Source organism: Cygnus atratus, chromosome 13, assembly GCF_013377495.2.
Source record: "Cygnus atratus isolate AKBS03 ecotype Queensland, Australia chromosome 13, CAtr_DNAZoo_HiC_assembly, whole genome shotgun sequence".
In the NCBI taxonomy this organism is placed as follows: domain Eukaryota; kingdom Metazoa; phylum Chordata; class Aves; order Anseriformes; family Anatidae; genus Cygnus; species Cygnus atratus.
In genome coordinates this window covers 9722854-10000000 of record NC_066374.1, presented here as the reverse complement: position 1 = coordinate 10000000, position 277147 = coordinate 9722854, and the positions used below count along the sequence as shown (strand labels likewise).

Sequence of the window (277147 nt, the reverse complement as noted above, 5' to 3'; positions counted from 1 at the left end):
ATAAATTGTTTTAATTTGTATCTCTTAAATAGATTGCCACATTGTTACCATTGTGAAGAAGATGTGAATTATTGGAAAACTATTGTTTGAAATATATAAAGCAAGCTTAATGAGCTCACTAAGAGACTCTATACTGAACCCATAATTGAAGATTCATATTGCACATTATAGGGATGAACAATTTCCACTGTCATTGCAAGAAGCCCAGCCTCATTGTGCAGTGCCTCTCCTTGGATGTTTTCAATGGTTTTAACCTGACATCCATTTTGCATGTTCAGAAGCTACATTTATGTGTATCTGTGCTTACAAATAACCAAGAAAATATGCCTGAAGTCCTAAGGTATTGTGCCTGCAGTGCCAGCACTGGCAGAAGTTGGTGTGCACATATTTTTTCTGTACTGAACTGAACTGTCGTCATCATCGTTCCCCCTGTCCCCCTCTTGATTTCTTGCCTGGCTTGACAAACTTCCCTCAGACAGCCAAAATTTCTGTAATAGGTGAGAACATCCCAGATACTGCGTGTAACAGATTTTTGCCTTTGGGGCATGCAGCATTAACCTTCCTCTGCCATTCAGATGAGTTAGGACACTGTCCTGCTTTAATTGGGCCAGATGTTTCAAAGTAGCAATAGAGGTTCTGCCTAAACAGCATGATTTAGATGACAAAGCAGTCCTACCCTCTGTACTTCTGTACTGCCAAGTCAATTAAGAAGATGCTACTCTTCCATCACACCAGGCTGTAATCTGTCAGCCAAGTAAAAGAATGACTACAAACAGGAAATACAAAAGATTATGGAGTTTGTGCTTGGGGTTTTACTCAGAAGGGAGAAGGGGCTGGAAAGCTGTTTGTACTAAGCTCGAAGTGTGTCTTGTTCTTCTAGACTGGGGGGGGGGGAAGATCCTCAGTTTCGACAGTTGCCATATGTATAGTTCAGGCTCATACAGATGAAGAGCTAGCTTCTTTTTGCTTCTATCCACATCTAAATCTCTTAACAATATGGTGCCAAGTTATTTTAGTACAAATATTACTTGATTTTTCTGGTTCAGACCTTGTAAATCAGAAAAGCATTTATGTTAGTCATGTACAATTAAAGAAAGTTGGATATTTCTTTCTCTTTATTTTTGAAGTCATCTAAAGAAGAGGTAAAGCTATTTCATGTTTACATATCTATAACTATATTGCAGTATATAGTACAGTATAGTATAAATATAACTGAAATCCCCCAAACACATGGGCCTTAAGAAAATATCATCTAGGAAATAATACAAAGCCAAGGTATGGGTACAGATGTAGATTTTCTATATCCAAGGTAAAATTTTTGCTGGGTTTAGAGGTTGTTAAAGACATTGCATTAACTCCAACTAGTAACTTAATTTTGGTAGTATTTCATGCTAAATTTGCTCTGAGATTAAAAAAAAAAAAAAAACAACAAAAAACGTTTGAAGTGCAGTCTTCATTTGCTTTGAGCTGTTTTCATGCTGCCCCTTAGAACAGCACAAGGCATTCTCTCTCCCATGTACAAAATACAGTACTTTTTAAACAAAGGTTTGAGTAAGAGTATTTGCAGCATTCATTAATAAAGATTTAATTTTTAAGATTCAAATGAAAAACAGAGGCAATGAAATGAATGCTTTGATCTTTTAAACCACTAAGGCTGCTCAGCATCTAGCTTGAGACGCAAAGGTAATCCAGATCATATGTTTGTGGATCATTTGGTCTTTCCATCTTGGTCTTTCCATTTTGGTCTATATTTTGTGGATGCAAAGCACTTAAGTCTTACATGCACAGAGAGCCTTCATCTCAGAAGACTTACTTTGGACAGTCCTTTTGATACCTCCAGCTTTCTTCCTCATAGGTACTGTGGTATTGTTAGAAAAATAACATTTTTAGTTCTGTTTTGTGTGCCAAGTACAGCTTTATGCATTCAGATGGTAATTCAGTGCAGAATCAAGATATCCAGGAGTGCCTGATCAGCAACATAAATACTTAGGTTCTAAGACATTTCTCTCCAAATCCCCTATTTTTACTGACTACCAATTTACTGAATTTTCATTTGCTAGGTCTAAACTCCAAATTTGTTTTGGATAGTCCCATCACAAACATTCAGCTAGGTCCATGATCTACAGCATAAGAATGTGAGGAAAAGGGTATTTTCTGCTGTTCAGAAAGTGTTGGCACTTTTTTGTGTTACATAAGTCTAAAAGCCTTTCTTTTAAAGCATCAAGCTCAGCAGGAGGCATGAGTATCAAATCTGCGCTTTGCCTTGTTTGAAGCAATTGGTTTTGAAATAACAAAGCTATGCAAACTTGAAAATACTCATTTGTGGGAGCCTGGCAATATGTTCATTTCCTTCACATTGGAGAGGGAACCAAGCACAGAGATGCTGTTAACTTTCCTTAAGTGCTGAAGTGGTGATGAGGAATGAAGTCTTTTTCCTTATGGGATTATATATTATTATGTAATATATATAAATATATATGTGTTTAGAAGTTAGACCAACACATTTGATTTTCCTGTTCATAAGTTTTGCTAAAATGCCAGTTTTTTGATAGGACAACAATTTTTTGATGCAAGTCAGTTTCTCCATCAGTTCGTTAATGTATTTGTCTAATATACTGTAAATTTATGCAGGAGATAATCTGTTCCAGAGCTAGGGAATGATGTGAGGGTATAAAAAGTAATACAAGGACAAGGAATACGTTTCTCAGCAGGAGATTGGGATGGCTTCATAAGTGGGTGTACTGAATGCCTGTTAACATGGTTATGTATCTGTTAGGCTGCTGGATTCATATAATATATATGTATATATATTTATGGAAAACTACTGTGAATTCAATGAAGCAAGACCATTATGGAGAAGTAGTATCTTTTTTTTTTTTTTTTCAGTAAGAGGTGAAAGATGTCCCTCTAAATGTTACTGAATGTTTTTAGGAAAGAAGAAAGAAGTTGAAAAGTAGGTTACTGGGTACTCTAAGGTGTCAACTCATGGATTTTGAAGTTGTGCTAAGGCACCTTTTGAGGATCTCTATATATTATATATATAGTATATATTAAAGCATAGAGCAAGACATCTGTTTATATTTGCTAAAATTGCTTCTATCATGCCACAGGATGGGAGGCAAAACCAATAATGCCGAAAGATAAACAGTTACATAATACTATTTTGCCAAACTCAGACCCATTGTATATCCTCAACAAATATAGGGTCATGGATCTTTGTCTTTTGTTGCTGTCATTCCTGAAAGTGTTAATTCTAGAAATTTGTCTTCCTAAGACAGATTCTTTGATACTATTAACAGTGCAGTGTTGATTGATCACTGCCTGGATACTGTTCTTTCAAGTGCCTTCCATGGCTTCTTTCTTTTTTCTTATTTCGAAAGTTAAAACCTATGGAGTGGGAATAGTGAGAATTCAGAGTACATAAAAGTCAAACTTCAGTATCATAAAGGACAAATAGAAATAAGTGAGGACTCATTGCAAACTATTCTGTTTCTGCAGTGAATCCAGAGAAGAAGCTTCATCTAGTTTTCATGAGACTTGATGGGGTTCTCAATTTTCCTTCTGTTTTCCAAATCTTTGAATATGGTGGAATCTGGGTTTTTACTACAGCAAAAAAAATGTCTTATTGGTTAAACATTATGCCATGTGTGTTCTAGTATTCTTTTGCAAGCAATGTCCAGAGTCAAATCTATTCAAGATGAGTAGAGGTAGTCTTGCAGATAAACTGCCCCCAACGTGTTACTTTTTTTGGCTGTAATATCTTCTGATTTGACTTCTGCTTTGAAATGGGAGATTTTGAGTGACAGGTGCCAGCTTTATATGGAAACAGGAAGGAAGGCATAAAAAGCAGTAATGAGTCTGGAATTTGCAACACAGTTTAGGAGAACCATCTAACATTACTGCAGTAAAAAGATTAAGGAACTTCTTCATACCATTAATACTGCCTATTCTGTGCTTTCACCAAGATCCACTGGAGCTGAATTGGTACACAACAACTCAAGTAACAGCATATCTTCACTGTGAACAATTGCCTATCTAGTCAAATCTGACTGTAAAAGAAGATGGATGATGTCCAGTAAAATGGAAAACTCATCAATTCACAGATTAACTAAGTCAGAGTAACTGAAAAATGGGAAACCCTAAAGCAAGGAAGTAGCATAAAAGATGAGCAACAAAGATGTTCATGGCAGAAGTAATGAAAAGTAGTATGACTATTATTTTGATGATTCATCACCAACTTTAGTACAGTATGATTTATCAATGCATATTGTAATAGGTGTAGATGGAAGCTAATAGAGAAGGAAATACAACATAAGAAATAGTCCCAATCATGTTTTTGACATATCAGTATGCAAGAAGCTTTATCTGACACCATATGTGCTTCTAGTAGTCCGAATGGCTAAAGAACTAGAATCAAACTGGAAAACTGAATATTTTTTAAGGGACTTCTTGATGCCTGTTGCTTGCAAGATGCTGAAAGGCAGATTAGATAAAAGCTTTTTGTACAGAGCTAGCTGAAACTTGAATATTTGAGGCTTTTGATTTGGAATCCTTGCAGTCCCACACCATCTGCTGTTTAGGGCACAAAGAAAGTGCTGTTATCCCTGCTGGACCAAATGTGCATGCAGTTGTGTTTGTTGTATCTCCTGTGTTTCCTTCCCTAATTACTGCTGATTTTTTTTTTTTGGCTATTCTTTGTACATTTCTTTAAGCTGCTTGGTGTAAAAGTAACCATTCTGATTTGATTCTTAACACATCATAGGTAGAATTCAAGTAACCTCTGGATAAAAATTCTCCAGGAAAAAACACCAAAGTGTCTGATTCAGTACTTTTCAATCCCAGTTTAAAAATAAAATAAAAAATATAAAATAAAAAGAGAGGGAGAGAGCATTGTAAGTCTCAAATTGACAAAAGACCACTTGTGATTTAATAACTAAGCCAATAACTTTTGGCATTACTGCAGTATTTCCTTAAGACATAAATACTGTGGAGAAGAAGAACACACTTGTTTTTCACTTGCAGCTTCTTTTTCCCTTTAGAAGTCATTACAAGCTAATTACCAACAAGGATTAGCTTTTTCAGTAGGTTATTCCTACAGTATGTCATTTTGAGCTGAACTCTGACTTTGAACAAATGCAATCATCTGAAAGAGAAAGCAGAGATTAATCAGCTAATATTGAAAGAAACTTGATTACACAGAAGTGGCAAAGCATAAAAAACCTTGCATTAGCAACAACAAAAAAAAATTAATTAAAATAATTAAGACTAAGGAGTAGTGACTGTGAAGAGCTTTGTTTCCTATTTTAGAAATGTCTTCATTTGCTTTGTTTTAAGAGGCTCTTGAAATATATGATTGAGTTTAAGATAATCTGATTTCTGTTGTTCTTAGCCCCCATAAATTATTCCTTGGAGGACATAATCCAGGACTTGTTGTTTTCTCTCCTTTTCAGTTATACAGAGGTTTTAGTGTTAATACTGTAAGCAGATGAGAACTATGCCAGCTGAGGGCACGGATTTCATATGGATCAGGGCTGTGAGAAAATTATGTGCAATTAAAAAAATATCCCTCTTCACACCTATGTTTTGTGAGCTGTTCCTTTTCCCATCTTCATGTAAGGAACAGGTGGAACGTAGATTTTCTAGCAAACAGAAACAGGATCCAATCTTATGTTCCCGGGGTGAAGAAATACCTGTTAAAAAGCGAGGCCTGAGAAGTGAAAGTCAGACAGAGGAGAAAGCACTGGGTAACAGAAAGGGAACCGAATCAAGGCAGTCAGAGACCAGGCTTTCCAAACATCTTCTAGATTGCTGTCTGAACTCTGTAGTTCTCTCTGTCAGTGCTCTAGTGCCTGATAGTGAAGAGCAAGCCCATCTCAGCACCCATCAGCTCAGGAGGACCAAGGAACTGAGCAGCATAAATCCATGTGGAATGTAAATTTGGTAACGTCAAAGAGGTAGAAAGGATAGATATGAACTCCTCCAGTACATGGATGTTTTCTGAATAAAAGTTTTTTAACTTGGGAGTATTTCTTAGGAGATTTAAGGATCATTATGAAGACGTTAAAACAGATTTCAGTGAAGTTCACGGCAATGGAAAATAAAGTCCTGAATTCTTCTTAAGAAGGAAACAGATTGTTTTATGCATTATCTTCTAATACCTTTGTGTAAACCGGTATTTTCTTTCTTGGTAATAGTATAATTTAGATTTGATTTTGTTTTTTGAGATGGAAAAAACAAACCATACATTCCCCTAAGTACTCTGGAAGAGCAAGAGATGAAGGAAAGGACAGTAAAAATGTTATAGGTGTATAATAGAAAGGAGGGAAGTGGAAACACTGGCATAAAAAGGAAGAACCAAGAAAAAAAACATGATAGTTTTGCAGGAGTGATGGCACAGAAGCTCTTCTGCTGTAACAGCTTAAAATATATTCACAGTTTTTAAAAAGAGATGTAGTCCAAAGTCCGTTTTTTTTTTTTATTTCTCTAGATTAAAGAAAAAATAAGTTAACAAAGTACCACTTCTATATTATTATCAAGTGAATCTCAAAATATGGGAGGCTCTGTCTATTCAAATTCCATGGGCATTAATTCAGACCCTCCTGTTATCTGAAGACATAAAACTTTTACTTTCAAACTCTAAAATAGCTTTATTTTTGCTACATGCATTGTAGCTTTATACTTCACTGACAGAACATGATAACCAACAGATGTGCCGAACTAGAGCCACAACAGAGCTGATAGAACTAGCTTCTCCCCCCTTCTCCCTCCCCTTTCATTCTCATATTTTTTAATAATAAAATGATGTGCGTTGGAAAAATTGCTCCAAAATAAAGTTATATAACATGTCTCTATTTTTTTGAAACACACAGGAGAAAAAGTCTAATTTTTCTCATATGCATCTATTTGTAATTAAATGTAACAGATTGTTACATATGCTGTGTGTATTGTTCTGTTTTTACCATGGGAGGCTAGGTAAACTATCAAGTGGCAGTTTCAAAACAAGAAAAGAAAATGTTAGTTTCTTATTGTATGAAATTGTGGGATTATTTTCCACAGAATGCTGTGGATGAGAAAAATTTTCAGAGGCTCAGAGAAAGAAGAGATGTATTGAAAAGAAATTCCTTAGCAGTTGCCAAATCCATGGGATCTACTTTTAGGTCAGAACATCTCTGAACTTCAAGCAGAGATTTGAGGACACTTAGAGAAACTATCGCATATGCCAGTACTAGTCTTACATTCCTGTTCCTTACCTGTTTTGGAACATGGGCAGTGGACTAGACTGAGGCACTAAATATCCTTCTCGTAATGAGAAATCTGCAGGTTTACAGCATTAGTCCATTTGTACTGTTTGTAATTACATCCACAGAAATTCTCATGAGTTTATTACCACTTAGAAAATTGATTTTATTAGTTTCTGTAGACTTCTATGGTACAACAAAATTCCTGTGACCTATTTGACCCACTGCCAGTCAACAGTATATTTTATGTCAAAGGCCTGTCTTATTTTTAGGCATTCTATTTTTGCTTTTTAGGCATCACATAAAAGTACGCTGACTTTATTTTTGGCCTTGTGCCTTTTTCTGCTCAACTCTCATCCTCCTGATACTCTGTTTCAGGAATTTACATCAATGATAAAGTCGGTCATTTCTTGCACTGGTTCAGGTATGTAGTCTACCTTTTCTTTTACTGAATGCAGGAATATTGCTTTTGTTTCAGCATTGTCAGCAGATATCTTCACCCTCAGTGTTTCTCATCATTAATTAATTCCTGTTATAGCCACAACAAGTCATTACTTTCATTACTTAATTTCTGAGGGGAAATTAATTTCAGTTAGATCCTCCTGCTCCCAAGCAGGATTTCCAACAAATAACAGTGCGTAGAATTTAGCATACCCGTGTGGTTTTTGAACTGAAAAGGTTTTTTTTTATTTTTTTTATTTTTTACATTGTGATTTTTTAAGTTGAAGTCTTCGAGCAAAGTTGGAGAGAGAGAGAATGACCACTATACTATAGAGTGCTTTCGTAGACCTGTGGTCAGGGAACCAAAAGCTGACTTTTCTTTTGGTGTCGGAAAGGATTAGAGTTTTGGTCATGGAGGCTTTACTTTCTGAAGTCTCCTGGGTTGTTTAGCCCAGGAATTAGAAATGAAATGGTGGGCTCTGAAGAGAGCTAAAGCCAAGGCAACCATGCTCTGAACAAAACACTACATGTTAGCAGAAGTGATAGTGAAAGTACTTTTCATAACTAATCAGGTAGCAAGAAGAAAGCCAAGTTTTTGCTCACCTTGGGGGATGCTGTAGATAAAAACAGATTGGTATTTGAATGCATAGTTTATGCTACAGGGACAAGAAGGAGATAATTTGCACCTGTAGCCTGTACTAACCTCATAATTTCTTAGAATTTCTTCTCTAGGGAGAATGGTCTTTTGCTTGAGCAATGAGCAAAGGATAAACCTATGTCTCTACTCACATGCTTAAATAGCTAAAGGTTGCTCAGATTACAGTTCTGCTCAATACCTACTAATGGCATGAAAGGTGGGAAAGGCCAAAGTTAATCACCAGGGGAAGGAAAAGCAGCAATGCAAAACCCCATTTTGTAGACGTTCAAACCCCAAATCTATGTTTCAGTACTCATTATCTTTGCCTGTTGGAGCCTTAGCCTGGGTTGAATATAAAGTGTGCATGTATCTGAATATGCTAGCTGATGGTTGATCTATTCTTGGGTTACCCACAGGCCCTTACTCAGCTGTTTTTTTTTTTTTTTTTTCTAAATCTTGACTTCTGTCACTTATGCTTGCCCTTGGAGAACAGGATTTTTCAACCTTACCAATACTGATTTTCCCCACACAAGTTGTCAAATTGATGATTCAAGCAGTGAAAAACCTACAAAATCTCTATAGAAATTTTAACTGTGCATTTTTAGCAAATAACTTAAAATTAGTTTCACGTTGGTGAAGAAAAATACTAGCACTAGCATTTTATTGTCTGCAAAACTAAACAGGGAATTGTAACTAATGGTTAAAAAACCAGTTTAGTTTAATGCAATGTAACCTCTAAATGCCTATCGTCTTTTGACAATTGACCATCCCTCATCTCATGGCTGGCTGAGCAATTACTGATCTTTTTAACTATGTCAGCAATGTGGTTCCTTGCCGTATCTGAGGCCATAAGACTTAGTAGCAGAACATATAAGCATGCCTTTGTAAATCAAAAACTGTCCTTGAATACAGGGGACCTAGGTTTGTAGTGGCATTATGGAAAAAGAACATCTGTACCAAAAACCATTGGGACTGCATGTGCAGTGTACACTGGTAGAAGTCACCATTCATCCTCTGATATGCTTCAGTAGCAGCATACTGGCATACCATCTTTAATGCAAAGAGATTTTAAATTGCCAGTTAATTTGCCTTTCTTTCTCCCTCTCTTGTTATTCATCTTTGACAGTGAAATGTAAAGAATGAACCAAGATAGATGACCTGTTGGACATTATAAAGAGTCATGTTATCTTGCAGAAATGTGATTTTTTTTTCTTTTTCTTTTTTTTTTTTTACCCTTAAACTATGGAATATGAGTTTTTGCTTACATCTTTTACACTTAGGTGTTGTACACTTTGCTTAGGTCTTATCCCCCTCATTCAACCCTGCAGCAGTTTCCAGAGGAATCTCTGCAGTTCTGCAAATTCCACACTTCCATCAAAAGTCTTACTTGCTACAAATTGCTAAAGATTGTGGGTTTAGGGATTTCCTGTTTAAATGAATGACTGAGATCACTCTGAACATTTGTTAAAAGTTTTGATCTGTTTCCAGCTGAGCTGTCTTTGGCTTGGAGGTGTGGCTGTCTGGCTGACTGGGTCACGCATACTTTTCCCCTCTGTCCTGACAAGCTGTCAGTTCTGTGTTGATATCTCTATTTGGTATCTTTCTTGTTTCTTTTTTTTAGAATGCATTCAGCATTTCCTTTTCACTGTTCTATCTCAGTTCAAAACAGCCTTTTTTTTTTTTTTTTTTTTTTTTGGTACTGCAAGGCATAACAATTGGATATGATAGGATATATGCAACAGTATTTTTTCTGTATCTTACCCAGCTTGGGTGATGCTAATAATAACGTTTAGCATTTTTATAGTTTGAAGTCATTGCACAAAGATTAACTAATTATTCACCATGGGGAGGTAAATGGAGAAATAATTATCCTTTGTCTTTTAAATAGAATGAGAGCTGAAACAACTCACTCAAGCATTATAATGAGTTGGATCAAAGTAGGATGAGGATCTGCATTTTTTTTTCTTTTTTTTTTTTTTTGAGAAGTATGGTTATAATGCCTTCTATGACAAAATATAATGCTTTCCATGACAAAATATATTTTAGCTACCTAACATATCAAGATAGACTTGGTAAATGTATTTGTCCTTAAAGTGTCTTTTTACCTGAGCATCAAAATATTTTCTATATTAAAATCTATGAACACTTAATGCAAAATACTGGATAGATCTGAAAAATCCACTGTGATTTGAAGGAAGGTCAGGTTGTTTCAATACGGGTTGATTGTATAAATAATAAAATAAGTTACTGATTGGTCCTATTTTCTACTTTTGTTGTCTGGAAAATCAGGAAAAGTTTTCAGCTTTATGCTTTTAGCGTGGCACAGCCACTACTTCAAAACTTAGAATCAAATTAAAAAAATACACTTTAGAAAAACATAAATACATTTCAATCTAGGGTGTTGGTGAAGGAAGTCACAGAATGGAGGGAAGGTTGTATAAGTGTTCTAAAATAATACTAGCTTTCCTCTGAGTCCATTTCCTGTGGCTACTACTTCAGGACAGTAGAAACAATTAACAAACACTGAACAAAATTTAATGTAAACATGTAAGAAAAAGTGCAGAGTTTTATATAGACTTTTGCTTGATGGCATAAAGCAAACACTTCTGAATTTTCTACAACTGATTAACTTTTTTTTTTTTTTTTTTAATCCATTTGGGACTCTATCCTCTTTCTCAGTTATTTTTAAACTCTGTTTGTATAAGTTAACATTTAAAGTGTTTTCTCTATCCTATCATTCCAGTGTTGATTGAAAAGATGTCTAGAACTGGGTCCAGGACAGACTCCTCTAGAACTCAGCTGAAAATGCATTTCCATTTGGCAGCAAACTGTTGCTTGCTGGTCTTACGTGAATTTTTGTGCTCCTCTTCTGTTGTCTTCATTGAAACCAGATTTCCTAGTTTACTCATGAGAGTGTCCTGAGGGACAGCATCAAGTGCATTACTAAAGTCAAGACAGATAGTCTCTAATGCCTTCCCCTTATCTACTAGGCCCATTATCCTGTCACAGAAGGAAATTGGATCATTTTGATGTGATTTGTTCTTGACAGATCCATGTTGGCTGCTTTTTATCACCTTTATTATCCTGTAGGTGCTTTTAAATTGACTCTTAAGTGATTTGTTCTAGTATCTTTTTGAACATTGAAGTAAGATTGGCTGATCTATAATTTTCCAGGACCTTTTTCTCATTTTGGAAATACTCATAAAGTTTGCCCTTCACCAGTCCTTTAGAGCTTCTCTTTATATCTTCGACAAATTGTCAAAAATAATCATTAATGACTCACAGATTACATTGGCTAGTTTCCTGTGTACCCTGGGGTGAATTGAATCAGGTCCTGTCAACATGGATGCATATAATTAATCCAAATATTTTTTCACCACTCCTTTTTTTCCTTTTCGTTTTGTTTTCCAGCACTGTGGAATAATCATCATCTATTCTGCTCTAATGCACAACTTCTTAAACAAATGACTGATAAACTCTTTAGAGACTTACATGCATGTGTTATAAACATTCTATATTACATGTACATCCCCTTTTATGCAAGTTAGTAACGTACATCCCATTTAAACTCTCGAGGTGAGCTTTACAAGGAACTTGAATGGTATTCAAATCTTAGTTATGCTCTGAAACAAAGAAATTGTGTTACTGGGGAAATTTCAGTTCCTGAAATTCATCTGTGATATACTAGTAGCTGACAATACATTTTAAGAAGAAGTGCAAGTGGAAAGGTGATAAGCCTTCCATCCCCAAAGCCTTTTCATGAGTAACTGAGAAGCAAGTTTAATCCTTATCATGCTTTTTTTTAATAACCCCACCCAAATATATGTTTTTTGTATGTCAGATTTTTTTTCTATCGGTTGTAAGGATAGGTTCTGCATGAATCTCTGATATTTATTTTATTTTATTTTATTTCATTTATTTTTCCTCAAACAATATTTACAATGATTTTAAAATTTTGGTACCATTTTTACTTTAGAAGAGCAAGTAGTTGCAAATCCATTGTAATGTGTTATTTTGTTTTGGTTATTTTTTGCTTTGTTTTCTATATACATAAGGTATTTTTGTATCTGTGTGGGTCTTTAGTTCAGATGCATTCTATATTGCTTAGTTTAGACAAACTGTTTGTTGCTATGGATTTTCAAGATTGTTCAATTTTCTAGGCTTGTACAAGAATCTCCCCCTCAACCCAAGCCAATTTTTCATAATTTCCCATCCAGTATGCTATGCATCATTTCATTTAATAGTAGCAAGGGGAGTGTGCAGTGTTCCTAACAGTCCCAGAGACACTTTATGGAACAATCAAAATCCTCAAGGACAATTTGCATGAAGTCTATACTGACTCAGTGGAGCTCAAGGTATTGTTTAAAAGTATATGTAACCACTGCCTATTTTGAGCACATTTGCTTGTATAGTGGCTTGCAAAGAAACTTCTCTTTGTTTTTGAGGCGTTGTCAAAAGTTTTCAAAACACATGCGTAGTCTGGGATGCGGAATTCATTTAAGCCCTGTTACTTTGAGAACTGATATAAAAGTAATGCTTCTGTATGTTTATGTTTATGGGTGAAAGAGGTTTTTACTCTGAACTGACTCTGGAGCTTCAAACTCAGCTGATGTTTGGAGTTTGAAAAAAGAAGAATTTAGTGCAGCTGTGAAAGGTCCATGGGAAGAGATACAATGCAACCATCTCTCCCCTTGCTGCATTTTGTCTTTGAGTGGCAAACTCAGCAGCACAATGTTGTTCAAGCTGTGTACAGATTAACTGTGGCATCACTAGTTGTGGAGGAAATATTTTAGAAGGGAAATTCCCTCAAGCCTTCTGAAGGCCAGTTTTGGGTTAGCAGCTATTTAGATGCAAATAATAATATGGGGCATTACACTTGAGTATCTTTAATGCCTATTCTATATTTTTTCTGGACAACATACCTTTGACTGTGAATACACACCTTGCACTTTTTGCCACATCTTTTGTGTTCTGTAGATTGATAAAGCAAAGGCTTAGACTGAACCCTCTGTGCTGTGAATCAAAGCCATTCATCTGCTTTATGTAATTCACATTTATATTATTAGCTGGTTATCAGGATGGGGCCTTCCTGAGAAAGCTGAGTTATTCTGCTTTGCAGCATGTTCTGGAGCTTTGTAGTTTTGTTTTCATTAGCACTAAACTGGAAAAAAAATGAATGTTTTGCTGTGAAAATGGTGGCAGGCTGAAGAAAGCTATGGGTACCAACTGGCTGCAGACGTGAGAAGCAGATTTAAGTCCTGTCTTGGAAACATCTGCAATAGAATACTCTGGCTGAAATACAGCAGAGTATTTCATCCGTATCGCTCTAAATAAGGAACTTGAACCGGGCTTTCATCCAGTCTAGACTATGTTTTATCTTATATAGTGTCTTTCTTCCATTTTTGCCCAGCAGTCCACATGTGCTATTGAAATAGAAATGTTTTTAGCTTCAGTGAAATTTCACTGCAGCAGAAACAGTTCTGTCAGTATTTCCTCTTTATCTGTCAGCAGTCCTGCATTCTGTGGGGGATCCTAGCTTTGAACAACATCCTAGCTTTGAACAACAAGCATTGAACAACAGTCTTTGTTAGGCTGTTACTACAGTCTTAGTTTTACATTACTGAAAAGTCTCGCAGTCAATTGTGTATGCTCAAGTCATGAGTTAAAGACCTCTAAAATACTGAAAATTACAAACGTGTAGAGAGATGTGTTTGCAGAGTGAAACTATGAATATCTGAATTTCTGTTGAAAAGTCTTTTAGCCTACCAAACTATTATTTCATTTAAATACTGATATTTTAAAAAAATATGATTTCATATTATACTTAAATTTTCTTGCTAGCTTGTAACTGGTGCAGTTGTATTAAGTGACGTATCACTAAAGGGATTTTTTATATTATTTCATATGCAGTAGTTTCCTTCCCTTCTTTTCTAGATGGGAAAGAGGCTGTCCAGGAAAACAATTTCTAGCATACATTTTTCTGTCTGCATACTTCTAAAGATCCATTCTCTTATGTTCCGTCTACTGGGAGTGCAGATGCAAACTAAAGCATGGCAGGTCTGAACATAGTAGGTCCTTCACCTTAATGTATATTCATCCCAAAAGCAGACCTCATTGCATTACACTCAGTAAGAAAATTGCTGTCCTGACCACTTAGCGCAGTGTTTGGGAAATTGTATGGTTGGTACAAGTTTAAATCTGTGAATCCAGGAAACTCACAGCGTGTGTGATATCTTCACTTAATTCTGTAATTCAGAACGTAAAAGTGACATGTTTTTGTAAGAAGTCTTTGGTTAAATGTACTTATGAAAATCGTACCCTTAGTTCTCAATATGTCATTATTTAGTTACCACCAATTGCAATTTGTTGAGCTTTTTCTTACTGGAGGTAAATCCTTCCATATCCACCCATTTACTCTCTGAAAAATGAGGAGAAACTGTGTTTGAAAGTGAGTTATGCCTCTGTTGTCCATTAGAGAATTCAGTTTTACGTATTGTTGCCATGCTGTTCATTTCCAATTGTACTAGTAGTCAAAATTATAGGTTTACCTTGTCTCCTATGTGCAAAATATAAATTGTGTATCAAATACCCATGACTCAGTGATGGGTAATGAGTAGCAGGGGAATGAGGAAGCAAAAGTAGCATTCAGAAAACACAAAGAGATTTGGTAATCAGGATGTAACGGCAAACAGGTCTTAGAGTGAAGATAATTACCTAAATCATGCATGATTTGATTGGATCTTCAGTGGTGTTTCTTTTTTTTTTTTTTTTAAATGTCTTTGAACCTTGAAAAGGACAGTTTGTGTTATTGTTGGTTCACGTGCAACATTGAGACACTCGTCTAACATTGAGACACTCAGAAAATCCAACCAGCCTAACTCGTACCTTTATTGACTTTCCATGAGATTAATGTTTTTCAGTTAGCTTGTTTGTTTTTTCACCTCATGGAAGGGGAGAACTTTAATTTATGAAAACTTTGTTTTATGCCAAGATAAAAGGAATGCTCACCTTTCTCATCTAATTAGAATTTCATTCTGGGGTATGTAACATGAGTGACTGTTGAGTGTTGGACTCATTCTGCCACACTGATTATGTAGAGAATTGTTGGATAAGATGTCAGGAGACAGGGCCGCTGTGCCTTTTTGTAAGGGTTAACAAAGAGTAAAAACTTGTATAAGCTATCTATTAAACAGAACATAATTACAAGTTGAGATACTGTGACTTTATAATGCATTTTATAAATAAAAACGTTTTGGATTGAAATAACTGAATTTTAAATTCAGCAGTTAATATTTTATTAATTTTTAGTATCTGCCACATAATGGATATTACAGTAAGAAAATAGCTGAAAACTTTACTCACAAAGCAAAATTTCATGGACATGAAGCTATGGAAAACTCCCTTTCCTTCCTGAAAATATGAATGTTCTTTTTATTTGGTTGGAACACAAAGGGGAGCAGCTTCTAGGCTGTATAGCTTTTCTAGCCCGTCTCCTACATAGACATCTTGAGAGTCTTGTATTTGTGCAGAACAAGAAATAGCCCAAACTAAAAGTGATAGAGCCCAAACTATAATCAAAGTAATTGAGTATTTCTCAGTAAAATGAGAGGCTTATGTGCCTGAAATTGTTTTAAAGCAAACACTTTATTCCCATCTCCTCTATCTGCTTACTCCTGTGTTCTTAGCAAGCTCCTTAGGCAAGAAATTTTCTGCCAACCAACAACCTCATAAACACAGATTAAATGTCATTAACCTCTTTGTCTTTAATTGCAACCCTTTATACACTATGCAACTTCAGGCTCTCTAATAAGTGATTTCTATTCCTTTTAATACTATCACATTTTCGAAAGTGAGTTAGGAGTCCGTGGGCAACATTTTTCCAATACCACTTTCAAAGAGAGAGAAGTCTACCACGTTTTTCAAAATGTGGCTGTATCTTTAGATGAATAAGTATTTGGAAACATTAATTAATGCATATCTATTTTTAGAAGTTAATTCAGAGATCCTAAATCACTTGGTGCTTTCTAAAAAATGCTTCTTTCGTTTTAGTATTTGGACAATATTCTTTCTTTTGAAATTAGGCTAATTACCTCATTTTGCAGTTTATATACTTTCACTTTTTAAATAGAAAATATTTTAACAGAATGGTACTTGATTTTTGTTTTAAATCTATTTTAATTATGAATACGACTGTTAGGAAGTCAGCTATTGAAAATAGGATAGTGTTACAAAAATAGGGCTAAAAAAAACACTATTAACTGTGAAAGACTGCAGGAATATCAATGGGACAAGTTTGTGTTAGGTAACAGAAGCCCAAAGGCAAAAGCTGATATATTATAAAAGACAGTATTTATGGCTCATTAGATAAAGTCACAATTCAACGCAGTGTTCAAACACATGATGCTGATGGGGAAAAAAGGCATGTCATTAATCAGGTTATGTAGGAGAAAGAAGACAATTAAAGGAAAACTCAGCTCTAAAGTCAAATGTGTAAAAGTTTGGCAATAGAAGCACTGTCTAGTTCCTATCCTGTTTTGAGGGGAATTTGGTATGCGGAAAACACAGGATACATGAGTAATTTCAAAACACTTCAATGCACTAATGGTAAAGAAACAGTTTCGCAGAAGACTTGTTATATATTGTTTTTATAGACTTTCTGCCTCAGGTCCCTTAGGCCCTGTTGGGGTAGGTACTTTTTATTGTTGTGTGTTTGTGAAATACTTACTCCAAGAATTTCCCATCTAAACAGTCAAGAAGTTGAAGGGGCACAAGGGGCCAAGGGATGCAGCAACAGTGGCAAAGCAAGTTGTAAACTTCAGGCTGCAATTCCTCATATCAGTTATCTTGGCAACTAGTATATACTGCCTCATTTATCTTGTTCCCCTACTGACAGACACAGGCTGCCCGATACAAGCCTTGCTCTCTGTGCACTGCTTGGGAATTCAAAACTGATGGGTTCTTTGAGCTTTGAACCTTTGCCTGGGATGTTTAGTATCCGTTCAGGAGAAGGAAAGGAAAGTGTATTGTTCGATATAGGAATTCCTGGGGAAGAACCTACTTTCCAGTAGCTGCACTTTGTATCAAGTATTTATTAACACCCCGGCCTTATTCTTTTTCATGACTGTCATGTTTGTGCTTGTTGCAGAGGATATTTTTGAACATTAATTGGCAGTTAAAGTAACCTTGTCCAATGCACTTTTGCTGCTGCTTTTCCCTTGGTTGCTTTTCTCTTTTCATTCTCTACACTTCTAATAAATATTTTAAATTCAGTTGTTGCTTTTTATTGCACTTTGGTCACAGAAGACAGAGAGCTTGCCTTAGTCTGCACTCTAGAAGATAGATAAGCAGAAAAAATGGGAGCAGAGAATTCCTGGGGAATAATGGCACAAATACAATGCCACAAAAACTCTTCTATAACTCTAATTTCAGTGAAGCTAGAATTGTAAATTTTGATTTCTTTGGTGATGTATACATTTATATCAAAAAAGACTTGCAGCAGAGATATCAGAGAAAGGATGGAGGGAATTGTAACGTAGTGCAAAGGAGACTATAATGAGGCTTACTTTTCTTTTCAGTGTGCCTATTTTTTTATGTGTCTGTTCAATCATTTTAAGTCACTTTTGGCCTTTTGGTGATTGGCACATTGTTAAATAATTAAGAAATTATTTAGATTTATTTTAGAAAAGAACAAAAATAGATTCATGAAGAGGGATTGGGAGCATGGGTGGATTCAGTGATTGGTGCTCCAGCCTAGGATTCACGTGCAGGTGTACAGGGGATATTACATACAATTAATACTAGGTGCAGAGAATGATCCTTTTAGCAACAGAGCTGCTGTGCTGCCAGCAATGCAAAGCAACATTGAAACACCCTTATTCCATAACTTCCTGACCTTTCTTTTAATCTTCGTAAATAAGTACCTCTCCATGCTCCAACACAACCTCTCTTTAGTAATACAAACACAATTCCTTGGTTAGCCTTAGTGAACAAAGTGATTTTTTTCCTTTGCTCTTCTGCTCACATTCCTGTTTCCTCAGATGCATTTTTAGATGAAGAAACATTACGCCCGCAAAATCTCTAGACCAATGGTCAATCCTTTTGATTTTTTATTTCTCAGTTTTATTTTTTGTACATTTTTAAAGTAGTACATTATCAAAATAATTTGTGATTTAATATCTAAATAAAGTGATTTTAAACCAGAATTTTATAAGTAATTTCATACAAGTTCCATAAAGATGCAACCTTTTTGCATGCTGACTTTCAGAAACTCATCAAAATACTTGGATGTGATTAGTATATACTTACATGTAAAAATAATTATGACTTGTTTGGAATACACAGTAAGCTAAAGAGTGATGCAATAAATCACTAAAGAGTAGTTCAAGATATATTTAATAAGGTGATATCACTGTGGTTGTCATCTAATTTATTACACCTCAAAGCATTCACCAAATCTGTCCCAGGCAGAAACTCTGATTGTGTTTGGTTCCTGTGTGAAGGAAAGGGCAGTCCCTTCTGTTACAGAAGTTCTACAATATGTTACTAAATTGACTCATGTAGTATTCAAGAAATGGTAATGAAATATGCAGATTAATACAAAGCAGAAGAAAAGATAATTGCAGGTGTTCAAGAGGTGTATGGAGACTCATTCGGTTTACAATGGAATAAGGGATTTTTTTTTCTGACATCACTTGAATCTTGTATTACTCCCCTCTACGTTTTACAGCCTCAAAGGACCTTCTTTTGAAAGGCTCTCAAAGGAGACTTTTTTAATGTGGCATTGATACTCAGATACTTTTGATGTCATTGTCCTGTCCTTCTCTCTTCCACGGATAAATTGTGGAGTATTGAACTTAATCAAACTGGTTTGGCCAGGCTAGTGGTAGAGAGTCTAGTAGTGGATGAATACTAAAGCTCCTTTAAGAATGAAAAAATTAAAAAAATATATGTATATATAAATTTGCATTCCATTTTGACAAGAAACTTTATAGGCTGAAAGCCTCCTGGTTAAAAGCATATGTTAACTGAGATGTGCAGCCTTAAGCACAGTGTTTGTCTCCATTTTTACATAGGCTTCTCTTCAGAAAGGGAAGACACAAAACTAGTCATGTGTTCACTGACTATGCCAAAGGTGCCCTAATCTCTGCAAGAAGTCTGAAAGGTTCTCCTATAGCAGGCAGTTGAACTGACTCCTAGATGGAAGTGGTTCTTGGTACAGTTTTCCTGACAGGTAGACTACAGCTTTCTTTGAATGGATTTTATTATGTATACTCTATCCTAAAAGGTGAGGGAAGAGAGGTATGTGTATGAGCTATAGGTACACACACAGAGTTAATTTGCTCTTGATCGAGTACCTTATTTTGTGTTGCATCTATATGCCTGTATCCTAGCTTCCAAAATACATGAATCCTGAAGATGAATTCGTGGCTCCTCTGGAAGACTGAACCAAAGTCCAGGTCTGAGTGCTTTTGTGTCACATCACTCAGTCTGGATAGGCTTCATCTGTGGTAAGATATACGCCACAGTTTTTCATGGTTAAAAATTGAGAGCAGCCATTTATTTCTTTTATAAAGTTTTTACCATGCTTCCTCGCTGATTCTCAAGATACAAGATTGGAGAGTTATTTGCTGTTGGCTCACACATTTCTTCTTTAATCACCTCTAAAGCTTATGCTTTTCTTTCCTGTTCTCTAACTATTCATTCAGATGAAATACATTATCTCACTTGCTGCATATCCCTGGATCCGGATAACCCACAGAGGAGTGTGTGCTGGGAAAGTTAACCTACAGAGTGGATCTGTAGTCTAAGCGAGCTTAATTTTTACATATTTTCTGTTATCCTACTGGGCACTGTGTCATGATGACCCTGTTCTGTGAACTCCAAATGAGCTGGGTCTCTCCTGTCAACTATTCAAATTTCAAACCTTTGTTGTTATCTGTGGTTTTTTTTTTTTTTTATGTTGCTAGCACAACTTTGTACAGTCAGAGTAGCATTTAATCTCTTCTGATGTGGAGGTGCTGTTCAAGTCAGACTACCAATTTTCCAGAAGTGGTTTTGTGAGTCATCTCTCATCATACTGTTTTGTGAATTAAATGAATAAAACAAAAAGAAACCCTTAGCCAAGTCAGTGGTCTAGCTGTGGATGTAGGACTCTTTAAGATCCTTGTGTTATGATGCAAGTCATTTCCTGGGGATCACCTGATATTTACCATTTTCAAGCAAAGCAATATACTGTATTTCCAGCACAATCTCTTGTAAGTCAGCTGCTAGCACCTCATGTTGTTAGGTTGCATAGAAAAAAAATTTCTTTCATGCTTTGATGAGAAGGGCATTTAAGACACTGCTTGTGTCTGAGACAGAAACCTTGGTATTACCTTGAATGGCTGCAATGTTGCAAAACGGAATTTTGTTCTGTGAAATGGGGAAGGCCCTCTGGATAACATCAATATCAAGCAAATCTCAACTGTGTGTAATTCAAATGAGATGACCTCTGTAGTATAGTGGAAAGTTTGGTATGGTACATTTATGTTAAAATAAACTTGATATGCTATGACATGAATGATGATGACTCAGTGTCATAGCTGTAACTAGGAAATGATTAGGCTGCTTTGCAGTTGTGAACAAAGACTGACAAATGCTGTGAGAATGAAAACAAAGGCACTGGGTGTGAAAGAAAACAGTTCAAACATAAGAGAATACCAAGATACAGTAAAAACAAATTTTGTCTCTTTTTCTTCTCCAACTTCAAAGTTTTTTTTTTTCTTACATTGGATAATTATTTAAAAAGTATTTATAATTTATGCTATTATTTATGCTTTCTGTTTAATAACTTACCAACAGTGTAAGGAGTAAATATGAACTTCTGTAAGTGTGTAAGCAACTCTGTATGAGACGAGGAATGAAATATAAACTCCCTGTGGAGATGGAGCTTGGAACTACATGGTCCTTAAGGTCCCTTCCAACCCAAACCATTCCATGATTCTGTGCTAGGATGAATTTATGTTAAGTCCAAGATAGAGGCAGGGCCCTCCTCGTTCTCTATCTATGTTCTTCTGATTTCTGTTTAATCATTGAAGTTAAATTCTGATGTTTTGTAAATAAATTATTAGTTCAGAGTTGGTACTCTCCCTCACTGACTAAACAACACAGTTTACTTTTATAGCCAATCGCTTCATTTTGTGTAGGTTTAATTCCAGTTGAGAGTTGGAGAAGGTTGATTACTGTAGACCCTCCAAAGCTAAAAGATCGTGCCATCTTCTACAGATTCTATCCCTGAGTGTTTAGCCGCATTGGTAAATCATGTTCATCTGACTGGATACCAAGAAAACTTCAGTCAAACACTGCTCAAATTATTTCCTCTTTGCTTCTAATCACAGTTCTGCCTTTTCTCTCTGCATTTTTGTTTTCACATTTGCAAATTCCAGATTTTAATTTTACCACTGTCACTTGTAGACTGTAGAACACAGTTCCTAGGAAAATATACAGAAGAGTGCTAGGGATGCTGCTGCAAACTGAGTTTTAAGAACATTGTTGATCTATTAAACTTTTAATTTTCAATATATATACCCAGGGCAAGAGGGTCACTTTTTTTTTTTTTTTTGCCTCTTCTGAGGGCTGCAATAGTTTGATATTATAATGAGGGAGGAAGGATTCTATAGACAGTTTGAAATGATGCTAAGCATTTTAAACTCCTACTGAAAGAGAAAAGAACAATGACATGCTTTGAAAAGTAAAATTTCCCTGAGTAGGATTATGTCTTCCGGGTGGAAAAATTCACAGAAGTATGCAAGACTGAAGGCAGTCTGTTAGCCACTTGTGCTCAGTTTCCAAAGTAACAGGCCAAGTGCAGCAGGCTGATCTGTCTGTCAGTGTCTGGAAAAGATTGTCTGTATTCTGTGCCTCTTATTTGAAGAGGACAGTGTTTCATAGTGACGAACAGGAGAAAGGTGCTTTCAAGTCACCCTCACACCCCAGAAGGAGCTTCTGAGCATTAATTTCTTAAGCATATCTGAATGAAATGGGACAGGGATCATTTCTTATTCCTCTTGTACCTATACAGATAGTAAGCTGTTTCTGCTTATATTTTGACACCATTTGATGATTTTTTCCTTTTGTTTTCTTTTTCCATGACTTGACATGACTCTATTTTTCTCTATTTTACAGTTCCCTGATCTCTAAGAAGTTAATGGTAGTTGTTATCCAAAATTCTCAAGTACGTATAACACCTTTCTTCATTTTTTAATCCAAGCTTTATTCTGAAGGGTGTTTGAAATGTTTACTTAACTGGTTGAATAAAAGCCTTGCAGTTATTACACTCTAATCATCTCCTTCTCAGGCAACAAGACTTGAATTGTAAAATAGCAATTTATAGCTAACATGGTTTAAGCATGAGGCCAAATCCAAGTGCCATTGACAGTATTATGCCTGGATTATTTACATCATCATTCAAAACCTGAAGCAAATTCTGTGCTCATAATATGATTTATAATAAAGAATGAAAAGCATTTTCATTGATGCAGTTAGTTTCCTTTTAAAAAAACCTTAATGGAATAATGCATTCTACTACATCCTCTTGCACTATAAAAATAAGGTTTATTTCTATTTCTGAAGATTAAATTACACAATGCTTGAGGAATTTCTGCATTTCTGGAGGTCTTCAGCTCTCATGGGTTTCTGTTTAGACAACATTTGTTCAGCTATTCCTAACAATAATTAATTAGCAGAAAAAGATTCAGAATTTGAATAAGGTGAAACTGAAAGTATTATTACTCACATTTTAGTAGTTTCTCAGTAATAAGTAGTAGGTAGGCCCAAGTAACATAAAACAACAAGATATGGGGTTTAATATCAGACAAGTATCTAAGAAAATGTGTATATGAATAGGCATGGACCTCTACATTACAAATTTTTATTTATTTTTTAACTGCTGTCATGAAAGAGGCATCTGTATGTGTAAGTTTAACTAGGGAGTACTTGGAAGTTTGTGTCCTTCTTGGTGACCCTGTGCAATTCAGTCTTGCTTCACTGTACCTCAATTTCTCTAAGTGTGAAACAACGCTGATTTTAAAGTGCTTTGAATTCTGATAAAAATTACGTGTGTTATGAAAAGTCTTATATCTCCAAGGCTAGCAAAACAAGTTTTCTTACCTTTTGCTGCTTAATGTTTATGACTTGGTACATTTTATTCCTAAGGCTTTTATTGGGATGTTGTATCTTTGCTAGAAGGGAAATTGTCCATATTTGCAGTTTACCTTTATGCAATGCAGCGACATTTTTAAGAGTGTACTTATTTTTAAAAGCCCCAGAAACAAATCTGGACTTTTAACTAGCAATCTGCTTTCTGTTTTTTTTTTTTTGTATGAATAATGGCATGACTTAAAACTCAAAAAGGTGTTATTAAATGACAAGCACTAAAAGTACACAGAAGTATCACTTGCTCTGTGAGTTAATTTCTATGCAACAAGGAAAAAAAATCAGTGGAAACTTTTGTTATGGATTGTACATAACTGAAACCTACTGACTAATTTATCTGTCAGGTCTTTTAAAGATAATTTTTGCACTCCGCAAAACTCAGCAGCTTTTAAAGAATAAAGCTGTCTTTTGGTCAGCCAAGTGTATCACAGTGATATAAGCAGGTCAGAAAGAAAAGTTGTGCACAAAGAAACAGAAATCAGTAAGAATGACAAAAAGAATATCATCATGCTGAGTATACCTACATATTTCTACTTCATGGTCTTTGGTTCTACAATCTTCTTTCCCAAAAGCATGCTTATTTTTTACTTCCCAAGTAAATTCCCTAGATTTACGTCCTAAATCTAGGAGACAGTAATGATTACCTTTAATCCTCTTGAGTTTTTATAATAATCACCTAATAATATAAAAATGAATATAGTCTGGACTGACTTAAATATTATTCATTTTATATACCTCAAGAAACCCCTCAACATCTGAGTAATGAGTAAGCTTCATTTTTCAATTAAATTTATACTCTAAAAGTGCCTTTGTCAAATTTTTGTGTTCTGCAAATTTTACACAACAGAGCCATTTTCTATGTGAAGAAAAAAAATCAGGGATGCCTTTTCCTATGAAGACATTTAGACATTTCAAAAGAGATTATTAAAGCATGCTGGGTGTTTTCTTCATCCCAATATGTATTCTTCTGTCTCTTTCTTGATTCGTTTAGGAACATTCTTCTGTTGGCATGACTTCTCTTTCTGGCTCTGAAGTGTTCCTTTGATTCACTGGTCCAGGTGCTAATAAATTTAATAAGTTGCTTTGAGTTGTTGCATCTTCCTTCTTTTTGCATCCTGAGCTAGATTCTGTTTCCTTATAGTTGACTGAAAAGTCAGTCCTCCTCCCTTTGATTTGAGTTGTGAGTTTGAGTTGTTGAGTTTGAGTATGAAATAGGTACTAGCTCAGTCCTTCTTCAGGAAGAGTTTGAAAAGTAACCATAGGAAATATCAGCGAATTTTTGTTTTCTCTTGGTAGAATAACTCTCAGGTGTCAACTTCAAGCTGACCTCTGTAACAATAAGGGTGTGTCTGATGGAGATTTTAAAACTACTAAAAGGAAGATTAACTATAAACTCCAGAAAATGTCAAGGAAAAATGGTCTCCAGCAAATCTATGCTATATCTTAAAGCATTTAATAATAGCCATTGGTGCATGTGATCTTGCACATCCTTTAAAATAAGAGATGATGGAAGATCTTAACTAAGCATGTTAAAAAAAAAAAAGTAAAGGAAGAAGAGAAAGAGACGATGAAAGAGAGTGTAGATGAAAGAGGCTAGAAAAGGAGTTCTTGAAGTAGGAGATCTCTGTTGTGGTCAAGACTACTCATGAAACTAATCTGTGGTATGTGACTTTGATCAGAAGTTTTCTTTCTGTGACGTGTTTGCTTCTTGTAAAAATTTCCATCCCTTTGTAGATGTGTCAAGAGATAAGTATTACCAGTCTAGGTTATTAATTTTAATTTTAAGCAAAAAAGTAAAGCAGGAGGAAAAAAAATATTTTTTTAGCTAATTGAAACTACTTTGAAAAAAACACACAAACTGACTGAATGTAAAATTATATGAGACTCTAAATTTGAAACATGGCAATAGCATAATCACAATGCAGCTCTACCAAAATAGAAAATAATGTCCATTTTTCATTTAAGCAGTGTACTGTACAAAGTACCTCTCTTTGATCTGATGGCCTTTTCACAATGAAGTGATGAAATACAGAATGCCAGTATCAGAAACATAAATGTGCTAGGAGTTGAAGATTTTATGTCTTTCCAAAGGCTCCATTTATGCTCCAACTTCTTCCTATCTCACCAGCACTACCATCCTTTCTTATTAATAGATCTTTCCTAAAACAGTCAGGGTACATAAGCTGCGTTGAATTGCATACCCTCAGCTTGCTCCCAAGATCTGGGGATGTTTGAGGAAGAAAGCAAAAAAGTTAGGTTTAAGGGTTATACTAGCATCAGACTGATCCTCCGTGGACCAGCTGAGAAGTTCCTAGAGCATAGGATACACCCAAAATATATTTGACATGGGAAGAAAGTTGTGAAATATGTTGATTAATAGTGTGTGGTTTAGCCAGATGCGACAGACGCTTTTTACTATGGATTGCTTACCGAGATAGGTGTATGAGGGCAGACCATAAAAGTTTTCAGGAAACAGGACAGATATCCTCTAACAGGAGGATAAAGGTTTTCCATTATGTAAATTAAAAAAAGTACCCAGTTCTAAGAGGATAATGCAGTTCTAAGATGAAACTGCTAGCTGTTGTGAAGAAAAATAATGTTGCTTTATGAATTTTTACTTTGTATTCCCTGCGGATTTGGCTTTTGAAGATCTGTATCTTAACAACCCAGTTCTTCAGATATGTAGTGACTTTACAAAAAAAGCAACAGAAACCAACACAAAATCTAAGTAAAATTGCATGACCTTTTCCTTCAGGGGCACAGCAGCCATTATGTTTGAGACAGTTAGAAATGTAGGGTTTAAATTGATTTGCACTTGCCAAATTCTAGTCCACGTGGAGTTCAAATGATCTTTATCAACACAAAGTTGTGCAGAGTGCATTGCAAGTAATGATAGCTTGAGCTTAAAAAAAAAAAAAAAGAAAGAAATTGGAACTAAAAGGCATGATGTATATGCAAAATAAATTGCTCAGAGAAGGCCACTTCGATAGAGCTATCTAATTACCCTGTCTTTATATTCCTTTATTTTTGATGCCGTGAGTGTCAGCAGCTTAATGTACAGATGAGTATCCAGCACTTTTTCTGCTTTGTTTTGCACATGGCAATTGGACAGATAGTCCCAAAGGGTTCCTTTTTATTATGGATTATACCCAATGAAGGCCCTGGCTGTAAGCACTCTATGACAGCAAGGTTACTGTAAAATGGCTTTTTTTTGCCCTTTGAAGTAGAGCTATAACGCTGAGAATAACTTTTATGAGGCCTTGTGGGAATCTTGTTCTTTATGAAACTCAGTGATTATGTTCAGAGGCTGGAATAAATGTTCCTGTGAACTTTTAAAAATAAAAGAAAGGAGGAAAAGAAATGAGAGCATTTGTAGTTTTAAGGGCCAGGTACTCTACCACATGCAGTTTACCAGATTTCCTGCCCTAGCTTTCACCCTAAACTGAGGTTAGACACACCTAGGGAGCAGAAGTTAACTGATACTCTGTAGGAGCAGGAAATTATCAAGTAGTTCCATCCATTTTATCTCTCCTGTTCTGGATGATGAAGGCAGAACAACAAGGATCTAAAAAGAGGATCCTTTCCCAGGTATTCAAAAGAGAAAGTTCAGTATTCCAACCCCCCCCCCTCCTTTTTTTTTTTTTATTAGAAAGAGTGGAATGAGTGCCATAATCCTGCACTAACTGGTTTCACTATGTGAGATAATGCTAAACAGCTGAGCAGCAAATAAAAGGCTGGGAAGTCAGTCAGCCTCTTATCATTTTAAACTTTAGCTTTCTTTAGCTTTTGCAGTTTTTAGGTATAACTTTCCTCTTGCCCAGACCTTTATGCCTACAAATACACAGAAGCGGAGAACCTAAGACACCATGCTTCTTGTGGATCTGGTATGAAGTAGCTTCAGGAAAGCCTGTGGTCCCAAATATGTAGAATACATGAGGGAATGCAAGTCCTTAGTTCAGTTCCTGTCACCAGTCATGAACTGCAGTTCTGGTCCTTCCATGTTTTATCCAACCTATCCCCCAAATCCACCTAGAGAGGATTTTCAGCTTCTCCCAAAACCGAATGAATACCTGTTTTCTGTGATGTGCTGAAATGGCTTTTCTCATCTTACACATCTGAGCCACTAACAAGCCTTCTCATAGCAATGGAGAATTACCTCTGATGGTAGGTGGAACAAATGAATCTTACTCTGAGTCCGTAATGCTGTCCCATCCCTGTCATTCATGAAAAGGAGAATGCAAAGAAATGTCAGAAAGGAAAGCTGTGGGTTAGATAAGAGCATTGCAGTAAGAGCCTTTGAGATCATTGCGGCAGAGGGAGGGATGTGCAGGGAAGATGCAGTGAATTCATTGTCATACAGGTAATCAGCCATCCTTCGCTGCTGTCTGCCTAAATGGAGTTTTATCCTCTTTGTATACGTGAACAAATGGAAGCCCTAAAGGAGTTGAAGACAAGAACATCCCAAACATAGTTTCAAATTTCTCCATCATTCACAGAAATAAGTTGATAGGAGATAAACCCACCAAAAACAGTGTGAAACCCTGAAAAGCATTTTTCAGAAAAATGAATGCTGAAATGGTTAGTTTTAGGGCTATAAGACTTCATCTCCTGACTAAACAACACAAAGAAAAAAACAAAACAACCACAAACAAAAACAAAGGAAGAGGTGAAAGGAAGAAACCCACTTACACTGAAAATCGTTTAAGCTTCTTGTCATGCACCGATTTTTTCTGGCATTGGTGAAAAATGAAATATTGCTGAGCTGAGAAACACCACTGAGTTCAACCCTGAAAGAATATGCTGACGAATCACACAGTTACAGGGCTGCAAAGGTAGGATAGTTGAACACCCAGTGGAGCATGTTTTCAGAAGCCACAGCTATACGTGGGTTTGCATTTTCATGGGAGACCTTAGAATGGAGAGAATGTTAACTCTACCAGAATATTTAAAGTTTTTTTTTTTTTTTTAAAGAAGGGTTTGTTATTTCATTTTTAAACAGAACACAAATAGCAGGTATTGTCTGTCTGTGAAAGACACTGCCAGTAGTTAGGGCTTGAACAGACCACCAGTCACTTATTTAGATGTTGAGAATTAGCCATGATGTCTCTCTAAAATATATTTCCCTGTGCAGAGAGGACCTTATTATAGGGGTCAGTGCAGGAGCTGGGCAACATAAAATTTGTGTTTTAATATGAAGGGAGCAGGTTAGGTGATGGAAGACTAAAATATAGATCTGTTAGTTGCTTCTGGATTCTGGAATTCATTCTTTCAAAGCTTGAAACCTAAGAATTTCTCTCCTTGGTCATCTTTAGCCCCTTTTCTCTGATGACTGGAAAGAAAATTCATATGCATTTCTATGCTTCTAACTGAGTTTATATTGGAACAACAGCTTGACTCCAAAATGTTCCTGATACTGGAGTCTTCCTTCTAGTATGGTGGACGAAATCCCATTGCTGTGCAGAAGTCAGCTAGAGGATTATTGCTTCTTCACCGAGGCACAGATTTCATTTGAAGTTTCCATGGTGAAGAACACTATTCTCTGAAGCTTTGCAACCCTTGTATTTTTCTCCATCCAGAAATTCTGACTTACAAATTTTGTCCTGAGAAACAGGATACTTCTCCTTCATCTGATTTTTACAAGCCGGTTAAGAAGGCAGTTAAAAGCTAGAGGACAGTTAGAAATAAAGTTTGTGTTATGTTCATGCTGGTGAATATTGTTGCACTGATCACTTTCAGAGTGATTTACTCTGTTCACTCAGAGATGTACAGCAGCAAGGCAGTTTTTCTTGCTACAGCCTTGGTTATATCACACAGAAGTTGACGTATTTTAGTGTCACACTGAAAGTTATGCATGTGCATAAAAGTCTTAGGATCAATGCGTTTCAAGTCATCAGTTTTGAGAGACTGAGGCCCTTATATCAGACTTAATTTCGTCAGCTTGTTCACAGGAGGTAAGACTAAGAATAGGGATTTTACTTGTTAGTTCAAGCATGTGCTGCTGAGCAGCTGGCATTTGTGCCATGCATTAACAATGTAAGAGCAGTTCCCTATCTGGAAGTTGCTGTATCATGAGCTTTTGAAAGGAAAAATGTGCTTTGCATTCTGTGCATTGACACACACATATGAGAGAGAAGTTTGGCTATGAAGCTTTGCACGGGAGACAAACTAGAGTCTAATCCTGTAGATTTCATTACTGCTGTGATAAGGCAAAACTATTCTGTGTGTCAGCTGCTAATAAATGCTGCTGCAGGCCTTTATGTGATGCATCATTGGTCACCCTTTGTATCTTCGTATTTGTGAGTTGATGAGGCCCTAATTCGTGGAGTCCTGAAGAGAGGGAGCCATCGGTGCAGAAAGAGACTAAATTCTGCTGCTTGCTTGACAGCACCAACCTTGTTAGAATATGCTGTTGTTAGAGGAGGAGAGAGGAAACAGAGAAACAGTGAAGGAAGATCATAAACTATAAGTTTTCTTATGCTTGAAACAAAATTTTGGACATTATAGTCATGTGGCATATTTTTGCAGTTTCAAACAAAAGTGAGAGATTGCAACACTTCTTAATAGGAGTTACACTTTGTAAGAGTGAATCGGTCTTGTGTGTGTATTTTCTCAGTGAGCAGGGCAATGTTTGAGAGATTTCAAGTTCAAGTTGTTTTAATGGTAGACTTCTGAGACAGATGTTTGTATGCATTTGTACAGACTTCTAAGAGAATCTTCCAATATTTTTGTTTACGGGCCATAATTTTATTCTTTGCTATGCTTCTTTATATATATACATATATTTAATAAAGCTTATTTTAATGCAAATTCTATTGATATTTAAGCCACAGAGAAGTACCCATACAGAGTTCTGCACTGTTATTCACTGTTGCTCTATACTACCACAGTACGTGACTAAGGAATGCAAGTGAGTACAGTATTGAAGGTGTGAGTGTGAGTTTATTGTTACTCTCAATAACATTGTCCAACTCTACAATTTATAAACCTTTCCTGAAAAGTCTATATTGGTATTCCTTTTGCTTCTTTCAACCTTTTGAGGCAATGTTTATGAAACAACCATCTCAATATAAGTTTACATATTGAAATTTCACTCTCTATTCTAATGGATATGAAACAGGAAGCTATAAGAGTTAACTGAAATCATACTGAGGAGCTTTTGCTTTTAATGGGAATGTTGTTGGCCTTTGACCTCAATTTGAGTATTCAGATTTGGAAGTCACTTTCCAGTGAAGCATTGTAATTATTACCATACACTGGGTTTTCATTGAAACACTGTTAATGACAATAATATTATCAGAAGTATATAATGCGTGCTTCATTAGAAATTCCATTTGTTTGCACTACAGAGATCATGGCAGTTTGTGTTAAAGATGTGTCTTAATAATCTCTTCATCACAACAAGGAGCCTCTTTCATAAACTGTAACTTTTTAAAAATGCCCTTTTTCTGCTCAGCTTTCAGATACTCTGTGATATGAAATTGTTCTTCGTTTTCATTAAGTGCAACCATAATATTCTCTTTTGGTAAACTATTACTACAATTGAAACAATTTTTTTAATCAGTTGGTGCATTTGATTTACCAAAGGTTGTGTGCTTAGAATTACTTTACATTTTAATTAGAGCTGCAGCAATTTGTTAGCTAGCACTGAACTCTGATGAACACGAGTCTCTAGGCACGTTTGGAAAAGCTCATGAATTCTCTGCCATTCGCCTAATGAGCTGTCGGAAAGGTTCCATCAATAGTGTCAAAAAATTTGTTTAAGGACCCTCCAGACGTGTTCAAGAAGCTTGAATGAGCAAGGGCTAATACAAAATGTGTGCCATTGGGCTAAATATTTCTGGAAAGGTCCTTTGCTGCTAATATAAGGAGAATTAAAGGTCATTGTGAACGTTTGCTTTGGAGGGGGTGTTTTTGAAATGTGGATTGTAAAACATAGCTATTAATAGCTTCAACATTATCTCTGGAAAAGGACAGTGTGAAGGTATATCTATCTGACAATCTCTCTCCCTGCCACAATGCAAGGGTGTATACGGCCTTTTCTATTCTCCACTAACCACAGCATAGGGATTTGAGGAATACATGTAAAAAAACCTTCCCTGTGAGGATAATAATCTTTCAATAGGCTAGCAAGTCAATGGAAGTCTAGCACCCTCAGTGTTTCCACAGTGTCACACAAACGCTTTGTAGAAGAGGAAGACTTTTTGACAGTTCCTGTTTGAAAGAAGCTGAAAGGCACAAGGTGCTGATCTCATGTCATTGGCCTACTCAGATCACTGTGCTTCTGGGAATTCACAGAGACACAATAAATCCTCTGTACTATTCGCAGCACAAGGGTTATGGTGCAGTATCCTCTTGGAGCTTATAGGGTATGTGAATGTCACTCTTCAGGACAAATTCTCAGGAGTATGTCATAGAGTAGTCTGCAGTTACTAATAGTCCTATAAGTCATTTATAAATGAAACTTGTTAACTACCTAATACCTTGAGTTAAAAAAGTAGGCGTCTGTTCTATAACCATATGTCAGTAGTCTCACTGCTGTCATTAACAGAAGTTTGTAAGAAGAAACATATGTGTAAATATTTTAAAAAGTAAGAGCATACACAGGAATATTTACTTCAGGCTGAGAAATGAAGAAAATATCAGCTTCTTATAAGCCAAGATACAGAGCCCAAAGAGATTCCAGGAAACATCAAATCACACTAAAGCTTCAAGGTTCTAAGATAATTTTTTTTTTCTTCTTTAGTATTAGCAATAGCATCTTAGTCTGTAACTCCCTAAACAGGCCATTGACTGTTACTGATTTGAGAAATAAAAGATTATTTGTTAAACTACCTCTTTCAAGTCTTGCTCTCCTAGCTAGCAATACAGACATAGTTTCAGAGACAACAGACAATAGCTTAGGTTTGTTTCTTATGTGCAACATCCAATGTGTTAAAATTCTTTTTTAAACAACCTGCTAATCTTATAGACAATCTTAAAACCAATACATCACACTTAAGGCTGGAAGGAGAGACTAGATGTTGCAGAATCTTTAATATTATGTGCATTGCTAACATAATTTTTCCCTAGATCATGCACAAACATTTTCCTTCCGGATAACATGTTATTTGCAATAATGGAAAAATGAAAGTGTGGTGTTTTTTTTTTTTTTTTTCTTGGTTGTTTCAAGTTTTCTCATCAAATTAAAAACAAAGCAAAATTGCTTGTTGAGAAGTATTGTGTGAAGCTCCCCCTCTTCTTATAGAGAGTAATGCAGAGATTCTGGTAACAAGGCTTATCCTCAAAGTTTGGAAATTCCTAGGTAAATCTGCATTAAAATTCTAGTAGGTGATTTAGAAATACTAAAAGTGCTTTGGATGGGAAGTAGATATGACTGAAACATCTTGGTACTGAGAGTTTATCTGGGAGAAACACAGAGGTTACCATTTACATATTGAATATTTGCGACACTAACACAGATCTGGATTCAAATTAGGTATGTGATTAAATCTCTGATTTATGGAAGTCATTTATTGATTTATGGAAAAATTAAAGGTTTTTTTTTTTTTTTGGTTGTGTATCTTTATGCTGAACTGTGAACATCTCAGAATGCTTTATGGAAGGCTTGCAGAGAAGAGATGTTCATGAGCATAGATATTTCACAGGTATCAACATTCTATCTGTGCCAATGCACAAGCTCCCAGCAGTATGCATCTCTGATCAGTTAAAAATGCCAAAGGGTATAACAGACACATTTGAAGAAGGTTCTTCAGACCTTTATGTCATTTGCTTTATTGTGTCATTGGTACAGTGACGCATCTGATTATGAGCTATATGGGCATGTCTAAATTATCTGTTTAATTCCTAAATGTAAATGGTTAATAACTCTAAATGAGATTTCATTTACAATAAAAAGGGATTTATTTTCTTCATTCTTTTAAAATGCAATACATAGTAGCTAGTAGTTGCTAGCACAACTATCTTCTGTGTTGATAGTATTGTTTGCGTTGGGCAGAAGAGATGAATATTTAATTAGATATGTCATCTACGTATAAAATGACCTGCCCAAAATCTGTAACGAATAATTGCCTCCCTTTTAATTAACAATGTGGGAATTCCAGTGGACATTTTTTACACATTTGTTGAAAGTCTACTGACAGCTAGTGATTATGGCTATTGGTGTCAAAAATTTTTGTCTTTAATACATATGGAAATACAGACTGGAAAGATATACCACTAGTCTACTGAATTATACTTTATCATGGAAGAGTAATTTCTGTTTTCCTTTGTTGCATTTTCTAGGAAGATGTAAAGATTTTTTTTTCTTTTATCCGAATGACACTGATGCATCAATGTGATGAATGACATTAATTTCAGTAAGTGTATGCATTTGGACCTGTTGCAGACCACCAGACTATGTAACTGTATTATGTTTGTGAAGATCATTTATACCATTGGATAATGTCACTGTCCAACCCCATCAGTTAAGAAAATCCATGTAAGAGTTCTTTTTGATTCTCTGTCTACAATACTCATACATGTATATACACAAATGTGTATAAATACTTTTATATATACATATATAAAGAGTATATATACTTTTATATATTCATATATAAATCTTCAACTCCAGTATTGCTTTCAGTAAAAGCTACAAAACTTCAGGTTCTGTTGCTATGTTTGTGTGGGTACCTGCAAGAGGCAGTGCATAGCAAGTGTACATCCTTTTGATTTTGTGGTGATTTAGAAAGCATTCCTTTAGTAGAATGTGTGATGTACATAAACATGCAGGACACTTGAGTGACAGCCCCATAGACTCTGTAGCCTTTGCGTAGTCTGCTGTGCTCAGTTTAGAGTGCATGTGATGTTTCTAAAGTGTTTGCCAATTTTACTAATGAATGTTCATCAGCACTCATGTTGTGGCACTGATTAATCTTCCCCCACTTTTATATTTTATACTGGAAAAGAACATCTCCCGCTGACTTAAAGGGCCTGAACATCCTCTCAAATTAAATTACCTTACCTGGATTATCTGGTACAGTTTCACTGCCTGTAACAGGCACAGAAGGGTTTTAAAGGAGATTTAAAGACAAGGAGTAGAAGAAGGGAAATGTAATGTTTAAAGTAAAAGCATCTGCAGGGATATTTAAACTACAAACTGTTTTTAAGGAAAATAAAAGCTGTATTCCCCTACCCTTTTTTCTGACTTCAGAATATGAGTACCTGTGCTAGATTAAGCCAAAGATCAGTCTAATTCAGTGTCTCTCAGAGTGGCCCAAACTAGTTGCCTGAGAAGATGTAAAAAATTAGTGAAGAATTTGTGGTGTAATAGTTATGAAGAATACATGTGGTAGTAATGTGGTGAAGGGACAAAATGTGGAGCGTGTGTAAATGGTCTGCTTTATCCACATTGTAATGATATGTTGATTTTGATGTGGGGAATTTTTATTTATTTATTTATTTTGATGTAAGTGAAGTTTGTGGAGACTGTTGGTTGTGTCAGTTGGTTGATTGACACATTGGTTGTCAGCCATCACTTTACTATAAACATGAAGAAAGGATTTCACTTTTTTATATTTAAAAGGGGAAGGGAATTGTAGCTGGCAGATGGCAGTTTACAACTTAGATATGTCAGACACGTTATCCATTGTACAGAACAAGCATGGTATGGTTAAAAAAGGAAAAATACCAACTCAAGATTGTTTAGGTACCAACTTCTCAGGCTTAAAGAATGTGAAGTTTGTTTTTCATTGACTACTCTAAAGTGTTCATTTCAGAGAGTGTTCAGATAACCTTCATGGACTGATGAACGCAACTGATAACTATTCCTGGGGAACTTAATGGCTTAAATGAGTAGAAAATGATAAAATGATCTATTCAAAGAGCTTTCTCTTAAATTCTTGACATTCTGCTGTAACTATTGTTTACTTATTTCATAGAATTAAATAGTATAATCTGTGCTTTATTACATTGTTGCTGCAGTTATAATTTGCAAAGCACAGCAAATTAATTTAGTGAATAAGATAGCTAAATACTACTGAAAGCTTTCCTTGGAAAACAAAGCAACTTTCTTGGCAGAGTTGATCATCTCGAAAACATACAGAGTCTGAATAAGCCCCTTGGTAACAGTGTCTTTAGTTATGTTTTCATATGTTTTGTAGACATTGATTATCTCAAAACATATTCTGGTGTTAGCATCCTCAACTTTTCTCAAATTTCTTTGGACTGTAATACAGTTAAGACTATAGCTTTTATATTTTTTTGCATAGTTTTCAAACTTTTTTCTCAGGTATCATTATCATATTCTCTAGTGTTCCTCAGGCAAGTGGCATTCTGATGGAAACTTCATTAAAGGAATCTTCTCAATCAAATGTGTTATGTTTGAGCTTAATAAACCCAAGGGGAAGTTTTTCCTTCTGTGAGTTAGTCAATGGCTTTTCGAACCTAGATGAACTCTTGATATCTGCACCACTCTTGAAGAAGTTAATCCCAAAGTTTCACTACAGTGTGTGTGATTAAGTTGCACCATTTATTTATTCTGAACCTGCCATATGAGATTTTCATTTAAGAATTCCAAATTGTTACTCATTAAGACATCTATTAAATACCTCCACAGTCATTTCTTTTTCACAGTACAAAGTCCGTCTGTTCTCCATTCTGTAGCTTTGATTGCCCTTGCTGCTCTTTTCTTACTTTTTTTTTTTTCCAGATTCCTGTGTGTAGTTTTGAAAGAAAAGAGTAGAACTGAAGACAGAATCAGGTATGCAGACATACTGCAGGTCAGTACAAAACCAACATGTGGATTCTATTTGGTTTTCTGTTTCTTTCTGGAAATACAGCATTCATTGGCTTTTTAACACTACTGTGTGTTTTCAGAGTTACAGGTATTTCCTCTTCCCTGTCTATGTGTAGATAGGATTTGGGTTCACGTGCTATTTTGTAACCTGATTGCTCAGTATTTTGAGGTCTTCTGCATTTTTTTTTCCATCAGTCTTCATTTTTAAAACCCTGAATACCTTAGGATCATCAGTGAATGCTAACACTTTTTTATTTACCCCTTACCTTAGGATCATCAGTGAATGCTAACACTTTTTTATTTACCCCTTTTTCTAGAACTGTCAAGTTTGATGTTTTCTCCATAGGAAGTATAGATTTGTTTAAACAATTGTAATTTTTAAATTTTATGAATCAAATATCAGTAGTGATAGAGTTGCTGGAACAAAACCAATCTGATCAGGGCAAAAGCCCTCTCTTGTTCAAGTACAGCATGGTTATATAATGTTGGACAACCTCTGCTGAGGGTCATATCAAGCACTTAGGCTCATATTCTCAAGGTTCCCAACTCTTACTCAGTTCATTAGCTGCATAATGGAGAAATGTGAAGCATTTATAAATACAATTCTAGTTGTTGCCAATTCTTAACTACTGCTGGGTATGGAGAATCGTTACTGATCAGTGAAAATAGAAACACAACAGCCTGAATGCTGGAAGATATTTAGCTATTTGATGCCCTTAAGGCTTTGCTGATTAGGCCTTCTGGTTTCTTCTTCCTTTGTGTATGTTGCTGTGAAGCTAATGAGTAACATCAAAGTTTTTTGATTTCTGCTCGATAACACAAATACACGTAGCTAAATAGCTCCCAAAGAAGTAGTGCTTGCTACTTAAATAGAGTATTTGAGCTGCCATCACTGAGGAATTTTATTTCATTCTTCACTGACAAGTCTAGCAAATTTTATTTTACACTTTTGACAGTAGGTTATGTGTAGGCAATGTGTGCTGTGTTTATAAGAGATGCACTTCATCACATGAAATATTGGCTGTCATTAGAGCTTCCATCAGTCACATCAGACTGACATAAATCAAATAGAACTAATTCCCATATTTGGAATAGTAATTGTTTCAGCAAGTGCACTATCACATAAAAACATTGTGTTAAAAATAATAGAAATACATCTAACTTTTGAAGCTACATCCATAAAACTGCAAATAAAACTGACAATAAATGTCAATGTAACAAACTGTATGTGTATGGCCTATGTTCTTGCAGAAACCCATAATATAAGGTGATGCAACTTACAGTGAAAAACTGTTACTGTTAATAAATATGAATAGTGTGACTGAAGAGACTTCAGTGACAGAACTTTTTTTTTTTTTTTTTTTTTTTAACCACAAAACCAAACACCAAAGAGTGGAGCTAATTTGACAGCTGATTTAAAGGTGATACTTCTTATGTAATAGTTTGTGGTGCACAAGTATGAATCTCATCTTCTTGGTAATATGGTGATTCTTATGAGTAAGGTAAACAGCTTTTTCTTTTCCTGGCTTTACAGATGATACACTGTAGATCTGAGCTGTACTTCAAATATCAGATTGTGATATTTGTGAGAACTACTACTTCAATAGTAGCTCCAGCTAAGGAAGCATAACTATATTTTATGTGATTCAAACTTTTTTTTTTTTCCTCAGAAAGCTATGAATGTTGATATGACATGACTGTATGCCATGTTATCTGAGCAAAAAGCCCTGTCAGCATCAAGTTTTGAATTTCCGTATAGCTACAAAATTCACCAACCTAGAATTTGTTTAAGAACTCAATGGGTGTTCTTACCTTTCATGGACAACCACTAATGGCATTTGAGAGCAGAGGAGAACTTCACTCTGCTTTTGTCAGCATATATAGACATTTTTATCTCTGGATAACAATTCAAACTATTTCATAATGAGCAGTTGCTGATGTTACTCATCTGTATTTTTTGGGGAGCTAGCCAATAATTTAAATCCTCATAAATCTTTCTCTGTCATGAACATTTTGATGTTGTGAATATAATTAAGTGCAAGTTACTGGTATTTCTGTGTTTTTCCAAAGAAGGTGTCTCAGTGCAATAGTTGATCCAAGAATGAATGAAATTATTATTGGATTATTTTCACATGTGGCAAAATAACTTTTCTTGCAACGACTGACATTCAGTGTCAATTATTTATGCAGAATGTGAAATAACATGAAACACCTTAGTATGTTGGTGGAAGTGGTTTTTAGAAAACTTCTTAGGGGAATGATTTTCTGCTGTATGGGGATACAGCCATAATAGTAATCAGCCAATATGAAAAGCTTTCCTATACAGATGAATAAATTTTGGGTAAACGGCTAGAATTCAAAAAGGATTGCTATGTTTACTGTAAATGTAAATAATATGGCAGGCATTTACATGTTTATTGAGCTATTCATTAACAAGTTCAAATGAAAATGTGGAAGCACTAACAGACAATTTATTATTGCAATGAATTTATGAATATGGAAGTCAAAATCAACTGAAAATTATTGTAATGGAGATGACATTTAATACAACATAAAAACACGTGTAAGAACAATTTTATAAAGGGAAAACATGAACTGAAGTTGCTGATATCATTAAAAAAAGAAGCATTTAAAAATAGGTGCTATTTTGTACACTAAATAACTTACGTTATCAATGAAAAAGGCCACTTTTTTGCCATTAAATTGGGGTCATAACTAGTGAATACTCATTTTTGAAAGACTGTTTTAAAAGCTTATGAAATTCCAATACTTCCAACCACAAGGGAAGCATAATTAAAAAAAAAAAAAAAAAAGCAGGGCATAGCATGTCATGTAATTGAGCCATTAATTTTGAGAATATAATAAAAGGCATGGTATCATTTATTAGAATGTTATTATTAACTGTACTGTTTTATAGTCTCTGCTATGTATAAAATAAAATATTGGTAGGTTTTCTTCTAACTCAGCCCCCTGAGTTAGAAGATGGTAACAGGGAGCAAGATGAAATACCTATAATCCAATAGAAAACTGTAGGTGACCTAGTATATCATCTGAACTTTCAAAAGTCTATGAGGCTGGATGGGACTCATCCAAGGGTACTGAAGGAGCTGGTGGAAGTGCTCACCAAGCCACTTTCAGTAATTTATCAGCAGTTGTCCAGGATGTCTGTCAATCTGACTTTGGTACCAGGAAAAGTTATGGAGTAGATCATCTTGAATGCCATCTTGTGACACATGGGATAATCAAGTGATCAGATGCAGTCAGCATGGGCTTATGAAAGGCAGGTCCCATTTGACTAACCTGATCTCCTTCTATCATGAGATAACCTACTTCGTAAATGAGGGAAAGGCTGTGGAGGTTGCTTACCTGGATTTCAGTAAAGTTTTTGATCTATATGGTGCCACCAGTTCCATTCAATTTAATGAGCATTCTAATTTACTGAGTCCACCTGCACAATAAACTTAAAACACCATGAAATAAATTGAGTCTGAGTTCCTCTTTCACAGGGTTTAAATTCAACATGGCAAAACATTATTCAGTGTTTCCTTTATGGTCAAAAGAGAAAACAAAACAAAACAAAAACAAACAAAAACCCACAAAGATTCAGCAATTTTAAATGGCCTGCATAAGAAAAACAGCCTTCTTTTTTGTTTGTAGGTGTTTTTTTTTTATTATTATTATGTAAATTAATTTAACTGAATGAATACTTAATGTGCAGCAGGTAGGTAATTAACTGACTCCATAATATAATCTTTTATAAAATATTCTATGCATATGTAATATCAGTGGCGGTTAAAAAAACACACAGAACTTTAAATCAATTTCAATATATTAGCATAAAATATTAATATGCTTATGATTTTCCCCCAGTTGTCGATCTTTTGTTTCATTGCCTACCATCAACTTACAAATATTTGGGGAATTTAGTGGGATTTGACTTCATAGCAGAGTTGATGTTATGTTATAATTTTGGAGTTTCTGCCCTACATGTCTAATGAAATTGCCTCACTGGATTTTTCTGTCTTGAAGCAGCATATAGTTAGAACTCATTTCCCTTATAATGACAATGTGAAAGATTGCTGAAGTATTTTAATCCAAATACAATCAGAGTAACTGATATTTTACTATTGCTATCATTAGTAGATTTTGCCAAGCTAAAGCACTTGCCATAAATCCTATGTGCTTAGACCTAATAAAATTCATACACAGAGCAGTCTCTCACATGTGAATCATGCACCTGACCACACCTGATGCTTTGTTTGTCTAAAAAAATAACTTTATATATGTTAGCATTGCTCTTCATTCCAGTGTGAAACTGAGAAGGGTCTAGAAATAGCATGATGGATTTGGCTGCTGAATGACAGGACAACATGAAAGTGATTAGTCCATAAAGCTCAGTCTTTTTATGGCAAGTTAAGGCAGGAAAGCAGATCAGAGGAGGCTGAAGATCTCTGTACACTTCAGAAGTCAGGTGAGCTTTTGACCTCAAGATAGAGATTAAATAGTTGTTAGAGAACACACAGTAGATCCACATCATTCAGCACAGACAGATGTGAGCTGAAAATGGTAAGATAAGTGTGATCATGTAGAGGTGCATGTCAGTCAACCAACTGCAGTATAGTATTCTGTTGCCATGTAGTGGGAATCAAAGACTGTTGCTCAAACAGTGCTAGTTTTACATCTCAGGTGGCTCTGGAACACTTGCTGGGTTGATTGTTAGACCTCTTAATGTTGTCAAGCAGCTTTATCAAATGGTTATATCAAGCTGTAAATAAATATTGCTGATTTTGATGAAATGGCACATTATATTGTTTTGTTACAGAGATAAGGATATGGAAATTGTTTCACAAAAAGGGATGATTGCAGTACTGGTACGGTTGCTAGCAAAAGCCTTCAGGGTCAAGAAAGACTTGAGATAAAGTAACGGAAACGCCAAGTATTTGTCCATTTATGAGATCCTTGTGGAACAGAGTTTCAGCCAGGTCACTACTACAAATGTTTAAAAAATGTTTTTGTTTGTTTTTTTGTTTAAAAGGTTCTTACATACCGCGCTGCAGTAAATCCTTAATTTGGAGTTCCCAGAAAGATGTGCTTTCAGTATGAACTCTGAAGCAGAGCTTGTGTAAGAGAAATTTCACAGAGTGAGCAAAACTGATGCGTTGTGTTCTAGGCATATCTTCACTTATAAGATGATGTGTCTCACAATTTCATAGCAGAAAAATTGAGGTGACACTACCAACAGGATTTTTGAGTGCCATTTTTATTATATATATATATTTTAATTATATCACAGATACTGAATCTGTAATGAATATTATCTTGGTGTTAGATTACACTACTATTCATTGCTTGTGATATCTGTCAGACATGAGTTGGTCGTAATGGTTCATGCAAACACTGAAAGTGCTGTCAGATGGTGGGCAGTTGACTGGCATGAAAATTTACTTGGTTTTATATGTAATGATATTCACAGTGACCACAAATTAGCGAGTCTTTGCATGTAGTAAAGATAACAGTTTTATTACATCCTGTCTCAGATGGAAATTTTAAAGCTACCGTTCTCTTCCATAGTCTAGAATATATATATTCGTGTTTTGTAAATATGATAGAAGCAATCAATTTAAGATTGTTTTAAATATCATCCAAATAATTTTAAATGTAATCCAAATAATTTTTTTTCATTTATTTAAACAAAGTCTCATTAAACTTTCATTTCATGACTTGAATTGAATGCTACTAAAAGGAGTAACTACAGGGTATGTAAATCAAACGAGCTATAGTTTGTTATAGTCTTTCATATATCTGGACACATTTGTTTGTTTAACTAATAAATGATAGTATCCACTCCATTAGCTCTACTGTCTGTATTAGCTAAAAATAATTATAAACCGCATACATTTCAAAAAGTTATGATCTTGCTTCTAAAATAGCTTAAAGATCAATGGCTGTGACAATGCCTTAAGTGGAAATAATAAATGGACTCCTCAATCCATGTTTTCTTCTAGCACATCTGTGCATTTGATTTCAGATAAAGGTAAAGGTCATGTTTGTGTGAAAGTGCTGTTAGTTCATTGATCAATGTCATTAAGCACTCAGAGCATGCCTCCGTCTGCTGACATTGTATAAGTGTCAGGCCTCTAAAAAGGGATGTGTTACTTCATAAGATTTTATAACCTAATTTAAGATTCACACACATTAAAATAAGCAAAAAATTCTTTTAGTGAGATAACATTAGTAGCATTGCTACGAGGCTCAGAATCCATTTTCTATGCATTGCTTTCCTCTAGAATAGTAACATCTTCCATTCCAAGTAAGGTACACTGATTCAAATAAGAATTAGCTGCTTTCTCCTGGAGGTTTAGGTAAAAAGACAACATATTTTCTATTTTTGATGCTTTTTTTCTTGCAAAATGTCTGAAGTAGATGTAGCTGTGTTTCTAAGTCCATTGCAATTTCATGATCTTGTCCAGCATCCTGTTTTCTTTGTGTTAATGATGCAGTTTGAGTTTGGCAGGCTGTCTACACTATGCTGTTTTGATATTAAAGAGATATGATAGTAACTCTCATTTTTTCTTTGCCCCAAATTGTTGTTGTTCTTGCTGAGGATTGTACCTGCCACTTAGCTCTCAAATGGAGGTTGATGGGCAGATTTTGAATATTTTGTGTTAATTTGGCAGATGCAATCTGACTCTAGTTTGCCATTCTCTTGCTTTCAGTCATTCCTGATATTTTAACTTGTCTGGAAGACAGCCTCATCTCCCTAATAAATCCTCATTCTCAACTGAGACATCTTCACACATTTTTATTCAGTTGTTAATTTTGTTTCCACATTCCATTCTTTCCTACGTGGTGAGTCTCTTTACTGTAGCTGGGAATTTCAATGTGAGCAAACTCATCATTACCATAGACACTTTAATTTTATTGATTGGTTGGAAGAGATGTGGGTAAACACCTGAATGTTCTATTCTTCTCAACTTCAGGCATGTGAATAATCCTGTTATCAATATAGCTAAAGTACAGATTACATATTGTCTCTATAACAGTTATTTTAAAAACTTGAAAATGTGGCAACATTGTGGAAAGTGTGGATAAATAGATCAAGTCACCACCAGTGCAATAAAGCAGGTCATGTAAAGCATATCTGTGGAGGTGGATGGAATAGTTCTTCCCATAATTACTAGGGACGTCCTCAAAAACTGCGGTATATTAAGATCCCCAAAGCCTTTAGTTGGTAACAAAATTACTTATTATGACAGATTGAGTCTGACTTGCTTATTGTATATCAGACATAAAAATTATTTTTCGTCATCACATCTGTCTGTCTATTGACTGCTTGTCCTGGTTTTGGCTAGGATAGAGTTAATTTTCCTCCTAGTAGCTGGTATAGTGCTGTGTTTTGGAATTAGAATAATGTTGATAACACGCTGATGTTTTAGTTGTTGCAGAGCAGTGCTTACGCTAAGCCAAGGACTTTTCAGCTTCTCACACTGCCCTGCCAGTGGGTGGGCTGGGGGTGCAGCAGGAGCTGGGAGGGGACAGAACCAGGACAGCTGACCCAGACTGGCCAAAGGGATGTTCCATACTTTATGGCGTCATGCTGAGCGATTAATATGGGGTGGCTGGCTGGGGTGAGGGGACCACTGCTCGGGGCTGGACTGGGCATCGGTCAGCGGATGGTGAGCAATCACATTATGCATTGCTCGTTTTGTACACATTATTACTATTAGCATTATTATTATTTTTTTTTCTGTCCTAATAAACTGTCCCTATCTTAATCCACAAGCTTTTCCTTTTTTTTTTTTTTTTTTTTTTTTTTTTCCAATTCTCTCCCCCATCCCACTGTGGGGAGGAGGGTGAGCAAACAGCTTCATGGTGCTTAGCTGCCGGCCGGGTTAAACCACAACACTGCTATTAAAAGTAATGCTGATGCTTGATTGCCTGAAATACTTAAGTGTTGTATAATTGGAGATTCTTATGATGGAGTTAAAAAAAAATCTAATCTGGTTTAGATTGCAACTAGATACAGGTCTGACTTCAGAGATATGGGCTTTATTTCTGACTCCACTGGTGGGCTGTTGTTGACTGGGGGCATCCACTTTGTCCTATTCAATCAGGTAACTTATATTAAGGTATTAACCTTTCTCTGCTATTGCAGCCTGGATGAGTCAAGAACTCTCTCTCTTTGTACCCTTCACAAAGGCTGAGATCTAGGCACAGTTGTAGAACAGATAATGTTTATGAAGGGATGAGGATGGGAAGACTACAAATAGAAGAGAGTATGTGAGGACATGGGTACCAAAGATGCCAAGGGTAGGCAATCAGGAGAAGGGAATAGAACTAGGCAAGTAGTTGTGAACTTGGAAAAAGAAAGAAAAACAGATTAAAGGTTTGAATGTTTTATTTCCTGTTATCTCTTCCTCTTTTCATCCCCTGTTTGCACCTGTGGCATATTTAATATAGAACCTCAGGGCAAATTTGAAGAAAAGTTAATTCAGCTGCATGTTCACAGGAAGCAATTAGCATCATTTCAGGTTAGTTTTACATACACTCCCAGCTATCTGGGGTGCTTATAGAGATATGCAAGTAACAGTCAGAATATGTGGCAGCAAGATAAATGCTAAATGGGATTGGTGGACCTGTGGATAGGGTGCAGTTACCAGGAAACATTCTCAGTTGCTGTTTACAGGTATTAACTCCAAAATTGATGTCAGACTCTCATTTGTTTTCCTCTGATGATATTAGTAGGCTTTCTGTCTCCACCAAAATCAGCAGGTGAATGGAACAAACTCTGTTACAGTGTAATTTTTGCTTTAAGATGGATGTTAAACAATACTTGGATCTGCTAGGCATTTCCTTTGGCAAAGATGTGAGGGGGTAGCTGACAATGGATTATAAATAGGCACATTGCTTTGTGTAGTGCTTTGTGTAAAATCTACACAGCCTTTCAATTCCCATGATTACTGATATCGGCAGTTTTCTTCATAACATCATATGTGTGTGGAAATAACAGATAACAGAATTACAGCCAGTATGCACAAATGTTCTTCAGGCCTGAAGGTGTTTAGCAAATTCCTCCATCCCCAATTGACAAAGACAGGTGCAAAATCAACTGCAAGAGCAGCATTGGTGTCAATCTATGATATCAACACTACAGTAACTCAATAGGAATGTCTTGCTGCATTTACACGCTGCGTTGTAATTAAAATTGGTTTTATAACATATATTCAATGCCTTGAAGGTATTATTATCCTAATTTTTCGCTTTATTCGGCATGAAAAGGTGAAAGAAAATCTTATATTTTTGTCACAAAGATAGAGTACATTTTTTACAAAAATGTATCTAATTAATCCTTTTTAAATTCACATTAATTTTTAGATTGTTTCCAAAATTATTGTCTCCTTTTCCTTGCTCTGCTTTTGTCTGTGTGCATCCATCCTTGCTTCTGTTTCTGATTTTTATGGCCATTACAGGTAGTTTTCCTTTGACAGATTTGGAGAACGTTATTCAGATGAGTTTTTGGCAGAGTTTCCTGGACAGTAAGTGCTGAGAATGGTACTCATGCTGGCTGTACACAAGGCAAACGTGCCCTGTGCAATGGTATTGACTGTATCTTCATTGCATGTATAAAATGTCCCACCAGCAAAAATCAAAGTTCCATGTAATACAGTATCCGTCATGTTGAGCCATATTTAATATCCTTCTTGCAGAGTCAAAGCATAAAACTCAAACCTTTGATACAATTATGGGTAAAAGGCTGAAACAGAAAGACCCCAAAGCAAGGTGCAAAGGCTGCTGGAAGGAGAGCTCCCAGAAGCCATTGATAAAGTAGAAATTCATGTTCCAGCAATGCCAGCAGAGTACCAAGCTTAAGATATCCATTAGTAAATGAATTGAACCTCCTGATAACAGTGTGTGACAGAGTGTGTATGTTTGGATTATATGAGGGGATCATATACGTGGTGATTTTGGGAAACACCTGAACAGACACAGTCTTAACATTTGAAATTCTGTCCAGGAATCTCAGTCTAAACCATTTGTCCTGCAGTGAGTTCTGAATGTAATGATCAATCTTTCAAGTTTCTGTGTATATCTTGTGAGGCATTCTGAGAAACCATTGCTAGCATGAAGGTACTTTTTTTGTTCTAAGCCAGATTTGTTAATGCACCACACTAATGATTACCTGTTTTTCACTAGAAATTCTATTTTGTTTGTCTCTTCATTTAATTTCAACTTTGCATTGTACTTCTATACTGCATGATTAAAAATTAAGTAGCTTGTCTAAAAAGAAAAAGAAAACAGCTGCTTTGAAATATGGAAAGAAAATGATCTTTTATCCCGTTTGCTTACAATCCTCTGCCAGTTGCTGTGCTGCAGAGATTCCACTGAAAGATATCGCTGGGATATAATATGTTACACAGCACAGCAGGATGCAAACTGCTTGCCATGCCAAATACATCTTGCAGCAGACAAGAGTTTTAAAGGATATACCCATGAGAGACTATTAAATGAATGCAACTGAAGAGTCAAGTTCAGGAAAGAGCCTTATTCTAAAGATGTAATGTAAACATGAACAGTTGCTGATGTTAAGGCAAGTATAGAATAAACTGGTCTTGTGTGGAATAGACAATATAATGAAAAGGTATGTGATAGTGTCCATCATCAACAGTGTTCAACAAATAAACTATTTCTTTAACTAGAAATATTAACTGACTTTGAAAAGGTTTCTGAAAGAATGGAAAGAAAAAAATATCTAAGAATATGGAAAAAGTTGAACTGGTTCTTTTAAGGGGGTTTCAAAGAGATCTTTTTTCTTTTTCTCCTTTCTGTTTTCTCTTTTCTCTTTTCTCTTTTTCATTTCTTTTCCCCCCAGCTTAATATTGAGAGGAGAGTATCACAGAATGCATCTACTAAGTGTAGTGGATTAGCTGCACAGAGAATCACAGACGTTTTTGCAACACCTTATCTGGTTTTAGCACTTGTTACAGCATTGAGCTTCATAAATATATTTTCATTGCTTCTGTTCTGCTTTTTCTTTATAGGTATTACACGGATGTTCAGAGTTAGGTTAAAAAATGTCTCATGACAAGTAAATTCATGTGAACGTTATTGTACTTGCCATTACCACTGTGTGAGAGGGATGAAAGTTGTATTTATATGAAATGCAATGAAGGAGCTAATAGCTGAGAGGAATGTCGAGGGGAGAAAGCTCGTGAAATTGTGGGGAATGTCTTTTAGAAGTTTGGGGTTCCTGGAACAAAAACTACAGCATGCCTATTTACAGTCAAGAAAACCACTCTTTGAAATGCAAAATACACAGTGAATTAGTATTTAAGTAATGCAATATAAAAGCAGAAGCTATACATGCAATAACTAAGAAGGAGGAAACAGGAGGCTCTTAGACATTTCCAGTATATCAGGTCTAACGTTTTCCTTTTTATCACATAGTTTTCTGCTGAGTTTTTGTCCCACATTAGGGATAGTCATGTTCTAAAATTTAAAAGAATCTTATTAGAAAATCATCATGGTAACTTAAGGGTAATCACTTAAGGTCACACTTGTTGCCTTAGTACAGCATTGGCCTTAATTGCTATCACATGCTCACAAAGAATTTTGAGTAAATGAAGTATATATCACTTGCTTTCTGGAATCAAGGCAGAGAAATTGCCATCATGTATCTGACCAGCCATATTTCTTACACCATAGAATAAAAAAATCTAGAACTTTATTTTATATATATTATATATATATATAAAATATATATATTGCAGAGAAGGAAAAATGAGTTGCGTTTTTGAATACAGAGATTCTCTAACACATTCGCTGATTGACTTGTGGGTTTCCTAGAAAAAAATACTGAGGTATTCACTCCAAAACAATATTTACTGTTAATAGATCAGACTCTTGTATGCATATACTAATTATTTTAATCAATATTTGATGCATCATATTCAGAAAATAAGTAACATTACTTTAAGATTTCCAGGGCATTTAAACAATACATTTTGGAAACTTCTTGAACATAAGGAAATAATATTGCAGTAGAACAGAATCCTTAAATGAATTTCATGGCAAAATAAAATAATACTTTGCTTCAATGAAACCAACTACTGTTACTTTTCTGTGACTCAGTTCAGGGTACTCTGCATATAGAAGTACCCTTCTGATTTGGATCCAACTTCTCTTCTTTATTTGGTATACAAAATTAACCATAAGACAAGGAAAATATTGACTAGTACATAGTAAGCAAATGCAAAGTTTAGATGAATCACAAGACTATTTAAATTAAAAGAAACCCTTTTTAGAAAGAGCTAAACCAAATCACTATGTAAAAGGGGTAAAACAGAGTCATGGTAGAATGGGTTATTAGTAATTTGATTTTTGTATTCTGTTAAGATTGTTGCCATTAAGAGGAAGGAGAGAAGTGTTTGTAAGATTTTTCTTAAGTAAGCACGCATAATTCATAGAAGAAGAGCAAGAAGACATCTTAACATCAAGCAAAAATTATTTATTCTATATATTAGGATTTTTTTTTTTCTGTCTATAGCACTGGTGAATCATTGGAACAGACCATTAGGAACTTTGTGGAAAATTCAAAGACAAATTAAACACTGAAGATGGTTTAGTTATACTTGATTCCTCAGTGAAAGGAGTAAATATAGGTGATCTTTGGAAGTTTCTGTCAGCATTAAATTTCTATAATTTTGTGATCAAAGTAAACATGCAGATCAGATTACATATTTCTGTGTCTAGCAAGTGTTCACAGTTATTTTAGGAAGGATTAAACAATTTCTCAAACGGTAAGAAATCAAAACCCTCATATGCAAGGTCATAAACCAATCTCTGAAGTTAAAAAAGCACCTTTTTTTATTTGTGTTCCTTCTCCATACTACTACTTCGTAATTCCTTCCGAAGCTGGTAACATTGCTCCTGCTGAAAATAGGATACTGAATTAACAAGGACACTTTCCTTGTTAGTATTTTCATATTTAAGTGAAGAAAACATGTAAGAAATAATATAATTTAATAGGAAAAGTCTTGTGTTTGCCCTTGCTATGGCTTGCTATAGTCATGCTGATATGTAATAAGGGTGTGAATTGGGAACCAATTTATCATTCTCTTTTCCACTTATTACTTCCCTTTTTATTCTTTCATTTAATTCACCTACCAGCTGATGTACCCCTAGTAATATAATAGCATTTGAGTGGTAAAATGAGCTAGATATACTATTTTATGTCTTCTGGCTTTCAGTGTACATTTAACTCTAATTTCCTGCAAAAAGTCTTGTAAAAAATAAGGGATTTTAATCCTTAAATGGCAAGTTGATGGCATCTTGTTGTAATTTTTTTGCATCCATCTCTGCAGATGTCTTATATTCATCTGGTGTAAATTCCTATTTTGGAGGGGATGATTTCCATATTTAAGAACCTTCTCTGTTTTTCATACATAGTGTTTACTTCTTTAATTTTGGGTCCTTGGCTGACATTTCCTTCTAGATAATGGAGAATTCCCTTGCATTATAGCATAGCTAACACAAGTGCTGTTATTAGTTTCTCTAGGACCTGCAGTAACCTCTCCAGTTCCCATTCCTTTCAGTTTTAATACTTTATATGCTATTTCCTCTTATAAGCAGAGAATGCTATTTCTGTACGCTAAACTTCCTGACTAGATGTTGATGACACACAAGGCAGCAAACCTCACTATTCTCTTTCTGAAGTAATTATAGAATTATTGTCCTCTCATTCCTGTGTTCCTGGCTGCCAAGTTAGGAAATTTTATCTTCTGTGAAATATGGAAGAGCAAAAAACACAAAATTGTGGGCCAAGGAGAATCTGCCAATTCCTAAAGTGATATTTTTGCATACCAGAATCTCCAGTAGGCAGAGGACTACCTAATTTGCACATCTATCTCATCTAAGTCAAAGTGGAGCTGTAGTTGGACAAGACGATTGGAATCATTCCATCTCTGTTGTAGGTGGTATGATTCCTCTAAAATGCTGGTAGGATTAATAGTAGTGAAGTCTCTGAAAGACCTGTGTTGCACTGGGAAAAAAGCTATTTGCAACATACTTGCCTCCTGCTGAAATTTTTGGCCTCTGTAAGTGAATGCCATAAAAACAGTGGCAACTGTTTCACCAATTGCTTTCTATGACAGATTCCCTATATAAAGAAAATGTTCATTTGACATGCTAATCTTGCATATGAAAGCATTGGTGATTAAGATGCTGGTGATAATTAGAATTTAAACTTCCATTTTTCCTTAGAGCCCAGATAAGGAGTTAGTTCACAAGAGTTTGAGTTCATTCACAAGATTACCCAAATGTGATCATGAAATATCTTTGGCAGGCTTTCCAGTGATACAGTGGTCACTGTCAGTTGAGTATTTTTATAGTTAGCATTTCTCCAGCAGAGTATTCTCTAGTTCAACACCTGCTGAAGCAAATGGAAACATTCACAGTGACTTTGGTGGGAGCTGGATTACGTCTTTGCTGATCATTGTCTGTAGGCCTGGTATTGTCTGACTGCTACTGAAAACTCTGTCTTGTAAACAAACCCCCTTAGGGGTGTGATGGCACTTCAGCTCGTGAATCATTTGTGTTAGCCATTATCACTCTCTTCAGTGTTGTGAAAGCTGGTAATTATGTAGCTGAGAGCATACATAAAGATTTTTAAAGCAATATTTAAGTCTTGTCCCTTAGCCCCTTAAAGTAAATAAGTAATGCAATGAAATGGGACTGTATGACTGAAACAGAGAGAAAGGGCTTTGCATTTCCTTCCAAGTTACTGCTGGTATATCTGGAGTAACCAAGTTTTCTAAATATTCAAGTTCACCTTTCATGGTATGATTTAAAAGGGAAAGAGTTTCCAGTGAATGACTAACAGTTATTAAGAAAAATATTACAACTGCATTTCAGTCATTCCCATCTCTTTTCAGGTCAAGGTGTGTGTTCACACAGTGTCCATAATGTCAGGCAGAAGTACTGACCATCCTTTAGAAAAGAGACAGAAAAGACAGTCCAGAAAGTGACTGAATAATAAAAAAAAAAAAAAAAAGCTTTTCAGAGACCATTGTTTCTCTTTCCTGTCTAAATGAGGTTTGAAGGAGAACTGTGCTCTATTTTAAGCATCTAGTAGGTGCCAAAAATTAAATAGAATCAAACTGGATGTAGTTCTTCTAGAAGGCAATTGTGGAGCAACTCATCATGTCCTTGTGCTGCTGCCATCACAGATCTCCCTCATAGGAGATTTCCCTGAAAACCTTAAAAACTACTAACCCTCCTCACTGAGAATTTATTAGGATAAATTGTTTGTTTTTGCATATGTTCCACTGGGAACAGCACTATATGGGAAAGTTTTTAACTGTATTAGCTTTTTCTCTCACTGAGTGTTTCTTTCAAGTACTGAAATTCTGGAAATATTGATTATATTTGTCAGATCACTCCATGCCTTACCGTTCTTAAAAATTCTTAAGTAGATTAAAAAAAAAAAAAAAGAAAAAGAAAAAAGTGCAACTTGAACTACAGATCATTTGTAAGCATAATGAAATCTTTATCCTATTTTTTTTAATGGGAAATATATTGGTTTTACCTTTGAGAGCTTTGATTTTTTCATTTGTTTATGAATCCTGTGGTTTACTTTATCTTGTCATTTTTTTTAAACATGAGAATTCAAGAGATTAGTCAAAAGAAAGCAGCTTTCATAGTTTCTTCTGTGTTTCAGTGTTGTGCTATTTCTGAAATCTGTACTTCAAGAAGTTATCTGGGGAGGGGTATATTTGAGCTGGTGCCACAATTAAATTTCATTTAATTTCTTGAAAGTGTCATGCATTTTAGAGGATTAGATTCATTGCTGGGCTGTCAATGTAGTGCATAAGATCACCCAGCCAACCATTAAACTAGACATTATGAAGTTAATGTTTTCAATCTTTTTTAGGTAAGTTTAAATCAATAAGAATGATGTGTTTACTCTATTGGAATTGAAATGTTCACCTAAATCTTTATGGCACTGATGTATATCTGTAGAAATGTCAAAGGTTCAGCACATCTCTCATTGCACAGGTTAGGTTTTCACAGAGCTTGCATACATGGCCTAAATAAAGATGTCAGGAGTTAGATTTGCTTTTGGTCAGTCATGGGGAAAACACTACACTGAGTTACAAGTTATTATTTTTTTTTTATTTTTTTTTTTTTCCCAGAGCTCTGGTTGTAATATTGATATTATATATGGGGAGATGGAAAAATAAAGGACAATGCTGCTCCCTTCTTCATCTTTTCACATAGCACACCGTAATATGTGATTATTTAAACCAAACCTCCATTTAAAGATTTCTTCACAGAAAAGAGGAAGGAACTCTCTGAGAAGGGAATCACATGTTTGTGGTTTGTGTTGGTCGTGTGAGAAGTAGATGTGTGCCTTTGCCAGGCATAACTGTGTCTCTTTGGTAAAAGAATCACAGAGGTAGATTCAGTTTTTTTTTTTTTTTAATTTAATATGGAATATCAGCTGCTTTAGGGTCACTTAGGTCCAGAAGTGTTAGTTGAAGTTCTGCTTAGGATTTGTGCTGTTTTTAATTCTATCTGTATCTACGTCAGTGTTAACCATTAAGACTGGCATGTCTCGTTACCACTTGAATACAGCACTTGTATATGTCTGTCTTTAGAAACTGGGAAGTCTTATCATACTGTCCTGGTGAGCCACCAGAGTCTGCTGAGCTTTTTGTCATTTTCTTATTGATTCTCAACTGTCAATTTTCCTCAGACATTAAAAATAGCTTTTTAATCTTCCCTCTAGCTTCTGAAACCAGAGAAATCATTAATTGCTTCCTCACTTAGAACAGGAAGAATAGCTTAATTGCTTAATGATCATGAAATAATAATTTAATAAAACACACATATCAGAGAGACACAGCAAGGTTCACAGATCCTTTTTAATTGTCATTTTATCCTGTTCAATCTGTGTATATTTTTGCAAATGCCACACGATATTGCTGTTCAGTTTCCATGGTACCTCATAACAAACATAACTAATAGGAGAAAAAAGAGACTTTAAAAAGGGATTGCTTTTTACTAGCTGAAGAAAAAACAGTTTTTACTAGTCAGACAATCTTTACTTACAGTAAAGTCTATTACAAAATAGCGCTTAAGACTTGTAAGCAGATCTGGATAAGACCTGCATTCTTACTCAGTATTACTGGTGTCCCAGGAAAATTATTGCATTGATTGTTCTGGGAACCGACTTCAGGGAACACTATTCCTATCAAGTTATCAAAGCATATTTCAAAGGGATGAAGTTGTGGGAGGCAAGGTAAACTGTATATGAATAGTGTCCAAGATGAATGAAACAACTAGCAACTAACTTAAGGTCAGATTCAGCTTTCAAGACATCACTTTAACCCACTTCCAATATCTGTTTTTTTGTCACAGTCCCACTCTGTGATTATGTGAGAATGCCACCTTTTTTTTAAAAAGTTTTAAAAAAAAACTTTTAAAAAGTTTTTTTAAAAAAAAAGGTCCTAGCCTGTATGGTTCTTGGAAGAAAATTGAAAAAAATTAATCTTTAAAGGGTCAAACAAAGTAATGAAACTACCTTGCTTGATACTGTTCATTAAAAATATGGCATTTCATCATATGGAGAGGTTTGATTCATATATATATATATACATATATATATGTACATATATATATACATATATATATATATATATATATATTTTAACACAATTGCAACACTGGGCTTTACAACACCAACCAGCAACTTTGTAAGTTACTTTTCCCACCTAAGTGACAACAGAATTTGTTCTGTAAATTTCTTACTTTTTTTTTCTTTTCTTTTTTTCACCAAAGCAGGAGGACAATGGGCAGGGAAAAGAGCAAAGCATTTACATTTAATTTGTGAAGATTTAAGTTGCTGCAGAAATAGACCTAGTTGTATTAATTTCCAAGGAATAGTAATTTACCCATTAATCTGGAAATGATCTGCTTCTAGAAAGGAACATTCATCTTTATATATAAATGCATAGCTATTCACAGCAAAGTGGTAATCAATTTTGCAGCAACATGCTAGAGCATATTTAATTACTTTCTTTAAAGTTAGATGGAATTGCCATACAGAATAATATACCAGAGTGTCCCTGGAATAATTGTAGTTGTCCATACTGTGCTTAATAAAGGAAAATTCTAAAAATTGCTAAATCAGTTTATGTGGAACGTAGAAACAAGTTCTTCTTAGTGGCTTCTATGTAAACTTGAACATCTCTGTAGATACCAGTTAAGCTACTCTGGATTTAAATTATTTTAACTGGAAACAAGCTTTGTCCAAGAATCTTTTTCAAAGAATACAGATTCCTAACTTTCACTAAAAACAATATGCAAAGTTGCCTGTTTCTTTAAGACTATGTGCTGTTTCACAGGTAAAAGACAGACTTAACTCTATTATCATGACACTCTATTATCATGACACTGACTTAATGTTTCAGACAAGAATCAGTGTAAAATTCTGATTGCTGGTATTATTTGTACCAGGATTTCATCTAAGATAGAGACTTGTTGAAAGGTTTCCTGGTTCCACTGGCGCTAGGATGCAACAGAGATAAATTTTTCAGCAAAACTTTAAGTTTTTTAAGCAACAAAACGTTTGTAAAATAAGAGCTTTCTTGCTTGGAAGTACACCATTGTGTATGGGGTAAGACTCATCCCATTATGATGCAAGATTATATTAAATTATCAGGTTATGAAAATAATAGGCTATTTTATTTAAAAGAAAAGAAGTATTCTACATTTACAAGATTTTCTATATAATGCATTCCCTTCAAAGGCCATCTTGTACTACAAACCATTGGGCATAAAGACTTTCCTCCTTGTCTTGTTTTGTTTTGTTTTTTTTTAAACCATGACTATCCTTCCTTTTCTGTATTTGAGTAAATTGCAAAGAATAATTCTAAATAACTGGAACTGAGAGGAACGGAGAATGAATCATAAGGTAATATTCTTACAATGCTTGTATATAGTTTACTGGTATGTTTCAGATGTACTTTAGAATATATCTTGATAAGAATTGAAAACATTTTGTTTCTTTACTGTTTTACAGTTTGAAGACCATGCATTGTTCAGCTTGCTGCTAGGGTAACTTGTGGCCTTGAATATATGCTTTTTTCCTCCACCCCTGAACTTTTTTCTTGGAAGTATATCTACTTGTATGAATTTTGTTTGTCATGCCATTTTTCTTCAAATGGACTTAGCTGCTAGATGGTGCAGCACAATATAGGAAGAGATGACAACGAGGTATCAGGTCAGCATCTGAGCCTGGAATAACACATGACCTTAACTGCCATTTACCTCTTTTCATCTCTTTAATACTTGGACTATCCTGATGATAAGATTTCATGTGCATCTATTGCTACATATAAATATTGCACCTGTTACAACAAGGGCTGATTTCAGTTGGTGTTTCTAGGTACTGATGTAATTCATATTGATAACATGAACAAACCTGACTTTCCAAAAAAAAGTTCCCTGTCCTGCAGTAAAAAATTTGCTTGAGGTTTTGACAGAAGGTTCATGGAACCCAAGTGCCACAAATGTCAGTTACGAAAATATCCATATTTGGACCCAATTCTAACAACATTGTTCTTTTTATAGGGTGATGTAAAGAATCCGATAAACCCTGACTGACTTGCTGCTTCTCACTTAGCATAATGCATATATCACTTGCAAGATTATTTATTTAAAGTTTTCCTTACTGTGAAAATAATGTTCTCCAGAAGTTCCTAATAAAATTTACTGTATGTTCTTTACAGTAAGATTGATCACGTGAAATTAAATTATACAATCACATACCTACAAATAAAATGAACATCTTCTTGTGTTGCTGGTGCACTGAACTTTGAGGTATTCCTTGGTAATATTGTAGTATATATATATACATATATATAAACAAATATATATATATATATATACAAATTAAATTTCTGTAAAGATAGTTGCATACTATACTAATCATTCTTCAGTAATGTACCTTAATGATCTGTGGCCATCTGAGGAATTATTTTTTTTTTATTTTAGAACATGAGAAGAACTGTTGTTGTTGAAGCACAAGAGGAATGATATAAGGACATGTATAAGAGAAGTCAGGTGTGACTCACTGTACCTCACTATGAATTCTTCCCTAAAATATCACACATCAACAGCAGTACACTTGTGAAACTAAACTTATTTTTGGAGTCCTGAAGAGAAAGCCTTTTGAAGTTAATGGAGCTATGCTTGTCAGCTCCAGTGTATCAGGACAACTGAAGTGTTTTTGATCTACTACAGCCTGTTTTGCAATTAGTCCTTTTTTCACTCTCATTTGTTTTCAGCTTCAGGATCTTGATGAATTGAACATGTTTAGGCTACACCAGCACGGGTAGCAGTAGCATCTAATAAGCTGAAAGTATGAGAGGAGGAACGAGAATTTTCAGAAAGTTCAGGTGAATGTTGTTCATTTTTACTTTTTCAGGGTTTAGAAACATACCTCAGATTGTTGCTGAAACATGTTTATAGTCCTGTATACAGGCAGTAAAGCTGAAGTGTTCCCACAAAATCAAACAGGCAAGTTATATGTTGCTGCTCTCTGATGGAAGTCCCTTTCCCTTCAGCAGAGGACACTGTATATCATGCAACAACTTCATGCTGTGGAATAATAATCATCGAGCCATATGTTCTGTACACTAGTGGCATGGTATATGTGTTATTTTTCCAGAAAGATAAATGAATAGGTAGACAGACCTAGAATGTACAGGGGGTTATAATTTAATGTTATCCCAGGGCTAATCTTGCTTTGGTTAACCTGGCTTTATTACTCAGTAACTTTGATGAGAGTTACCTGGATGAATTCTTTAAAGATAAGCTTGCTACATCTCAATTTTAAGGTCAGAAACAAATTATGCCTGTGTTACAGGAGCAGCAAAAGATGAAGGATTCATTTAAAAGTCCTTAAAGGAAACAATTGTCCTAAAGCAAATGACAGTGTTTAAATGTGGACTGGCATTTTTGTTTATAAGAGACAGATATTTCACATCATATTCCATCAAAAATCTTTACAATCCAATTCTTTCTGCTTCCTTTTCTCAGCCAAGAAAGCATCCTTACCATAATTTGAAGGAAAATGTTAGACCTTTGCTCAAGGCAGAATGGTCATTATGAGTTTGCACTGCTAAAGCATATTTCTGCTGTTCTCCCTGAGTAATGGGGTTTCCTTTGTCAGTGAATAAATTATGAAGTGTTTAGTTTATGGTCAGCTGTGAATTATTGATGCGAATTGTTTAGTTGGAGAGAACCATACTGTGGATGGCTTCCTGAATGTTGAGGACGAACAAAATATGAGCATTAGAGCGTTCAAGCAAAATGAAATTCTTTAATAGAAATGCTAATACAACAACCTACAAGTGGTTATAACATTGTGCTCTACATTTTTGGGAGGGTTATCTGATAAATCTTGCGTATTTCAGAATTTGTGTTATATTGTTGAAATGTTCTTCATCCTATAAACATGTTCATGTGGAGACAATTTATAAGCCATGCTGTATATAGTCTCAACTGGAAGTCAACAGCCAAATTCTTTTCTTCCTAATGATGTCTATATTAACTATTAGATACAGCTAATGAGTAATCTCCTATTCTTGAAGAAAACTTGTTAGCACTGGGACTGAATGTTGGTAGAGTCTGTAGGTAACAGTAATAAATTACTGAAAGCAGTGAGAAAGCTAAATCTTGACCCATTTTTGTCTTGTTAATAGCTGATCACTTGAAAATGTGCGACATAGCTCATCAATAATATACAACCTCAGCAAAATGAGTAAGGAATAGCTTTTTCATTTGCAACTGTATCCCACTGGTAGTAGGGTTTTAGTTGGAATCCCACAATGTTCACACCTACACACCCAGACACTGTATAATTCATGCTGCAGATGAAACTGTCATTAAAACTAAATGTAAGAGTTCGAAATTCTTGGAGACTGGAAAGCTATATATATATATTTTTCCTTTTAGGGAATCAACATCCAATTTAATACTTTCTAACATGCAGTGTTACTAGAACATACTAGAACACAGTAATTACGTATATGTAATCACAAAAACAGTCCATGGTTTTGCTATTTTTAACAAGTTTCCTTCACTGCTTTAGAAATGCATCTTGTTATAAGGAAACATACAGACTAATATGGTCAAGTCCGGAAACTATAGTCACGTTTTCAGTCTTTGCTTTGCTGTTAATATAGCCAAGATGTTGGCAGGAAAGACATTTGCATGGCATATGCAGTAAAGTGGGAAGATGAAGTTGCGGCTGAGCAGGGTGGTATGACAACTGCCATAGGAGTAAATGATGAAGAAATAGATTGTCCTGGTTTCAGGTAGGACAGAGTTAATTTTCCTCCTAGTAGCTGGCAGGGTGTTATGTTTTGGATTAGGATGAGAAGAGTGCTGATAACATGCTGATGTTTTAATTGTTGTAGAGCAGTGCTTACACCAAGCCAAGGACTTTTCAGCTTCTCGCTCTGTCCTGCTAGCGAGCAGGCTGGGGGTGCAGCAGGAGCTGGGAGGGGACAGACCCAGGACAGCTGACCCAAACTGGCCAAAGGGGTATTCCATACCATCTGACGTCATGCTGAACAATATATAGGGGCGACTAGCCGGGGTGGGGCTGGCTGCTCGGGGATAGGCTGGGCATCGGTCAACGGGTGGTGATCAATTGCATTGTGCATCACTTATTTCATACACATTATTATTATTAATACTATTATTATTATTATTATTATTGTGGTTATTAATTTTCCTGTCTTAATAAACTGTCGTTATCTCAACCCTTCGAGCCCCACGTTGGGCGCCAAATGGACTGTTGTGGTTTAGCCCGGCTGGCAGCCAAACACCACACAGCCGTTCGCTCACCCTCCCCCCTCCCTCTCCGGGATGGGGGAGAGAAACGGAAAAGTGAAGCCTGTGAGTTGAGATAACGACAGTTTATTAAGACAGGAAAATTAATAACAATAATAATAATAATAATAATAGTAATAATGTGTACAAAATAAGTGATGCACAATGCAATTGCTCACCACCCGTTGACCGATGCCCAGCCTATCCCCGAGCAGCCGGCCCCCCCACCCCGGCTAGCCACCCCTATATATTGTTCAGCATGACGTCAGATGGTATGGAATACCCCTTTGGCCAGTTTGGGTCAGCTGTCCTGGGTCTGTCCCCTCCCAGCTCCTGCTGCACCCCCAGCCTGCTCGCTAGCAGGACAGAGCGAGAAGCTGAAAAGTCCTTGGCTTGGTGTAAGCACTGCTCTACAACAATTAAAACATCAGCATGTTATCAGCGCTCTTCTCATCCTAATCCAAAACATAACACCCTGCCAGCTACTAGGAGGAAAATTAACTCTGTCCTACCTGAAACCAGGACATAGATGCAGAGAGAAACGAACCATATTTATGATCAAATTGAAATTTGTTTTGTTCTTGTTTGTTTGTTTGCTTCTGTTGTTTATGCATGGAGTTTCTTTGGTGGTGGTTGGTTGGTTGGTTTAATTTGCTGTTGATTTTTAAAAAAGATCTGCTTAATTCGTAAAATCATAGAATGGCTCGGCTTGGAAGGGGCCTTAAAGATCATGTAGTTCCAAACCCCTGCCATGGGTAGGGATGCCACTCACTAGATCAGGTTGCCCAGGGCCTTGTCCAACCCGGACCTGAATGCTTCCAGGGATGGGACATCCACAACCTCTCTGGGCAACCTGTTCCAGTGCCTCACCACCCTCTGAGTGAAGAATTTCCTTCTAACCCCTAATCTAAAGATCAGCATAAATAGATCCTGCTAATTTGGCAAACAGGTGGAAAATGGGCTATCAGGAGAAATAAAGCTAGATAATAAGACTCTGCCGCAGTATTTTATATCTTTTTTTCAAAGAGTTTGCTCCATTTACATGTTTTTTCCTACTGAGTTCAGTATTTAAGAGGACCCACTGAATCTGACTCAGAACTAGTTACTTGTCCAGTAACAGCAAGTTAGACAGGCCAGCTAAGACTTCTTTGCATGATTTTCCTTTGCCAGATTACCTATGGCAGAGCTGGTAACCTGTAATAGAGACTTAAATCTCTTTTGTCATGATAATTACATATGGAGCTCTTCAAAAAAACTTTAGGAATGCATACAACACAGTGTGCATTAGAAAATTTGCCACAAAGGATAAGACAAGGGAAATAAATTTAACTTTTTATTGGGTTATCTTGAATACTGTTAAATAATAAAATACAGGTATGCTTTGAAGGAACAAAAAGTGTGGAAAAAAAAACAACCTGCCTATCTCTGTTTGCAGCTTTACTATGGGGAAATCTAATCCATGTTTGCTTAGATTTACTGTAAGAAAAGACCTTGAAAATGAGACTATCTTTGTTCCAGTAGTCCTATTTAATCCATACATGACTGGATAGAGATAAGTCTTGTACCTCATTGATTTATAGACTTCCTCCTCTATCCCTGTCACTTCTGAAGAGGAAAGACTTATCCTCTGTGCGGAGAAAGTGTAGCTGGATAATAAGTGCAAACTTGAAAAGTCACGCCAAACTACAGGTCCTCTAACGTTTCAGTCAGGAAGATTTTCAGTTTCATTTCATAAACTGCATCCTATTCCCCACAGATTTTGGGTTGATGATGCTCACTGAACAGTGGTGCTGTCACAATGCTTATTCAAGGCAAGGATGTGACAAATGCCCACTATCTTGTTATAATTTATTTATATCGTGATATTTACATTCTTACACCTCATTGCTTTGTATATGCCTTTTGGGTATGGATTCGTGTGAGAGAAGCATAGAAAAGTAGTTGTAGAGATTTCATTTTAATGAGATTCCTTGGCCACCACTAGGACTGCCACAAACTGACTTCAGAGAAAAGGGTAGGGATGTCTGTATTCCTGCTATTTTCCATTTGCAGCAGCAGAACTGGTTTTATATAGGGGGCTAAGCGAGAACAATCCTCAGGGCCCTAAAGGGCAGGATGCTTGCCAAACCTATCTTCATCCCTGCTGAGCACAGCAGGGGTGTGTACTTATGAGGAAGCCACACTGTATAATGTGAAGCACCCTCTACCAACTGTTCAGTGGTGGACCACAGACTGCCTGGTTAGCACAGCAGTTAGGACTTATTTCTTCCTCTCTGTACTTTGGGCTTTGTCATCAGACACTTGCTGAAAGCTGGATTTTATAAGACATTCAATATAACATCAAACCACTGTGTTGAGAAGTGGGTTTTGTGAGGAACAAAAATCTTCCAACGGATGGAAATCAGGAAAGCTGTCCATCCATCTAATCAGTCAATACATCTAATTGATCAATCTAATTTTTAACAAAATGTTTTTTTTTTTCTTTGTTCAACTTGACAAGCTTTCCTGCTGCCCTCAAAATAAGCCTTGCTACTTCAGAAGGGGGCACATTCAGAGACTGGTCTTTATTAGCTACATTCAGTCTCTGTGTGTTACATCCACTTAGATTAGCAGTAGTCATATTAACTCCAACATATATTTATTTGTTTAAGAAATGGGAAGCTCTTAGTTGTCATTCTAGGAAATTCTTAATGATAAAACCTTGCTGTAATACAAGAATTTTTATTATTATAAGGGGTTTGTCAAATAATTCAGTGTCTGGGATGTAGCTTTGAAAATGGAGAGAATTACATGCAGAAAATTAGAAAGAATAAGAAAAGTCAGCCTTTCCTTACCACTTCCAAGCAGTAGCAGAGTAAGGCTAAAGATCTGGGTATCTGTATTCTCAGCTCCTCTTGAACTAGCCTCTGAAGTTTTCTACCTCAAACTTTAACTAAGCTCACCTTTATATCTCTTATTTTTATACATCAATCTAATTTTCTATAATAATTTTGAGTTAAGTGAAAAGTGTGCAGTTGCTCTGGCCTCTGTAGCAATATCAGGAAACATTCCATCTAAGTAAATTTTCTACCTGCCAGAATCAGTAAAGAAAAATAAATCTCATATTGTTTAGTGAGAAGGATATACTGATGTGTTTTATGTGTTTTATAATGCTGCATTTGTTGTAATATTCCAAGGTTGTAGTCTGCAGCATTGGGATATGAATGTGGACAGCAGTGAATCTGTTTTCTTGATTTTGAGGTTCAGTCTTAGGGAATGAAGCTGAAATAGTTTTCTTGTCCAACAAGAACAAGAAAAAACACAGTAGTGCATAGGCCAGTAAATGAGAGGCATTGGAAGAATAGATTTGAAATAGAAAAGGTATAAATATCCCAAATGCAAAGAGGGAGTCTGGGTCAAATACGAGATTTTCCTTTTGGTAAAAGACAGTGACTTCAGAAGCTACTGTACGTTAGTTTTACATTGAAATTACATTATTGTGCAAGTGGGGAAGCAACCTTCATGATATCCTACAAAGACATTTTGTGCTCGTTAAGCTTACTATGTAAAGCAAAGCTATAGTCATGATGTTAGTTATTTTTAAGCGAATAAGATTTTGTAAACATTTAGATTAAGGGTGATTTTCCTCAGATTTAGAACCATGATCCTTTATGTATGGAGAGGAAGGAAAAAGTACACAGGAGGATAAAAGTTTTGGTTATAAACTATTTTTTAGTGGAGTAATATGGGGTATTTAAGGAAAATAATTTAATATCAAAATCAAATTTTATCAGTCAGAAAGATTAAGACTCCCATTATTGATCAAGATTTTTCTATCAATAATGCCATTTTTAACTCTCTAAACAAATACAGAGTGTATAAGCACAGTGTGTTGCATCCTGAACTTTGCTAGAAAGTACCAAAGAAAATGCTATTCCTGTCTTACTGACAAAGCCGCTCAGGATTGATTAAGAATAGTGCTTCAGTTAAGGAATATGCTAAATGTAAGTGTGTTTGTTGTATGAATGACTTCTGTTTATTTTGAGGGAGTTTGTGACACTTTGATCTTGTTTCCCAACTACAATCTCCTTTAGGAAGACTGGGGCAGAAATACTTTCTACAATTTGTCCTCCTAATCTCAGCGTAGGTCTATAGTGCAATCTAAAGACCAGATTGTAATGAGCAGAGTCAGATTAGAATTTGCTAAATTAGCTGGTACTTAGAGCAGTGCAGCCATGGCAACAAGGAGGTTAGCGGACACTAGATCCCTGAACTTAGGTTTTGTGGCCTGCATTGACTTAAATGCTACCATAGCAACATTCCTGTCTGCAGCAAAGCTAGTTTATTTAAAGCCAGCATCAGTATGTCTACATAAACTGCCACTAAGCCTTTGAATTTCATAGTATACACACTCTTAAGGATAGTGGATGTCCAACAGCTGTGAGAAGTGAGTTTGGAGCAGTTTTTTGCAGTTTTTGACAGTGTTTGGTAGATTTAACTTACATGATTTTCAGGGTAATAAAGGCAACTTAGTTGGCATAGGTAGGCACAGATAATTTTAGCTAGAATAAAGACAAATTGTCTTTTTGTTGGTGAATGTTGGTTTTTACTTCGTGAAAAAGACCGGATTGGATAGGTTGTATTGAATCTACTGACTCGGTAACATTGTCCTGTGATGAGGTAAATATAATCTGCAGTTCTGCACTTGTAAACTGATGTGTTTGTAGATAGATCAGAGAATACTTAGGTTAAAAGACAATTTAAGTTAGAAAACTTGACTCTCTAAGTAAAAATTCTAAGGAGTAGCCCTAGCCTAACGTATGTTGTAGAGGTCATAAACCAACACAATTTCATATGAAACATACCTGGATTTCCTATTGACCAGTGTGCTGCTAAAGATCTTATAACCATTACAGGGATGAACGGTTTAACTGTCACGTATAATAGTTCTAAATGAAAAAAATTAATCATGTCTAGGTGGAGGTGATCCTCATGGTTTCTCAGCAGTTACAGCTATTGGAGCTCAGAGTGTGTTTAGGATTTCCTTTTCCAGAGCTACTCATACATCACAGTAATGTTCTTTATCTTACATTCTCTGCTAATAGGTTCCTTGGGCCATTCAAAGTATTTATTATTCTGAATACCACACAACCTGACACCTTATGCTAAATTTATATTCTACCACATCAGCTGAATTCCAAGTGCTTAAAGGTTGGCTTTCATCATGAGGTCTCTGGGTCAAGAAAGTTTTGATGATCACCATGTTTGAGTCCTGAGATTTAGAGAAGGAATATTGGCTACTTTTCCTCTTCAGACATGTTGATATGTACTGAATTTGAAATCTGAGTGATTTTTCAGTGAGTGAAAACAGGCACAAATTAGCAAGGCAAAGAGTTTTCAATTGTGACACACTGTAAGTTGAAAAAGTAAAATGAAATGTGTTCCTGTGTACCTTTCAAATGAAAAAGTGTACCTGTAAAGAGAAAAAGCTTCCAAGCAAGGATACAAAATCATACCTGGAACTGAGCAGCTGGGGTCTTGTCGTTTGTTATGTCATGCTGTAATGTTACTCTGCAAATTGATTACACGATGTTGAATCCAGCTGATAACTGGCCTTCAGTGCTCCAGAAGAACTATGGTTCATAAATGCCACAGAAACTTGCATTTTCTATGAGATCACTATATTATGTCAGGATAGGGGACAAGAGGAAAAGGGTGAAGACGTGATTACTGAGATAGCCTATTCAAAGATTTTTGGAGAGACAGAACAGAACCGTATGTGCATTTTTTTTTTCTCTTCAAAGTGTTTTCTTTCTCTTTGAATTTTCAGGTAGTCATGGAAAGTGTCTTCAGTATAAAATACAATTTGCATCGATATTTTTTAGAAGTGCAATTAAAATACAGCAATCGTTATTTTGAAAGATAATTAAAGTTAGCAAAAATATTAACTATTATTCATGGTTAAAGTACGAATGACCAGTTAGCAAAGTAAGTAGCATTTTTAAAATGTTATGTTCTTGGAAGAGAATAAAAATGCTCTTGAGTTTAATCAAAAGAAAAAGATTAACATGAGACTGTGTTTAAAATGATTATGAATTTTAGAGTAACAGGTGGTCCTGGAGGCCTGAGGGGAAAACTGATAATTAAAAACTAAAAATGACTAATTAGAGTTTTATTTAGGCAAAGTTATTTTGTATGATACAGTTTCAAATGATCATCTGCTACAACATGCCAAAGATACATTTTTGAACACAATCAAAACCAGGTGAGAAATGGTTAAGAAAAGTAGCTATGGATATTAAAGGATTTTTCTGGCAGCTTCCCTCTCTGCTGTATGTAAACAATTTATCTACATGATGGTTATACTGCACAACTTATTATTGCTTTTAGCTCCAGAAGTGTCCTTGTGTTGCTTTTAAACCTGTTCCTCTGTACTGTGAAGTCTTCATTTGTACAGAAGTTTTCATTTGTACTCTCTTAGAAATGTTTTTAAAAGCATTAAGTCTACACATCACGTTTGATTTTAAGTGGTGACACTATGCCAAGAATTCGCAGTTATGTAGAATCTCAGGGACAAAAATTAAGACAATGTGTTGTAGGCTACCTCTGTTATTTTGTGTAAATCTAAAGAAGTTTCCACTTCAAATCAGTATTCCGAAATATCACACCACCTTGTAAAAATGCCTGAATTTTCTCAGGAATTAAGTTGTTATAATCTATATTTTTATGCATTTTATATTTTTATTGTATTCATTTATTTTCACAGTTTTGGTGATCTGTCATTTTCTTGCCAATTTGCAACCTCAAAACACTTCAAAATTGTTTCCAACAGCATTACACCATTCCCCACTACACAGATACAGAATCAGGAACTCTGCTATGGGACAGAAATGATGAGAAGTGGATTCGTACACATTTTTAGAAGTAACTCTCCTCAAATCTAGAAAACAAAAATTAAGGTAATAAGGTGAAAAATTATTATCTTAGATATAGTAGGTAAATATCACTGGGTGATGTTCTTAGGGCATCACAAGGTCTTCAGTCCCGGACAAGCAGATTTCTTTACTGTACTCTATATGTCTAAAAATAAGTTGCTGTCAATTGGAAAGAGTCATCTGTTTGCTAGTGATTCAGCTATAAGATTTTGACACCTGTCTTTCAGAACAATAGCATTATGGATCTATGAACCTCTTATGCTTAGAGACAGTACAAGTTTGCTGAACTAATTAATCCAAGCAGTAGGATTTACTTTGATGTCTTAAAATATAATTTTCTTCCATGACCTATGGGATTTACAAGATGCATGTTGACAGAAGTCAGTAGTTGAGAAGTTGTTCAAACTGTACACTGAGTTTGCCTTAGGGAGTGCCCAAGGAGGTGTTTGAAACAAGGAAGATCTCTTGGATTTTATGGATAACTTTAACTTGTTGATCAAATCTGTTATTTGCTGGAATTCTCAAATAGCTTGTGCTTTGAAAAGTTCAGTGCTCCAGCAGAAACTTGGTCTGTAAACACCACAGAAACTTGCATTTTCAAAATTAATGACATCACTACGTTCTGCTAGGATAGGGGACAAGAGGAAATGAGTAGAGACATGATCATTGGGATAGATTTTTCAAGTATTTTACTACCATTGGTAAATATTGTTACCTTTATGAATGATGCAACACCAGAAGCAATAGAAATGGAAACAGAATGTTATGCAAACTTACAAATTATGCTTTTTTTCTAGGTAACATTGATAATATTTGCTTTCTGTGTAATTTTTGTATGACATGAAATATGTAATTAGCACTTGAGCTTCAAATTTTAGAACTTCCACTTAAAAGCTGGATCAAATATTTATTTTTATAATTGTTTGTAATCCATCTGTGCTTAGTGCCTTCCCAGTATTTAATCACCCAAACCATAAGACAGATGTAGAAAATCCATGTTACTTTGTCATGCCTTTGCTGCAAACGAGTGCAAAATAACTGTTAAAAATAAGGTTATGTTTTTGCTAATGAGCCTGCTACTCAGATTTGTGAGTAACATCCAAGATTAATAATAGGGTCGATAGATATCTGTTATAATTATCACATCATTTTTCCTCTTTTCCTGTATTCTTCTCATGCTGCTTTTTAATGCAGTTCTGCTCAAGTCAAATCAATTTCTCAGTAGGCAAAATGCATGAAGGAGTGATGATTTGCCTTGGATCTACTTACAAATAAACTGGAAAACTCATTTTTTTTTTCAATCAGAAACTCATGGAAAGAACAATAACTGAATTTTAAAATGCTTATATTTACAGAGATAAAATATACATTAAGAGGAAAGACTTGAAAGTGCCAATAATACATTAGTGTTATTATTTATTTATTTATTTATTTTACCAAGCACATGCAAGCAGGGCAGGTTTTATCTGTGGCCACAATAGTACTAAAGGGACAGATTAAAATGCACTTTGAGAAGATGAAAAAAATAAGGGGCACGTACAGGGAAGACACATGCAGCTCTCTCTGCCTTCTCTAATAAATGAGAAGACAGAGAGAGCTGCATGCCTGTCTTTGGCTACGTCCTTTGAATGGTATGCAAGTTTTGTACAGTGTTGCCAGAGAAGATGACTTTTACCTTGACTGTGAAATAATAAGATGATTTGAGGTAAGTGCATCAGAGGAATAGGAATAGTGTAACCTTCTTGCTGTTAGACACCGTACCTTACAGTGTGTCACGCTTGCAAACTCTTTTGCCTTGCTAACTTGTGCCTGTTTTCACTCACTGAAAAACGTAAGCTGGCCTGAAAACAGTCGAAGACACTAAAGAGGGCTTTGCCATTAATAGTGCATGCTACTGTCTAAGCCAGGTCCTTCATTGACTTCCCTTGGCAGTAGTTAGCAGTCTAGTAGCAGGAGATGCAATTCAGGTGTTTGCTTCTTTGCGTTGTCTATACGTTGTAAACCTGCTGATCTGGAAATGCTGTTCCCAAGACAAAAGTGGACTGTTATACTTCTAAATATTGAACATTCAGAGCTGGAACTGCTCAAGACTTTTTCTCAGTGGGGTTCTCCTGATGAGTGTGCTGAATTGGTAGGATTGTTATGGGATATATTGCTCCAATTGAAACCTTGTTTTTTAGAGACCTGACAAACAGACTTGTCAGCTGATTCCTGACAGCCCATTCTCCCTTGGAGACTGTTACTATATTGCCTTCAGTAACTGTGTTCAATTTCTGGTTAGTATTCAAAGAGCCAAGATGCTCAAGCCAGGTACCCCTAATCTACAGATAGCAGCAGAAACTGGGTGTAGGAATGTATCATTGAGCCTTAGCTTTCTGACTGGAGAGCATGTGTTGCCTTGCATGTGATTATATCCAGTCAGTCTCTATGAACTCTCCAGGAAGTGGAAGAGCAAGCTGGAACCCTGAGCTAACATAAAGGCCAATTATGACTCACTAATTATCAGCTTCCAGTAAATTTCCAACTACCTGTGCAAACATCTGGATAAAGCAAGGCAGCGTCTACCTGGAAGCATAGAATGCAAGGAACAAGTTGTAATTTTTTTTTTAATGTCTTTCTGAATTCTTCAGTAGTCCCCTAATTTTTCTGGGCTGAGGTAACTGAGGTAAAGTATTTACCTTTCCATCTATCCCTTTCTGTCAGGGAGTGCATTTTTACAACTAGTTCTTGTGGCTTATCTGGATACTCTATAATGAAGAAAAGAATGTCTGCCAAATGCTAGGCATAAAATCACCCCCTGCAGAATTGAATCTGGGCATCTGCTCAAACTTTGCAAACTTGAGCAGCAACACTCAGAAGCCTCTAAACCTCTCCACCTGCTGTTTACTCAAGTCTTAAATTATACTATGGAGAAACCCAAGAAACATGAAGAACAAAGGAAAAAAAAAGTTGAGGTTTATGCTTCATTGGTGCTTAATAAGGAAAAACTCCAGGGAGTATGCTGTGTTGAGAGCTTGGGGTAGGGATTTTGCCTATTCATTCATTAATTTTGCATCAAGTGTTCATAGCAGGGCATTGTGGATTTTAACTACAGCATAAATTATGAGCTTTGGAGACTAATTATGGCAAATAAGAAAATATAAAACAAATTTCAGCTGCTGTTAATGTAGTTTGAATGATTGGATAACATTATTGTTGCTTTTAAGGACACAGCAAAAGCATAGCAAATATTGTCCTGCGCCACTCAGTTCTTCCAATAAGATAACTGTAATTTCTATTGGGATCTTATTGCTGGGTTCAAACACCCTTTAGGAAGTTCTTTCCATGCCTCCCTTTTTCCAGAAAATGGTATTCAGCCACTAAAGAGCAACCCATAAGGTGTAAAGATCAGGTTAAAGAAGAAAACATATGCTTAGGAGAAGTAAGGAAGAGTTGCTGTGGTTTGTTGCTATGAGTATCTCACACTCTGTATCTTTCTCATGCTGAATATCTTTCCAGCTCTGGAAAAACTGGAAGAACTGATGCTACTACTGGCAGAAGGAAAAAAAAAAAAAAAAAAAGAAATTTCCCTCACTGCATTCATTCTCTTCTACTGAATTAGTAGGAAGAATTCTACAGGAATAAGATGAGATGGCTGACTTTCATAGCACTTCAGTTTTTAGGCTGCTTGAGGTGGACCTGAAGTGATAAGTATTGGCTTTTTAAAAAAATATTTATTTCCAGGAGTTCAGCAAAGCTTTTTAAACAAATCTTAAAAGGGAAGATGGTATAAATCAATCTAAAATATTTTCTGTCATCAGTTTTAGCTTTGTGGAACGTTTGACATTTCTTTTATTTCAGACTCTTAGCTGGTATGCAAAATTAACACGACGAAATATCTAACAATATGAGTCACCAGATGTATGATGCAAATTTGAAATTTTATTCTAATTTGAAATAGCGAAATCAGTTCTAACTAGGAATAAAAGTGAATCAGGTTCACATAAAGAGTCTTAGTGATCACAGTAAAAACAACTTTTGAAATTTTATTGCAATTCAGCATCTGCACAACTGTTTTCATCATTAAAAGAGAAGATTACCTTCTTATAAATGTCAGTGCAATCACTTTTTGTATATACTGAATTTGGCGGAAACAGACATTTATATTTTAGTTATATTTGACCACCAGTGGTAGAATTTCAAAATTACTGAAACTGTAGATGTCAGGTTTGCAATCAATGAAAACTGTAAGACTAGAGTAAACACTTCAGTAGAGTGGAGAGAGAATGATTTACATAGGTTGGAGTTTTCATCACTTCTGTGTTTGATTGATAGTGTTCTCAGTATAGCATAGCTTACAAGCCTAAGGATTTTTTTTTTCCCCTATGCAAAGGAATATGCAATGTGAGAAAATTCTAGCAGAGGACAATTCTACATGAAGAATCTGAATTATTAGTAGTAGCAGCAATGGTGTTAAATAAGGTGACATTGCCTCAATATCCATCATTAGTGATTCAGACACAGGAAGAAATGACAGAATTAAAATGTATGAATGTGTGAATATATCATGTGATCTAAATACACACCGAGAGAGAGAAAGAGTGCATAGCAGGTTCGAATCAAGTTGCTTTTAAAAATTTGGTTGAAGTAAGTGCAACAGAATATTTCAGTATTTTTATTTTTTTTAAGAGAAGAGCACCCTCAATTTTGAAGGTTGGTCATCCTTTCTTCACTGTTATGGGTTTTGCACAATCTGTGAGTTAATTCATTCTCAGGTTTCTAACTCCCACAGTAAGTGATACACCTTCATAATGAAGATATCATCAGAAATCACTTCTTGGGTATGAGATGACTGAAAAGGAGAGCACACTTTGTTGGGCCATAGGGTTTGTTTCTAAAGGAGGTTCTGAAAGAATCTCCAGAGGTTTGTGGAGCTGTATGAGGAGTGGATGAGGAGCACAGACTCCTATTTAGTGGAAAAGGAGTGGCCTGATACTGAATGGTTTGCTTTGTCCATGGACTAATTGGCAGAGAACATAGGCTCCTAAAGCAGACTTCCGTTGGAAGAACCTTGGTGATGGAACATGCTGGGGAAATAGAGACAGAGTTACTGAAATCATGAATTCCATGAATTCATGCCAAGTATGTGTGCATTGGTCTGCTTGGTCTGTATAAATTACCATCTAAATCGGTGTTGTAAATAAAGTCCTGCACTGATGTGGATTTCTTTCCATTGATTTAATAATGTATTTTTTCAAAACCATGTTTTTTTATTTTATCAGAGATTTCACGTGAGAGCTCATTGGGACGTCCAAAACTAGAAATGGCAGCAAAGATGCTGTACTAAGCTTATTAGTTTACCTTCCGTATTTCTCAAGGAAAAATGTTTCTGACAACCTAGTGAAGTATATTGCAAATAAATGTATTTACGAGAGAGCAGCCAGCCACAAAGGTTAATGTCCAAGTTAAATAGTTACAGAAAAGTACAGCAGCTTAATGGACTGGAAATTGGTTAAAGGAAAAAAAAAAAAAAAAAGAAAAAAGAGTAATCCTTAAAGCAACTTTTAATTCTGGAAAGAACATTGTATTATTATATGTTCAGAGAAAGCCCTGTTTCGGTAAATATGTGTGTGGTTGGCAAATTCAGTTTAGAATTGGTATAAGTGCAAATAAGGCGCTGGAAAACATTGGTTTGTTTGGATTTATATATTTATTCAGAGGATTTTGAAAACACCAGATAAATACATTCAGGAGGAAGCTTTCAGAGAAACCACTTTGCAGTTATGAGTCTGGGTACTGTCGTGATTCACACAATTCTTGTGGGAACTATTTAGAAATATGCAATTTTGTAACATTTAGGCTTGGAATTGATAAGGAAAAATCCTATTAATTTGAAGAGTCAGAGTAATCCTATTTAATTATATAAGCACTAATCCAATTAGTTTAGAAGTAATCAAAACATTCCACCAACATTTTCACCAACCACCAAGGCATTGCCATCAGAGACCACTAATGCTCTATTTTAGCTTCCCAAGAGTAAGACAATTAATACAGTTATGACAGTGTTCTAACTGTATTTCTTGGTGAAGCCTTAAATTGCTTATTTTAGTTTGCTACTCATTACCATTAGTTTACTATCTGTCCTGACCTGTTCCATCTTCTTAGTCTATGTACTACAGTGGGAATAGTTCAGCAAGTTCCAAGACCACCAACACCTTCTTTTGATTCATGAACTGCTCTCCAGTCTTAACTTGCCCCAGATAGGTTTTCATGGAATTTCCTCATTCGCAGTTCTCAGCTCTGTTTATCAGTTTTTAGATTCTGTCAGTACTGACAGCATGAAAGAATTCAGGTGGATCCTTTAGTTATTGTGAGGTATGATAGTTGCTGGTGTGGCTTGCAAAACCAGATACCTCTTCTGGTGCTTCCTGTCTTGAAGATGTCACATGATTCTTGAGCACCTGAGATAAAAGTTTATGATATACTGCTAGGACTTAAGTGTTGAAGAATAATAATTGTGAAATCAGGTAGGTCTGAAACTGTCTGGGACTGATTTATGACCAAAAGTCTCTGGGGCAGAAACTACACTTACACCAAAAAAGCTAACCAAAAAGCAGTATTGAGACAATCATGTAGCTGTGTGATACGAGAAGGGCAGAGAGATGGTCTGTCTCTGAACACAGATGCAAACGTATTCCTTGAATTAGAGGAGCTGTTCTAAAGTATTCACTAGCATATATATGTTGAACAGGCCCAAGAAGAAATGTGAAATTGATGTCTCAGTACTGATATGAAATTGAAAATTCTGCCACCACAGAATATTATTCCATTGTAAAAAACAACAACAAAAAACCTACCCACAAACAGAAAAACTCTCATTAGAAACTAATAACTTGTTTGTGACTTTATTTTGAACTTAGCTTTGCTGGTTTTTGTTTTGTTTTCTTTTGCTTTTCTGGTGAATGGAAGTGGAAATTCCCAATAGATCCCTGAGCCATGCGAGAAATATTTTAACGTTTTAACTGTTGCACCTTTAATCTCAGTTGCTTTGATACAGATCTCTTTAAAAGTGTCAATAATTTAAAGAAGTTTATGGCTGCCCAGTGTCAATTTAACAGGTTTCTTTCCCTTGTCTCTTTTCCCTTGGAGGAGAGCATAATGTAAAGAAAACTCAGAGGGTAACAATTTTAGTTCTTGGCCTGACACATCAATATACAAATGAAGTTGAGCAGATGTTTACATTAACATTTAATTGAATTTATAACAAGATACCACGTTACATACATTAGTAATAAGTATTAGCCAAAATAAAAGAAAATATTATGCATGTGCCCTATGTAGCAGCATGACGTGTGAGAGAAGAGATCCCTCAGCAGCTGAAATTTTTACTATCAGTGTGATGAGAGGTGCAAATCAGCTGTGTGTGGCTGTTGGTGCTTTTTTTCTTCCAATTGATAAGGGGATTGGGCATGATACAGTTGACTTCAAGGCCTGCTTGGGCCCATAAGAGGAGGTCTGAAGCCTTGCCAAAGTGAAGAATAATTACAGTGAGTCTTCAGTGTATTTTGGAACTCTCAGTTCAGAATGAGCCTTTCTGCAGATAGGGCTGGATCTGAAACCTGTTGAAGTCAAATGGAGATTTTTTACTGGCATCACTAGGTTATGAACAGGGCCTCAGTAAAGAAATATTTTCTATCACTCAAGAGAGATGCAGACTACTATAGGTGACGAAAAGTTCAGAGAGGATCCCATGCTGCTAATAGCAATAGGGAGAACTGATTTTTGTGTCCTCTTTTATTGAACTGGGAATAGTTTCCAGACCATAAGTTTCCTCTTAGTTCTGTTTTCAGTATATCTTACCTAAAATTCCTGCTTGTATGAAAAAATCCCATGTCTACTGACTATTTTTGATTTAGTAGTGTACTCATAAATTGTCAGCAGATCTCTAAATTACGGTGTTAAGCTTTTCTTGTTCCCTCTGTCTGTCTTGGAATGCTTTCTTTGTGCTCACTTTTTTTTTTCCCTTAAATCAGCTTTAGGCTTAGCATTTATTAGGTCAAGGCTGATATATCCGACATCCCAAGGTTTATTCGAGATCAATCCAAATCCCGCATCCCCAGATTTTCCACTTCTGTTTTGTAGGTTATTGTGCTCTGTTTTGAAAATAGGACTGTTTTCAAATAAGGTGCTGAATGAGTGTAACCAAAGCCTAATGTCAGTCCATGAAATATGATTATAAATAAAAATGTCAGAACCCTCCCCACCTTCCCGTCGATATTTATTAATGTTCTGTACGGTCAGATTGCTCTCAGAATGGTATCTGTCTTGTTATTTAAAGTAGAAAAATTTATCATATCAGTAAAAGCAGTGTTCTTATTTTAGCTAGTATACTCATTTACCTTTATTATCATGTCCATTTCTGTTAGCTGTCAATATAGTTCCTTTTCTTTGTCATTTCTGAAGATAGAAAATGAATGTTAGTGATCCAGCTAGTATGAAGAAAGCAGGTAATAAGAAAATTATTAGAATTATTGGGCTCTCCACAACACCCTGAAGACCCATTTAGTAGAATTATAGCTGTTTATGCAGAAACTCTCAGTAAGACTTCACCCTTCTGTCAGTTGAGTTTTATCTATCTACAGGAAGGCGTAAATACCTATCATATTGGTAGCAAAACTTAAAGAGAAATTATATTCAGAAATAAGTAGGGCTGTGGTGTTTCACGATGGAGGAAATTCTGAAAACTGTGAATTGTTGTTTTATCTCAGTGAGTAGTTAAATCTCACATTTCAATATCACATGCTGAGAACCAAAGCTCTAACTCAAGCATGCTAGAAAAATGAAAATTCTCTTCCCACCATATTTATTTATGTTTTAGTTGCTTGATTTTCTTTCTGTATTTTGTTTGAGTTACCTTTATAGCAGAACAACCAAATTCCTGAGTTTAGAGAAGCAATCTTTACCCAAATTATGAATTAGCAAGATACATCAATCACAATAAATGTAATTAAGTCACTACCAGCAAATTCAGCTAACACAACGTTGAAAACTAGATACACCCAATAGTATCTCGTGGATACTATGGTTATTGATGTGTGTATGACTGTGTTCAGTTTCACAACAACTTTTGGGGTCTGAGAAACTCAAGTATGCAATGAATATTCTACAATCCATCATATATCTTTGCTGTTATGAAGAATAGTACCCCATAAAGTAGAATCTCATGTCAAATACTTTGTGTCGTGTCTAATATGCTTGATGAAAAGACATTTTGAAAATATCCTTTTCTGTTTATAATGTACCATGCTATTTCCAATGCAGATCTCTCATACAAAGTAATTGTATGTTATCTGTAGAAGACTGCTTTTTTGAACTTTTTTTTTTTTTTTAATGATTCCTCTAAAATGCTTGTAAGGAATCAACCAACTACTAAGGAGAAAGTCAGAAGATTAATAACAGTTGAGATTACTTTTTATAATGTCAAATTGCTATACCTATATAATAGCTACATACATTTATTTGTTAGTCATCCAGTCTTCTGTTTGGAAATGGTTCATCATGTACTTTTTTGTGACCACAGTAATATCGTTGTATTTTTTAATATATGTTACTGATTTTACCTAGTGGAACAAGATCTGGTTTACTGAAAACAGTACTTGTTCCAAAAAAAAAGTATGCATTGCTCTGATCTGAAGTCATTCTGTGACTTCAGCTGAAAGAGACAGAAACATTCCCTAACTTTGCAATAAGCTCTGATATAAGAAGTTATTAAGCTTAATGGAACTTCTTGTGCTCAAAGCTGAAGATACTGTAGTGTATGTTTTGGGGCAGGAGGTCATGGGTTGGACTCCAGGATGCTCTATTTATGTTATGTTCAGTTATCTTCTATCCTGGAAAAATGTTTTCTATTAAGAAATTGCTAGAATTAACGTGATGTAGTTAGTGGTGCCTTTGGAAAAGCAACTTTTGGGTTGAAATTTCTTCATAGAAGTGTTAGCATTTTTTGTTGTTGTTACTAACAACAACAACAACGAAAAAAACAACAAAAAACAAAGAGAACAGCAGGAATTTGTCTTTGTTTTAATTTCATAATATATATTTGATATATTATTATTTTCTTTTATATTTTATTTTTTCAATAAACCCTCTACTTGCTATAAAACAATTTCTCAAATAATTGAATATAGTATTTATGGTTTTATATGGATTTAATAAACATAAAATTCCGTGTAACTGGAAGGTTTTGTGAAATAAAAAGGAGTATTTGTTTATCTGTCATTGCTTCCATTGTAAGCTATATGGAATCAATGCTATTTTTTTTTTCTTTGCCACCAGTGTAGTGATTTTCCTCTGTTTCTAATTATTCTTGTTACCCATATATAACGTTTTGGAGTTCTTGTATATAGCTATGTCAGCAAGGTCTTTTAGAGGTGTTACTTTGCCATGTTGTACAGAAGTTGTAGAGGTGTTGGTTTTTTTTTTTTTTTTTTTTTTTTTCAAAGCGGCTTTCTAACTTCACACTGTGGGTGTGAGTTTTCATTTGGCTTGTCATTGTCCAAATTTGCTGACTGTAAGCAATAGGGAATATTTTTACACACTTTGCTGGAGTGTGATTTGAAGGTGTAGGAATATTTTACTTCTCTTAGTAGAAATGCCTTGTGCTTTTCATTTAATGCTGTTGGAATTTGTGTGGCCTAAGTTGTTTGTCCTGATTCAACACAAGTGTAAGCACATTTAAAAGTCTTGCTGATTGTTTTGCTGTGTACCCATTTCTGCAATTCTTACATTAGCAAAGCTCCTTTTGTGTTGATGAGAGTTTTGTGCTGGAATAAGCATTAAAAACTTTCTTTGTTATGATACAGTCAAAATACACATACAGTAAAATTTTTTTTTACTGGAGAAATTCATTAACTTCCATCCGTGTCCTATGATTCCCTACTTAAGTGTTAGTGAATGTGATAAATGTATTTGATTACCTGTTTGAAATAACTTGTCTCCATATCCATTTGAATGTTAATTTTTCGTAAGAGATCCTGGAAGTGCACATTAATGGGAAGAGCTGCTGTGTAAATACTCAATAGGCATATAATATTTGTACAGGCAAACAATGTAACATTACCAATGTAATTGCTGAAAAGACTGTACAAAAATGGAATAAATTAATGGGAAGCTATATAATATCATAACAACTAACCTCTTATGGTAAATATAATATTTTATAATAGCTTATTGATGGGGAAAGTTTGTAAATTTTACAAGATGAAATAATATTTTGAGTGATTCTGTTTGTTGAACAGACTTGAATATTTAAGGTTTCTGTCAGTAGCTTAAGTGGATTTGATTTAGTACTACTGAAATCCCTAGATGACACTGTGAATATTATCCAGGATGCAGAGGTTAACACTAGGTAACTTGAAATATCTCTAGACTGATTTTTTTGGTCCTTGGATTTGGTGGAACAAGGGTCAAGAAGAGGAATTAGGTTATTAGCATTCTGAATCTTTAAAATGTAAGATGATTGCCAGAAAGTAATATTTAGATACTCTTATATGGCCTTCACAGTAATTTTAGCTAAACAAAATAGAAGAGACAAAATTGGTAAAGACTTCAGACGTGACTGGGTCAGCTAAGTCCCAGTATTCTGAGAAAATCAGAGAAGATTATTTTAGCATGTTAAAAGTTTGAAGGTGTTTTTTGTTTGTTTTTGTTTGTTTGTTTTTGAAATAGCACATAACCTGATGATATTTTAAGATAAAATGTAGTGTTCCCTAAAAGATAGATTGATTTATACAGCCTGGATTCTATATGAGGGGGTGACATGATGACTGTAACACAGGAACTACCAGAAACAAAAGCTTAAATTGAGCCCAATGCATATGGAGAGTACTGCTGGGAAGATGAGGTATAGCAATTTCCACCTTGTAAAATGAGTGTTTATTTTCTTTTGAAGATCTTACTGAAGGAGAGGATGGTAGGTAAAATTTTATGCCCATTTTGTGCCTGTTATCAACTCTTTTTCATGTCTTGATGGTTTTAAGGGCTTCCTGAAATCATGGAGGTTCTGAAATGCTGTTAAGCATATAATGTGCATGCAGTGTTGCTCAGGGTACAGAAAAAAGTGTGATATTCATAAAGAAAAAATCCAGGGCCAAATGCTGTTCATGGTAACATCATTTGAAGTTTTGTCATTGAATTCTATGTGTTGAAGATCTCTGAGAACAAAATATTTTTCTCCCCCAGTGTTCAGTTGCTAAGCTCTCTCTTTTTTTCTAAGATAAAAGTGGGAATAGGTGGGAATAGTTTCTTTAAAAAGAGTCACACAACTCTTTAACCCAAAAACATTGTATTCTAGTGTTCTGTCCAAACTTAAAAAAAAAAAAAAAAAAAATAGAGCTGCTGATTTACTTGTCATCCTGTGATGTACTGCAAAGAAACAAAATGAACAGCTGCAGAGTTTTCATTCAACAAAACAGAAATTTTAAAAATAGAAGTGAAGGGAATACATTAATGAGCTATTTAGAACTGAAAAGACAATGAAGGTGCAACACAGCTAAACTTTTTTATTCAATTAATAACAATCTGTATATGAAGCATTCTTAGAACTAGAAAAATGGGCAATACTTCATGGACTTTCAGTCACATCTGGAGAGATTATACTATGTAACGAGATACCTTGGTTAATTTTCTGGTTTGTGGTCTTACACTAAACAACTATTTGCTTAATAATGATACATACATGCATGCGATATAATAATATTGCTCATGTTTTCCTAGAGATGAAGTAGTTCAGCTCCATGATTGTGGCGGCTATTTGTATCATTGGAATTAGAATTTAGGTATGAGATCTGATGGCTGGAAAGAATACTTTTATAGCAGCAGAAGAATAAACAGCAGGAAAAATTAAATTACCTACATTTTTCAATACTGCACTACTATGGCTAGACACTTTAGTTTAGCCAAGCTTATTGTTTTTAATTAAAAAAGATAAATCATCATCATTATATACTATAATTTTGCTATATAATTTAGCTTGGTCTTTTCAAGCGAAATTGATAAAATGGTTGCTGCTACTACTAACTGAAGGCTGAAAACAATAAGCAGCGTCAGAGAACAAAACAAGTTACAGAGCATCAGGGAGAATAACAGGAGACAGGAAAGAGTTCTGAAATTTGTGTTAGAAAGAAGAGTTCCCCGATGTAGAAGGGAACTGAAATAAAGACATTCCATGTATGTCAAACTTAAATGAATTCAGGAAAATTTAGAAAATACACAGAACTGTTGAATCAGTAAAAGCAATTTGTTACTGTTCATTTTATTGATTCATTCTGAAGCTTTTTCTTTCTGCTGATATTTTGGTTTGAGGTAATTACTCTTTACCCTCTGTAAGGAAAGGCACTGAAGTTCTAGGAACTCCTTCCTTTTTGTGGTGATGTAGATGGCTTGACCAACCACCAAGTACACAGCAGCTGCCAGTTCTTTCCTGTAATCTTGCCAAATGTGGAGTCCTGGCTGAAGAAGAAAAGGGAGCATTGTTCCTAGAATTCTCATGTTTTTTCTTCTTAACAACGAAAGAAAGAAAACAAAACAAAAACAAACAAATAAACAAACAAAAAAACAAACTTGAAAGGTCTGAAAAAACAGAACTGAGCTTCACACCCATGTGAAAAAATTAGGTGAGGGACTACATACTTAGGACCTGGCTAAGCAGTTGGGCAAATTTACCTGGGCTGGACTGCTTCAGATACCATTGACAGCTAATTGACTGTCTAAGATGTATAAGGTGTAGATGGCTATGTTACACTGCAGCATGTGAGTTTTGGCATGTGATATTACATAAGTGAGTAAGAAAGCAAACCTTCCTTTATAAATGTAACAATAGGAAGATTCTGGAACATATTATAGAAAGAAACCTAGGAGTGGACTCAGTGAAAAGAGAATGAGAAACAAATTACTGCAGCAATTGATTTCCTTTTCTGGTGAATAGAAATGTCAAAAAAAGAGCAACAGCAACAAAAAATAGACTACAAGGGAGCAAATTGTAGAGTCCCTTGAGACCTCAAAACTGGCACATCAGTCACTGATGTGAAAGAGACAGGTTTGCTTGTAGGATTGATGCCATGTTTCCATTCCATCTGAGCTCCGACTGCAAAAGCAGCTGTGTTCGTTTGCTCAGGAGACTTCCCTGAATTGGTCTTTCCCCTGAAAAAAAGCTGCCAAAGTTGATTATGTCAAAGAAATTACACACTTATTTTTAACATAAGTTAGAAGCACGATTGCCCTACATGATAGACACATGATTCCTCCAAACACTTAGTGAGGTTAGTTTAACTACTGGATGAAATAAAAGGCTGTCTGACTAATTTCAGTTTTTCAAGTCTGACTGTTGGTACAGTGTTTGGCTAGGTCAATTGCTTGAGTGAATTTTACTGTGAAATATTACTTTTCTGTCCCACATACTCGTCTGTTGCTTTTAAAGCAAATTTAAATGCTTTCTTTTTGTTATAAAATGCTGATCTTCTATTTTATTAGATTCATTAACCCACCATGTTTAGTGATAAAGCAATAAAGAGAATTAATCTGTTGCTTGCAGTGTTGAACCAGTGATTTTGAGAAGTCTCAAAACTTGAACTAAATTGCCATTTGGTGCATACGGTTTTCACATCTACATGTGCTGTGCGATTCCATGGTGCACTCCCTACATTACCCAGGTATGTCAGATATCCATCCCATTCACTATAAAGTCAATCTGTATTGGTACAGAAGGTTCAACGTGAGACTTCTTGAACTTACTGCCATATATTAAATCCATACATTTAGGTAAAAGGGTTTAAAATTCCACCGTTGGCATAGGGTTCAGTACGAAAAGGAAAAGAGCAGATGCTGAGAAATCTTGTAAACTATGTATTATCTGTTACATGAGGAGACTGGCCTGGCATAAGGGTCAATGTATCTCTTCATTTAAATTAGATTTGTTTAGGGCTCCTTCTATTTATAGTGGCACTAAAGCACAGGATGGCAACAATGGAGAATTCCATAGAGTTATGTGCAATATAGATCTTTTATACATTTTTCTTCTTGGCACTTCAGTCCATTCTGTCGCACCAGTGCTGTCCCCTAGGTTAGATAAGCTGTGAGAATAGAAAATAGCTATTCCTGTTGTTCAAATGCTACACATTTTAATTACTAGGGAAAGTGTGATAGCATTTTTTTTTCCACATTGGTGAAATGTGTCTAGATGGAGTTTCCAATGTAAATAGTTTTAGTGACTGTGAGAAATTCTGAGTTATCAATGCACTTGCGTCTCAAAAGTGATTCATGTGCCAGCAATGCTTTAGTACACTCACATATTTAAAACAACTGTGGTTTATTTTTTATTTTTGTTATGTGTGTGTAGTTCTCAGAATGATGTGGACTTTTTCCTTAAGTCTAAAATTACAGCTTGTGGGCAGGATCACAGAGTTATAGAATGGTTTGGGTTGGAAGGGACCTTAAAGATCATCTAATTCCACCCGCCCCAGCCATGGGCAGGGACACCTTCCACTAGGCCAGATTTCTCAAAGATAGATTTTTAGTTGCTCAACATAGATTTTTAATGTCTGTTATAAAACACGTAATGAATCTATCCTGCTACTAAACATAAAATAAATTACATGTCTTTTTAAAATAGTTGAATGCTTCATTATGCACAGCACAGAATTCTCTTGATTATCATTTTCTGATAGCTGGTTGATCCTCAATAAATACCTTTTCTTATAATAAATTGAATAATCATATATTTAGAAATTTAATTTCTTTAGTTGGAGGGAAGAATAGTTAGACTTCATTATGCAGTAGTCTAAGAATTTAAAAAAAAAATCTAGATGTGCCTGTTTTTTTCTGACTTGACAATTATTAACCTCTATGTAGATATACAGATTGTCTAGAATTATTATTATTTTTTGCTTTAGAAATAAGTCTCTTCAGCTGAACAGTAGTTTTGATGAGTTTCTTTCCCATGTGTAAAAACAAAACCACAGACAGGCTAGGATGATGGATTAGGTTATAGTCTTCTTATCTGCAAAGGAAGGGTTCTATAAATCCCTCAGAGAATATTATTTTACAGTATCTGTTGTCCCATGTTGACTATTGGACTTTGGGGATCCAATAACAAAAATAAAATGACTTTCAGCATCTGCAGATTTCTAAACACAACGCCTGGTGCAGTCAGTGAAACCATGCTCAAAGAGCCGGTCCATCGCTATGCCCAGCAGAGGGTCTGATTGCACAGGATCTGCTTCTTACTGCTGTTCTTCCCTGCTTCTGCGGCAGTGTGACATAGCGCGTTTAATAACTTACATGACTGAGTGTGGAAGAAGAATGTAGCGTCCTAGTGTTACATTACCTGAAAAGAATAATCCCAAGTGTCACTAACACTGCTGCTGGGGTGTTACCACTAAACGTTCCAGTGAAGCTGAGAAATGATGTTGGGATGCTTCAGAGAAGGCCATGTGCAGAAAGTGAGGCAATCATGTATGCAGCTGATTGCACACTGGGGAAGTATTAAAAAAAGAGTCCAATGGCCATGACATATTTCCTTCATTGTGTCCTTGCTGTGGACAGAAGGGTAGGAAAGGCTGCAACTAAACCAGTTAAAATTCATTTCCCTCAAATGCAACACATGTAGGACAGTCTTGTTTTATGGTAGCTTGTTTGGCTTCATCTGCATGATTCATCTTCCATCTGAGGTCAGCTAGCTTCCAGAAACCCTGATCACTTTTGGACTGAGAACTTTCTGGAATTCATGGTAATTAGTCTGATTTCAGCTGAACGTCATAGTTCAGCTCACTGAATTTATTGAGTTGTCTGATAACTATTTTTACAAGAGTTTGTTTTCCTTCCAAAGAGAAAAGCTGTTGGTCTCATTTGATCAGAATACTCAAGCTGGTGAAAATTGCAGGATTCACTACTGTCTGTACCAGCTGAAGCTGTGATGCAGTGCTTGCACTTTTGAATGCTTTTGAGAAATAGCATGACACAGAATGTCCATAAGGGATAATTATCAAAATGTGGTATTCTTCTATCCTTCAGCTATATTACTGATATGAAATGTGTGGAAAATATAATCATTCTAAATCATATTTTACATGGAGAGTTATCTGATTATCACCAAAAGTCTTTTCAGCATTTTTTAATTTAGCCTTATGCATTTTTAACATGACAGCTGGAGCACAGCATGCATATGGCATACTAATGGTGAAGGAGACTAATAGTTGGTACTGTCTATCTGTTCTTGTAAAGAAAAAAAATAATCAGGAAATAAACAAAATGTTTAAATTGTATGCTGCTGGATAAAAGCAACAGACTGCATGGCAAACTGAAGCAGTGTTCAGAGATTACTTCATTATTCAGTCTCCAGTTTGTTTTTCAGAGACCAGCTAGCTTTTTTGTTTCCAATTAAACGACTGCAGTGTACATTGAGAGATCTATCATTTATGTATAAAATAGGAAGTTGTGCTGGAAATGCAGCTTCACTGTAAACTCCATTTTCTGTTGCTCCTCACTTTGTAAACAAGAAGTTCTTTTGAGCTGAAATTTCCTGTATTTGATCATGACATTTTGGTGCTTGTTTGTTTCTGCAAAACTGGGTCTTATTCACCCTTTTTGAAGCTAGTGTTTAAAACAAACATACACTAAGCGATTAAGAATATGAAAACAAACATTTCATTTTATTTTTCATTGATATATATTTATTTATATATTTCATTTTACTGGAGAAAAATAGAAATAATGTAGAGAACTCATTGTTTTTAGAGAAAATAAGATCAGAAGCTTTGAAATAATATATATTCAGCTCCCCTACTCTCTCATGATATTCTCAGTGCGATTTTTCTGGTAGGTTCCTTTTTGCAAGCTAGATCTTGAAATGTATTGTGTTTATATGTGATCTGCTGCATGTATATTTCTTGTTTAGAGCTATTGTGATGAAGTGAGTGGATTCAAAATAAGCTCTCAAAACTCAGTTACATTGAAGGATATTGAATGCCAAAGAAATGTTAAAGACAACATTATAAACACTCTAAAAAGTATGAGAAAAATAGCATTGCTTTTAATAGTTCTTCTCTTTTTAAAGGAGAAAGGAAACCTGATGTAAAATGAAAACAAAATGTTAAGAAATCTTCATCAATAAAAAATTTCAAGTTGGGGAATGCAGCGTTAAGTTTAATAAATATCAACTTTCAATTATAGCCTAAACATGAATTTTCTCTAATTTTTGATCATGTCAAGTAAGGAAAAGAGTGCTTTGCAGAAAATATTTCTAATTCAAAATTTTACACAGTTATAGCTTTGAGAATTGCAAATATTTCTTTGCCCTGTGATTTCCTCACAAATTCACTGGTGTTCTGCCATATTACAGTGATGCAGTCATCACTTTAGCTTGTTAGTCTGCTTTTGGGCAAAAAAGTCTGTTTGATCCCATGCACTGAACCTGCATTATGTTCCTGGCTTCAATACTGGCAAACTGGACACCTTGCAACAAATTTCTCCTTTCTTATTAGAAATAATGATCCTGAACTGTCTTTGTAAAGTGTCTTTAAAATACACGTATGAAAAATATTATATAGCACTAGATACTATTTATTTTGACTTAGAGTTCCGTTGCACCACTGTGGAAAACCAGAGGAAAGTCATATTAATATATCTATAGTGCAGCATCATTGGTTGAACAAACAAACCAGCCTCCTGAAACATTAAATATCACTGGCATTAAATACATGTTGTGGAACTGTTATGGGGGATTAAAGAAGAGCAATAGTCTTCATCTTTGAGTATCTGCTAATGGTCAATGTGACCTGGACTCAAATTTTCATTGAAGAAGATAAATAAAGAGCAATTTTTCCCTTTGTGGGCTCAAGTTGCCTACCTTAAAGTTAATAACTTCTAAATCAACACTTGATTGTTTAGCACACGAGAAATTCAGGTAGAGGTGGAATACTTTAAACACCTATTGACATTGTGGAGCAGTTTGCTTTCTGACCTTTCATGACAGAATGAGTTCAGCTAGCAAACAAGAGAATGTCAGAATCTGCTGCAGAAACAGGCTGCAATTATGAGACTAGAAAAGCAAACAAATGCCTTAGGCAGTATTTTTAGATTGCAGAATGGTGGGCAGATTATGGATACAGTACTTAATAGTGAGATGACATGCAGGTACCCTTTAAAAGGTCATGCTTGTCTGAGTTGGGAGTGTTTTAGTTTGTGCTGATGACAGAGTCTCTTGTCTGAGGTGGTTTCCATATATGATGGGAGATGTCACTGTGTAAAATTCCTGGAACACAGAGATCCAAAAATAGTATTTCTGGAAATTGAATCGCTGTTTGACGTACTTGAGAACATCTTAAATACTGTTGATGATGGTAATTTCCAATTTGATTTCTTCATTGACTCAGGCCCATCCTTTTGAGCTTGATCCTCAGCTGGTGGCAATTGTTCTTTTGTAATGTAAACCCATCCAATCTGAATCACCTGGTTCATGCTGGTAAAATGTCATTTAAAATAGATATTACCACATCTTCTAAATGAATGGTGCTCTTGGTCATTGAAAGTTTAACCAAAAAAAAAAAAAAAGCAATTATGATTTGCTAAAAAAGATTGCACAAATATCTAGAATCTCTATTTACTTACTCTTCTCCCAACTGTTTGGGCCTTCTCTAAGCTCTGGAGAAACTTACGGAATATGGATCAGACCTTTCACTGTCTTGTTTTGAAAAAGGGTAATGCAAACACTTTTCTTGTCCGGTGCTGTTCTAGGGAAATCAGAAAAACTATGCTCTTTCTTAACTTTGGTGTCTCTTTTATTTGATATGTGTTCTGACAAAGAAAAAAGAAAAAAGTTCTTATAAGAACTGTAAAAAATTTATCAGGTGAATGTTGCATCCCTCACACTTTTTCAAATGCTTTTTATTTTTAAGTTGGCTTAGCAATGTAATAGAAAATGATGGGGCTCTGACATCAATTCTGTAGGATTTTTTCTATCAGACAATGAGAAATGTGTCCTCTTTGACTTAACTTGTGCAGTAGTTTTGGGTCTGCCTACCACGTGATTAGAAACTAAATTGTTTCTCTGACAAGTCTTGGTATTGTAGGACAGCTGGGGTTAGTCTTGACTGGGAGCTGCCCTGAAGGACAGTTCCATTGTGTATGCAGCTGCAGTGCCACAGAAGTTCAGTTAAGCAGAATTTTTCAGTAAAATAACTTGAACATTTGGAAGGGATCTTGCAAGAACAAGATTCACATATACAAAATTATCCCTTGTCTCCTTAACTTGCATCAAGTATGTTTTACACCATATTCCGTAAGGATAAGAGAGGCAGACAATGGCACAGTATCTTCAGTTTCCAGACATAACTGTCAACTTAAGCAGTCATTCCACCGTAGCAGCCTCAAACTTCTTCACACAGGTGCCAGAAACATGCAGGTTTTTAGTATTTTGAATTTTTAAACAATATTGGTTTCACGTAATCAGCTAAAACTAATCCACAGTGCTATCCTAGTGATATGAATAGTATCTGAAATCAAGAAATAGAATATATATTCAGAATAGCTGAAATATTTTGCTTTTCTGATTGGCTTTGAAGAATGTTATGTGTATAGAATTGATCTGAAAAAAATTAAGGCTCTGGATTTTTTTTCCTTCTTTATTTTTTTTCCTTAATAATTTCTGTTTCAGAATAATCAGTCTCTGCAGGCAAAGTACTTCTGGAGGATTATTTCACTTATCAGTTGGCTGTAAGTACTTGACCTTTAGTCCCATGTGACAACATACCTGAAATATAGACTTAATCCTCTAGAAATGCACTATTGTGTTTAATGCTTTGAATATTGCCTGCCTGCTTTGATAACATAACAAATTCAAGTGCTTGCTAGGATTAATACATTTAACTCTTACTTTACAGAATGACAATATAGTCAGTATGCCACTGCAGTTATTTTTTGATTCATCACAATATTGTGGATAGTCATTTTATGGCAGACAGAATAAAGGTGGAACAAGGTGAGGAACAAAGTTCTCAAGGTTAAAGGGAGAATCTCCTCTTCTGCTTTATCACCCCAAAGGAACCACTAACACCTGAAGGCAGTTCCCTTCCCTGCTTCCCATGGGTAAGTCCTACAGACTTACTGCAGACCAGTCTGCCTCCTGGGCAAGCGCTCTGAGTGCTAGTTCAACTGCAATGGGAAATCATGGAGTAATATTTAGATTGGAAGGCAAATGGCAGCAGTGTGGAGTTTTTCTAACTAGAAAGTTTGCATAGTAGATTCTTGTTCACAAGGTCATTTTGCCTGCCTCTATGTGACTCAAGTGCTGTATCAAGCCAGCTCAGGGGAAGGTAGATGTCAGAGTTAAAGCTGCGTTTCAGAGCCTGGAACACTAAAGCACTGTATAATATTTGCTGAGGGACACTGGTGCTTTGATTATTCGTCACAGGAGGGTTATGCATACTGGCAGCCTTGAGGGCTGTGCCACACATCTTCCCCAAATGGGATCTGTGTGCAAAGATTCTGTAAAGGGAAGGATGGCTCCCCAGATGCCTATGGACATTAGTCAATAGTTTTAAAGCATTCCTCCCTATCCAGAATGCAGCAGTGCAGAACAATGTATCAAATCCTATAGTGCAGAAGAATCTCTCTCTTTGAAGGGAAATGAGTAAAGAAATGTGAAACGAACTGAGCAATATGAACAGCCAAGCATTCCCTACTACTTCGTAATATCAAAATGTGTTTCTTTTTTCCTTGTCTGTTGCTCCTAAGAGAAAAGTGTGTGATGCAGAATAAGATTTTTTATTTTTATTTTTTAAATCAAATGCCAAAATGCTGGAGCGAACAGCTAATTTGCACAATTTACTGATGTCTAAAACAAGCACCAGAGAATTTTTAAGGATATTTGTGTTTATATTGCTGCCATCAGTATGTTGGTATTGTAATCAACAGGCTGGTTGTGTCCCATTGCCCTTTATAGGACTAAACCAATTTCACTGCAGTGTGACATATGCCAGATGATAATAGGCTAACAAAAGCCAGTATGCTTTTAAGTATGAAAGGGTAGAAGGTTTTCTTATATACTGAGTGGCTGCAACACACAGCTTTGAAGCAAAATGAAAGAAGGTTTTTCTTAAAGTTTGTCTTTGGGATGAGGGAAGGAGGACAGAAAGTCCTGTTTTACAGGTTGCTTCACTTACTAGTCCCTGATCTGTGCTGTCTGCACCTGCCCCTTCTACTCCTGACTGACTAAGGAATGTTGGTGGAGAGAACTGCAGCTCCCACTGAAAGGCCCAGAACCACAAAGGTGTTTCGAAGCCAGTTGACCTAGAAGGAGTTAAAAGCCAGAATGCATTTGAAGATCCTTGTTGTACATCTTCACACTTAAAGTACAGAAACACGTTTGTCACTGTGGTCCAGGGTCCTTTTTTCAGTAGCAATCTTAGCCTTAGCCCACTGGTTCTACATCCTTGTTCACATGTCAAAGTGCAGCTTGTAAATACAGTTCTACAGAGAATTGGAAAAGGAAACTCTGAACCAAAATTCTAAGTTTATAAGATATGGTCTGCACATACAGAACTTCACAGATCAGTGAGTTCAGATTCCTGCCCTTTGGTGCAGGGGAATGATAAAAGACGAGGAGTTTGCTACTAGTTGTAAATTTTCCCAGATTGCACCTATCATTATTTACTTTCTCTACACCATATGCTAAAAACATTTTATGCAATACATGATTAAAATAAAAGAAAATAAATTAAGAATAGCACAGATGTGGAATGTTTCAGCATTTGTACACCTATTATTGCTACTGTATTAATGCATATCTATGGAGAAAATTAAATATTATAAGGTTTACTCTGACAATGTGCTGATATTAATCACCTTGTCATTTGATGAGGTTAGAAGTGAAAATACATCATAAATATATATGCACACAGCTCTCTACAATTCTAATTTACTGTACCCAGTTACTTAGTAAATATAATACATTATGTGTGATAAGTAGAAGTAGCAAAAGACAGTGAGTGACAAATCAAAAAGCAGCACTCTCTCCACCAAAGCTGTGGAGCATCCTTAACTCTGGGGGACAATGCTGGAATACTTCACTCCTGTTCTTGTAAGGGTTGTGACTCATATTTATACCTTCTTGTTACTACCTTTGTGTTTTTCCAACATAAGTCATTTTACATATGCTGGATACCACTTATTTTTCTCTTTGTTATGCCCTAAAACTAGTTTTAGCCAACTGTCAAGGTTACATTCCTTTAAAAATTGACCACTTGTATTTAGATGCTGCAGGCCTTTGGCTTCATCCTTTGCCTGTATTTCCAAGGTCTCTAGTATGTGCTTGTACTCTTGGGATCCCTACTTTGAGGTGTAGAGAACATGTCATTAGTCTTGCTGAAATGCTACTGACTCTCTGCAATGATTCAATTTGCTGTTTTAGGGGATATGCTAAATGAATGCTCAGCTAGTATAAATCAGTGCAGCTGCACTGACTTTATCAGGGCTCTACTAACTCAAACCATGATCTTAGTTCTCTCTTTGAAATTTGGTTAAGTTTTTGTCTAAGAAGTGGTATAATTTTGTAGCCTAGTGCTCGCTGAATTTAGATCACTTGTTTAAATGAACAGCCTCAGTTAATTCATAATCCAATCTCAATATAAGATTGTTACTGAATATCTTCTGTTTTCTGGGTTCATTACTGCACTGCAAGTATGAGACACAGTGTTGTATTATGCCAGTCCCTTTGTCATGCTTCTGTAGCACTTTTTTTTCTGGCCAAATATTGTAGTTTGGGGCATATGCATAGTGAGAACTTTGCTATGACATCCGTGAAGACGTGGTTTGAAGACCACTTTCTCATTTGGACAAATAGATGATGTCATATTGTTTTATGTAAGAGGCCACAGAGTGCGTAGGCAAAACTGCTGTTCTCATCCAAGCTAGAAAGGTATCGTGCATGTTACTAGTAACCCCTTTATCATTTTGACTGAAGATTCCTGTGACGAGGTACATTTAGTTATATTACGGAACCAGTTGTGCTACAGTTAAAGTTGAGAAACCGTTATGTTGAAATGTTGACTTTTCTAAATACTCTAAAATCTGCACATTAATTCTCAAATCACCCTGGAAATTACTGTGCCAGATGGAGGAGCAGAGTTAAGGTTTGAATTTATTGGAACAAGAGGCTGCTTAGACACATTCCCTCCAAGTCAGTATTTTTTAACATTCTGTTAAATTTATTTGCACATCTCTTGAGATCAAATTGTCTTGTCATCCTATATTCCCCCCCAATTTATTTGTTTGATTCTAGTGCCAGCTTTTCTAGGATATTGGGCAGTTACTGGAGTAGCTGTTATCATGATATCCCCTGGCTGAAGCCAAAGGCAAGATAGAGCTTTTTGCATAGTGAGTTAGAAGAAGTTAACCTCAATCAGCTTAATCAGCACAAACATTTGTGCTTGAGAATCATCCCAGGTGCAGCTGTCCCTTTTGCCAGTTGGTGACTGCTAAATCAGAGCAGTGTCCAACTCTGAACAGTGCCTAAGGGCTCCTACAAGTGAAATGCATGCAGTGACAAGCCAGCGTACCCAATAAACTAATCCCTTCCCATGTGCATTTGAACAGTAAATTATACCCATCATTCGTTTGGAAGGCAAGGCAAGTTTTAAAGTGCATTTTTCATCTCAGTCGCTATATAGTTTTAAAACTAACCTGCTTCAAACTAACACTGTTCCATAAGTAAAGTCGTCTGAGATTTTCTCGTTGGTTTATAACCCTCTCCCTATGGTGGGCTTTTCAGAGATTCAGTATTGCCTATTGCACTCTTACGCAGGTCTTTTTCCAGGCTTTGCCTCAAGTCTGCTGGCTAGCCATCAGCACGGCACTTGTACTCCAGCAATTCAGCTGTTCTTCTGTAAATGAAATTACCAAAGCTGACATTGCTGTAAGATCTCCAGAGAAAAGCAAAGTTTTATTTATCAATAAAGTGTTCCCTAATTTGGTGGTGTAGACAACTCTGCAAATCCATCTGAATCATATCCTCCCTCCTGGTCTCTGATTTTGTTCTATTTTGTGTGTGACTGAATCTGAGAGAACTGCAGGAAGCTACAAGTAGCTCCTGACAGGCAGCATCAGTGTTGATCTGGAGCCCTGGTATGTCATGAAACTCTGTTTCTTGTATTCCCCAGAAGTACTTAAGTATCCCCCTCCAAAAGAGAGGATCAGGTACCAAAGGTGTATTTAATTATTGCCCTGAAGGCTTGTTAGATGAACGGTTTGTCAAACTGACACCGTATATAACTTATCTCTAAAGGAGAATCTACAGCTTGTATAATGCCTGGCTATGCCAAAACTCTTAAGCATGATGAGACTGAGACAACTAACTCAAAAGCTCAGGGCTAAGCATGTGCCCAGATGCTGTGTTGAGTCACTTCCCAAGTCCTCTTGTTAGCCTTGGATTCAAGTAAAGGTCTTTACAGAGAGTTAGCGTTTGTCCCCCAATCTTTTGTTTATCTGTATGTTCTTGTATTTCTTACAGTAAAAATTCCTAGTAATTCTGCCTTCTGGTGAAACAATATTTGCTTTATTATTGTCTGAGAATGGGCAAATGTGTTATGTATAATCACATTTGGGAGAATATAATTTGAATTTAAGGGAGTTATTTTTTTCCCACAGCAGATGTATAATTCAATTAACATAAGTGTTAAATCTAGATATCACTTTACCTCTGCTGCACCATGCAGGTAATTACTTTCTGGTTAACTTAAATTCTTTTCTAGTTGCAACAATGAAGTTATTCTCAGTGCATCTAGAGTACTAAGTCTTGTTCCTACAATTAGTGAATCCTGTGTCTGATTCTGCACATTCTAGTATTGGACTGCTTATGAAATTATGTGATTCTCTCTACTGTATGTACTCTGATTAGAAACAGTGTTAAAATGAATTAATTAAACATTCAGTGTTAAGAACTTCTGGCTCATGTTTGGAATTTGAAAACATTTTGCCTGTCCCTAAATAGAATGCCTAAGTTTTATATTTCAGGGCAGCATGTTCACTGTTAAATTGAAGTCAGTTGGATTTGAGAATATGCAGAAATATTTCACTGCATCAGGATTTAGTTTTTTAAAGGTAATGATCAATTGATGTGACATATGAGAAACAGCCTCCAGAAGTCTGTTTGTGCTAGTGACAAAAACAACTGAAAGACATTTGTTGAAAAAAATCTGTGAACTGGCAGTTGTTGTTTTTTTTTTTTTTTTTTTTCCCAAAGTAGTTGTTACCACATAAATATACTGAGTGTAAGCACTAAGAGAAATATTTGAATAGCAGGTGTTATCTTCTTACTAATATCTACTTATTTATTTATTTTCAAAGGGAAGAGACCAAGCTCTTCTATGATTCTGTGAAGTACCTTCCACCTTCCCTGACAGAGGGGAAAGAGGATTCGTACCTTTTGTTGTTAAAGCCCCAACTTTACATGAACAGTCATCTCCATGCATACTGATTAAAACAAAGTCTTCTTGGACCCCTGCTTTTCCAGTACAACCTTTTGGTTATGTCTAGTCCTACTCGTTGAAACTATCTCTTCTCAAAAGTTCATCTTTCAATTAACAAGTTTTGCTGGAATGATGTACTGACAAAAGGCCAGGAAGTCTGTCTGAATTATTTTTACTCTTTTTTCTGATATTCTCAGAAGTGCTTTTGGAAGGGAAGGCTTCTTTTAAAAAACCAATTGGTATGTAAAAGCCACAAAATATACACTTCAAGGTCCAAAACCAGTTTATTCTCTGATAAATGGTCCTTTGGGGAAAATCAATTACAATGCCAGCAGATAAGAGTTTAATCATGTCTTCTGAAAGGTTGAATGAAAATGAAAGGTCATTCTCAAACTTATCCCTTCTCAAGCAGTAAATGTTTTGTGCCTGGAACTGTCTTGGCCCCATACCTACATACTTATTTTTGTATATATATATATATATATATATATACACATATACACATACGCACACGTATATACATATATGTGTATATACATGCATACAAATGCCCTGTTCAGTGCATTCTGTCATGCAACTGGGAACTCAATCTTCAGTTACTCAGATTTATGTTTTGTGGTGTACTGAAGGATTTATAACTGTGATCCCATGAGGGCATGACAGAATGGCAGTTCTGGCTGGAGCTCCTATTTTTGACTTAACACCTTCCTCTTTGATAAAGAGAAACATGAATGAGGAGGGAAAGCAACATTGGGCAGCTTTTTTTCACAGCAATTACAAGTAATGCCAAATAAGTTTTGCAGTGAGATTAAGTTCTGCTCTCTTTCCTTCACCACATAATAGTATATAAGGTAGTTCTTAATTGTTGCTTTAGGGGTAGATTTACAGATTTTCCTCTCAGATTTAAAGTTCGGTGTGGTCCTGCTCGGCAACCATGTTGAAAGCTAAGGAACCTTCAAAGTTGAGAACTGAGTTTCTCTCTGTTCTTGGTATGAAAATCTCAGTATGGGAACTTTGATCTTAGTTTTTGAGGTGTCTATCTTCAACTTCATGTTGCAGAGAATTTTCTTCAGTGCAATGGCAGCTAGGTGAAATTAAATGGTCTGTTTTAAGTAGCAAGTCAAATAGTAACCACAGTACTCCCCTGTGGCCTTGAATTTGTGAGTTCCCTAAAATCTGTAACACTGTGTAGTCTTTGATGAATGTTCACCATTGGTCACTGCCCCAGAAGTTAATCTGTGACAAGTTTGTGTAGAATGGAGGGGAAAGTTAGGAGACATTTCTCAGAAAGAGTAATCAGGCATTAGAATGGGTTGCCCAGGGAAGTGGTGGAGTCACCATCCCTGGGGGTGTTCATGGGAAGGTTGGACCTGGCACTTAGGGACATGGTTTAGTGGGTGACATTGGTAGTAGGGTGATGGTTGGACCAGATGATCTTGAAGGTCTTTTCCAACCTTAATGATTCTATGATTCTAACTGAGTGTATTCAAGCTCTTGTAGACCTTTGGTCAACTTCAGTTGACTGAACCTTCAGTTGACCTGAAGGTCTACAAGAGCTTGAATACACTCAGTTAGAATCATAGAATCATTAAGATTTTCCTAGACTCTGTCAGTTTCTTAATTTCAGGTAACTTCTGAGAAGTAAGTTTTGTGTCTAAAATGCTCTGTACTTTATTAATATGACCTGCCACTTATTCCCTTATTTTTAGTAGTGGGTATCTCATCCTTTATGGGCTTATACAAATTAAATTTATGCAAACTTTGCCCTCAGTGCCAGTGGGACTGAAGCAATGATGAAGTCTCAACTGTGTGTATTTGTACATGGGTTTCTTTACAGAGTTAAAGCTTGTACTTCGAAAGAACACGGGCATCATTTTGAAGACTGTGTGGTCCATAGATGAGGGATACCATTTGTGGATGTTGTTTTTATGGGTGGCATCTGAGCTCTCGTCTTATTGTGTGCGTCCTTGTAGTTATTCACCTGCACTGATTCTTAGACAGAGGAATTCAGAATGGTTTAGATCCTGTTTTCTTGGTGGTTTTCTTCCCCTCACATATTGTGCACAAAGATGGACTGGTCTAAGGAATGACTTCATGGAGGTGCCTGTCAAATTTGCATTGTCCTATGAATAAGGTATGACACTGTGATACACTTTAGAAGAAGAAGGACATTCTGTTCAGTGAAATCCCAGAGCAGGATACTAAATTGCACTGAAATGTTTAAAAACTGTTTTGCTTTGCAATAGCTTCAGTAATAACTCCATGAGCCCTCTTAAACTTTTGAACAGGAAAGCCCTTGGGCATTTAGAAGAATCATCAGACCATTCCTTTCTCTACTGAATGCAAAGATGAGAAGAGCTTCACAGGAGCAAAGCTGGTATAGTCCTGCAGTAGAAAGTCTGAGAGGAATGGAAAGCTGATTTCTTTTATTGCTAGATTATTTTATTTAACATAAATATTCCCTGACTAATCAGGAGATGATTAAAGCACCTGAGATCACTGAAAAGTTTTGTCACCATTATCATTTGTAAAATCTAACTAGATATAATTTTACAGAGAAATCTTTTTTCCTTCACATAAAAAGCAGCAATAAAGAACTCATCAACTAATCCAGCTAGCACTTCATATTTCACTCCTAGACTGCTATAGTAATCAGTTATCATGACATGCTTCATCCTTATGTAACCTAACCACTCAGCAAAGAGAAATAATCCAGTTAAATTTTAACATCTTCCTGAAAGCAGGTGAGTTTGACCTAAAGATTGTTGAGATAATTAAAAATGCTTCCTTTGGCTTCACTGAGTTTTGGATTGGGCCCTTTTTTGAGAAATAAAGTACTTAATGTGATGAGTAGGCTACCCCCCCCCCTTTTTTTTTTACACCATAGAAGGTAAGATAGAACTGAAATAACATAATGCCAATTCCTAAAGAACCTCAAAGTTCAAGGTTTTCAGAGGTTTTGCTGGGACAGATATTCCCTGGACAATTTTCTAAGCTCTACTATTTTTTTCCATTTTTGCTAATATCCATAAATGGTCAGTGCAGGTTGTGTTTTTTTTCTTCTCTCAGCTGGAGTTGCTTCCTTTACTCTCTTACAGTAGGAATCAGAAATGCTAAGCCAAAAGTAAAGGTGGATATTAAAAAGTTGGCCTGTGGCCAAGTTGAAGTAAAATATCACTTTGGGGAAATAGTTTATTTTAGACATTTTAAATGTACATTAACCACACAAGAGGAAATAGCTGCAGATGTTAAGAGGCTAATTACTATGAGTGATACAAAGCAGCAAAGATATTGTCAAATTAGCCTACCTGACTGTGTCTCATGAACAACTGAAACACTGATATGGATTGTGGAAAATAATTAAGTTTATAATCAGACATGGTAAATAATATGCTAATTATTTCAACTGTTGCATTTAACCCAATGGTATTAATTAGATACCTTTGAAATTCAGTTTTATTACATGCTAAGATATAAAGAGTCACATAATATTGTGAATAAAAATGTTAGCCTGTTAAAATGTAAGTCCCACTTCAGTACTTTGGCCAAACCAGAACTATGGGGACATGTATCCTATGTTATGAAAGATTAACTCAAAAGCTAAGCCAGATCCAAGAAAAGACTTTGGCTGAATCAGTGTATTTAATTTCAAAACTGTGATCTTGTACACCATGTCATAACTGAACCTGCAGATGCCTAAAGCACCTCCCCATTAAGTTCTTATGTCTATAGTCTCACTGAAAACTACTTCTTGGGGATGATTATCTGGAAACTCAGCCAGAGTCTAGAAATATATATTCCCCTGTTTAAACTGCTGTGGAGGTTTCCTGGTGGAGGCTCTCAGTATGCATCTAGTAAAGGATCACAGACTTGAGCTCCAAATGCTCATTCTTTAATTTACAAAGGAAGAAGTAATACCCTCTTTTCATATACTGGGGTGGTGGCTAGACCATTTTTTCAGGAAATGGGAGATTTTGATTTTTTTTCTTTTGTCTGCCAGGGATATTTAAACCATAGCTTCTCAGGACAGCAATATATTTAGTGAGGTTCGTTTGATGTTTTGAAAAGAAAAATTATGCTCCTACCTGTAGGGCTCAATAGCTTCCAAGGTTAAAGTATGAGTTCTTGTAGCACTGAGTGAAGGTTTTCTTCTCCCATCTCTCACCAGATGTGCAGTCCCTTCTGTCAAGAGCCCTTGTCTATTTGCAACATTTCAGCAGCTTCCAAGTTTTGGATTTGGATTTTTTTTTTTCCAAGGCATTTAACTCTCCAAGTACAGGATGCCGCAGTGCTTACTAGAACTTTCTGTACCTGAGCCTGAGCACCTACAATGGACATAAAGCTGTGACTAGCTCAGGTGACTCAAATCTGTTATGAAATCTGGCCTGCAACAACTATCAAAGGTGGAATTTTCTTAGAAAAGGTGTTAGATAGCTAGGTACCTGATACAGATCCTGGTGATCACAAGGAACTAAGATAGCATGTGCATACTAGCCCCGGTTGACTCTAGTCCCTATTTCCTCCAGTTGATTTCACAACATGAATGCTGGAAATTACAGAGCAAAGCTCTGCTCTTGCTCTGTGTCCATCCCTTCTAACATTAGGCAGGAATTAGCTCTTCCATTCATGGGTGGCAGGCATCCAGCTGTCCATCTCAGATGCATAGTTCATTTTATGTGACACGGGTAAATGCATGCCAAGAGAATCTAAATCCCAGAGGATATGCCTTTACTAACTGTTGTCTCAACAAAAGCTTATCAAGGACTAGAGATTTATAGCTGGACTGCATTGTTGACTTCATTAGAAAAGATACCTGGACCTCTTATAAGCTTGTAAGCTATGTGCAGCAAAACCAAGGCACTAGGAATTAGTTTGCTGTGTGGGAGAACTTCAGAGTATCAGGATCAAGGAAGTCTATATGCTTACAAGATTCAGGATGCCTTACATGTTTATGACAGTTAAAATTCCTCACATGAGGAAACTCCTTTTGAGAATCCAATAGCAAAATGAATGTGTAACAAAATTTCAGATGTTTCTTTGCCTGAATTTTGATTCCGCTGATATATGCTTGGACTTTTATATATAGTTACCTTAACTTCAGGCCATTCTATTCCCTGCTGAGATGCAGTATGTACTCTCTCAGTGTTGGGTTAATGAAACTCTGGGCTTTTTGAAATATGGATAGTGTTTGCTGTTATCTGTTTAATATACACTGTATAGACAGACTTTCCTTGTGGCTAGTCATCCTCCATTAAGTAAAAAGCATTTTCATATGTCTATACTCTATGGCACTTTATATTTCTAACTGTTTCATCACTTGTTGAAAATAAATGTAACTCACTCCTCAAAGTTCTGTTTCTCATCAGCCAGTGAAATCTCCTATTTGTCTGATAATTTGGGATATTTTACAGGATATATTTCCTCTTCATTAAAGTTTAATTCTGTTAGGCAGCACTTACACATTTCTGACTGATTGGACAGGGTGTCCTAATAGCCAAACTTCTGTAGAACTCAAGCTATAATTTAGGTCTGAAAAAATGCTACTTTATCTAAATTTGTGATTCATTACAACGTAGGACTTTTGAAATCCTACGTAATATCTCTTTTCAGTCTTTGCATCAGATAACACAAATTTTGTCGAAGACTATTGTGCTTTTGTCTGAACAAGTGAAACCAGCTTGTCTACTCAAAGCAAGGTAGTGAACACTGGAAAGCCTGAGGAAGCGTTTGCATCAAATGAGTCATTCCAGAATGAGGTCACTGTTGTTTATGGAGAAACTTAGAATAAGGTTTGAAGTCATTTGACCCAGACTTTCAAAGGTATATAAGCAGTTGATCTCACTAATTTTAGTGGAAGTTAAACACTGTGCCCTTTGCGTTCTGTCAATCACATATCGCCAAAAGGTCTATTGGGATACCAAGCGCTAGGAACTACTCTAATAAACCATATGTGTATAAGTTAACTCACGTTTGTGACAATGTGAAAATGGAAGCTGGCAGAGAAAAAGGGCCAAATTCTCAGCAGTAATTCTATTGAATGCATACAAACAAGATTTCTTTGTTCTGCAGGGAGGACTGAGCAGTCTTTAGGGCTTCTACAGTGGTTAATATACTAGTGCACGACTGAAGTAGAATTTTGTAAGAATTTCAAGCCATATTTGATGGAATATGTAATAGAAGTATGAACTGTAAGTTTTAATGTTTATACATCTATTGTATGGTGTGAAGCTTAGCCATGCACTACGCCATTTTGCTTTGTCAAGTATTTGCTTTCTCTGAAATTTAGGAAAGGTATTTTATTTAAGGAGCAGATAGGAATATCATTACCATGTTTCACTGCTCAGCATGTAAAACACCTGTTTAATTCCTTTAAGTCGTTAGTGTCCTTGTGACTAAATATTTGACATTCACAAAATTTTATTAGACAAATCCATGCTAGTAAAATACTCCTTCTTAGTACTGTATACTGTAATTCTGTGTTTCCATTTGTTTTAGCAGCTGCCATAATGTTATAATTTTATACTGTGATGTCCTTCAGTTGGCCTCTGCTGAAACCTGAGCTGTCACGCTGAGGTGTAGAAGACAAAAGGTAATTTTCAGATAGCTACATCTTAGGAAACCTTAGACAAAACAGTTTTGGGTGTAGAATATATGCTTGTCAGACTTGTAACCTCTAAACTTAGTTGTGTTTCACAGTGAATGAATCAGATATTTCTATTCATGATGTATTGCTGTATGTAAATATATGGAAAGCTATTTTTAGAATATTGATCTCTTTCTAGGTAAAATAGAGACATTATTTTAACCTTTAGTATGATATGTATGTAAATTTGCCTTCGTGTGTTTGTTTTGTTCCACATATGCGCTCTTTCTCTCTGTACATATGCACACACAATGGGATTGTTTAGCCTGAAGAGAATTTAATGCAGAGCTGCCATTTTGATACATGCATTAGTTTAATTTAGTTGTAACTGTCATTTGGTGCTCTGGGGGGATTTTGTAAATGAAAATGAAAAGTTTGTGACACTTTATAGGAGGATAAGAGATTGGATTTTTTTTAATTGTTATTTTAGGAACAGAAAAGCATTGTTGCCAGTGTTAATTTAGAGTGAAGGGCAAGCCATGAATAGGTGTTGAACAGATATGTTTGGAAGTAGGAATCCTTTGCTTTTCTAGAGGTAAGATTATATTTCCCACATAACTGTTTCACATTGCTGAAATGACTTCTATCACCAATAATCACAACATATTCTTTCCTCACCTTCTCATGTAAAACTGTGCTTATGGTTCAGAGATTTAAGGACACCCACTGAGATGTTCTTACCTTTCTAATATGGGGAGCTTTCAAGCACGATGTTGATGCACTATAGATATAACCCTGTAGTAGACAGAAGTCCCTTCCATGGTTGTGTGTTTCTGTCTCTCTTTCTCTCTCTCTCTATTTTTTAAAATTATTATTATCAAACTCTTTTTTTGGAAGCATTTTCATCAATATATTTATGTATTCTAGATCAAAGTAGAGACAAACACAGATTACTTCTGGCAATCATGCTACAATTTTAGTTAGGTGCAGTACTTTTTAATATTTAATATTTCAAAATTTGTTCAGAACAACTCTTGGTTTCCAAACATATGGTGAAAAATATAAAGGACTGTGAATCTGACACCAAGGTCCCCTCTGAACAAAGAGGATATTTATCCCTGTGGGTTTGGTGTCATACTGTTTGTAAGCATTGAAGTCCTCTGTAGGAAATAAAAAAGATGTTGCTTATACCACATACAGTATTGCTGTCATAATTTGTCCCCATAAAGATGTCCTTCAAATCCATCAATTCTTAATTTACCCCCCCCCCCCCCTTTTTTTAATTAGTTTTTGTTTTTAATGAGATTTCTCAAAGTGCCTTCCCAAAAAGGTGGAAGGTGGACATTCATCATGTCTGAAATATGGTTTTGCAGGTTCACATCCCTATATACTGCCTACAAGTGGCAGTCCAGGCAAAGCTGTAGTGAACCCTTAGAAATTATGGCTAGAACCAGTAAAGCAAAGCCATGCTCTTCTAGTCATCAGATTGGCTTATATACTTTGAGAAATATCTAAGAGTTCCAGTGCATTTTTTGTCACACGGTAACGTGACAAAATGGATTTGTGTCATACAGTGCATACTGCAGTTAGTGCTGCATTGCTGTATTTAGATTACCAGTATTTTTTTGCTAAACATTTTTTAATGCATATTATGCTCTTTCAGTATATTACACTCACTCATAAAACATACTGATTTAATTTCTAGAATATACTTTTTTTTTTCTTCTTTTTTTCCTTTTAATCAAGGTATGCAGGAGAAAAGAGCAATTTCAACTAAGTGGAAAGTCTCAAAAATGAGGCTCAATTTAGCATATAAATGAAAAATTCATCAATAAAACAAATCTATATAACATGATTCCTGGAAGCAAGAAAACGTAGATTATGTGACAAAGCTACGTTTCTGTTTTCTAGTTAATTACACTGTATCTGTGTTTTACTTTTCTAACGGTTCAAAAAGCCATTGTTTTTTCAATGAGCAGAGTCTGAGCAGAGTAGATATCTTCATGTTTTTTTCTTTTACAAAGGGAAATAGCGTTGAAATCTTAGAGAATAACTGAAGTGGTGCTGTGACACTGAGAGATCACAGGTAGCTTCTGAAGGTACTGCAATAAAAGACAGAGCCAGGACACTCCCTGTGGTGCAAAAGAAGGGAGTTAGTCCTCTGTCTGATGTGCAAAAGGTACCTCAAGCACCCAGCCTCAGATCCTGGCGTTTCTTCATCAAAGTCACAGGAAAAAATGTAGTTTATACTCTACCTGCATTCTCACAACTTGCATGGCTATACAGTGGGTGCAAAAGAGGTGGGGAAAAAGTGCAAAAACTTTCTTTTATTTATTCCTATTTTAGGAGCTATCTGCTTTGACTTTTCACAAGCACTAATGTAACTAAACAGGATCATTTTACTACCTGGTCCTCCATGTGGTTTTGTTTATGGACAGTCGAAGATTTTTTTGTGATTTTTAAAAGAATTGTACAGAAACAAACAAATACTTTCGATTTATTCATTAACTTTGAACTTTTATGACTGAAAGCAGAAAAGAAAGATGCATTATACCCAGGATTGGAAGTATATGGATTTTGGAATAAACCTTTAGCCAAGAATTATTTCAAACAAATTGTGTGTAGCAGGTGTGGCAGAGTAGAAAGACATTACTTGGAAAGGGGAATGCATGTGACCCTATTCTGGGTCCAAACCATCACAAAGGCATGCTGGTAGAAATGCTGCCAGTCAACCAAGGAAATTGATGCTCACTTTTTGTACAAAAGGACAAATGCCAGTTATTTTGAGGGAAAATATTCCTAGGCACAAATAGAAATTATAGAACTTAAAAAAGTGTGTTGAATGAAGGATTGCCAGTGAAGTAATTGTCCAATGCTACTGTGATTGCTGGTTGTCTTTGTTACTCTATGTCTGCTAAGCCTGCAAATATTTACACAGTGTCTGTAGGATCTGGTAAATTTCCTATCACATAACGTTTTCTCTGATCTATTTTAAATAACAACAAGATAAGCACATGATTTTGCTTTCAGTTTTGAAGTTCAACGATGACAACCAAGAAAGCAATCAACAAAGAAGCATACAGGGACGGAACAGTTTTTGTCTTAGCCCCCAAACATGCAAAATTCAAAAGCAGGACAGAGTTGTGAACATTTATGAAGTGGCGAAGTCTTTCTTGTTTTCACAACATGCACTTTGAATGTGTCCATAAATTTGAGTCTGCCCTTACAGAACGGATGGCTAGAAGAGATTTGCACCCAAGGCTCTAGATTTATGCTTACCAGTTGCTGAACCCAGAAGCACTGAAAGATTTGCCATTGTAGTTTGACTTGAATGGTTATGTCAGTTTCCATCAATACAACTAACTGTTGTGCAGTGTGAACATGAACAGTAATAAAGACCATTTTTTACTGGGGCTATCTGAAAGCCATTACCGTGGAGCAGGTGAGAAAGAGCAGCTGTTACCTCTGAGAGAGAGCTCCTGTTACTACACATGCATGTAATTGGATAAGGAAGGACCTTCCCTGTAGTTGTTTACTTCAGCATAAGCTGTGGTACAAAGGAATAGGGAAATAGTACAAGAATGGGAGAATAAATGGGCACAGGCCTTGGCTCTGTCTCTGCCTCTGCCAAACCAGTGACAATCACTGTTGAGTGAAAGTTGAGTGAAATCACCAATTTCTGGGATGCTGTTCCATTTCTGTATGAGGCATTTCAGGGGTTGACATCAAGACAGGAAGAGGCGTTCCTCAGGGTATACATCAGGTCATTCATCAGGTCTATGCTAAGAAAAGAGACACTCAAAAGTGTCAGCTGCTTATGGTGTCGCTGGTGGGGACGTCACCTCTGGATGTGATCCCTGTTTCCGTTCCTTGTTCACAAATCAGATTGAAGTCAAAAAGTTACCTGCATGGAAAGAGTACTAAATAGCAGATTTTTCACTCTGCTAATCCAGGCTTAATCAACTGGTCTGACATGTTGCCCCAGCCCCGGGTAGTTAAGATGGTTTATTATAGCCCTTGGCTATTCAGTATCCCTAAAAGCCATGCAGTCATTTTCTCTACTTGTATGTTATGAAGTGTATAGCTGATGAAACATGCATCATGACAGTGATGACAACAGTGACTCTAGCAAGCTGCCTGACAGCAGCAGCAGCGAGGCTGATGTACGTGTGTACTTCATATCAAGAGGTTCAGGAATTGCAGTGGGGACTTAGAGTATTTCAAAGGATGTAGACCTCTGTGAATATAAATTAAGATACTGTTTACCACCCAACTTAGAATTCATTGCTGAATGAAATGAAAAGTCTAGCAAAAAATAAATAAATCACAACTGAATTTAAAGAGGCACAGATAGTGTTCATCTGAATTACTTTTACTGAATCTCTATTGGACTAGGCTTGCTGATTTTTTACTGTCATTCACCCAATTATTATGCAGAAATGATCACTGATTAGAGAGATACACCGGATTGACCTTACTATTATTCACAGAGTATTCTTGACTCCATGTAAACATGTTGTAAGAGGTGTGGAACTGAACCAGTGCATTCTGTTGTAATGTAGAAGTCAAAGGCAGCTATGCTGAGCTGTGTACAATGCTCTGTCTTTGTGAAACATCCTTTTTAGTGGAAAGATATATTGATGAATTTCTAGGAACCAATGCATTTTTTTTTCTGTTAAAAATGTCATGGGCAGTGGACAATGTAACTTCGTAGAAAGATCTCTAAATTAAAAGAAGGAGCAAATTTGGATTCAATTCAAAGCTCTGTTTCCAATATATGTGGTGACCTTAGATAAGAGACCATGTCTACCACGTGTCTTAGTTTGCACATGCCAACAATTTTTTATGAAGAGCCTAGGAAAACACTTAGCTACATAACAGGTAGGAATGTTGTATGTTCGGAAGATGGCAAACATACGATGCTTTCCATATTTTGAACTATTTTTTTTTTTGTTGTTCATTTGATGGGCTTTTTAGTTCTGATGACTTATGTGTAAAAATATAATCTTTATTTTTATAACTTCAATTTCATATCAATTTAACATTTTTTCCTTTTCATTATGTATATATCACTGTGTCTTCTAGAATGTTTGATTTTTCTGTCTGTAAGGTGGAAGGATCTAGTTTAGATAGAGATGAAACCTAGAGACAGTGCCTGTCTCAGAGCTGAGTGATTAAATACTTTGAAATTCTCAGATGTGTGCTGCCCTTTAGGAGGAGTGCATACTGTTTTAATGAAGACCAGGGTGCCTGAACATATTATGAAGACTTTTTCCTTCCCACAGAGCAAGCCCTGTATGTAGAAGTCTGAAACCAATATACAGCCAGGAAGTAAGTCTTAGCTCTAATTCTTTCAAGCTTTATCTATTTGTCAGAAAACATATGGCACTTGCCTTTAATATGTTTAGCATCTTAGTTAGCTTACAACTGCTTAAGAATATTCAGAACTCCACAGTAACACCAATTTGTATATACTGCTGCAACCAACCTGTAAAAAATGAACAATAATAAATCAGTCATCTCAAATGTCACTAGTGGGTGGATTAATAGGCATTAAAGAGTTCATGTCCCTGCAGATGTGAGTCCACAAAGGAAACAGTGTATACACTTGTCCTGTTCATGTGCTCTTTTCTGGCAATCTCAGCCACTGTTGGAGGCAGGTCTTGAGCTAGATGAAGTTGTGGTCTGACACAGCACTGCTGCTCTCAGTTACAGTCTTACGTTCCAGGTGTGACTACAGAGATGGTTTTACACAGCCATATATTCATGCTGCCTGTTAGCAATAATTTGGGAGACCACCAGCTGCTGTGCATGGCACAACACAGTTGTATGTCTGAGTTAATAAGCCATGCAGAATTCGGTGGACAGAGAGCCATGCTGATGTGTCTGCACAGCTTCCAGACTGAAGCTGGGTCACGATCCATCAGAATGAGCACTGGCAGAGCAAACGTGATTGTCTGTATCTGTTGATCTGCGCTGCTTGTTGCTTGGCAAACTGAGGAAGTCAGTACTGGAGCAGTAATGCTTGGGTCATGTTTGGAAGACTCTCCTTCTAAATGTGATGTGCTGACAATGCTTCTTTCCTCTGCCTCCCCCTTTTCAAAAGAAGAAAAGAGTGTGTATGAAGTTCTCTATAATACTTAAAACCCATGTAAATACATCAAGCGGTCTGCTGTTTAACCGCAAGATGTTTGAGATGCCAGATCTATATAAAGATGAATTATTATAGCAGCAGTGTTGTTGATGATGATATAAGGGTATATGTGGGGTGCAAATGAAAGTATTAATTAGCATGTGGAGTTGTTGAAAAGTGGTGGCCATCTTTTGACACATAAACCCTTCATTAGTGTGGATAGCTATTTCTATTTCAGACTTACAAATTATTCACGTGCTAAAAAATGTCTTATGATTCTGTAAAAATATCAGCTGGTCCATGATGAAAATGTGGCATCTTTTAGTATTTTCAGAGTGCATCTGGGTCAGGGATGACTTTAGGAATAACATCTGTTTCATGCTTTACTACCCAAATAACAACATGCAGCCTGTGTTAAGTGTGGTTCTGTCAGTATTCTAACTTCTACTGAAATAATCGATTGTAAAGTCAAGAGAAATCTACCTTTGCTATTCATTCTGTAATTTACAAATTAGAAAATTTGTAATTACAAATTACAACAGAAGTTAGTAGAACTTGCACTGTTTTATAAATCTTTTCAAAGTCCCTGTATTTAATTTTTAAGGAGAGAGCATTGCTTGGATTTTAAGAATATTCAAAATCTTTTGTGCAGAACAAGATGGTCTTGATGTCTCACAGAACAACACATTTTTTCACATAAAATACAGCTTGTCTGGGGTACTAGCCTTCCAGGGTAATTTGCATAAGCCAAACAAATATATTTATAATACTGGGAATGGAATTTGCTAGTTCATGCCTCAGAATGAGTTAAGCATAACCCACAGAAATTTTACCTTTTTCCACTGCTGGCTGGTGAAAGATAAAATAATTTCATTCTGATCTGTAGGTAATCGCTGATTGTGTAGATTTAAATGAATACTTCCCTCTTGAATGTGCTGGTTCTCAGATTAATTTGCATTAGCTATGTTCAGTTTTCTTATAATCATTTGATTTTCATTACTTTTATTTACTGGATTCAGTCCCAGAAATGTTGATATTTTATAGAAGTTTTCAAGAAACAAGTTAAACATAAGCACCTGCCTTTGCACCCAGCCCTGGACAGAGACATGGTACATCATTCATGTGAACCAAGTCTACATTTTTTCTTTATTCTGCACCCAATTCTGACATGAGTGAAGCCTGCTAATGACAACCAAAGATTGTACATCACCTCACTATATGACTTTTTGTGGGTGGAAAGATAGATGTAATGAAACAGAACTGATAGGGCAGTATTCTTTATAGTACCAGTTACCCATGGGATTGGTGTGAACTAAACCAGCTGTCAAAAAGCAATGTCTCTTATATTTAGTCAGTCTAGGAGATGTCACTGGGTTAAGTTCAACCCTGTTTAAGTCCACTGATTGATAGGATGTTTTCAACAAATATGAACGTTGGAAGAGCTGAGCCATAGTTACTTGTTTTTGTGATTTGGATCACTGAATGCTTTAGTCATGATGTTTTTTTTCTTAGTTCATGTCCGTTAGAAAAGATGCATGCCTTTCACAAGTCCTTATTAAACATAGAAAATATGTGGGTCAAATATTTCAAGAACATAGATCACCATTAAAAGAATGGTTAGAAAAATGAACTGTTGATCTGTAAGAAATTGCCCACGGAGATTTTTTCTCAAAGAAAATCCCATTTTTTTCACAGGAAGAATGCATTACCAGCAGTCTGACTGCTACAGCATTTTCATGTGGAACATCAAACTGTCAAATATAGCAGCAAAATGCCTATAATTCCAAGGAATAATTGATGACTTTAGTTCTGAAGCAGAATACTTGGCTTTGTAGCATGGCTGTAATGTAGAAAGGCCTTTATGGAACCAAGGACACAGTGGCATTCACAAATGCTGAAAGTGGCATTCACCAGTAGGGGCCACCGCACACCTCATGGAATGAATGCATTAGGAAAAAAAAATAATAAACTTCCTCACGGAAAAGAGCATATGGTGGAATTACCCCAAGGGACCTAAATATAGTGCTCTACCAGATGGACTGCAGGAGAAACACCATCTGATTAGAACAATGTAGGCTTTTCTGTACAATTGTTGCTGTGCATGGACTTGCCTATGCTGGGATTATTTACATATTTCCCACTAGCTTGTTTAGGAAAATTCTTCCTTATGCATTGCTGTATCCCATCTTTGTTTCTTCAAAGTTCACTGCTTTGAAAAGCTTAGGGAGAACTTCATTAAATTTAATAGAGCAGTTGCAACAGGGGGGAAAAGAAAAATTAACCACTGAAGTATGTTGGCTTTTTTTTTTTGGTTGGTTTTGTTTTGTTCTTTCTTTGTGATTAGTGTTGCTGTCAGATAAAATTGAATTTCTCAGATATAAATATTGGCATCCTTCAGGCTTTACTCTCTCTTCCAAAGCCCACTGGACAAACAGTAGAGATTGATTATAGTTTTCTTCAAGGCAGTCTGAGAGCTTTCTTCATGAGGGTTCAAATCTCTGCCCACAAGCATATTGTGTGTACTACCCACAATTCCTTTTGAGATGCTTCATTTTAGGTGGCATTATAACAAATATGTTTTAATTGAAGTGTTTGCAACCTGCTAATCTTTAAATGCATTCATCACTACACAAAACAAGTGCAGAAAATTACATAGCTAGTCTTATCATTAAATTTGACTCTGCCTAAGTTATTGGACTAAATGAGTTGGATTTAATCTAATCTTTCAAGTTTCCAGAACTTTTGCGCAAAATATGAGAGTGTTTATCACGCATAATTGTTTCTCTTTTGTAGTGCGCGCCATTACCTGTTTGCATTCTGCTTTTTACATGGTCTAAATTCCCTTTTAAGCCATGGAAGTTATTTCAACACAGCAGGAAATTTGCAGTTTAGAAACGTTGTGTTTTGTTGTTCCTTTTTTTTTGTGTTGCTGTTTATAGATGTCTTAATTCTTTATAAAAAATTGTCAGTGAAATCAATGGAAGCCCTTGGTGCGCAGAAAATTAGACACCCAAACCCCTGTGTTTTTTTAAGCCTTTTCTGTTTGAAAAGACTTGAAAAGACTAACTAAAATTTGGTTACCTCTGCCTGGATGTTCATGGGCATTGAGAGCTCTCTTGCATTGTGTAGTACAGCAATCATCCATCCACCTCTGAACCTCCAGCTAACTACATTTGGCTTTGATCAGATCAGTCCCCTGAAGTGCTCCCCATGAAGCATGCCATTGCTGGTACTTACACTCAGACAGTCCAGCCAGGTACTGGCTCGTGCAAAGCTCATAGGGCTGCTGCAGGCACTGTGGGTCACAGCACCCTGCCAAGCTACTAGCAGTGGTGATGGCTGTGGTTTATCCTTTGGGTTTAGTTTGTTTTTAAATGCTTGAATGTTACATGGCTTGTTTTAATTAAAACACTTGAACAGTGAGGAAAATTCACCCTTTGGCACTAGATTACTCTCAGAGACACCATAAAAGTAAATATGCATTAATCTTCACTAGGGAGAGTTGTACAATTAACATCTTAAGAGCCAGAGCTGTAGTCCAGGAGTCAGTGGCAGGGGGTTCTGCACTGGTGAGGTTTGAAACATATAAATGTTTTACAGGAGGCTTTACTTTAATTGCAAGAATTGGAGATGGTTATGCTGAAGAGCAGGTTGAGGTGCTGTAGTGTTGGTCCTGGGGAGCAGACATGCTATATTGCAGAGAAAAGTGAAAACAGTCCCAAGCACGTATACCTGCGCCACTGTTGCTCTGGTTGTCATTGCCACACTGTAGTACTTTTTCTTTTGGAAGGTTCATGTTTGTGACTTGCATTTTTCCTTTAAGTACAGAACATTGGTATATGCAGTCCAGATTCATAGAAAGTCTTAAGACAGAATTTGTACTAAATCCCTCTTGAGGAGACAAGAAGCTGCAGAATGAATCCCGTTGCTGTACATTGCTACAACATTGCATATTCTCTCAAGGTAGGAAGCAGGAGAAGGGGAAATTTTAAGTTCAAGCTTCTGATCATTGATGTGATATTCAAGACCTCAGCAATCAGGTGAGCTGAGATTCTTGGCACTTCTAACATGGGTAATTAATTCTTGCTCTTGCTAGTGGGAGCTGAACATGCTCATGTGTAGGAGAAGACCTTTTAGTAGACATGATTATGCAAATGTTAATGAGCTCTGACCACAAAACCTGAAGTTTGTGACAGGTTTTGATAGATTTGAAGTTGAAGAATAGAATATGTGTGTTTTGCATATGGAATTCCAAGACTTGGGATTCCAAGAGTCTCTCTCCTTTTTTAATCCTATATGTACTCACCCCTAAATTTAAAAGTGTGGTAAGCATTCATTGCTGAAAAGCCTGTGGAACAGCAGGGATAAAGTCTTTGTGGGTAATCTGGTGCAATTCCCCTGAAGAGAAATATTAGTCTAAAAGTAGAAAGTATATGGTATTCCAAAGATGACCTTTCTGTGCCTTGATTTAAATTTATAATAATTTCCTTCTGTCTTTTAAATGCCTAGTGTCTTTAGAGAGTTAATAACAAATAAACATTGTGGTGTCTGTTTTGGTGGTGCCTGGTTATAAGAGACAAAATTACAAAGACTGCTTTGAATATATAATTCAACCAGGTTTTCTGATCAAGAGAACAGCTTGCTACTAAAACTGAAAAAAAAATTATGGCTGTGTGGGGTTGTACATGAGAATTAGCTTTCTTGACATAGAAGATGAAATAAAAAATATATCCTAGAAATGTATAGTTACGAAGTTTTTAGATTAGCTATTATTTAATAAAGCACATGCGTCTCTTATGGTAAGGAGTATTTTAAAAATAATTTCAGATTAAAGCTATGGTTATTTTCCTCACATTGTTATTTTATGCCTGGCAGGACTCAAGAAACTTTTATGTCCATCAGTTCTTGGGTTTGTGACCACTGATGGTGCACTCAAGGCTGCTTTTGAGAATTCTCTGGGAGCTGGTCTAGACTTTTTTTTTTTTTTTTTTTAAAGTATGGCTTTGAATTTGGAATCCATGAATTTGGATTCTGAGAAAAAAAATAATCGACTCCAGTGTTTAGCTAAAGCAGTCTTGCTTGATAGAGATCCTGTAGAATAGTGACTGCTGTTGACTACATACTATGAAACAAGAAGCAATTTCTATGGTAATTCTTTTCATATTTCCCATTTATTATGTTGATTCACAAAAATTGTACTTAAAAAAAAAAAAAAAAAAAAAGAAAATCACTGGAAAAAAATATTACCTGAATTTTTGCCAAACTTTTGTTTAGCTGTATCCTAACTAGCCAAGTGTATACACATACTCCCTGGAATAAGAGGAAGCTGTGAACCTAATTTAACCCAGCATTGTTCAACCTTCTAATGGTGATTTACTTCTCCTAGCTCATGAGATTATTGATCCAAATTGGAAATGTTCTTGGTGATTTTCAGTTCCTCTTTACCCACATAAAATTCCAAGCAGTCACCTGGAGGTGAAAGGTTCCTTACCTAGTTACAATTGCATGTTGAAAACAATTAATTGGGATGAGGACCTTTAACCAGGTCACTCTGGAGGTTAATATAATGAATTTTCATGAGTACTAATGTAAATCTAATCCTGCAAAACATGAGCAAGAAGACCCTTGAAGAAGTTGCAATTGATTGTATCATCCATCGTTTTTAGATCAACATCACAAAGGTTTAATTCATTTCTATTCCCTGCCCTATATCTCAAAGTCCCCAGTTACAGATACTTGCAGATAGATTGGACTCCTCCTGCGATAAATAGTTTTTCTTTTAAGGACCATGTATTACCCTTCAGGTTTAAATTGTGTGAGGAAGGCTGTAATCCTTCTAATGATTGATACCAAGCTCACAGTTGTAGAGGGTTAATAAAGAGTAGCATGAGAAAATATAAACCATAGTTATAGCCAGTGAGTGTATTACAAACTCACCTTCAAGCAATCAACATGGTGCTAGGGAAAAATATTCACTAGATTATATGCCCTAAACTCATCTAAGCAACTGTCCCCTAATTTTTCAGTTGAAACTCTGCAAATTATGTCCTTTGTCTAAAAGAGTAGTATGAGGGAGGAGAGGAAGAGTCTGCCACAATTCTCCTGTGAAGTTCTTCCTAGATCAGTTTGTCAGGATGACAAGTTCAGACAGAATATAGGCTCTCCTGCAAATATGGAGGTGTAACATTTCCACTCAAATAGATGTAACAAGTTTGGAGATCAACATTTTAGATAGGCAGATAGTGATAGGACACAGGTGAACAGTGTTAAACTAGAAGAGGGGAGATTTAGAGGATATAAAGAGGAAATTCTTTACTCAGAGGGTGGTGAGGCACTGGAAGAGGTTGCCCAGAGAAGCTGTGGATACCCCATCTCAGGAGGTGCTCAAGGGCAGGCTGGATGGGACCCTGGACAACCTGATCTGGTGGGTGGCATCCCTGTCCATTGCAGGGGGGTTGGAACTAAGTGATCTTTAAGGTCCTTTCCAACATAAGCCATTCAATCATTCTAGGATTCTAAGTTACCTGACAGAATTTCATTTGCTTTTTTATTTCTTTGTGTGTTGTCATACCACACAGCTGTGGCATAGTCTGGCTTAGAAAGTTTCCCATACTTCTCAACAAAGGAAGTGTGATGGCTCTGTGCAGAGAGGTTACCTCTTTATGAAAAAAATAAATGCAGTAGCATCATCTTAAGTGACAGAATAGCAAAAATGAAAGAGCAGTGGAAGGGGTGTCTGAGAGTAAAACTGTGTAGACATCTGCAACTAGACAGATGGTAATTATTACTGTGATGCAATTTATAAGCTCCTGAGGTTGCAGATAAGAAAGAGTTAATGGAATGACCAATTTTTTCCTCCACCCTCATTGCTTCCCTCACTGTGATTACAAAGCTAATTAGTGACAACTCTCCTAAAAGACTGCAGCCTAGTCACAGAGGGACAGCCTGGCACTTGGCAGAGAAATGTCTCAGTAACAAGATTAGCTCCACACATTGTGGTATTTTTCTGTGAGAGGTGATGGCAGACAGAGAAATTAAGAGTAGTATTTGCCTCCCTGTCCCAAGCCTCTTACACTTGACCCTGCAGAAAAGCCCAGGTTTGGTTTCTCTCTTTCTCATCCAGGGGAGGAAGTAACAATCACAACACAAAAGCAATAAGAGTCAAATGGGAGAAAACCTAAAAACTGTGTTTGCATTTAGAGGCTTGTGTGAATTTATTTATTTATTTATTAAACCCAGAATCAGGGAGAGCAGAGAAAGCTGCAGAAATGATCTTTTTTTCACTAGATTTTTAGATGCTGCTATAGGAGTTGTGGACACCAGGGGGTGCAATGAACACTGCCTGAAGTGCTGAGGGCTCGAAGGTGCAATTATAACCTCCCTATGTAGGTTAAACAGAGGAGAGATTATTCTGAGATGTAATGTAACGCAGCTCTCTCTGTAATGATTGTGTTGCCAACAATACACTTAGAAAGCTTAATTTTTTATTATACAACTTCAAGTATACTCCTCTGCGTATCTATGTGTGGGACTGAAAAGCCAGGAGAGCTGAGACATTCTGAAACATCACAGTTGATTCCTGCACCTAAATCTGTTGCAGCCTTGCCTCTGTAATTGTTCATGGCAGAACTAAGCTGTGCAGTGGAACTGATGAAAGCATGCATTGGTGATAGAATGAAATGAATTGGAAAAGGTTATTAGATATATGTTAATATTAAATGTGATAGGATTATTATTTACATTTGCCACTCTTGTGCTAATTTTGCTGAAGTGAAAAATCCCTTCGCATTATTGTCAGGATGCAGCTTTCCATACAAAATTAATTCGGATGATAACACTAGTACTTAGCTGATCTCAGAAGGCTGTTCCATTGTATTTGTGAAGTCAATCCCTTATTACTTGTCTATAGAAATTCATATACGATGTGTTGAAAAGCCTGCAGATAAATAGCTCAGTGTACATCATTGCATCTCTTATTATGGAAATTGCTGTGATCATTTAGATGTAATAGATTTGGGACTTTTTAGTTAGCAACAGTTTCTACAGAATAAATGAAGGAAAAATATTGATAGGTAAACTTGGTTCAGTGAAATGAGAACAGTGTAAAACATTTATAATAAAGCATGGCTGTTCAATTAAAAAAAGCTAATAGTAAAGGACATATCTGTTTGTGAAAAACAAAACAAACTGAACAGAATTTCCACAGTAAATGCAGACAGACAAATTAAGTAATAAATGGTTTGAAAGGATTTGTGTTACTTATTTTGATCTAAAGAAGCAAGTACATAATTGTAATTGACCACAGTTTAACCCATTTGCAGTTCACTGTTCAGTGAACATTTTTAAGATACGTAATTTGAGTTGTAAAAGCAAAATGAGATAAATGTGATACAGCTTGCCTTAGTGATATCTGAAGCATAAAATGTCTGTCTTCAACCTATAACCTCTTAAAAATAGAGCTAATGTAAGTGAACATGGTGCCATTCATTAGCATGTCAATGGTGATTCTCTAACACGGTGCCATTAAATTACTGTGGTGATAATTGAGACATTAAAAAAAGACAGATGCTAGGTCTGTTTCTAGGCTCTTATAACCCTTTAGCAATTAAATTTCAATGAGCTAACATAACACAGCTATAGCAAAAATTAACAATTGGGAATATTTTTCTGTAAGATTGTCTTTCTCTAACTGAATTAATATTTTTGCAGGGCCAGATTTTCAGTTCAGACTCTTCTTGACTGATGTGATTTTGGCATTGTTAAACAGGCCAAAGGCTGGCCTAAAAAAGTGCTGATTAGGATCCTCATAATGGGGAGGAATGGGACATGGAGGGTGGGGGGAAGTCATTAGATGGTGTAGATTCAGCATATTCTCTGCCTAAAAAACGTGGAAATGGGAGAATGCCAGGGCTAAGCCTTCAGTTAAACAGAAGGTTCAACTAAAAGTGCACAAGAACAGAGAGGTAAAGAGAGAAGTGGGGGAGAGTGCACTGAGGTTTTGAATGTGTCATTGCAGAGTAAAAGTGATGGAGAGGTGGTGTGGACCCTGCTCATCAGTCCCACTCTCAAGCAGCAATGACAATCTGTCCATCCTGGTAATAGGCTGGAGGCAGCCTAACCAAAGCTGGTTGAAGAGGTCCTTACTTGGGAAAAGCTGCTCCGTCATGTTCAGCATATGTGGGAAGGAGACGGCTGATGAGCAAAAATCTCACATCAAGAACAAGATAAGGAGATGTGAATCCCACTGACCCCAATATGGAATCTGAATGCTTTGTCTGAATAATTTCATAGGTTCTTATTTCATTATACATGCAGAGGGTTTTCTTTTCTACTACTGGCCTTCCACACTGTGATGTGGTAATCAAAATGTTCTATATTTAGCAACATCAACAACAGGGGCTACTCAGTGCTGACAGAAATACCTTGTCTTCTCAGCTAGACCGGAGTCTCCCCTTTGCGTTGTAATGAACCAGTCTGATGCATTGACACAGAGCCATTGGATGCTGAAGTGCAGGCACGGTATAGTTAGAAGCACTGGCTGCTAGCTAGAACCACCTGCTGTCGATGCTGCTAGCCCTGGGCATCTCTCTTGGTTTCCAAATTCTTTCCCAAATGGTGCTCAGAGTCTAAATGCTGGGTGCGATGTTCAGGGAACTAAAACTCATGCTATGCAGTGTGCAGTGCAACACATTATTGTATTCCTAACACAGTTTATGATATAAATCTCATGCAACTGTCAAGCCTTATGACATATACTTCAATTTATAGACAAACTTTCCTGTGTCTGAATGGCAAAGAAGTTTATAGGGATTGTTTTATTTCTTGTTCGGTCATGTTTGATTGTGGAGCACAACCTGTACTTGCTAAGATTTAAACCCAATGTAGGTAAACTCTTTTTCTTCCCTTTCAACTTGCAGAATTTGGGGGCTGGTAAATTCCAGAAACTTTCTGGGGAAATGGACAGGGCAGGACTGGAGGAAAAGGTAGCAGGATCTCTTTCCCAGTCCCCTTTCTGTTAAATGCTGAAATTTGCTTGCTGGTAGCTACAAATAATATTGTATGTGAAGGCTAGTCCCAGTCCACATATTTAGAAAACCTGGATTTCTTTCATTTCACTGGAATGTTTGTTTTATGCATAGTAAGTAAAGCTGTTATTTCATGGGCCACTCAGAAGTGGCAGCGGCCCGTGAAATGTCTGCACAACGTGTTGTGATGCCTTCTAGTGGATCCAGTGTTTGAAATTTTCCACAGCAGATTTTATAAAGGGTAGTCTATTAGCTGGAGGCTCTATCTTGTAGTCAAATTGAACTTCAGGAGATGAGAGTAGCCACTTCTAAAGGTTAATAATTTTCTAGTTGTCAGGAATAAATTGCATTGTAAAAGATCTACTTACAGAATATGGGTCATACTAATGCAAATCATTCTATTGGTTTCCTATGAGGTATATTATTTACACCGAGTAGTTGGCCTTATCTATATAAGCAGTGATGGCATATGGCTTTCAAAAACTTCATGCCGCTGTACTTTAAATCAGAGTGATCATTTAGCATCTCAAAAAGCATCATAGCATGGATTGAATTGTCTGTAATAGCTTCAATATGGAAACACCTGGCTCAACAGGTGCCTGAAGTCACAGCAGGCCATCTGTTAGTGGTCCAGTTGGATGCTTTCTAAATGCATCTAGCAAGCAAGCAAGGACGCTGGGGAGTAAAGCTGGAGAGGGGGTATCCAGCAACGTGCACTCGAAATGCCAGGTACAGAAGCACAGGAGGAATGTGTATTGTAAGTAAGGCTTTTCATTCTGTTTCAGTCTGCTGGGAAGATTGGAGGCACTGTGAAATTTTTAAATAAAAGCTAGATATAAAGTTGGAGACAATCACCAGCTGTTCATTTCTCTTCTGCAGCATGCAGAGGAACAAAGGCACATTAAAGACCAACAAAAGGATTGAAAGAGCATAGAGCAGCATCTGTGTGGCATGATTTCCACTACCATGGGGACCTCTGTCTTCACAGATGAATTTCACAACAGTGATAAGAGATGGCTGGGTAATGTTATTGCCCAGTGTTAAAGATCTGTCTGATATATAAATCCCTGTGTATGTCTGTACGCTGCTCTGATGGTATATGACTATATGCAGTAGGATGACTTATTTTGTGCTGCTAGAGGGCTCTGTGGCAGGTCTGCGAGGAGTGAACCTTCACTCAGGCAGCATTGGCTGTAAAGCAATGTAGTGCATAAGAACTGCTGCTTGTAGTGTTAAAACTTAACTCTGTTGTCTTTGCCACATTCTAATGGATTAGCAGCATGGCCCCTGGCATGTAACAGTGTGCCAATTGAACATACTGTACTGGCAGGAGAAAAGACCAGCCGGAATACAGAGTACTAAGATTTTCAAGGTCCTGAATGGCCATTAGTATTGAAATAAGCAGATCTGGCAGACACTATCCATTCTGTTTGTTTCTAGTGCTGTTTTTTTTTTTTCATTCTTACCCCCCTTTTTTTCTTAAGTCAGAAGATAGCAGAGGGTGGATTGCCTGTATGCTTCATCTTGGCTCATCCAGCACTCTGGATCAAGCCATGTCTTCAAGGGAAAGAGCTGCTGCCTTCCCCAAACATGCTTCCCACGTAGGAAATATTCTGGTGCACAAGCACAGCTTGTATGGGACTGATTCACTCAGCTTGGACCTATAGCAGAAGAGCAAATTAGGATACTCTTGAGGACAGTTAGAAGCAAACATGCTGCCAAGGCCCTGAGGGTAGGAAAGGAAGGGACCTTCTCAAGTGACCCAGTGGTACTGCAGGAAGCTGTTGTCTCCAGAGGTTACACTGAAATCTGCTGGATCTAAGAGCAGTCCTGAAAAAGTTTTGCCCAGTGAGGACATATGCAGAGGGACAAGTTGTATCATTTTCTGCTTGAGCTGTCAGGTCAGAGCTTTTCCTATATCAGAAGTTTGCTTTGTTTATATTCTAATGAGATTCAGAGCTCTCTTCTTCTGAGCTCCTGCACCACCTGGCATCAACAAACAATTCAGCTCCTCTATGTTATTTAGTGAGTAGTCTTCCTTTTTCTAGCAAGTTCAGCTCCAGAGAGCACTAATTTGGTTTCACAGAGAGCAGAACAGAAGCAATATCCACCTCCCTGTCTTTAGGAGAGCTGGGCTTGGAGGGAAGAGTCTGCTACCCTTTCTGTCCTTGCAGCATTCCTGCTGGTTTCAGTTCCTCAAGCAACGGGACTGTGCCATATTGGCTGGAAAGTGATTTGTTCTTTGTTACTTTTGGCTCAGCAGTGGTTTAAGTGAATCATTCACAGTCAGTAAGTTTCAAGAACCTGTTTCCGTCACGTAATGACATAAGGAGTAGACATTATTAATTTAGAAAGCAGCTTCATACTTGTGTTCTCAAATGCCCTTGATGTTATAGACACAGGAAAGCCATTTCAAATATGTTGATTTCATATACATTTTCTTATAAAGGCAACGTAGCAATGCTAACTTTGTATCATGAAGAGAGTCCAAATTGTAAGACACTTTACCAATTATTGACAGTGATCTGTATGTAAAAATCCCCTGTCTCCTCCAGCATTTTTAATTTTTAGGGTTTCAATCCTATTTTTCCATGTATGAAGACACATGCCCATTTTTCCATATGTAACATAAATGTTCTTAGTACATGACTGTGGTTCATTTCACCAAGCTGTAATTTGGATGAAAAACAACAGAAGCACTGTCAAGTGTTTTAAATAATGGAAAATGCAGTGTTAAATATGAATTTTCCTATTGCTTTGTTGAGGAGCACATAGCCTCATCGCTAGCACAGTGTGCACTGCACGATCTCCTCAGGCCTTTCTGGCACACACACATCTAGCCTGAGTAGGTGGAACTGAGAGCCTTTATACTGGGAAATTTCCCCAGTGTGTAAGTGTGTATAATGATGGTTGTTTTGGTGGTTAGTTGTGACATTAAAAGTGTAACAGGTGAAAGCTGAACATGTTTGCTGAGAGCTATCTTATAATCAGAGGAGAAATTAAATGAGCTTTTCCTTCTTACATTTTTATTGGTGTGTCCATGCTAGTAAGATCCAAGCTTCAGAGCTTTACATTTGCATTTAGTAAAAGCTTTGAGGCAACCTCCTCTACTATGAAGTGTATCAATGAGAAGATATGTCCTGGTGACATTCCCTCCTGTGAAACACAAGAAAGACCAAACAACATCTGTCTCTGCAGATAGAGCTCATCCTTGCAATATAGAAGGTGACAAACACTGTGTGCAGAGGTTCTGGATTTGGCAGCCCCCTACCATCTTCATTAATCATCTCCAACCATAGGATGTGTTCACAGGTAGAGATCTGTCATTCATTTCAATATTTTCCTTTTTCTTATACAGAGATGCTAATATTCAGATATGTTTACTAAATATACAAAAATTAAGTTGTGATATTGCATTGAAAACCATTCCATTCTGTGAGGATTTATTTATCATATTTTAACAGGGGCTGATCAAGATTTTCATTTTTGTTCTGTTTTCCAAAATACCTCAGAGGCTAGTCTTGTGTTTTAAATGCTGGTTTTAAATGCTAATCTTTTAACTAGAAGATTATGCATACAGTTATATTGCCTTGGTTTAGCAGGCATATGACTATATTATTTTCAATGAATATTGAAAAAATGCCCGGGTGTCAAAGCTTTAGCCTTCATAACCATTGTTACCTACTCTCTATGGGACATGCCGATCTTTTTTAAGAAACCCATGTGGTCTGTTAGTGTTTTATATGAGAATTTGCTGACTTTCAGATTCTAATCAAAATATTTAAGTAATAGTTGATAGGTTAATTTTCTGTGTTTATTTGCTTGTGTTTTTGTTTTGTTTTGTTTTGTTTTCATGGCAAAGAATCACCTAAAAGGAACTAATCAGTATGGGAAATTTTAAATGTAAGTGAAACCTGTGGATCCAGTTTTGTATTTGCAAGAAATATTTCCATGCAGACTAGAGTTGATCTTCATGTCCAAAATCCATGGAATCCAGTTTTGATTTGAGTTCAGCTGGAGACTCCTAATCAAATGTGTTATAGGCTTGGGGGAAAACAAAACAAAACAACAACAACAAAAAACACAACAAAAACAAACAAACAAAACCACTTTTGACCGTTACGTAAGAAAGCACAGAATTTGATGATAGTTTAAAAGCGTCCATCTACTTAAGACCTATGTAGTCTATCTTACCCTACAATGTTAGCGTCTATACTCAAAGCTGTCACCTAGCCATGAAAAGTTGTAAATGTTCAGTGGGCTGTGAACAAATGGAACACAAGTCTCTCAAGTCTGACAAACACAAAGGAGAACAGTTTTATGGGGTTGGTCTCCTGGACTGGTGCAGCCCAACCATGTCTTTACTTATGTTTCATTTCTATAGTATGAGTACCATGACGGTACCATGATGACCAAGCCATCTTTTGTGAAAATGTTGCTACTTTCATTGCTGTTTGTCAAAGATTTATTACAGGAGAGCATGAAAAATGTTGGTAAGATGTCAGGCACATGTATAGTCATACTGTCTGTCAGCTTCTGTGTGCGAAAATCATAAGGAAGCAAAACTGTCATTCATGTGTTGTACTCCGTTTGACCTGCCTCTGGGTGGTCTGAGGAAAGTAAAAAACAACTCTACACCTAAGGCTGTAAGTAGTTTTGATGAAGAAAATATGGGTTTTCCCTTCTCAGTGTTTGTATTTTGAAGAATACAAATTTAAGATAAAGTATAGGACTGATTAACATTTAAGTCTGTGCTTTGTACTGTCCTGCATTTCGCATTAGCATTTATGCTGTCCATAACACATGCATGCTGTGATTATTCCAGTCTAAGAGCAGTTCCAGGAGTTCCTTAATGAAACATTAATGTGGGAGGCAGTAAAAGATGCCTCCAATACTTGCTTAATTAGCTTTTTTGTACTACCACATCCCTGTTACTTAAGGCTGCTGTAATTTAGGGAATAGATTTACTGACATTTTCATTACAATATTGCTGATGTTCTTAGAAGAACATCCCAATTTACTGCCCAGATTAACCTGTACTCCACAGTGGTGGAGTGATTGTCACCAGACTCTCAGCTCAGACAGTGATTGTGATAACTTCATTTCATTCCCCAAGAGTGCCAGGGTCATTGATTTGGAAACAGACCTTATTGCAATGAATGCCTAAGTGGGAGCAAAGTTGGATATCCAAGCTTGTTGCCTTCAACTTCAGTAATTCAGGTAAAATGAATCCAGATCCAAACCATTTTTCTGGGGAAGGAGGTGGTGAAATCTATCTGCTGACCAACACGGTTTTGCAGTGACTAAAGATTTACTTATTACATAATGGAGACAAGAAGTCAGATGCAGCCAGAGGCAGACAGGAACATGAGTAGCAGGTTAATCTGTTGTGCTGAAAAACACTGCTGCTAGCTTTACAAAGGGTCAAGAGAGCAGCACCAAGGATGTTCTGCCTCCTCCAGATTGCTTGAATGACAGGAGTCATGAATTTTAGAGTGTAACAGCTTGAGTGGCACTTGGAGATACAGGATTTGAACTTTGGCTGAGAGGAAGAGTCTGTTTCCCTGATTAAAAAAAAAAAAAAAAAAAAGGCATAACATGGCTTTGGTTATAGTGAGAGAAATTTGAAAAAGGGTTTTATGATTTGAAATCATGTTAAACATTTATTTGTATAAAAGAGCAATATGGAGGAAAGGAATATGAATTTTGGGGATCCAATGATGCTTGATGAGTATTCATGTTGGAGTATCCAGTGGGTAGTTGCTTGTTCAAAATGAACAAGAAAATGCTAGTGGAAAAAACTGAACAAAACAAAAAATGAACTTTATCACAAAAGCATGGAATTGAAGTTCCTCCTGTGAAGATCCTGAGTCATTTTTTTTTCCTACTCTGGCTTGAGTTTAAATATTTGTGCCAAATCTCAAATGGGGCAGACTGGAAAAAAAACAAAGGACTGGTATATATGAAAAGAAATTTTAAAGTCTTCTGATTTTCATGGGTATTGTAATAGAACAGCTTATTTATACCTCTGTGTTGATAAAACTGAAGGGGTCCATCATGAGCCCAGCGGGATATACACACTCTACAGTTTTCTTTTCTCCTGGAGAATGATTTTTTTTTTTTTTTTTTCAAATGGGAATGCAGGAGGAAGAGAATGGGAAGTTATCTTTCCCTCTAGTTTATTAAAAACTGTTGGATTCTGTGCGAAGAGAAATGCACTGAATTGTATTCCAACTGGGAAGTACACTGGCATAAATATGTGCTGTAATTAATAGCTGTAATTAATAGCTGTTCATTCAGTATCTGCTGGGTAGAGCAGACACCAGGGCCTCAAAACCACAATTTTTGGCTCTGAATGGGCAGCTGGTTTAGTGTCAGCCTTGGCATAGATTATAGATAGTTGGGGTCTTCTTAATCACTATTATTGGATTACAGTATCCCAAGAGACAAGTGCTATCTGAAGATTTCTAGAATATTGTGCTGCCTTTCAATGAGAGTCAAGAGACCCCTGCATGGGAAGTATGATTTTCTGCTCTATCTGTTCTGGGTGACATTGAAATTGGAAAGCAACTTTAATGTTTGTTTGTTTCCGCAGTGATTTTGTTGTTGTTGTTTTGTTTGTTTTTGGCTTATGGTCCCTGTAGTATTCCTAAGATATATAGAAATGTTCTTCTGTAGGTTGCTCAGTCAAAAAACAACGACAATGTAGGCATAGGTTTGTAAGAAGTAGGGGATTTATGTATATCTGTGTGTGCTCACCTGGAAGGTTTAGTATTAAATATTTTATGTTTTCCATTTTCATTGCTAGTGTATTCAAGTGTATACTAGAGGCTTGGTAATTACAGAGAACAGAACAAAGAACATATGCCAACAAGGAAAAGAATGTCAGTAGGCTTTTGTAGTTGGTCTACACCAACATAAAGGATAATTCTTAAATTGTAGAACAAAGCCAAGGACAGTACCAATATTTCATTATGCAGTACCACTAAAGGCAACAGTGATAATTAAATAATATTCTTTATTACAGAATTTCAGCAAGGCTGTCCATACACTGGCTACTGTTCAATTAAAACAAGCACCTTCTTAAACTTTTAAGTAAATCTGCATTTTTAAATCCAGCACCAACATTTTTTGGTGAGATATTCCAGCACAATAACACTGTATTACTCATGGTGAAAGATGGTTATTTGGTATTGTGTATTATTTGTGGGTATAGTCAACTATGCAAGTTACTGGCTGTAAATTAAAATATAAATTGTTAAACACGTTGTGATTGTCTTTATACATAATCTAATGTTGTCAAGGAATCGGGATCTCTCTCTTCCTCATCTACCAATTAGAAACAAATGAAGATCTTGTGTCTAAACATGCTGCAGCTCTGTGCTACTGGATATGTAAAGAGTTACCATAACGTTTTCACTTGCATATTTTAAATATGAAATTTTTGGAACATGTATTTAGCAACCTTGTTGGTGGAAAGAGATTGTGATTAATATTCTTAAGATGTAAGAAATAATAATCACAACTCTGCATGGGTGATGGCAGTTTTCTCATCTACATGCTTCTATGTTTGTAAATATAATACTGACATAGGGTGAAATCTTCAGTACTTCTAAAGTACTGGATAATCCACAACTGCTCTCTTAACATGATATCAGGCTGGAGGCTACACTGTGCTTTACCAAAGCCCACTGAAGCCAGTAGGAGGCTTTCCACATATTTCAGTGGCTTTTGGATTAGACTCAAGTTGCCTTTGAAACCAAAATATAATGGATCTTGTAGGAGCAATCAAACCAATATCCAGTCTCCCTACTTAAGCTGTTTTATATTGACAAACACGTTAACTGGGGTGTAGTCACCTGAATGCTTTTTGATTCTGTGTCATACATCTAAAGACTTTGTCATTCCTTCCTCTCCTTTGTGAAACCAAACAACAGAACAGATAAAACCGTGGCTACCAACATGCATTGTGATTGCACAATTCATTCTATGCATGCATTTTTGCCTTAATGCAAAAATACTTGGTTTCAGGGCCTGAATGCTCACATCGCATGATTTGATGCTATTACAGTTTGACACTAATAGTCTGTTCTTACAAAGAACATGTAAAGCACAACTTGAAAAAAAACACTTTGTTAAGAGTTGCAACATATAAATGAATGTGTAGCCTGGGTGAAATTTAGGTTCCACTCTCTTCAAGAAAGCCATTATTCCACCTGCCTTTTCTTCTTAGTTTCCCACCAAGAATATGAAGTGCAAGAACTTAACAGGCTGAATAACATGCACTTCCCATTGCCCACGTTTCCTAAAGATTGCTGAGATAAGAAAGCACTAAGAAACTTTAAGGGCAAAAAACATATTTCTCATTTGATTATGCATGTTTGTTGGGCTGTGGTGGAAGAGGAGGAAATGTCTGTTATGTTGTTGTTTGTTTTATTCTTTCCCTTGAAGAAAAATAAGGAAAATCTGGAGAGCTCCTGAGGGAGGAAAAATATTTTTTTTGTGAAATACTTTGCCTGAGTACTGAAAGAATACTCACCATTAGAAATTATATTGGTGCTACACTTCAATTCTTCCAGATGTGTTCTAAAATTAATTAGGATTTAAAGGACTTTTTCAAGTTAATGCCACTATACTGCTCCAATGCCTATATTCTGTGTATATCTATATCTCCTGGAGCTACATTTCAATGAATATGTAGGAATGACATGTTCATTTTCCAGTTTTTGCCTCTACAAAATTTAGTTTTCTTCTGCATCAGCTTTAAAGAACTATGGTTTTTTGTTGGTTTGTTTTTGTTTTAATATGGGCTAGGGTTCAGAAGTATTATGTGAATACCTTTCTGCTAAAAAGTCAATAATATTGATGTTTTGTATTTCCACTTTTTTTTTTTTCCTTACCTTAGAAATGTCTACAGGCAAACTATACATGTAAATACTTTAATGTGCTGAACAGCTCCATCTCAGTTATTGTGTGCATTTGTTGTTAGTGTAAAATAATGAACATATAGGCATTTATTACATAAACCTGCCTAGCAGTACTTTGTTTCATAAAGAAAGGTTACCTACTCAAACTGATAACAGAACTATCCCAGTCCCCATCTCAAACCTTCAGACTGAAAATTAGCATTTATTTGCTTTTTTCTTCAGTAACCTAATTTGTCTGAACACAAATCTTTTGTATCTGTATGTGCTCCCCCATCTGTGTATCAAGTACCATATTGCATCTAGATTAGATTACTGACTGAGCTAGACACTAGGAAAGAATACCCTTTTGTACCAGCATTTCACTGCAAGAGATTTCTAGGCCCGAATGTGCTTCTTTGTTGTACAACGGTGAGCTAAAGTTTTTGCAATTAATTTTGTGTTGAAGCTGACCTAATCCACAATGAGTTAATGAAAGGAAAAGTGATCAAAAAGCAGGTAAAAACAGTGGTTCCCAACCATAACAGAAGACCTCAGCTTTTACTGGTTTCATCCCTTCTCTACTAAAACCATCTAGATTCAGACAGAACAAAGGTAGGATACTGATTAATGTTAGCATCCTGAATGTTATGTCTCTAGTCAAAGTTGTCTGTCCAAGCTACATTTTCTGAAGGAGAATGGAGACGGAAAGGGGCCTCTGGTTTGCAGGGGATGTCCATGCTCCAGGTGTCTTAATGGGATACATACGTGAGGATGAATCTCCCTTTGCAAGGTGATAGTGAGTAATGTACTGAAGCTCTAACGGGTAAACTCAGATTTTGGCAAAGTTTGCGGAGTTACTGTTTATTGAGGGTTACCATCCTTGGAGTGGAAATGGCAGGAAGGGTGCCATTTCTCTTTTCAGATGCCACAGTTCACAGTCCAGTATGTTGTGTACAGAACCTACAGCCTTAGTTTAATTAAATGCTTTAATAATACACCATTGACAAACATGTCATTGTCTCCAGGGTAGAAACTTCCCCACGTGGATTACAGTAGACACGCTGGGATAGTAGACTTTGCCTAATCTTACTGTGTAGTTATCTGCAAAAGTCCTTGTACTTTTGTGTAGCCCCACTGAAAATACTGAGACTAATAGCAGATTAAAGCACTACTCAGTAGGAAATTATGCGGGAGAACTGGGACACTTTGAGACTCCATCCATATTAAAAAAATCTTATTGAAAAGAAGAATAATTCAACTGAGAACAATGATGGTCATTTTCTCTTCCTCACTAACCCATGCACAATAAAAAATCATCATTCTTCGTTCAGCTGGGAACTAGTTCTTGTTGCAACTGTGTTTCATCACTGTTGCTTGTGTACTGGATGTATGCTGAATGAGCCTTAGCTCCAAAATAGCAAAGCAAAAAATTGTAAAGGCAGATATTTTTTAAGGATAAACAAACATTTCTTAAACAGCTATGGACCTGGATTCAGTTTTGGCTGTTTGTTTTGGAAGAAGGAGGGGAAAGGAAAGCAGTATATTTCAGTTTGAGGTGGTATGTGATAATCCTGCTCATTTAAACCAGTATTGGAAAGTCAGTGCTTTGTACCAATTTGTTCTGGATATCTTTCACTGTCAGGTAGCAACTGGTGCGGTGCAATGAGGTATGTGGAAATGGAGATGGCACAGGCTTTACATCAGCTGGGACTTGCATGCAGAAAGGATATTGTCTTGTAAAGCAGAAGAGTAGACTGTGTTTCATAATCTGACCTTGCACATTTTATGCATTACCCAAAGGCTGCCACAACCATTGGAAACGTTCCCATAGCCATCAATGAGGTGCAGACAGGATTAGGTCTCAGCTAGCAAAGAGGTGCTTGGAGTACTGGACTAGCCTTGCTTTCCATAGCTCTCAGTCCTGTATCTGTGTTTGTATTTTACAGTAAAGAGAAGGAATAGAAAGATCAACAGTCCCTGGAGGCTGCTTCAGAAACCAGTGCCTGACTTCTTTTGTGCAAGCATTTGCTTTCTAAGGGCTTGTACCTCAGAAGAAATAAGGGAAAGGAACATGGAATACAGAGAGGGATTTATTAGTTTGATGAGCATTTCCAGTGTGTCCATATTTATAATTCAACCTGGTATCTCAATCTGAACACGTTTTATTGTTGGTGTTTGGGAGTAAGCTGTCACCCAAAGTGCCTGCTAGGAATTTTCTAATTAACATGCTAATCAAGGTTCGCCTGAAGGTGTTGTTTAGATTCACTAGCAATACAAAGAAGTAGCTAACAGACATGTGTGGAGGGACGTGAAGAAATAATGTTTCCAGAGAATACTGTCAACTTGTATTGAGAGCATCAAGGACACAAAAATATCAAATTAATTAAAGTGAGTTATAGTTAGTCACAAGGACGCATTAAGTAACCAGTTGTAACAAGATAGTATTAAATTGAGCTGTGAGGAGAGAGAGAGGTAAGGTGCTTCCCTGTGAGAGTGCCTTAGATATGGGAGAAGTTTAGGAAACTTCATCTTGTGACAGAATAAAGTGACCTGGGTGTAGTGGGTTTACGTGGCAAGGTTTTGGTAGCAGGGGGCCATAGGGGTGGCTTCTGTGAGAAGGATCTAGAAGCTGCCCCATGTTTGGTAAGGGCCCCGCTGCTGACCAGAGCTGAGCCAATAAGTGATGTTGTTTTGCGCCTCTGTGAGAGCATATTTAAGTCAGGGAAAAGAAAACGCTGCGCCACAGAGCAGCTGGGAGAGTGAGAGGAGTGAGGAACAGCCTTGCAGGCGCCAAGGTCAGTGTAGAAGGAGGGGGAGAGGTGCTCCAGGCGTTGGAGCAGAAGTCCCCTGCAGCCTGTGGTGAGGACCATGGTGAAGCAGGCTGTCCTCCTGCAGCCCATGGAGTACCACGGTGGAGCAGGGTTCCACGCTGCAGCCCGTGGAGGAGACAACGGTGGAGCAGGTGGACCTGCACCGACGGAGGCTGCGGCCTGTGGAAGACCCCTGCCGGAGCAGATTCTGGGCTGGACCTGTAGCCCGTGGAGAGGAGACCATGCAGGAGCAGGTGACCTGGCAGGAGCTGCTGCCTGTGGGGGATCCAGGTTGGAGCAGTTTGCTCCTGAGGGATGGACCCCGTGGTACGGACCCATATCTGGAGCAGTTCTTGAAGAGCTGCTGCCTGTGGGAAGCCCACACTGGATCAGTTCAGCAAGGACTGCATCCCGTGGGAGGGACCCCAAAGCACAGGGGACGAGAGTGACCAAGAAGGAGTGGCGAAGAAGAAGCGCTATAGACTGACCATAACCCCCGTTCCCCCGTTCCCCTGCACCACTCGGGGGGAGGAGGTGGAAGAGGGTGGATGGGGGGGAAGGTGCTTTTGGTTTCTTTCCTTTGTTTCTCACTTCTCTAGCTTGTTAGTAATAGGCAATAAATCTTACTATCTCCCTACACTGAGTCTGTTTTGCCCGTCACGTTAATTACCGTGCGATCTCCTCATCCTTATCTCAACCCTTGAGCCCTTTTCATTGTATTTTCTCCCCGTTCCTCTTTGAGGAGGGGGAGTGAGAGAGTGGTTGTAGTGGAGCTCGGCCGCCCACCCGAGTAAAACCACCACACTGGGATCGTGGGATTTTGCAAATGACTGCTAGTATACTTCCTTAAGAGAGAGCAGGACTCAGACAGCTCCAGTTGGGCAATTCTCTGCTAGCACCTGAAGCCATATCTTTCCAGGCTGATAGCCACATCAGTCTCCCTGTAGCGTAATGCCACCAGCTAGCAGGTCCCTTTAGATGGGGCTGTGCACTAGGCTTTTCATACCTGGTGTAGGTCTGAGTCTAAACAAAGTGCTGGCAAGTTGGTGTGAAGGAAAGAGAATTTCCTCTGGAGAAGACCAAGAGACAGCAAACTGAGCTATAGTTTTGCAGAATTCAGGAACCTCTTCTGTGTCACAAGATATTTCCTAAACAACAGGTCTCTGAAGTGAGTCAGCTCGACCTGGCTGGCTGGCTGTGAATACACAGATGGGAACAAACAGACAGCCAGCAGCACCAGCGCTTCCCTCTGTGGAGTTACAAAATGTTTGTAATGTCTTCCACATGTTAGCATAAGAGGCACCTTAGAAACATGAATGATAAATGACAGCAGCACAAATGATGATTTCCATTGTAGGAAAAGGCATTTGTAGGCAATAATTTGGCACATTTATCTATTAACAACAGACTAGTAGGAAGCTTAAAAAGAAGATGGGGTGGCATAATAAGGTTAATGATCTCACCATGCACCTAAATACATTCAGCTGTGTGGAATTTATATTGCTAATTTACTCAGTAAGAAAGCCTTCTGTTGGCCACTGTGGACTCAAGCAGAGTACAGCATTCTGATTTGTTATGAGGAAAACCATCAAGGATTAATCTTGAGTTTAGCATGTATTTGAGTAATGAAACCAAAAGTCTGAAGGCTGTAAGCAGTCTCTTAGGGAAGGTAGTCAACTTCTATTTAAACTGTAAGGCTAAAGTTACTAACTGTTGGGTATGCTGCAAGTAATTTGACTACACAGTAAAATATTGAAGTGATGGAATGTATTACAAAGGCTTATTATAAGAGTCAGTCTGTAATTTGGAAGCTTGCTGTAATGAAAATTTTTAAAAATATTAAAAAAGTATTTTAAAATAAAGCTGTTTGACTTTTACTAATGAAATAAGAAAATTCAATATGATAGCCAAACATTATGAATGTGTAGTTTCCTGACACTTTGAAGCATGTTTAATTATCAGTAAGATGTATGCACATTAACAGATGTGCATGTATTCTCATTGTCATGGTCCATTCTGGTTCCAATAGAATATCATAATCTATCAGAAGAAAATCTGTGTGTTATAGCTGGTCTGCATAATTTTCTTTGCCACGCATAGTCTTTTTCTCGTATCAACAAGAGATGACAAGTGGTAGCAATCAGCACGCACAAGGGGACTGTGCAGAGCCTTGGAAGCACGATTTCAAGCTTTGTTCTTGGCCTACCCCTAACTGTTTTTCAGTATAGCACCAGGGTTTTGTATTTTGCTCGTTTGCCTGAGAAATGTTAAAAAAAAAAAAATTACAAACTCAGAATACCTGTATAACCATGTGGTCGCTAAAGATTTTTGGCAAGTTGTAACTATTTGTTTGGAAGCAAATAGTTCTGGTGTGAATTCATTTTACTAGCCTGTGTTTGAGTAATAGTGAGTCACCAAGGTCAGAGACATTCTGTCTTATCAGGTCGTTTTTGAGGGAAATAAACAAAAATGGCTGTAAATTGCATGTGTGTAGATGGGGGGAAGAGGAGGCAGGCAGCTATGGAAGATGATATATTTGTATCCTGTGGCCTGTCTTTGTTTCTGTAAATAGGCGCAAGATGATAGATAATTTACATAAATAAATACATTTACCGTGTTATGTCAAGATGTAAGTGGAAGGAGATTACACTTAAAACTAAAAGCTGCAAAATTGAGGCTGTGCTTTTGGATGAGAGGACTTTGTAAATCTGTAACTATGAAACGAACTCAGAGGACTAGAATATGGATAGGTATGTGGATTTACAATTTATTTTGCTTGCCTTGCTCTGCAGAGCTAGATATAATCTTGATACTTTTTCCTGTGAGTTTATTGCCCATATGAGTCTAGGAATTATACCACATTTGGCAACACAGCCTATGAGAGTATTATGCTGGAAAGTGAAAATGATTAGTAAAATGAAAAGTCAAGTGAAAGTAAAAATGAAGTAGTTATCTACAAAGAAGCAGGAGACCTCACTGAAGGCATTAGGCATGCTAAACACATGTCTGGTGTATCTATTTACAAGAAAGCCTAAGCTGTACCTGTCTTTTCTCAATATCCTGGAATACTGTGGCAGGTAAGGTCTTGCTTTATGGCCATGACAGCAAGACGCTTCCAGATCTCTGTGCCTTTGATCCCAGTCTTACAGATTATCATTTCAGTCTTCAAACAGAATGTGTCATCACACCAGAGAGACCTAAAAAGTGCTTAAAATTGTACTAAAAAGAACAGTAGTAGCATTTCCAACATCAACTGGCTGAGCTTTAGATGCCCAGAGATTTGATGTTGAGCTGTATTGTTTCCACAATTCCTCACACAATTTCTTTTTTTTTTTTTTTCTGCAACAAGGTTTGTGTTCTCAGTTTTCTTATTCTAAATGTAAGTAGAAACAAGTCTAAACAATTTGTTAATTCACTCAGTTGTACACAATTCTTGTCCAAATCTACTGTGAAAGTAAGAACAAAACAAAGCCCGACAAACCAACAATTAAAACAAGCTGAAACAGAATGTGCTTTAATATTGCATCCAGACTGCAATAAAGGAAGAAATTCTATGGAATCGGGTGATAAAGGTGTTTTGTTTTTTTCCCTAAATCAATTGTCAGCATTGACAAGACTTAAATCAAAATTTTTATCATTCACAGAAGACAAGCAGCGTTAGTATTTCTGTTGCAGTTGTCCATATCTCATTTATGAATGTCTGAAATCAAATCTAATAAAAATATGAATCAACTGCAGTTCTATAGTTGCACAAAATAATGAAAGCTCTTTGATGTGACTGAAGCAGTATCACAAAATATGGAAGTTTCTTTTGATCAAATGAATAAATAAATATTTGGAATTGTTTTTACCTTTAACAAACATATATACAGAAAAATTACATACAGTCATTCAGTATATTGTAAGTAGATTGTTTATCTACTCACAGACTGTGGTCTTCATAATCTCACTGTTCTAGGTTCATCATTGTATATTTTACTGTGTGTTAGGCTATAAATATCATTGTATCTGCCAAAAAGATCCAACTAATTATTAATGAATTTAAACCACTTTCAGAATTATCTGGATGTTTGGAACTTTTGTTTCTACTTGTGATCTTGGGGATGCTTTTGCAAATTCAAAATAGTTTAGATAAATATACTTTCACATTTTGCCTTGCTTTCTCAGTATAATCTTCTTAAATCTTTAGATAACTTTACTAGATAATGCAATATTTTAATTCATTCCCTGAATGGAAAATTATAACTATTTCAATTTTAACAGAGCATACTTGAATATAGTTTAATTTTAATGGTGCTGTTTGAGTGATCTGTCTATAAAACACTTTTACTCAAGACTTTCAAAATTTGCCAGACATGGTTATACAAAATACATTTTTTCATTTTCTACCAGTGTTCGCCTAGTTCCATTATTTTACAAAATAGTTATTGCAAAATATCTTTTCTTTCCAGCAGAGGCTATCTGTGAATAGTTTCATTGTCCTTACTAAACACAAAAGAAAAACTTTCTCAAAACTGGTTCAGTATTTAAGAGGAGATCTCTTGCTACTCACCATCATGAATACAAAGAAATATGGCTCCATAAAATCAGACTATTTCAGGAAATTCGGTCTTTCTAGTAAGCAGGGAAATAAAAGTATGGACTATTTGTGCAATTTGTACAATTTTGGACTATTTAAACTCTAGTGTATCTAACAGAGCACTAATCTTACTGGAATTACAGCCAAACGGCTTTGTCTAATATTTTATCTTTTTATCAACTATGTGTTAGTTCATTTTTTTTTTTCATTCATTGAGTTTTTACCTTCTAAAATAAGCTTTCGTCAGCATGTATTCTCTGACTGGACACATATATGCATTTATTTTTATGTTCCAGCTGACTAGGACTGCTAAAACATTATTTCTCCACTAAATCTTAAAAATCCTAACTGAGGAGAATGTATTACTACTTTTCACTCTGCTCTCCTTTTAGCCTTACCTTGTTGACTGAAACAGCTCAGACCTGCATTATTTTGTATCTCTATTCTAACATCACTTTTATTAGCAGAGGGTTGGCAGATCACTAGCAATGTTTCTGTATTACCTATTTGCCAAAGGACTGCTCAATTAACCTTATTACGCTTACATACTTGGTTACAATAGCATGTTAACTGGAAAAGGCTGCATAATATGTCAAGTGTTATTAAACTGCTTCAATTAAAACACCAGCACATGATAAACACAAACCTTATCCTCAATTGTTCACAAAGTACATCAGTGTTATATTGTGTGAGCTGTGAAATTTTAAGCTCAGTTGCTGCAGGTTCATCTTTATCTCTCAGTAATGACTCATGGATATTATACATTCTGGATTTAAGTGGGAAGTGCAGAATCATATCAAAGGTATGGAAAAAACAACAACAACAAAGAAAACAATCATTAATATTTCTATATTTTACAATCTTGGTTGACATCAATGATTCATTGCACTTTATAAAAGTTTTTAAAAATTCATTGTACTTTAACTATTTGGATCATTCATTGTCTTGGATCTTTTAGATTTTGCAATTTTAACAAGTGCCAAGTAAGGGTATTGCATCTGCAGTTAATATGATTAATTATTAAACTGCCAAGAGCAGTCTTGGAATCTCTTTGAATGAGTTTTGTTACAGCTATAACAGTTGGCAAACCTGTTCTGTTGTAACTAGTTTTGGGAAAATAATGTGCTAGTGTCTTCAATTACTTTCAAAGTCATAAAAACAAAGGGCTCTAATATGAATCAAATCTTAAAATGTCAAAGATTCCCCCCCTCAAAAAACACCAAAAACAAAACATGCCTTTTAATACAAAGTATTTGTTGTCTTTAACATTTGCCTGCAAACTCAAAGTTTACTTTAAATAAACTATATGGCCTTAAAGCATAGTTTGGAGCTTAATTGCATAGTGACTGACTTCCTTTGGGAAATCTATTGTGTTTTATGGTGACTATCAAGAGACTCATGTTGCACAGATCTCCCTCCTTTCCCCACAGGAACATGGCTGATAGAGTTCTTTTCGTTGTTGTTTTCTGTTCATCTTGAAAGTAGTCTGTCGAAGCTGCTGCATTGTTAATGGAAACATGCTGTGTAGTGCCCAAGATACTCTCCTTTGAAATAGGAAATTAAATTTTAAAAGCTTAATTAAGATAATGCTGAAGATCCAGTTTACCTACAAACAAATGGTATCAGAGTTAAGGGAGTAAATGCTGCTATGCCAAAACGATTCCGGGACAGAGATCTTCAGGCTGATCTGGTGCTGTTTTATTCATAAGCAATCCTGTAGTTTTCTTATTTATTGCTCATCACTAGCGAGGTAGCGGATAATTTAATTTGTGATATCACTGACAGAGAGGCTTCCTCATTACCATCAAGTTAATTTGTGCTATTAAAAGTGTCTGTTACCTTCCCACTCATATTATGAGCCACCGTAGGATGTGCTCTATTGCAGAGCAGCACGTTCCATGAACTCTTGTTTATTAGAGAAATGCAGTGCAGCCTGTGATTAAAGTATTTAAATTTCAAAGTGTTCCAAGGACCTGGTATAAATTAAGAAAATACTGAGTGAGCTTCATTTATGGAAATTTTGATTAGTATCCAGAGATCCACTGAGGAGTTCTGGGATTTGATCTAGTATGCAAATACTGATATGATATTAGTGGTTTACGAAGTAGATCATATGTTTCTTTGTAAGCCCATAAGCAGAAATTCACACTTTGAGTGTCTTAGTCCAAGAAGTCAATAAAGCTTCATGTGATGACAGTTCTGCTACTTTTTCACCTGTTGATTACAGAATTAGGATTGTCTTACAGCTATCTGAAAGGTCTCATGTACTCTGAAGGACCTAAGAATCCAAATTTCTACTACCCATTAAAATAACATAAGAAGTATATTGATTAGGTCTTGCTGGGGTGATATCTGAATAAAATTTTATTATTATTATTTAAATCTTTTAAGTATTTTGCCTTTAGAAGTATTGCTTACTGTATTGTTACAGGACATCTGAGTGCTTGTAAGTTGTGTTAAAAGGTGGGACAGAAGAAATTCTGAGTATTTGATATTACTTGCCAAGATCCAACTATAAGAGTAGGATGCACATCATTATCATTAAGGATGTGGAGTTTATGTGAATGAATGTTAAGATGTGTAAATTGCCAGCCTGGAACAGGATCCATAATCAGCACCATTTTTTCTACTCAGAAGAAGAGCTTCAACTGGATGAAGACTGCCAAGCGTGATTTTCTAGAACAGCAAAAAACACAAATGGACTGGGGAAGAAGGAGGACAGGAGAAGGGGGAACAGCAGGCACTTTCTGTCTTTCATCTCTGCACTCTTTATTGAGCTTAAGCACAGAAATGTTCAGGGCTCCATTCCCTGGTAACCAAGGCTTGTGGTCCTTGTGTCTAAGTCTCTTATGATCTCATCTCTGTTACAACATGCTCTTTAAGAAGAGCTACTTATAAAACAGGTCCCGAAAATAGAAGTAGTAGCAGCTGGGGATAGTTGAGCCTGCTGTAGCTAGCAAGCAAAAGCTTGCATTAAAAACATGAAATATACAAGACATTTTATGTGACACTTTTGAGGCCTATCAAAAGGCCTGTCTCTGTGCAAGCAGATGCAGAACTGGGAAACTGAGTGAGAACCCTTCTGTGAGACTCCTGAGCATTATTACAAATCTCACCTGTGCTTGTGTCAGTTAGATAGTGAGGGTTCTTCAGGGAATATGTCAGAGTGACATTCAGTGACAACACCTGGAAATATACTAGATTATGGTAGGCAGTTCTCACAGCTGCCTGTTTTCCCTGCCTGCTGTCAGCCAAGTGATGCAGGAATCCTCTCTGACAGTGGTCACAAATAGGAGTCTAAATCTTCTTATATTGAAAAATGTTCCGTGTCAATATGTCTTAGCCAGATAAACAGTATCAAACAGAATTAACTTTAACTTGAGGGAATGTTGCAGTATCTTGCTGTAGGAAATCAATGCAGACTCTTAGGTTTTTGCGCAGAGAGGCCCCACATTCACTAAGCTTAACTGTGCTCCAATGGACATACGCCGTTCTGTAGAGCAAGCCAAGGCTTCAGACCCTATTAAGCCCTAAGTCTCTAGTGAAATAAGACTTCCCCCCCAAAAACAACATTCTCCTTTGCTTGCTTTTTCATGCAGGCTACGTTTAAAGTCACAATTCATTTCTCTGTCTCTCAATCACTCTTCTGGGGTTAAAGCTATTTCTCAGTTGTAAATGCCTGGCCTCCGCAGATATAGTGGTTGTTTTTCCTGATTAAAATATTTCAGAATTTGGTCCTTCAGGAGCACACACAACAATATGAAAATCCAAAGCTAGAGCTCAAGGGAAAAAACAAAAAACTCTCAGATGTGTTGTGAGTCACAGTTCATGAGTATCTGATGGTGACATTGATAGCACACGGTAGATTTACCAACAAAACAATACTAGCAATTTGCATATAACAACAATGAATCAAGTGGGAAGCTCTATTCACACACGCACGCTTACTCTCCTCCAGGTTCACTATAGCAACTTGGCTTTGAGATGTCATTCATTTCCAACGCAGTCTATAATTTGAGGTTGCCTGAGATCAGAACTCTATTTTGGGCCCTCTCCCTCTCCTCGCCTGGACTCCTTGCAGTTGCTGCTTTTCAAATTTTCACCTTGTTCCTGCATGGGTGCACAAGGCAGCTGGGTATGGAGGGTCCTACGCGGGCACTTGAGAAACAATCTCTTTTTCTTCCCTTGCTCTAGCTTTGGCCTGGAGATGATAGTCACCTTCCTCTGTATTTGAACATGAGAGTCATAAACAGAAAGAACTGAGTCTGTTGCTTTTTTGCCTAAGCTTGGATGGGTCTTGATGGATCTCCTCATAACCTTTGTAGGGAAATCTCTTACGGTAACAGTAATTATTCTTTCACAGTAGTTTTTGCTCTTGTGCTTCTGAAATACTCTTGGCAGGTTTCAGCAGTTAAGGAAGAATTTCTCATGCAAGTTAGACTGACAGAAGGATCTGTGGACTCTTTCACTTTAGGTTAATTAATTGAAGAGTATAGGCAGGGTTAAAGTACAGTACGCCTGATTGTGATTTGTTTCTAGCTTTTTAACTGGTGTGCAATGAAGCTGAGGGTCAAAAAATGATCACTTCCCAGAAGGAAGTGCCCCTTAGTATCCTGGAGGAGAAGGAAACCTGAGGTTCTCACATGCACAGCCTCCAGAACACAAATATGCCCCCTTTGAAAGAAGGTGAAAGAAAGGTATTGTAAGTATAAGGCAGAGGCTGGCTGACCTAGACTGTTCTTTGGTAGTTGTTAAAGCAAAATAAAGGAAGGTAGGTTTTAGCCATCTCACTGAAGAGCACGGTTGTGCTTTTCATCTTGAAGTGTATCCATTTGTTTTATTCTCTTCAATCCACTGTTCTCCAATTCATACATTAGTCAGAATTATTTGTAGGCTTTCCATTTTGTCTTTTAAAGTCAGTAATTCTCAGGCATTCACAAACACTCAATTATGAATATTCATTTAGGGAAAGCATGTGGCAACTTTCCTGTCCTCTGTTCAAGTAACTTATAACTAAAAGCAATGTGAACCACATACTTGAGTGTACTATTCCTACTATTCTATTTGCAATTCAAGCATACAGTATTAAATCTTTGCAAATACTTGAGCTAGGAAAGCTTTTTCTCTGGAGTATTTGGGAAACACAAACAAAAAGGAATATGAACAAAGCAAATGAATATTCACATAAAAATTTTAATATGTTCTGCAGGCTGCCTTCAGAGATCCTTCCTTCCTTCCTTCCTTCCTTCCTTCCTTCCTTCCTTCCTTCCTTCTGTCCGTCCATCCATCCATCTTATATTTAAAAAGCAATTAAAATAATGACAGACACCAGATCAGATTCTTTATGCCTAGCCACTCTTTCAGGTCTTGTGGGCAGATTTTTCTAATTTTGCTATTTCCAACTGAGGATTCTCTTAAAGTGGAGAAATCCCAGGTGACCAGGAACAAATGAGATTGTTCTTTATATCTCTTCTTCTGGAGCTCCTGGTACAAGCAATGCCAAAGGAGATGATGGCAGCTGATAAAATTTAGAGTACCCTAATGCATTTCCAGCTTGGCCTGGAACTGAAAGCAAGGATACAGTGACATTTCATTCAGCTTTCTGACAGACTGGTTCAGCTGTGTAAATAGTAATAGTGGAGAGACTTTATTTCTTCTTTAGTGTACTTCAAACATATTCCAGATTACATCTACAAAACAACATCATGATATTTGTAGATCTCTGTACACTTTGGAAAAAATACTGAAAGGAAATAAGTGAAAAGTTGCAGTATTACTTCATTTTCTTTCAAGCATTAAGTATATATTTTTTTCTAAACACTTTCTCCAGAGATTAATAAACCAATGATGGTATTAAATCACAGAAACACAGTTGAGATTTATTTTCTTTAACCATGAAAAAGAGAGTCAGTTTGGGTGGAAAAGGTAACCAAATCTTATAGGTAAGAACATATTATTCACATGTCAGGTAACAAACAGTAAATAGTAGAGCATAACAACTGAATGTAAGCTTTCCATTAATTTCTAAATGGAGGCTATAGGAGTCTGCGTATGATCAGTCATGGAGAAATAGGAACCTCCTTCAAAAATTAGATGATAAGGTGCGGTGGGAATTATGCTTTAAGTTATATGAATTGTTGACTGGATACAAGAAGAAAATATTTCACCATGAGGACAGTGAACAGGTTGCCCAAAGAGGTTGTGCAGTCTCCATTCTTGGAGACCTTCAAGATTAGCCTGCATAAAACTCTAGGTAACTTGATTGAACCTCATAGCTCACCCTGCTCATCCAGGAGGTTGCAGTAGGGACCTGTTGAGGGTCCATACAATGTGAATTATCCATGATCATATCTTGTATTCCAATAGGTTAATGAAGCCAGAGAGAGGGACCAACAGAGAGAGAGTCAAATGTAAAAGAGATACCAACAAACACAGAGTAGTTCACCTAGGAGTGAACAGATAGATGCAAAGAAAAGATGGACAGTGCCTAGCAGTCTGTAAAGTAAGGAGGGAAAAAAGAGCACCGTGTACAATGTTGGAATAAAGTACACTTTTCCTGCTTTTTTTGTGACAATTAAAAGATACTCTGCTCTGTTACATTCAATTATTGCCTAGAAAACTCAGCTATCTACAGGAATCCGGCATTACTTATTTAGAAGTGGGCTGCCAGTGTTGAGGGATTTAGAAGACCTTAATGACAGGAATTAAAACCACAGCTGATGACCTGCAAGTGAAAAGAATGTAGCATTATCCCCCAAGATATAAGCTACATTTGTGCATTGGTTTATTATTTATTATGATCTGTCATGTGCATCTGAGAAATTGCACATCAGGATCTATAACTGTCCTGCAGCATATTTTGTAAACTTTGGCTGCTAAATTGATAACCTTGTTTTTATGTTTATTTTATTTATGTTTTTACTGACTCAGCTTTGTTTGCACACCCAATCCCATCCTCTTACCCACCAATTCTTATTTGGAAATAAGAAGATATTTGTCTCTTAACATTAACACTTTTGAAAGACATTGTACTGTCTGATTCACCTAGTCAAAACTAGACACTTTTTTTTTTTTAATTTTATTTCATTTGGGCATTCCTTGTCAAACACCAAATCCAAATCTAAGTGATTGCTGGCCTGGGAGCTCTGTTTCTTTTATGCACTCTGCCAAACTCTGGCATACAGCCCAGAAGGAGCTTAAAGCAAACTTATCTCATTTCCGCTGAGGCCTAATAGGTATGGGAATTCCCCTGAGATAGTATAGAAGTAATTTTCTCATCAGCTGTCAATGGTCCCAATCCACATGACACAGATAATTTAAGCATCTCAAAAGGCTAGCTTTAATTTAACAACATCTCAGACTGGATCTATGACCTTGAACAAGAACGTGTTTTTCCCTGGTTTGTGGAACTCTGCTGTATTTTATTGAACTCCTGTTTTTCTTGTCTATTAAACTCCTGTTTTTCTAATGAAATTGGTCACTTTGGTAGGAGATAGACACAAGGTATTCCATGAATTCTTGCAATAATTATATGTTTGAAGACCAGTTTTACCTGTGTAGAACAACTCTTGACATTCTATGGAGTTTGGCTGAGAGGGAGGGCATCCTGCAGAAACTTCTGTCATCACCTAATAGAAAAAACATTATTTTTCTCATTTTGTCTCATCTTCACCTTTGCCTGTCAAATGACAAATTCAGGCATTAGAGACTGCTGAGCAAAGAGCTTTTACAGAAAATTATGCGTTATATGTTTGTAGGTGACGTCCCTGAGATAATATGTAGAATTGTGTGATAAATGTGCACTGTACTTTGCCTCTGGCCAGGGTTGTCTGCAACGTTCAGTTTAGTGACAGAACAAAGGAACAGGAAAAGAAGAAACAAAAACATCCAGGTCGCCTAAACCTGAATTGTTTTTCATTTGTTGCTTTTTGTTTTTCCTGGTGGAGGAGGGAAGAATAAGTTATTGAAATGACTTTTTTTTTTTTTTTGAGACATTTTAAACTATTTTGTAAGTGAAGCAATGGAAGCAAAAGCCTTATTTTGGACACAGATTTTAAGTATTATTCACAAAACACTGAAAGCATGAATATGATTTGATAAAGCATGAATATATGATATGATAAGATTTGGGATTGGGAGAATAACGCTGAGGTTCAGTGAAGATTGCAAGAAAAGAGTAATGGGGGAGCACTAAGCAAAATGCACTTATTGGGAATTGGAAGGTCCAGATTCTTACTGAACCAATTTTAGTGCAAGATCAGAATATGCCAAAGGAAAGACTAGATGTATGGAAGGAATATGTCATGGCTGGATCAAGTCATTTCGTATTTTCAGCAAAGGACTGACAGGGTAAATAGCACTTACATAGGAAATACTGAGAGAGCAGCACAGTTTTTTTTTTTTTTTGGTGTCTTCTCATTCTATGTCCTAGTATATTATGGATATATTCCATATCATATTCTTTTCCTGCTGTGTTTGACTCATTATAGCTAAAGGTATTTTTGCTTTGTAAAAGAAAGACAAAAAATAATCTTTTAAAAACACTGTAAAATGTTATTGTCTACAAGAGAAAATGTACACAGAACACACTGTGATTGGAAGGGTGTAAAGATTTTTATGGGAATTTAGTTCTTCCCTGAGCAATGCAGCCATCCCAAACTCATAAAAGCCTTCCAACCTCTCTGCACTGCCATGTATTTTGTTTCTGGAAGGCCATAAATATTGACTTCCATACATTTATATTCTGGCAAATGTATATATTATTAAACTCAAGTGTTGTGTTGGTTTTGTTCTAATTTTTATATTTCAAGATCCACAGGCATATATTTTCTAGTAGGAGTACTTGAGTGTCTTGGGAGGGGGATTGAGAGGAAAAGAAGAAATCAAACTGGTTTTAAAATAGAGCTTATTTGGTGTCACTGGAGTTGTCTAAGAGAATAGGAGTCCAAACACCCTGTCTCTTCTGTTCAGGTGCTTGCATGTTTTGTAGAAGCCTATAGTCACTTCAGAAAAAAATGTTTTCACTCAAAGGTTTAAGCATCCTTTCTTCAATTCAAGGTAGGAGTTTGGGTTTATTTATTTGAGTTAAGTAAATCTCAAATGTTTCTCAAGTTTGTGATGCTAAGTTTTTGATTAGCAAATTCATATTTTCAGAAAATAGATATTTGATTAAATGGCTCAAGAAAACAAATTCATTTTTCCTTACTAAATCCTACCAAAATGGTGCCCATTAAAATATTTCTAAGTTTTGTTTGTTTGTTGTTTTGTTTTGATTTGTTTTGGTCAGTGATGCCAAAATGAATAGTATTTAACAGTTAAAGGACTTTTTTTTTTCAGTACATTAAGTCCAATAGCTGACTTTTCTTTATAAAAGGTCCAGCTCTGCAAATGTGGACAACTCACTATCTATGGGATTTTTCCAAGAAAGAACAACAACATAGAAACAGAGTTTTAAGTTAATTGCTGACAATTTTAAATTGTTCTGTTTTTGATTTGAAAACATTCTGTGTAAGCTAAAGCTTTCAGTTTCCAGAAAGTGTCTCACCTGCATTGGTGATTTTCTTCCTTCTGATTGTAGAACAGTGTATTGTTTTTCTAAACTAGCATTTGTCACTGATGGTCATAACAATTTCTTATTGTTTAAATTTCCATTTTTTCAAACAACTCAATTTAAACACCATCATTTGTTTAACTTTCCTAAAATAATTTTGAATTATCTTTTTTGATTTCTTCTTGGAACTCGTGGGACCACTCTGAGTGACTATGGTTTAAGACCACCAGTGTCTTAATGATAAACAGCTCTCAATCCGCAGTCTGTTTTTCCTTTGTTTCCTAAAATTTTGATGATAAAACACTAGCTTGTAGTAGCTCACAGCCAAGCTTGGCAGGTACTGGGATGTGTTATCCTGATCATCAAGGCCAGGGAGCCACAAGAGAGTACTGGTCTGAGTCTTAGCACTGAGCTATGGTTAAAACGGGACATCACATTGAATGGTGGGGTTCCTCTCTTGCTGCATGAATTTTAGTACTACAACTGTACAAATAACAATATTGAGTGGTTTTACTTATTTCTGGAGGTAGCAAACTGATGTTTTGTCTCAAGTCTAATTTTATGTCCCAGATCCAAATTTTAGTTCCAAATTTACCTTGATGTAGCTGGGCTGAGCACAATAGTGGATAGGGACATTGAACAGTGTAGGACATTTAAAGGGACATTTCTAATACTGACTTCTATTTTTGGATTGATTGCTAGTACAAGGAAGTCAGCCCACAAATTTCCTCAAAGTGATTATGACAGAATAATTCACTTAGATGTTTTATGACAATTTATTTATAAAATATTTGCATGTTAAATGCAATTGTTCTCCTTTAAACTAAGTTTACATTAATCTTTTAACTAAGTTTCAGGAATGATATATTGAATGAGCTAAGCTTCCGTAAGTTCCAGTATTCTGCTTCATGAATAAAACTGTCAAAGTAAAGCAGGCAATAACTCTCTGACTTGACGTTATATTCAGTATAACAAATAAATCTTTAGAATCTCAACAGACCTGGCAACTTCATTAACAGTTATGCCTGCAGCAGAGAATGAAAGAAAATCAATTCATGGAGTGCGATATTTTAGGGTTTACAGAAGAGAGGGGTTAGTGGATTGTTGATGAACCTCCTAGGTTTTAGGTTAACCTTACTCTTACAGAGGGGAAGAAAAATATAAAACTATACAAGGTTAAATTTTATTTATCCTTTATTGTCTAGTAATCAGCAATGTACAAAATCAGTCTCTTATCAACAGAAATGTAATATTCATGAAGCAGATGATTCTCTCTCCCTCCTTCTGCTCTTTTAACTCAACAGGCCTTTTCAAAACAAAATCTTTTGGAAAAGATTTGGAGGTTTGCTGTAGTTGTCCTGTTCTGCATATGTTTAATTTTTAATATGGAGTATATTAGCATTGAACCTGGATTTTCATAATGGTCTGCATGGTCCTGGAGGTTCACACAGGAAAATAGATCACAAATTTGGAGACTGAATATATAAAAATAATCTGTGATGAAATATACATGATTCCCAAGGAACATTGAGCATGGCAGCTGCCTTCTGTTTGAGTTGACTTGAAGCAATCTGTTTGTCTAATTGCTACATACATAAGTCCATCTTTATAACTTCTGGAATGAAATGATTCTATTTTGGAATTCACACTTATGGCCACATATGGCTTCACTGATCTTTGATTTCTTGAAACCCATTGTTATTATTCTTGCAACTCCATGAAACATCCTACACACTGAATTTTCATTTGTTACAGAAAGGTAAGAGTGGTATGTGATGATTTATGGAATATGGCAAGAAAAAAAATACACAGTAGGAAATCCTTACAAGGCATCATTAACAAAATAGCTGGAAAATGAATAGCTTATGACCTGTGGCAGTATGATGTAGAAAGGTAATGTGTCCTTGACAGGGCTTATGCTTAGTTTCTGGATCATTGTTGTTGTTTTAAGGAGATTATAATGTATACCCTGAAATTTAAAAATCTTATGCCAGGAGTTTTTTCTCCTGAAAGAAAATAATAAATATTTCTACTCTGTAAAAAGAAAATGAACACCAGCAAGAGGGTATCACATGGATTTTTGGTATTTTTCTCATTATAAGTATGATCATTCAACATGTAATGGAAAAAGGATTTCTATTTCATATCTTCTGGGGAATAATGTATTCTTTTTAATGAAAATGCATTTTTACTTAGTTCTCAGTTGTGCTGAACTTACTGGTATGATGGCAGACAATTTTTTTACTTATCTAATGAAGTAATTCGTATTTTTTTCTATTTTATCTGTGTTGAATTAAGACAATGTGTAGAATCTTTGAAAAAAATCAACCTGTAAGATATGATGTACTTTGGATATCCCCCCCAAATTCATCATTTTAAAAGTGTTTTAGAAATTGAGGTGTTTTCTCTATCAGTCAGTCAGTCTGGTCACCAGCAATATGGATCAACAGAGAAAAGATGATCTTACCTACAAGATTTGATTCAAAGTGTTTTCTGTTCAAGCATAATACTGAAAGCAGCATTCACATCCTAGCTTCCAGCACATCCCATGGAGGTTGGCCCCAATCTGAAAAAAGTTTCTGAAGTTATTTTATTTTTACCCGTTCAGGATGTGATTTTTATAGCTGAGCAGAAACTGATTCCACAGGTTTTATTTTTCTTTTTTATTATTATTTTTTGTTTTTATTTTATTTATTTTTTATTTTGTGAACTGTGTCTTAATTCTGTTTCCACTGAACATGTTATAGTTAGTTTCAGATGAAACACAGGCCAGTAGTAAGCATATAACCTTCTGATTTGATTCCTTGCAAAGTCAATAAATCTCTCTGGCATAACAGAAAGTATCTCCAGCAAAAGTCACTATGGAAGAATTTTGTAGATTCTAAACTTGTTTCTACTTAGAGGGTTCAATATGTATGCCTGTGGCTAAAAATAGAAATAATCATCGGATATGGGGGCCAACCTGAATCCTAATAATTAGGTAAAAGATGAATCCATTGGCTACCTACTGAACTGAAAATTACACAAGTAAATGAATAACTCCAGTATTATAATTCCTTTAAATCAAAAGGAATGGTTATGTCATCATTATCAAAATACTAAATTGGGTATAAATTAACTGACTTAAATGTCACTTCATTTCCAGTTATGTAGTGTCTAATTTACATACTAAAGGAGATCTTTTTAGCCTCCTAAATATCCAGGTAGACTAAAGTTGAGGGAACACTGCAAAAACTTCAAATTCTTTGTCAGCTCTAAACACCTTCTCTTACCTGGACTTACATACTGGCTTTATTTTGGATTTTTTATTGAAATTTATTTTGGGAATAATGTGTAATGTTCATGCAGTGACATAGTACAAATTCATAATAAATGATATTTCCTAATTCAAAAAGCTTATTGAGATAGGGGCATAGGAGTTGAATAAAGTAGTAAGTTGACTGGGATGACAGATAGAGAAATATTGTAATGAAAACAAGTTATTATGCAGTCAGCAGTACTGATAATTTTGCTTGGCATTGTTTTATCACAAACACATTATTATTATTATTATTATTATTATTATTATTATTATTATTATTATTATTTAACATAATGCAGCATGGCTTTGCCCTAAGACTGAAACACCTAGTCAGTTTTAAGAAGTAAGAGATCATACAATGATACATACAGCTTTTGGAGGATCACTTTAAGCAACGAATCTTTGTCATTTCAGTTGGGGTGAACATTAATATGTTTAACTGTAAATGAAGTTCACCTAAAGGATGATGTGTGGGCAGAAGAGAAAAGGGAAGCACATTTTCTTCCTTTTTTCCCATGTGCTCTCAGGACACAATAGGAGTCAAAGTTGTTTCTCCAGAGAGAGAGCTTGGAAGGGTAGGCAGACTCTTGGAGGACTTTCTTTCTCTTCTAAAAGCTAGTGAAGCAGTATGAAAAATTAAGACAATTTGTTGACTGCCTCAAATAATCAGTTCTATTTTTTCAGTCATATTGAAATTGGCATGTGTAATCAGGCTTAAATTCTTGTTGGATGGATTTTCTGAAGCTGCTTTCCATATGTCTGATCAAGAGGAAATTAAATTCATTTTAATTCTCCAGTATGACTAGTTTTTAACAAGTAATTGGTCCCAACCGTTCCTTACTACTGTTGAGCACTTTGAGCTGCTTGCTTGTTAACTATCCACTTGAAGAATATGAAGTGGAACATTTTTCTTCTGTAACATAGTGCAGCTATCTTGAGTCCATAGAGGCACAGGTTAATGGCTGCTGACCAACAGTGAGTTATTAGTATGAAGTACTGATAAAAATGATTATTATTTATGTAATTGCCACTTTTTAGTATGATTAATGGATAAATATTGATTCTGGTAAGATGCGGTTCTGTAAGCAATGAAAAATGAAATTCCATATCTTAATGGTATAAATGCCTTGGGGGTAGGTCATCTAGCCTGTTCTAATGATGCAGGGTCTGCTTTGACCCTTTTCTTCTATGCCATCTGTCCTGTACCTGCTGACCAATAATCATGAAACGTGCATTAAGTTCTCTGAAATCACTGTCTTTAATCACATTTGGTTTAAATCAATCACTAGACTTCTAAGTTTTTGAGGGAAAATGGAGAGGCTGAGGAGAAAAAATATTACATATTTGTGTCTCTCCCAAAATACCTGGATAAAGCCCTCTGGTGGCAATTTCATAGTATACACTGAAGAACTTCAGATATAAATAATTCATCAACACAGGGAGGCTTGTGATAAATCCTGAAAAGCATTCCAGATACCTGTTCCTATTCTTGTTTATGAACTCATTTTCTTTAATGAAAAACAAGATTAATGAGAAGTCTGCTCATCTAGGCTAAAGGTTCAGCATTGCAGATGGCTGTATTAAAAAAAAAAAAAAAAAAAAGCAATACTATCTACCTTCATACTGGAGTTAAATCCTTGGAATGACACAGCAGGAACAAGAGCAGTAAACGTTTTGGCCAGCAATAGCTGTGGGCTCATTTGCTCTGTGGTAATATAGTGCCCATTCAGCTCTGATTTTCATTGGTGGGAGAGAATGACACAGCCAGGTCACTAGTGATCTGTGTGTTTTTGTTATGTTTTTTGTTATTTCTGCTGCCCATGTGGCTTCACTCCAGTGAGTGCATGCCTGTCATTTGGTTTGAACACGTACCCTGGGAAGCACAGTAATAAAAACTTGACCAACATCAGCTGAATAATAAAACATCCACTCTGTATCATGTATATACCTCCCTATCCCCCACCACATGATCCTGCATCATTAGGGTAGTAGAAATGTTAACATAACTTCTTTGGCAGTAGGGTGGTGCTGGACAGCTTCAAGTTTGTCAGAAGTTAGATATGCAACAAGATGCAGCAAGGCTGGCTTTATGCATAAGCTAAATGGCCAGCCACCCAGGACAAGCCACCAAGAGCTACCCAGCTGTAGCTGCCCTGCTTGCTGTGTCTGTGAGTCGAACAGGTTGCCAGCCCCGGTGCCAGCTGCTGAGGCCCCAGTGGGCTGTAAGGCATGACGGCCACTGCTGCGTAGGCGGCTGCCTCTAGCAGCAGTGCCACCCCATCCAATGTCCCACGCTCACAGCAGGAGAGCAGGGACGGCAAGCTGGGATCCTTGCAGCTATCTCCAGCTGCCTTACCTCCCAGTCTGTTTTTTCCTTTCCATTCCCCTGCCATAGCAGGAATGACTCGCCTTCATTTGGAGCATCTAATTTGAACTTTTGTCTGTTTTATTGAGGAAGCTCGAGCCAGCTCTGATGCACAGGGTAAATGAAGAGTAACTCAGTGCTCTTGAAATATGTCCACTCTCTCCCTAACCTAACTGCTGCAACCCTTTTGGTTTAATGCAGCCTTCCCTGTATACGTGGCACTTAGGAATTGATTGTTTCCTTCCCCACCTACAAACAGTGCTGAAATTTCTTCAGTTTGTTGCCACATAAATGAGAACAAGATGTTTGTATGCCACGAAATAACAAATACCAATCTATTGTGACTTACTTTTTATACGGCTACTTTCATCTGAGGATATTAAATCACTTTACAACTATCTGTTACCTGAGAACAGGTTTTGCTGCATCTCTGAAGTTAAGAAGTTGTGAAATAAGAAGAAATTTCAAATGTTATTCACATTTTTGTTGCTTTTTTATTTTTTACATTGTAATTTCAGAGCTTGTTGAACTCTCACAGACTTTCAGAATTATACGTTATCTGATACAGAAGGGCACTTCAAGCCCAGATTGCCTCCAAGCCCCCATGCAGCCTGTGGTTTGTAGCTTTGCAATGCAACCACCAAGCTGGGCTGCTCCAGCATATACTTTCTACTTACAGTAAGAGCATATTCCTTGAAACAAGAGGTTTGCATGAAACTGCAGTATATCTTTTCTGTATTTTAGAGAGCCCAAATGGGTTTCGTATTTCTTAAAGGTGTATTCTGCTCTTCACACTTCCAAGAATGCTGCCTTTTCCAAGATTTATGCTGGGAGGGGCAGGGGATAAAGATCACTCATTTTAAACCCTCTTGTTGCCACTTTGCTAAACTAGAGCAAAACAATATTTTGAGTATGAACAAAAAGTTCTCAGTCATGCCTGTGATGCTTTGGTTATGTCTTTATATATTCTAGGTACTTGGCTATCAGACAGAAAAGCTAACTAGAAATGATACTAATATTTGAAGTTCATCTTCATTGGAGTCTGCACAGGCAACAATTTCCCACGGTGTAGCAAATCATATAGGACCTTCTCGTCTTTAGGAATGTGCTTAAAATTATTGTTCCATGTATTTTCTGTGGCTTGTTAGATTAAGACAAAGTACTTAATGCTGCTAAGAGCTCAGTGCTGCTCTGGGGAATTTCTCCATGAAGGATGTCAAACAGTTGCATGTCATGAACTTGCTGAAAAATCATCATCACAATGTTGTGGGTGCCTTCCTAATGGGTAGGTTTATCTTGGTGAATGTCTCTGTACTGTCATTTTGATACCTTTCTCATTACCGTCATTCATTTGTTCAATGCAAAAAAACAAACTTTTTTATTTTTTTATTTTTTTATTTTTTCCTGCTGTCGAGTGATAGGGTTATCTAAATTGTTCCTCTCCTTGGTTTAGCACTGCAATTCATAATGCTCTGAGTAAAACAAATTGTTTCCCATTTCTCCATAAATTAAGAGTCTGTATTTGTTTCTAGTGGATTTATTGAAAGCAGTCAATGGGACTCCCACTTTTAATGGGAGTTGGGCACTTATTTGTCCTTCTGTGTCTTTGAAAATCTTTTCCTTATGTCATTTACCTTTGTGATGTTCTTAGAAGAATATGGATCAGATTTTCAGCAGCAGTGGATTAGATTCTTTTTCAGCAGACTTTCAACTTCCATTCATTTTCATTTTTCCTTCTTAATTGCCTCAATGCTTTAAAAACTGTATCTTATGTTCACATTGTCTTTTAGAGCCTTATTGACCAACCATTCCACAGTGTTAGGGCTTTCCCTCCCTCCTCCAGCTTTCTTCTGCTTTGGCTTGGAACAATTAAATTTTTTGAAAATTTAGTTTACCAGTGGAAATAATGGCATTCAGGAATGCAAGCTCATTATCACAAGAATCCCTTTGTATCATCTTAAACTGAGTTCCGTATTTATCCCAGTATAGACAGATATAAATATTCAGCAATGATTCTTCTGTTTAAAAAATTGCACTTAACTCTGTATTTGTACTTGATTACCTGTGAATTGTTAGGCATGTTAAATACATATCTTAATTTTTTATGGTATTTTTGGTCAGTTGCTGAAAAGGAACCATGCATACTGCCATAACATTACGTTTGCATAGTTTGCTTTAACGATAAATAGTTCTGCATATGCAGCTTGTAGGAAGATGAAAAAAAATAAATAATTTTTCTGAAGTCAAAGCCAATATAAAATCCACATCAGCATTAACATAGAAGATTTATTTGAGTGTGTTATTTAGTAGCCTGAAGATTGCAGTGTTCAGTAATTCCGTGTGATAGTTAAAGGGATGGTTTATCAAAATCTACTGCACGATCAATTTGTAACAACTAAATTGATGACTTTATTGCCTTGTTTCAGAGCTATTGAATAATCTGCATGAAATGGTATAACTATGTAAAATAAAATGCTTTGCAGGAGGCATCTTCTAAAAAATACTAGCTACTTTCCCCAGTTCCAGATAAAAGTGTCAGTTCAAGAAAGTATATCAGTTTCTATAGGAAATTATAAATGATTTGGGGACTAATTGAAAGTCCCAAGTTCATTCCACATTAAATGACGTATTTTCAAAACTTCACTCATGAGATTTGAGATTTCCAGGAGTGTTTTAAGTGATATAGGACTAAAGTGTATAAAGTGCTGATTCTCCAACTCACAGTCTAAAAGTCTGGAAATATTCAGCCACCAGTTGCAGGAGGCAGAGGAGATGTCCCAAAGGCTTCCTGAGCTTCTGCTGTGTTTTGTGGGCTTCGAGGCATGCCCTGTTGGTCCCTGCTAGAGAGCAGAGAGCTGACTTTCTTCTGCCCTCTTCTAGCAAGTTTTATGTTCCCCTTAAAATTGAAAAGTAGAAACCTCATAAAACACATAAATAAGTAAATGGTGAAAAGAAATATTATAAAATATTTTGTTCTCAACAAGTTATAAACCATTATGTTATAATCTGTATTACAGGGAGTTAAAACAGCACAAGAATTATGCATTTTGACTTTACTGATCTGTTGTGAGAGAAATTCGCTCTTTCTGGCAGGTTTAAGGATGTGGATACAAAACTGCTCTGCCAAAACATTTTCTATCAGATTGACTGCAATTGAATGGGATACACATTGTAGATAATGTACAGCTGGATTTACAGAGTTATTTCAAAAGGTGAATGAAGGTCATGGAACTAACTGGGGGCTAGGTGTGTAAATTCTAATAAATGTTTAGTTGTGGTACTTAGACTTTTACATCACAGGAAAAAAAGGTGCTCAAGCAGACTCAGCTCTGGCTGAGCTCCACCAACCACCAACATTCTGGTGGGTTGTGAAGAAAAACTAGCTTCATGTTCTGGTGTGGTACTAGCTCTCCTTTTCTCTTCATTATGCTGCATCATCTAGATGTGCCTAGTAATTCTGATAACACCAATGGATTACTAACTTTTTTTTTTCCTGTTACCAAAATAAATGCATGAAACAATCATTGGAAAGGCAGGGAAAGGAGAGGAGCATGAAATAATAATCGTTGTATTTTTGCTGCCAATGTTTCTTGACTCTGGCTTGGAGATCTAACACAATGTCTGATATACCTGTTACTGACTATTGCTCAGTTAAAAATGAAGAAAATGGGTAGAGAAGCACAGTCTCATAGGTCTGTATTCTGGGAATGGGATTTACAGCGTATGCTTATGAAATTCTATCTACTCCATGCCCAAAAGGCAGGAAGTTATTCTAATTCTTTGATTTATGGATCACACGGAAAGTGATTTTGTGATAGGTGTAAATTAAAAAGGAATGTCAAATACCCAGAAAGCACCTTGCTGAGTGCTTTTTGTTAATATGTGATTGCCTCTTTCTTTTATCTGGAGAAAAAATTTAGATATCAAGGAAAAAAAGTGCTGCACTTAGTATATATTTATAACTTTTCACTTGAGAGTCTCCAAGCACCTGAAGACAGATAAATGCTAATAAACAATGTTAACAATATTGCTGTGAATCCCTTGAAATTTGTTACACTCAACCCTCATGAAATACCTTGCTTTCCAAGTGTGAATGCTCACACAATGCACTATTTTTGGAGAATGTCATGTGAATACCTGCATTTGGACTTGAACAAAGGCAGTCATGATCTAACACTCATATTTGTTTTTAAATATTTGTTATTTACTATTTTCCTGCTTGGGATATTTCAGGCATCTCTTCAGACAGCAGAAAAAAATCAGTTGTCTTAGATCACAAATCCCATGCAATGAGTGACGGATAGCAGGCAGTTGAAGGGAACGGTTTGGAACTCCTCAGGAGGGCTAAAATTTGCTCACCAAAACTTCATCTTTATCATTGAATATAATGAAGTTATAAGCAGAGATATCTACTTGCCAGTGTTACACAAATAAAAAGGTTACATTCCATTACTGAGACAACCCCTGTCCAGTGATTTTATCAATCCTCTAATACAGTGGTTTGAGATACCTGTGAATCAAGACTCCCAAACTATTGGAAATGTAATTTATATATCTATATATTTTTAGGCAGATCTATAAACTGAACTGATTTCTCTATCTTAGCACAGCAAATCGAGGACAAGAACAGAAATGGAAATGAAGACTTCTGATTCTGTTTCCTTAGATCTAAGGTTTCAGTGTCCTAGATGCCTATTCTGTAGTCTGTAAAAGCAAATGAAATCACTTTAAAGGGAGTATTAAGCTAAAATATTACAAGATTGTCATGATATTATAGTCTGGTTTTGTACAGAGATATCATTTAGAAAATAAAGCTTTCTAAAAGCACTAGTATGCAAATAAATATTTTACATATTTTGACTTACCATTTTCTTCTGTAGCCTTTTGAACCCCCTGAAAGTCTAATATACAGTTTTTGGTCAGAAGCACCAGCTCTGAACTGCCTGGAGCATCTTCTGTGGTCTTATTTGATTACACAGAAAATAGAGAAGTCAGTCCCCGAAAAAGCTTCCTTCAGTGTTGAAAAAGGCACATGGTTTAGTCTTTCTATTTATGAGCAGAGTTATAGATATAATGTGATATTTACTGAGTATCTGTCTCTTGGTAGAGTCTCACATCTTATCAGTATTTAACTGTTTCCCAGGTAATAAAACTAGAGGCCCTCAGAGTTAAATATTAATGGCAGCATCTGCTGAAAAAAAACACATCATCAAAAAAACAACAACATATAAATCCTCAGCTGCTACAGCTACGTCTCAAGTTGCATTGGCAGCAAAAATGTCCCACCAAACAGCTTTTCATGCAAAGAATGGATCATTTAAAAATATCCTAATCTAATTACTACCTTCCTTTAGCTGTTACTTATGGGTGCAAAGATATTAGAGGCTATAAAGACTCCCCAAATTGTTTTTGATGACTGATTGTTTCTTTCCCACATTCTGTTTTCATCTACTGTGAAATCAGGCATCCTGGTATATGAAAAAAAAAAAGGTGTGAGCACGGCTTTGTTACATGGTTAACTCCAAAAGAAAAGGAGCTGGATATTGTGACCCAAGAAATCTCATCTAGTCTCCTTAGCCTATGAAATGTTTTGGCTAAGATGAAAGGCTTCATTTACCGGTGAGGAAGGTATGCCACTAAACAGCTTTGAATCAGCTACAAGGAATAAGTCAGAATAATTACTGAAGGAGGCAAGAAGCCAAATGATTTTCAATTATTGAATTGCCATGAATCCTTTTTAAAATAAGGTCTAATTGACTGAAATATTATTTATTTTCAAGTCTTGTTATTGTTGCATTGTCAGGGAGGCTTATCAGAAGTACCAAAGATGAGTACTGGTCTGAAATGAACCTGGCTTATGTTAACCCCCATGAATCAGTGCATTTGTGACAGATATCACTACCAGCTAAATGACCATCTAAAACCCCTAAGTCCTGTAAAGCAGAAACAAAACAAAACAAAACAAAACAAAAGGCTTGTTTTTGTTTTCAGTCAGAGACCTCAGTTTATATATGGGCAAGTGATCCTTCCTGTTTAAATGACAAGTAACCTGGGATTTCCAGAACTTTTATTTTGACTTCTTATCATCAAAAGCAACAAAACTGACTGGAATAGCAAGCTGAGCGAGGCCAAAGCTGTCAGAAAAATCCATCTTACTATCCAGAGTAAGGAAAAGGGACTTTTTTGGGACTTTTTTTTTTTTTTTTAAATATATGAGTTCTGTGGAACACGTTCAAGATAGGATCCTATGATTCCTGCTTACTTCAGGTTAAAATAACTAAATAAATAATTAGGAATTTCTAGAAGTAGGCCAGGGCCTTTAGATTGTTTTTGGTGTGCAAAGTTGGATGCACTGTATTTCTAAGTCCATAAAATGATCTTAGGAAGGGTGTTAGTGATAAACCAAAATAAGGAGGCTTGAAAAACAGTAGAAAAATAGAATTAGGCCAAAAATGTTAAATGAAAAGGGGAAGAACTTGTTCCATAGTTTACTTTGAATACATTGTGGCTAAAGTTTGGGAGAGGCTACAGACAAGACAAACATATTGGCTGTACAGCTGTTGTTTTTCAAACAGTCCACCCCCTGCACTTCCCCTGCCAGCCCCTTTCATAGAAGATTTTGTACTTGGACATTTTTAATGCCACTATAATGTAATGCTTCGTCCTCTTTTTTAGCTACAATTGCCAATTGTGGCAAGCTGTTTGATGGTATCATCATGTGAAATGAACAAGACTTAAAGATAAGGTCGATGATATCAAATTCTTTTAGACACTAACTTGTGCCAAATTTGACCTGTACTCTTCAAAGCTGAAATGCTGTCTGAAGACCATGCAGTTGTAGTATATAATGCCCAGTTGCTTTTCTTGCAGATGGGAGATGATTTTTGCTGCAGTTTGTAAATTTGGTGGTAGGAGCAAAAGTTGTCTAATGCAAACATTATTGTAACTCCTCTGTCTTGCCCCCAGTGCTGTTTCTCTTGTTAATCCTACAAAACAGCTCTGCATGAAAGAACACAGCTGTTTCCCTGTCTTTTGATCTCTGCATAGATAGCTGTGTTCACCTCTTTTGCTTCATGGGAGACATTTGGACACAGAAAACTGAGGATTGACAAAGGGTAGACATTATCGCTTATGATGTACATGCAAAATGAAATTAAAGACGAGACAGTGACATGATATATAGCAGGTAGCCTGAAGACAGTAGCAGACCAAGAAAATATCTTGAGTCACTGCAGTATATAATTAGGGCAGGGAGTGGGGTGTCAGCAAATTTTAACAAAATAAATAAATAAAATACTCTGAATCTAATTTTTACCCTTTGTTTTATTTTACCATCTATTTCAGGATTAACCTTATCTCAGTTCAGGTCAACTACTTCTCTGTTTTCACAAATGAGAACACAGCAAACCATGTCCACAGTATGTGCACCTAACTGAACTCAGTTTTCTCAAGAGACTGGGAGCCCGTAGCTTTGAGAAAGGGGCAGTGCATGTAGTTGATTGTGCAGAAGTAGCAGGGAGATGCTCATATATATTCACTCAGTCGGGGTGGAATGATGTGTAACCTCGCTGCTAGTCTCTTCCTCTAGACACTGCTTGAGGAATTCCAGAGGTTATGAAACCCTCTGTGCTTAAACCCATTTCAAAATCCACTTCAAGTTAACTTGTGAGACCATTGTTCTGCCTGTGTCATCTCAACTTTATTAAGAGTTACAGAGGTGCAGCCCTCTAAGAGATATGGAGAAGAGCACAAAGGTGCTCAAGCAAATCTTTCTTACCAGCAGCTCTACTGAAAGTCCAGATTTGTTAACTGTCCTTCTGGAGAAACTTCCAGGGATGATAACATTGCTGGAGGCCAGATGATTATGGAAGGTGCGACCATTTCATCTGCTCTGCTCAGCATAGCTGATGGACAGATATCCTTATTTACCGCTGACCTGTTATCCTGCCTTTTCTCTAAGATTCAGCACGGAACTGTATAAATTCAGTCATGAAAAGAAAGTTGCTAGGAATTGTTATTTAACACAGAAGTGTTTTGTAGTGACAGGCAATTAAAGAGACGGTGCTTTCTGAACATGACGTATTGCCTAGTAATGTCACTGCACATAATGGAGGCACCACACTGTGAGACGTGTGATGGCTTGTGATATGTCATGAGGCAATTTAGTTAGAAATTAATTTGTGTCTAATCTGATCAGTAGGCAGTTTAAGGTGATTCAGTCAGTGAAAAAGTGCTGATGGAGGGATACTTTCTGTGGGTGGGTGAAGGAAGGTGAATATTCTGCATTTTTTTTAAGCTAGAGAGAACAAATTTGTTGTCTTTCTCCTGGAACTGCCTTCAGGTAAGAAGTCTATAATTGATCCCTCGAAGTTCCCTTCAAGAAAAGTAGAGCATAAATAAACACCTGAACAGTTGCATACACCCAATTATTACATAGTAGACATTAAGGCCATACCTTGAATAACATAAATCAGCATGGCTGTACTGTTTTTAGTGCAGTTTCATCTCTCTGAGTGTTAATTTCCAGGTTCTTATATATATTTCATAATCACTTTGCATGACCATAATGTTTCAGTCGTCAAATTTATTCACCAGACAATTTTGACCAGGAGAAACACACCCAGGGATTTCGTTTCTACTGGTTATTTCGAAAATTCTCCATATCAATAAAGATGTTTCTGTGTGTTCATTAGGTTCTTGTCCTGGCCCATATGACATATCTCAGTCTTCTAGTCTTTTATTAATCTATTATCCTTTAAAATTTGCTATTTAACACTGCTTAAATGGACCTAGAAATGTTTTTGAATTTAAAAGGTGGAAACAATAATTTTGTTTTACTTTCGACATATTGATTTTGTAAAAATTAATCTTCTATTGAACCTAAAAATAGTTCAGCTGCTTCTGTAGCCTTTTACAATTTTAAAGAGAGGAGTTGATGCTTTGGTTTAACATGCCATGCTGTTCTTTGTACTATGGACTTTGTAACAGTTCATTGTATTTGGTATGTGGCGATCCAAATACATAAACAGTGACATGTATGTTGAAAGCAGCTGAGTAGTTTTTGTCCCATTGCCAAATGAGAAGTGGGGGACTAAATGAAGAAATATCTAGAAAACAGAAAACAAGAATAAGATTTTTAAAATGCAGCAACCTGATATTTTAATACATAAAATAACCACACATAAAATAATTTGTTTTCTTTAAGTATACATTTGTGTTAATTTGGCAGCTTTCCTAGCATTGACTTGTCTATTTAACAGAAAAATATGGTGATCTTTATACTTCAGATCAAGTACACGTTTTATAAGACTGCTGATGAAATTGTTTAGTTCAGTATCTAAATCTCTGAAACTAATATTTGTATTGAATATTATCTTGTTCCCCAAATGGCCTTATTTAATTCAATGGAACCTTTCCTGGAGCAAGATGTTCCTACAGCTGAAGGGTAATCTCACAATTATCAGTTCCTTCCTCTAAAATTAAGATCTAATTATGTGTTTTCTTTACTTGAACAGTCTTGTTTACAGAGTTCAGTTCTTGATTTTTAACACACAAAAGGGAAAGGGGTTCGACTTGTGTACTGCACTGAAGCAAGAAAATTATATTTTTCAAGGCCTAGATAGAATTTTCTTCTTGAGAAAGATATTAATGTGCATTGGGAAACTTCTGTCCTTTTGCACCTGTAAATTACTATTCAGTGTGTATGGCACTATTGGAATATTAGTGTCAAATAATTTTAATTCCTGCAGTGGAAAAATGGCTATTTTCCTTGTTATGGCAAGGAGAAGAGAGGCTACCTGTTTCTGTTTAACAATGAAGGTTATTACTGGCTGACGGCTTTCAATACCTATTGTGGTCATTAACTGTGTCAAATAACTGTCAGCTGCAGGAGGCAACAAAGCTGAAAAAAAATGGTTCTGACTGTTTTGGAGAAATGAATGCAGAGGAGTGGATTGCTGTCAGAACCACTGAGGTTTTGCTCAGATCTCAAACCCTACTGAATTCACAAACCTTGCTGCTCCTTTATGAAGTCTAACAGTTTTCCATTGTGCCCTTTGGAAAGAAGCGTCCCCTCCATTAAGTGAAGACCATACAAAATCTAAACAGACACTCATAAATGGAGAAGCTTTGGACATTTCTCACTAGCTTGTTTCCAGGTTTCCTACACAATCCTGAATTCTAAAAGCAGACATGTCTATTTCCTGCTAGTAGCCAGTTAAGATTTTCTCCTTTTTTTTTTTTTTTTCCTGAAAAAAGCATCATAGATCCTTCTACTTGATATATCTGTAAGTGCCAAGGATTTTATAGAACTATATATATATATTATTAATTGAAAAAAAAAAAAAAGACAACAGTTTGGCAAAGAGAAATTCTAGAGATATGAAGAGAGTGGGAAGTGTAAAAAATGGGAACCAATTCATGAATGAAATAACTATTTCATTGAGCTCACATAAATGAAAGTCTTCCAGTCCTTCCCAGAGCTTCCTTACACAATTATATCTTCCATGAATCATTCTTAGTTGAAATTTTTCTTTTGTCCCTTGCCAGTGCTTTATGTCTGGCTTATGTAGGTTTTGAACATCTTAAAGCTACTATCAAGTCATGATCCTTGTTCGTTTGATTCAGCACAAGCCAGATTTCTGAAGCAAAGCACTAGGGTGTATGCATGAGATTAACAGCTACTTTGTTACAAGGCCAGCAAACCATTCTTTTCATCCTGTCTGAGCACACTTTACAGCAGGTAATAAACTCCTGTCCTGCTCTCCTGTCCTTCTTTTCACTCAGTGAAAGGAAAAGAGTTTAGCTCTTCCTCTGTTATGCTTGTGACTATCTTCCCCCAACTTATTCCAAAAGGTTTCCACTTCTTCCCCCTCCTCTCTGTTCAGTTTATAATTCCATTCTTTTGCATTAATTTTTCTTTAGAAATTCTCTTTCTTTTTCTTTAGAAATTGGTGTTTTTTTTTTCTTTTTTCTTTTTTTTTTCCCTCCTCTTTCCTGAGTATAACATAAACCCCCAAAGCCTTTTATGTAGGAAATGAGTAGACTTGGCAAACAGTCAGCGTTTATAAAGATAGCTCATGCATTTCATCTTACTTGTTTTTAAGCATCACTATGAGATTACTAAACACTTCTTAAGATGCAGGATCTGGCTGTACTGAGAGAGTTGAAAGATATGAAGTCCTATACACATCTACGGCCTAAAATCATATTCATAGAGTCATACTAAAATCTCTGCTTGTTTGGTCTTAAATACAATATAGTGCCATTTCATCAGTCTTTTGCAGGCACCCCTAAGATGCTGTGTGATCTCTGAACCAACTAAAAGCCATACTCACAGGGTTAATGAGGCATTCAGCCCACACTAATAAGCTTGGCAGGGAAGCAGGAGACGTTAAGTCGTGTTTTTGCTAATACAGGCCTACTCCTTCTGGTCAGCTGAAAGGAGGAGCAGAACACATCTGCTTATAGTATACATAGACAATATGTTCAGGGTTACTTGAAAAAGTCATGTACTTTGGGGATAAACTTCTAGACATGATAGTAAAGATTCAAACTGTTGTTTTTTCTCTGAATAGTTTAAATATGCAAAATGTTCATCTGTCTATTAACATAGTGAAATTCGTAAAGCTTGTCATAGAGGATAGACTAGTTGTTATCTCAGCATTCTTTTCATTTTGCAAGGGAGTTTGATTGCACGCCAATCCAAGGCCATGTGTTTTAACTGTTAGGCATGACATCTCCCCATCAGCCAGAGATGCTGAGTGAGTAGTAAACCATATTCTATTCGGTTTCTCCACCCTAAAGGCAGAGTAACTCTTATCAGTGTCAGCTGAGTTATTTTTGATGCATATGTGGTTGAATATTGGCAAAGCTGAGAATAATGATGCTTTTCCATGCATTTCCATGCATTTTTCAACTTTCTCGTTTCTGCTTTTTTTCTTTCTTTCTTTCTTTTTTATCCAAACACTTTGAAAAAACAAACAACAACAAAACAAAACACAGAAAATACCACAGTAACATCACAATTAAGTTTGTAAGCTCAACCATTGTGTTTCTTGCAATGCCGTAAAGTTTTAACTGTAATATTTACTGTGACTGACAACTGTAATAAATCACTCTAATCAGTAAGTTCAAATGCTGAATTATGTAAATGATATTAGAACAAAAAAGGGAGGGAAGCCACTATTAAAACTTCTTGAAAGGCCACAGTTCTTTTCATCAGGCTACTGAGTCCACAGTGAACATTAAAACCCTTCTGAGACATCTAACTGTGAAGAAAAACTTTTTTAAGAAGAAGTACTACTTAAAAAGTGTAAAATTCAAATGCTCATCAATAACCACTGTTCTAGATGAGATTTGGTGAACAGGATAACCCTAGGATAAATCCTGTGGTGGACATGTCAGACAAATTAGGAAAGGAATAACTGTTCACTGTCAAATATCAAATACCTGTGAGTGCTCAGTATGGCCTCTTTGTATGGCCTCTTTGCTGCTTCACAAGAACTCGGACAATTATTAAACTTTTATCATCTCCCTTGATTTGTAGCTGAACTGTAGCTGAAAAGGCATGCTGCTGCTCAAAGGTAAACACAAGACCCTCTGTCAGTCTTTTCTGTTTGATAATTTGCCTGCTTTCTGCTGTTCACAGCTCACAGTACTCATGCTATTCAGAGTTTGTTTACTGTATTTTGTCTATTCCAGGAGTAACTCATATGGTGCTGATTAGTCTTCATCATCCAAAATTTGTGTCTGTCCATGTTTGTCCACATCATGATGTTTTTCTAAAGAGGATTTTCTCCCTGTTTTTTTTTTCTTTTTTTTTTTTTTTCTCTCTACTGCAACGTAAAGCTGTAATTTCCCTTTTTGGTAAATTCTGTACTGGTAGTACTACTAACTTTCATTTGATTGATGTGACAAATACTTTACACATTGCATTTTAGAAAAAAAACCACTATTTTAGTTTAAAAGCAGTACAAATTGGTACTTGATAGTCATACAAGCCAAGATTCTAGCCAATAAAGTCATATTTTGTTTGGTAAATCAGTGAAAATTTTGTTCCTTAAAATGTATTTTGGATTTTGGCTTTCAAATCCACTGCAAATCCACCTACATTTTATCATTTAATTGTAACTGAACTAACTAGCAATTTCTCCCTGCTGCTTGTCAAGGTGTATGTATTCCAGGTTGTATTTAATAATGCAGTTTCCTAAGGTGTCCTTTTTTTTTTTTTTTTTTCTGCATGAATTTTGGCTCTGACCTTCATTTTCACTGAGCTCAATTCATTACATATTCTTTCTTACTTGCTTCTGCACTCTCTAGGGAATACTCTCATTTCAGTGCACAAGGGGTTTCACTGCTAATGAAAATCCCTAAGCATCACAATTATAATTTACTTGGCTGTGCTCAGTATATGAAAAAGAACAATGTGTGTTACAGTTAATAATCTAGATCTCATTAAAACCAACCTGAGTTATTTCTCTCCATGTCAAGTCAAAGTCATTTATATGCATATAGTAAAGTTATATCAAAAAGGCTTAAACAAAATGAGACAGATTCTGGCCTTAGTCTCACTGGAACCATATACATCTGTGCCAATATAGCTGACTAAAGATACTGCTCCAAAATAAGCTACTTTCTTTCTTCAGATAGTCATAACAAGCTAATGTCACCGTTACAGAAAAGGAAGGCTCACTCCATTGTTGTGTATCTTAATTTTCTTAACTGACTGTTAGACAATGGCTCTTTGGCCACTTCCCATACTGAGGATTCTGCCATGAAAGATCTTGAAATGTTTTACAGTAAAAGCTTTTCTCTAGAAAATCTGACTATTTCTTACATTGTTCTGACTATAGAATGGAATGAGTTTCTAAAACAAGTTTCATTAGCAAGAGTAAATAAATTCTCAGTATGATGGAGATAAATGGTACAGAGGGATTGTCTGTGCCCATTTGGGTAAATAGGAACAGTCATTTGTGATACGGGGTTCTGTGATGTAAGTAATTCTGTATTTCATGTGCTTGTACATAACTCTCATTTTGCCTCTCTGTTGAAAACATTTTTCTGAATTAATGGTAGTTTAGTTATGATAGAGGTCCAACTCATCTCAATTTATATCTCAACAACCTCAAACACAGTCCACAAAAGCTGTAGAGAAAGCAGCTGTCCCTGCCTTCAGAGTCACTTACATGGAACACCTATACAAAGCCTCTCTGATGTTGGAAAGGAAGTGAAAACATGCCTTTAAGCCAATACTCCCCCATTTCTTTCCTGTCCTGAATGATCTGAGCTTCCTCCCACTCGCAGAATCTCGGGCAAAGATCTACCCCACTGATATTTCCTGAGACAACCCACCAGGCGTTGCTACAGCAGCAATGTCTGTGACGTTCAATTTAGTATTTATTCTTCCCTTAGGAATGTATCCATGAGTCAAATCTCCATCTCTGCCAAACTCTAGTTCTTGGCGTCAGTGTTGATGCCTTGTCCGTTTGGCATCAAGCCTCTACATGGGCTGCAGTCAAATACTGATAGCATTTCTGAACTGTTCCACCATCATCTCTGTTAAAAATACATGGAAAATTAACTGATTTCCATATATTTAAAAGGAAAATCCTTACTTGATCACTATGCATGAGGATATTCTGTGTATGTATTTTTTAACAAGTAAAAAATACAAATTTTAGAACTAGCATTAGGGAATCGAGTTAATCAAGTTGAGTCTTAAATAAGATTAACAGGGATGGTAAACTATAATGAAAATGTGGTATGTGTCTCATGAGTCCTTATTCAGAACAATATTAACTTATTTTAATTCTTCATTATAACTTTACATTGAAATGGTATTTTCTCTTACAAACATCTGAAGTTATATTTTGTTTGTAAGATGCACACAATAACTGTCGTTAATTTCTTAGTGTTTGATAACCTTTGATCAAATCAATAAATATCTTTCCCTTAGGAGGACTTTCATAGGTCTTAGAGTCAGACTGTAAACTAGGAATCTGACACTCTCAGAATACACAAGGCAATGAGGCTCAGTGTTGGCAGAAGTACCAGGAAGAACAGCATTGGACACCCAAAATTCCCATTAAAGTTTTACTTCAGAAAACATAAAACTACTAGAAGTCTTCAAGATATCCACCCAAGAAATTTTATTTTTTCAAGTCTTAACACACTTTAGAATCTGGAAGTCAAAGCTCTATTTCCTTACATTCATATGAGAATTACACTGGGAGTAGTCACTGCAATGTTTCATATGCAGACAATTTATTTGCTAATTTATTAAATAGAATTTGAAGAGTAAAAATCTTTTATCTTTTCGTTTATGATTAATCATCAGGATCTTCATCACCTTGTTGTAAATTTTTGAAACTACACAATGACTAATGCTTGAAATTGTTAAGAGGTAGAGTTTATTACTCTGTTGTGTTAGGGCATTTTGTATTATTGTTGATATTTTCCTACTTCAGGTTCCAGTCTGAAATCTGTATGGTATGATTGCATTATTTCCAGTGTTTTTCCACAAAAGATCCATCATGTGACTAAAAGACATTTTTGGCATATAATACATATGGATAGCAGTATCTCACAAGGCAAAATTCTGCCAGGACAGGTGCAAAACATGAAATCTCCGTTTGTGAAAAAGTGGTGTGCTGCAACATATGGAGAAACCATTACCAAAATAATTCTCTGAAAGTTTTACCTTGGTTTTAGGCACATGTCTTTAGGCTGTCTGAGAATGTACATCTGTCTTTAAAAGTTGATCGGGGTTCTATTGTCAACTGGTGAAGTGATGGCTTCAAAGTCATTAACAGCAAGGTGTATGTTCCTAGTATATATAGTAGCTTTGTCATGGAAAGCAGCAAAAAATTCAGATTTAAGTGAGATTTTTATGGTAATTTTTCAGAAATAAGGGAGACAGACATTTTTTTACATTTACATGCAAAATGTAGATCTTCTGATGTGAATACATTACTGCATCTCTTCTGGTCAGCTTTTCTCATTGTGCCTTCCAGTGAAAAGGATCTAAGGTGTACTGAGTCTAGCCAGAATCTTTTATGTGTGCATTTGTGGTCTGTAATAAACCTGGGCCTCTGGGGAGGAGTTAGAGCAAAGGAAAATTTTAAAGAAGATAAAATCTAAAAGCTTTTTAAGTAATTTTATTTTTCAAATTTCAGTGTGAGGATAACTGACTAAATGTACCATGTTGCTCAATTACTAATTTCCTATTCCTGTGCAGTGTAAGATAGTCTAGATAAAATGCATCACATCATTACTGAAAAGCCCAAACACCTATTTCATTATAAGATACTGCATCATGAAAAGCAGGAAACAGCCTCCTGAAAGTGCTCTGCAATGCATACAAAGCACTTTTATTTATATCAATTCAATTTGAAACTCAAGCATTGTAAACTCACCAAGCTACATTTTCCTTATCAACATAATGTATGAAGTAGACTTTTCTAGTACTGCAGTTGTTTGCTTAGTTTCCATTTTCTCCCCTATTCTCAGTAAAATAATCATGTTCATTACTCACTAGCAGCATGGGAAAAAAAAAAAAGAAAAAAAAAGAGAGAGAGAGAGAACTCTTATTCCACAGCAGCTTACAAGGTGTATTCAACTTAGATTTCCTACACTTTAATACTCCTTATTTACTCCATACACTTTCTGTTTATGTGTAGAAATGTTCATACTGAAGTTTTCTCACCTTTGAGTAATTAAGTGCAGTATCTTAAAATGCTATAGGAATCTGAACGTAATTAAATGTAAAAAGATTCTGCAAATAGTACATTTTTCACATGAAATTTTAACCCCAGAGATTGGGAAATGTGTCATACTAAGGTCTCTGGTTCTTACACATTGGCCAGCGTGATTCAGGCCTAGCAGGAGCCTCATAGCCATCTGGCTGTAGCTTGGGATCTCTCTCCAGAGAGCAAACGAAGTGTCAGAGAACACCTTTGTGTTAGAGTGAAGCAGGTATAACTTATTATTTCAAAACCTATGGTTCAGCATTGCAAACCCACAGATAACTAAGTGATTTAAAACTTTTAATTCCACTCCCTGACTCCACACTGACATTGATGTGATTCAGTGCAATATGAAGTATGGACAGAACTAAGCCCCAGCTCTGGGAGGTATAACCATCACCAGCTGCCTTTTGCAGAGCCCTGTTCTGAGTGCATTATGAAAGCATGCAGACTGGTAAAATAAAGAACTGTCAGAGAACTGAACAGTCACAGGTAGCAACAACCTGAAGTCTGTGCTAATCTATACTCACAGAAAGCCTCTTTAAAATGACTGGAATATCTTTTGTCAGTGGGAAGCTGGGTACCAGATAGTGAACTTTTTTTGGACACAGAGATAACAAAATACCTTTGAGGATACAGGCCTACAAGATGCAGAGCTGCAGAGGAACATAATTAATAAAGCAGATTTCATTCTTTGTAGGACAAAGATTGTCATCTTCATCTTAGAAGAGGATATTACAGCCCTTGCTAGCTTTGGTATTCCCAGAATAGCCTGAACTCCTACAGTAAAATTACTACTGTGGATAAAGCAACTTGAGCTTAGATTTGCGCTTTACTATTTCTATGAAAGCACAATATCTAACCACTAAGGCAAAAGCAATAGTAGTGTGAAATAGAAGAATGTCATTGACTTATAACAGCAAAGGATTGGTACGCAAATCCTGTATGATATCCACAATCCAGTTCTCAGTCAAAGAAACGATGAATAATAACAATAATATATTAATGATAGTTAACGAGGTGGTAGAAACATCTAATTAAAGACGAGTTTGTTGAAGCCTTTTGCAGCTGAGTGGTGGGATGATTTCTAACCCCAACAGGTTGTGACAGAGTCCAGCAGAGGCCTTTCCCTGCCATGTTGGCTTTGAGGTAGTTTATGGGCAGCAGAGTGTTTTACACTACTTTTAGAAATATTAGCAGAGTAACTAAGTGTGAATAGTTGTATTTGCCTCTTCATTCTTATCAGCTACTGTTTTTAAAAAGGATGTCTTGGAGCACTCCCAATAAACCACTATATGAATTGCTTCCCATTGCCATGCACAGCCCAGGGCTGCATGGCTATGCCAGTGAATACTTCGTTTACTGGGACTCCCTGTGTTGGTTAAGGTAATCATTGTGGAAAAAGAGTGAAATATTGAGCACACAGGTTGCACAAGAAAGGTGATTTTTTTTCTGTCATTTCTTTTAGCCTTCAACAAAAATTAAAAATTAAAATTCACAAACAGCTAGTGCACACCTGCTCCTGTATTCAGGTCCTACTTGCCTCATATCTTCAGCACAAGAGACTTTCACTTTTCTATGTTAGTTAAATGTTACTTTTAAATATTTTCCTAAGTCAGTTTTGGTGTCATGCTTTTGGTGTTGTGCTTGGGATACATAATATTTTCAAAAATTATTTGTTTGTTTACCAGAAAAAAAAAGAGGCTGAAGAGGAAAAAGATAAGGAATTTAAAATAGTCTGTATGCATTATTTATACAAAGTGGAAGTGTATGGATATGAGATGCATGAAGTCTAGAGCTGCTGAGAAAATGAAATTTCTGTCCAAGGAAGAATTTCAATATTTTGATGTTTGTTTTACCTTAGAGGAAAATGATAATAAAAATATTGTTAAAAATTTAAAAACAAAAACAAAACAAACAAAAAACCCACAAACATTTATGTGAAAATATTTGACATAGATCATATGGAGTATCTACATACTGTTTTTATACAAAATATTTCAAAGCTGTACATGCAAAATTAACTGGAGTGAGTATCACTCTAAGATTCATTTTATTATTACCCTTTATTACCCTTTAGATAATACATGATATTCCACCACTATTCTTTAAGTAAATAAATAAATAGGTAGATAAATAAATAAATAAATAAAATAAGCTGTTGTTTTTGCCCTCTCTTGGAAGAAGTCTGAGGGGTAATGTAAAAAATCATTTACTGTATAAGTTGTGGTAGATTCCTCATGTAGTTTATATAAAATGATTTTTAATAATTTGAAATAACACAAAGATTTCCAGTCTCTAAATACAGGCTCAGCACTGCTATCTGCTTTTTCTGTGAATTACTTGGATTCTGTTTTCTGCTTGTAGTCCTAGAGACTGGGTCCAAGATTTTCCCAGTGGATTTAGATCCTGTCGAAGAGCAGAAAGCCTATCTAAAAAATTAAGCTGGCAGTCTAGCTTTGACTACAATCATATTGCACAAAATCTCGTTGCAATAAGCTACTTAAAATGCATGCTTTCATTTGCTTGCTATGTTCTAAGCAGTAAGCTTTACACTTCTATAGCTTAGAGATTCAGCAGACATTCAGTCATTTCAGACATTTTAACCTTGTAAGACTGTTATTGTAAGATGACTGATAGGTTGATTATTCTGTGCCACATGGACAGTAAAAGTGTTTCTTATATTCTGTGTTATTTACACTAAGATACACATGAACAATCTAAAAGGGGAAGGCTCAAGAGAGAAGGGTTATGAGCACAAATGATGAGATCAGAATAAAGTAATACCTTACACAAGGTCTTCATTACATGCCAAATGTGAACAAAAGGATCAGTGACTATCTGAAAAATTAAATGCTGGTATTTAGAAAAAACATCCAAAGAAAATATTCCACAAGCAATCACTTATTTCTAAAGCAGCCCTGTGGATGTGTTTTGTTTTTTATGATGAGGAGAAAGGATATGCGTGGAGACACATGGCTCAATAGGCCAAGGTTCTGCTATAGGCACCTTTGACCTGTTTGTACATTACAAGCTCTTGTAACAAGTAAACTAATAGACAATACTTACAACAGAGACAAGTTGAAGTACAGATGCCAAAATCTGTGTACTTTTCTATTCAGACTGAAACACATTCACTTACAGCCTGGCATACACCATGATTGATTTTCAGATGTTAAGAGCCATCACTCTACTTGAGCAGAGGCAAAGATCCCCATTCTTCTTCTACAGACTGGGTTAGGTGCTCAGTCTTGGAAACTATTTAAGCACATATGTCAAATTATATCTGTCCAAGAGTGTGTGTAAAAAACACCTAATATTGACTGACTAAAATATTTACCCATATCCTGAGGTGTTCCTGATAAGATTTGGTACTTGTGTTTTAACTTCAGGCATTAAATTTTGCCTTAATCGACTTAATTAATTAATTAAGTTGTCTTAAACAATTTAAACTTACACCAGTGGGCTTAGCTATTATGGGTGAAGACAGCAAGATAATGAAAAAAATCTAAGAAAATGATAAACTAGCAATATACATCTGTCTTTTACATCAAAAGGAAACTTAACTTTTCTCTATTTTTTAATTTTTCTCCAAGTTGTCTCCAGCTGCACCATTTGTTTCATGTTTTTATTCCAAAAAAACTATCATGAATGCATAGCAAGCACCTGAGAAGTCATGGGGAGGTTTGTTTACAAGATGTTTTCATTTTTTTTGTAGAATTCGTCAACACCCTGATAAATTTGGGTTAGTTTTCTTAAAGTTTGCAACTTCTCCGAATTAGAATTAGGAGCTTATTTTCTATCTTCAAAGCTAATAATAATATACAATTACTGTAATTGTCAACAGGTCAATTTTCCACCTTTGTTTTGGAGCTGTCTTTGCCCTGCATGTCCTACAACTAAATTCAGAATCTTTGTATATGTGTAAATTTTGTCAGTAACATTTAGAGTTTAAAATTTGGAGTGTCTATGTCATTGCTTTCTCCCTCACAGGGAAGCCATCCTCTAAGGCTCTGAACATCTGCTGTCATGTAGCAGAATGGCAGTGTTGATGTCAGAGTGTAACACTGGTGCTGGAATTAGGGACAACTATATTCTAGTTCAGCATATGGCAACATGTGTTCTCATCAGTCATTTATCTGCTAATATGTGCCTACATCTGAATCTTAATAAGGGGGATAGTAATGAGTGAAAACCTGCTCTTGGATACATATAGTTCTCTTGAATTGTCACGTACAAGGTCAAAAAAAGATCAATTGACAAGAGTTCTCCCAAAAGTCTGTGTTGCACATTTAGTACTAATTTCTATCAGTAATTAGAGATCTTTTGAAATTTCTGTCAGTTTTTATAGACTATTCCTACAGATTCTACCATCACAAGGGAAATGTTCAAGTTACTGTTAGTAACCAGGATTATGTCCATAAAACAATGACTAAAAACAGTCTTAATTGAATGAACTGTGTATTGGAAAAAAAGAAAAATTAAAAAATATCACTAGATTTTACTTTAATAATGGAAATTAAATAGTATTCCTTCTGTTGTAGCTGTATAAAAATCTGTATAGAAACTGATAATAATTCTTCTGATAATAATTCACTTTGCTAATAATTGTTCCACACTTATGAGAAATAAGGTGATGGAAAAAAAAACACAAACAGATCATCTTCAAATAGTTTGGCTGAGATGTTACAACTGAACAATAAACATGAGATAGTCATAAAGTCAAATTGATTCAAGATTATATGACAACAATAAAGGCTTTGCACATTATTTTGTTCTTTCATTTCAAGACTGAAGAGCATTTACAGTTTTGTGTAGTTTATAAATCTATGTTGTTGAAATTGTTATGTAAAGATTCGCCATAGTTTAATTCACTGCACCTCGTATTTGGCTACTCTGCATTATAGGTGTTAAATTGCAAGAAGTGTGGAACCGATCCAAAATTTGAAAAGAGCTGGCATCTCTACTTGATGAGATGAATTTATTTATAATCAGGATACAGGGTTGAATAAACGTCAACAGGCCTGATACAAGATCTGCCATAAGTATGGTAAGATCTTGTCCTAAGAGAACAATCCAGCTCCTGTTAGAATGAATAGCAAGGTTTCCATCATCACAAATTTTCTCTGGATTAGATCCTAAGCTGTTTCCAACTGTATGCGTGTGTCAAGTTTTACACAGACAACCTTTTCCTTTGAAAAAGCCACACTCACACAAGTGATTCTTGGCAGTTTAGAAATGCAGTTTCGCCTTTGTGTGAAAGATAAGTCCAGTTGGAATTAAAAAAGAAAATATTTAACTTATTGCAAGCTTGTTTATCACATGCTGCTTGACTAAGGAATACACCAAGGTACCTGGCTTTCCTTTTGATGCTAGAGACTATTCCCACATTAAATCAATTACTCTTCCTTTGTACATATACCATGACATTGAAGTCTGCTACTCAAACTCTTCTAATGTTTAATGCTTAAAATTACCCTGGTCTGTTTAAATGACACTTTCAGCTTTTGCACTCAGGAACTGATTTCGCAGTAGAAATGAAGGACAGCAGAATAACCAGGGTCTCTCGGTCCTAGGAGATTCCTGAGACTCTTCTGATATCTTAATGCAATGTTAATATCACTTTGTGTTACAAAATTATTTCCCTGAAACCAACATTTTTTATACAATTCTGTCAGGAATTGTTGACATTTCTATTGGGAATTCCAGTATTTCAGAAGATGATTTCCCAAAGAAGTGTAAGTCTTTGAGGATAGAGCAAATTACAAGTTGTCAGTCTGAATAGTCTTGTGGCAGCAAAGGTCTGTATAGAAATGAATACAGAAAGGAGACACCATGGGGAATGAAGTCACCACAGATATTTTCTTGGTGGCCAGAACCTCCTCTGGCTCCAGCATCTCTCTAGTGGTGCCAGTATAATATGTGGGGCCTGATGCTGAGTCATCAGGAAGCTGACCTGTGTTAGGAATGGACCGCCATTTTGTTTTGCATTTCCCTCACCCTACAAACTTTTCTATATAAGATAAATAGGAGTCCAACAGAGGTACGAACTGGTATTTAGGGGAATAAGGAGTAGGGAAGGGGAACTGCATGTGTTGAAAAAAATGTCTTTGGTATAAATGAGCAGGTTGAACTTGGGATTTTTATTTTATTTTTTTCTGATTACATTGCTATTCATCTTTCATTCAAAGACATTTTAAAACAAATTAGGCTTTCTTGTGCCAGTTCCACAATTCCACAATGGCTATCTGAGCCTTTATGTTGGTCTTAAAAAATCTCTTGTATTCACAAATCAATAGTCCACGGCACAGTGTTTCTAAGCCCATGAAGAAGATACAGGAGTGCATTCTCTCAGCAAAGCAGTGAGCTTTGTGCAACTCCCATTACCAGTGAGTTAAAAACATAGCCCAAAGCATGAATCCAAGATAAACACCAGATACAGAGAATAAAAGATATCCTTTGGTCTATCCTTCATCTGGACACCTGCAGTTTCATGACTACTTCCCAGTTTATTTGTATTAACTTGACTTTCTATCACGCTTAGCTTCTTTTCTTGCTTCTCCACTGGTGCTCCCTCTGGGGCAGATTGTTCCTGGCTGTGTTGTGCAAGCAAGGTAAGTACTTTATTTTCTCTTCCTTCCTTCCTTCCTTCCTTCCTTTCTTCCTTTCTTCCTTTCTTCCCTTGCAGTCTGTGTAACATCAGGACATGGCTGCATTTCCTGCATTTCCTTGTGACTGTTTTCTGTGTTTGCTTCTTGAAATTGAGGGTATATTAAAGGCAATTGGGACTATATGAGGTCATGTCTTCAGTTCCTATCTAACATTGAATTGGGTACAATGCAGACAGTGGTGACAAAACAGATATTCTTACCCATTTTCATGGTTCTCACTTTTGTTAGTCATCTACAATTAAAGAATGTGGATCTGATGGGGTAAGTGATCAGTTCCAGCACTACATTCCCACCTTCTATCACCTCATTATATTCCTGCTTGGGGAAAATAGTCAAATTCTTTTTCTACTATTATTTATTTCAAAGAATAACACTCTTCCCTGGGCTGAGACTTTGTATGACAAGTTTCAGTGCCATGTGAGTTCTTTATGCTTGAGCTATAAACCAAGCCAGGGAAGAAAGGATTTTCATAATAGAAATGCTCACACATAGCATTAACTGTATCAGCATGAACTGTGGTGCTACAATAAAGGTTGTTTTAATTTGACTGAAAATGAATAGATTGCTGCAAATCAACTGCAATCTAATAAGGGTCTTATTGTAAAACCTACTGATAATATGGAGTGGCATTGTTCTGAACTGTGCTTCCTGGGAATAAGATTTCAAAAGAACTTAACGCTGACTTTTATAAATCTTTGATCAGTGATACTAATGGGAGTTTAGAAACACCTATCTCCCAATGTTTCTACTTTTCAATAAACCATTGCCAGATTACTATTAACAAAGAATTCAGTACCTTAAAGCTTGAGTCTGAGAGGGACTGAGTCACCCCTGGATGGAAATGTGTACTCTTAACTCCTATAGTTTGTAAGGGAAGCTGAGGTTACTTAGCAATTCACATAATTTGGCCCATGAGCACAGACAAAGATGCAAGTAGATCGTCTCACTATATAGCTTGTATCCACCCTTTTTATGCAAAAAATGTAAAAGACCTAGAGGAATATGCTGTATTTTAGTCCATATCTGCTGCATATGGTTGGTTTACTTCATCCTTGAGACAGACTGGGGAAAAGTAAGGCTCATCTTTGCTCATCTATGATCACTCCTTATATACTTGATACTCCTTGATACTCCTTGATACTTAGCAATAGGAATCTGTTAATTCCAGAAGTCTATTGATGTCATTGGGAGATAGGTACCTAAAATAAGAGAGATTCATCCCAGTTTTAACACTTGCTTTAGCAATAACTCCAAAATCAGCCCATCTCTACACATTGTCCCAAACTGTAGCCTAAATAACTGTGTTTTGACCAGATGTGTATTTTTTTGCATGGCTGAAATTAGATAAGAATAAGAATCACAGTCCATCTTTGTGAAAATACTTTTACTCAGATTATTAAAATTAATCAAACAAACAGCAATCCCAAAAAGGTGAGATCTCCTTAGTTCTTCAATTATTTTTCTACTATTATTATTCTATTATGCTAGTTTTTTTTTTTTGTCAATGCTGTTGTCGCTATATAAGAATCTAAAATTTCTCTTTCATGAGTAGAAATTTCAAGTCTATTTTACTAGTACTTTTAGACACACATAGTAATTTTGACAGCTTTTCAGTGTTGCTGACTGTATTTATCCTGAAAGTTTTGTAGATGGCTGTTTGACTAAGCCTTTGTGCCAAAAAAAAAAAAAAAAGAAAAAAAAGAAAATGCTGTATTTGTCTTTGCTATTTTGAAACTGCAACAACAACAACAACAACAAAATAAAATTCAAAACAAATTGACATATAAAAATATCAGGAATATCCACAGACAGCATTAATAATGATGATAACATTAGAAAGCATTTTTACTTCTGTTTGAAGATGTTAACCACTCGCTAGCTGGCAGAGAGTTCAGGAAAAGAACTGTATGTCAGTTGTCTGATTATTTTCCCTCTACAGTTAAGGATTTCTTCTGTCTTTTGAAGGATCAAGTACTGACAACTGTCTGATGCAAAATAATGAACTGTATGCAAGATTGTTTATTCCAGAGTGGCAGATTCTATGATCCTAGAGATTTTTCCTCATTTACCGTTCTCATTTATTTATTTATTTATTTATTTATTTTTAAGCCTCAGTCACACTGTCAAGAAGTAGAAAAAACTCTGCGTGATTTAAGTGACCAAATATGTCAGAAATCATGAAAAATGACTCCTCCTATACAAAATTGACAAAGAAAAGGAAAAGAGAAGAATGAAAATTATATACCCAGACTATGTGGCAAACACTTATTGATAGCAAATGCATTTGTGGAACTTAGGGATGGCTCATGAATGATTCATCAACAGAATGGTGATAGATTTTGCCACAAATAGGATCAGCAGCAAATAATTTGAAAACCTTGAAAATACAATGTGTGATATTCTCAGATTAAACACTTGACTGAGGATCTATGGTTTAAAGTAGTAATCACTAAATTCAGAAAATCTTGTTTATCTGAATCAACTTGACCTAATTGCGGATTTATTATCTGCACAGTGAAGTGAGATGCAAAGGATCAGGAGTTTTATGTCTTTCCTTTGGCTTTAGAAACATACACAATTATGTTTTGTGCACTTATTTTGTCTCTACTTATCTTGGTCCTAATCAGATCCAGAAGAATAAAAGGTGTGTAAAAATGTAATTGAATTTAAATTCAGTTAGAACTTAGTTGTCTAAAGATTGGTTTATGTTTTACTTTAACATATTTGCTTACAGACTATTTATAACGTCCTTCAAAAACCAAATAAAACAGTCTATGACAGCATTATGTTACTTAGAACTTCATGTATACAGCCACCAAAACACAGTTTTAGCCTTCTAGAGGAGAAACATCCATTCACACTGCCACACTCTCCTTCATACACCGAGAAGTACATTAAAATTTTCTGCCTTTCATATTCTTCATTAGAGATCTCTAAAGCAGAGAGACATTAGGTAAGACTGACAACAGGCGCTGCCTTGGGTATATGTACTGGGAGAGACTTATCCTGTCTTTCCTTGGAAGTAAATTTAAGGGTTATTGTAAAGCAGATTGAAAAGATTGGCAAATGAGATCTTCTGTGCACCAGCACAGCTGTGTTCATAGATGACCTTTCTAGGCTGTGCAACCTCTGGAAATGCTATGTCGACCCTAAGAGTTTACAGGTTAAATTTCTCACCTGAGATTGGAAAATGTTGATTAGATGGTTGTTGTCCTGCTGATAAAGAGCAAGGGTTTAAGTTCAGGATTCCCAGCTTTCAGAGAATGTCCGAACATGGCATTATGGGATTTTAAGGGATGGAGTTATCTCAGTCTTTCATGTAAAAACTGCTGTTCTGCTTGCATAAATATTCACTGGATTAGAAAGAGTAAAAATAATTCGTTGGCCTGCTGTTTTGGTAGACTAAAATTCTGAGTCCTAAAGCAAAGAATAAACTATTTTATGCTGAAAGACCAATTTCAACAGGAGCAAAATTGAGAAATATCCATCCCCAGAAATTTACTAGCTGAAGATTTAGGGCATTATTTTGATAGCTGAAGGAAGGAAAAGGACACAACATTGCCCTGGCCCACACCAAGTGTATAGGTGCTCAGACTACTGGACCAGCTGACTTACAGGGAAAACACGTGCCTCTCCTTGAAGAAACTTGTTCGAATCTGGAGTTAAGCATGAAACAGGTCAGGGGTCCGGCCCTATAGAAAACACTAGAGGGGGAAGTAATTCTTTTGTGAGTCCCATTGGTGCTTACAAGTAAGGTAGAATGAAAGCTTTCCAGCATCATTAGGGTTTAAAAAATTCCAGGCTTTCTCAATTGCTGAAATGTAGACCCTATGGGATTTTACAGAGTAAGCCACAGGTGCCAAGAGATTTATTTCACTAAGTAGTAGCTGAATAGGGAAAATGCATATTCAAACTGGGATGGTTTCAGGTGCCCAAAGGGTAGTTATATGACTAACTTCCTGTAGGAATCAAATGTTAATTATTTCAAGCTGAAAACACTCCAAAAACCAGAGTATTGCCACCTATTTATATTCTTTGCTCTCTAATCCAGGACTACGTAGCATAGACTACTTTAATCATATAGGATTAATTAATGCCATATTTTGTATAACATCATTGTCCTTCTATAGAGTTTCTCTTTTGCATTATTATTATTATTTTTTTAAATTTCTCTGTCATTGTTCATGTTAATCATACATTGGAGAAATTTAAAGCAAGATTTTAGAGAAGAGTAGGAGTAACAAAGAAGGACTCACATGGGAGTCAAGAAGGATATGCAGATCTAAGTGGAGGAGACTTGCTTTCTTCAAAGAGAGGGCTGTGTAGAAGGGAGTATGGATATGAGGTTAGGAGATGTGGAAAAATGAGTAGGCATGGCTGAAAACAGCAAATAAAAAAGATGGTGGGACAGTAATGAAATGTTTAGCCAAAAAGGATCAAGATAAGGTGATTAATGATCAGTCTCCTTTCAGCCTTCCTATGGTGCCAAGACCACATTAAATCTTTATCAGTACCATTCAAGGTTTGATGTTGTACATCACCTTTAAGGAATTTTCCAAATGCCACCCAAGTCTAGCAAGTACATGAGTCTCTCCTCTAGTCTACAAGCCACAAATCACTTGAACCTCTGTGTTTCTATTTATGCTCTTTGACCCCAGGTTCTGTGCCAATAGGACCTAACTCAGTAGGGCATTCCAGCAAATGCTTATTTCTGATCAAAATCAATTTGATGTAATTCGCTACATTTGTTATTACTGTTTTAGCACTAGACTCAACCTTACTTCCAGCTAGATATATGTAATAATGGGCACGGGGTTGGAATCAGTGACATTCCTTGCAGCATCTCTGCAGGTTTTTCACACGTTTCATAGCTACCCTGGAAGTACTGTATATAATGCTCCCAGCTTCCCTTGTTCTGGGAACATATTCTGCTGACTATTGCAGAATAGCAAATTGTTTAAGAAGGTAGCCATGTGATAACTCTTTTTTCATAATTAACTGATTTATTCTTTAGCCATAATAGCAACTCATTTCAAGCACTTTCCATTCATTGAGAAAGCTACATCACTCATGGGTGGTGTATAGATTTTTAATTTTCTCCTGTAAGTGTTATATGACGCTTCTCAATTACCACTTTGGACTAAGGCTTTAGGAATTAGATCAGCCACATTAGTTAAAATAGAACAAAGTAATTTCAAAGTAGACTCTGAAAATTATGTGCTGAGCAACTAAAAAAGATATGATAATCTAGAATAACTGTTTTCATACTGATAGAGTCAGACAGGCTTTGTTTCCTTGAAAAGTTATGTAATGAACTTCCATTCAGATTTTTATAGACATAACCACTACACTTGAGAGTAAGAGCCAACCGGCACTTGCAGCTGTTATGGGTAGCAGAGTGTTTCATGTCAGAGCCTGACCTTGACACGTGCCTCTAGCTTTGCATTCCAGCTCCCAAATAATCCTACATTTGACAGTGTGTACAACTTGATCTCTTTTAAGGGCCACTTTCACATTCACAGTGAGAATGTAAAGAAATATTACTGGGCATATGTGAAAGCCCATGGGAGCAAAAAGGATTTTATTTTAAATGTGAATAGTGTTAGAGTTAAGCACATTGTAATGGTTTGCTGAATGAAGATGGATTTAACTGTTGCTTAAATATTTTCCTGAGTCAGTGATTTGGTTTGGTCCATTACAATATAAGGCCATCTGTGAGTTTTAGCTGTAAATCTGAAGTCTGGGAGCCTTTGGAACAGAAGAAATGTGTGTTGTGGTTTTTAAGATTCAATGTGAAAACTTTAGAATAATGTTGTTAACATTGTTTGCAAAATAACTGCAGTAGCTATATATTTTGTCTAGTCCAGATGGATAAAATCTCCAAGGGACATTTGTCTTTATGGCCTCTAGCCTATTATTTTAACACCTAACTTTTATGAGGCAAACTCTCATTATTTTTAGCAGTCTTTTACTGTCTCTTAAATGCAGTGAAAGGCAAAAGAGGACCACAAATCTGTTACATTTAAAGCTACTGTACCAAATTTCAATGGTTGTCAGACTATATTAAATAAAATAAAAATGAGGGTAGCTGTCTGCTGACCAACATTTTTTTTTCCCCTCTCAGAATAAAATGCAGTCATTGTATCAAGGATTTGTCTGTACTATTGACTCAATGGTGTTTGATGATAACATTCTATAAGGCTGTGTTGAAGTCTGTGTATTTGGCCTAGTGTTCAGCTCAACACATGCAATGTATAATAAGTAGTCTGTATTTTAGAGTTGTAAAAAAATATGAAAAACCTGGAGAAGGGCACATAACCATAAGAATAGGAATGATGTGACCTCAAGCGGTCACTGATTTCCTTTAGATTCATCTTTATCTAAGTAATATTTAACAGCCATTTTTCTAACCTGTTTTGAAAATACCCTGATGATTTAGAATCCCCAAGTTCTCTGAATAGTTGTGTTTTAGCACTTAACTGTCTTGCCATTCAGCATTATGTTAAATCTCCATTGTGGGAACTTAAATTTGTTATTTATTGTCCTGGAGAATACATAAATACTTTCCTCTCTTTGCCAGCCTTTTGTTGATGTCAGCTATCATTTGAAGTCTGGAGTCATTTCTCCTTTCTCCCCTTGGTCTTTTCTCATCTAAATAAAGCTAGTACTTTTCAGCTTTCATCACAGGTTTTGCTGGAAATGTCTCAGTGCTTCTTGCTTTTTTCTTGAATTTCTTCAGTTGATCCAGCTTTAATATTGTGGCCAAATCTAATGTAGTACTCCATCTGAGTCACACCAATTTTATAGAGTCTTCAGGTGTCTGTAGGCACCTACGCACAAGTTCCAGTACTTTAAGGCACTGTGTATGCGTGTTTCATGTTTGGTCCATTAACTCTGCAATCATTGTCAGGAGAATCATTTCTATTATTGTCCTTCTCTGTCTTGTAGCTATGCGTCACTTTGTATTTAACACCACTGAATTAGTTATTATTTTGCTGATTTCTCCACATCACTTCAAATTTCATTCCTGTCCTTTAAAGTGGCTGCCATCCCTCCTGTCTTGTTATCATCTTCAAACTAAAAGTGCTTTCCATTCTGTCACCTAAATCATCAATAATGAATCTAACGGCTAGAGTACAGGACATAGACTTGGGATGGCAGTGTTCTGTTAATGGCATATTTGAACAAGTTCTCCTTGGCATCCAGTTTCCTTCCAAAATGATTTGCTCATTCTACTTTTATCTGTATCATTTATTTGTGGAGTAGCAGTGCTCACAGTTCTGAGAACTGGCACTCCCATGCCACATGGGAAGAGAAGACAGAAACATTTTGAGCTGACTGGAGTTTAAAGATTGCTATTTCTAATTAGTGCTATTTTTTAATTAAAGGCCAATACTGAGTGAAGAAACAGGTACTACTGAACAAAAGTGACATGGTTTCTCATGTCTTTTAATATTAGAAAGACACACAAATCATTTGTGAACGAAGTCTGTTGTGGCTTAAACCAATCCATAGCTCCACTTCCAGGGTGCCTCCTTACACATGCTACTCAGACATTATTTTATGTGTTCTCAATGCTTTTAAAAATATATTTGTAATCCTTTCACATTTTTTCTTTCACAGCTTCATACCGTGACCCTAAGCACAAATGTAACCCTACAGGAATTCTTGGGTAACCGAATGATTTTTTTGTTTGTTTGTTTAATGAGTAATGTACATAATTTCACTAAAACGTAGTTTCAAAAACAAATTCATAGCACTTTGGGCTGAAAAATATCAAGAAGGATTTGTGTGTGTGTGTAATTTTTAAAAATTTGTCTCCGAAGAATTTCACTTTCAGTTTGACCAAAATTTAAAATATAAGCTTTGGGGGATTTGAATCTTATTGTCTAAATCAAATTTCTCATGTTTGCCTGCCGTAAAAATATTCCTGTAAGTGTGTAATAAAAATGAAAAACAACTATGTTTAATCAGATTTTATCTGCTAAAGGGAATGATAATATTCACAATTTTTTATACGACTATTTATTTTATTAGCCTTTTATACCAAAAGACTGAAAGACTATATATATTTTACACTCTTACAGAAATTATCCAAGCCAGGACTTTTACAGCCTTCTAAATTGTCTAGACTATCATAATATCAACAAAGAACACAGAAAATATATGTTTCTGTTAAGCTGTAGAACAGTAACGTTCCAGACAAAGTTCTACTGAAACTGAGAGGAGTCTTTTAATCATTTCCTCACAAAGGTTCAGTACCAAGTACTGAGCACTACTGAACATGCATCAGCAATTTTTTTTTTTTTTTTTGTAAAACAGCATTAAATGTGAAAGCAAGGCCAACATAAACCTATGAAATCCTCCTATGGAAATTTTGAGTGGCAAAAAAAAATATTTTTGATAAATCTACTTTATCATTCCAAACAAATTGCCTAGTTTTACATCATGTATAGTCCAATATAATTAGATCTTGAGTAATGTGTAACCGATTCTATCTGAAGAGCAAACAGACCCCAACTGTGACACTGTAGATCAGAATATTGATGAGTTCAGATGAAAAAACAGATTAGAGACACTGATGGCACAAGAGACCATGCTGACACTACACCTTTCTGAAGCTCTGCAACACACTAGGGTTATAACCCTAGGCTTTTGTAACTGCTAAAAGGGGGACCAATATGTGACACCAGGTTTCTGTTAATTATTGGAAGGTACAAAGGCATCCATAAAGCAGACAGCCCATACCCTATGTAAATACCAGAAAAAAAGAGCAAAAAGGTCAGCTTTTTCATTCCTTGATGTCAGCACTGTGCTCGCTCTTTCCTGAGGAGAGCACCGTGCAGAGATGCTACTGTTGATTCCATAGCAGTTCTGAGCCATTTAATGCTTAATCTCTGGGTAAACAAATTCTGTCATAAATTCTCAAAACGCAGAATGAATGTCAGGTTTTACATTTGCTTTTTTGTGAAAATGTTTTCTCTGTGTACTAATCTTAGATGTTGACATTAAATGTTCCTTGACACACATCCAGACTGAATTTTCTCGACAGCTGGATCATAAAAGAAATCAAATCTTGATGCTTTGTTATGTGAACGTGCTGATGGACTTTTGCTGATCAGTCTCAGCTTAATTTTGTATACCGGCTCACCTCTGTGTACTGTGCTGTACAAGTCCCTTGTAAAAAAAATGGAACAAGGAAAAGGAAGGATTTTTCAGACAACATTTGCAGGTTCATTTTTATTTTCAGTATTACTGAATAAAATGCAACCAATCAACAACATGAATGTATTAAAGAACATCTGTGATCATATTTGCTTAAGTAGGTATCACTCACTGGTATAATGCATTGTGAATTTGTAAGGCTGTTAAAGAAGAGGTTAAAGATGCAATGGATTTTTATTTTAGGAAGAGATAAAGGAAATAAAAACAGTGGAAATTTAATTATGTGAACAGGATGATGCATTTTAAAAATGGTTTTGGCAAAGTGCAGAGGAATGGGAAATTAACTGAGTTATGTAAGCACAAAATTGATGGGCCTGTTCTGAGATTATATTAAGAAGGTGTCCTTTGGAGGCATATTTAGTTCTTCAGGGAATGAAAAAGACAATTAGAAATTATTTGAAGATGTAGAGCGGGGGAGGCATGGTGATCATTTAGACTCATTGAGACATCTGAAGAATGAACTTTTTGTAAAGTGTAAAAGGTTAGTTATCACTAGTAGTTATCTAACTGTAAGATTGGACAGCTTTACTGAAGGATCATTTTCGCAAACATGATCCTTAAATCTGTTTTATAAAAGCATAGAGGAAGCTACTGTTTGGGACTTGAGGCTAAAAATCCGAAATAAAGAAATTCAAGTAAAGAGAAATATGTAAGTAGATATAATTACTTATCGGAGTTATTGGCATTTGTATCATTAGCTGAATTCTCTATCACATACTGTCTTCCATCCACCTACCATTCTAGGGGCAGGCTACAGACAATAGATCAATCTGAGATTTCAAACCTGGTTTGTACAATAGGGAAGATGAACTGATTTTGTATTCAAGCACTATTCTTGTCTTTAAGATCTCTCTAAAAACATTTTCTTTAACTGCTCCTATTAAAAAGATTGCAGAGAGACACTAATCTAATCATTTATCTTTTTTGTTGTCTATACAGTAACAACACTATAGATGTCATAATTCAGTGTCAAACAATAACAGAAAACCAGCTATAAGCACTTGACCTTTTATTATGCCATATTAAAATATATATATGAAACATCCTAAATTATTGAATAGTATGTCATTCTCTTGCCTTTCCAATGAGTACTCATTGAAGAGCTGGTTCATGCATACAGATTCTTAAGATACATTTCTAGTATTCAGGGTTTTTTGGAAAAACACTCTATGTCCTGTTGGACCAAAATTCTCTGTTGGAGCTCCAGAGTTGAATCTGTCCCATTCTCTGGGAACTGTAAAATCATACTCAACCTGAAAGTTGAATTTATTTTTTCATATATCTTTTATCTCCAGGTTGACCAAAGTCTCAGACCAACACTCAGAGAAAAAAAAAGAAAAAAAAGAAAAGATACAGTCCCAGTTTAAAAATTCTTACAAACCTTCTCTTTGAAGACACAATTTAGAGTTTAGATATGAAGGCTTCTCTGTAAGCGCGCACAATTTCAATTGAAAACATGGATTCAAAAATGCTGCTCAGCCTCACCATAAGTAATTGCATACCAAGTATTTTACAGCCGTCTGTGTGATAAATTAATTCCAGCTGTTGTTTTTATTTTTATTTTTTATTTTTTTTCCTTGTGGAAGGCAGTGGACTCCATCCCCTTTTTATAGTGATGGATGATACAAGGGACAATACACAAGTACATCTCACTTAATAATTGTTTAAAGGGGCTTTAAGTTCTCTTCATACCAGCAGGATGGGGTCATGTGTACACCGATATGTGCTGTGACGTTATGTGGTGGGGGAGAAAAAAACATGAAAATTCTTGGGAGTAAAACAGAGCACAATATGAATGCAAATGAGGGAAAAGGTGAAACCTGCTCAGATTTGCCTGGTGGCATTTCATTTTTTAGTATGCTGTGAGGCTATAGAAAGTGCCTGGCTATTGATCTGTTAATTAGTTGGGCTTAAGCAAGTTGCATATCCATTACTTAGTAATTCCTACTTTCTTTTATATTTCTAGGAATTTGTATCTGGAAGAAAAGCTTGGTCTCCATTTCTATAATGAAGTGATAAGTAATTGAGAGTATTTTGGGGAATGGAATTATTTTGGAATAACATAATTTAAGCAAATTGCATCCTTATATCCTTAATTTCTTTCTTCCAACAGAACAAATAACGTTGCTGAAATAAATATCTAGAGAGGCTGTCCAGGAAAAGTGACAGACTATGAAATGGTGGGTGTTTAAGAAAAGGTTAGGTATCTTATTTAGGGACATGGTTTAGTGGGTAATATTGATGGGGGGGGGGGGGGGGTTAGACCAGGTAATCACTTGGAGGTCTTTTCCAAGCTTAATGATTCTATGATTCTAAAGTCTAGCCCACATTATACTGAAATATATGGATAACTAGACCTGCGTGAATCCATTGTGGCCTTAGGAAAAATATAATCTGCTTTTTTAGCAGAATTTTTCTGTGAATACTTAAGAAATGCAAAAGGTTTTGATGAACAGTCAAAGACAAATTATTACCTACAAATCACCAGTAGAAACAATATCTTTGTTTTTATAGAAACACAATTGCAAACCTGGTTGGCTATGTTTATCACCACTCCGTTTTAGAATTAAAGCCTCATCTGTAGCCACAGTGACTTTGATGCCCATCACCAAGTTTAACTTCAAAAATATACAAAAGATTCTTCTAAGATATACACAAGGAAACCAGGATAACTCATGTGCAGCTATCTCTAATCTCTTCTCTTCTCCACTATGGAAATGTGGCCATTTAGTTGTGAAATTTAGTAAGTTCTGTTTCCCCAGGCAAACATGCTAATGTTATTAGGGACAACTGTCCTTGCATATCTGCCGAATACATTTCTGAAATGTATCTACACCAGTTCTTCACTGTTTCTCAGCATTACTGTTTCTCCTCTGAATCCCATTATGATGTTCATACCAGGTTTTCCCAAATGCTTTAGAATCAGAAGCAATATATTACACAGCAAGCTTTCTTGTTAGCTGAGATTTGGGGTCTTAACTGGTATATTGGTTTGCTTGCTGGTTTAATGGTTTGTCAATTTTTTTTTTCTTCCTGCCAATCCAAAATTGCTCAATTTTAAGCCCATTAAAAAAAAAAAATGATTTTCTGAAACAATTTTCAGGTTTGAAACTCATACCAAATATTTTGCTTTTTTGCCTTTTTTTTTTTTTTCTCCCCAGAAAGGATATATAAAAAAAACAACAAACAATGAAATAAAATGTGTGGGATTTTTGTGTGAATTTCTTTCTTTTAGGGGGTGGGGGTATTTTTTGTTTTTCATTTTTAATTAAATACTTTTCATAAAAATTCTTTTTTTTTTCTTTTTTTTCTCCAACAGGTCTAAAAGTCGTGTGTACATAATATTGTTCATGTTAGACTGGAGTACCTAGTGGTCCCATCTGGCCTTAATCTTTCTGAATGTAGCAAAGACAACTCTCTTTTACACTGCTTGGAGAGAAGGATGTGCATCTTTGCCTTGAGGACTGAAAGCAGCAAGCTGTTGTAGCCTAACCTAAATAAAGAGATGCGACCATGGGAAGGTTATTCTCCGGTTATATTTTCCTGACCTTTGTGAAGGTAATCTGTATAAGGAGAATAATAACAGTAGTAATTATTGAGTATTAGTTGAATGCTATGCTAATACTTATGTTAACATAACACCTATTGGAACAATAGTGAATTCCACAGTGGTAGACTTTGTACAAATATGTAGAGTTTTACACAAACACAAACAGCATAAGTATAAAGTAGAACTAAAAGTGTTTTTTCACTCAGAAAGGATTTAAAATGAAAAATACAGATGAGTACAGACGGACTGATGGAGCAAGATAAGAACCAAGAAGGTGATACCAGTCTTCATGCTCAATAGGTATTTCTGTGTGCCAGCAGCATACTCACAGTCAGGTTTGTTTACACATCATGTTCAAGCATGTTTCTGAGAAAACTTCTGAAGGAAAGCAATAAGTTCGTTGTACAGGTACCTGTAACGTCTTTCTCCCAAGCAAGAAGGAAAACACAGGAGCAAGCAGAGTTTCTATCAGAAATGCTAAAATGGAGTTAGCTATACAGTTATTGTATGTGAGTTCATGCAACCCAACAACTTCAAAGAGTTTTTGAAGCTGTAATTTCTTGGAGCTTTTTTGAATTCTGTGTGTTGCACAGAACTTCTAAAGTTAAGGTGTCCTCAGAGTAAATTGTTGGAAGCCAGTTCAAAGAATAGCATGTAGGGTGGCATTCCCTGTGTTGCATCGCATTTATGAATGCCTGCGAGAGCAGTCAGAAAGACAGCTGAAACTAAATTTCATAATTGGTCCCAGAACCTGAAATCAACTTACTTCCACAGAAACCAACAATTCTGTAACCACAGTAGTACAGAGCCTGGGAGTGGGTGAAAATGTGTAGGCAGAAACAGAACATAATTTTATTCTGCTTTCTTGGTGCTGGTAATGTCATAAACATCCTGCCATTCTGATATTATTGTGTTAATGTTAAAATATTTGGTTGATGCAAATAGGAGCCGAGATGTAGTATTCTTTATATGGCACTGCCCAGAGCAAAGTAAGAAAACCATGACAACAAGTAGCCTGCAAGCTGTCATGTTATTTGTGTTCAACTTGCAGAACAGCTTATAAAAAGGCATCAGCTGACAGGCATCCTGAACATCAATAGTAATTGAGAAAGAATAGAAAAACATCAAATGGTGAACATGAAAAAAAAAAAAAAAAGGTACAATAATACATCCTAGGAACAATGCTTTTCCAAACACTTTAAGATTTCCTAAATGGCAGTCATTTATTAAAAAACTACAATTTCTCAAACAAAACCCTTGAATGTAACCACTTTAGCCTTCAGACATCACCATCCCCCCATAGAGAACTTTACTAATCAAAGGTGACAGCACACAAGACAGCAAATTATTCTGCTGAAAAAAACTATCAAGCAATTATAAAATTGACAAAGAAGTCTACAGGAGTTTGAAGAAATTCCTTTTAAAAATAAAGCGGTATATATATTACAGTGAAAAATATATCTAAAGAACAACAAACTATGTGAACACTAATGCAGTGTTTAAGATTGTTGGCCACTCAGCTGTCAGTTTATATACCTCTTAAGATTAAGCACCACAGCAGTTATTCATGTATATCTTTTTATCCTAAAATCATCGCTCATTGTTTAGGATTTTGGACTGGTTTATTATTGTATTGCCACATACTAAAGTACTAAATGACTATGAAGCAATGCACCTTTTTGTATCAGTGAACATGATCACACAGGTCACTGCTCTGCAGAAATTCAGTTCTAGTAAACAAATATTAAGCAAGAGACCAGATATTACTCATCTGGCATATTTTCAATTGGAATATTTGTGAGAGTAAAGCTAATGGGAGCTGATACTTTAACTATTATTTCTTTTTGATTTTCAAAGGATAGGGGGAATTGTGTAGCTGAATGTGTTTTAAAATCTGAATTTTTTACATATAGCATCCAACCAAGCCACCAAGTCACTAGAATTTTATGTTGTCCCCCAACAAATAGACTATTCTAGATTGGGTGGGGAGGGAAAATGGACTTTATGTAAATCTAAAAACAATTACTGATTGGCATTTCTACCTGTGCTGGGTTTTTCTGTATCCCTTGACATCTAACATTGACGTATGTCAGGAAATACAGAGATGCACTACTACTCTTGGAGCTGCAAAGCAGCATTAGAATTTATTCACCTGTGGAAAAATAAAATTTGTCAGAAGTAATGCAAGGAACCATTAACATACGCTACTGGAGAAGGCTGATTTTTTCCATGTCACAGATTCAGCATAACTGGTTTCCATGAATGACACATGGGATCTAATAAATTACTCCTATAGTATACAGCACCACTTATATAATACCAGGGAGCTGAAATTGCAAGCTTGTATTTGGCTTCATTAATGATGTACCCTCCTAGAAGTATGAACAATTCAGATGACAGACCATCTGTTTGCTGTCAGCTAGGAATGGATGGCGTGGCCCTCAACTACATCAGCTGCAGAGGAACTTCTTGAAGAATTCAGTGAGCAATCCCTAGAAAGTAAACTGCCTAATTGTGCTTGTCTTAGCTGCCACTGTAAGAAATTAACATCTCCATTTTTCTCTCGGTGTTAAGAGAAGGGGAAAAAAAACCCACAAACTTTAAAGATACATTATTCATGCCAGGGAAAGAGAGAGGCAGTGATGGAGAAAGTAAGCAAACAGACAGTCAAGGGTAAGTTTGATGGGTTTGGACCTAATAAATATACTTCTGAAGTTCACAGTGCTACTTTTTCCAAATACAAATTGTCGATCATCTTGGGAAGCACTGCTTTGAAATCGTGAGACTATTGATGCAATTACAATTCACCAAGTAAAAGTAAAATTGTATTACAACAGTACATAGTTTTTGTCATGAGTGTAGAGGAGGTTTTACAGAAGTTAATGACCAGATTTTCTTTGTTACCAAGGGATTTTAAAAGAATGTACATTATGTTTAAAAAGAGGTAGAAATGGGTTCCACGTTGCAGGGTTTCAGATAAGTGCTCTAACCTACAGGTTAAACATATAAAGGTTACTGACCTACCATGAAGTTTGTTCCTCATTTTAGAAAGAAGACAAGGCTTCTCTTCCAAGATGATGTTCTAGCTGCAGTACTCTGTGGGTGATAATTTGCTGAGACTCCAAGTAACTTCTCACACCAGAAGAGTAGCAACATTCCCTTATTATCTGGGTAAGTCAGTCTACTTCTTTAGATGGTTTTGAGGTGACGATAATTTCATCATATATACTGCTTCCACCCAACTCTGGTAATTAGATTACACGCCAAAACCCAGACAACTCCAGCTGGGTGTGATAGCATTCCTGTCCCTATTTGGATTCACAGCCCTGATGAGCTATGCAGTGCCTGTAACAGACCAAGGGCCAGAAATGGGGACTTCATCATCCTGGGTGAGAATTCTAAGCACTAAGCCATTATATTGCAGCACTGAACTTATCCACACCACAGCCATAAACTGAAACTGTCATTGCATGTCTGGCCAACTCACAACATGACAGAGGAAATGTCATTTGAGCCAGCAGCACTGGGATCTCTAACTTCTGTGAAAGACAGAGCAGATTCCTTTCTGCCATCACCCCAAAATCTCACCTGAAATAAAATTAGTTTTATAGAATATAATTTATGTGCCACAGAACCATAAACAGCTGAGTCAAACCTGCTGGCATTTGCAGCAGGAATGTTGATCCAATTATTGAAATTGTCAGCTGCTAGCACCTAGCTGTAATAATAAAATAACATCGATTTACCCAGGGCTTTTTGAGAGCACCTTTCATCTTTCATTCCAAGCCATCTCCAAATGTGCTGTGAACTCATGCACAAGCTATATATAGGAAGAACTTCACCCACCCGTGACAGGCAGCCACCTACGGGATGAATCACCGAGCCTTCTCACGGCTCTCATCATCAGGACGCAGCAGATCAGAACGTGGAGCAAACAAGGATGGTACAGAGCTGATCCTCAGCTCCCTCACGCTTGTTTTTGTGCACAGTTATTCAGGCGCTCCACCAAAGGAAAGCAGAGCAGTTTGTAAAATTTTTTTTTGTTTCATTATGTAACGACCAGACTAGTATTTGTTCATTTATTATTAAAACCCCTCTTCTTGCAAATAAAAAAAAACAAACAGAATATGCCTTGATCATACTTGGTCACATTGTAAAGCTAAAAGTGCCCTAAAATTGGATATGTGACCTACTCACATATATTAACATATACCTCAATATATCTCATAGATATTAATGTTTTATTATTATATTTATATAGAAGAAATATTTTCCAACACAGACAAAAAAAAACAACTCAAAAACAACAATAAAACAACAACAACAAAAAAGGCACCTTTCTGTCAGCAGCACTATCTCCAGAACTGTTCCATTGATTTCTCCCATCTCACTCCACTTAGCCTGTGAAATGTTAACACTGACGCACTGTGGGGTTTGTCAGCCCTGAAAAGGTACTTCTCCATTGCCATTACACTTGTTTCTCAAAGAAATAATGTAAACATCCAAACCACCGTCAGCTGTAAGAATCAAGAAAAGCTCTGCTCACACTGTGCTGCCACTGGCTGGATACTGAAGTGATACTGTTGAGTCTGCTGAGCCCCAGCACACCCCCAATACCTCCTGATTGTCTTCACTCAGCAGGAACCAGAGACACATAGCTTTCCATCCTGCACTAACCATGAAGGAGTCCTACTAAAAGCCAGAGGCATCACTGTCAAGAGATTTATATTTTTCTAAACCTGAAACAAGATTATATTCCTTGTGGGAGCTGCGAAAGCCTTGTGGAAGCAGCATAGCCTTAATTTTCAAAATCAAATGCTTTACTAAAGAAATCTTTTAAACCTTGCAGAATACGATTTTTACAAGCTAGTGCATATTTTTTCGGCTTTTAAGCACCAAGAAAGAGTCTCTTACATTTTTTAATAGTGAAAGAAACTGAGAACAGGTTGAAAGTATATGCCGAACTCTGAAAACAGCTGCAATTCAACCCATTTTTTTGGTATATGCTAACTCAAAGAAAGCTCATAATTTTCAAAGTGTTTTCTCAGAGGAAACAGTGTTGCTGTTTGATTCAAAAGACAGTGTTATTCAAAATTTACTTGTCTGGGGATCTTGCACTCATTCTGAAATTCAGCCTAATTTTCTCTCACTGAAAATGCCACACTGGGAAAGAAAAAAAAAAAAGATGCAGATCAGCTGCTGAACACTTTCTATTCCTTTCATCTAGCACTGTTGCATCTTGCAAACTATTCTTATGTCATTATTTGCATTCAATTAGTAGACTGACTGAGTCAAGGAAGCACAGCGTGTGCTGTGTCTGCTAGATTATCAACACTCAGGTTTAGAGTTTTAGACTCAGGTTTTATTTGGGCACCTCTCCCAGTTCAGAGTGCTGGATTTCAGATGTCAAAACTTCGTCATGTTGCTGAACATCCAGTAAGAGCTTTCATGGATGTACGTATAGAGAACCTGTTAGGTCTTTTGGTCACAAGATGTTGGATGTAAAAATTTCCTGCCCATCATCTAAAAATGAGGAACACAGTTTGCATGCTTCCATGCCTCCATAATGAATATAAGTCATGAATCTACTTTAACTGGTGATTTTCCTACTTGGACTATTATTTTGAAGAAACAGCACAAATTACTCCTCATTGAGATTCATGAACCTGGGGACGTGTACTGAGAGAATGTTGCCTTATGTAGTGAGTCCCATGCCAACAGTTGCTCACAGTAACATCTATGAGAAAGCTGAGGCACCCCCAAAAAACGACAGCTGATCTTGTATATGATGCCTCAGTTGGAAAACCACGTTAAAATTACAGATTTAACATGACAGGGTGTAAAATAACAGGGCATGGCTTAATGGCTCACTTCTGCCAGCTTTTTTTTGTGTGTTCAGATTTAATTTCTTCTATGGTTTGCAGTAAAATATTGCAGTTTGTTTTAGGTAAGATCATTCCTAAGTTAGCAATCACTGCAGCAATCAAATAAGACAGCATAAGTTCTTATAAAAATAACCTTAATGATTTAGAATAAGGTAGAGTTTTTTTTTTTCCACAATTTCGTGATTACTTAAACATTTTTATGACGTTGTGCAATAATTTTATTCTTTTTTTTCGTTTGTTTTTGTATACACATTTTCAAAGTGCTGTTAATACATGATGGAATAGGAGACTCATTTTGAGTTTAATATTCTATCAACAGTCATATTTGGATTTAATCAAATTCTGTGACTTCTGCTTGTTCACCACCTATATTTTAATACCTACTTTGGGGCTCTGCTAGAAATATAGAGAAACAAATGTGCATTTTGTATTATAGATCCTTAATAGAGTATAAATATTTCGTAGCGTTATATAATGATACGATAAGCCATAATGATTTCTCAGAAAACTAAAAAAAACAAACAACACATTAAACTACACCTTTACAGAGCTCAAGTATGCATTTATTATTGTTGTCATAGCAATTACTATTTAATTATAATGTTTAGCAAATGTATATATGTTGCATTTTGGTGTTCTAAACCAAGGAAAACTAGTAGACAGCCTTTTGACAAGAAATAGTAAATATTCTGCATTCATAGACAAATACCATTAAGCTGCTGATTCAACTACAACTTTCATTTTGAGCCTTTGGACAGATAAATATGTGGTCTACTACAAGCGTAGCTAAGACTAAAATATTGATCTTCAAACATGCTGCTTGTCATCTCACTCTGGAGTCATGTAATTTCTCCATGCACAAGACAGTCCCAAAAGTGCATCTAACCCATTCGGTTGCAAAGTCAGTCTCTCTCTTAGGCCCTATGATCAAAAGATTATTTTAGTGATTTACAGAAAGTGGAACAACTTTGGAAGTGACTGAGGAGAAGTGTATTGAAGATACCTCCTACCTCAATGTACTGGCACTATCAATCAGGACTACTTTCCTGAATTTTCTGTTTGAAGATATGGAGCTAAGTAAGTTTCCTGACCTGAGAATAAAAGTATTTTTTGTGAATACCGAATGGAGGGATGCATCATCCTCCAGTCCAAATTACAGGCCTTTCCAATATATTTCTTCTCAACTAGTTTGCCATAATTTCCTGACTGTCCTCAGCCCCTGACTTTCCAAGGCTAAGTGTTGCAAAGATGAATTTACATCTTGGCAATGTCTTCTCTTTTTGTCCTCATTTTCAAAATGAGAAGACTACTTCTTTGTTTTATAGCAAATAAACATAGCATTGGGAGGAGATTCTCAGATGTAGGCCCATGGGACTGCACATATAGGAGGATCTCAGAATGTCTAGGCCCTTTGTAATTCTCCTGCTCCTCAAGCACTGGTAAACCCTGCTATGACTTTGTCTCCAGCACCTTAACTCCCTATAGCTAATTCATGGGAATTTCCTTGGTTGTTCTGAAACTCATGGAAGCTCTGGGAAACTGGTACTCATGCAGTATTGATTTATTTCCATCTGACCAAATTCTGTTGTTTATCAAAGATGACTAATATAAAAACTTTTTTGTTGTTGTTGATTTTGCTTTCATGGGAAGTTTAGACAACTCTACTTTCATCTCCATACTGAAATAAAAACTTGGTCAAAATATCCTAAATTCCCATGAAGCAAAACTGAATTTCAGCCAGCTTTGATCTAAGCAGTAAAGCCTTTTCCAGCATTAGAGTCTAATTTCATCTTTTAAGGAGCTATTAAAATACTGAAGCCTTGTTGTGATAAATCTCAGCCTGTAGAGGGAATTTTAGTGACAAAATTATAATCTCATGAAAATGCTGTCGAGGTCATAAAAATATATAAAGATACATAAAGATATATAAAGAAATGTGAACAGTTTACCTCAGTTTTTACTTATCTCAGGGTACCTATGTGCTCTTGTGCCAAGCAGCCTCATAGCAACTAATGCTTGATTTTGTCAAATTACTTTAAAATCAAGGCAAAATGGAGTGACCTCAAACACTCATGAACTGATATAAAGCACAGTATACCTCTGCATAGTATGGATATCTTATTCCCAATTACAATGCCTCACTTCATTTATAATAAAAAGAACACTGAAGGTAAGTTAATAAAATACATATTTCTATTTACAGCCTTGATCACTGAGGTTGACTTGGCCATTCTAAAGAATCCCTTTCTCCTCCTGACTGAACCATTTGATCTGGAGTTATTAGACTTACTCTGATTACCTATTCCTTTAGGATATAATGCAGAAGAGTACTTAAGCACCTAAACAGTAATGTATGTAGGGAGGGTATGTTAAAAAGAGAGAAAAAATTTTGCTTGTACTGAAAAGGTGAAAACTTCCGATTCTCAGTGTTATACTGCTGTGCATTTCCGTAAGTTCTGCCTTGGTACTCAGTTTCCACATAAGGTCACTTAGAAGGAAACATCATAAAATAGGTATCCCTATGACTACAGATACTCAGTCTTAAGTAGGGGTCAAAGCAAGCCATGATTACATTAATTTGTCTTCTAAGCTTTCTTCCCAGGTGTAAAGTCAGAACTGCTTAAAGCTTGTGCCTTAGGACTGTGGCTTTACTCATATCCAGAACAGTTAAAGAAATAAACAAAGCCTGGGGTATGGCTAAGGGACAAATAAAAATAAATGACAAAATATATTCTCTGTTTTCAGAACAACTACCCTAAACCCAGCAGGAAACTCCAATCTTTCTTTGGATGTGGTTGGGTGGTGGGATTCAGAACACTGACCAGCTTTGCTATCAAAGATACCTGCTGGGAGAAAGACAATGGGCTGAAATCATCCAGAGGCTGTGAAGCTCTTAATTGTGCAACAGAAATGAATAGTCAGAGACCCCTTAGAGAAACAATTTCCAACATATGCATTTCAGAAGAAAATCGCATAACCTTCATGCACTTTCGTGTTTCTATTCCTCATGTATCCTTAAGTTGCAGGTTTTTTGTTTTTTGTTTTTTTTTTTTCCCCCACTCCTGTAACAAGGAGATGATAAATTAAAGCCTGAACATTTTCCAATCTTCTTCAAAATGCCTTCTGGTTCTCTTTGCCCACCCATGTGTGTAAGAAATGAATCTGTCTCTTTGTGCCTCTGTCAAATTTGCACTAAGTAAATAAAAACTGAGTTCATAATTTAGAGCTGGTGGCAATAGGAACTGAGTCAAAAATCAAAACTAAATTATATCAGGCAGATATAATAACAGAAAGTACTTGGCAAGTATCTCAGGCAAAGGAAGTCCAACAACTTCCTCTTGACATGTATAATATGCTCCATGCAAGACTTGCACTATTTCTTCTGTTCAGGAGATCTCTGTGATTGCTCAATGCAGAAAGAAAGTATCAGTGTAAAAAGAGAGGCAACTGCAACCCAACAGGGGATGTCATGAATATTTTTAATATAGTGTGTGCGGGAAGGAGGTTCCATTTAATTGCTTCTTATGGAACAGGAGATTATATTCAGTAGATTTTTATTTTTTATTTTTTACTTTAAAAAGTATGGAGGCGGGTGTAGATCCTCCATGGGGCTGATATGGTAGGAATCACTGTGATATTGGGAACTATAAACTTCTAAGGCTCTGGTTGAAGAAAGCTATTCTTGGAGGGTGGGTGCTTCGTCAAAACCTTATTTGTAACTAATTGTTTGTCTGTGTAGGTTGGCAGTATAAGCACAGCACTGAACTGATATCTTTGGGAAGAGGGGTATTCACATGGATATATTGCAAAGATATTCGTCCTTTCCCACTTGGAAAATGAATGGACTTTGAAACTTAAAGGTCATTGCATAAATTTGTCTGGTAGTTCAAAGCTATTGCTAATATTTAAAACAATGCCTTGAAGAATGGGCAGAAAAGAACTTTTGTTGTATGTGCCCAACTGCATATTTGTGTATACACCCTGTTTCTAGTATTGTAGACTGTTATATTGAATATGTCATAATGCCCTACGTAGACTTCTGTGCCAATTGTCTCTGTTGGCATAAATGCATATATTTAAGTATACTTAACTTCTGAAATTTATCCCATTAATTTCTTTATTTTTATTTATTTACATTGGATCTGAATGTGTATATAAATAATTATCCTTTTAATTATGGCAGCTTTGTAAGGCACAACGTATTAAACAGTTGTTCAGTCAAAAGGCAAGGGAGACATTCTGGGTTTACATTGTATGTAGAGCCTTCTGGCCCTGAGTATTAAATTCCAGTATAATGAGGACCTTGTGCTTGCTGTATACTAGACAGGGATTCAGCTTATACTGCCAAAGATCTGGCACCGATGAAAGACGGAGCAGCAACTGCCAAAAATTACGCGATATTGTGTAAGCCCTTGTGCTATACAGTTTGATAGTTGAAAGGGTTCATGTGCAAAAGCAGAATCTGCAAATGAAATGTATACAGTAAAGCAACATTTGTAATAACCATCTGTTATGTATCCCCTCCTTTTCCTTTATGCACGCACACACATACACACAAATTGCATAGCTATAAAACACTATGTGTCCATATTAGCACTTTGGGATAAATAATATGGTGAAAACATTTTGTATCTCCCTACACAATCTTTTTTTCTGTGGAGAGGAAGAAAAGTTATTTGAGCCTCGAGGAAGTGGAAGCTGAGATTAAGCCCTGCAAAAATTATAAATTTACAGTGGAACATCTCTGTTAAATTATTTTAAATTTGCAAAGCGGACCTCAAAGTTTTGACAGCAAAAGTAGGTTTGGGGAAGCCAGAGGAAAGGAGTGGTTTAAATTTTAGAATACAATCCATTTCCTTTCTAGAATAAGAGTAATGAAAGAGCTTTGGAAAACTACACCAAAGATAATCCAAATATTTTTGAACCAGACAAAAATTTCCATTAATTTTTAAGCCAAAAATTACTGGAGACTTTTCCTATGTAACTCCTGCTGTCTTTGAATAGAAGTGGTTCTAATTAGCTGCTGTTAGAGAAGTACTTGACAAAATGAATACTTATGTACCCTGCTTATTTATCCAACCTTTCTCCAGAAACTGAGGCATAGGTCATTTTAACGTAGCTGTATAATATTATGATTTTAACTTCTTTGCAGTGTACGCTATGAGATCCTGGATTTTTTTGAATACAGAAGCACAATCTTGATTTATTCTGTATTTACATTTCAAGATAGTTAGCCTGATTACAAGAAAGTCTAAAAAAACAAGATGGCCTTTTAAAATTAAATAATTCTTGCACCCTGACAATTCTTCTCTCCTTGGAGCATCTCAAAGAGGATGAGATGGAGGGTGACAGTATTGTAGGAAATTAAACAGATGAAGACTATTTGTAGACAAACTGCAGACATACTAATCTTGGTAATTTACATTAAAGACTAACACTTATCCAGACCTCTGTCATGTCAAAAAGAAACAAAAGAGAAAATTTCTAATTTCTCTAGTGCACTTCAGTTTAAATTATGTTCTGCTACATCCACTGAGGAATCATATTAATGTATATTTGCAGTTGCAATCCGCAAGTCAATTTTGGCTATGGTGTTTTTTTTTTTCCTTTTTTTTTTTTTTTTTCCTGGTGATATTAGATCATTGTTTTAGTTTATTTGCTTCCACTTCTTCCCATCCTCTGCCAATTGCTTTCTTTTTCCCAAATGTTACCAATATGATAATCACCATCATTATACAAATTATGCGGAAGGACTCTGTGCTTGTATAATCTTATTCCTACCATACTCTGTCACATTAGAGGAGAATGATGTAGTCAAAACAACTTTGACTCATTGTTTTCTGATAAGTACATACAATCTAAACTAATTCTTGTAAGCCATGCTGGTGACAAGACTTTGCATGTCATTTGTATAGAATGTCTCTCACCTAACTTTGGCCATCCAAAATTAAATATCTTGTCACATTTGATCATCTGGACTCCCTGTAAATTCAACAGTCTGGCACCTGCCGATTGTGATTCTTCTCAGTGATTTTGGATATCTGCATTATGCTGAGATTTACCAGCCACACGATCTCCTGAAAGTCCTGGGTTCACAGGAAGCCCAAACACAGATGTTTCAGCCATTTCAAAGTTAGGCATCTAGTCAAAGTTAGGAAAGATGAAATCTCACCCTTAGAATTACAGGTTGGTGAAAGTGGTGGAAAAACAAGTTTCCCAGCCTGATCTCCTTCCTACTTGAAGCCACAATGGCACACATTTTATGCGATTTTAAAGGTCCAATCCAAGCTCTTGGTGTTGCGTACATAAGAATTAGCATTTGGTCTACCAGCCTACTCACACCAACAGAGGGTTCATTTTGTTAGGATCCAGACACAGCAGTTGGGTGAACTTTGAGAGATCTGGGACTCCCTAGGGGACTCCCCAGGGCTGTCACACATGACATTCTATTTTAATGTCATCAGTGTGCAAACTGTGTAGCACAGGTTGCTACAAAGAAAAGTTATGCATCCCCATTGAGTGACTGCATATTTTTCATGTGTTTCTATTTACTAAGGACAGCAGATGTACATTTTTTAGCCTTTAGTAAATGCAGAAAAATTATATACTGCCTGACCGATCCATTAAGAGAGTTTCTCCAATACCAAACAAAAGTCAAACCAAGATAAATGTTTCCCACTTACTTATGTAGGTAGTACACAGCTGCAGTAAAAATTTTGGCATTGGTAATTCCCAGACACTTATCATACAGCGTCTAAGGAAAAAATAGTTGTCATTTTCCTTTAATGAACATTCCGACTTTTTGCTAGCTGCCAGTAGAATTATTTTAACAGGCTGTTGGAACAGGGGAAAAAATGGACTGCACGTCTGTAGGAAGTCATTAATTGTTCAGACCACATCTTTCTGTAGATTTCTATATGTAATAAGAAACTATTTTTAAGCAGTGACTTGGAATAAGTACCACTGTGAAGAAAAGAACTGTTTTACACAATTTCCTACATCGTCTGAAGTACAGTTATAGCATTGTAGAAGAAGAATGACAAATGAATAAACATATATTTGAATCACTATGAACTGGTGAAGTGGATTAACATTAAGTAAATTTGAAATGAAGACTAACAAATATAAACCTCCTTAAAGCCAGAATAGAAATGTAATATAGCCATTCTCAAATAAGGCTGAGGATTAAATGATGAAATATTTGTCAGAAGCCAATGAGCCATCATCACAAGCAATAGGGTATTAAAATGGAAAAAGGGAGTTGCTATGAAACACATTTTTTCTGATTAATTTTTAGATTTTTCTAAGCACATTTTTCCCCACATGCATATGAATTCCAAATTGCAGCTTTCTTGCCAATTTGGAGTTGAAACTAATGGCTTGTGACCATATAATGAGTTGTAATATTTAACTTGGATTCTGTGATCCCAAATGTACTTGAAAGTTTTGATTTTTTTGTTCTACATGTGGCAGTGCAGGGAAAATGTCTTCCTAGTCATCTGGAGTTACACAAACATTCATTATTATGAGATACAAAATTTATACCTTTACCCTTTCTCTTCTCCTACGCTAGCAATGAGAAAACAGAGACTGCATTCACAGACTTCTCACAAGCACTGTGGTTTCAGTTCTCAGTAGGTGAATGAAACATCTTAAAACTTTCTCACAAAGGCAATGTGGAGTGGTTGTTGGAAAAGGTGACCCAAGTGACCTGCCTATTTCAGCTAATGTCTTATCATGACATGTTGGCTGAAGTCACTTAGGGAAAGCTTTTCAAAGTCCACCAGCCTTGATTTCTCTCTCCTGCTGCTGAGGTCAATGAGAGAGTTGGTGTTCTCTTGGTTCTTACTCATAAATATCGATGTGAAAACTCTTATGAACTTCGGCAGAAGTCAGGACAGAGCAATGCTAGACGCTTTTGAAAATCCCATCTGCTGTGCTGCTGTTTAATGCTCCATAAAAAGGAGCAATGACTGTACTGAATGATGCGCGATGAAGTTTGAACTACCGGTATTTGAAAGAGCATTGAATTAGTTGAGATAGGTAATAGGTAAGTACCAATTATTATTAAAATTTCATCCCCTGGAGAAACAGATGTGATTTTTTTCTCAACTGGCAGGTGTAAAGCATACATGCAGTGACCTTGTTTGGATATAATTGTTTTTCATTTGAAGAGAAGTCAGAAGACAATGAGTAAATAATTCCTACAATAATTTTGAACCACAAACTTCCTTCTATCAAAGTTATCTACGTCATTCCCTTATTTTGAAGTAAGTTCCTGATAACAGGCCATACCATCTAAAAATGATTATTATCAGAAAATCAGCTTTCAGATTGTTGCACTGCAAAAGAATAACCTTTCTACCCCTATTTTTGCCTATGGTTGGAAATTGTTTTCAGTAGTGTCCTTGATACAGAACACAGCTAGCAGCTAGCATGATTGTTGTTGCATTGTGAAAAGGCAGACTATTTCGCTGCCTGATTTTTTCTCACTTCAAGACATTTTTCTTGTATGTGTTAGTTCCTAAAACCTGGCAGTCTCACCCTTGGAATGTTGCATTGTCTAAAGAAGTCATTCTCCTCTCAGGCTAAGTGATCTCACACCTCTTACTTCCACCATCATGTCATCGTGGTTACACCAAACCTCTCTGAATCTGTAGTGCTTAAAAATCTCAGATCTGTCTTTCTGCACCCACCTGAAGTTCATTCTCTCTAGGCCTCCAGGGATGGTTAGTGTCCTAGATATTTAGTTTTAATGCTTTTCACTCCTAAGACACTAGTTTGTGTGTAGCTTAAGAACTGAAAATACTCAGGCTGGGATAAAGGTTCATGGTCTTAGTGTAAAATTGCTGCTTATGGAATATTTGGTCTTGTTTACAGTATCAATAAACACATCAGTGCTTGGATTACTATATATTTAAAATGTTTCCTTTAAGATGTAGTCAAAAAAAAACAAAAAAAAAACAGTGCTAGACTGTACTGTGATATAATGTGGGAAAATCTCAACCACATGTGGTAGTGCAGAAGACATTTACCCAGGTCTAATCCACCAAGCCTCCTGAGGACTACATTCATTTTTTAAAAGATTGCAACAATCAATAGAAAATTAAAGAACATAGCTATAAATTATTCATGACAATAAATCTCAATAATTGAAGTACGCCACATGATGCAAAGCACTAAAAATTTGCATTGCTTGTCATTTCCAGATCAATATTAAAGGGACTGTTGAACTGAAATCAAGGGAAAACAGCAAACATGGAAAAAAATCAAAAGTGAACCACAACCTAAAATCCATAAATCATTCAGTCATAAATAATTAAGAAGAACAATCCTTTTTTTTTCTCTACAATATACAACACAGTTAGCACTTCTTTTGGTGACATTTCAAACTGTACACTATGCAACTCTCTTGGTTTTACTTTATATTTGTTAGCAGCGTTAGTTGTCCATTCATTGCAATTTAGATGAAAACTGAGAACCACATTTTTAGCCGATTCAAACTTATTTAACTCCACTAAAGCTGCTGCAATTCTTACCCAGAAGTTGATGTATTATCTTACACTACCCTAAAATTTAGCTAGTACATTTGGTTAGAATTTAGGAAGTAAACAAACACTTAAACGATATTCAGACCTACCCCCCAGTCTGCTGAAACTGATGAAAAGCCTTCCACTGGTTTTGGACAAGGCCTGCTGTTATTTAATTCTCAGATCTGGCAATTCTGTGATCATTCGTCTACTAGTAAGCATAGAGAACAATATGTCATGAACTTTCCTCTCCCTGCCCTAAAAATATTTGATGCAATAGGCCAGATGAATTATCACTGGACTGCTTTAATTGGTGTGGTATTTATGGTGTTCTATATCCCCAAATAATGGCATCCAATTGCTCCTCGATGTTAACTTCATGCCTTCAGTCATTGATATCCTGGACATACTTTCGCAATAACAGGTCCAGATTCTTCCAGAAAGGCATGAAAAATGCAACTGTAGTTGTGATACATGCAGATCTGTTCATATGTCTTCTCGTAGCTGAGGTAGTTCCATGTCCTCTCACATTACATCCTGAGATACAAGTGCTGGGTTGGGTCACATCACCAAGCAGAGGCTATGATGCTATGCTGAGGCTGATGTGCACCAGGTGGTATCAAGGGTCAGCTGCACTTCTCTAGATGATCTCAGTTGGGTAAAAAACTAAGATACTGCACAATGTCACCCTGGGAGAAAGCTCTTGAAGGGCCAGTATACCGAAAGCACTTGTTTAACAAAAAAAGTTAAGCTTTTTTTTTTTTTTTGAATTAAGTATTGTCACATGGTATTCACTTCTAGAGAAGCAAAAAGAGGTTATTTGCAGATAAAGAATTCTGCCTATGAAATTACTCTAGAGTTAGAGCCAAGGTAAAAGTATGTTTGTAAATATAATACACACTGGATTTGAGTTAACCAATAGATAACATTTCCCAGCATAGCAAGTACTGAGAATTCACATTGTATTTTCTGCAACAACCTCTGAACTGACAGAAATGGACAACTAATTCCTTCTGCAATGAATAAACATGTGGTCTGCAGCACCCAGAGGCAGATTTTGAGAATCTTAGCCTTGATCATTTTTGATTGCGTGGCTTCTGTTCTAGTCACTAGTACTAAAAGCTGAATGAAAAGTTGTGTTTCTCTTGCTGAGAACCATGTTTGAACTATTTCTGTCAATGCAGAGTGACCAAATGCACCAGTCTTTTCCAGTACGTACTGTTTCCTTTTTCCACTTTTGTCCAACCTGGTCTAGCTTCTGGTTAAATACACAGCTTAATAACAAAGTGCATTACATGTTTAAAAAAAAAAAAAAAAGTATTCACATCTGTGATGTACTAGTACTATTTTCTAATGTGGTACAAGCCTTGGATGTATTATAACAAGCATCTCTGTACTACTAAATGTACAAAACTATTTTCTAATTTCAGCTTCAGGACAGAAAAAGTAAATTTTTCAGCAGCATACTATAAAGATACCCATGGGAAATACTTTCAAAGGAAAGCCTTTGTGGTTCTGGTTATAAATACCAAAACTTTTGGTTGCACATGAAGCTCTACTTGAATTTCTTTGATGACATTGTGTATTTGGGGTTTCTGTTCAGAAGGGGGTCTTTCCTGTTTGTTTCATTTATTTCATCTGTTTTTTACATGCTAATTGGAGACACCATAACAATTAAAAGCAGACTGTGACCAAGCCAATGGCTTATGCCTTTCAGTAGACTCTCCAACTGGAACACTTGCAGATTCATTTTACAAAACAACACGTGTTGCTTTAAACGAAACTATGTGATCATCATATAAGCATGTTTTTTACACTAGCACACAAACTGACTAGTGTAATATCCAGTGTCATCAGCAGAGACTTGTCTGTTTATGCCATGGACAAATTCAGATTCTTCTCCTTTCTACTCAAATCCTCACACTTTTTGTGTTTTGTTGAGAGAGGTTTCAAAGCACTCAAGAAATTCTCAGAACCAGAATGAGCCCATTATCATCAAGGATCTGCAGAAAACAAACTGCAGGCTGGAGCTGCACAAAAGATTAATGAAGTCAAAGTCTGCAGCAAATGTAGTATCCAAGGCAGCTTACAAATGTTAGGCTTTGAGTATGAAATACTAAGGTGGGTTGCACTATGTTTTGCTTAGGAAACTTCCCTTGAGAAAGGGGAAAATAGGGAAGGAGATGGGGAACTTCCATAAACATCATCATCAACATTATCACCACATCTGCAAAGCAGACATTTGTTTAGCTTTTTGTTTGTTTGCTTGCTTATCAGCATCATTTCCCTTTATTCTGTCTGTTGGCAGAGCCGTACCTTCCAAACATTGTATAATCTTACTGGGGATTTCAGACAGTGATGGTGACACAGAGCTCCCCATGAGGTGTGGAGTCATCAGGAAGTGGAAAGCTCTCTCTTCAAGGAAGATGGCTGATGGCAAGGAGCAGTAATGCAGATGTCAAAAAGAAATTGTTCTCAGACTTTCTGATGAATATGAAAGACATTCCGTTTGTGAAGAATACAGGGGGAGCAATGTGTTGCCTGTTCCAAGCAATGTGCTTTGCTAACAGTTGATGGATTGCCAAATGCATGGGCCACTTCAGCTGGCAGAGAGCCCTGGTTAAATCATATAATTTGGCAGCACTGAATTTCTAATGAACTGTTTTCCTAATTTCATAGAGAATGGCCAGTGTGCCATGGGAATTTTGCAGAAATGATGGTGTCAAAAACACACCTAGTGCATGAAAAAGCAACACTGATGTATGTGGCTTTGCAGGATCAATATCGTCCCAAGTGTTGACCTTCAGCAAGACCACACAGGAGAAACTGGTTAAGTTAATCATCCCCTCTGCTATTTTGGACTCTGGCAGACTTCTCAGCATTGCCACTCAGCAATGAAACAGGGATACTCTCCGTTTTGACCCTTACCCTTGCTTTCTCCCTCATGTACAAAGGAAAATGGCAAGTGATGGTGGGCAATCCATGAGGTTTATTGCACAGTGTGTGGGCTGAGCAAGCCTAGATGATTCAAAGGCAAGGACAGTTGGGTCTGGTGGCTACCTCTATAAAGTCAGGTCTGAGAATTTGTATTCACTACATGAGAGTACAGACCATACTGCTCGTGGCTGTTTCTCTCTGCTGTGCTGTAATTTATTATGACAGAAACCAGGGTTAGTGTTATCTTGCCCAGCTGCTGAGACAATGATTATGCGCTTTTCCTTGATACAGAGCTGTCTCTCCCTTTAAGAGAATTGGTGTTTGCAGGGTTTCTGTGTTTCTGTAGGAATTTTGCCAGCATATGGCAGATAAGCCCTGCAATATGCACCTCTGCAGCAAGAATAAAGCCAGCCACAGAACCAACCTGGGGCAACCAGAAAGATCACAGGTGAGACCAGTCCTCCTTTTCCTGGAAAAAAATTACCATGTCCCCTTCTAGAAATAGTAATATAAAACCAAACCAAGACAAAAAAAACTAAAAACCCTGTACCATTTCAGAACTAACACAAGAGAGAACGAATCTTTGAGCTACCCTTTCCCATGTTTCTGCCTTGCTGATGCAGGATAATATTAAAGTGCTGGTAAACCATCATTTTGTCCCCTCCTGTCCAGGTAAGAGAGGGTGATAAGAGAGAGGCACAGACCAAAGGCACAGAGAGTGCTAGTGAGTAGCCTCTGCTCCTGGACCTCATGTAGCTCAGTGCTTGTTCTTTCTACCTGTTACTCAGTCATGCAGCCTTATCGGTCACAGTCTTATTGTGAGTGAAATATCATGACGTGACCCCAGCTAGATATATAAAATCTGGATGGAAGGTTGGTTCATTCTTTCTTTATTTACTTTTACATAAAGATTTTTGTCATTTTACTAAAATTAACCTTACTAAGAAACACACCACAGTTCTCTTAAAGCTACAGCTTCTGTGCAAACAGAATTCATTATGCCCCCAGCCAACCATGCACAAAGAAACAAGCTCTGCTTTTCTCTTTCTTCACTGTTTCTGGAGATTAACAAACGTTGAAACCCAAAGCACAAATGGAATACTGTCCCAGTGATGCGACAATGTTACAATAAGAAACTGAGAAATGAATGTGAACTTAGCATTTCCAGGAAAATAAAGAGGCAAGTCTACGCTAAGACAGCTCAGGGAATTTAAGTAAAGACATACATTCTAAGAGAGTTTTCTATTACTGTCAACTAAATTGCCTTATGAGTTCCTAAAAATTCTAATTTAAGATTTTGATCTTTATTTACAAATATTTAATGACATAAATGCATGCAAGTTTACTTTTAAAAGAAATTAAGATGTATAATGGTTACATATTGGAGGAAGACAAAGAACATCTGTGGCATCACAGTGTTTTTTACACATAAGAAGATTGTTTGGGGGATTGGTTGCTTACAGACACCTGCTTAGCAATGATGCCAAAGCCAGCCTGCTTCATTAGCTCTGACAGATGACTGATACCACCTAATAGCCTTGATTCTGACAGACAGATCAGTTGCTTTAGCCATATAAAATCTGTATAAATAATTGATAAAAACTGACATATTAAAAAAAATGAAACAGACTTTTGAATATTGAAACTTGAAAAGTTTTTTATATTATTAAATTTGGCATGGAACAATGATCAAAATTTAGACTTGCACAAAATAAGTCCCCTGGCTTACTCTGCTGTTCTTTGGGCATAATCAGATAATCTTTTGCGTTATAGTTGGAATGACTGAAATAATGACCACCTAGGTATTTCTTACTGCCTCAGTGCTGAAAAAAGAAGGAATCCCAATATGTAGTCATCTTTGTGTAACTTGTTGGAGTTGCTTAATTTTGTCATTACTTTTTGTTTCTGTCTGGTAAATATGAAGTATATATTTATCAAGAAGCAACTACATTTAATTTGATTTCTCTTCACATTAAAAGGTCATCCATTATTGAAAAACATTTATAAATATTTCTGCTACCTCTGAATAATACACTGTTCCCCAGAAATAAAAGTATCATGGAACTATGAATTACAATTAATTGTGGTTAGACTGCTTTTTTATTTCTCCCTTTCTAAAATACTTCTGCACTAGTGCCCATGTTTTATTCAAAGGTGTGAATTCTCTTTTGCTGATGCATTTACATATTTTTCTTCACGTTTAATGATTTAATATTTATTTATTTATTTTATTATTTTTTTTCACTTTAAGTGAGTAACTGAAGTTTGTTCAATATTTACATTCATTGCTGTAGACCTCAAATCATTTTACTGGTATTCAGTTTAATGATGTAATGTTATGAAAATTCCTCATTTTCATGAATATTAATAGAAATGGAAAATGCATCAAATGATTTACCAGTTTTCAAAATTAAATATTTGGAGAAAAAAAACTCATCATGAAAGCTGTATTTGCCTTGAAGTGCCTACTTTTGGGAAGAAATTGATATTACTGCCAAAAGTAGATGCCAAGCATGAAACTACAATTTGAATTATACCCATCAACTAAGTACACATCAGGCTCACAAAGCTAATTCTTAGTATTGCTTCTACAACTTTATATTCAATTTGTGATGTCTGTTTTTCCTCTGCCATAGGGTAACCATGCAAGCCACAACCTCAGCTGCTGTAAATCAGTGTAGGTTCACTGACATCTGTAAATGTAATAGTTTCCACAAGTGAATGACCAAACCCAGTTTTCTAGAGGATGCTGTGGTGTATCAACATCTACTTGAACTACACAGCTCTAGGCACTATCTTACACAAACTCAAGAAATCTATGACTTGTATTTGCTACTAAAGTTTTCTAACAATCCTGTTGTAGTCACAGGCACTGGATGTTCCTGCCAAACTGATGAACTCCACCAGCATTGCTGAAGAGTGAAAAGATTAGCAGAAGTAGACTTCCCACCTCCCAGGTTTTGCTTTGAAGGTGGCCTAAGCTGATCCAAAAGTTGTGGTCTTCTGAAAGCTGTTTCATCTGAAAATAAGTGCTAGCTGCAAATCAGGCATTACTTTAACTTTTTATCCTCTCCCATGGCCTTTGTGTAGCTACCTTTCTAACCATTAAAAAAATTCACCACATACTATGATTGTATTTGCAGTTTTGAGATGAGCACTGTAAGCACAAAGGATGGACAGGTCTAGAGGACAAGCATTCTTCTCATTCCCAAAACAATCTTACTACAAACCCAGGGTACCGCAAACCTCTTTAGATACATAAAAAATGAAGAATCAGCCCCCTTAAGTTCAGTGGCTCTAGTCTCATGTGTAAAAGCAGGCAGATGCCTGGGGTTTTACCACATTATGGACGTGACTGGGATAGGGAGTGCTCCCAACACAGCAATGCTAGCGCTGCTGCTAATGTAGCACTTTTCCGGTGAATAAATTGAAGATTCTGCTCTTAGGGAAGGTTAATCTAGCACCTTTCATGGGCATGGTACTCATTAATATGTATCTTGAATTTCTAAAACCCTGGCTTCAGCTAAAAAAAACCTCTTACGCACAGTTATTCATATTGCCTTCTCATAACTTCCTGGGGTCTTAACCATGAAGAAAATTACTGCATTGCATTAGTACATCCATAAATGGCAACGAGCCTTTTTAAATGTAAACACCACTGTGGATTTACATATCCTCTGAGAGCAAATAAGATGGGAGAACTTTGGAACCCAGCGTATTTTTATATTGGTTTGTATAAACTTACCATTTAGTTTTAATACTCTGTTCTTGTCATTATGGTAATTTGGATCCCAGTCCAACAAGGTGCTGAAGCTCAGGCCTAACTTTAAACCTGTGTCTAATCCTGCTGCCTTCACTGGGACTTGGCAAGAACGCAGGCAGTGCACAGAATTGGAGTCTAGGGGATGAGGAAAGCTTAGGAATTGCATATAAAGAACTTGCAGTGGTATCTGTCTTAAGCAAGATACCTGGAGGTCAGCATAAATCATGTTGCTACAGAAACTGGTCTTAGATATAAGGGAAACAAATCTGCACTGAGTACATTTGATATTTTAAAGTTAACTCATAGGATGGAGGTTTGCCTATTAGGGATTGCTGTTATTGCAGATTTTACAGCTGAAACCTACTTTTAGCATATGAAGACTTTTGCATTAGTATGGCTGTTCTTGATCCCAGGTAGAGAAACAGGAAAGGGAGAGTTGTCTCCCACCGTCTTCTTGTTAACATTCCTGACAACTGCACTAAAGACACTGGAAAAGCACCATACTGCTGATGCTGCCATCTGAGCAATAAGACATGCCAAATTCTAAAAAACACCTCCCTGAGGGGAGCAACTGAAGGATGTTTATAATAGACCAGAAACTCCTGTCTGAGATTTATCAATGACTGTCACAGGTGAGAAGTGTTTACTAACAAAGCCAGAACAAGTGACAGAGAAGGTGATGACTCCTTCAAGATGCTCAGGCTTTGGTATAATTCATCTTTTAGCAAGCAGCCCTAGTAAGTCCCTAACTGGAGCTTTCATCAGGCCAGCTTGTGCAGAACAAAAGCACTACCCTCCCTGGGCAGATTTAATCTAGCCAAACTGTAACTGCAGCTGCCCTGAGGCAGTAGGGAAAATGGATCAAAGTAGATCTGATTCCTACCTCAACGAGCGCAATGCATAGCTTCATTTCCCTACATTTCATTTGCTTGAAATCTTGGCTGATGGTCAGACCTTCAGACAGATATTAATCTTAGCAACTGAGTAGTACACACATCCTTTTTTCTCCCATGTGTTTTTATAATTTCTTTAGCAGTATGAATCGCATGTATCTGGAGAAAAGGAGGCTGGGCTCAATAGTTTCAGAAGTAAAGATTACTGTCCTAAACTATTGCTCTAACACACATCGCCCCAAGTCACTTTCATTCTTGGACAATGAATCAGGGACTTGCTCACAAGATCAGTAGCTTCATCCATGTTTTTCTTGTCTATATATATACCAAATTCACAGAATCATAGATCCATTAAGGTTGGAAAAGACCTCCAAGAGCACCTGGTCCAACAATCACCCTACCACCACTATCACCCACTAGACCATATCCCTAAGCACCAGGTCCAACCTTTCTTTAAACACCCCCAGGGACAGTGATACCACCACCTCCCTGGGCAACCAGTTCCAATGCCTGACCAATCTTTCTGAAAGAAATGTCTCCTAATTTCCAACCTAAACCTCCCCTCACACAACTTGAGGCCATTCCCTCTAGTCCTATCACTGATTATCTGTGAGAAGAGACTGATCCCCCAGTTCCCCACATCTTCCTTTCAGGTAGTTGTAGAGAGCAATAAGGTCTCCCCTGAGCCTCCCTTTCTCCAGACTAAACAACCCCAGTTCCCTCAGCCGCTCCTCATAGGACTTGTGTTCCAGGCCCTTCACCACTTTCGTAGCCCTTTTGTAGTGGGTTTATGTGGCAAGGTTTTGGTAGCAGGGGGCCATAGGGGTGGCTTCTGCGAGAAGAATACAGAAGGTGCCCCATGTTAGATAAGGGCCCCGCTGAGCCAGTAAGCAATGTTGTTTGTGCCTCTGTGAGAGCAGATTTAAGAAAGGGAAAAAAAACTGCTTCAGAACAGCAGCTGGGAGAGAGAGGAGTGAGAACCAGCCTTGCAGTCACCAAGGTCAGTGGAGAAGGAGGTCCGGAGGTGCTCCAGACACTGCAGCAGAAGTTCCCCTGCTGCCTGTGGAGAGGACCATGGTGAAGCAGGCTGTCCCCCTGCAGTCCATGGAGTACCACAGTGGAGCAGATTTCCATGCTGTAGCCATTGGAGGAGACCATGGTGGAGCAGGTGGATCTGCCCTGCAGGAGGCTGCGGTCTGTGGAGAACTCCTACTGGCGCAGATTCTGGGCTGAAACTCCAGCCCTACTCCCTACTCTGTTTTGCCTGTCATTATAATTGTTGAGTGATCTCCCTGTCCTTACCTCAAACCTTGAGCCCTTTGCATCCTATTTTCTCCCCCTTTCCCTTTGAGGAGGGGGAGTGAGAGAGAGGTTGTGGTGGAGCTTGGCTGCCCACCTGAGTAAAACCACCACACTCTTCTCTGGACATGCTCCAGGGCCTCAATGTCTTTCTTGTAGTGAGGGGCCCAAAGCTGAACACAGTACTTGAGATGCGGCCTCACCAGAGCAGAGCACAGGGCCTAGATCCCACCGGTGTTCCTCTGCTTGGGCCTGTCCCCTGTGCCAGCTATGAACGTTGTTGGGTCAGCCCTAGCTAGACCCATACTTCAAATCCTGTCAATATAGATATTGAAAAAGTTCTGAAATCACAGGGTGTTATGCAGGACTTAGAACCTACAGAAACTCTGTGTGTGCCATTTATTTATGTATGTATGTTTGTATGTATGTATTTATTTATTTATTATAGCTTTTGAAAACACAGCTATTTACTAAGAGGAACAAGTGAAATCGTGCACTTGGTGCGGGGCAGGCCCAGCCCCGAGCAGCGCTGACTCGGCAGCGGCCCCGTGGCGGTGGGGCGGAGCAGCTCCGACAGGCCGCGGGGCCGGGGCCGCCTCAGCGGCGGCTCTGAGGGACCGGGCAGGCTGGGGCGGCCCGGGGTGTGCAGTCTGCCGCCACCACTCGAGCCTCCGCTGCCCCCCGGTCCTTTGCACTAACTTAATTCTACTTCATTCAGGAGTACTTTCTCTAAATGATTTTGTAGGCCTATTAGGATCATAGAAACATAGACTCATTAAGGTTGGAAAAGACCTCCAAGATCATCTGGTCCAACCATTACCCTACTACTAGTGTCATCCACTAAATCGTGGCTATAAGCACCAGGTCCAACCTTTCTTTAAACACCCCAGGGACGGTGACTCCACCACTTCCCTGGGCAACTTGTTCCAATGCCTAACTACTCTTTCTGAGAAGAAATGTCTCCTAATTCATAAACTAAACCTCCCCTCACACAACTTGAGGCCATTCCCTCTAGTCCTATCACTGATTATCTGTGAGAAGAGACTGACCCCCCAGTTCCCCACAACTTCTTTTCAGGCAGTTGTAGAGAGCAATAAGGTCTCCCCTGAGCCTCCCTTTCTCCAGACTAAACAACCCCAGTTCCCTCAGCCGCTCCTCATAGGACTTGTGTTCCAGGCCCTTCACCACTTCCGTAGCCCTTTTGTAGTGGGTTTATGTGGCAAGGTTTTGGTAGCAGGGGGCCATAGGGGTGGCTTCTGCGAGAAGAATACAGAAGGTGCCCCATGTTAGATAAGGGCCCCGCTGAGCCAGTAAGCAATGTTGTTTGTGCCTCTGTGAGAGCAGATTTAAGAAAGGGAAAAAAAACTGCTTCAGAACAGCAGCTGGGAGAGAGAGGAGTGAGAACCAGCCTTGCAGTCACCAAGGTCAGTGGAGAAGGAGGTCCGGAGGTGCTCCAGACACTGCAGCAGAAGTTCCCCTGCTGCCTGTGGAGAGGACCATGGTGAAGCAGGCTGTCCCCCTGCAGTCCATGGAGTACCACAGTGGAGCAGATTTCCATGCTGTAGCCATTGGAGGAGACCATGGTGGAGCAGGTGGATCTGCCCTGCAGGAGGCTGCGGTCTGTGGAGAACTCCTACTGGCGCAGATTCTGGGCTGAAACTCCAGCCCTACTCCCTACTCTGTTTTGCCTGTCATTATAATTGTTGAGTGATCTCCCTGTCCTTACCTCAAACCTTGAGCCCTTTGCATCCTATTTTCTCCCCCTTTCCCTTTGAGGAGGGGGAGTGAGAGAGAGGTTGTGGTGGAGCTTGGCTGCCCACCTGAGTAAAACCACCACACTCTTCTCTGGACATGCTCCAGGGCCTCAATGTCTTTCTTGTAGTGAGGGGCCCAAAGCTGAACACAGTACTTGAGATGCGGCCTCACCAGAGCAGAGCACAGGGCCTAGATCCCACCGGTGTTCCTCTGCTTGGGCCTGTCCCCTGTGCCAGCTATGAACGTTGTTGGGTCAGCCCTAGCTAGACCCATACTTCAAATCCTGTCAATATAGATATTGAAAAAGTTCTGAAATCACAGGGTGTTATGCAGGACTTAGAACCTACAGAAACTCTGTGTGTGCCATTTATTTATGTATGTATGTTTGTATGTATGTATTTATTTATTTATTATAGCTTTTGAAAACACAGCTATTTACTAAGAGGAACAAGTGAAATCGTGCACTTGGTGCGGGGCAGGCCCAGCCCCGAGCAGCGCTGACTCGGCAGCGGCCCCGTGGCGGTGGGGCGGAGCAGCTCCGACAGGCCGCGGGGCCGGGGCCGCCTCAGCGGCGGTTCTGAGGGACCGGGCAGGCTGGGGCGGCCCGGGGTGTGCAGTCTGCCGCCACCACTCGAGCCTCCGCTGCCCCCCGGTCCTTTGCACTAACTTAATTCTACTTCATTCAGGAGTACTTTCTCTAAATGATTTTGTAGGCCTATTAGGATCATAGAAACATAGACTCATTAAGGTTGGAAAAGACCTCCAAGATCATCTGGTCCAACCATTACCCTACTACTAGTGTCATCCACTAAATCGTGGCTATAAGCACCAGGTCCAACCTTTCTTTAAACACCCCAGGGACGGTGACTCCACCACTTCCCTGGGCAACTTGTTCCAATGCCTAACTACTCTTTCTGAGAAGAAATGTCTCCTAATTCATAAACTAAACCTCCCCTCACACAACTTGAGGCCATTCCCTCTAGTCCTATCACTGATTATCTGTGAGAAGAGACTGACCCCCCAGTTCCCCACAACTTCTTTTCAGGCAGTTGTAGAGAGCAATAAGGTCTCCCCTGAGCCTCCTCTTCTCCAGACTAAACAACCCCAGTTCCCTCAGCCGCTCCTCATAGGACTTGTGTTCCAGGCCCTTCACCACTTCCGTAGCCCTTTTGTAGTGGGTTTATGTGGCAAGGTTTTGGTAGCAGGGGGCCATAGGGGTGGCTTCTGCGAGAAGAATACAGAAGGTGCCCCATGTTAGATAAGGGCCCCGCTGAGCCAGTAAGCAATGTTGTTTGTGCCTCTGTGAGAGCAGATTTAAGAAAGGGAAAAAAAACTGCTTCAGAACAGCAGCTGGGAGAGAGAGGAGTGAGAACCAGCCTTGCAGTCACCAAGGTCAGTGGAGAAGGAGGTCCGGAGGTGCTCCAGACACTGCAGCAGAAGTTCCCCTGCTGCCTGTGGAGAGGACCATGGTGAAGCAGGCTGTCCCCCTGCAGTCCATAGAGTACCACAGTGGAGCAGATTTCCATGCTGTAGCCATTGGAGGAGACCATGGTGGAGCAGGTGGATCTGCCCTGCAGGAGGCTGCGGTCTGTGGAGAACTCCTACTGGCGCAGATTCTGGGCTGAAACTCCAGCCCTACTCCCTACTCTGTTTTGCCTGTCATTATAATTGTTGAGTGATCTCCCTGTCCTTACCTCAAACCTTGAGCCCTTTGCATCCTATTTTCTCCCCCTTTCCCTTTGAGGAGGGGGAGTGAGAGAGAGGTTGTGGTGGAGCTTGGCTGCCCACCTGAGTAAAACCACCACACTCTTCTCTGGACATGCTCCAGGGCCTCAATGTCTTTCTTGTAGTGAGGGGCCCAAAGCTGAACACAGTACTTGAGATGCGGCCTCACCAGAGCAGAGCACAGGGCCTAGATCCCACCGGTGTTCCTCTGCTTGGGCCTGTCCCCTGTGCCAGCTATGAACGTTGTTGGGTCAGCCCTAGCTAGACCCATACTTCAAATCCTGTCAATATAGATATTGAAAAAGTTCTGAAATCACAGGGTGTTATGCAGGACTTAGAACCTACAGAAACTCTGTGTGTGCCATTTATTTATGTATGTATGTTTGTATGTATGTATTTATTTATTTATTATAGCTTTTGAAAACACAGCTATTTACTAAGAGGAACAAGTGAAATCGTGCACTTGGTGCGGGGCAGGCCCAGCCCCGAGCAGCGCTGACTCGGCAGCGGCCCCGTGGCGGTGGGGCGGAGCAGCTCCGACAGGCCGCGGGGCCGGGGCCGCCTCAGCGGCGGTTCTGAGGGACCGGGCAGGCTGGGGCGGCCCGGGGTGTGCAGTCTGCCGCCACCACTCGAGCCTCCGCTGCCCCCCGGGTCCTTTGCACTAACTTAATTCTACTTCATTCAGGAGTACTTTCTCTAAATGATTTTGTAGGCCTATTAGGATCATAGAAACATAGACTCATTAAGGTTGGAAAAGACCTCCAAGATCATCTGGTCCAACCATTACCCTACTACTAGTGTCATCCACTAAATCGTGGCTATAAGCACCAGGTCCAACCTTTCTTTAAACACCCCAGGGACGGTGACTCCACCACTTCCCTGGGCAACTTGTTCCAATGCCTAACTACTCTTTCTGAGAAGAAATGTCTCCTAATTCATAAACTAAACCTCCCCTCACACAACTTGAGGCCATTCCCTCTAGTCCTATCACTGATTATCTGTGAGAAGAGACTGACCCCCCAGTTCCCCACAACTTCTTTTCAGGCAGTTGTAGAGAGCAATAAGGTCTCCCCTGAGCCTCCTCTTCTCCAGACTAAACAACCCCAGTTCCCTCAGCCGCTCCTCATAGGACTTGTGTTCCAGGCCCTTCACCACTTCCGTAGCCCTTTTGTAGTGGGTTTATGTGGCAAGGTTTTGGTAGCAGGGGGCCATAGGGGTGGCTTCTGCGAGAAGAATACAGAAGGTGCCCCATGTTAGATAAGGGCCCCGCTGAGCCAGTAAGCAATGTTGTTTGTGCCTCTGTGAGAGCAGATTTAAGAAAGGGAAAAAAAACTGCTTCAGAACAGCAGCTGGGAGAGAGAGGAGTGAGAACCAGCCTTGCAGTCACCAAGGTCAGTGGAGAAGGAGGTCCGGAGGTGCTCCAGACACTGCAGCAGAAGTTCCCCTGCTGCCTGTGGAGAGGACCATGGTGAAGCAGGCTGTCCCCCTGCAGTCCATAGGAGTACCACAGTGGAGCAGATTTCCATGCTGTAGCCATTGGAGGAGACCATGGTGGAGCAGGTGGATCTGCCCTGCAGGAGGCTGCGGTCTGTGGAGAACTCCTACTGGCGCAGATTCTGGGCTGAAACTCCAGCCCTACTCCCTACTCTGTTTTGCCTGTCATTATAATTGTTGAGTGATCTCCCTGTCCTTACCTCAAACCTTGAGCCCTTTGCATCCTATTTTCTCCCCCTTTCCCTTTGAGGAGGGGGAGTGAGAGAGAGGTTGTGGTGGAGCTTGGCTGCCCACCTGAGTAAAACCACCACACTCTTCTCTGGACATGCTCCAGGGCCTCAATGTCTTTCTTGTAGTGAGGGGCCCAAAGCTGAACACAGTACTTGAGATGCGGCCTCACCAGAGCAGAGCACAGGGCCTAGATCCCACCGGTGTTCCTCTGCTTGGGCCTGTCCCCTGTGCCAGCTATGAACGTTGTTGGGTCAGCCCTAGCTAGACCCATACTTCAAATCCTGTCAATATAGATATTGAAAAAGTTCTGAAATCACAGGGTGTTATGCAGGACTTAGAACCTACAGAAACTCTGTGTGTGCCATTTATTTATGTATGTATGTTTGTATGTATGTATTTATTTATTTATTATAGCTTTTGAAAACACAGCTATTTACTAAGAGGAACAAGTGAAATCGTGCACTTGGTGCGGGGCAGGCCCAGCCCCGAGCAGCGCTGACTCGGCAGCGGCCCCGTGGCGGTGGGGCGGAGCAGCTCCGACAGGCCGCGGGGCCGGGGCCGCCTCAGCGGCGGCTCTGAGGGACCGGGCAGGCTGGGGCGGCCCGGGGTGTGCAGTCTGCCGCCACCACTCGAGCCTCCGCTGCCCCCCGGTCCTTTGCACTAACTTAATTCTACTTCATTCAGGAGTACTTTCTCTAAATGATTTTGTAGGCCTATTAGGATCATAGAAACATAGACTCATTAAGGTTGGAAAAGACCTCCAAGATCATCTGGTCCAACCATTACCCTACTACTAGTGTCATCCACTAAATCGTGGCTATAAGCACCAGGTCCAACCTTTCTTTAAACACCCCAGGGACGGTGACTCCACCACTTCCCTGGGCAACTTGTTCCAATGCCTAACTACTCTTTCTGAGAAGAAATGTCTCCTAATTCATAAACTAAACCTCCCCTCACACAACTTGAGGCCATTCCCTCTAGTCCTATCACTGATTATCTGTGAGAAGAGACTGACCCCCCAGTTCCCCACAACTTCTTTTCAGGCAGTTGTAGAGAGCAATAAGGTCTCCCCTGAGCCTCCCTTTCTCCAGACTAAACAACCCCAGTTCCCTCAGCCGCTCCTCATAGGACTTGTGTTCCAGGCCCTTCACCACTTCCGTAGCCCTTTTGTAGTGGGTTTATGTGGCAAGGTTTTGGTAGCAGGGGGCCATAGGGGTGGCTTCTGCGAGAAGAATACAGAAGGTGCCCCATGTTAGATAAGGGCCCCGCTGAGCCAGTAAGCAATGTTGTTTGTGCCTCTGTGAGAGCAGATTTAAGAAAGGGAAAAAAAACTGCTTCAGAACAGCAGCTGGGAGAGAGAGGAGTGAGAACCAGCCTTGCAGTCACCAAGGTCAGTGGAGAAGGAGGTCCGGAGGTGCTCCAGACACTGCAGCAGAAGTTCCCCTGCTGCCTGTGGAGAGGACCATGGTGAAGCAGGCTGTCCCCCTGCAGTCCATAGAGTACCACAGTGGAGCAGATTTCCATGCTGTAGCCATTGGAGGAGACCATGGTGGAGCAGGTGGATCTGCCCTGCAGGAGGCTGCGGTCTGTGGAGAACTCCTACTGGCGCAGATTCTGGGCTGAAACTCCAGCCCTACTCCCTACTCTGTTTTGCCTGTCATTATAATTGTTGAGTGATCTCCCTGTCCTTACCTCAAACCTTGAGCCCTTTGCATCCTATTTTCTCCCCCTTTCCCTTTGAGGAGGGGGAGTGAGAGAGAGGTTGTGGTGGAGCTTGGCTGCCCACCTGAGTAAAACCACCACACTCTTCTCTGGACATGCTCCAGGGCCTCAATGTCTTTCTTGTAGTGAGGGGCCCAAAGCTGAACACAGTACTTGAGATGCGGCCTCACCAGAGCAGAGCACAGGGCCTAGATCCCACCGGTGTTCCTCTGCTTGGGCCTGTCCCCTGTGCCAGCTATGAACGTTGTTGGGTCAGCCCTAGCTAGACCCATACTTCAAATCCTGTCAATATAGATATTGAAAAAGTTCTGAAATCACAGGGTGTTATGCAGGACTTAGAACCTACAGAAACTCTGTGTGTGCCATTTATTTATGTATGTATGTTTGTATGTATGTATTTATTTATTTATTATAGCTTTTGAAAACACAGCTATTTACTAAGAGGAACAAGTGAAATCGTGCACTTGGTGCGGGGCAGGCCCAGCCCCGAGCAGCGCTGACTCGGCAGCGGCCCCGTGGCGGTGGGGCGGAGCAGCTCCGACAGGCCGCGGGGCCGGGGCCGCCTCAGCGGCGGCTCTGAGGGACCGGGCAGGCTGGGGCGGCCCGGGGTGTGCAGTCTGCCGCCACCACTCGAGCCTCCGCTGCCCCCCGGTCCTTTGCACTAACTTAATTCTACTTCATTCAGGAGTACTTTCTCTAAATGATTTTGTAGGCCTATTAGGATCATAGAAACATAGACTCATTAAGGTTGGAAAAGACCTCCAAGATCATCTGGTCCAACCATTACCCTACTACTAGTGTCATCCACTAAATCGTGGCTATAAGCACCAGGTCCAACCTTTCTTTAAACACCCCAGGGACGGTGACTCCACCACTTCCCTGGGCAACTTGTTCCAATGCCTAACTACTCTTTCTGAGAAGAAATGTCTCCTAATTCATAAACTAAACCTCCCCTCACACAACTTGAGGCCATTCGCTCTAGTCCTATCACTGATTATCTGTGAGAAGAGACTGACCCCCCAGTTCCCCACAACTTCTTTTCAGGCAGTTGTAGAGAGCAATAAGGTCTCCCCTGAGCCTCCCTTTCTCCAGACTAAACAACCCCAGTTCCCTCAGCCGCTCCTCATAGGACTTGTGTTCCAGGCCCTTCACCACTTCCGTAGCCCTTTTGTAGTGGGTTTATGTGGCAAGGTTTTGGTAGCAGGGGGCCATAGGGGTGGCTTCTGCGAGAAGAATACAGAAGGTGCCCCATGTTAGATAAGGGCCCCGCTGAGCCAGTAAGCAATGTTGTTTGTGCCTCTGTGAGAGCAGATTTAAGAAAGGGAAAAAAAACTGCTTCAGAACAGCAGCTGGGAGAGAGAGGAGTGAGAACCAGCCTTGCAGTCACCAAGGTCAGTGGAGAAGGAGGTCCGGAGGTGCTCCAGACACTGCAGCAGAAGTTCCCCTGCTGCCTGTGGAGAGGACCATGGTGAAGCAGGCTGTCCCCCTGCAGTCCATAGAGTACCACAGTGGAGCAGATTTCCATGCTGTAGCCATTGGAGGAGACCATGGTGGAGCAGGTGGATCTGCCCTGCAGGAGGCTGCGGTCTGTGGAGAACTCCTACTGGCGCAGATTCTGGGCTGAAACTCCAGCCCTACTCCCTACTCTGTTTTGCCTGTCATTATAATTGTTGAGTGATCTCCCTGTCCTTACCTCAAACCTTGAGCCCTTTGCATCCTATTTTCTCCCCCTTTCCCTTTGAGGAGGGGGAGTGAGAGAGAGGTTGTGGTGGAGCTTGGCTGCCCACCTGAGTAAAACCACCACACTCTTCTCTGGACATGCTCCAGGGCCTCAATGTCTTTCTTGTAGTGAGGGGCCCAAAGCTGAACACAGTACTTGAGATGCGGCCTCACCAGAGCAGAGCACAGGGCCTAGATCCCACCGGTGTTCCTCTGCTTGGGCCTGTCCCCTGTGCCAGCTATGAACGTTGTTGGGTCAGCCCTAGCTAGACCCATACTTCAAATCCTGTCAATATAGATATTGAAAAAGTTCTGAAATCACAGGGTGTTATGCAGGACTTAGAACCTACAGAAACTCTGTGTGTGCCATTTATTTATGTATGTATGTTTGTATGTATGTATTTATTTATTTATTATAGCTTTTGAAAACACAGCTATTTACTAAGAGGAACAAGTGAAATCGTGCACTTGGTGCGGGGCAGGCCCAGCCCCGAGCAGCGCTGACTCGGCAGCGGCCCCGTGGCGGTGGGGCGGAGCAGCTCCGACAGGCCGCGGGGCCGGGGCCGCCTCAGCGGCGGCTCTGAGGGACCGGGCAGGCTGGGGCGGCCCGGGGTGTGCAGTCTGCCGCCACCACTCGAGCCTCCGCTGCCCCCCGGTCCTTTGCACTAACTTAATTCTACTTCATTCAGGAGTACTTTCTCTAAATGATTTTGTAGGCCTATTAGGATCATAGAAACATAGACTCATTAAGGTTGGAAAAGACCTCCAAGATCATCTGGTCCAACCATTACCCTACTACTAGTGTCATCCACTAAATCGTGGCTATAAGCACCAGGTCCAACCTTTCTTTAAACACCCCAGGGACGGTGACTCCACCACTTCCCTGGGCAACTTGTTCCAATGCCTAACTACTCTTTCTGAGAAGAAATGTCTCCTAATTCATAAACTAAACCTCCCCTCACACAACTTGAGGCCATTCCCTCTAGTCCTATCACTGATTATCTGTGAGAAGAGACTGACCCCCCAGTTCCCCACAACTTCTTTTCAGGCAGTTGTAGAGAGCAATAAGGTCTCCCCTGAGCCTCCCTTTCTCCAGACTAAACAACCCCAGTTCCCTCAGCCGCTCCTCATAGGACTTGTGTTCCAGGCCCTTCACCACTTCCGTAGCCCTTTTGTAGTGGGTTTATGTGGCAAGGTTTTGGTAGCAGGGGGCCATAGGGGTGGCTTCTGCGAGAAGAATACAGAAGGTGCCCCATGTTAGATAAGGGCCCCGCTGAGCCAGTAAGCAATGTTGTTTGTGCCTCTGTGAGAGCAGATTTAAGAAAGGGAAAAAAAACTGCTTCAGAACAGCAGCTGGGAGAGAGAGGAGTGAGAACCAGCCTTGCAGTCACCAAGGTCAGTGGAGAAGGAGGTCCGGAGGTGCTCCAGACACTGCAGCAGAAGTTCCCCTGCTGCCTGTGGAGAGGACCATGGTGAAGCAGGCTGTCCCCCTGCAGTCCATGGAGTACCACAGTGGAGCAGATTTCCATGCTGTAGCCATTGGAGGAGACCATGGTGGAGCAGGTGGATCTGCCCTGCAGGAGGCTGCGGTCTGTGGAGAACTCCTACTGGCGCAGATTCTGGGCTGAAACTCCAGCCCTACTCCCTACTCTGTTTTGCCTGTCATTATAATTGTTGAGTGATCTCCCTGTCCTTACCTCAAACCTTGAGCCCTTTGCATCCTATTTTCTCCCCCTTTCCCTTTGAGGAGGGGGAGTGAGAGAGAGGTTGTGGTGGAACTTGGCTGCCCACCTGAGTAAAACCACCACACTCTTCTCTGGACATGCTCCAGGGCCTCAATGTCTTTCTTGTAGTGAGGGGCCCAAAGCTGAACACAGTACTTGAGATGCGGCCTCACCAGAGCAGAGCACAGGGCCTAGATCCCACCGGTGTTCCTCTGCTTGGGCCTGTCCCCTGTGCCAGCTATGAACGTTGTTGGGTCAGCCCTAGCTAGACCCATACTTCAAATCCTGTCAATATAGATATTGAAAAAGTTCTGAAATCACAGGGTGTTATGCAGGACTTAGAACCTACAGAAACTCTGTGTGTGCCATTTATTTATGTATGTATGTTTGTATGTATGTATTTATTTATTTATTATAGCTTTTGAAAACACAGCTATTTACTAAGAGGAACAAGTGAAATCGTGCACTTGGTACGGGGCAGGCCCAGCCCCGAGCAGCGCTGACTCGGCAGCGGCCCCGTGGCGGTGGGGCGGAGCAGCTCCGACAGGCCGCGGGGCCGGGGCCGCCTCAGCGGCGGCTCTGAGGGACCGGGCAGGCTGGGGCGGCCCGGGGTGTGCAGTCTGCCGCCACCACTCGAGCCTCCGCTGCCCCCCGGTCCTTTGCACTAACTTAATTCTACTTCATTCAGGAGTACTTTCTCTAAATGATTTTGTAGGCCTATTAGGATCATAGAAACATAGACTCATTAAGGTTGGAAAAGACCTCCAAGATCATCTGGTCCAACCATTACCCTACTACTAGTGTCATCCACTAAATCGTGGCTATAAGCACCAGGTCCAACCTTTCTTTAAACACCCCAGGGACGGTGACTCCACCACTTCCCTGGGCAACTTGTTCCAATGCCTAACTACTCTTTCTGAGAAGAAAAGTCTCCTAATTCATAAACTAAACCTCCCCTCACACAACTTGAGGCCATTCCCTCTAGTCCTATCACTGATTATCTGTGAGAAGAGACTGACCCCCCAGTTCCCCACAACTTCTTTTCAGGCAGTTGTAGAGAGCAATAAGGTCTCCCCTGAGCCTCCCTTTCTCCAGACTAAACAACCCCAGTTCCCTCAGCCGCTCCTCATAGGACTTGTGTTCCAGGCCCTTCACCAGCTTCATAGCCCTTCTCTGGACACATTTCGGGGGCCTCGATGTCCTTCTTGTATTGAGGGGCCCAAAAATGAATACCGTACTTGAGGATGGCCTCACCAGAGCAGACTACAGGGGGGACGATCACCTCCCTGGGCCTGCTGGCTACACTATTCCTGATACAAGCCAGGATGCCGTTGGCCTTCTTGGCCATGTGGGCACACTGCCGGCTCATGTTCAGCATGAGCATCAATCAGCACCCCCAGTTCCTTTTCCTCTGCACAGCTTTTGAACCACTCTCCCCCAGCCTGTAGTGCTGCATGGGGTTGTTGTGGCCAAAGTGCAGGAGCTGGCACTTGGCCATATTGAACCTCATCCCATTGGCCTCTGCCCATTGACCCATCCTGTCCAGGTCCCTCTGCAGGGCCTTCATACCCTCCAGCAGATCAACAGTTCCCTCCAGCTTGGTGTCATCTGAGAACTTACTGAGGGTGCACTCAATTCCCTCATCCAAATCATCAATAAAGATATTAAAGAGGATGGGCCCCAACACTGTCCCCTGGGGAACACCACTGGTGACTGGTTGCCAGCTGGATTTCACTCTGTTCACCACCACTCTCTGGGCCCGGCCATCCAGACGGTTTTTAACCCAGCAAGGAGTGTACCTGTCCAAGCCATGAGCTGCCAGCTTCTCCAGAAGAATACTATGGTAGACCATGTCAAAGGCCTTGCTGAAGTCTAGGTAGACTACATCAACAGCTTTTCCCTCCTCTACAAGGCGGGTCACCCGGTCAAAGAAAGAGATGAGGTTGGTCAGGCAGGAAAGAAAATTTAAAAAAAAAAAAAAAAAAAAAAGCTACAGCAACATGCAGTTACACACTTGGGGCAACTGAATTAATGTTCTTGGATATTTTTGTGTATTCCAAAGTTTCACCTTCACATAAGCGTATGCACAGGTCATTGGATCAGAACTAGCTTTGACTCAGAGAGAACAGAGATCAGCCAGCCCCCTTGACCGAATACATTGAGGTGAGGAGAGGGAAAATAGATAGCAGCAAGCATCCAGTAACGTAGCCCATCCATAAGAAGTAGTTCTTAGGCTAACAGAGCATTAGAAAATTCTTGGAAACTGCTTTTGATAACTGCATGAAGAAAATGGAAGCTTTGCCTAGCTGAGGACTGACCATGTACTGTGTCAACTGTATCATAATCAACCGAAATATTGTCCTATTCTACTCTCAAAGTTCAGATATTGAACTCTAGGAACTCAGAGGAAGCTGCAGCTGGCAACTAAAAAAGAAAACTGGGGAGTTCCTGAAAGAAGCCAGGACGTTTTTGTTAGATAGCTCATTTATGTTAAATTTTGATTGTTCAAGCAGCTGCTCTTTAAAAAAATGAAGAAATAAAACCTTAATTCCAGGTTTGCTACAGTGCCTCACAAATTTTTGAGCTTCCAGACACTGCTTCTTTCAACTTTAGAAAGCATCTTTCAAGCCCTGACAAGTATCTTCCAGGAAACTTGACTTCAAGCGGACTTTTCTCTTCTTAAATAAAACACCCACTGCCATTTACCAGCAGATTCCTTTAGAGAGGACCAAAAACATCAAACAAGTGTGCATTGCCATGCAGATCTCAGCCCTTCTGTTCTTTAGGAGTCCAGCTGCAAGTAACCCATGCCATTCGTATAAGACCTATCACATATTTGCCTCATTCTCAATACAATATAATCTTGCTTCCTCACCACACAAACACACACTGCTTGTTACAGTTGTTAAAAGGAGGGGAAGAGCACTACACAAGGATGTATATCTTTGCTATTCTGTGGCCCATATTAAGTTTTTCTATTAAATGTCTGTTATAAAACAAATATTTTCCAACATTAGTTGAAAGGAAAATAATATAAGGAAAATAGTATTTGACTAATACAAAAGGTGATTCCAAAGAAACTGTATTTCTTCATATACCTTTTTTTTTTTTTTTTTAAATTCTTGAGATCATCATTAAACTTCTGCTTCTAGTGGAGCTTCCCTGGTGACCCAGACTGCAGAGCCTTAGCAAATGCTGGTAAAAACCCATCATTTCTCCCAGAATGACTCCCCTGTTTTGATTGGAAACTCTTGGGAAATAGATGACCTTTACTGCCTATCTTTAGAATGAAACAAAATTGAGCTCTAATCTTGGTTGCTGTTTATGTGCTCTATCTTATGTAGTGCTAGATGAATAAAAGTTACCCATGTTTTTACATCAATATCTTTACAGTGTAGTTATAAAGAAGTTGCCCAGCAACAAGTGCATTTAGAAGCTTAAAACAAAGTTCCGTTGGAACTCCTCTAGGTATCTTGAGGTTACAATACACTCTGATAACCAGCAGTTTGCAAATGGTAGCCTGCAGCCATAACAAAAAGCTTGCTTGATTTCTCTATTCAAGAGATGGAAAAGTAAAGCAATAAATATGCATTGCGCTTTTCTTTGTAAAAAAACAACCAAACAAAAACAAACACACACAAACAGACAACACCATGTGGAAAAAATGCTACTAAAATAGAGACATGTTGCAGCCTGAGGGCACTAACCTGTTTTCCCTTCTACTGTGTAGAAATGTTGCCTACAGGATTCCCATTCTGCTGAACTGTTTAGCATCCGTTGATCAATGGATGGACCACATCACACCAGATTAACCTTTACACCTTCTTTTATCTTATCACCATCTCCCTGCATCATAAATGAAACCAATTTCCATTACTCGGCTTGGATAAAGTTACCACTTCCTCCGCAAACTGCTGACCTGACATCTCGGTGTTTTTTTTTTTTATTATTATTTCCTTTGCTTGCTTTCCTTTCCTTCTTTCTTTCCTTCATCTTAGGTTTTGAAGAGTTTTAAAAGGGAAGAGGGAAAGGAATAAAGAAAGACATCTGAAATAGCAATAATGAAATGGAGTGACAGCTATTAAAAAAAAAGCGGTTGCATGGGTGAGGCAAGATTCATGGCTACTGAAACAGAATATGACTTCACTGACATCAACAACCTAAGAAATGCATACATATATATGTTTCCCATATTGCTATATATAGCATTAGCATTACCAAAGGAATCCCTTGACTTTCCACTAACACAGTGCAATCCCATTCCTCTCATACTACCAAATACATTTATATCTAAATCACAGAATTTATTACTTTATATTTCACTTTCTGACACACATGGCTGATTCCCAGGGTTACTTCTCTAAGCAAAAAATGTACGAATATCCCCCCAAGTGAGTATCTAGAGAATTTATTATAAGAGGAAATGGCTGGACAAATACAAACCTCACAGCAATTTAATCTATGTATCAAAATACTTGCCATTCTGAATAAATTGAAAATGGAAAGCCTGATACAGATCTCAATTTGAAGTAGAACCAAAGAAAGTCACTGAAGTAGTTCTGCTCTCCCAAATTGAAGTACTTTTGATTTCTAAATTCAAAGCTATGAAAAATTCCTTTCCTGTGGGCACTGCAGAGAAGTAAGTTTTTTTTTTAATGACAATGGACAGCCTGAGCCCGGACTTGTATAAAACCAGATTTGTTTTTTGTCTTTTTGTTATTTTTTTTTCAATTAAATTACAAATTTCATGCACTATAGGGAAGATGATATGTTATAGCTTCAGTGAAGCAGCAGATATATTCTAAAATCTTACTTCAGAAATGGAATGAACTATTGATATCAACAACCCTAAAGCAATATATCATATATTTCTTTTAGAAATGCTTACAATTTCCAGTCTATTACGGAATCTGAAGTATAATCTGTTAAGATTGAGTTTAATATATAAATGAGGAAAAATACATTAATACAAGGTTTTCAACTTTAAATATTTGTAGCTGTAGGTGTTTTTTATATATAAAAACAAAGGGCAAAACTACACAAGCATAATGCAGCTGAATGGCTGTATGTTGTTGCTTTCAGAGAGACTTCTTTTGCTCCACTAACAGCAGCTTATTATATTTTTTTTTCTAATGAATTAGAAATTGTCTTTTCTATAGCCTGAGGCAGCATTTACTGCTCTTCTGGGTCATACAACATTGTTATCAGTAGATATTTCAGCACCCAAATGCCATGTCATCTAGTAGAGGAGAGGTCAGGACTGTGGAGCTTGTCTTTATTTTTACTGTAACAAATTAGTTTGTTTTGCGTGTATGCAAATGCTGAACCAGGGAGTCTTACAGCAGGCAAGTAATTCAGTCTCACAGAAATCCCAGCTCAGCACAAAAGCCTGGTAACAGTGGAGCCAGTCCACCTCACACCCATGCTTTAATTAGTGGCTAAGAGAAAAAGTGACTTCCCCTGCTGTTTGCACAGCTTTGTCCCCACTGCTGCAACCCAGAACCTGAACCATTAAAATATCTCAGTTGCAGCATCAGCATGCAGTGCCCAGGGACAGAGATGCCTGGTGGCGGCTGCGACATAAGGCAGGCTGCAGCAACGGTGCTTGGGAACTGCAGACTTACAAGAGCCTACCATACAGACCTATCCATTTAAGAGAAAACTGATATCCATGTCTTCTAGACATTATAAAACAGCAAATTAATGTTAACTATAAGAATTAGAAAATGTGGCCCTATTTTCAAAAGCGTGCTGGCCGTGATCTTTAAAGATAGCTGCTTGGTAGTTGCAAGTACTTAAAGCACTTTGAGGGTTTGAGACTTGCTGCAAATACATGCAGCTTATTTGAAAAATGTTCAAACTGTCACTGAGCTCTCTGGATGCCCAATGAGACACGAGTTCTTTCAAAAATCTGATCCCAGATGAAAAACTAGTTTTGCCTGTAAGAAAACTCTATTAGCAAGCAAAAGAAAAAATGTAAAAGGTACAAGCAAAGTACAAGCACATCCTCTTGTCTGTTTCCCTAGTCACTTTTAAGAAAGCCTCAGCAATTTGGGATGACCAGATTTCTGCATGTTCTGAGGTAGCACGGTCTCGTCTCAATCCAGGATTGTGAATACAACAGAGATATGCATTCTTGCCATATACTAGTACAGTACTTTCTGTTTTTTAGCTTGTGAAGAAATTATTCAACCATAAACTGAAAGCAGCAGTTGATTGCATGTTGTTTGATTTTCTTCAGGATACAGCATATTTGCAAAACATCTTGAATTCTTAAGAGGTTTGTCCCCTTCCACTAGAGCCTTATGGCTTGATTTTGATTTGATTTTGATCGTTGTTGTGTGTTCCTTTTTTTTTTTTTAATTGATAAAAGTACAAAAAATTTTGATGGCTACAATCCATATTCTATTACTCTTACATTGATTCTTTAGCTTTTACATCCTTATACATCTGAATCATTAGATGCGTATATGTGTTTTCACTGATGACAACATTATTCCACATTTGGCTTATAGTGAAACATTTTTTGATGAAGAGTTTCCCATACAGTAACAGCACATATTTCATAGTGCTGCTGAACCTGTGTGAAGTTGGCAGAATCTATTGTGACATTGACTCTGCTGAGGTGTCCTGGTTTCAGGTAGGACAGAGTTAATTTTCCTCCTAGTAGCTGGCAGGGTGCTATGTTTTGGATTAGGATGAGAAGAGCGCTGATAACATGCCGATGTTTTAATTGTTGTAGAGCAATGCTTACACCAAGCCAAGGACTTTTCAGCTTCTCGCTCTGTCCTGCTAGCGAGCAGGCTGGGGGTGCAGCAGGAGCTGGGAGGGGACAGACCCAGGACAGCTGACCCAAACTGGCCAAAGGGGTATTCCATACCATCTGACGTCATGCTGGACAATATATAGGGGTGGCTAGCCGGGGTGGGGGGGCCGGCTGCTCGGGGATAGGCTGGGCATCGGTCAACGGGTGGTGAGCAATTGCATTGTGCATCACTTTGTACACATTATTACTATTATTATTATTATTATTATTATTATTATTGTTATTGTTATTATTTTCCCTGTCTTAATAAACTGTCCTTATCTCAACTCACAGGCTTCACTTTCCCGTTTCTCTCCCCCATCCCGGAGAGGGAGGGGGGAGGGTGAGCGAACGGCTGTGTGGTGTTTGGCTGCCAGCCGGGCTAAACCACAACATGAGGATACTTGGGCAAGTTGGGAAGGGCTGTATCTGAGGGTGCAGCAGTACATGCTAAGGGCTAAATACTGGGTGATTTATGCTGCTACTTACATGCAAGAACCTAGTGAACTCTCATTCCCATGAAATCATATTGTAGCCTGAACAGTCGAGCTATCCTCAAACACAGCTTCCAACCTCCAATTGTTGTATTCTCTATTATTTTTAATGTTTCCATATCTGCATATGCTTGTGTGTCAAGCAGATACATTATTCTTCTAGAAAGGTGCTATATAAGCCAGACTCACTATTGATACTGTTAAAAAGTGTAAGCTGTAATTTCTTTCCTAAGCGGACTTTAATGCACAAGAAAAGTACAATTTCCCTGTATGTGGCTTGGCAATTTATAAGGACCAGCAAGCTTTTGTCCATGTATCCTTACATTTACAACAATGTGATCTGTTGCTCAGTACGATTAGCACGTCCCAGATCTACAGCCCTGACAGGGCTTCTTTGTTCATTTCTTAAAGGACACAAACCATCACTAACATGTGACTTACCATTCTTTATCTGAGTCCATTTCTGTGAAGTCAGGCTAATAGTTATCCTGTATAAAATGCATCTAGATACACAGATACACAGGCTTTTAAGGTCTCCTATGGTGCTTCATCTAACAGTCTAGAGGACGAAGAAAAATAAAAAACAAAATATTGATCTATTTCTGTCCTTACATTTATACAACCCTGGGGGAGAAGGGGAGGTATTGGTTATTTCTGGGGAATATTTAAACCAGAATCATTACCTTTGTATGCAGAGTTATTAGTAGTCAGAACTTAAATGAGAAAGCAAAATCCACTCCCATTTCATTTAATAGATGATGAAATTGTATTGAATTATGTCAATTCCTCTCCTCTGCCTTTATTTCAAATAACGGGTTCTATTTTAACAGGCCCCAAAATGGTCAAACAGACATAATTCGTACCCACTGCTAGGCCAATAGAGGGCAACTATGTACGCATGGTGGGGGCTGGTTAACTCTGTGGGGTAGAGTGGGGTAGAGGTTTCAGCAGTTGTCCTACTTCTCAGCAATTACATAAACAGGCTTTTGAGCATGCCTGTACTGGAAGATGACTGTTCTTCATGGAAATATAAACCTGCCAAAAAAAAAAAAACCACACAAATGTGTAAATAAAAACACGCAAACTCCCCAGTTATGCACGGAGCACACCCAAAAAGTACGCATTCCTAGCAAGGGTCATACTAAAAAGGTTCTACTTATCTAGCTTAAGTTCAGAAAAAAATGCCATCTGATGACAAAGCACATTACTGTCCATTAGATAGAAGGGTAGAATTCATTCTCACACTTTCTCAGTTAACAGCCATAACTAAGATATAGATCTGCAGAAAATCAAAGTCTGTATGGATGGGGTTCAGAGCCAATTTTATTGGAAAGAGTAGTTATAAGTTAATTCGTCTACAAAAGAAGCATTAGATTTTTTTTAAACTACATTATTCAGCATATCTCCTAACTCTTTCAATAAAATTCTCACCTCAATGTTTAAGAATTTTTTGCTCATGGCTGTACTTTTAAATGACCAGCAATCAAGAAGGTTGAGCTACACTACAAATAAAGCCTTTAGGTTATGGATTTTTAATTACTCTCAATTACTGATTCTTTTCTTTGACCCCTTCCTGCTTGTTTTTGCCAAACAGGATCCCAGTTCAACAGCCATTCAAGTCAGTGGGAGTCATCCATTAATGATGTTTTGATCTGTACAGCTTTTTTCAGTTGCCTTACAGATGCCCAGGATCAAATCATAGCCAAATGATGTGGTAAAACAATTTATCTCAATAGCAGCAGAAATGAGTCTGGCTTCCAGATAACTCTTGCTCTCTTACTCCCCCCACAAATATGTCTCTCCACAGCTCTACCACAGTGCCTCTGCCCTGAACATTTCCAGACCTCTACTATAACTGTCCTCTCTGACAGCAGTTCCTTTGTCCTCAGGGCCTTCCCCTGCTATAGCCTATCCCAAGCTCTGCCTTGTGCTACACCAGCAGCAGTTGCCTGAAGGCTGACTGGTTATATGGCTGCTCAAAACTCAACCAAGAGCAATGGAGTTTTCACCATTTTTCTCTCACTAAAGGCTCTTTCCCATTCACCCAGCTTCCAATTTTAACAGAATGTGTAGGAACTTAACATCTTCCAGATCTCTCTGTGCTATCAGATTAGTTGATATTTGCAATTGTGGTTGCAGTTTGCCAAGAAAATCAAATGCTAGCAAGTAACTGACTCAGATAGATGGACAACGTCATCACATAAGTTGTATTTCCTTAACATGCCAGACAAAAATGTTCCCAGAAGAAGGTTCCAGTCTTATAAAATCAGAGACCAGGTATGAATTATGTGTGCTGGCAGCCAAATCATTCATTTTCGAGAATGGGGTCATAAAAGAAGAGTTAATTTGTTCGTGAGAAATAATTCCAATGCACATTTGCAGGAGAGTGCATAAAGCTCTCAAGGTTACTCAATGTGCTGCGGGGAAGGCTTGTTTCCAGCTCTGCAGCTGCAGGTCACTGCAAACCCAAGCCAGTAATCACAGTTAAATAGCTAATCCTGTTTATTCTAGAGTTTAGCTTGAAATAGAACAGAAAATCTCAACTCCCTTGAATTTTGTATCTGGAAACTGAGCTGAACATTAGCTTGTAGGCTTATGTCTTTGCAAGACTGAATTGCATTCTGAAATCTGAGGCGCTCAGTTTTAGGGGAATTCTTTTCATTTTATCATCTCCAAAGTCTACTTCCCACTTGTGCTTTTTTACAAGGAGAAGAAAGTAAGCTTTGCTTATCAAGAGAGCTCATGCAGAATGTCAAACCGTTGTCCTCCAGCTATACATTCAACAGATGTTTACATCTGTGAGTTCCACTGGAAAAATAAACACACTGAGCACAATATTGCCATCAGTTCACAAGACAGACCGTGCATAGCTAAATATCAAAATACGTTCCCAGTACTCTTATTACTATGATATGACCAAATAGTCTTCACATTTTAATGATGTTAGCTTCTAGAGCAATGATGATAATTTCATCTGCTTCAGTGGAGGCAATAAAACAGCTTGTACTTTTACACATCTCCCTGCTGTCAATACTGGAATTTTTCCACATTTTTCCTTACCCTATTCTAAAATGATCTGACTTCTTTATAAGACCAAGTCACCACCTTACTAAATACAAATAGTAACCAGCGAGCTGAGATAACCACAACTAAAAATGATTATTTTAAGATCCCTGCCTCTCTCTTCCCTATCCTTCAAACAGAAATAACTCTTAAAAGTTAACAAACTGAATTCTCTCTTGGACATACACAGAAATGCCAAACAATGCTTGGAACAGTGCCCACATCTGTGAAACTATATCTAATCAAATTCGCGCCTGCTTTGGTTGCCTGGGTAACAATCAGACAGTCGCTCATACAAACAAACTGCAAATAGCAGAAGAAAATGTGTTTTAAGTGGAAGCATCTACTTCTCAGAGCTTGAGCCTTTTTAATTTAAGAAATAATTATATAACAGTATCTTATTCTCCCTTTATTCATCCATTACCTTGTGTATATAATATACTGATTGGCTCATTCACAAGGATAAGAAGGACATGGGAAAGGTTGCGAGCAACTGAATTTAAAAGTCCAGTTCCATTTTTATTATTCTTTCCTTTTCTTCTCCCTAAGAAGCACAGCATGGCATTTGGATGTAACTATATGTCACTGCATAAAAGGGTGATTCATTACTTTCTTTTAAGCACACAATTTAAGTTACTGTCTACGTCTTCCCCTCATAGCACAGAAGCTTAATTGATCAGCTTCGTTTTAGACTTCTCCTAATGACATACAGAAGAGATGGCTCTTCTGAACGTATAGAGATGCAGGAGGCTCTGCAGACAAAGGCCCTTGTTTCCACAGCAACGGGGACCATGCAGAAGCTCTGAGTCAAACTTCATCTTCATCCCATCCCTCCCCCCTTACTCCTGACCACACAGGTTTCCTTCTTCACACTTATCACAGATGCTTCCGGCTACATTTGGATGGGTGAACGTCCCTCGTACCCTTAAATGTAGGAATTGGATAGACCAGCATTGCCTTCCAGGCTTACATGATTTTCAAACCATTATCGGCTGTTAACGTCAAGCATTTGAAAATTAGGTTTTAAAAATTATTTACTTTTTAAAAGTCTTGAGATGTGAATAATGAATTTCACCACACGCAATTTAATTTGGCTCCTGGATTATGAGACTTAGAAGCCTCTTTCCACACTGAGGTTGGCTTGAAAGCCAGAGGGGTGCTTGCTGGTGTTGTTGCTTTAAATTAATAAAATGTAAGCTTCTTACAAAACAAGCTAGAAGCAGGACACGGAGGATATAAGGTAAACAATCATTATCATAATATTTATAGTAACATGCTGTAAAATGGCACATTGCAGTTCTGCCGCAACATTGGTTTAAAAGGTAAAAAAGAAAAAAAAAAGGCATGTTCAAAGTGATGCTCCTTATCGAAGCCTGAATCACTTGCCTGCTAAAAGTAAGCACTGCAGAGCACACATTTTTTGCTGCAGCTTCTCCACGTGGCTACGCACAGTGTAAAGCCCTTAAACACTGCCTTGCATCATGGGTTTTCAAGCTGGTGGGCGTAACTGTAAAAATGAAATAATCGGTGAAAATCAAATATAAAAATGCTGTTTGGAAGCTAAGCTGACATCCTAGTCAAGGTAGCAGAGCTAACAGTTGCACTGAGAAACAAAACTAATGTGGGAAAGCTACATCAGCGGTGTGGTTCCTCAGTGAGCCTTTGAACAAGCCTGTGGCACTAGCAAGGATCAAATGCCGACTTTTCTTTATGGTCAGTTCTCCCACTGAGTTCATAAATCTGTATATTTTGGGGAGGTTGCTTTGTTATTAAGCAAGCAATAGCAACACATTACATCCATAATGCTGCAGTGTTTATATGGCACAGACCAACAAAAGCCAACTGCGAAGTAAATACTTTCTTCACAAATCTTTGCGCTTGTCATGTTTGTATGGTAAAGAGAAGATTTTGTAAAACAAGCAAACAAAAAAAAACACAACAATATAGGAAACGCTTCACCTCTGTGCATAGGTTTGCACGGACATTGCCACTTCCTACTGGCTACAATCAGTGCCCAAATTGCCTTAGACTCTGCCGCAATTCCAAGTCAAAGAGAGCTCTTGATCATATGATGTTTAAGTTTAACCCCTGTTGAAAACAGAAGGGCTTTCTGAAAGGCCAGTAATGCTGAGGGAAATCATTTTTCTCCATCATGAGCTCTGAAACCAGACTGTGGCTGTGTTATGTAGGAAAAGGGGAATTTCAGCCTCCTGGCGCTTTAGGTTAAAATATTTTAAAGCAGTTGTCTTCTGTGCCTGCTAGTTCATATGCTTTTACATGTTGAATTAAATACAGAGGAAAGGGTATGGCAAAGTTGTGAACATGAACAAGCAAATAAGGAATATGTTGCAAATACAAGAATAGTTATTAAAGTTAGGGTTTCTACCATATGTCTCTGCTGACCTTACCTAGACTATTATGCAAGGTGGGATGAGAAAACTATTATCTGTGCTCACTGAAATCAATGACATACAGAAGTTTGTTGGAATTTATCAGGGCTACTTCTTTTTTTCTTCAAACTCTGGAAAAATCTGGAAAATCTTCAACTTAAAAAAAAATAATAAAATCCCAATAGGCTTTGGCACACATCAACCTCAAACAGATTACATTATTTTCAGCAATGAAAGATGAGATTTTTTTCTAGTGGCTTAGCAATTAACACTTAAAAAAATATAGATTTTATTGCAAAGCAGCACATTTTAATTTTTTCTTTCCCTGAGCTTTTTTTTTTTTTCTTTTTATCATCTCTATGTCCCCCTGCTATGATTTGTTCAGCTACCCTGAAAAACAGCAGGTCATGATGATACTGATGAATGTCTGGGAAAGAATCAGAAGAAAGAAAGGGTCTGTTTCTTTGGGTGAGTGTCCTGAAAGGTTTGGGTTCTTTTGTTTGTGCATCTTTATGAGTTGCTAGAGCCATTTATAGACTTAGCTGGGCATCCTTTCTAAGTCTAGCATAAAACTAGAATGACTAAAGTGCATGAATGAATGAATGAAGAAGACATTAACCTGGGAAGTAGAAACTGAAGCAACAGGATGTTGTACTATGAAGTACTTCAGAAAGAAACAGACGACAATTGTTGATCCTAGAACAATTCTTTTTGTCTAAGGAAAAGAAAAAAAATCTCTCTCAAAAAACTAGTGCTAAATGAAGGATGCCCTTAGTAAACTGCCTTATGTGGGGAACTGTGTTAAAATATAACAGGCATAAGGAGAGAAAACATAACGCAAACATAAAAGGCATGATGTGTATGCACTTTTTGTTTTAAAAATCGTATTTTTATAGGACAGTATGATTTATTTGCACTTGAAATAAGGAATCCTGTGGAATTTATATTTCAGAGATGTTTTTTAACCAATGAACTGTAATTGCTTGATGCAATAGCCTCTACAAAAATAAACCTCTTTGTCAGCAATTTGCTGCCCCCCCACCTAACATTAAACATGAAATTCAGCCATCAAAGTCTACCATAGCCATCACAATCTGCTGTAGTCAGAACAACTGAAAGTAGAACACACAACGGAACATTCTTTCATAAGCACAGAAGAATAGTATTATTTTTACTTTTCATCTCCTGCACATATGTCCCAGGGAGAACTCACAACCTGTGCTTCCCATTTCTGGAAATAATTCACTAAACTTTGTAAACACTAGTCTTATGCACCGTTTAGGTATCCGTGGTTACACAGATGTAAAGAGCTTTGGAATTACATCCTGCTCCTTTGCTAGTTTCTCTGCCAGCAAGAGTTGCTGCAGCAGCAAATACCATGGGTCTGAACCAAAGTCCACCATTGTTGACGAGGCGGTAACATTAAATTACAAATCTGATTATCTGAATAAATTAGGCACCTGGTCTCTGTTTATTTGCAGAGTAAGCAAGAAAAGCAGAGAGGAACAAATTTAGTTAGTATAAGTAATTTTCTCAGCCTCCATCTTTCCATGGTATCCACTGGAAAAAATAGCAGTTGTTCTTCCACACATTACCCTTCCATGAGCACTGCTGTGACACTGCTGAGCCTATCGCAGTAGATAGCAGTCATTCTGGGGCAACTTGGGTCAGTGGAGCTCTCCTGGCTGACTCCAGCAGATACAGGGGATGCTACCAAAGAGTTTCCATCCCCCCTGCTAAAGAGGGTCAAGCCTACCTTTTCCACACTCAGAGTGAAGGCAAGGCTGAGAACGTCCTCAGCTCTTTGGCAGGGAGCAGTGGGCTCCTGAGTGACATGGCTGCCTGGAGGCTGTCCTGCAGGTTGCAGGACTTACTGCACACTTACTACCAATGTCAGCAAGGAGCAGGCCTGTTTGCCCCAAGCACCTGGTTCTGTAAGATAACACAGATAATATGGCTCTCTGTCCCTTCCCCTCAAATGTCTGTATGAACTCAGGGCAAAAAACTCCTTCTTGTATATATTCTGCACCTTCCACTAGACATTTCAGACCAGATTTTCCTAAGAAGCCAAACTCAGCATTGTCTAAACTCAACAAATTGATTAAAAAGTGATTCTTTTTTCCTGTTGCACTCCTTTCCTTCCCTAGTACCTATTCACTGACATTTAGAAACATGTCTACTGCTGTCCTTTAAGTGGTTACAAAAAATTGGGATAGGTGAGATTGGAAGTCCATATACACCCTTTGCTGATCTATGTATTAAACCAAGGGACTTCGCTATTCACATACCAGAGTTAATTATTGAAGACAAGAAAGTGCTGTGAATGAGGATGAAATCCACTGTTTTTACAGAGGCTAAAATACGGAGTAGCTCATTCCAGCCTATGGTGTGCTGAAAATGAAGGTGATTTGTGTTCTGCCACCCCATTCTGCAAATTGCTGTTTAGTTTTGGATCAGAGAAGAGCTTGACAACACCTTGCTGTAAAAATAAAATGATAGATTTGGGTCTGCATTTTACAGTCCCACAACACAGGTCTTTGATATTTCTTAGGAAAACTTTCTGTTTGAGGTTTGGAGGTGTTTTATTGTTTTTTCTTTCTTAGCAAAGATTTATTGCTCATATCCAACCTCTGAAATCTCTTGTGCACTCCCTGTCATGCCTTTTTTTTTTTTCAAAGAGCATTTGATCTTGCAGAATAAATAGTGTAAATAATTCATGAGAAAGACATTTTAAAGACCCTTCATTTCTTCCCTGTACTTTTTTATTTGGCATTAAAACTATTTTAAAAAGGCACATTTTGGTAACAAGTAGACTCCTGTGAATAGTAGGAGGGCCATTGGTTACAGAAACCAAACTATGCCCGCAAAAAAGTCTTACATAAAACATTGGAACAATAAGGAATGCCAGTGTAGTATTGATTCATGCTGTTCTTGAATTATGTTACAATTTTAATTCCGTGCTCACTTTTGCTTTTCCTTAGGACTGTATTACATTGTCATATACCTTCTTCAGACCTCATACTACAGTGAGGGCATTTGAAAACAAAACACCAGCAACCTTTTCAGGTTTGTGAATAACATTATTTACTTCTTCTAAAAAGAGGACTCCATTAATCTGTCCTTATAAGCTAACAAGTGTTATTGCTGTTGTTGTTGTTTAATGTTACACAGCACATTATTTAATATTTACTTAAAGTACATGACATATTTCAAAGGATTAAACTTATTGTTTCTTGAGTGGTGGGCACTTGTCAATATTCTGTATCAAGTTCCAATGTATTAACATCAGCCTCCAAAATCTTTCAATCCCAAAGCACGGCAAATTATACTAGCTGCTCTTTAGTAAAAGGGAGCAGCTTTAAGAACCCATCAAGAATTTGTTCTACTTCCAGATCATTACAAGTGCTATTAAAAGAGGAGCAAAATTCGTTTTCAAACATGCTACAACAGAGACTTGGTGAAACAGCAGAATGAAAAGCCCTGCCCACTGTGTTCAGCCCAGCCGTGGCTGTTTCATGGTAACAAACAGGGGAAGACTGCTGTTCCCTAGCTCTGTTCCTTGTAGATACAAGGCAGCCTCACAGGCTGGATGACACTTCCTTGCAGAGAAGGTGACATTCTTCCCTGGAGCAGGAGCGATAAGGAGGGCGAGCATGATCCCCAAACCTACAGCTTCCCAGGGAACTCAGAGCCATCTCATGGCCTGGAATTGCTCAGCTCTGCCTCTCCCTTGCTTTGGAGTACACCTTTCATCAAGACTGCTGCTCTTACAGCTCTCCTGAAGGTTCACAGAACATCAGGGTAAATTAGCCCATCTGTTTTCATTTGGCAGGGATTCAGCAAAACACAGTTTAGCAAAGTGCTTAAACAAATTCTTAACCTTAAGCTTGCTATTAAAGACCTAAGAAAGCTCTTTGCTGGATTAAGAGCAAAAACTACTGGAAGAGGAAGAGGGAGGAGTTCATGGTCTGCCACACATCAGGAGGCTTGAAAAACTGGGAGGGAGACTGCTTTCAAGATATGCCAGGATTTGTGCATGGGACGTAGGGGGTGAAGATGGTGGCCACGTGTGACCACAAAACAGGAGACAGAACGTGGCATGGAGCTTACACATGACATTGTCATAAAAAGGGGGGGAGGGAGGGGGAGAGATTGCACAACACTACTTGTTGATAATGTTTCATCTCTACTGTCTTGGGCTGCTAGATGTTAGTGGCCCGTCCCAAGAGCATGGGCACCATAGCAGCAAAGGCCTCAATTCCCAAGGGTTCAGAGACTTAACTTCACTGCCATTGGTCTGGGAGCACAAGCACAAGGAAACTGTGTAGCTTCTGTGTCTTCCTTGCACTAGGGCCTGAGCTAGTATCTTAAGTCCTTACGTAATCACTGCTCTGTCAGCTGTGGGAAGCAGAGGCAATGACTCTAACCTTTGAGTGATGATGAGGATGGTGGAGATTGAGGTGGCAGTTTCACTACAATTTCATAATGACTACCCCTTTGCTATACAAATACTGCTGGTGCCGACCCCTGCTTTTTTCTAAACACATACAACACATTTGCACATGACTAATCTCTTTGTAATACATTTTACCATCTGCAAATTGGACATAAATAAAATTATTTTTCAAAGGAAGGAGAGATCTGCCAGATCTTTATATACAGATTCTTGTAGACAACACAATCCATCACCTTTCCATTAAAGAACTATACAAAATGAAATATTTAATAAGTGATAAATTAAATATTAATGGCCAATGCATCATAGAGATCTCTGAACGTTTACATGAGTATATAAGTTGGAGTGCACATTTTTTGTAGCATCTCAGCCTTCTTCCACATAATTCATTGATTTGCTTGCTAAGTGCTTCACAAGCAACTAAGCAATCCCATGGTCCCAAAGTTACCTCTAGCAAAAATTCCAGCACTGGACCTCCAAAACAAGGAGGAAATGCTTCATTTCCTCCCTCAGTGCCTCTCAAATATCTCCTTACCTTACCATGAACTTCTTGCCTCATTTGTGTCTGTATCCGTCATCTACATTTTGCTTTAGTGCATTTGGAGGCTGTGGCAGAAGGATGCTGGCACAAAGAGAAAAGATTAACCCCTGGTTATCATTCGAACCTGAGCAAAAACCAGTTCTCAATCCTCCTATGCAGAGGGAATTGCAGAGTTCTTGTAGGAAGCATTGAGCAGGCAGAGAGGGGAAATGTAAAGAAGATTCAGAGCAAAGGCAGTTGGAGAATGCCATGTGCAAAGGGGAGCTCCCTGCCGGGATAATTAAAGAGCTACTACCAGATTTATTTGAAGATCAAGGCCCTAAACATATTTAGTTATTTAACTCCCAGACCTTTGAAGAGCTGCACACAAAGGACATCTGAAATGCCTGTTGTGTAGGAGAAAAAAAAGACTTCAAGCCCTGGCTCCAACAGTACTTGCTACTGAGCTCCTGAGCCCTGTACCTAAGGTGATGATGAAGAGCTGAGGCTCAGCAGCTCAGCTTTCAGCCAGGGCCCAAGGATGGTCCCAATGCTGCTTTCCACTCTAGTGCTGACTTGCAACACAGCCAGATTCACTTTGCCAGCCACACATTTTTGTGTCTACTTCTTTGTGTCTCCACTAGAAATGCTTCACATAACACCTCTCCCCATGCCCCACGTGACTGTCATCCTTCCCACCGAGGAACACAAGCTAAGGCTGTCTGAGGAGGCAAACACTGCTTGTTAATCGATCAGAGGAACCTTTGCCAAGCAAAGTAAATGTTGTTTTCCCTCCCTCCCAGCATACCAGGCCTAAGGCTGCTGCTTCTGAAAATAAATAAATAAATAAATAAATAAATAAATAAAAATCCCTGATGGAAGAAGGAGCAAGCATGCCAGCCTGATCAAACAGACCAAAGAAAGGGAAGCTCCATGGCTATGGGGCCAGGCCCTTCAACTAGAAATGACACCTCAGTCTTTTGCACAGGTTTCCCTGAAGTCACGCAATATCTGGGTGGCTTTGCATCACCCCAACACAGAAACAAGTCAAGCCCCCCTCAAAGAGCCTAAGGACTTCTCTTTCTGCAGCCCAGCATGTAAGTACATAACATGGGGGGTTTGAAACCCTCACCTTCTCCCGTTATGGCTTGCTGACAGAGAGTATTAGGTCATTCGGGACATCAGCTGTCTATCATGGAAATCGGTAGGTTTTTAATCCTGCATTTTTTCTCAACAGCGGGGGGGGGGGGGGGAGGGGGGGGGGACGGGGGGGGGGGAGAGAGAAAAAAAAAAAAAGTACTGTAGTGGCAGTTCATACAAACAGTTCCACCTGTTTCAATTCCTAAGAAGGATGCAAGGTTTCCATTTTTAATCCCCTCCAAAATTTCTTAGGTATATATGATGGAAGTAGCTGTGAGAAATAGTTGCTGCACAGGGGCCCAATTACCCACACACTTCAAAACAAACCAAAACTCCCACCTGACATGAGTGAAAGGTTTAAAAGGTATGGATAAAGAAATGGATAAAGATTATTTTAGACCTATAGAACTGTCAGTTTAAATCTCTTTGTTTTTCTTTATTCTTGCTACAAATTGACTCTTACCTATCACTGTCATTCTTTGTATGTGTGCACTTTTTTTTTAAAAAAAAACTTGAAGATGCTGTTTCACATGCATAAAAGCTTCCAAACTCTACAGGACACTGAATTTTGGAAAGTTTATGTAATAAAACCACTAACCATGAGGCCCTGACCTGTGACCCATTCTGTCTTCAGAGACTTGCTGCAGTGTTAATATGACTTAATGTAGTCCTTAAAAGTTATGTATAAGGAAAAGTGGGAGGGATATCCTTTGTTACCTTTCCTGTTTCTCCTTAATTAAACAAACAAACAAAAACTTTCAACAAAGATCAACTATAAACTATTCCATGTAGTTTGGGATGGGTTGGAATCTCCTTGCAGATAAGTCTTAAGTAATGGAAACATTTCTGCAGCCTTAATTACAGTAGCAGTGTCAGGTGGTGCTGCATTAAAACTGACCTTTGGCTTCATGTTAGCTGAGCTAAATAAATAAAAATCATAAATTCCTAGCAACAAACAGAAACATATCTTATCATTCACTGTGTGAAGTTGTTACTACAGTGCCATCTTCAGTGCATTACATAAAGTGGAATTTCCCTGTAGAGGATTTTTCATTGTTACTTATGGGTTGGAAATGGACTGAAGGAATTTCAGCTGCACAGAGGGATGAGGAAACAAGGAGAAAACCTTTCTTTGTTAATAAGAAACAGTGTTGTGATAATCATTTATTCATTTTTTGAATATTTATAGGGCACAAGACTCAGAGTCTGGCCACTACAGTAGGTTTTGGGGTAAAAAAAAAAAAAAAATTGTCCCTGTCTACTGTCAGTGTTACTTAGCAGTAATGAATGGAAATGACAAATTTGCATGTGGACATGCATTATGGCTGGTACATTACAGAATCATTGAGCGTTGCTAATGCAAGTTTGACTGTACACTTTATACGTAGAGGGGAAAAATAACATCTACAAATTTGACACAGGTTCTGGTTTAGCTGTATTGTGGAGGACAACACATATGGTCAAACAAGCTTTTCAAGACTGGTCCCAAACTTTAGAGTTAAGATTGGACCCAGAAAGGAAGACTGTTTTTCCTGGTGTAAAACAGGGACCCACACATTTATTGCAGTAGCAGGCAAAAGAGAAAGAATCTTACACAGAGCTGGTCTGCTATTCTTCTGCTGTTCCTTTGCTTCCCTGCAATGTCAAAACAAGGGACTTACAGAGCCCTGCTACAACTCTGTTGCCTGTCCCATGCCTGGGACATTCTGGGCCATGCCAAAGAAGTTTCCTCCAGAGGGTATAGAAGAAAACACTTCAGCAAAACTCATCTCCATGCTTCTGTTGCCCCTGGATGCATCTTGTTTGAGGAGCCCATGGCAAATACCTGCATTACTAGATATGCTAGATATACTAGATATACTAGATATACTAGATATTACTAGATATACTAGATATTGGTTCGTTCGACCCCATATGGCCCTAAGTGACACTAGACAAACTAACCTCGTGCATATATAATGTCAACGGAAATATTTGTGTGGATAAAGGAAGTAGGAACTGACTCCAATTCCACATCTCAGTCCTGTAACTAGCCAGCATAAGTTGGAACTACCACAGGTCCCAGTCTTGTATTCTTGAAAAAAAAAAAAAAAAGTTCTTTTTATACTGAAGATATTCTCTTTGGAGGGAACATATTTGCTTATCTTTTTTTGGCTTATAAATTTTCTTGCATATGGTTGAAAGCTGTATTGCTCTGTATAGAGAAAATGGGTCTATTCAACGGTTGAAGGAGAAAAGTAAACAGAAAGGAAAACCCGGCTTATTCATTTTCAGTGATATTTCTCAACCTGAACAATAGAGCACTATGTACAGTACAATGGTATTCCCCTTTTGAAATGGGTTGTATGCTGATAATACTCATCGTTTGCATACTGCTTTCATTTTGAAAGCACATTACAAATGTAAGGAAATCCTTACCAACACGCTTTAAAATATGTAATCTTACTATTTTTTCTGTTGAATACTGAAGTGGTGGAAAAGTTATACCTTTCATGAAAAAACTACACAGAGAGTGTGTCACACTGCTGTTCTTGTTGGCTATCGCTTCTAGTTGCTGACTGTGCATGTTATTATTTGCAACAAAATCACATTCATGGCATTGCTCCAATACCTAAAATGAAAGTCCAAATTCTACTTAAAAGATAAAACCACTTAGTTAAAGAGAAAAACTTTTCCGTTATAAAAAAAGAAATCTGAAATATAGGTTATTCATGATGCAGTTGTTCTTTATTTACATCTTGGAAAACCACAAGAATTAAAATCAAAATTTTTTGCAGGACACTTAGACACAACCTCTTGATCACATCTGGAAACCTACTGATTTATTGAATCAATCCCAAATGTAAAGATCTTCACTAGGGTAAAAGAGTGCAACTGCATGGCGGCATTTGAGAAAGAAACTATAAAAATACCAGTTATTTCAAAGCATTAACTCCATCCAAAGACATCACCCCTTGTATGACATTTGCACTACTGTTGCCAGCTTCAAATTACAGACACACCTCTAGCTGCAAGAGAGGAGTTTGAAGACCAGTCCTGAAGAGCAATGACTGATCTAACTCCCTTTAAAGTGGAGAGGGGAACATTCCATAACTTGCATTTTATTTCTACCACACAAAAGGCAGCAAGACAGTTAAGATAACTCATGCCCTGAGCTGCACATGTGAGTTCCCTGTCTCCCAAGACATATACGAACCCAACAATGGAGCAAGTTGAAAAGCTGCATGCCAAAAATACGAAACCAACTACATGCTTTCTGTCCTTTTTACTAAAATAATTTATGAATACAGAAATATTATCCAACAATGTGACCAATCTTTAAAATATCTGTATTTTTACTTTTCAATCCTGGAAAAAAATCAAATTCAGCCCATTTTCCTTTTCAGGAAAAAAAAAAAAAAAGATTCGTCCCCCACTCTTCTCCTCAAAAATTATTTTTGGATATAAGCAAACACAGACTGCACATATACCAGACAGGTGATCTGGTGTCTTATTTGTAGTGTGTAGACAAGAAGAATACCCTGCTGAGAGGGACTCACAGAGCCTCTGAAATCCTGCCGGGGAGCAAGAGAATCTGCTGTATGGTACATTGTTTCCTGCAGTTTCTTGCAGTGCAGAGCTCAAAATCTGTCAAAACATTCTGCCCTTTGTGACTTTGCTCATTGAGATGTACTCGTGGCTCATATTCAGATGTGAGCACTAATGTATCTCATGAAGAAAGTCTCTACCAAAAAAATTGTCCAACAAACACTAGATATGCAGAATACTCCCTACTGAAACAGCAAACAATGTACACACAAATGTCTCCATATCCCAGTTAAAAGCCTCAGTATTTTAGTCTAAGTAATTTGTCCAAGACTCTTCAGTGAATGGTAACACCAAAACTTACCTCTGGTAAATGGGTGCAGCTGTCTGCAGGATTTAACCCGCAGTCAGGATTCAATTAACTGAATGATATTTCCTTTACACTCTACACCTTACAGTCATGAAAAGCCGTGATTGTCTAACTTCAAAAGCCCAGAATGAATCTTCCTAACAGAAGCTTAAAACCTTCCTCTCTGTTCTGGATCACATACATCATCTGACATGACTCAGAAACCATCCATTGCATTTTTTTTTTTTTTAACAAATTGATAAATCCTGTTCATCTGCCTCTTTAGAAACAGCTATTAACCATTCTTGTCTAAACAAACATTCTGCTGTAAAAGACTTGGCACACTGAAGGTGAAGTGACAGCATGAAGTCCAGTCATAGTGCGTCGTGCACACATTTCTAGGAAATGACATGAAATGAAACCAAGAAATGAAATGCTTGTGGATGAGGGAAACTGACTGAGAACAACTTCTTTGGTAAATGCAAAATGGCTATGAAACCATATAGAGATCACCTTTTTGTTTCTGATGAGACAAAGACCAAAGCAACAATAATGTAACACTCGTAGACCCATTTTAAGTCTTTGCACATACACATATAGATGCATATTTATACATTCATATACACACATACATAAAATTCAGATTTATTACTGATTAGTTTTTGTCGTTGTTTGTTTGTTTTTATCCTGATTGTTATTTGTGGCTTTAATAAATTATTTAGTGTGAAATGACTACAAAACTTCCTAGCAAGAGAATGAAAAATCAATATAATGGAGCATCAGTCTGTGACTAATGACTGATATTTTGAAAATAACAGACTGCTCAAAATGTTTTCCAGCAATGAATAAATTATATGAAGTATTACTAATAACCATGAATAAAATTAAAAGTAAAATAAATATACTTGCAATAACGTCCCTATTTGATGAGTAAGAGGAGCAGGGGGTGTTCCACTAAAGGGAGAAAATAACGTATTATTACGATAGCATTTTTATTTTATCTGATATATATCCCAAGTCTAAGTATTGAAGTAACAAATTTAAATAGTTTTGCATCTATACTAAATCAACAGGATGCCCACAGCTCTTGAATCAGAATAGAGTTCCACTAATATCAAACAGGCATAGGACTATACCTCTTTATATTCTGTCCTGCTGTTATTTGAAATTAAGAGCAGCTCTACAACACATATTAATAGAGCAAAAAGCAAAATTACATTTTCTTTGAAGTTAAAAAAAAAAAGAAAAAAGTTTATTTTTGATTTCAGTGACAGAAAGATCAGATAAGATCCTCACATAATAGGGAAAATTTCTGTTTTTGTGTTCAACATGGTAAAGATGATTCGATTCCATTGAAGTCTGCTGAGTTACTCTGGATTTACGTTAGTATGTATACATAGGTATATTCAGCATGTATACTAATGTATATCTACGTAGTATGTTATTGAGAGGAGTTTGTTCATGAGCATTAACATTCCTACTTTTATTTTTCAACACAGAACCAATCAGCATACATAAGGATGAATGAGTTGTAATAGAATTAAAGACTAAATAACAGAGAAAACATACTAAAGAAAACTGCCAAGTTCTTCTACACTCAGGAAAACAATGCATACACAGTATTTTCAAACCAAAACAAAAAGAAAAACCTTACTCCTGATCCTAAAGTTTTTGTTTAGAAAGAACTCCTGTGGAATATATACATAGGCCTTCACTATTCTGGTTAATGCTATGGGTTTGCTCCTAACATTGCATTGCATCTGATAGTGAAGAAAAATCCACATCAAGTCCTGATTTGCTAGTCTGTACCATATTCTGATTCTCCTTCATCACCATATAATGCATGTTAAACCTTGCACAACAGGGACATCATTTGCACAACCTAGACACAATTTTGTTCTTGATCTTCTGTCCTCCCATGAAGTTTTTTATTAGGATGTAAAACTTTTTTTTTTTTTTAAGATAAATTATTTTTCTTCCTTTTATTCAAAATGACTATTGAGAAGGGAGGAGAGTCAAAGCATTATGGGATTGTACCTCTAAGCCTTTCTGTGTTGAAGATCTCAGAACCCAAATAAAAATTAAATTCTGCTCGTGTTATTAATACAAAAAAAAAAATCACTGATTTCTGAGGGACTATTTGTACAACAAAGGCAACCAGGATTTGTTAGACAACAGAAAGTATGATAAGCTATGATAAAAAAATATAAACTGCCTAAAGTGATTAGAAAACATTAATGTTTTACTACATTATAGATTCTCTTTGTCCTATATATAACTGTTCTGAAAGAGAATATTACAGGCATTTAACAAAGTCTAGTTTCAGAAATATTATTGTACCAAACAATTTTATTTATACTTCATACAAACTTTAAGTCAACACGGGCTAATATTTTATGTTGCTGAAGGTAAACAGCAGTCATAAACAATAGTTTTCTATCATTTTACATTGGATTGGACTTTATAAATAACTTCTTTAATTATAAACTAATCTAGAATAGTAATGATTGAAGCAGGGTAAAACCAATACACTTTGTCTTCTTTACTTTATTTCAAAATAGAGTGATTATAAATACATTCTTCTTGTGTTTCCTGCCCAACTCTTTGGATGCAACCAAAAAGAAAACATACAAACATACAAAAAAAAAAACACAAACCAAATCCCCAAAACAGCCACAAAAAAAAAAAAAAGAAACCCAAGCAAACAAACAAAAACTCTCACTGTGCTCATTTCATACATCAATGTACAAAACATGCAAAAGATATAATAGATATTACACTACCATCAAGTTCTGGATGTCTTTTGTTGATTCTGAAACATTTGTTAACATTTTTCACTAGGCTATACCTTTTATAATTTATAATGCCATTATGGCTTTTTTCAAATAAAAATTATTTTGTAAAAGATGTTTTTATATTACATTTCTATATCATTGTCAATCTTGAACACTAAATGCAAAATGTAGCTCATTTAATGGCCTTGCGTTCTTGTACCATAGTAGTTGTTTTCTGATAAAATTGCACAATTGTTTTTTTTTTTCTTTTTTCAAGGAAATGATTACACTTTATTAATTGCATTTAAAAATGGAAACTTCTTCATAATACAGTGAACACAACAGGTTATGTTAACACCATCATTGATTTAGTTTATGTCTATGGGTCTTAACAGCCATTTTGCAACCATGCCCACTCAAACCAATATAACAAACAGACAGATCCATTAAGCCACATCCAAAGAGTCACTTTCCCAGACAGACTGACTGTAGAATTGAATGGACATTACACTAAAACTGCTGTACAGACACATATGCTGTTTTCAAAACATGGAGGAAATAAACTGACATTAAGGTTGCCATTCAAAGTAACAATATTACAGAAATATAGTGTTTTGCCAACTTTGCATTCTTTACTCACACTATTATGCCTATATAATGCCTATATATGTCCTACCTGAAACCAGGACAACTATGTATGTAAAATACTCAGGAACAATTTCTACAGGAAGGTCCAGACTGTGCAATTTTTATTGATGCTGGTGAACCTACACTCAACTGCATAATCCCAAAAGAGCTACTGGACAACTCATGGGAGAAAAGCAACCAACAGTTCATGGTTAGACAACTGGGCTCTATGTATTACACACAATACTTCTGTGCCTGCTCTTTTGGAAGTCAACAACAAAACTCCATCTAAGCCCCATTCTTGAGCAGGTGTTTCATTATTAGATCAAGAATAATAACTCCACACGTGATTTAAGTTAAACTTAAATGCTTTACTGGATTGGGACCTCAATGCGTAGGAAAATCTGACCCAGTGTAATGGTACAGCATAATAGCTCAGTTCTTCCTGTCTTAATTGGAAAAGCAAAGACCGCAGACCAAGAAAAAAAAAAAGGAAAAAAAAAGGAAAAAAAAAAGAGAGAGAAACTAACTTAATTTATTTAGCTGAGGAATTTGTCAAGTTAATTTGTCATTAACTCAGGGCAACACTTGCCATGAACATACCTTTTTTTTAACATCACTTAAATCTATTAGCTTATTTACTATTTTTTCATATTTTTAACACATTCGTCTAAGCAGAAGGGTATGGGACACAACGGTCTCTGACAGTGCACTGAAGTGTCAGAAGCCTTATGCTTTGGCAAATCCCTATGAACCTTGACATATCCTCAAAGCCATGCAGCACTGCGCAGAGCAGTCACAGCGACCCATTATTCTCAGCCTGCTGATGGAACCATTACGGTCTATCATGTCAGTGCATCTTTAACACTCCTTAATCCATAGACTCTTGACACAATGAGCTCAAATGTTTTCTTTCAAGTCTTGGCCATGTATTGTCTTACTGGCCAACGAGGAACTTTTTATGTCAGAAATGCGTATGTGCATAGTATCCATCTCCTGAAAATCCCCGTGACAGCTTCAATGAAGTAAATTATTGTGCATAGATAGCAGCAGCTTTTTGAAAGAAATTCAGCCATTATATTAATAATTTTATTATCTGAAGCAATTTATATACTTCAGATTACAGAGAAAATAATAAAACAACCCTCTTTCTAAGTTACAAGAGCATAAACAAATGTCTGAAAGTAGAAAAATCTCTTTGTTTTCCTTTCTCTGGAATAAAGAAGCAGTGTGGTTTTTTTCTTTTATTTCTTTTAATCTTTGTAAAAATATACTGCAGGCTGTTTGCCAAGTATTGTTCCAGAATAAAAATTTTACAGCAGTGTCGTAAAGCCCTGAAATTAGCAGTTTATAATGGAAATAGCTGACACAGGCTTTTCCACAGTAGTATTATTGGGTCTTGCTGTAATATTTGCTAGTTTCAAATTCATGACAAAGATTAGTATTTACATCCTACTAATCTTGATTGATTTATGCATTGATTATAAAAGGTGAATGAGGGGAAAAAAGGGCTCTGGAAGCAAAGGAGATAGAGGGTGTTATCCAAAGGTCACTGAAATGCGTGGAAAAATTCTTGTTCACGTCAAGAAACTTTTGTTAATCTCATAGTATATATTTTCTGTATGATGCTTTACCAACATATCGCCATTCTCATCTCAAGGTACTAGTGAGATAAAGTGGGGATTTTCCATTCTCCTGACTACTTTCTTTTAAGTTTTTACTCTCTAGATATGAAATACACAGTACTCTGAACTGAGACCACTATATTCATTTTACACTGTTGGTTTAAACAGAAGTCATTTGCCATATTATTTTCTGTTCTGATCAGTTTTTCTGACTGGCAGCAGACAGACAGAATAAGAACAGAAAACGTATGCATATACGATTAAAATATTACCCTTACCATGAATTCCTGTAAATACATGTAGTGAAAACTATTTAGATTAAGCTATAGAACCCTGAAAAGCAAGACAACTGATGGCAAATAATTGCCTGAGACACGATACTAAAAAACTAATGAATCTATTTCAAAATGCACCATTGGTAACAAATCTGAAATAAGATAGTATGCTAATTTCACAAGAATAGTACAGAACAATTTTATTATTATTATACCTGATCACTTAATTCTGGATAATTCTATACACCACATCCCCCAGCTTCTGTTTGGTATATTGTTCTGTTTTTATTTATATTGAATGATTAATGCATTGCGATCAGGAAAACAAGTCAGGCATATTAAATACATATTAAGGAGTACATATTTTCCTATTTAGTATACAAAGTATTTCATAAATATGAATTATATTACAAAAATAATTTCTGCTACGCTCACACAGTAAGCACTTTGACAATTTCGGACAACCCGTTAGAGTTGCAAGTGTTTCACATAACTGAGAAGGAACTCGAGTTTTAATTGGAGATGAGTCTTACAGCAGATTCTGCATAAACATCAAATATTTTCTTCAGATGCCACAAATACTGCAGAAGTCAGGTTGAACTGTTTTCTTACCTTTTTTTTTTTTTTTTTTTAATTTTATGTATAGACATGTATGTTTCAAGTGGTCAAATTTATTTCATATGTATGTAATTCATGGTATATTTTAAACAAATATTTGCACAATTTAACGTTATAATTCCAGTGGTTTCAAGATGCAGGCCATAAATGTAACCAATTTACACATACTATCGAATGTTCTCTCTTTGCATGCTTGTTACTTTTCAGATAATCTTTAAACAGTGCCATTACAACACCACAAAAGGATTACTCCAGTTCCACCAACTTAAATCCACGTGCAGGATGAAGGACCCAGCTGAGGTATGAACACCAGTACCAGGTTTCTTGTGTTTGCTCTAACAAATCACAAGGAGACGATGGTTTTGCATTTAAGGTACAAAACGTATATGCCTCTTGAGGTTAAATTCAGTGTAATGTGTATAAAGCATCCCTTTGGCAATAGAGTTTGCAGTATCCCTATAGGATTCCACAGGGTATGAGCTTTATGTAGTAAAATCTATTAAGGTGACTCTCCTCTACTTGACAAGTCATATGCAGCTACAGTTAATCAGACACCCTTGGATACACCTGCCTCTATGCCTATCAATATAATATAGTATTTGGAAGTTAAAAGTCAACAAAAGGCACTTTCATCATTAAATAAATGTCCTCTGTAGGCAATAAGATTGCATGATCTATATTTTATTCAAAGCTGTTTGTTCTTCAAGGACTTGTAGGTAGTCAGGTGAACCTTGAAGTTTAGCTTTTAGTTCAAAATATTCACTTTTCCTTTGTTCTACTACAATTTTACTATGATTACCACCTATTAGAGATTTCTTGTTTTTTTTGTCTTGTTGTTTCTCTGGGTAACGTATTTCAAAGCCACTGACCCCTATGCTGTTGTATTCCTTTTTACTTTCAAGGAAATTTTGAATAAATACATTGGAATCCCTCCCAGGGAATAACTCGTCCAGTTCATCGATTGTGCTAAGTCTTTTTCTTGTGTCCACATGCAATAAATCCTTCTCCTTGTCATTAATATTTCTCAGAATGACTTTTTGCCCTGGTGGATCAGCAAACGTGAAGCCCGTTTCAGACTCTTTTAAGCCACAAGTATGGGTTTTACTCATCTGCTCAATGGTTTGAGGAATGAAGGCCTCTGCGCCTAGTCCGTCTTTTTTGTTTGACTTGTGATCATGCTTTCTTAGCTGCAGTTGCATAGAACTGCATTCTTGATTTCCAATCCCTTCATGCTTTACAGTTGGTTTTTTGTTGCGACGAAGCACAAAAACAAGAAGACAAAAAGCAACAAACACTGTTAAAATAAGCACAACTAATATGCTTAAGATTAGGATGGACAATGGAACTGGGCCACCAGGAGGACTCCGAACTGGTCCCAGTGGTGTAGTAAAAGAGACAGCGGGCACAGGACTAGTGAACAGAGCAGATGGCTTGTTTAAAAGTTTAGGACAGAGGATCTCATTTTTCAGAGACTTAAGTTCAATGTTAGCAAACTGTACAGGTGTTTCACATTTTAATTCCTTCACCACAATACCTTCATTTAGTTTTTCAAGCCACAGTTTTAAAGCAACTAAATCACAAGTGCAGTCCCACGGATTACCTTCCAAATCAATTTGTGTAAGAGATTTTAGCTGATCAAGAACACCACTTACAGGTAAGTACATGAAATGATTGTTCCTCAGATTCAGCCTGGCAAGCGGTGCCCCAGTAAATATGTATGCTGGCAAGCTGCGTAGAAGATTGTTGTTCAGGTAGAGCAACTGCAAATTTGGCATCAAGTCAAAAGTGCCTGCTAAGATTTCTTTGATGACATTGTATTCCAAATACAGATACTGCAAGTTGTGGAGGCCAGCAAACATTTCTGGGCTCAGACGCTCAATCTGATTGCCATTGAGATACAATCTCCGTAAATTTGTAAGGTTGCGGAAAACTTCTCCTTTGATCACCGAAATCCGATTGCTGCCTAAATGTAGTAAATCTAGCCCCTCAAACTCAATGAAATCTGTAGTGTCCACATCCTTAATATAGTTGCCATTTACGTGCAATTTCTTGGCATTTAAAGGTTTTGGTAGGAGTTCAGCCATTGACTCTATATTTCTTTCTTGGCAATTTACACTTAATCCCAAGTCTGAAGGATGTGTTTTGCAAATGCAGGGGACTGGGCAAGGAGTTAAAGGAGGCACCCTGGTCTGATAAGATACAATTTGACTGAGATTGCGATTAGACAGCGCTTTGCCAGCTACTATCCCCGAGATCTTTGAAGGATTTGTAGTCTTCGGAGGCTTTGTGACTAATCTGTGCACTGATGTTTGAGTCGTGTGGCCATTCGGTGTGCTGTAACCAGGCTCCAGCTGCGAGGGAGGTAGAACACGCACGTCAAAATCACTCCCTGTCCCCATGGAGCACAGCTCTTGCTTGTTGGTTTCTTTCAGCAACCTTCCATACAAGTCACTGGGAGTTTCACAGATAGCTTCTCCAATGTAGATATTATAGGGCATGTTCTCCAGCCATGCTTTCAAGGGCAACAAATCACAAGTACAATTCCAGGGGTTGTCTTCCAGCTGTAATTCGACAATTCGCCCAATGTGTTCCAGGACTCCAATGTATGGAAGCTTCTGTATTCGATTCCCTCGTATATCCAGATGGGTTAGAGAAGCAAATCGAAAAATATTATCGGGAAGGAATGAAATCAGATTGTCATTAAGGATGAGGACTTTCAGCTTGTGAAGCTTATTAAAGGCTCCCCGTTCAATAAACTTGATTAAATTGTAGTCAGCTTGGAGATACTCCAAGTTCTCTATGCCCAGGAAAGTGTCAGCTCGGAGAATCTTTAATTCATTGTTGTTCAAGTGCAACTGTTTTAATGCACTAAGACCCATAAAGGCCCCTCCCTCAATGTTCTGTAACTTATTATTACCCAATTGCAAGGACACTGCATGTGTGAAATTAAGAAAGGTATTTGGATATAGAATAATTAGCAGGTTGTTTTGAAAGTTTAGGTGGTAAAAATTAGACCATGGTGGTTTAAGCTGATTTGGTCTGTAGACTGCAACCTTCTCACAGTTGACATAAAGTACATTCTCAACTGACACACAGGAGCAAACATTGCAAATTTCCACAGATATATCAGCATCTGCAGTTGTAGAAGAAACTGGAGATGACAGAACCAGAAAGAGCCACAGAAACATCTTCTTGTGATCAGCAAGCAACCTTAGGCTCCTGAACAAAGATAAAGAATCTAAAGAAGAAAGAAGGAAAGAAAAAAGAAAATGTTTTTCAGTTGTCATTGTTCCAAAAAGTCGTTTGGGTTAAAAATTGTATTCCACTGAGCTACTGTACCTGCCAAGGATTATAGATAAACTACAAACATTGAATTTAAAATAACGTGAAAGATTTTAACAACCAAACAAATACACAGGAGCTAGAATTTCAAATACAGAATGTAAATCTCTGTAAACAAACACAAATAACTTTAAGGTCTGTCAAATATATTTCTATCTGCTGTACATGACAAACATGCATAACTAACAAAGTAAAATAACCAAAGAAGATTCCAATTTTATGCATATTTACTCTCCTCAGCCCTGCACTGCTCACACGTTGCCGTACGTTTCAGGGATATTAAACATAAATGCTGATGTTATGCATGCCCAAGCATCCAGGTTGGGAAAGCACCATATAAAAAGGATGAAGATGCAGGCACAAAAGAGAATGTCAATACTCAATGTAGGTATCTATAGCATCGACGCATACAGGTTATCACTACAGTAATAGTGAAATTCACTCAAGGGATACGCAGGCATGCACAAATATTCTGTCGCTTGTTATACCCAGTTTAAAAGAATTGGTGGTACATTGATCACAAAAATACAATGAGTTATCCACAGAATGAGAAGATCAGCTCCGGGTGACCAATGGAAGCACACACATATGGAAGAAGCATGCACAGGCATACAGCCCCATCCCCCGGAATAACAATATCCTGACTTGCAGGGTATTCAGCCAGAGTTAGCCAGTTTGACACAACTGAAACTTCCCTGAGAGGAACTTTTTTTTTTTTTTTGTTTGTAAAAACTTATGTAATTTGCTCTGATCCCTGCACTGATACAGCGGTGGCTTTCAAGAACCCTTCACATATAGCCAGGCCAGCTGAGCTGCCATTTTTCACGCAGAACTGGAGCCACAGCATTTCCTCTGAGTTAGAAGCTAGATTTCCCCCCCGTCCCCCTTTTAAAAAAATCAGTCAATAATCGATGCATTGCTCCTGCTCCCCCCCCAGCTTTCCCATTGCCCCATTTCCCAACTTGTTGTCCCTCTCATTTCCCACTGTGGGAAGCCACCGAGTTGAAAGGAGGGAGCCAGGATGGAAATGGAAAAAGCAGGAGCCAGCTGGAGGGAGGAGAATCGGGCTGGAGGGAGCCGCAGGGAGGAGAGGATGCGCCGGGGGGCCTTGAAGGGAGGGCAGAGGAGGGACAAGGGAGGAAGGAAGGGAGGACAGAAGGGCAAGAGGGAGGGGGAAAGCGGAGGGAGCAAGGAAGGGAGAGGGAAAGGGATGGCTGAAAGGGTCAGGGAGGGCCCAGAGAGGGGCCAGAGGGAGCAGAGGGTGCGGAGCAGCAGCTGCTGATCCCCGCGGGCTGCCAGCCCTGACCGCGGCGAGAGAGCCCGGGGGCAGCCCCGCGCCCCCTGCCCCAGCTCCCCCCCCGTATCCCTGCCTCGCCCACGCTCGGATCCCCTCCTCTTCCTCAGCCCCGGGGCCCCGGCCGGTGCCGAGCGGGGACGCGGCGCGGCTCTGGCGGCGGGCCGGCGAGCCCGGCCAGGAGCGCAGGCACTACCGCAATTTTTTGCCGCAACACGGTGGCCGGAGCCGGCTTGCCTGGTATCGGCTCCCCTGTGCCGTGGGCACCCCGTCGCCCTCTGCCTCCCGGCGAGGGAAAGCAGGCGGGGCGCGGGCGCACACACTCCGCGCACACCCGGCGGCTGGGAGCGGGCACAGCGCGGCGATGCAGCCCGGCATCCCTTCCACCCCTCCGCAACAAGGTACAGCCGTGTTCCCCCCCCCCCCCCGCCTCTTCCCGCACCTTTGCAAAGTCCATCCCGCAGCGCATTCATCCTCACGCCCTCTCCCCCAGCCCTGCTGCAAGCATCCTGCCCTCCCGTACCTCCCGCGGCTCATGCAGCCCCGCCGGGGCTCCGGGAGGCTGCCAGGGAGAGGCGAGCGCGATGGAGAGGACTCCGGCAGGAAGCCACCGTCTCCTCGGCTTTGCATCCCCCTCCCCCTTTTAAAACAGCAATAATCATTACAGTAGTAACATCAAAACCTTCGGAATAATTCCGAGCAATTAAAACGCCACCGCAAACGCAGCGGCCCCCTCCCCGCCCGCACTCGCACGCCCGGCGGGGCGGCCGGCCGCCCCCGGGGATTGGGGGGGATGCTCGGCGGCCGGCTCGGCACCCTCCCTACCTCGGCGGCCCGGGGTCGCCGCGGCCCCGCCGCGCTCCGCTGCTCTCCCCTCGAGGTCTCCCCGCCGACAGCTCCGCGGAGCCCCCCTTCCCCGGGGCCAGCACCTCCCGGCGGCGCCGGGTGCGGAGCGGAGGCGCTGCCCGGCGCTGCGGTAGCCCAGCGAGCTCCGCCGCATGCAGCAAGCGCCCCACCGAGCCCTGCCCCGCCGCCGCGGTCCTCCGCACACATGCGGGGAGAGGATCCCTCTGCACACGGGCGCCCGCTCCCATCGCACTGCTCTCGCCCACCCCTTGCACGCAGAGAGAGCCCCCTCCCCTTCGCCTCGCACACACACACACACGCACACACGCTCGGAGGGGGAAGGAGACGCCGCTCCGGGGAGGCAAGCCCAGCACATCGCAGCCTCCAAAGCCTCTCCCGCACACGCCGTTACCTTTCCCGGAGAGATGCCGGGCTGCGCCCCCGCGGAGCTCGGGCGGCTGCGGCGGGGCGGGCGGCGCCCCCCGGGGCGGTGAGAGCGGCGGGGCCCCGCTGCCGCTGCCATGGGCGGCCGCAGCCACAAGTGCAGCCCGCGGCACAGCCGGGACGGGGCCAGCCCGCCCCCGGCCGCCCAGCACCGCGGTGCTGGGAAAAGCAGAGAGGGGGAAGGAGAGGAAAGAAAGGACCCCCCCTCTCTCCCCGGGTTTTCTGACAATTCCCCCCTCCCCCGCCTTGAAACAAAAGTAGAGGTGGAAACTGAGTGGGCAGGACGGTAACATTTGCTGCATTCAATGTGAATCGCAATTATGGAACAAAATCGCTGTGAGGAGATGTAACCGACCCGTTCTTAAGACAACGCGGCTATCTGTGCATCTTATTCTTTGTGGTTAGGTGAAATTCCTCCTCTGCTTAGGTAACAGCTGCAGTCTGATGAAAAAAGAAATCCTCCAATGTTACGCACTTGTACAAAACAGATTCTGCTAATTGAGGACTCCTATTTACTCTCCATTTCATAATATGAGTTTAAAAGGTAATGAATACCCCCAAACAAGGTGACATCTCTTTCCCAGTCAGAAGAGTCAGTTAACCAAATGAAATCTTGCAAGAGGAGTTCAACTATTTGTCCTTTACTGTGAACGCAAACATAATTTCACATAGAAAACTGGTCATGTATTGCACCCATACCAGTGGTAGTTCGGGGTAGTAAACATCAGGGAATGGAAAACAGCAACTGCTTTCTTCGTTTACAGACATGAAATAAATAGCTTGCTCTGAAAGGTGTCTGCATCTAATTGAAATAATTGCAGAATGTTATTTTGCATTATGCGGATAGACTGATACCTGAAAACAAATGCAGCTGAGACATCAATAATTTGCATATCATAACAGAACTGAAAGTGATCTATGATCAATATTCAGCCAATTAAAACCTGAAGTCTTTAAAATGTAAACTCCCTTAATTATTGAACCATTAACAAAGTACTATTCACATAAAAGGGAATGCATGTATATAAAGGGCCCGGTTTAGAAGGATTTGCTTATAGTTTAAGCTGTTTTTCTCTATTGCTTTATTTAAATAAACTTCCAGAATAGAGAGCATAGGTTTATAATAAAATTAATTTAGGAAGATATCTGGCTTATAAGTATATTTTAACAGGCACAAAATATGCAGGTGTAAAGATGAAGGTGCCAGTTTTGTTTAACCAGCTATATTAAGCTGAATGTTAAAAACTTCCTTGCTCGTCTAGTAGGTGAAACACCATAAAGATGATATCAAAGACAGATCCCTACTCCCACCACCGTTCCTTGCTTAGAGACTGAATCAAAAGTCAACCAAGGAGCATAACAAAAGATCATATTTTGACCAAGTAAACCGTGAAATGAAGAAGCATTGAAGAGAACTGAAATTGCGCTGTAACTAAATAATTCTTGATGTTTGTATTACAAATGGCTATTGACAATGACCTATGTTCATGATGCTGTAGAACTTATCTGACAACGAAACTTAGTTATGCAACACAATTTAATTGTTCAGATTTTAGTATGCCGTATTTTTTTTTTCTAATTTGCAGTCATGAAAAATAATTCCGCCTCCAAATCTTATTTAAGTGGTTCTAAGCCACTTGTCCTAACCCACAACATGTCAAACTCACTAAGATTTAGGCTGATACATCAGGACAACAAACCAAACCAAACTGAGGATAAAGTATAATATAAGCACGAGCTTAAAGTCAAGATTGTGATCCAAGATGACAGCATGCTTAAGGAATAATTCAGTTTAAGGGGTTACATCCTAGAATCACTTGGTTGTACCCCATTCTTTGAGATCTAGATTAAACTTCTGTCATCAACAGTAGAAATTTTCTAGGTAGCCTGGTGGTAGATAGTAAAAGGAAGACAGAAGAGACATAAAGGGCAAGTCAGACTATCTGGTCTGGTTCCCTGAAGTTTCCAAAATTACTTCAGGCTAAACACCATGCCTGTTATTGACATCTCTCACCTTTTCTTAAATGTCTAGTTGTGATGGAACCTCATTTATTCCTCTTGATATTTGTTTCTCTGGCCTGTCTGTTGTTTGCCACAGGAACATGTATTTTCCTTCAGTTTAGCAAAAGGAGAGCAAAAACTATCAAGCAGATAGATTAGTAACATGGTATTTTGCAAAGAGACATATCTGAGGAAAAAGTGGAAAGGTGAGATACACTACTCCCCACTGAAGGAGACATGCACAAGGGGCATTTGGTAATAGTACAGTTAGCTTATCAATCACGTCATCACTGCATCTAAGAGAAGTTCATGGCAGGGCAATGTAAGTTTTACTTTTGGCTACTGAAATTCATCATGTAATCTACTCAGAAATTATATATAAATTTATTTATATTTTGTTGCCTTTCACATTTCTGTGGGAGCTTCTATACAACATTTTCCTTCTAAATACACAGACATGCTTGGTCACCTACTTCTCCCAAGTTACTTCTGGGCTGTTGCAAGAACTTGAAACTAAAACTGCATTTGAGGTCTGTCAGGGGAAAAACCTTCAGCAACAGAATCATCAAAATGCAGAGGCCAATTGAGATGCTGAATCTCCTGCCCACAGCCCAAAACTTTGGAAAGCATTTTCCTTAAGCTACTCAGCACACCATGAACATAGGACTTCAGCTTAAGTTAAGGGAAGTACTTTTCAATGAATTGCTTTTTTATTTCATCCACAGTAATTTATGAAAAATGAACTGATAGGAAATGGGAGCTAAAAATCCTAAGCATTCTTGGGAGATTTACCTGTACATTTTAAGTTTGCAGACAACATCAAGTTAAGTGCATGTGTCAATCTGCTCGAGGGTAGGAAGGATCTGCAGGAGGACCTGGATAGCCTGGACCGATGGGCTGAGGCTAACTGTATGAAGATACATTATCTGAACTGAGGCTGCATTTGTACATATGTGTGGGGTTGTTTAACACAATTGCTTATGTCCTATATATGCTTATGTCCTGCGTATGGCTGCAAGGGCATCCTAAATGATTTTTCCCCAGGTACTGAATTACATGTCTCTGCTCTCTCCCCAGTTTGTCTGTTGTAATCATGAAAATTAAAAAAGGGTTAGTCCCCTCTAGTTTGAACTAACAAGAGATACTGATTGCCCACACACCTGTGGTTCTTGAAATCTGAAGACAAAGACTAGAAATTGCAATTACCATGACCAGCTGGGGAGCAGGCCTGCTCATGAACTGACTTACGTGCTGGCCAGCTGTGAGCAAGCCTGGTGTACCCTGCTGCCAAAATCACACCTGGGAGAGAAGCAGTGTGCACACAGATCTGTTTGGGTTGCTCTGTTTGAAAAGGTTCATGCCAGAAGTCGAAACTCTCATAAAAGTCACCACAAATTACTGGGAATTACTTTGAATTGGGCTCTAATTTATAATTATTATGTTAACACCACACATTATGCCTTCCTTCTCAAAAAGAATGATAAAGACAGACCAACAGTTAATGTTGTGATACTTTGCACAGGGCCCAGGTAGCAAAGAAACTGTTTCATTTGAACACATGGGAAGCTGGTTAACAATTCTTTGAATAAGAAAGTAAAGGCTCATGTGGGCTTTGTCTGCTTCTAGTGTTTCCATGGTTAAACAACTTCTGTTTAACAAGTCTACAGCATGTTTCTGCTCACAGATAAATCAGTAACAACTGCCATACTCAGCAAACAACAACCAACACAGCAAAATACAACAATGACTACAGAGAAGCATCTTATAATAGGGCTTCAACTGATAGGACATAGCCTTTTGAGGAGAAAAAAAAAAGGCAATAACTCTACTCATTGTCCTCGTCTTCTGTGTATTTAGCCAGGCTGTCTGTCAGAAGAGGGGGAGGGAGAGCATCCTTGAAAACTCTGTATGTACTGGAGTGAGTCTCTGCATGTGCATCCTTTTAAAGGTACAGTGTGATAGGAAACAGTGTGAGTCTGCAATACACTGAAGGCAGAACCACTGTGAAAGACTACTGTGCTAAATAACGTGGAAGAAATGCTGTCAAATACACATCTCTGCATGGCTTCATATTATTTCTACCTAACTTACTCCATTTTATCTAGGAGCCCTCTTCAATGTGCAACAAATAACCTATCACCTGCTCCAGGAAAGCATCACCCAAGAAAACACTGACATGTATGCACCCCTTCAACAAGGATTGGTAGGGGTTTTTCATTCCATTTTTTCCTAGTAATTTGCAATGAGTCGATTTCTTGAAAGTTTGATAAAGTAGGCATGCTGCTGGTACTGGGTCTGCTGACTTTGTAAACTCAGCCTGGGGGGATGTGCAGCCCCATAACAGTACCCTTGCCAGATATAATGGTCAGGGCACAGTGGGTAGGCATTTAAATTCATTAAATTGCAATATGCCAGTGCAGTGCCATCAGTACATGTTTACTTATTTTCTTTCTCTATGCTCATTTACCCAGAGATTGCTTAATCTCTAGCTCACTGTTAGAAGCTCAACCCAAGCTTGGCCTATCCTGCTGTCCCCTGAGACAATGAAGAGTGTGAAATCAGAAGACAAAGAAAAACAACAACAACAACAACAAAACAAACAAACAAACCAACCAAACAAACAAACAAAAAAAACTAATGGATGCAGAACTTATCTGAAATATTGCTAAGACTGCATGATCTAAGGTCAAATGTGAAACCTAGAAGCAACTGCTGTTATCCTGCCCAACACTCTTGTGCAAGCAGCTCAGTAAACTGATTTCTTAGGAAAAGGCATATATTTACAATAAGGATTCCATGCCAGAAAACTCTGATATTATTAAGTATTTCTGAATTAGGAAATAATACTATATCCTCCCTGAGTGAATGGCCTATGAAAATAGTACAACGATGGCCATGTATTGCAGAGGAATACCAAGTTTAAGAAAATTTGACCGTGGTTGGAAGTGATGGAGGACAGAAAGAGGTGCTCTATGAAGGAGAAAAAATTATCATGTGACAAGGCTTGTTTCTTTGGTTGCTTCTAATAACTTATCTTGTCTACTACAATGAAGCAGTTGTAGCTCTCTTTCATGGTATGAATGCCATAGTTGTTAGGCTTCAACGCGGTCAGGTTTGATAGGTTGAGGTCACATGACATTAACAGAATGTGAATAACTTATTTAGAATACTCTAATATAAATTCTCACTGCCCCAAGTTTTTCTCACATGTGAGACTAACCCTTATCACCTTCCAGAATTCCAGAAATAAACTTCTTACATGGATGAAGATGGAAGGTATAACCCTCTTATCAAGCTACCTGGAAGCAGAAAAGTCTTTTAATTTATTTCTTAGACAGTTCAAGAATAAAGCTATATGACAAAAGAGAATAAAGTAATTTTCATCCAGTCTAAGAGTGAAAAAAAACCCACACCTTGCTTTCATTAAAGCTTAAGCTGGTTCTGGCTCTCGGATGAAGAGCCTCAAGCTGTGACATTATGGAACAGGGAATGAGTGCAGAGCGACTTGTTAGCTAACTACTGTGTCTCTCGGTACACTGGGAGGGCCACTTCCCAAGTACTGCCATTCCTTTGCTCATCAGCTGAAAGATAATTGTGGCAGAATGAATAGACATCTACAGAAGAAGCCAGGTGCATTACATTTGGTGCTTGGTTTAGGGAACAACTTACATGAGGGAGGAAATATCTAAACCAAAATTAAGATATTGCATGAGTTTGCTTGTTGCTCTACTTTAATCTTCTTTTGCTTCTGGGGTTTCTTTTGCAGCTGCCTTAATTTCCTCTAAGTTTACATGTCCTATTAATTTCAGTGAAGACCTCCATGAAGCCTGAAGGCTCATAAGCTGACAGACTTTCTATTATTGTTTTTAAAAAAGAAGGCATACCCTAGCTTTCCTATTACCTGTAGCCTTTCACAAAGGAAGGTTGGACCACGGTCTTTCAAGAGAGCAGAAATTGCAGCTACTTCATTAACTGAGTAGTGACATGTTCTTAAACCTAATGATTATAGACCAGTGTTTATCTGATATAAACAGGCTTCAGGGAACAAATGCTGAAAAAGTAATCAAAGAAGAGATGTTTGCTTTGAACAACGAATATTTTGATGTCAAATCAGAATGTTCAAGGAAGAAACCAAGATTTATATGGATGTCTCATCTTCTTTAAGAATGTCAGTCCTGCCTGGGTGGAAGGGGTCTTCTCATTAGCTGGCTGCTTCACATAGCTCTCTCCAAGGCCTAAACAACCAACTCAGAAAGTTCCAAAACCAGGTAAAATGAAATCTTAACAAAGGTTTAAGCACAGCAATATGTAGAGACAGCTCTTCTCTGTTCTCCACTGGATAGATGCACCAGGGAAAGGAAGCTGAACAATGAAAAAGAAGATGGAAAAACACAGAAATATCTGTAAAAAATTAAAGGTAGGTTTTGAGGTGAGTAAAGTCATTACTTGGGGCAGTGAAGACTTTCAAATGTTTTTTTTTTATTATTTTTTTTAACTCCCTACAGCTTACAAACTACTTCAAAAGAAAGAGAATTCTGATGATATGACATAAACCGTGTAGTCATGGCACTGCTAAGGGCGTCCTAGCTTTTGACAACATGGTATGTCTGGCATCTACAGATAAAAGTGAGACGGATGTTTAGAAAACAATGGCAGGAAAGTAGGTGTGTCAGTAGGAAAGGTCAAGCTCCATTCAAGTTTATATTTACAGGGCAGTTTCATGAAAGAGGGAAGATACCACAGTCTGTCCTCACTATTCCTCCTTTTCATGTCCCTGCTACCAGCCAAAGGGGCTAGTCGTAGTCTTCCCTTTTGCCATCTCTGACACTTACTAGACACTCCTTGAACCAGCTCACTAACCTCAAAATATTTTTCTTTTTTCCTTCTTCTGGTTAGGTTAGTTTTCAGCCAGATAAGGGAATGGGATTGGTTTATAATGAGCTCCAGTAGGTGTCAAAGCTGGTGCGGCTGCCCAGCCAATTACAAGGTGGGAGGGACATGGGAGGAGATATGAGGGCAGGATGAACTGAACTAAACACTAGCAACAACACATATTATATCATTTTTACAATGTCATTTGCAACTTCACAGTCATATAAATCCAGGGGAATTCAATTTTAATCAAAGTTTATATAAAAAATAAAAGAAGGAAAGTAAACTCTAGAAGAGTTTGTTCCGCTAGAACAAGGTCCAGATTTTCTCACCCTTGGGCCCTTTAACATTTAAAAAGGGAATACACCTTTTCTCCACACATGTCCATGAAATCTAATTTTCAGAAGAAACATTTATGCATATTAACAAAATAGTGAAAGAAACAAGAGAGATTTATGTGAAAAGTTTAAATCAATGCCTGCATGATGGAAACATCACAGTATAAAGGAGAATTCTAACCTTATTTGAATCCTCTTATGATGAGAGGAGGATATGCCTGTAGACACATTCAGTATAAGCAAAGAAATCAAATACAATGTCTCTGCTTAATCTCAAGATCTGTGACCTGAATGCTCTTCTGACATACAACATTTCAGGTCTTTTCCAAGATGTGAAGTTATAACCTGCCAGACAAATTGGAAGTCAGCAAGCTCTGAACATAAGGAGAGATGTATTTAATGAAACAAATGATAAAATGTGTTAGCACATTCATAAAATAAGTAAGAAGCATTGCAGAAGGATTAAGAAGAAAAAAACACTGACGTGCCATAACAAGGAGACCCTAGCAGGGATCACATAAAACAACTGAAGAACAGACATGAGTGGCTGGAAAGAGCAGCAGAGGGGAAAGTTTTAAGAAGTGTGTACAGAATTTAGGAGGTTGGCTAGGAGTGTATGAGTAATATTCAGAGAGACCTTTATCCACTAATGGAACTGACAGAAGCTGACAATTATGACAATAGTAATGAACCTATCTTATCCATTTTAAGACACCTTGTATGAAGAATTCAGACAGAAAAAAAGAAAGAAAGAAAAAAAAAAGATTATTCTTTGGTTGGTTAAAATATCATAACTTCAAGGGATTCCCTTTCTGTTCACTCTGAATGGAAAATATACAAAAGCACGATAATTGCAGAACATTTAAATAGGTCATTTAAAATAGATTCTACAGAGTGAGAAGCGAAAAAAAAAAGCCCTCCCTACTTTAAAGTCATTTTTGAACAAAAAAGGAAGAGGATTACTTTCTATTATCTTCCATGCTTTAGAAGACCAAGAAAGCCTGTAGGTTTACTTTAGAAAGCCTGTAGATTACTTTATATGGCTGCTTTGCCTTAAGATTAGCTGAAATGTGATGTCTTCTTGATGTTTACAGATGCCAAGAGATCTAAGACATCTAATTTTCCCCGTTCAGTTTGTTCTGAATACATACTGTCTTGACTTCATGCCTTTTTCTTACCCTATTTTGTGCCATTTTCTCTATCCCAAGATTGTTGTCATTCCTGTATTTACTGAAAGAAGCTTTCATTGATGTTGCAATGGATATCACTAGATTATAATTTCCCTTGTCAGCATTCCCATTAGTAACTGTAGTTTTCATGGGGGTCCTTGAAGTAATTTTTGGAAAGTCAAGGTGTAAAGCATCTTTCACTGAAGCCAATGAAGTCACATTTAGTTTTGTTTAAAAAGAGGGTTTCAGATGTTTTCCTATTTTAGTTAAAAGATCCACGGTGTAATGACTGTTTGAAAATAAACTTCCATTTCCTATGCAAATCAGGATTTGCTCATACTGTAAGTATATAAATCAGTAAACTAATAGCATAAAATGCTGTTCAAGTATTGCTTACATCCACAAGTCTCAGCTTGTTACTTCTGACAGGTGCACAACATCATATAACATTCTGAAAAGGTCTGAATCTTTATCTCTTTGGACCTTTAAATCTGATGGTAGGTAGGTCAATATGGTCAAAATCTGATGGTTGGTAGGTCAATATGGATACATGCATACAACGGTCCAAGTTTCAGCTGAGGTTACTGGTGAATGGGGGTGAAGCCACCTTTAAGTTTCAACTTGGCATCTGATTTTTTGAGACCAGCATTTAATAACATTTCTCTACCTGCACCCACATCTAACTGGGCATTAAAAAGTGCAATTTAGGAGCCAGAGTACAAAACAATGAAGTCAAATAAACTCAGAATGCTCAGTCAGACTGTTATCCAATTTTTGGAAGTAGTTATCTATCCTGCATTATTGTTCTGTTTAGTTCAGGCCTAATATCTCACTAACATCTTATCTTGTTTTTATTCATGTATTTGTTTTCTAAATCATGGAAGAAGACTATCTCAATTCCAGAGATTTACTGAATGGTTGTTAGAATGTAGACATTTTTTAGTCTACCAAAACCATGGTAGTTGAGAATCAATATTTCCCAAATGCATCATAGAGCCTAAGAGCTGAATTTTATGGCCTTTGTTCTGTCAACAATCACCTTTGGATTTCTTTCAGATGATGTGACATCTCTATCATATGAAAAATCCCTACCCAACATTTAATCATTTTATTGTATTTCCCTGATGAGTTATACTGTAATTAAATAGGTATATTAAAAGGAAATATTTTCAATAAAAACTAATTTTCAGCAATACTTAATACTAAGCAGAGCTGGCATCCCTGAGGTAGAGATGTCAGACAGAAAGTACAGGAGAACAGCGTGGGGAAACCTACTCCAGAACATTTACCCTGGGATTCTTACATTGTGGTGGCATCACTATACAGTTCTTTCATAAAGAGTGTCATTAGGTTCTGAGCTCCCTTCCCCAGATGAAAGAAGTACAGAGCTAACATGTATGTTGGCTTTGTACGTTTTACAAACTTTCTGCATCTGAAAAGAATTCAGGAATAAAATGGACAAACATAAATTGGAACAAGCAAGCAAAACAAATCAGAAAACACACAGACAGTTTAGCATGGAATACACCCCAAATCATTAACATTTGAAACTTGACCAAGGTTTATAGCTGAAATTTAAAATTTAGAAAAAAATTTCATTTTCTCTGACAATAAATATTACAAACTATGATATTCATCTCAGCTGATAATGTTCTTTACAGCACATTTTATAAATCAACACAGTTCTCTGTTTTTAACTCCTTATCACTGAGTCTCAGAGGAGAACGTGAGGAACAGGGCTTGAGCCCATTTTTTAAAACCAGGTGTAAGAAAACTCTTGATGCAATAGGCTTTGGAACAGATTCTGATCTGCAAGTGTCTCTAGTCACCTATGTCACCTAACTCTTATTCAGGCGTGTAATTTCATTAAAATTTATGAGAATTAGGTATGTGTTTTCTTATTTTAATTGCTTTTTTTCTGGGGGGAGGGAGGGGAAGATAAACATTGGGCATGGTGGTATAATCTGATCAAGGATTTCAGTTCTCAAATTCCCTACTATTAATTCTTTGTTCAAGCCACAGTTTCCTCAGCAGGGCTGCACACATCTGCCTTTATGCTGGTCTGTCTGTCTAGAAAATCACATCACTTTTCTTTGTGAACTGCTTCGAAGGTTTCAAGTGACAAATAACAGGGACTTTAATCCTCTCTTTTTCCAAACAATTTGTAAATCAGAAACATCCAAACACATGTGCAGTGAGAGAGTATGGCCTGTGGTTTGAAGAACATTATGGTTCACTGCATCTCTCTGAAGTACTTTGAGCTCACATTTCTTAGATTTCATTTCAACAACTCTCTTGTATTCTCTCCAGCCTGCTTTTCTGAAGAGTGGAGCAGCAAACACAGATACACAGACCAACACTTGATAAGACCATTTGTTAAGTAAAATTCTCATCATTACATTCTTGCAGCTTCCTATGATTATGTATAGGTTAATCAAAGACAATTACAGAGCCCTAGTGAAGCTGCCAAAAATCTATTTGGACATGCAGAGGAAACCCATATTAATATATACAAAGGCAAGTGTTACATCCTTTGAAATCATTATTTTCATTGCAATGAACAGTAGAAAAACCAGGTTTTGAGAAAGGGCAAGCAGCGATTTCTTTGGTGAGTTACTGTTCATTTAATGGCTCCTTAAAAATAAGTTTTTCACACTACAGAAAATTGCCTTCCCTTGTATCTGTGAGATAGCATTCTAGCAGTCTGGAAAAATGCCCTGGGGGATTGCATTTGTGTCGAAAACACAGTGGGTATCTGCATATCACCACACCCGGGTGGCCCTGAGACTCTCCCCATGACCTAAATTAAGTAAGAAGCAGACATCAAGTGGATGTGCTGAGGCATTGTCAGCGTATGGAGCTGGCACGTGCATGATATTTAGCCCATGTGCAAGGCACCCAGGTGGGTAGGAGGTGATGGCGAGAGCAATAATGTTTTGCTCCTGGTATAGGCAGAACTGCTCCAGTTTTGCATCTGCTACCTCGTTCCTTAACCTGACACTTGAATGCCACAGGAGAAGAACCTAACCTGCACTCTTAGTTCTGAGAAAACAAAAGCTCTACCTATGCTTTCAGATAGCAGGGTTTGGCCCCATTGGGGTGCAGGATCAATTAACATAGATTCATGGCCCAAGATTGTACCTTACTGTGACTTAAGCTCCTCTTGATGTCAAGAGGTACTTAACATCGGCAACCCATTTCCCACCCACCTTCTAGCTCCACTTTAAATCATTATAATTAAGTTTTTTTTTTTTTTTTTTTTTTTAAAGGGTAGAAGAGGTAAACTATATGTACAACAGCAAATCTGAAATAAAAAAAGCTCTTAGATAAAATTGGACTGCTAAGGTCCAGGGGAAGGGAATTATCTGCAAGTACTTTATCCTGTCACCTCTGAGAAATGGAAGAATTATACTGGGAGTCAGCTGAAGTGACTGCAAGTATCTTGCTTTTCAAGCTGAAGGGAAAGAGCTAGAAAGGATAGATATTCCAGACCTGCTCCAGATTTGGTTATCAACCTAGTGTCACCATTTCCTGTCTTCCAGAGAAACTGGAGTTGGAGGCCTGGAAAATCTCTGTCAGTGAAGTTGTGCATTTGGGTCACTGAAAAGACTAGAGTCAGTAACTGAGCACGCAGCTGTCACATTTTATGTGACTGAATCTGCCAACATTCCCATTTAGGAATCTAGGCCTAGGCCTTTCTATGGTAGCAGACAATCCACACTTCCTGCAGGGCCATTTCTCTCACCTTTAGCAGTAGGCCAAGACTCATAGGCCATTGGACTCAAACTCTGAGCAAGTCAGAGATCACAGCTCATAAAGCCTTGTTCAGAGTCTAAGAACAAGCTAATCTGCCTGCGTAGATATATGAAAATTATTTAAAGGCATTAACAACCTCTGCCCTGAAACTCTTTGGTGAGACTTTAACTCCTAAAAGTATCTCTTTTGGAAATGTGCCTTTAATGCTTTAGAAAATGTTACTGTCTCTTCAACTTGTGTGTTAATTCCTATGAATTCCTACACTGTCTACTATTACCAGACCCTGCACCATCGCACCCCCTGCCCCCAGCCAACTCCCCTCATCTTTATTGTTCAGCATGCTGTCATATGGTATGGGTCTTCCCCTTGGCCAGTCTGGGACAGCTGTCCTAGCTCTGTCCCCTCCCAGGTTCTTGTGCACCCCAAACTCCTCGCTGGCAGGGCAGCATGAGAAGCTGAAAACTCTTTGGCTTAGTGTAAGCACTGCTCAGCAACAATTACATCAGCATTATTCTCATCCTAAATCCAAAACACAGCACCATACCAGCTACTAGGAAGAAAATTAACTCTATCCCAGCCAAAAACAGGACAATTATCAAAACAAATGACTACTAAGATAGCTAGCATGACTTCTAAGCTGTTCCATGGGGTAAAAAATGTAGAACTTTTCAAATAGCAATCATTGTTAATTATATAGGAACTTATAAGAAGGCAGCAATGAAATTAAAATAGGAACTCGGTTTAATATACTTGAAAGTCCAGGCATTAATATCTAATTGGGAGGAGCTTTGAATTACACAGAAGCAAGTTCCAGAACTGGCTTCTTATTATTCAGCAAGCAACTTATGTACAATATTTAACAAATCAGGCATTTGATGAATAATTGTTGACAGATCTTGTCTGCTTCACTGCTTTTCATAGAACTGCAACAGGAAAGCTAGACACAGCATATGTCTAGGAGGTCCCACAAACTTTCTTATGTTTTTTTGCACTTGATTTTTGAAATCCACCAAGGAACTATTAATATTGTCTCATACAGAATCACCTGTTAATAGGCCTGAAGGAACCAGAAACCTGCTAAACAGTTCTCTGGTACTGTTGCAAGGAACTGTTTGAAGGGCTCTGTGTCTGATTTAAGACTATATGTTGACCCAAATCCTGCTTTCAGTTAACACATTAATACACAACATGTGTACACAACATGCCACCCACATGATGTAAATGAAAGTAGAGTTTTCCCCCTAATAATAAGAAGGGAGAAAAACTACTCTTTGCAACTTACCCTATTTGTAATGTATCATTCATGAACACAGTTATTCACAGTATATTTTTCAAGTGTGCAGCCCTCAGATAATATTTAGTATTTGGCAACTTCTTGTGGCTTCATCTGATAAGAATCTACTTCAATTTGCTCAGATCTTGCAGAGTGTCCTCAGTCAAGATTTGGGCTCTGGAGAATAAGGAGAATAGCATGATGCTGTCACTGAGTGGTGGCCCTGCAGCTAGTCTACTTTGAATTGCAGAGACCTTCCTACTAAGACATTATGGTTTAGACTCCAGAGCTGAAAGGTGATGAGGCATGGGTAGGAGGGTGAAGGACCACCTATCAAACTAGTTACAAACAGAGCAGCGTCTGGGGGCTGTCCACAAACAACAGGGGAAAACAGACTTCACTGAAGTCAGTTTTTAAGTGGTAGTCAGCTAGTTCTACATACCTAAACCAAGTTTCCTCCAGCCATACAGGAGCTTGATGTGAGCTAGAAACTCACCCTTGAAAGAGCTTTGAGACCTGGCACAGGGATTGTTTTTTTTTTTTTTTTTTTTTTTAGGTTTGCTTGTCTTTACTGTGGAAGAGAAGAACATAAAAATTATTCCACCCTCCCTGTAAGAATAGCAACAGAACTCCCCAGGACCAGGCAGCCAAGGCTACCCTTGCCACTAGCGAAGAGAAGAGCTGGCCTGACTGAGTGAATACAATGTTTCATTCCTCAGTAAATCAGCTGAATGTTTTGGAGAAAGTAATGGAAAATGCATAAAACATCAAGCTGCATTGGTACCTTTCCATTTCTCACTTGACATCTCTAAATTAGGAGCAAAACATCTGGATCATTTTAGTAAGCCAACCTACTCTAGTTTGTTTACACTGCATTTTGTTTTGTAGCCAGATGAATTTGTTAAAGGTTTCATAAAGAACCTGAAAATTTCAGTGGGCTAAACTGCAGTGCCCTTATTTCTGACAAGCCAGTCTGTTCATCCCTTACTCTACAACAGTTTAAGTCAAAAGAAGCCCAGATGACTTCAGTGTGCCTGCTTGGCATCTCAGAGTGCAGTTAGACAATATTGCCAGGCCGGCAGATCTCAAAAGGAGCAATTTCCTTACCCTCCCCACTCCAGGTTGGAGTGTGCATTCATGTGCATGCGTGCATGCACAAACACAAAGATGTGTGCACACACACACAGAAACCCAGGCACACACAGAGCAATCAAGATGCTTAGCAGCCTGGTTTACTACGCAAGAACAGACAACTGACAGAGGTGTAAAAGGACAGAAGTGAGTGATGAGCAAATGTGATGCTTGAAACAGTTCCCAGAGGATGTGTTTGTGAAATGGCAAATTAAGATGCTTCCTGGGCCATGGTCTGACAGTACAGCCTCCCAGCTTCCAGTACCAGATCAGAAACACTGCAGTCACAGGATGCAAAGTGCTGTTCCCACTTAGTAAAGCATTAAGCTCACTTTGCTGGTTCAAGTTAGTTCAGGACATTTCTGTTAGACTAAATCTCATGCTGACTGTTCAGGCACTAACCACTTTAGCTTTGTGCTTTATTAGATGTTGCTTGTCTTCTTACAGGCAGTAGAAACCCAGAATGAAAACTCAGAGCTATCACAAACCCTTTTTCATACACTGTAATTTATCAGGAATGCATACAACTTTATGTGTGCACCTGATTTGCAGTGTTTTTGTACCTTTTGGTAATCTGACAGGGAACCAATACAATACTAATAATGGTATAACGACAAACAAAATCTAAGCAGAGGATCTGAGTTTATTTTATAGTTAAGTTATTTATTGGAGACGGCTGAGATTCAGAGTAAACAGAGAAATAACAGAAATTTGTGTGTATGATTCTACAGATAGAGTGTGCTGAATGGTATGGTGTGGCATGTCACCTTTATTTATTTATTTATTTATATATTTATTTTTACTAATTTATGGACAGATTGCACAGAACATGCAATTTGTTAAAATTTGTTACTGGCTATTAATAGCTAGGCATTACTGATTTTGTCTCTATTCCAAAACTGGATTGAAACATAAGCTGAGGGAATGTTCTTAATCATTTAGACTCTCTAAATATAAGTTGTGACTGATCTTTACTGGCATCCAAAATATTAAAATTAACATACTGTGATAAAAATGGTACATTTTCCACTACAGGAAACCATTCCATACTAAGAAACCATCCAAGTTAATATCTGCTACATATTATCCCCAGCAATATTCAAAATAATATGCTCCAGGGAAATGCATGTTTGGGTTCTACCTGCTTTCTGGTACACTCCCAGTAAGGTTGTTCCTGTGTATCGGAGGGGAAGGAGTATCAAAGTGCCTGCAGCTTGTGGTACTAGGTCATTTTTGTACACCGGTAATGATTCCACTCAAAAAAGTGGAGAAAAGCCAAGTCCGTATTACTGTAAGTACAGGTCGTCTTTGTCCACGAGATGGCACCCTGTTTGCCAATTCTGTGCTACACAGGACTGACTACAGGTGAAGTATAGCAGGCAGAAATGAATCCAGCCATAGTATACAGAAAAATAATGTTTATCTTCATTCTTAATTTATTCAGAGAAAAAGTCAATACTCATCATTTTTATAGCTGGATATTTCAGCTGTATCAAACTCACCTTATCAGGGAATAAGTGGACATTTTTCTTCAATGTCAATGTAGATATTTCTACGTATCCACATTTTGCCCACAGCTGTGCATGCATTCACATTCATTGTTGATTGGGAACAATTTTCACATAAACACACAAATGTTACAGGCTGACTTAGGAGTTGCTGAACATTCACAAACCTTTCAGCTTATTAAACTGGCAATATGCACAGTTTAATAACAATAATTTTATTATATTTTTATTATATTTTAGGAGGTTTTTTAAATATAGGATATTAAAAAAGCCTTCAAAGGGAACACAGCAAAGGAAATGTCATAAAATGACTCAAAGACCCTGGTGGCATCATGCCCCAGTTGAACTAAAAAAAACTTAAACTTAGTAGCAGCAGCTACTAAGGTGTCTTTCCAAGCTCTGACATAGCCAAGAAGTATAAGCTAATTGCCAGATATCTTGCACCCTATGTGCATGCCCAAGTCCTGGTACCCTTGCTACCACAGCTAACCATTTCTAGAGCCCCAATGCAGTAGTGATGGGGCCCAAATTTTCTTGTACCTGTGGTCAGAGCAGAGAACAATCAAAGAGAAGGAGCCATTTCCTTGACCATGGAGAAGAGCTGGGAGCATGTATAGGATGCACAATATGCCTGAAATATCAGAGTTCAAAAAGGGTCTTCTTTCTTTGAGCAGAGCCATGGTAGAGCTATATCAGTATCTGTGGTATGATACGGGGGAGACAGTCACTCATTTCAATGCTAAATATCCGTGGAAGTTTTCTCAATTTTCTTGTACTTATTTTAACCTTTAATGTATTTTTGTTGTCTGTGTGTTTGGAGGTCACACCGAATGCTTAAACACAAGGAGAGCAGGGAGATGTTAGAAGCCTGTGTAAAGACAATGAAGAAAGAAGTATTCTTAGTTTTGGGGGAATCAAGCTATGTATTTCTTCTCAATTGTTCCTGTATCTATTTAACTGACTACTGATACACATGAAATTCTTCAGCAGATGGAAAGAGGTTGGTTACAGCTGAAGAGGAGGATATGGGAGCAAGCAGAGAAGTAATGTGGAGTGGCAGACACAGGTGTGGGATACTGAAGCAAGAGCTGCCAAGCCTCAAATCAGAGCACTGTACAAAGACGTGAGACAGGAGCATAAGTGCAATAGTTTTTAGGGGTAGGGGTTATTCTTTCTTTTCTTATTCTTTTTTTTTTTTTTTCTCCTTTTCTTGATCTGCTCTTAAGAGGTGCTTGAACCCTTGGCAAACTCCTGCCAAATAGTGGTAATATAGCACAATAGATACAAAGCAGGATGATTTTTCACACTGGGATTGAGCAGTGGGAACTGGGGAGAAAATCACCCTGTGTTTATGTGCTTCTGATGTTATCTGAGTTACAGTTGAGTCTGAATACAAGGTAAATTCTGACAAAGAACGAGCAGATTTCTCTCCGCAGTGGCAGAGAGGCCCTATCTGCTCATACATGTACCTGCATGGCAGGAGCTACCGTGCGCATGCAAAGCTCTGTGCAACCAATTAATCCAGTCAACAAGAACTGCAGCATCAATATAAACTAGGTTATGGAGCTTGCATAAACTAAGTATACACCAACTTTCAGAACTATGCTGGTGTAATTCCTTTTTGATATGACTGCTGTGTAGGCAGGAAACCCACACATTTAACATCTTCAGTTGTACCCTAACCTCCCTCTGCATTGCTCCCCTTATGTTCTGAAGAAAAGCCTTGACTTGTCTAATTTTGCTGAGTAACAATTTTCTCATCTACAGACTGAGAGTTGGACTCTGGAAACTTTTTAGCTTACGTGTGCAGTTTAATTTTTTTTTCACTCAAAAGCTAAGTTTTCTTTCAAGAATTGCTCTGACATATGGTTTAACCAAGTCCCACTAATCAAACATTGAAATGTCTGAAAATAGGCACAAATAGCAGTTTGCTTTTATGGAGGTTCCAATCCCTCATTAAAAAAAAAATAATAATAATAAAAAAAAAATCCCTCCTCCTTCCTCCTTAATTTTGACTTCTGGAGTCTAAACTCATACTGGGTTCTGTTTTTTGCTTGTTGCAAGGGATATTTTTCTATTTTTTCTCCTTTTCCTTCTAAAAGAAATCCAATACAAGGACTGTTAGAAGAAAGAGTATGACCAGATGACTTCAGCTGTCTGTGGAAACTTGAAATCACTCAACATGCTTGTTATATTATTTTCCACCTTTTTTTTTTTTTTCATCCTAGTCTTCATAGGAACCAATAGAGTATCCTATAAGAGCTCCTGTAATCCCAAGCCTACCTCTTCTCCCACAACAAGGATAAAAAAGAGAAATTATTCCTTTTGTATACAGTAACTTACATTCTGCTCCTTCCCTGTTGAAGTTTGCTCTGGAGTGCAATATTTTGCATCTGTTTTTCGCCACATTTTTCTGCTCTGCTTACAATACAATTAGTATGAGAAAATTTCTCTAAAATGGTTGAACAAAAATATTCAGTGTCTTGAACTCTGACTTTACTCTATGATGAAAATTTCAGTTATTCTAGACTTGTAGCTTCAGAACATTTGTTTTTGTTTTCTCCCTGCTCTACAGAATTACTGCTGCAATTATAGTGGACTGGTTGTCAGAAGCTTATACATCGTTTGATATTTTAATTCTAATGAGGGTCTCAAAATTAGAACAAACCCTTTATAGTGACAGTGAATGATGACTCACCATATAAAAGAGTCTCTTAGACAGATAATTATTTAAGCATGTATTTCAGGGGATCATCCATTAGGTGTCTCAGAGGAAGAGATTATTTTTTTTATCAACAGGGAAGACAAGACAGTGAGTTAAATTACCTTGAAGGCAATTCTGACTCATGAGGAGTAATAGGAAGTGATTTGAGAGATACAAATATGTCCTGGCTAAATCTGGCTTTTCTTGTTTGGTATGTGGCACTCGAAGCTTGCTAATTGTCAAGATTTTCTTGAGCATATATCTATCTGAGACAGTCCACTAGGTCTGGTTTAGGATTTGTTGCTAAAGAGATGAGTAGTCTTAGTAGTGATTGTGGTTTGACACTGTCACCCCAGACCCAGCCTTGGGAAGAATTATGGTTACAAGCTCTACATAGGATAACATCGTCCAAGCTTCCTTCAGTGATGATTTCTATGGTTAGAAACTGTGGTTACAAACTGTGCTAACGGAGCAGCCAAAATAGCCCTTGGTTGTATGCATGTTCAATTTCATTCATCCTGAAAGAAATCATCACAGGCTGAAGGAAATTCATGACACTTTTGAGTTGTGTGAAGATGGACTTCAAACAGTTGGCTTGAAAATTGTTGTCTGATTGATTTGACCATCATGGTGACCTTATTACATTTAGGTGAGCTCATTATAATTCTAACTGGGGGCTTTGTTCTTTGTATGGAGTCAAGCTTCATTTTCTGTAGTAGTTCTGGTACCCACTGCAGTGGTACTCAGGGGTGTTTAGCCTGGAGGAATTGTGGAGGCTGCCTAGGCTGCCTATTTACAATTTTTTGAGCTGGCAGGGTATACTGGAAAGTGCAAGGAGGTAAAAATGGATGCAACATAGTGATTTCTGATATGAGGCAAACATTATGCATTTTTCAAATCCCTAATGAAAATTTCCTCTTTCCCTATGATGTGGATGAATATAAGGTATTTTTTCCAATAAATCTTGTATCCAAATGATCTTACTTTTGTAGCTTTTTCCAACATTGGTCTTACTACAGAAATGTTGTAGGTCAGCTATCATATCACAACTTAACACTCAAATATTTACAATTACTGCTGCATCAAGTTGCCATCAAGTCACCTCCTCTTGCCCCTGAAATTGTGCTCTTTCAGGTTCTCCATACAGCATAGAGCATTTCCCTAGTGACCAGTCTCATATAAGGACTCTTTTAGAACAGCCATAGGTTGCAGCAGGGGAAAAAAAAAAAGTGCATTTTTTTTTTTTAAAAGCATAAATAACTTTGGTACTGATTAGCTACACTGAAGAACAATTGTGGTTGTTGTGACATGAAGGCAATGGGTGGCCTTTGGGTTATGACTGTCTATAGCATTCCAGGCAAATTAGAGCTTTAGGGCTGAAAAATCCCTAAATATCCTCAAAACACCTCATTCCTGGAGCTTCTTAGCACATTTCAATCTTTATATTAACAAAGGTAAAAACACTCTTCATATAAAAATAAAAACATAAGATAGGGCTCTTCGTATTTAGATAAATGAGTCTACACTTGAAAAAAAAAAAAGGAAAATAAAGGAGAACTTCTTACAAAAGTGAAAATTAATGTCATTCTTTTATGCAGTCTTTGATAGAGACTCACTATGTCTGGGTTAATTTGTCTTAATTTTAAGTGCTTGCATGGTCCCATATTTTCACTTTCTTTATCTACTTACTGCTCAAGCATTTTCTCCACAGTTTTTTTTCCTTTAAAGCAAGAAAACTTGCTTATGCTAGAATAGCTTCATAAAATAGCTCACACTTGAAAATAAAAACATATTTCTTTTCAAAGAACATGCCAATAATTGCAGCAATAATGTAACAGACAATGCTGGCATTTGCAGGCAGGTATCGCAGATCAAATCCAGGAGCTTCACTGAAGAATAATCACTTGCTCTGTGAGACAGCAGCAAACCATATTGGCATTAGAAATGGAATGGAAAGAGAGGAAAGAACAAAGCTGGATGTACCAGTGAAGTTCCTAAATATAGTCACTAAGTACAAATCTGTGATATTGTTTTGTGTACACAGAAATGCAGTTTATAAATTAGATCCAAGTTATAGTTAGTATTAAACTGATGGATAAAACCTTGCATTATAGTCTGATACTACTACTTCTACTGAAGGCTCTAAAAGAACCCTCTAAGGTAGGCTGAACAGGTCCCACATTGCTACATCAACGTGTTTATTTGGCTGTCGCCGTTGAGATAACCAACACTGAAGTTCTGCTAAAATCACTACCAATACCAAACATCGCCATTGCCGGCCATTCTATGTAAATAACTATTTTCATGTCTTTCCTGTCCAGCCCTTTCTATGCTATAATGTCCTACTTCTCTCACAAGAATTGAGAGCTACCTAGCTATGCACATGCTTGATTAAAACAAAACTCTTTTCACGGAAACCACCCTCTTCAATTACTTTAAAAGAACAGGATATTACTAGGTTTTTTTTTTGTTTGTTTGTTTTTATTATTATATTGAATGTGAAATTTCAATACGTATTTCTGTCAATCCCTTCTCCTTGCACATATTCTGGATTTAATTTCTGTGGAAAGTAGTTTCCATGTTCCTTCATTTATGCAATCAGTAGTTTTAGTCAATGTGCACAACGATGAAACTGTGGTAGCTATGATTAAAACCAGCAAAGCACATTAGCATTTGCCCATCTTTTTGTTGGGGAAATAAATGTAAACAGTCCTTTCTCCTACAGAATTAAGCAAAAAAAAAGTTGCACAGAATTGCTATTAAGACATATATCCAGAACGAAAGTACCAGCAATAAATAGTATTTTCCCAATGTAATGATTTCCATATCCCCTTTGAAAGTGCTTGAAAACCCATAGAGTTTGTCCAGGTATAGATGATATGTGATATAGTTTTAGTGCTTGATCCAGCCTGCTGACTGTTTGTCACTCATGCTTCAGAAAGGAAAGAGAACATGATCTGCTTGCCTAAAATGAGATCCATAATTTTGATGTTCCAAATTTGAGCACAATGCCTAAAGAAAAACCCTTGAAAAGAATCTGCAATGTCAAATAAGAGAGAGAGAGAGAGAAAGAGATTATGCAGAGTAAAAACACCACAAAACACAAAACCAAAATATTTTTACCAATAGCAAAAACCCAAATAAAAAATGGCAAGTCTACATCTTCCAGATCCTGAAATTTGGAAATATAGAAACTGAGTTTTCATGAATGAATGAAAAATAGAATTGCTGCTCTCTTTATCATCTTTTCTAGATAAATCTTGAGTTAGTGGATAATTATAAATTTAACAATTTTTCATCAAAATAGAGAGCAGAATATTCACAAATGTTAAAAAAATTAAAATCCAGCTAGAAAACAGTCATCAGAAAAATCTAAAAACCATAATGAATTTTGCTTTTTAACCCTGATGAAATAAACAATAATACAGAAAATCATGAATGAAGAGGAGAAGCTATCTGAAATGTATCTAATGGCAATAGCTTTTGGACTGAGCATCGATTAGGAAAGAGAAACTATGAGCCTGAAACTATGTGTATCTCATTGAATGTGTTTAGAAGTAGGTCATATACTCTATGGATGAAAACCACATCAACACCTTGAAAAACTATATTTCTGGGCATCTCTGTATTACAGGGAAACTGAAATACACACTTGAAATAACTGTCTATCTATCTATCTACAACCACATAACCACAAACAAATGAAATTAATCGACCAAGAGAAGACAAATAATAAATGTGAAAACTTTCTGGTCTACAAACACCATGGATTAGTCTGATTTGTTTGGGTTTGTACACAATAATTATAAGAAATGCAAATAAATTGTAGGTGCACACCAGACAATCAAGAAAAACTTGAGAGCTGTTAGACTGTGGAATTAGGGAACATATTGTTGGCTGTAATGAATCTTCTTTAATTTAACCAAAGAAAAATCACAGGTAAATATTATAACTCAACAATAGAACTGAATCTAACAGATCATTTAAACTTGGCAAGAGAATTTATTGTAATAGATTTTTCAAACTCATTTCTGTATCTTGTTTGTGTCTTGTATTTATGATGTAGGTTACCATACAGAGAATGTAAAACTGCTGGAAAATTAGAAAAAGAAGATAAAAATAATTCAGTGCTGCACCTGAAAAACCACTAGAGTTGTTTACATCATTTTAATTAATCTATTCTGTAATATTCCTGACAACATTTGCATCTTAATGTTTAACTGGATGACCGCAAAGCCAAAGCTGAAAATTCATTAACTTGTATTTCTTTTCATTTAACTTCATTGAAACTTCACTTATCCTTGCAAAAACATACACTGAAACCCTGCCAGAAATGGAATAGGAAAATGCCAAAGTAATCAGCCACCAGAAAGGCATTTGAATGCAGTGAGAAAATGTCATTGAGCCCGAATAGAAGGCAAGATAACAACAGATACAGAAGCTTGTGAATACTGTACTACCTGCCTTTTTAGGATAGATAGCCAAAGGAAAAAAAAAAAAAAGAGGGAATACCAAGAAAGACATATTACACATTTCAAGAAATATCAACCATTATTTGTGATCTTTATTACGCTACCAGGTACTGTGAAGGCATCTTTGCTGAAATACTTAAAAGTGATCAAAATGCTGTGGGAAGGGCGTATGTCCTGTCAGAACCACAAAATGTTTCACAGAAATTCAAATTGGGAATGAAGGAAATTTAAATCTCACAGTAGTTCTTAAGCACATGAAACAATACTCTGTGAGATTCAACTGTCTATTCTAACACATTAAGGCCTTGCTCCTACTACCTGGGAAGTCATTCAAATCAAGTCCAGTGAAATCCAGGCTCAGAGCCCTCATATACATAAGGAAACAGATACTGAATTTGATAAACATCTCCTTGCTGGAAACTTCACATATACAGTTCTCACGTGTTCACTCAGACTTTGATTTAACATTCCAGTCGTGAATTGTTTTGTAATAATCTGATGATAATTTTAATAGATTGCAATATGTCATTTCATAAATGAGAAAAAAGTCTTCAGCAATCCCATAAAACTCATAAAAATTCCACTCCAATTTGTTTTGTTGAAAGCCCCGTATATTAATGCATGTTACAAAGAAATGCACTAATAGTGCAAGAAAGAAAAAATAAAAACTGACACAATGATTCTCCTATTTTATCAATGTTCCTTGTATACAGTAACGCAGTTTTGCATAATAATGCTGATTTTGGGAGAACGTATTTTCAAAAAGCCATATCCTAAAACGTTGTGCAAATTTTCTATAAATTCCCTGATGAGCTCTTATACATACATCTGGTAAAAACTTGTTTAATAAAAACAAACAAACAAACAAACAAAAACTTTGATTTATGGGAAAACATTAGTAATGTTTTTAAACAACTGGAGGGAAATGTTTTTATATGGTAACACTATCTTGTAAATGTATGAGTAAAAGAAAAAAAAAATCCTCTTAGTAGCTACAACTGGTTCCATGTTGAACTGGGATTTCCAGTAGAGGTCCCTAAAGAAGCCTGTCCATGCCCTCACACCAGTCAACATTTCATTAATGACTTTGATGATAGAATAAACAATATTTAGGGATTGTGTCAAGCACTTACTAATTTCTCTTCATTTTCAGCAAAATATTTTATATATTTTATTATGTATATTTTATATACAGAAAAAAACCTCCATCAGACAATTAGTGAACCACTGGAAGAGGTTATCAAGGTACTTTATCAAATCTATTAGACTACACCTTTTAAAACACCCCTTAGACAAATAGCATGAGTGTAGTTTGTGGTACCTCATCCCAGGGAGATGGATGAGATGACATCTGACAAGATAGTATCTCTCAGCACTTCAATTCTGTGAGGTCCTCCTAGGGCCTCCTAGGACTCCTGTTCCTCACATCAAAAGTACACAGAACATGGTGTGTTTCTAAAATACAACTGAATATATTTTGGATATTAGGTAGTGCTGAAGATTGGATGCAATAAAGTGGGGAAAATCAATAGGATGGTTTTAAAGGACGGTGTATTGGCAAAACAATGTGGAACGTATTTAAAAAATTTACTACCGAGCACAGTTTGTGCAATTTGCATGAA

The 277147-nt window shown here is 37.6% G+C and overlaps 1 protein-coding gene and 1 long non-coding RNA gene across 2 annotated transcripts; one reads left to right on the top strand and one right to left on the bottom strand.

Moving 5' to 3' along the window:
* Nucleotides 1–33790: 33790 nt before the first annotated feature.
* LOC118245412 (uncharacterized) lies at nucleotides 33791–187048 on the top strand. The gene is made up of 8 exons (XR_004777859.2): nucleotides 33791–33863; nucleotides 36197–36266; nucleotides 177886–177934; nucleotides 181454–181506; nucleotides 181601–181667; nucleotides 182807–183045; nucleotides 186086–186208; nucleotides 186824–187048. It is a non-coding gene; the product is annotated as an uncharacterized LOC118245412 (long non-coding RNA).
* A 60001-nt stretch (nucleotides 187049–247049) lies between these two features.
* Nucleotides 247050–249611, bottom strand: SLITRK4 (SLIT and NTRK like family member 4). The gene has a single exon (XM_035541758.1). The coding sequence runs from the start codon at nucleotides 249561–249563 to the stop codon at nucleotides 247050–247052; it is 2514 nt and encodes an 837-aa protein (XP_035397651.1). The 5' UTR covers nucleotides 249564–249611.
* Nucleotides 249612–277147: the final 27536 nt, after the last annotated feature.

Coding starts and splice junctions, on each gene's coding strand:
- SLITRK4 (XM_035541758.1), bottom strand. CDS start 249,563: ATGTTTCTGTGGCTCTTTCTGGTTCTGTCATCTCCAGTTTCTTCTACA.